This window comes from Podarcis pityusensis (genome assembly GCF_964106645.2).
Source record: "Podarcis pityusensis genome assembly, chromosome: 3".
Classification (NCBI taxonomy): Eukaryota; Metazoa; Chordata; class Lepidosauria; order Squamata; family Lacertidae; genus Podarcis; species Podarcis pityusensis.
In genome coordinates, this window is record NC_138026.1 from 608266 (window position 1) to 888441 (window position 280176).

Consider the following 280176-nt stretch of genomic DNA (forward strand, 5'->3'; position numbering starts at 1 on the left):
CGACCACGAAAGGCCACCGGCGGCCTTCCTCGGGGCTCCCGCCCCTCGCCCTCGAGGCGCGCTGCGGGCCCTTCCTTGCCCACAATATGGTCCGGAAACCTGAAATCTGAACCCAGGGAATGGTTGACCTAGGCATGCATGCTTTTGAATGTTCTTTTTAAACCAACAACCTTGAAATAAAAGGTTTTTCTATATGCCAGATTCGCTCAAAAAGTGTGCGCGTCGCTATCCGTGTATCACTCCAAGCCAGGCGAGCTGTTTTAGTAAATCGCATCCTTCCCGTCAGACTAAAGGAAATAACATAGCAGTAGAGGGTGTGGTAATAGACCTCCCCCAGGGAAACATGCACTTCAACACTGGATTTTCTCCCCATGTTGTATTAGCTGTTGATCTGGAAAATCCCTATGGGGGCGGGGGGAGCGCAGGATGCCACTTGGATGGAGTTTATTGTGAAGCTGCTGCTGCTGCTGCCAAAATTGGAGAATCCAAGCAGCTTCAAATCCACATTGAATTCCACCGTGCACAAGCCCTGGGAAGGCAAGGGACTTACAGTTTCTGCCCAGTCTTTATACTGTGTGATAGAGCAGAGGTTTTCAACCTTCTTGGGTCCACAGCTCCCTTGACTAACTACCTTCTTTCTGCAGGACCCCCATGGGGCTCAGAAGTCCAGTTAGGTCACCCCTTGCCTGCAGAACTGGCAGCCCCTCAACCCTTTTCAAACACCCTTGTGGAGTGTTCCCTCAGGCTCCTCCCCCTCTCCTTGGGGGTCCTCTGGGCAGCCACCCCTGGTCTCTGAGGTGCCCCTCTGCCCCAAAGAGAGGCATCATTTGCCTGCAGAGCTTGTAGGCAGAGCTGCTGCAATAAACAGCTGTGCAAGCTGTTGGGAGGCAGAGAAGCAAGAGGGCATCAAAGGAGGGAGGGAGGGAAGGAAGGAAGGAAAGAGGGACAGAGTCTAGTGTTGCCCGCAGCACCCCTGACCATCATTCAAGGCACCCCAGGGTGCCATGGCACACTGGTTGAAAGCCACTGCCTTAGGACGCCCCATCATCTCAGGTATCTGCACTATCACAGTGGGCATTTCTGGATATATGGACTCTGTTCTGAAACCATATGCCATCAGCGCTCCTAGCTAAATATGTGACACTACAGACTTTCTGAGGAAAATACAATCTTCGAACAAGCTACCTAACAATACTATACTAGCCACTATGTATGTGGAATCCCTGTACACCAACATCCCACAGAACGATGGATTACAAGCTATAAGGAACACCATCTCTGATCAAATCACAGTGGACTTTGCTACCAAACTCTGCCATTTTGTTCTCACCCACAACCACTTCAGATTTGGAGATGACCTGTTCCTCCAGATCAGCAGCACGGGAATGGGCACCCACATGGCCCCACAGTATGCCAACATCTTCATGGCAGATTTGGAACAACGCTTCCTAAACTCCTACCCACTCAAACCTCTCTTGTACCTGCAATACATTGACAATATTTTTATTATCTGGACACATGGTCAGCAGACCCTGGACGCCTTCCACCAGACATTCGATGACTTTCACCCCACCATCAACCTAACAATGAACCAATCTATGCAAGAAATACATTTTCTGGACACTACTATAAAAATACAGAGTGGGCATATAGACACCACCTTATACCGAAAACCAACTGACCGACAAACATATCTGCATGCTTCCAGCTACCATACCAAACATACCAAACAAACAATTGTATATAGCCAGGCTCTACGTTACAGCCACATCTGTTCCAACTCTACAGACAGGGATTCTCACCTAAGGGATCTACAACAAACCTTTTTGGAACTAAACTATCCTCCTGATGAAGTTAAACAACAAACTTGCTGCAAGACAGATTCAAAACAAAACAGAACACCACTGGTAACCACATACAGCTCCAAAGTTAAAACAGCTCATTGCATCATCAGAGATTTACAACCTCTCCTAAACAATGACAGTTCTCTTTCTCAAGCTCTGGGAGGGGGACCTTTCATTGCCTACAGACAGCCACCCAATCTTAAATAACTCCTCACCCACAATAATACAACAACCAGACTTAACATGGACACTGGTACCAGAGCCTGCAATAAACCCAGATGCCAACTTTGCTGCCACATAAACCCAGACAACACCATTACTGGCCCCAACAACATCAAACATACCATCTCAGGCGTATTTAAATGCTCATCTTAAAACATTGTGTATGCCATCAAATGCAAGCAGTGCCCTTCAGCTCTCTGTATTGGACAAACAGGCAAACCCTATGCCAAAGGATTGTTGTTTAGTCGTTTAGTCGTGTCCGACTCTTCGTGACCCCATGGACCAGAGCACGCCAGGCACTCCTGTCTTCCACTACCTCCCGCAGTTTGGTCAAACTCATGCTGGTAGCTTCGAGAACACTGTCCAATAATCTCGTCCTCTGTCGTCCCCTTCTCCTTGTGCCCTCAATCTTTCCCAACATCAGGGTCTTTTTCAGGGAGTCTTCTCTTCTCATGAGGTGGCCAAAGTATTGGAGTCTCAGCTTCAGGATCTGTCCTTCCAGTGAGCACTCAGGGCTGATTTCCTTCAGAATGGAGAGGTTTGATCTTCTTGCAGTCCATGAGACTCTCAAGAGTCTCCTCCAGCACAATAATTCAAAAGCATCAATTCTTCGGTGATCAGCCTTCTTTATGGTCCAGCTCTCACTTCCCTACATCACTACTGGGAAAATCATAGCTTTTACTATATGGACCTTTGTTGGCAAGGTGATGTCTCTACTTTTTAAGATGCTGTCTAGGTTTGTCATTGCTTTTCTCCCAAGAAGCAGGCGTCTTAATTTCGTGACTGCTGTCACCATCTGCAGTGATATGGAGCTCAAGAAAGTAAAATCTTTCACTGCCTCCATTTCTTCCCCTTCTATTTGCCAGGAGGTGATGGGACCAATGGCCATGATCTTCGTTTTTTTGATGTTGAGCTTCAGACCATATTTTGCGCTCTCCTCTTTCACCCTCATTGAAAGGTTCTTTAATTCCTCCTCACTTTCTGCCATCAAGGTTGTGTCATCTGCATATCTGAGGTTGTTCATATTTCTTCCGGCAATCTTAATTCCGGCTAGGGATTCATCCAGCCCAGCCTTTTGCATGATGAATTCTGCATAAGTTAAATAAGCAGGAAGACAATATACAGCCTTGTCGTGCTCCTTTCCCAATTTTGAACCATATGCAGTTCTAACTGTATGGAACTGTTGTTCCATATGCAGTTCTAACTGTAGCTTCTTGTCCCACATAGAGATTTCTCTTTTTTTAAAAAAATAACTTTTATTAAGTTTTCCATTTAACAATCCAATCATATCACATTTATTATTCCAAATTATACCAATACATATCATAAAGTCCAAATATTTTGCCAAATTATATATTTTTGTTGGGGATTCCCATGCTTCGAGTTCAGTAAGGGTTCAGTCATCTCATATTTCATAGAATCATAGAATCATAGAGTTGGAAGAGACCACAAGGGCCATCAAGTCCAACCCCCTGCCAAGCAGGAAACACCATCAGAGCACTCCTGACATATGGTTGTCAAGCCTCTGCTTAAAGACCTCCAAAGAAGGAGACTCCACCACACTCCTTGGCAGCAAATTCCACTGTCGAACAGCTCTTACTGTCAGGAAGTTCTTCCTAATGTTTAGGTGGAATCTTCTTTCTTGTAGTTTGGATCCATTGCTCCGTGTCCGCTTCTCTGGAGCAGCAGAAAACAACCTTTCTCCCTCCTCTATGTGACATCCTTTTATATATTGGAACATGGCTATCATATCACCCCTTAACCTCCTCTTCTCCAGGCTAAACATGCCCAGCTCTCTTAGCCGTTCCTCATAAGGCATCGTTTCCAGGCCTTTGACCATTTTGGTTGCCCTCCTCTGGACACGTTCCAGTTTGTCAATGTCCTTCTTGAACTGTGGTGCCCAGAACTGGACACAGTACTCCAGGTGAGGTCTGACCAGAGCAGAATACAGTGACACTATTACTTCCCTTGATCTAGATGCTATACTCCTATTGATGCAGCCCAGAATTGCATTGGCTTTTTTAGCTGCCGCGTCACACTGTTGGCTCATGTCAAGTTTCTGCTGCTTTTAGTGTTCACCAGTCCCATCTTTCAAACTTCTTGTTGTTATCCTTTTTCTTCTTAATAGCCTCTGAGTTGTTTTCACAGGCGAGTTAAAGTAAGCAATATTATGCTTCTGTGTGAACTTTGTAAGGCTCTCCCTTTTTTTTAAAGCTGGTAAGTCTTTTGTTTGCAATAAATCACACACTGATCCAAAAGTCCTCCTTGAGCGGCAGACGCCATCATTCTCAGTTCCGATGAAATAAAATCTAGGCGTTTGCTCATTAATTTTCCCAGACAGGTTGCATCATAAATTAGGCTTTCCAGGGAAGATTTTGCCAAGTCGAACTTAGAATACAAACATGATAACAGAGTAGTGGCTCCCCCCCCCCGTGCCTATTAATTTCGCAACAAAGTCTGTCTCATAATGGCGGATCCCAATTAAAAACTGTGTCACAACAGAGCCTTTTATTTTCTTTCCAGATCTTTCAAAAAACAAAGGCTTTAGGTGATATTTTTATTTCCACACAGTTTATTTTCCAATCTCACTTGTTATAAGTTGTATGACGGTTCTTCTGGGGTGGGGGTTGTTAGGTAATATTGTAATAAAAAAAAGAAAAAGTTCCCTCCCCCCTTTCCGTTCCGTTTCAACATACCAGCATAGATGTTATTCTTTGATGTTATCTTCTGTCCAGTCCATTCCATCACTCTTACCTTCTCAGTGGCAGGCTTAATTACCAGCTAACATACCCTTTTCTTCGCTCGAAGCATGTGCAATAACTTTTATATCCAATTTTTTATCTTAAGTAATGCAACTAGAGTCGCTCTCAGAGACAGTGTCCGGGAGATCCAAACTCACTTGAGGGCTTTCCGTCCAGTGCCCTCACGCCCTCCTTCTTTCGAGCTCGGGAGTGATTTATGGGCAACTGCGGACGAGGCTGCATCTTCCCTTCCACCGGGAAGAATGTGGGAGGCTGATTTACTCCCATCATCAGCCCCTTAATTACCTCGTGTAAGCTGGAGAGATGGTATTGTCGGCCATCTTCCAAGGCGCCCCTAGCGGCCTCCCCCCACATAGAGATTTCTCAGGAGACAGATGAGGTGATCAGGCACTCCCATTTCTTTAAGAACTTGCCATAGTTTGCTGTGGTTGACACAGTCAAAGGCTTTTGCATAGTCAATGAAGCAGAAGTAGATGTCTTTCTGGAACTCTCTAGCTTTCTCCATAATCCAGCGCATGTTTGCAATTTGGTCTCTAGTTCCTCTGCCTCTTCTAAATCCAGCTTGCACTTCTGGGAGTTCTCGGTCCACATACTGCTTAAGCCTGCCTTGTAGAATTTTAAGCATAGAATCATAGAATCATAGAGTTGGAAGAGACCACAAGGGCCATCGAGTCCAACCCCCTGCCAAGCAGGAAACACCATCAGAGCACTCCTGACATATGGTTGTCAAGCCTCTGCTTAAAGACCTCCAAAGAAGGAGACTCCACCACACTCCTTGGCAGCAAATTCCACTGTCGAACAGCTCTTACTGTCAGGAAGTTCTTCCTAATGTTTAGGTGGAATCTTCTTTCTTGTAGTTTGGATCCATTGCTCCGTGTCCGCTTCTCTGGAGCAGCAGAAAACAACCTTTCTCCCTCCTCTATGTGACATCCTTTTATATATTGGAACATGGCTATCATATCACCCCTTAACCTCCTCTTCTCCAGGCTAAACATGCCCAGCTCCCTTAGCCGTTCCTCATAAGGCATCGTTTCCAGGCCTTTGACCATTTTGGTTGCCCTCCTCTGGACACGTTCCAGCTTGTCAGTGTCCTTCTTGAACTGTGGTGCCCAGAACTGGACACAGTACTCCAGGTGAGGTCTGACCAGAGCAGAATACAGTGACACTATTACTTCCCTTAATCTAGATGCTATACTCCTATTGATGCAGCCCAGAATTGCATTGGCTTTTTTAGCTGCCGCGTCACACTGTTGGCTCATGTCAAGTTTGTGGTCAACCAAGACTCCTAGATCCTTTTCACATGTACTGCTCTCAAGCCAGGTGTCCCCCATCTTGTATTTGTGCCTCTCATTTTTTTTGCCCAAGTGCAATACTTTACATTTCTCCCTGTTAAAATTCATCTTGTTTGTTTTGGCCCAGTTCTCTAATCTGTCAAGGTCGTTTTGAAGTGTGATCCTGTCCTCTGGGGTGTTAGCCACCCCTCCCAGTTTGGTGTCATCTGCAAATTTGATCAGGATGCCCTTGAGTCCATCATCCAAGTCGTTGATAAAGATGTGGAATAAGACCGGGCCCAAGACAGAACCCTGTGGCACCCCACTAGTCACTCTTCTCCAGGATGAAGAGGAACCATTGATGAGCACCCTTTGGGTTCGGTCAGTCAGCCAGTTACAAATCCACTGAGTGGTAGCATAGTCAAGACCGCATTTTACCAGCTTCTTTACAAGAATATCATGGGGCACCTTGTCAAATGCCTTGCTGAAATCAAGGTAGGCTACATCCACTGCGTTCCCTTCATCTACCAGGCTTGTAATTCTGTCAAAAAACGAGATCAGGTTAGTCTGACATGACTTACTTTTCAGAAATCCATGCTGACTATTGGTGATCACAGCATTCCTTTCTAGGTGCTCACAGACTGTTTGCTTAATGATCTGCTCCAGAATCTTCCCTGGTATTGACGTCAGACTGACTGGGCGGTAATTGTTTGGGTCCTCTCTTTTCCCCTTTTTGAAAATAGGGACAACATTTGCTCTCCTCCAGTCTGCCGGGACTTCGCCTGTTCTCCAGGAATTCTCAAAGATGACTGCCAGTGGTTCTGAGATCACATCTGCCAGTTCTTTTAATACTCTTGGATGCAGTTCATCTGGCCCTGGAGACTTGAATACATCTAAACTAGCCAAGTATTCTTGTACTATCTCCTTAGTTATTCTGGGCTGTGTTTCCTCTGCTGAATCATTTGCTCCAAATTCTTCAGGTCGGGCATTGTTTTCTTTATCGGAGAAGACTGAGGCAAAGAAAGCATTGAGGAGTTCAGCCCTTTCTGTGTCCCCTGTTTGCATTTCACCATCTTCTCCTCTGAGTGACCCCACTGTTTCTTTGTTCTTCCTTTTGCTACGAACATACCCATAAAAGCCTTTTTTGTTGCTTTTAACCTCTCTAGCAAGCCTGAGTTCATTCTGTGCTTTAGCTTTTCTGACTTTGTGTCTACACGTGCTGGCTATTTGTTTGAATTCCTCTTTGGTGGTTTCCCCCCTTTTCCATTTTTTGTACACATCCTTTTTTAATCTTAACTCAGTTAAAAGTTCTTTAGATAGCCACCCTGGCTTCTTTAGGCACCTTCCATGTTTCCGTTTCATTGGTATTGCCTGACGTTGTGCTTTTACTATCTCCCTCTTAACAAACTCCCAGCCATCATGAACTCCCTTTCCTTTTAGTATTACTGTCCATGGGATCTCACCCAGCACTTCCCTAAGTTTTATGAAGTCGGCTTTCATTGCCAATATGCTTTATGATGGAAGTGAAATGCTCCAAGACTTTGGTGAACCAAGATTGGCAGCTGTGAAATGCTGGTGGGGGAGGTGTTATTTTCATCAGCAACTCTGTGTATTTTGTGCTCTCTCCTTCATGGTTATCCCACCACCTGTAATTTGAGGGGGAAGGAGACAGAAAATTGATACAGAGTTGGTATTTGTAAAGCGAAGGGTTAAAGTGACAGTTAAAGTACAGGTGGGATTCTTAGGTACCCTGCTCCATGTGGACCACATATTAATCATCTGGAGCTACAATGACATCAGATGACCAGTACAGTGTGCTTTGAATTCTCAATAATCAGTTCATGGGCGAGGCAGGGAGGGGCAGCTGCCCTCCCCAAATCAATTAAAATACATAGCTGAGGTTCTGCTCCCCTTAACAAAAGGGCTCCCCCACAACAAAAAATCCTGGCTATGCCCATGGATCAGATGGTTGTCAGGGCTTGAAAGTTCCAAGTAGTTCTCTCTGTAAGCAGCGCACTTGGCTCTATGCAAGCCTCCCTCCCCCTGTAAGCTCATCCCCAATGCTAAACAGAGCCATGGGGGTGGGGGCTTCAAAGCATCACACAAAGCTTTCTGTAAGTGTCCTGCGTCCACTCCGGCTAGATTAGAGCAATTTAATACAGATGAAATAGCAGTGCGATGTGGCATCTACACCTGGGGAAATTCTGCAGCTGTTCCATTGTGTCTGCTTCCAAGTCTGATTTTCTGAGCTTGAAGAAGGGGGAAACCAACAACCAGCTAATAGGGCTTGCAAGGAGCTTCCACTCCAGCTAGTAAAGGTAAAGGGACCCCTGACCATTAGGTCCAGTCGTGGCCGACTCTGGGGTTGCGCCGCTCATCTCGCTTTATTGGCCGAGGGAGCCAGCGTACAGCTTCTGGGTCATGTGGCCAGCATGACTAAGCCGCTTCTGGCGAACCAGAGCAGTGCACGGAAACGCCGTTTACCTTCCCGCTGGAGCGGTACCTATTTATCTACTTGCACTTTGACGTGCTTTCGAACTGCTGGGTTGGCAGGAGCAGGGACCAAGCAACGGGATCTCACCCCGTCGCGGGGATTTGAACTGCCAACCTTCTGGTCAGCAAGTCCTAGGCTCTGTGGTTTAACCCACAGCGCCACCCGCGTCCACTCCGGCTAGATTAGAGCAATTTAATACAGATGAAATAGCAGTGCGATGTGGCATCTACACCTGGGGAAATACTGCAGCTGTTCCATTGTGTCTGGTTCCAAGTCTGATTTTCTGAGCTTGAAGAAGGGGGAAACAGATGTTTTATTCACAGTGGTAATGTGCAGATGCTCTTCAAAAAATGAATGGACAAAGTTCCACAATAAATACCCAGTGTGAAGGTAGCACTAAGGCAGTGGAAATAAATAAATAAATTGTCCAGTAGCACCGTAGAGAAGAACTAAGTTTGTTCTGGGTATAAGCTTTCGTGTACATGCACACTTCTTCAGATTAATAATAATAATAATAATAATAATAATAATAATTTATTATTTATACCCCGCCCATCTGGCTGGGTTTCCCCAGCCACTCTGGGCGGCTTCCAACTAAACACTAAAATACAATAACCTATTAAACATTAAAAGCTTCCCTAAACAGGGCTGCCTTCAGATGTCTTCTAAAAGTTTGGAAGTTATTTTTCTCTTTGACATCTGATGGGAGGGCGTTCCATGGGGTGGGTGCCACTACTGAGAAGGCCCTCTGCCTGGTTCCCTGTAACTTGGCTTCTCACAGGGAGGGAACTGCCAGAAGGCCCTCGGAGCTGGACCTCAGTGTCTGGGCTGAACAAGGAGGGTGGGGACGCTCCTTCAGGTATACTGGACCGAGGCCATTTAGGGCTTTAAAGGTCAGTGCCAACACTTTGAATTGTGCTCGGAAACATACTAGGAGCCAGTGTAGGTCTTTCAAGACCGGTGTTATGTGGTCTCGGCAGCCGCTCCCAGTCACCAGTCTAGCTGCCGCATTCTGGATTAGTTGTAGTTTCTGGGTCACCTTCAAAGGTAGCCCCACATAGAGTGCATTGCAGTAGTCCAAGCGAGAGAAAACCAGAGCATGCACCACTCTGGCGAGACACTGAAACAGAAGTCACCAGATCCTTACATATAGTGGGAGAGTGGGGTTGGTTTTTTTCAGAAGGGTAGTAGGAAATGGGTGATTGACTCAATGGGTATGGTAAACCTGTTGACGACTGTTAACAACTGCAATTAGTCCTACAGGAAAAAGCATGGGATAGCATGTAGTATGCAGACCAAAAATAGCTGTAGCATGTGTAATGAGACAAGAATCCAATACCTCTATTCAGACCAGGTCTCTCCATAGTTTTCAGTTTAGTAAAGGTAAAGGTAAAGGGACCCCTGACCATTAGGTCCAGTCGTGACCGACTCTGGGGTTGCGCCGCTCATCTCGCTTTATTGGCCGAGGGAGCCGGCGTACAGCTTCCGGGTCATGTGGCCGGCATGACTAAGCCGCTTCTAGCGAACCAGAGCAGCGCACGGAAATGCCATTTACCTTCCCGCCGGAGCGGTACCTATTTATCTACTTGCACTTTGACGTACTTTTGAACTGCTAGGTTGGCAGGAGCAGGGACCGAGCAACGGGAGCTCACCCCGTTGCCGGGATTCAAACCGCCAACCTTCTGATCGGCAAGTCCTAGACTCTGTGGTTTAACCCACAGCGCCACCCACGTCCCTTTCAGTTTAGTAATAAGTTGTAATTCAGCAACTTCTTCTGATCTTCTCCAATCCTCCAATCCACTTTCTAAGGCACATTTGACTTCACTCTCCAGGATGTCTGGCTCAAGGTCAGCAACCACACTACCTGGGGTGTATGAGACATCCATATCTTTCTGGGCCTTAGAAAGCACTGCTAATAACAAGGCCAGTGGAAGTGATGATATTCCAGCTGATTTAAAATTTTAAAAGATGATGCTGTTAAGGTGCTACACTCAATATGTCCGCAAATTTGGAAAACTCAGAAGTGGCCAGAGGATTGGAGAAGATCAGTCTACATCCCAATCCCAAAGAAGGGCAGTGCCAAAGAATGCTCCAACTACCGCACAATTGCACTCATTTCACATGCAAGCAAAGTTATGCAAAATTTGAAGCAAAGTTTAAAGCAAAGTTTGAAGATGGACTTCTGGCAAGCGATGGGCTGCACCTCACAATGGTTGGGAGGAATGTTTTTGCCAAAAATCTCAGAAACCTCATCAGGAGGGCTTTAAACTGACTAATGTGGGGGAGGGAGACAGTTCTCCTGAAGATAGGAGTCTATCAATTGATGAAGTTGATCATCCAAATGTCATAGACCAAATGGAGCAAACAGCACACAGACCTAGTGGTGGGAGGAAAAAATCCTTAAATAAGAGACACGGGGGAATGATTAATGGACTTCAATGTCTGTACACTAATGCGCAAAGCATGGGAAATAAACAAGATGAGCTTGAGCTCTTGGTACAGCAAACTAAATATGACATAATAGGTGTCAGGGCTGCCTCAAGTCTCAGCTCACAAAAGACCAACGCCTTTCTTTTCTTATATACAAAAGTGTTTATTACAGTTCATTGTTTGCTTCAGATCCGAGGCGCGCAGCCCTACGTCTGCTAGGCTTAGACCGCTGAAGTCCCTTCTGAATCTGTCCCTGCCCTGCACCAGTTTAAGAAGCTTGCGCTGCTCCACCTCTTTCTCTCTTTCCTTTTCCGCAGGGTCTTTCTGCCCGCTGGGGTTTCGCCCCTCCTGGATTCCTCCGACGCGGAATCAGACTGCTCTTGCCCCCTCCTGCGGGCTTTGGGACCTGGCCCCTCCTCCGGGCTCCCTGTACTTCCGCGCGCCTCTACATTTGAACTTGGCGCGCGCCCCCAACCTCTAACTTTCCTTTTGACAGCTACGCTACTCCCTTCACTACTCCCCTCCCCTTCCGGGAGGGTGGCTTGCTCCGACCTCCCTCCTTTCTCTACTGCCGGAGCCGCCTCCCCTGATACACTGGAACCTCCACCCCCTTCGCTGCACTCTGGCGGGGAGGCTGGTCCTGACGCCCAGCTGCCACTTTGGGATCCCCCGCTGGCCCCCTGCTCCTGACAAGTCCCCCCTGGGGCTCCCCTGGCCTTGACCACCGGCGCCCCCTTCTGGGAATCCTCTGATTCGCTGGAAAGACTCATGGAATCTCTAGAGTCATTGTCATCCTCTTCCTCGCTGTCCTGGGATTCATCCCCATCGCTCTCCATCTCCTGCCTACCCTGTGCCTCTGTCCCTGAACCCCTGACATCCATCCCCCCCTCGAAGCCCCCCCTTCCCCCCTCCCGCTGCTCGGGCGCAGGTTCCGGGAGCTCCGTTGTAGCGGGGGTAGACGCTGGATACAGTTCATCGACGTCGATCTCCTCTGCTTCCAGTTCAGTGTATGCGTGCTCGAAACCGGGGTCCTCCCCCAACACATCCAAACCCTTCCCTCCCCCTGTTACTTCAGGCGATGCTGCTTGCCAAGGCCCCCTTCGCCACCCCACTTCTGGTTGATCGTCCCACCAATAAGAGCGGTCCGTGTCCACCCCCGAGCACGATCCCCTTGGAGGGCTCGATTCCGGCGTGGTCTCCTCTGCGGAGGAGAACCCCCGGAAGGTGCTGCCTGAAAGTGTGGGCGTAAAAAGCCAGTCGTCAAAATACTCCTCTGGCATGGGCCTGTGTGGGAAGAGTGCATGGAACTCGTCTTTAAGAAGAGGTTCCTCCAGAGCATAATCTGGCACCCAACTGTTGGCGCTGGCCGGGGTACCTTCCCTGGCGAGGAGGTATTCCACTCCCTCCTCCCCCCATCTCGAGTCCAGAATTTCCGTGACCTCGTTGAGTGTCGGGGTCCTTGGTGACTCCCCCCCCCGGTGACTCTCTACGTGGGTCTGGTGCCGTCCCTGGCTCCTGAAATCTGTGTGGGGCCTTGTAGGGTGTAAGCACCGACCTATGAAAGACCGGGTGCATTCGGGAACCTTCTGGGAGGGTCAACCGAAAAGCTACGGGATTGATCCTGCCCTCAACTTGGTATGGCCCTAACTGTTTGTGTCCTAGCTTCTTCTTAGCTAACGACTTGGCCGGTACCGCCTGGGCTGCTAACCATACCCAGTCCCCCACCTGGATGTCTTCTCCTGCCCTCCTGTGCCTGTCTGCCTGCACTTTGTAGGCGTGTTTAGCTAGTTCCAAGTGCCGTCGTAGCTCCTCGTGGACCTCCTGCAATTCTGCTGCTAAATGCTCAGCTCCCTGCGACTCCCCCTGCGTCGTTGTCTCCAACGCCGGGAAGGTTCTGGGATGTCGCCCATTGTTGGCGAAGAACGGTGTCACCCCCGTTGATGCGTGCTTCGTGTTGTTGTAGGCAAACTCGGCCATCGGCAAGTAGTCCACCCAAGTTGCAGGCTTTTGATTGGCGTAACATCGCAGGTACTGCTGCATGATGGCGTTGATCCTCTCCGCTTGGCCGTTGGTGTGCGGGTGTCTCGCCGACGCTAAGTTGATCTTGACATTCAGGATGCCCAGGAGCTTCTGCCAGAAACTGGAAATGAATTGGCGACCCCGGTCGGACAGGATGGACCGCGGTAAGCCGTGCACCCGGAACACGTGGTCTATGAACAGCTTGGCGGTCTGTTCCGCTGTTGCCACCTTCGCGCAAGGAATGAAGTGCGCCATCTTGGTGAACAGGTCTACAACCACAAGCACCGCCGTCTTGCCCCGCGAACTGGGCAGATCAGTAACAAAGTCCAGCGCCACCCGTTCCCACGGCTGTAGTGGCGTCTCCAGTGGTTCCAGCAATCCCGCTGGCTTCTTGTGCACTGGCTTGGACCTCTGACAAATGTCACACCTGGCGACGTAATCCGCGACCTCTCCCCGCATCTGGGGCCACCAAAAGTCTCTGGCTACTAAGTCCGCCGTCTTTTCTTTGCCGAAGTGACCCGCGCTGGGTGCGTCGTGTAACTGCTGTAAAACCTTCGCGCGGAGATCGTCTCCGGGCACGTAGAGAGCACCTTTGCGGGTCAGCAGACCGTCGCGTATCTGGAATTCGCCGTCCTTTGCTGTCCCTCTTCGCACCTCCTCCATCTTGGATTGTGCGAACGGATCCGTCTGTAGCGCGCGTCGTACCGCGTCCAGGTCCACGGCGGCGGAAGCGCACGCCCACGCTTGCGGTGCGAAAATGTGCCTGGCTGCCACTGGTGCCGCTTCCTCGAGATACTGCGGTTTCCTGGAGAGCGCATCCGCTATGACGTTGTTGTCTCCCGGGATATACTCTATCCGGAAATCGAAATCCGCAAAAAACTCCGCCCATCTCATGTGCCTCTGGCTCTGGAGCTTCGCCGTGCGCCAATACTCTAGGTTCTTGTGGTCCGTGCGGACCTGCACGGTGTGCTTGGCTCCGATAAGGAAGTGCCGCCACGCCTTGAAAGCCGCGTGGATGGCCAACAACTCCCTGTCCCAGATGGTGTAGTTCTGTTCCGACTTGCTGAGCTTCCGGGAATAGAAAGCGCAGGGCCTCCAGTTCCCTTGCGGATCTTCCTGCAAGAGGACGGCCCCCACTGCTCTGTCAGATGCGTCAGTCTCAACCCGCATGGGCCTGCCGGGATTCACGTGTAGCAGCTGGTCTTCGGACGCGAAGAGACTCTTAAGTCTCCTGAAGGACTGCTCCGCCTGGTCCGTCCAGGTGAACTTTTTCTTCTTGGAACTGAGGGTGTCCGTGATAGCTGCCGTCTCTTTCGCGAAACCCCTGATGAACTTGCGGTAAAAGTTGGCGAAACCGACGAACCTCTGGACCTCCTTCCGATTGCGCGGACTATTCCAGTCCAACACCGCGCGGACTTTGGCGCTGTCCATGGCTAGTCCCTTGTCGGACAGCCGGTAGCCCAGGAAATCCACCTCCGTCACGTCGAACTGGCACTTCTCCAGTTTGGCGTAGAGCCTGTGCTCCCGTAGCCTCTGCAGGACCTCCTTTACGTCTCTCTCGTGAGTCTCCTGCGATTCTGAGAAGATCAGAATGTCGTCGAGGAAGCATACGCACTTCTTGTAGAGGAGTCCTGCTAGCACGTGGTGCATGAATGCTTGGAAACAGTGGGAGCCATTTTGGAGACCAAACGGCATAACTCTGTATTCATAGGTGCCCAGCGGCGTGAACATGGCCGTCTTCCACTCGTCACCTTCCCTCATGCGTATTAGATTGTATGCTCCGCGTAGATCCAACTTGGTGAAGATCCTCCCCTTCCTCACCGTCGCGAGCAGGTCGTCAATCTTGGGCATGGGGAAGGCCTTGGGCTTTGTCATCGAGTTGATGGCCCTATAGTCCACAATGAGCCTTTTTTGGGGCGTGTCCTTCTTCTTCACGAAAAACACAGGACTGCCCCCCACGGCCTTGGATTCTCGGATGAATCCCCGCTTCAAATTGTGATCTATGAACTCCCGGAGTTCCTGCATTTCATCTTCAGACATGGAATACAGCTTCGCAGTCGGCAGCGTCGCCCCTGGTAAGAGGTCAATTGCACAGTCGTAGGGCCGGTGGGGTGGTAATTGGTCAGCTTCCTTTTCACAGAAGACCTCCAAAAACCCCTTGTACTTGTGGGGCACTGCCTGCACCATGCCTAGATGCAACTGCTGCCCTTCCTCCTGGCCCTCCTCCTCCTGGCCTGTCTGGATGCAATGTTGTGCGCAGTAGGACGAGCCAAAGGTGAGCTGCCGCTGGTACCACGCTAATGATGGGCTGTGTCTATCCAGCCAACTCATGCCTAACACTATAGGCGTGTCTGACAGTTGGGTGACATTGAAACTGATGACCTCGCGATGATTCCCAATTTTCAGCAGCATGGGTGGCGTCTGTTGTACCACTTGCCCACCCAGCAACTTTCTGCCATCTACCGTGACGACGTTCAGAGGCAGCGTGGCTGGTAGTAGCGCTATGCGATGCTGCTTGATGAACTGCATCCCCACGAAGTCTGCGTTGCTCCCTGAGTCAATCGTAATGGGGACTTCCAGGGTGAGTCCATTAGGTAGCTGGAGAGTAGCAGTGAGCTGCACCACTGGCTTGGGTGGTAAGGGGTCTGTAGGCTGCAAAAGCGCTGGGGACTGCTTCACTGACTTGCCTGGTGGAGCCCCAGCATCTCTGCTTCCATCCAGGCATTCTCGTTTCCCTGAAACTGTTCTCCTTGGAACTCTTCCCCTGTTACTGTTGCTAAGGCTGCAGTGTGCTTCTGGAGCCTCTGGGGACACTCTTTAGCCATGTGCTGTGGACTGTCACAGATGTAACACTTCCTGGTCCCTCTAGGAGGCTTCGCCTTGACTGCTCCGGACGCTGAGGCTCCGGCAGCTGACTGAGCCTTTGCACGACCCAGCTCCATTGGCTCCTCCCCTCCCTTCAGCATAGGCGAGGGATTTGTACGTCCCAGGTCCCTGGGAAGAAGAAAAGGAGGCGCTCTAGCTGGTGGGCGGACGTGACGCCCCTCCTCACTGTGCCAAGGGCGTTCTTCGTGGCGCACCCCTATCGTGAGTGCCCTCTGGACGACGTCTGCTAGGGTTTGAGGTCTGTCTCCCCTAGCCAGCTCATCTTTTACTGAGCCATGAAGCCCCTCCCAAAACAAGTCTCTCACTGCCAGGGAGTCCTTTTCCCAGCCCAGCACATTCAGCAATGCAAAAAAGCGAGAATGGTACTGACGCACTGTAGTCTTGCCCTGCCGCAATCCATGCATCTCCTGGCGCGCCACATCAACGTCAACGGTAGATTGGAAGCAAGCGTCCATGGCTTTGATAAATTCGTCAGAGTCCCTGCGGGCAAGACCATCTTCGCGCCACAAATTGCGTAACCAGGTTCTAGCTTCCCCATGCAAATGGGACACAATAAAGCCTACTTTCTCCTCCTCATCTTTGAAGTCTTTTCGAAGCAAATGCAGCGCGTATAGGACGTCTGCTCTGAAATTGGGATAATGCTTCAGGTTCCCATCGAAGTGGGCTACTAAATTGCCCCCCCTCCGTCCGAGTGCGATTCCCTCTGATCTGGACCCCGGGAACCCCTGTTTGCACGCCTGATCCCACCTGGCTTGCAGATCCTGGCATCGCGCTTCTGCTTCGGCAACTGTCTTCTGAGAGACCCGTACTGCAACGGAGAGTTCAGCGACTGCGTTTTGCAGGGTCGTTATCTGCTCCTCAGTAGTCATGTCTGCCAAACTTCGTGAGCTTTGCAAAAAAATTTTTTTTGCAGTTTTTTTGAGAAGGGACTTACTGTCAGGGCTGCCTCAAGTCTCAGCTCACAAAAGACCAACGCCTTTCTTTTCTTATATACTAAAGTGTTTATTGCAGTTCATTGTTTGCTTCAGATCCGAGGCGCGCAGCCCTACGTCTGCTAGGCTTAGACCGCTGAAGTCCCTTCTGAATCTGTCCCTGCCCTGCACCAGTTTAAGAAGCTTGCGCTGCTCCACCTCTTTCTCTCTTTCCTTTTCCGCAGGGTCTTTCTGCCCGCTGGGGTTTCGCCCCTCCTGGATTCCTCCGACGCGGAATCAGACTGCTCTTGCCCCCTCCTGCGGGCTTTGGGACCTGGCCCCTCCTCCGGGCTCCCTGTACTTCCGCGCGCCTCTACATTTGAACTTGGCGCGCGCCCCCAACCTCTAACTTTCCTTTTGACAGCTACGCTACTCCCTTCACTACTCCCCTCCCCTTCCGGGAGGGTGGCTTGCTCCGACCTCCCTCCTTTCTCTACTGCCGGAGCCGCCTCCCCTGATACACTGGAACCTCCACCCCCTTCGCTGCACTCTGGCGGGGAGGCTGGTCCTGACGCCCAGCTGCCACTTTGGGATCCCCCGCTGGCCCCCTGCTCCTGACAAGTCCCCCCTGGGGCTCCCCTGGCCTTGACCACCGGCGCCCCCTTCTGGGAATCCTCTGATTCGCTGGAAAGACTCATGGAATCTCTAGAGTCATTGTCATCCTCTTCCTCGCTGTCCTGGGATTCATCCCCATCGCTCTCCATCTCCTGCCTACCCTGTGCCTCTGTCCCTGAACCCCTGACAATAGGCATCACTGAAACCTGGTGGGATAAGTCCCACGATTGGAATGTAATAATGGAGGGATACAATCTATTTCAGAGAAACAGACCTGACAAGAAAGGAGGAGGAGTGGCGTTATATGTCAGGGATGTGTATACCTGTGAAGAGATCCAAGATTTAGAACCTCAAAGCCAAAGTGAGAGCATTTGGGTCAAAATTAAGGGAGAGAATAATAACAGTGACCTCATTGTGGGAGTTTACTATAGATCCCCAAGCCAAACGAAGGACATAGATGATGCCTTCCTGGAACAGATGGCCAAGCATGCAAAAGGAAGGGAGATAGTAGTAATGGGGGACTTCAATTACTCGGATATTTGTTGGATGTCAAACTCAGCCAAGAGCATAAGGTCAAACAGATTCCTCACTGGCCTTGCAGACAACTTCATTGTCCAGAAAGTGGGAGAAGCAACAAGAGGAACAGCCATTTTAGATCTGGTCCTAACCAATGTTGATGACCTGGTTAGTGGGGTAGAAGTGGAAGGATCATTAGGCGCGAGTGATCATGCTCTTCTGAAGTTTACTTATACAGCGGAAAGGAGCAGCCAAGCATACTAGGACTCAATTTCTTGACTTTAAGAAAGCCGACTTCATAAAACTTAGGGAAGTGCTGGGTGAGATCCCATGGACAGTAATACTAAAAGGAAAGGGAGTTCATGATGGCTGGGAGTTTGTTAAGAGGGAGATAGTAAAAGCACAACGTCAGGCAATACCAATGAAACGGAAACATGGAAGGTGCCTAAAGAAGCCAGGGTGGCTATCTAAAGAACTTTTAACTGAGTTAAGATTAAAAAAGGATGTGTACAAAAAATGGAAAAGGGGGGAAACCACCAAAGAGGAATTCAAACAAATAGCCAGCACGTGTAGACACAAAGTCAGAAAAGCTAAAGCACAGAATGAACTCAGGCTTGCTAGAGAGGTTAAAAGCAACAAAAAAGGCTTTTATGGGTATGTTCGTAGCAAAAGGAAGAACAAAGAAACAGTGGGGTCACTCAGAGGAGAAGATGGTGAAATGCAAACAGGGGACACAGAAAGGGCTGAACTCCTCAATGCCTTCTTTGCCTCAGTCTTCTTCGATAAAGAAAACAATGCCCGACCTGAAGAATTTGGAGCAAATGATTCAGCAGAGGAAACACAGCCCAGAATAACTAAGGAGATAGTACAAGAATACTTGGCTAGTTTAGATGTATTCAAGTCTCCAGGGCCAGATGAACTGCATCCAAGAGTATTAAAAGAAGTGGCAGATGTGATCTCAGAACCACTGGCAGTCATATTTGAGAATTCCTGGAGAACAGGCGAAGTCCCGGCAGACTGGAGGAGGGCAAATGTTGTCCCTATTTTCAAAAAGGGGGAAAGAGAGGACCCAAATAATTACCGCCCAGTCAGTCTGACGTCAATACCAGGGAAGATTCTGGAGCAGATCATTAAGCAAACAGTCTGTGAGCACCTAGAAAGGAATGCTGTGATCACCAATAGTCAGCATGGATTTCTGAAAAATAAGTCATGTCAGACTAACCTGATCTCGTTTTTTGACAGAATTACAAGCCTGGTAGATGAAGGGAACGCAGTGGATGTAGCCTACCTTGATTTCAGCAAGGCATTTGACAAGGTGCCCCATGATATTCTTGTAAAGAAGCTGGTAAAATGCGGTCTTGACTATGCTACCACTCAGTGGATTTGTAACTGGCTGACTGACCGAACCCAAAGGGTGCTCATCAATGGTTCCTCTTCATCCTGGAGAAGAGTGACTAGTGGGGTGCCACAGGGTTCTGTCTTGGGCCCGGTCTTATTCCACATCTTTATCAACGACTTGGATGATGGACTCAAGGGCATCCTGATCAAATTTGCAGATGACACCAAACTGGGAGGGGTGGCTAACACCCCAGAGGACAGGATCACACTTCAAAACGACCTTGACAGATTAGAGAACTGGGCCAAAACAAACAAGATGAATTTTAACAGGGAGAAATGTAAAGTATTGCACTTGGGCAAAAAAAATGAGATGCACAAATACAAGATGGGTGACACCTGGCTTGAGAGCAGTACATGTGAAAAGGATCTAGGAGTCTTGGTTGACCACAAACTTGACATGAGCCAACAGTGTGACGCGGCAGCTAAAAAAGCCAATGCAATTCTGGGCTGCATCAATAGGAGTATAGCATCTAGATTAAGGGAAGTAATAGTGTCACTGTATTCTGCTCTGGTCAGACCTCACCTGGAGTACTGTGTCCAGTTCTGGGCACCACAGTTCAAGAAGGACACTGACAAACTGGAACGTGTCCAGAGGAGGGCAACCAAAATGGTCAAAGGCCTGGAAACGATGCCTTCTGAGGAACGGCTAAGGGAGCTGGGCATGTTTAGCCTGGAGAAGAGGAGGTTAAGGGGTGATATGATAGCCATGTTCCAGTATATAAAAGGATGTCACATAGAGGAGGGAGAAAGGTTGTTTTCTGCTGCTCCAGAGAAGCGGACACGGAGCAATGGATCCAAACTACAAGAAAGAAGATTCCACCGAAACATTAGGAAGAACTTCCTGACAGTAAGAGCTGTTTGACAGTGGAATTTGCTGCCAAGGCGTGTGGTGGAGTCTCCTTCTTTGGAGGTCTTTAAGCAGAGGCTTGACAACCATATGTCAGGAGTGCTCTGATGGTGTTTCCTGCTTGGCAGGGGGTTGGACTCGATGGCCCTTGTGGTCTCTTCCAACTCTATGATTCTATGATTTGATGCCCACATCTGAAAGTACCTTAATTCTTCAAGGACCTGATTTTAGCACCAAGGGAAACTGGGTGGCTGCTTTTGTAGCCGATTAACAACTAATAAGATGGTTGTCAAGTTGTTAAATACCAGAACTAAGCCACCATTCCCCAAAATGTGTCCTGTAAATATGCACTAAACAGCAAGCCCACAACTTGTGCACATTGAACTTTGTTCACTTGACAAAAATCCAGGGAGACACTGGCAATTCTGCCCGCCAATGAACCCCATGTACCGGTATTTTGACTATACACAATGTTGGCTTTAGGCTAAGGTTACCAGATTTTTTTTCAATGAATCAGGGGACACTTTTCAACTTCCATGGATTTTGTCAGGGGACTGATTTGTAAATCTGGGGACTATATCCGGGAAACAGGGACATCTGGTAACCTTACTTTGGGCACAATCCTTGCAATGTAACCCCCATCTAAGTTGTGAGCTTACTCTACTCTCTGTGTTCCTTGGAGCTTTCTGCTCTGCGCACTTGACTTTGTTTGCATGTACTTGATTTGCTCTCTCAATTTTAAGAGGAAGGGGAAGCCTTGAGGGGCAGTAAATGACCTTTGGCTCTCCATACCCATGTGGGATTCTGCTTGGCCCTCAAAGAGTGTTCAGCTAACAAGGTAAGTGGAAGTGGGATATGTATCTCAGTGGTACTCAGTCCCCAATTGCTGGGTTTTTAAATGGAGTTTTGACAGGCAACATTCCTGCTTGTTCATTTTGGTGTACTGCTAGTTTCCTTTTTAGACCAGAGACAACTTTTCTGATAGAGGCATTGCTTTGCTTGATGTGTACTCTTTTATCCCTCTTTTCCCTCAAATAAGTTTTTTAAGATTTTGAAATAAAAAAATTTTAAACTAGAGATGTATTAGGGGTGGGTGCACGCATTCTGAAAAGCTATTCTGTGCCCAGCCCAAATTTATGGGTCAGCTTAGCATTCAGAGTTAATGCTTGAAGTGCTCTTAGCAGGAGTGAGTGCCAGCTTGGCCCTGCAACCGTGGGTGCCATGCAGCCTGCATGGCCCTGGCACCAAAATTTGTGGGTGCCTGGTCCTTCAGGGGGAATTTTGTGGGTGCTTGGGCACCCAGGGAGTTGGCATCCATGTGTCTCAGCTACCTATGAATAAATATACATCTCAAATGTGCATGGTAATTTTAAATCAGTAACCTGGACACACCTCCTGGTTTGTAGCTTGTCCCAGTCTTTAAGGTGTTGGGAGCTAGTAGCAAGAAAATGCTGCTGTAGCAAGGTCATAACGTGGCTGTTCATGATGTGGATGCTGATATACAAAATGTAAATATATGTTTGTCCCTAGGGAAAACACCTTCCTGGCTTAGGAAACCAGCCAATAGCATTTGCCACCCACACATGCTTCATTGGGGCAAGCAGTTAACACATATTCAGGAGCATTAGTGCTTTCCCCCCTTGGCAATGTATTCACACTGATTTTAATTCAAGCTCCTGCACCATTATAACTAAAGCTCTTAAAAGTCTGGCTGATGTAATGTTTGTTTTGTTTTAATACATGCCGAATCTTAAAAGCAGTGGGCAAAAGTAGTTGCACAAACATCTTTCTAAAAGCAGAATGTAGGAATTCTGAATATCTTCTCCACTGATAGGAATTGGATTAATAAGCCTCCGGCATAAACATAGCTTCTAGCACTAGTCCATGAAAACTGTGAAAAGTTCCATCTCTGAAGAATACCACAATAACAGAAAAATAAGTATTTCTAGTATCAGTGGATTATAAAGAATCCAAAATAATTTCCTTCATAAGGCTGAAAAACCTGCCAGGGTATGCATGTGTGTTAACTGTAACAATAAAGCAATTAGCTTTTTCAATCTACTGTACTTGCAAACAGAATTAAGATAATATATTCAAGGATCTGAAATGCAAAGACATAATTTTCCACAATTAGCAAATAAAGAAAATAGCAAAGAAAGGGGGGCAACTATGTTGAAGTACAAACTTTTTTTAAAAAAAACCTGCTGTACTATTCCCAATAAATCTTTCTCAGAGGTAAAAAGTATTTATTTTAATGTAGCAGTCCATGTACAACATGCTTCAGATTTCTGGATTTATAGTATTAGCTTTACAAAATTCTTGATATTCTGAGTACACAGAAAATCAACCTAAAATATTCACAAAAACAGGAGAAAAAAACAACCTATAATTTTTTTTATTATTTTCTGGGGGAGGTAAATGAAATATCCCCCAAAGAACTAATTAAGAGTTCAAAAGAAACGCTTTATTACAATATCAAAAAATTTATTCACCACAGTTGCTTGTTGCAGTAAGCAGACTTTAAATGAGAGGTTGGCTTCGCTTATTATAGTCGGCATTTTGCCCTAATTTAACACAAGAACACTTTTATTAAAATCTCTTGCTAGAAAAAAAGATGAAACACTTGCTGTGGACAATACTTTTAATCCATAAATTGTTGTGTGGTTTCTCAGACTTGTTAAGAATGTAACAGCATATAACACTAATGTATTGAACAGTGTCATCATGGGCATACAGGGATCACAGTGTAGTGGACTGCATACCTTTACATCAAATGGAAATATTGTCCATGTTACAAAACCATAGTCAAATCTAACACTTGCAACATACTTCTCTGGTAATATGGTTGTCCAGCCCAAGCACCTAAACATTACTAAATACAAGTTTGTGTCCTAGAAATAATGAGAAGCTTTAAAAGAATAGGTTTTGTAGAAAGTGCTAGGGAGTAAATCCTCAGTAGGGACATTCAGAAAATCTGTTGCTCAAAGAGTATCTTTTCAAACCCTGCTGGAGGAGTGTGATAAAATTCACTGAACTGACAATCCAAAATGGCACTGTCATCCACTATAAGAAGGAAGAAGAAAATAGTGAAAAACTTGCATATATGCATACTTCACATTCAACCAGCCTTGGCAGAGACTTAACCTTTGTTTTCTTGATTAAAATATTACTTAAGTTGACAAAATGCAGAACAATACTCCTGGAAATTATGATGGAGTCTAACAAAGCCTTGCAACTCAAACAACAAAAGTTAAAAGCTCACAAATCTTTGTGGCACATCAACAGCTGACCTGTTCTCATCCAGCTTGCAAAAGCAATTCTAACACATTACAAGTGAGCAGGCGAATAGCACTTAATAACAAATTACCTTTGCATAATAAGAAAATTCACCCAGCACTACCCATTTGAGCACAAAGAACTACTTTTTGTTGTTGTTAAGGCAGGGGAAAAAGATGATGTGGCCTAAATCCCAAAGGAACCACCACCTTTGGTCCTTATGATTATGCAGAGCAATGATAAGAATCTTCCATGGTTAGAAAAGAATAGCAGCTATGGCCATCGGTCCAAGTTCTTGATCAACAAGTCTCAAGTGGATGTTCTGAAAAGCTGTTGTCCAACTCTCCACCAGACCACCCTAGAGACTACAAGGAATCTTACACTGGGGGTAAGGTAAAGGTAAAGGTACCCTTGCCCGTACGGGCCAGTCATGTCCGACTCTAGGGTTGTGCGCTCATCTCACTTAAGAGGCCGGGAGCCAGCGCTGTCCGAAGACACTTCCGGGTCACGTGGCCAGCGTGACGAAGCTGCTCTGGTGAGCCAGCACCAGCGCAGCACACGGAAACGCCATTTACCTTCCCGCTATAAAGCGGTACCTATTTATCTACTTGCACTTAGGGGTGCTTTCGAACTGCTAGGTGGGCAGGAGCTGGGACCGAAAGACGGGAGCTCACCCCACTGCAGGGATTCGAACCGCTGACCATACGATCGGCAAGTCCTAAGCACTGAGGTTTTACCCACAGCGCCACCCGCGTCCCACACTGGGGGTAGGAATGTTCTATTAAAATATAAGCCCATTCTCAGAATATTGGTCTATGTGGAAAATAGGAAGCTGTGTAGTAGGGAGGTCAAAGTGTTAATAAGTCCTGAGAACCCAAACTTACCATATACCACAGGGAAGACAGTTCCTCTAATTCCTGAGGCTGGACAGTGCATATTTTTCCCATTCAAATAAACATTTAGTTCTACATGGTCATATGTAATTCCCTGTAACACAAATGTGACATTTAGACTCCACTTTTATTTATTTTACTTCTGAATGTTGTGGACATTTCAACATTAACTTCACAGCTATAAGAGCTACAAACTTACTTTAAAAATATGAACATTTTCAGGGAGCTACTTACATCCAATACCCCACTACGTCAAGTACCCACAGCCCTGTTTGTTTGTTTGTTTTGTATACCACTCTTCATTCGAATATCACAGGGTGGTTCACAACATAAAAATACAAATGACACAAAATGCATAAAAACCCACGCACTCCACCACATTGTAAAGGCCATAGATTTATTATTATGAATTAAATTTGATTGAATGTGTGCTCTTCCTTTGGCCTGAATTATGGCAACAACAGGTTCCTTTTAAGGACCTTGGGGTTCTGTATTAAAGTCCAACTTTACATAAAGACCAGCTTAACTGGACTCTGTTGTTGCAAATATAGCAGAGATTATCACATATATATAGCAGAGATTATCACATCTGCTTTGAAGTTAGCTTTGGCTTGGAGGAAACACCATCAATTCTCGTCAGATTCATATAAGCAATACTGAAAGAAACTCACCACAATATCACCCTCTTGTGGAAGGTTGTTTGCTGGCAACCTGTTCTTCTCATCATTATTGTAGTACAGAGCTCCGTCATTTCTCAGTACTAGACTATTCACATCACACCCAAGAGGAATTTGATTCAAATTGACTTTCTGAGTCGCAACACCAATACCCCAGATTCCTGAATACATGGCGAGGGGTGAAATGGAATGGCACAGCCATGGGAGAAGTGAGAAGAGAGAGAGAGAATGTACTTTAGTGTAGTACAGTGGAAATGGGCAAAGCTGGGGGAACTTGCAAGACGTTCCCCCAGCCTTGCCCAAGTAGCTTATTTCCACACACAACTGACTGTGCTATGTCATGATAGTAGGTGAAATAATGAGCATATATTGATCAGGAAGTCAAACCAAACCTTTATCTTCCCGCCCCTGCTCAACTGCAACAGAACCCTTTTAAAAGCCCTTGCCATTTTTTTTAATGAACCCTCATCTTGAACTGGTCCCAACTACACTGAATTATGGGCAATGAGGTGCTGCAACCTGGCTCCCTAAGGAAGCTGAAGGAACCCTTGGTTGCCAGCAAAGCATTTTGCAAATCAACATGGCTAACAAGGGCTCCAGCTGGTTCTACTCTGACTGGCAATGGCTCTCCAAAGTCTCAGGCAATCTGACACTTTAAGTGGAGGTGCTAGGACTGAACCAGTGGAAGCCTCTCTAGGATACCTTGCACCCTTAGCAAGGAGCTGACTTCGTGACACCTCCCTGGAAAAAAATAACTTTATTGCAATAGCTACATTAGAAATTATCTGGTGAACTGCTATCCTGGTGTGAATAATTTAATGAAAACAGTAAAAGTCCTTAACTGGTCTAGGAAACTGCCCACTAACGATGTCTCAGTCTTATCTGGATTGAGCTTCAGTTTGTTGGCTCTCCTTCATATAAATCTATGATTCTCAGATTTGAGCAGTAAGGGGCCACAAGATGGAAGGCGAGAGGAGGATGAAGTCCCAGGGTGTGAGCAGGAGCCTGCTCATGCAACAGTGGATTTTACTCAGCGATTTGAATCCAATCTGAGCAAAACATGATGAATTTTTGCGAGCGTTAACTTTTTGACTGACCTGTAGACTGGATTTTAAACTCAAAATAGCTCTTGTTCTGATGCAAAGGAGCATTGGCTAGGCAGCCTCCCGTACCACATACTCGTCGTCCATTTTTGACAATGACAACATCTGTTCCTGCAGAATTAAAAGCATCAAACTGAAACATTCTGAACTTCCATTTAAGACATGCAGCACAATTCTGAACAAGTATGTTTGGAAATAAGTCCAACTGATTTCAGAGAAACTTGCTCCCATTTAAGCAAGAACTTATTAAAATTCTTACTATCAGCAGCATGCTTGACAATAGCTGGAAGGCAGAAAGATTTACAGAAAGATAATTTGCTATATGAATGATACCAGCAAACTTGGATAATTGCATTGATGGGAAAATTAACCCAAAAGACAGAAACAATTTTAAAAAGACAAAACAAGTTTCAAGAGACATGTCCCCTCTTTATTGTTATTCTGTTTTTGTCACAATTTTTTTTTAAAGTATGGTTAGGATTGCAGCTATGCAGCTCAGTCCTATGCCTATCTAGTCGGAACAAAGTCATACTATGTTCATTGTGTCTTTCTACCTTATAAATATGTTTAAGAATGTAGCCTTAAACTGTGGGGAAATCCTTATTTGGTGTGGGTGGGAGGAGCGCAGGCTGCCACTTGGATAGAGGTTATTGTGAGGCTGTTGCTGACAAAAATTATTAGAAAATCCAAGAAGCTTCAAATCCACATTAAATTCCACCATGGACAAGCCCTGGGAAGCCAAGGGAGTTACAGTTTCTGCCCAGTCTTTATACTGTGTGATAGTGTGTTAAGGATTAGAGATGCCCTTGAATTACTTTAATTTTAAACTGTAAAATTCTAAGGAGTTTCATTAGTCTATGAATTAAATCCATGCACTCTCCCAAAACAAGACAAGGTTGATGCTTACTCTAAATTAATTCCAGTTAAGTATTCAAAATCCAAAGAGACTGGAACACCTCTTGATAGAGAAAAACCAGTTCCCAGTATAACTCCAGTTTTGTCCTTAGATTTTCCTCACACTCTGTTCAGCAATAATTCACATTGTTTTATAACAGAAGGGGGCAAAAATTAGTTATCCTATTATAATCTGCATTTATTTAATCCAAGATCATGGAAACCTGATATGCCGGACAGACACTCCTGGATATGAAGAAGACCTGTGGTTACTCACATGACATTTACACAATTATTTTTTGTAGCTCTAGTTACAGGTAGGTAGCCCTGTTGGTCTGCTCTAGTCGAAACAAAATAATTCCCCCCCCCTTCCAGTAGCACCTTAGAGACCAACTAAGTTTGTTATTGGTATGTGCACATGAAAGCTCATACCAATAACAAACTTAGTTGGTCTCTAAGATACTACTGGAAGGAAATTTTTTATATTTTTTACAGCATTTAACATATATACACTCCAGCAGTGAATGAATCCTGATTGCTCCTACCACATATAAAAAGTAGAAAAAGCATATATTTGCAATCATGTTTTAATGTTCATGCTGTGAAAGAGGTGTTTTGAGTTGTCACACAAGGGAGCACACACAGACATCACTTCAGAGTATGAAATTCAATAAGTGTGAAGCAGTCCCCAGGTTGTGAAATATGTTTCCCTAGAAAAAAACACGGATGGGGAAGTAATGGAAAGCAGGAGTTCCTACTTTATCTTTCAAATCAAGAGTGAAAGTATCAAAAACTTAGCTGCCAGGGCAGTGAAAGAAGTTATGTGCCCGTTTGTTTTTGTTTTGATTATCACTACAGTTCAGTTGACATCTTTTCTTCCTTATGCAACCTTCCTAATTTCTCTTTCAGAAGGATCTAGAAAGTGTGTCTTGGATCTGTGTGGTACTGGTACATTTTTGATTTGCCTACCCCACAGTTGAGAAAATAGATGCTCAAATGACTACCCCTTTTGTTTTATCCCCATTATCTCAAACCTGCCACGGTCAGAGATAGGGAATTTCTGGCCCTCCAGATCAGATCTCCCATCAGCCCCAGACAGCATGGTCAGTGGTCAGGGATTATGAGATTCTCAAACTTGTAGTATTAATCTCAGGGTTGTGGGTTCAAGCCTCGCGTTGGTCAAAAGATTTCTGCATTGCCGGGGGTTGAGCTAGAGATGACCCTTGTGGTTTCTTCCAGTTCTATGATTCTATGAACACCTGGGTAATCACAGATTCCCTTCTGCTACCTTAGATCAAAGAACAAAGTAAAGATGTGGATGAAAATAGAAATGAGATGATGCTTAGTGCTCCAGACCAGAAAAATGCAGTAGATTCAGTTTATTTGAAGTTCAGCAAAGAATTTGATTCAGTATACACTTCTGGGTTTGCCACGGCCATAACCCAAAGATTCTGTACCCTTGAGGTTACGCAACACGAGGTACCACTGTACACAGCCTGGTATGCAAGAGGAGTCAAGGCTGAATCAACTATTGGCATCCACTTAATTTTCTTGCTAATCAAACCTATTTTTTAATAGGATTCTGACCAGATGTTACGACTGCGAGTGAAAGGTTTTGAACTGCCCTGAGATTTACAGATGAAGGGCAGTGTAGAAGTTAAAGAAATAAAAAATAAAATAAATAAGATAACAAGGTAGCCACTGCTCTTCTGCTAAGCTTTGGAAGAAGGCGGAAAATAAAAGGAAGAATTTATTTCCCAACTGAAATGGCAGGGTGGGTAACAATTTATGGGAGGAAATTATCGTTGTCTCTCCCAGACCAGCACCTTTTGCAGTTGAGAGAAAATATATAGCAGAAGCATTTCCCCAGGTGGGCTGTGTGTCCTCCCCTCTGGGGTGGTGGTGGGTGTTCAAAGGGTTACTCACTCTAGTCTAGCATTAAATAGTATTGCTAAAATCTACCGGCCTTTCTCAACTATGTTGTTGTTCTACAGCTCCCACCATCCCTTAGCTGTGCTGAGAGCCGATAAATATGAAGTGTGGGAGGCAGTGAGGCCCAGAGGGGAGCGTCGGGCTTTCGGCTGACGGGGGCAGAGACATCTTGCCTCAGCCCCAGGCTCGCTGCAGTCGCTCTTGTTTGAAAAGGGGGGGGGGGGTGAATCGTGCTCTCTGTGTTCGCAGCCCGCCTTCGCCCCGGACTGGGCCTCGCCCGCCTCCGCTTACCCATCCTGTGCGTGTCCAGCTGCACCAGCGGCATCTCCTTGAGGGCGATATGTCCGCCGCCGGCGTCTCCGCAGCAGGCCCAGCGCAGGCAGCACCACACGGGGCCGGGCGCCGAAGAGCCCGCCATGGCCGCCTCTCCCGCCCTCGGCTTCTCCGCTCAGAGCGCAGCCGGAGCCCCTCGTCGCCGCCGCCGCCCCAGCCTAGGCGCCCGCCCGGTGCTGCTGGCCCCGCCGGGAGAGGCTCCGCATCGCCGCCGCCGCCCGCCCCGTCTCTGCGCGAGCCCGAGTCCCACACGGCCGCCGACGTCGCCGGGACTGCAACTCCCATCATCCCCAGCGACAAGGGCCAGTCGCCGGGGATGATGGGAGCTGTAGTCCCGGCGACATCGGGGACCCCTTCCCCTCCACAAGGCTGGGCTGCGTCTCTCGACTGACTCCCGGGGGCCCCACGAAGCGACTCGCCCTTCATCTCCCGAGGCTCTTGCCCCGCGTCTGCCCCCGAACAGCCCCGTACTGCGCCAAATCCCCACAGAAGCCCGGTGTCCCTCAGGCGCCTCCCCGGGGGGCCGAGCGTCGCCTGTCGCGTCGCTAAGAGGCAGAGTTTCCTTCCAGGCCGCTTTCCCGGTCTGCCCCCAAGGGGCTTCCTTGCAGAAAGGGCGGCATGTGAATTTAATACTGATCATGGAATAAATAATCCTAGGGGGTCGCCGTGGGTTTTTTGTGCCACAAGCCCCGGGGGCGGGACGGGGACTCGGCGGCGGCTCCAGCGCGCGACGCCGAGCGTCTCTGAGGCGGGCAGAGGGACGGGGCACTTGTGCGCAGGCGCAGCAGCGCAGGCCCGGGCGGGCGAGGAGCCTAGAGACGGGCCTGCTCGCCTCCGGGGCGGCCGAGGCGGCTCTGCGGCCTCCCGAGCGACGGACTGGTGAGCGGGACGGAGAAGCGGCGGGGCTGCGCGAGGGGGGCGGCGGAGGGAGACGGGGCGTGAAGAGGCGGCGCGGCCTTCGGCTCCCTCGCCCTTTGCGCCAGGGCCCGTCTGGTCATGGCGGGGGGGGGGCGAGGTTACTTTTACTTTTATTCCTTGAATGTGCGGGTCTCTTTATGTGGCCCAGAGGACGAAGAGAAGAAATCCCCCAGAGAAATGCCTTAAAAACACCCCCACCCGCTTCGGAAAGGCTACAGGTTATATGGGAACGTTTTCGCCTAGCTCCGAAAGTGAATCGCCGAAGTGTAAAGCTGGAAGGGAGGATCCTCTGGGTCATTAGTCCAACCCACTGCAGTGCGGGAATCTTTTGCCCAATGGGGGGCTCGAATCAACAGCATATAATGGGGGTGGGGGGGCTGCCGTGGTGCCCGTTGCCCCGGGCGCACAGTCTGGGGGCATGAAGCAGGCACCTCCCCATCCCTGTTGTGCCCTGCATAGCTCTGAGAAAGGAAGGTGAAAAGCAAATGTAGAATTTTGATAGTTGGGTATTTTTAGCAGGTGTAGAATTTGTTATCCACATCTCTTGTGGAATAAAGTATTTAAACATTCACTGCTTTGGCTGAAGGACTTAATACACTCGTAGGATGGCAGACAAGATGCCTGAGTTTCTTAGATTGTGATCATTATACAGTATAATTCTCTGAATTATCTCCTTTTATTACAGACCGCAATGGAGCTCCTTGAAGAAGATCTTACATGCCCCATTTGTTGTAGTTTGTTTGAGGATCCCCGAGCCCTACCCTGCTCACATAACTTCTGTAAGAAATGTTTGGAAGGGATTTTGGAGGGAAATGCTCGGAATGTAATTTGGAGACAGTCTCTCTTCAAATGCCCAACATGTCGGAAGGAAACCACTGTGACAGGGGTTAACAACCTGCAAGTCAACTATTCCCTCAAAGGTATTGTAGAGAAATATAACAAGATTAAGGTAACCTCAAAGATGCCTGTGTGTAAAGTACACAGCGGTCAGCCTCTCAACATTTTCTGCCAAACAGACACACAGTTGATATGTGGTATCTGTGCAACTCGAGGAGATCATATAAAGCATGTATTTTGTTCTATTGAAGATGCTTATTTTCAGGAAAAACTTGCTTTTGAGACATTGTTCCAGGGTTTTGAAACATGGCGTTGTGGGGATGCACTTTCTCGGCTAGACACCCTGGAAGCCAGCAAGCGCAAAGCCCTCCAGATGCTGACAAAGGACTATGACAGAGTAAAAGATTTTTTTGAGAAATTGCAGTATACACTGGAACAAAAAAAGAATGAGATACTTTCAGATTTTGAGACAATGAAGCTTGCAGTCATGCAGGCATACGATCCAGAAATTAATAAACTGAACACTATTATACGAGAACAACGAACCGCTTTTAATATTGCCGAAGCCTTTAAAGAGGTGTCTGAACCCATTGTGTTTTTGCAACAGATGCAGGAATTCCGAGAGAAAATCAAGGTGATCAAGGAAACCAAATTGCCTTGTCTTACTGTCAACATCAATTCCACAATGAAAGGATTTGATACAAGCCAGTGGGAACAATTTAAGCTTGCAGATGTGGACAAACTTTCTTTACCTCAGGAAAAAAGTACTTTTAACTGGGCATTTTCTTCATTGTCCTTACATAAGTTAATTGTGATTGTTTTGCTTTCCTTCCTTATACTTGCTGCCACACAGATGTTTTTTATGGACTTTCTATCTAACAGTCTCCAGCACTGGAAAATACTTATATCTGCATTTGGCACAGGTTATCTGGCAGACACAGCAGAGATGGCAGATCATGCTATCATCTACTGGGAGAAGATGACTGGTGGTGCTGCCATTCTGAGTGAAAAATGTGTAAATTACACCCTTGTGATGTTGGATAATATTGCCCAATTTATGTGCAAATACAAAATTTTGTAACTTCTACCCTTGTATAATAAGAAAAGTATGTTCAAACTGATTACTTTGGAAGCTTCTTAAAAAGTGATTAAGCAATCATTTATGTCATTTTTCTCAGGTCCAACTACTGATACTTGGAAATACTTTGCACATTGAATTTGAAAGGAGATACCTAGTTAGGTAAAAAGTGCCAATTTATCTTGTTTTTCCCAAGGTGAAAGGCATCAGTTGTGTGTACAGTATGAATCAATAGGCATTGCAGATTATGTAAAAAAATTCATGAAATACGGTATGTGCATTGCTGTTGAGTTTCAACGTTAAGAAGGACACATGGGGAGAAAATGTGTAAGTAATAGGTTGTGAGGTCAAGTATATAAGTAATAACCACTGATGTACCAAACTTCAGAAGTACGGCACATTGCAAAACAATTCCTGATGTGGATGTACATGTGAAAGAACAAATACATACTACTAACTTCTAAAAAACTGTTTCTAGTTAGACGCTGATCCTAAATATACCCTGTCTTGAAAGTAAGTCTCACTGGCTTTAAAGGTAGCTGTGTTGATCCAAAAGGGTGGAATTCAACTTCACACTTTTCCAGTTGTGCATTCCGTGCAAATACTCCAGCTTGCCAGGCAGAGCAGTAACCCCTTCCCCTGCATGTGCTGTTCTGGGGGTTCTCTCATACTGCCAAGCCAATTTCAGGGAGTACCAGGGGCAGAAGAGGGGGTAAGCCCTGTTGTGGAAGTCCTTATCCAGGGATTCTGCCGACAGGTCTGTTTAGGTGAATCCCACCCAAACTATATAATCTAAATTCATATTAGGGAAATAAATTAGGCCAACCAAATTGTTACAAAGTGGTGTGCAATATTTTGAATTCCTGAGAAAACTTCAGGATGGATGTTAAAAGGAGGAAGAAAAAAGGCTGCTGGTGCTGATCAGGCCATCTTAGCCTGCTGTCCAAACACTGTTCCAGAGGTTTCGATGGAGGGAAAGTCTTCCTTTGCCCTGTTCAAAACAGCTCTGTCATATAAAGTACTATATAAATTTCAAAACAGCTCTGTCCTATAACGTACAGAAATCCTTAGTTGAAAAGTACAGTAAAAATACCACTGATGGGAAGCTCCAAAATGGGGCATTCTGGGAGACACTGAGCCAGCTTGGGATCCATTTGTTTCTGAGTCAGACTCATTACTGTCACTTGGGTGTTGGGCCGATTGCCAGCATAGCGGGGTCTGGAGGTCCTGGGCTGTCCAGACCCACCCACCCTCTGCCTCACTGATGGGGTCCAAAGGAAAGTAGAGCACTGTTTGGCATCAGTCTGGCTGCAGGAGTTGTGGAAGGAGGCATACAAGAAGCCATCTTGGGAGTCTTCTCCACATTTCGTAGGGTTTACTGCTTAGCTTATTCACCCCAAAGATATCCTACAAGGTAGCAGATGGTTAGGATCAGAGAGTTGTCCTGCTAGATGAGTACATGGGCTCCCTTCCCAGACTGATGAGCCCCATCTGCCCCTCACTTGCCTCTACAGCACGTGCAGAAACCACCTTGACTGTTGGACCCACTATTATTCCTGTCTGCTTAATCCACTGGAGCCCATCTTCACATGCAAGGGAAGTCCCTAATCCACAAAGGATTTTGAGACCAATTGGCTACCCCCACCTGGATGAGCTGGCAAGTTGAAGGAATTTCCTGAGTTGTGGCCACTGTCCCATGATGACAGCTGCGAGCTGCAAGCTGAGTGCAGGGTGGGGCCCAGAGGTGGACAAACTGCCCTCAAATGAACACGATATGTCCCCTACCAGAGGTACTACTCCTCCCCTAACCCCACACGTACCCAGGGTTTGGCATATTAGTATCCTTTAGGGTGACCCGAGAGTTCTTTGAGAACTCCAATACCAAATTGCTGCTTATCTTAACAAAAATTTTGAACTTGATCCTAAGATCAGCCTCTGTCCCCAAAGTGAAATATCCACCATGTCTACTTAGAAGTAAGTCTTTACTCCCAGGTAAAGGGTTAGGATTGTAGCCCAATATAGGAATTTACAAATCTGTTTGCTTTCAGGACAGGCCTATGTAGCTCCTTGATCACAAAACTGAGCTATAGTAGCATTTGTGAATATCTGCCTCACAGATAGGCAGCTCATTTGGGTAGATTGTTGTTGTGGGTGAAGGAAGTAGGTCATGATCTGTCCTAAACTGGATGCTATTCTGGCCAGTCAGGATCTTACTGGTTGACTTTCAACATGTTTTTTTAAAATGATGCTTTATTTCAGTTGCAGTATTTTGTTTCCCAAGCAACCAACCCAGCCTTGTAAACAAAACTATACACTTCAGCGTTGTTGCTGGGGAATCCTGTCTGCTCAGCCTTTTTCTCCCATAACACAGGACAGGATTTGCTCTTTGCCTCTACGTATGTAGTTTGGAGACACTGCCAGAAGACACAGTTTTCCTGTGGAGCAGAGAAAAATGAACAATCAAGATGTGAGCATTTTGAATGTGGGAGGAGTGAAATTCACAACATGGCGTTCTACGCTACAGCAATTCCCTGAATCTAGATTGGCAAGGATGTTGGGTGGCGATGACTTAGAATGTAGGTTGGTGAATGGCCAGTTCTTTATAGACCGTGATGGAGTTCTGTTCAGCTATATCCTGGACTTCCTAAGAACACGACAGCTTTCTCTGCCCAGTGACTTCTCAGACTACCAGAGGCTGCAGAGAGAGGCTGATTTCTATGAAATTTACTCTCTGGCTGACCTTCTGAGTCCAGAAAGTTTGTTGAAACCAAAACTAGAGATCTTGGAAATACGATTCTTGCTCCAAGAAATGCAAGCTTTTTTCCGGGTATTTGGCTCTTGTAGCATCACTATTGGTGAACTGGCTGGAAGAATCACTGTATTTTCAGAAAAGCTTGTTGGAACAACTTGGAAAAGCCATAATGACCCTTCACAGAAGTCGTTGATTCCCCTTTCTTTGGAGAGGCCTTCCCATCATGATGTCATTTTCCAGTGTGGCACTGACTACAGTGATCAGTTTATAGCAAGGTATTTTTCTTAATTTCAAAGCTAACACAATACAAATAGCATATGTACTCTCATGCAACTCTGACAAGTTTTCATACCTTTTTCAGACGTTCTCTTTTAAACCCTGCTTCATACAAATAGGTTCTTCCTGCTCCAACTCTAATTCTACTACATTCATCATATACCTTATACCTCAGCTGTCTGCTTTAATCAATTTCTAGTTTATATTTAGGCATGTGCAATAACTAAGGCAAGACTGCTACTGATCATTTTTATTGCACTGGTAGCAGGCAAAATACCAAGTGTAGGTGTATACTATCTGGTACATGCTGGCACTAACATTTTTTTCATGGTTTTTTCCAGATATGTTTCTATAAAACCTGATCAGAGGAAATTGATTAATGGAACTAATGTGCTGGGCCTGCTGGTTGACTTATTACTCAAAGAAGGATTTCGTTTAATAAGCACTAGGACTGTCTCGGCTGAAGAAAAAATTGAATGTTATAGTTTTGAAAGAAAAAGGCAGCCAGACACCTTTTCCATTAATATGTGCCAAACACAACAAGGCACCACTATATCACAGCCAATCCAAGTGCACAAACGCAAATGAATAATGAAGATCTTTTAAGCCGAGTGTGAAATTAACAAGGCTAAGAATTATTACAATAGCAGCACACATATTTTTGCTGTCAATATACCCTATTTGTTGGATTTCTAATACTGGATATTTGAATGGTAAATATGGAACTTTGTCTAAATTACTTCATTAACTTAAAATAACCAGATACCCAATTTTATCACATCCAATGAAAAAACTTTTCTATCTACTATATTTATTTGCTTTTACCACATGCTACTGGACCTATTGCAAGGTAAATCCAGAGAAGTATACTTATCCTCACAGAGAACAAGAGCATCATGGTCTGAATGGTTGATCCGAAATAAGTGCACCAAGACATTTCATTTGCAATTTCCATATTTAGCAATCATCTTGTATCACAGCATTGCAGTAATCGGGATTATACTCCACGTAGATTTTCTGGTTAGGAAAGGAACTGAAATCTGTAATCTTTGATCTCTGGATGGAGATGCCCACACTCCCTAAGCCCACATGTTGTCCTAAAGTGCAGTGAAGGATGTTATCCTGTGATGAGTGCTTTTTAAATTTGTTTTTTGTGAAAGATTGTCATTGATAACAAACATACATATAATGTCTCTGTTTTCAGTTCATAGAGTCCTATCCACAGGTCAATTACATTTGGTGTGAGATGTTGCTGTCATAGACACTGTCAGATTGGGGGGAGAAAGATGTGGGGTTGCCAGTGGCAAAATGTGACTGGAACAATGGGAGTATCAAACACTGTTGGGGAGGCTAGGGCATGGTTGTTCGCAGTGAGTTTTGTTCATGGCTTGGGTGGCTAGGGGTTGTTGGGTCAAGTTAGCCATATTGATTTGTATGCTGTTGGGGCAGGAGGGGGGAGGCGATGTTGTTGTCTCCTTGGGCTGTATATGTAATAAAAGGGAGCCACTCCAGGGTGGAAGGCATCCTCTCTTGTTTGTCCTCGTGCTAATTTCAATTTGTTGGTTAGCTTTTCTAGTAAGGCTGTTTCCCATAAGGTTTGGTACCCTGAGGGTCCCTCCAGTGTCAATTTGCTGTTCTGTCAGCTTCTGCATGTGGAATGCAGAGGTGCCATCTTCTTTGCCTCAGGCAGAAACATGTCTTGGGCCAGCCATGCACGGGACATAATGAATGGGAGGAGAAAGCCTTGACTTGAGAATGGAGGAGAGAAGAGAACACACCCAGCTTTCGATGAGGGCAATAAACATTCCAGTGTAACTGCTGGTTTTTATCAAGAGTTTTCCTGAGTAACTCTATCTGACAGCCAATTAAAGGGTGTTTGCCGCTAAAGCACAGACTATAAAATGCCCTTTGCCCCCAAAGCAGGATGTTGTGAAATGTAACTTCTCTGACAAAGCATCAATAACAGGCAAAGCTTCAGCTGCTGAAAATTTTCTTCCCATTACTGCTTAAAGGAAAAGGAACTCCTTGCTGATCTGTACCAGGTAACAAGAGATTTGATATATGACATAAAGCAAATACTTTAAAATGTATTAGGCCATTTGTCTTTATATTTTGACACAATGCTCACTTACTGTAAATGCAGGATTTCGCCAGCATTTTTCTGGCTATAAGCTAGCTACACTGATAGAGGAGTCAGAGTCCGTTAGAAGCATTGACCTATTAACTATGGAGGATCACTGCAAGCGAACCACTCTGTGATTGTCACATGAATGCACAAACTATTCCTTAACACCTCTTGTTAGTTACCAGGCACAAGTTTAAGGCCATACTCTCTCTGAAGTACTTAGCTTACACAAGGATATAGACTGGGGCCCTACAGCAGTGCTTTTTCCCTAGAAAAAATAGGTGCCCGTACTCACCATGAAGTCGTTACAGCAAGTGCCACACTTTTTAACAACAACAAACGATGTGCCGGTACTGCGTACCCTTGAGTGCCCCCTGAAAAAAAGCACTGCCCTACAAGGGTGACGATCGTGAAACTGCAGTTTTGCTGAGCTCTGGAATTGGAGTTGTTTTCTAATCTGCCCTTGAAGCTGAGATTTGGCGCAAGGTGAATGGAAGCTGCTTGCCCTGAACCTAATCAGTTTAGCAATATATTGTAAGTTCCAATAGCATTATCTGCTGAGGGTTGGGGCTAGGTGAAATAACGTTTTCCCATCTAGCCCCAAGTAGTCGTACCTTGGTTCTTGAACATAATCCATTCCAGAAGTCCATTCAACTTCTGAAAACGTTCGAAAACCAAGGCACAGTTTTCAATTGGCTGCAGGAGCTTCTTGCACTCAAGCGGAAGCAGTGTCAGACGTTTGGCTTCCAAAGAACATTTGAAAACTGGAACACTTACTTCCGGGTTTTTGGCGTTCAGGAGCCAAAACGTACAAGTACCAAGGCGTTCAAGAACCAAAGTACCAATTGTAAGAGTATGGGGTCCAGAGCACATTTTCCTCTCCCTCCCTGCTGTGGATGGTGTTTTAAAGACTCTTAGCTTTGGAAGTCAATACTTCAACACTGCATACCTCCTGGAGTTTAGTGAGCATGTTCAATCCTCATGATGTTTGGTTTGATTAATAAACAAGTATCTTTCTGCATATTTGGGGAGTCCCCCAAGAATGCAGAAATCCCTACTTTGGTTGATTCCACAGAATTTCTTAGTGTTGCGAAGGCATCATTCTTTCATTTTAAGCTATCAGGAGAATTTAAATGATATGTGTTTAACAATGTACTTGTACACCAAACTTTCTCTCCATTTATGTTCAGTGAATGGATGTGCTGGTGAAGGGTAAAACTGGGGTTGTGTGTGTGTGATTTGAGGGTATATCTGAAGAAAAGGGGGTACAGGAAGAGTTAGCCCACTCACATCACCATTGCTTGCCATTATAAGCATGGTTTGGAAGAGAATAGCAAACCAGCTGAAGTGTCTACTTACTCATGAGGAAGAGGAAATCTGCAAGCTCAAGGCTGCTCTACTCATAATGGTAAATGTTTGCTGTTAGGTCTAAATGCCACCTATATTGTTTGCACTTACTTTGTACTTTAGCATCAGCAGCTAAATACCAGATGTAACCCCAAAGTGTTACCCCGTCCTTTTCCTGCAGTACGGAAGTAATACTGACCTATGCCAAGTTGGTGGAAGAATTACTGGGGTAATGCATGTGAAGTGTTCTGAACTTGCAAAAATGTCCTACAACATGCCAAGTATTACAATTACTTGCATATATAATACATTGAAAAGACAAAACTGTCATTTGCATATGTGGTATAAACTGCTGTTAATTAGTTGGGCCGCAAAGTAAAATTAAAGTAAAGTAAAAACATTCATGTACAAAGATTTACCATTGAAAACGTGTACCCTCCAACATTCCTCAGATAAAAATAGGGACATTTCTCACTCCTCCCAACTGATCCTCCTTTACCCCCATTTGTTGCCTTCCCCCCCTCACAGCAAGTGCCACCATCCCTACACCAGCAGGACACAGTACATACATCCTCCACTGTCTGAGAAAACCCCTTAATCCCGATTTTAATTTATTATTTGGTAGATTTACAAAAAGAAAAACATACACTGATAAATTATAGAAAGGGGCAAGATTAGACACATTTCTGAATGGAAAAGCAAGACTCCTTGTGCTCCGTTCCCCCACTCTTCCCACTCAGGGCGGCCCTGCCCTCTGCCTGCACCAGTGCCGGGCCAGTGCCTCCTGAAAGGCTGGGCATGCGAAGCAGCCGCCTCTCGTCTTCCTCACCCGCTCTCCAGCAGCTGCCCAAGGGAGGAGGCTGGCAGCGATGGCCATGGAGAAGCAATGGGATGCTCCCTCGCAGCCGCCAGTCGCAGTCACCACTCAGAACAAGCACCGGCTCATTTTCCTCCCTGAAATCCGCAGCAGCAGCACGGAGCGGGGTGCGGGTGGGGGATAGGGACATTCCGAGATCAGATCAGAAGCTGGCGTCGCTTTCGTAATTCTGGGACTGTCCCTGGAAAATCGGATCACTTGCAGAGTATGGAAAATGCAACCTTGCTTCAGCAGCACATGTAATAGCTCCAACAGACAGGAGAGGCATGTTAAGCCGGAAAGTGCCACACTAATCAGCAAATGCTCCCCTAGGTCACTTTATCTGCGCTCTCGCTCTCTCAGGTGAATTGGTTATAGCATGGAATGTGTGCAGCCAGACCGCACATGCCCTCTGGGCGTCTCCACTGTTATGGAAATTCTGGGTTCCCCAGATAATTTATAACTAGTTATCAAGTGGCTAGTCCCCACATCCTTGCTGCCAGGGAGGCGCTTGGGGAGGGGCTGGCTCTCTGCACATGCTCAGGCGCACCATCCCCGGCTGAGATGATAATTACATGCAAGTGGATTGAAGGACCAGCCCGCCCCGTCGTCTCCCCGAAGCCAATCGCTGCAACCACGAGCCTCTTCAGCGGATGAATGGCGGAGGCCAGCGATTGGCTCCTCGGGCAGCGCGCTCCCTTTTGATTGGAGCTCCTTTCTCGTCCCGAATCGCCATGGCTACGAGCGGGACTTCGGGCGCCTTGGCCGCCTTCCGCGGATGAATACAGCAAGGCGACTTGCCGTTTTCTTCCTGGGGCTGGTGGGACTCGCGTGTGTTTCCAACCGAAGCCCCGTTCCCAGCCCGGTAAGAGGCAGCCGCTCCTCGGGAGCAGCGGAACTCCGTAGGGAGTTCCGGGAAGGAGAAGCCGAGGGACTCTTTTCCCCCGGCGGAGGGGCGCCCCTCCGCCGGCGCGCTGCGTCCCTCCTCGCCCCTCCGCCGGCGAGCGGCGAGCACGCTTCTGACCCCGGCGGGCTGCGCTGGGCGAGGCCGCGCCCGACCCCGGCGGGCATGGAGGCCCCGGAGGGCAGCGGGGCCGCCGGAGGGCAGCGGGGGCCAATGACATCCACGCCCAAAGAGCACCATCCTCCTCCGGGCCTCCCCGACCGAGTGAGTGGCGACGGCCAGAGGGACCCCGGGGCCTCGCTTTCCGAAGGCCGCCCCTGCGGACCAGCCCTTCTCCGCCTCGGGACGCGGTTCCCCAGAGGGCGCAGGGCCTTAGAACGGTGGAGTTGGAACGGGACCCTGGGAGGCATCTGGGCCGATCCCCTGCAAGGCAGGAAGAGGCGGCTGTCCCGCACGGGGATCGAACCGGCAGCCTTGGCGTTAGCAGCACCGGCGCTCTAAGCCGTGCATGATGGGCGCTGTAGGCCAACCACGCCTGGGATTCTGCCGCCTTGGTAACGGGTGCAATTCTTTGAAGGCTCTTCTGGGCGGCAGCAGATAAGATGTCAAACGGGGCAAAAAAGCTGCCGGCTGACTTTCTGGCTTACATGTAGCAGCTCTCACCGTTAACTCCCCATTAATATCTGAAGAAGTGTGCATGCACACGAAAGCTTATACCAAGAACAAACAGTCTCTCAAGTGCTACTGGACATTTTTTTTATATATTTCCCAATTAATATGTAGATTTACTCCTTTTACTGCCCCCAATTAAATATAGTGGATGCACCTCACAGTATGCCAATTAAATGAAAGTCTACAATTTACCACAATTCTTGTGTGATTTAGAGGAGGTAGGAGTTGATCAAACAATAAAAGTTTTAGTTACAAAAAGAAGTAGTTTGTGAAACAAAATTGGGTCGTGAGATGTGTTCTTTCAGGTAGAAGTCAACATCACTTAAACTAAATATAAGGATATTGCAGGCTTAAACACACAGTTTTTCTTAAACTTCGGATGCTAAAAATCAGTTGTTACACTTCAGGTAGATGTTCAAGGTTCTTGAATAGGTGGTAAAATGCTTAACTCAGTTTCTGCTACTTCCCTCTCGTTTCTTTACTTAGCTGTTATAGGTATTACAGTTAAATACTTTTGACACAGCTGCTGCTGCTGCTTCTTTGGCAATCTTCTTTAGCCGAGTAAGATTGTCTTCCATGAACACGGTTTTAACAGTGAGTCCGTAAGTGACTGTGGAGGCCAATTCTGGATCCACACGTCCTTCCACAGCAGGGACATTGGTTTCCGGACGGGAGCTGGTCACGGTGAGGATTTGCCAAGCGTGCCTTCCTCTTAGCATGTTTCTCCCTTGCGTCCTGAGTTCGAGTGTCTTCAAAGTCTATGACACCTTTGGTCAAGGCTGTTCTCCAACTGGAGTGCTCACTGGCCAGTGTTTCCCAATTGAATACCCTGGTTCATAAGTGAGGGGCACTTTCCCTCAGTTCCCCTCTCTTAGCAATCCCACTACTGAGGTATTTTCAAATAGTACAACAGACCCAGGGGATCCCCTCCCCCTTGTTACTGGCTTAGGGGTCTTCTTTGCCAAGAAGAGAGCAATGCTCCCTGCGCTCCTTCCGGGGCTAGAAAGGGCTTTGTTTAGCCTCCCGTTTGCTAGTAAATCGGAAGTAGTGTGTCCCAAAATGAGGCATCTCTGACAAGTGGGTCATCAAGATGAAAAGTCTGGAAAGCTCTGGCCTAGAAGATCTCTCCCCTCCCGCCTGGAAGGAGACCCCGCTTTCGTCTGTCTTCCCCCATCTTCTTCTCCCTCTCCTGGCTCAGACTCAGCCCTCCAGTTAGTTCCTGTCAGAAGACCTTCCCCAGACCCTCCACCCGCTCTTCCTAGCCAAGCTGCGAGGCTCCTTCCTCTGGCTAGAGAGTCTCCTCCGAGCGGATGTGCCACTTGGATCAGAGCCAGTTCTCCCTCAGTCAAATCCTCTCCTCATCCCTTTCTCCCATCTCAACCAAGCCCTATTTCTCAGCCTGAACCTTGTCTGACCCCTCAAAGCCAACCCTAACTCTCCCCCAGAAGCAGCCCTGTTTATTTTCCCTCCAAAAGGGCTGGCTCCACCCCCTTCTGGCTGGCTGGCTGGGTAGCCAATCAGAGAGAGGCTTCAGCCCTCTGTTGGAATTTCTGAGCCTGGCGCTGCTGTCTGTCACACACAACAGCCAGAACCATCCCTTCAGTTTTCAAAATGCAAACTAGATTTACCGTAGGTCATTTGAGCACTAGGATTCTTTAGCACTGCTGAGGCATTGCTCATCCATAACCAGCTGGAAGTAGAATTACAGTTATGCTTCCACACAAAATCTATAATAAAATCCATAGAACACCACTGGCAAGATAACATAATCCCCATTTAGGTTTAAACCAATCCTGATTTAAAATAAATGGCAATATATAAGGCACTACACATTGCACATTTCATCTGAAGTTGTGTAGTTGGCTTCCTGGGCAACTTGCTGGCTTCCAAAAACGAGTAAACATTGCTACTAAAAGCGTGTCTAAGCAAGTATCTGAAGTTCCTAAAAGGTACAGCATCACCTGATGTTTCATGGGGGGGGGGTGTACTTACCTTCTGTCGCTTGCAGATTTTAACCACATGAAGCATCTTTGGGATAAGACCTTCCTTTGTCTCTACAAGGCAAGGCAAGTTGAGGAAACCACTGCCATAAAAGTTTAAACTCGGGGCCAAGAGTCCCAGAACCATAAAACTGCATAGCTTGGGCAAAATATTTATATGTGTGCTTAAAACCACAGAGGGCAAACAACAAGCTACAATCTTAAACCCGGGGGGGGGGGGTGTCTCATAATTGCACAGATAATCTAAACTGACTGCATTTACACCCATCCATTCATAGTTTTATTCCTTAGCCGCCTTTCAGTAGTTAAAACCATATGAAAAAACACATAATTACAAGCACAAAAATGTAATGTAATAATAAACAATAAAACATCAGAAGCTGCAAAATCTTAATTCTTGTTATAAATACCCTGTTAGTGATAACATGAATATGCAAAGAGTTTTTTCCCCCCCACCCCCATGAAGTAGACAGCAGATTTTCTCCAAGTGGTGCATGTATCCTGCAGCTTAAGTATGTTAGTTATGTTTGGGCCACCTTAAGCACTGAGGTAGTCGTCTGTTCCCCATCCAACTCCAACCTTCATTTCCCTCTATAAATGATACTGTTCTAAACGTGGATGGAGAACCCTTGGCCCTCCAGATCTTCATGGCCTTCAGTTCCCAGCAGGCCTCATCAGCATAGACAGTGGTGAGACATGTAGTCCCAGCAACTCTTTGGAGGGCCACAGGTTCCCCATCCCTGTTCTAGAATGGGCAGTTCAGCAAGAGGTAGGGATCACACCTGATTATTTAGTTATGAGGATTCCCCCATTACTTAGCAGTTGACATCTGAGAAGAACCTGAACTTTATAAAGAACATTCTTTATAGGCTTCTAAACACACTGGCATTTCTACAAATGGCAGTTCTAGTTGGTTGGTCGCGGTAGGGTGGGGAAAGCCATCTATGCAGAAAGTTTTCATTGTTTATGCTTACTTTAATGTGTTTGCTTCTTGTTTTTTCTAGACTGATTCAGCAACATCTTTAGATAGTGACAGCTCAGGAGAAGACTGGCTTATAAAAGTTTGCTGTCCAAAAGCCCGGCATCGATATCGTAGATACGCCCAAGCAAAAAAGGTCGATATTTTAGTAACCTGACTTTAATGTATCTAAGACTTGAGAAGAGGACAGCAATGTCTATGAACCTTTGTGACACAACAGTTCTCAGTGTGCAACCTGGATAATTGGGCATTGGGTTGATTTAGTAAAGAACTACATAATTGCTCAAATTCTGCCTCTATATTTAGATTTTGCTTTTAAAAATTAGTCAAATTCATGTGTCACATATACTCAAAATGCAGTGGGGATAAACTCATTCCCTCTTGCTCTAAACTCCTTCTCGATCCAGTTGACCGGTGCAACTTGGACATAACAAGTAGTAGTGCTTATGCATATGCAGTTCAAAGCATAGCATATTAAGTACTTTTAAACAACAACACTGAATATTTCAAAATAAATTTAATGTGATACATGAAAATGTAGGAGACCCCATGAAATTCCCATGTCATACGAACATAAGATTGCTGGATCTGGCCAGTCAGATGTCTGTGGGAAACCTGCAAGCAGCACATGGGCATGTGAGCACTTCCCTCTCCTGAGAGCTTTTCTAAAGACTTCCTACTCGTAGAATTTAGCTCCTGAGTTAAAAGTTTTTTCTAGATTTGGGTCTTAGCACACAATGCCCTTACTGCGCCCTTACTATTCTGTCTCACTGTTTATTTTAATAAACTTATTAACTTAAGGGGCTCTACTTACCCTCTTCTTGCACATCTGCTTAATTCGCCTGGACGCTGTGTCAGCTGGGGCTTCCTGTATCTTGTGAGCATAAAGTAGTAAGGGCTGTGCCACGTCAGATGCACACACACAATATCTCCAAGCATATAGTATGATTTTTAAAAAACAGATAGTCTGATTTTTTTTAAGCATCTGATTTAATAATAATAATAATAATAATAATAATAGTAATAATTTTTTATTTATACCCCACCCTCCCCAGCCAAGGCCGGGCTCAGAGCGGCTTACAAGCAATAATAAAAACAAGTTGAATGATTACAACTTAAAAACAAAATTAAAATACAACATTAAAATATTAAAATATTAAAATGTAGCCTCATCGCAGGAGGAGAAGGAAAGGAAAAAAGAAAGAGAGGGAGGGAATCAAATTGGCTCCAAGCCAAAGGCCAGACGGAACAACTCTGTCTTACAGGCCCTGCGGAAAGAAATCAGATCCTGCAGGGCCCTGGTCTCATGAGGCAGAGCGTTCCACCAGGCCGGAGCCAGAGTTGAAAAGGCCCTGGCTCTGGTTGAAGCCAATCTAACTTCCTTAGGGCCTGGGACCACTAGGGTGTTGTTATTTATGGACCTTGAGGCTCTCTGTGGGGCATACCGGGAGAGGCGGTCCCATAGGTACGAGGGTCCTAGGCCGTGAAGGGCTTTAAAGGTCAAAAGCAACCTTAAATCTGACCCTGAACTCTACCGGAAGCTAGTGCAGTTTGAAAAGCACTGGGTTTTAAATGCTCCCATGGCAGAGACCCCGTGAGGAGCCTCGCTGCAGCATTCTGCACCCTCTGGAGTTTCTGGGTCAGCTTCAAGGGCAGCCCCGCGTAGAACGAATTACAGTAGTCAAGCCTGGAGATGACCGTCACATGGATCACTGTGGCCAGGTCAGGGTGGGAAAGGTAAGGGACCAACTGCTTGATGTGGCGAAGGTGGAAAAATGTCGCCTTGGCTGTTGCTGTAACTTGCGCCTCCATGGAAAGGGAGGCATCAAGGATTACACCCAAACTCTTAACGGAAGGCAATGGCACTAATTGGGCCCCCGCAAGAGAAGGGAGTTGGTCCCTCATCCCCATGCCATCCCGACCCAGCCATAGGACCTCAGTCTTCGAAGGATTTAGTTTCAATCGGCTCCCACGAAACCATCCAGCCACAGCTTCCAAGCATCTGGTCAGTGTGTTCGGGGCTGAGTCGGTGTGGCCATCCATCAGCAGATAGAGCTGAGTGTCATCAGCATATTGGTGACAGCCCAGCCCAAAGCTCCGGATAATCTGGGCAAGGGGGCGCATAAAGATGTTAAAAAGCATTGGGGAGAGAATTGCGCCCTGCGGCACTCCACACACCAAGGAATGGCGCGACGACATTTCCCTCCCTAGTGGAAAGACAATTTTTCTAGTCTGATTTTTTAAAAATTCCTACTCCCAACCCTCACTTTATTTTCCTCAGTGCTTGGTTGTCCTGTGAAGGTGAAAAATATTGGCATTTTTTCCAAGCCAATTAAATCATCTTTTTAATGACTGAAATAAACTAAGTTTATACTCTTGGGGCAACATGCGGTGATATACAGTATGTCCATTTGTTCAATGGAAATTGGCTTGTGCAACATGATTTTCAGTTTCTCTTCTGCATCTAGCCCCCTTGCATGCTAGAGGAACGTTTGAGGGGGTTGGGAGGGTGCAGGAGGGATGAGAGGAAAGAGAAACCCCCTTGTGTGAGCAGACACTTGCATTACATTGGCTCTCACCCTTTTTTAAGAAACACACTTGTTTTGAAACTGGGAAATCCCTTGGAACTTAAAGCTCATCAGCCTATTGCTGTGAGACCTTTCCTGCTCACTCTTAAGTCAGAAGGATGTGACAATGAGACATACTCTCAAGTAAGCATTGCCTTAGATGGTTTTTTTACTTTAAATTTATCCAGCAAATATCATTACAGCCTACAAAGACTGGATTCTCGCATTTGGATAAAGAAGAGGATTTTATAGCGCTTACAGAATGGATGCCTATTACACCTTACCAGGTACAGAAGGTCAAATGTTTTCTTGAAGAAATGCAATAAAGCTGATGCATTCTGAATTCCAGACACAACTGATTCTTAATTTTTGATGGATATGATGACGGTAACAGTGCATCAGTTCATAAGAGCCTTCTTCTGTTTGCTTTTCCTTTCTTTCACAGTATTTAAGATTTGTGTTATATATGTCGCCACAATGCTTCTAAAATTTTCAAAAATGCTATCCCTTCTTAAAGACAAGCTGTGTCTGACTTGGGAGGGGGATTTCAGAGAGCACTGTTACTTAGTTTCCTACTGATCCCATGAAGCAATCCTCTGTTTTATGTTGTGTACCGCCCTGAGATCTATGGATGATGGGAGGTATACAAATTTAATAAACAACAATAACATTAAAGAGACAGAATGTAGAACAGGATGTGCCACAAAACTTCATCTGCCCAGGAAATAGCATATGGATATTTATTGTCTTTGTGCACCTTTGGGTGGAAAATCAGCCAACACATTTTACAGTGGTACTTCTGGATGCGAATGGGATCCGTTCCGGAGCCCCGTTCGCATCCAGAAGCGAACGCAACCCACGGGTCGCGATTCGCCGCTTCCGTGCATGCGCGTGACATCATTTTGACCGTCTGCGTATGCGCAAGCAGCGAAACCTTGAAGTAACACACTCCGTTATTTTTGGGTCATCGCAGCGCACAACCCGTAAATACTTATTCCGAAGCTACTTCAACCCGAGGCATGACTGTATAAGTACAGTGGTACCTTGGGTTACATACACTTCAGGTTACAGATGCTTCAGGTTACAGACTCCGCTAACCCAGAAATAGTACCTTGGGTTAAGAACTTTGCTTCATGATGAGAACAGAAATTGCGCGGCAGTAGCGCAGCGGCAGCGGCAGGTGCCATTAGCTAAAGTGGTAACTCAGGTTAAGAACAGTTTCATGTTAAGAATGGACCTCCTGAACGAATTAAGTACGTAGCCAGAGGTACCACTGTAAACTAAACTGGCAATTGAAGATAGATGACTAGAAGGAGCTGGATACTGTTAAAAAATAATCTATCTACTAATTTGTTAAATATTCTTTATCTCCTGTTGTGTGAAGGGAAACAGATACAAGTTAAACAAATGAATTTTCAGAAATCTGTTGTGGCTAAGGCTGGTGACAGATGGATGCTAGTGTTTTTAGAGTTGGTGATTTGGAAATGAATTATGGTTTGTTGGTTGTTTATACATTTAACGTCCAACTCAAATAGGTTTTACAGGTTTTGTGTTGATTAAAAAACTTGGAACATCTGTATGAAAGTGTTATAAGTGTGGCAAATTAAACATGGGAAGCTGTAATTCTTTCCACCCACTTTCAGCTCCCTTAAGGACTATTTATTTATATGTTTAAAAGATATACAGTGGTACCTCGGGTTACAGACGCTTCAGGTTACAGACTCCATTAACCCAGAAATAGTACCTCGGGTTAAGAACTTTGCTTCAGGATGAGAACAGAAATTGCGCAGCGGCAGCGGGAGGCCCCATTAGCTAAAGTGGTGCTTCAGGTTAAGAACAGTTTCAGGTTAAGAATGGACCTCCGGAACGAATTCAGTTCTTAACCCGAGGTACCATTGTATTAGCCATTCTTTGGTTGTAGCTCCCAGAGAATCTAAAAAAAAAAAAGCATAAAAATTGAGATGTGGTAATGCAATCATTTACAGTGGTACCTCGGGTTACAAACGTATTTTTCGCTCTATAAGACGCACCAGACCACAAGACGCACCTAGTTTTTGGAGGAGGAAAACAAGAAAAAAAATATTCTGAATCTCAGAAGCCAGAACAGCAAAAGGGATCGCTGCTTTCACTGCTGTTCTGGCTTCTGGGATAGCTGTGCAGCCTGCATTCGCTCCATAAGACGCACACACACTTCCCCTTACTTTTTAGGAGGGAAAAAGTGAGTCTTAAAGAGCAAAAAAAACGGTAATTTGTTCTGGAAGTCCGTTCTTAACCCGAAGCATTCTTAACCTGAGGCATGCATTCCCTACATATGTAGGCCTCCCGCGGCCCCAGAAGCAGATTGCATTCGTATCCCGGGGCAAAGTTCACAACCTGGGACATCTACTTCCGGGTTTGTGGAATTCGTAACCCGAAGCGTTCGTAAGCAGGACTGTTCGTAACCCGAGGTACCACTGTACAGCTATTGAAATCTTAGTGTGATAGCTACATAGAAACACTGTTAAACCAGTTTCTTATGTATCATTAAAGATGTATTGCATGTTTGTGCTGTAATTGGCCTGTTTCATAGTTTCTCAGAACTATAGCAGAAGACGAGAATTTTGGGAAGCACTGTATGTGTGCATTGTACTTCTAAGATACAGCACTTAATATTTCCATAACACTATGCCAAGTACATTCTGCTTAGTCACCTTATCTAATTTCTGCATATCCATTGCTGTTATGCCATGTTCTTTCAGGTAGAAAGAACTTCTAGGGAATAAAGAAAAACATCTCAAAGAATTGAATAAGTTGGAATTGAGGACTGATGTCACAGTCCTATGACCTAACTTTGGAACACTTATTGTCTATTGTAGAGAAGTTCTGTTGTACTAAGTACTGGTTCCCCATTCCACTCAGTAGCCTACAAGATACATATACTTTTAGAGTGAGTTATTAGAAAGTTGACGTCTGGCTTGACAAGCTGTGATCTGAAGCTGTTGAGAGGAGCCAGTATATTCTTTAAAGGCCTCTGAATATTTTTGTTTGTTAAGACTAGTGGGCTCTCCCCCCCCCTTTTTGCTAATTCAACAATCTCATACTAGGTCTACCCTGGAGTGCCAAGGCAGGAAAGTACAGACTTGGAGTGGCTCATAAGACTTCGCTGTCCAAGGGCCCAGATGGAGCAGATGAGGGCGGAGCGAAAGCAAGTGAGTGACTAGGTGCTTAACGTGGGACTATATCCACTACTTTGGCAGTGTACTATCACAAAATATGTAGTGCTAGCAGTGCAAAACAGTTAAAGCAGCATTTCATTTTGATTTAATTAAGTTTCTTAAAAAATTGATAAATCTAAAACTCCCATTGTGAGGTCAGCTGATCTCAACATAAGTAGCCAAATTCCTTAGCTAGACCTTGATTCTTTACATTTCAAAAGAGCCAATGGGGGGCTAGAGTGATGGACCAGGACCAGGGAAAGCAGGATTTGAATCCCCACTCCGCCCCCAAAATCACTGGGTGACCGTGGGCCGCTCACAGTCTTTCAGTCTAGCCCACCTCACAGAGTCACTGTGAGGATAAAATGGAGAGGGGAGGGGAAAGTGTGCGCACCACTTTGAGGTCCTTTGAGAAAAGGTGGGATATAAATAATCTGGGGAAATTTTCCTTACCCTGCTCAGAAGGGTGATCTTCATATTTACAAGCAGGCATAACACAATGGCTAATGAACTTCTTTGGAAAATTTCCAGATGAAAAGTTGTATATAAGTACTTGAGATAAATAAGAAAAATAATGTACTGAGCTAAGCACTTGTGTCCTGGCTTTGAATGTTACCTCTGCCATGCCTGCATTACATGGCCTTGGACAAGCTCTTCTCCCTCAGCCTCAGACCCCCATCGGCCACAGGGAGACAACAGTGATTGCAAGAAATTATAACATATTCAAAGTACTGCACAAATGCTCTTCGTGACCCCATGGACCAGAGCAGGCCAGGCACTCCTGTCTTCTACTTCCTCCCACAGTTTGGTCAAACTCATGTTCGTAGCTTCGAGAACACTGTCCAACCATCTCGTCCTCTGTCGTCCCCTTCTCCTTGTGCCCTCAATCTTTCTCAACATCAGGGTCTTTTCCAGGGAGTCTTCTCTTCTCACGAGGTGGCCAAAGTATTGGAGTCTCAGCTTCAGGATCTGTCCTTCCAGTGAGCACTCAGGGCTGATTTCCTTCAGAATGGATAGATTAGATCTTCTTGCAGTCCATGGGACTTGGTTGGCAAGATGATGTCTCTACTTTTTAAGATGGTGTCTAGGTTTGTCATTGCTTTTCTCCCAAGAAGCAGGCATCTTTTAATTTCGTGGCTGCTGTCACCATCTGCAGTGATCATGGAGCTCAAGAAAGTAAAATCTCTCACTGCCTCAATTTCTTCCCCTTCTGTTTGCCAGGAGGTGATGGGACCAGTGGCCATGATCTTCGTTTTTTTGATGTTGAGCTTCAGACCATATTTTGCGCTCTCCTCTTTCACCCTCATTAAAAGGTTCTTTAATTCCTCCTCACTTTCTGCCATCAAGGTTGTGTCATCTGCATATCTGAGGTTGTTGATATTTCTTCCGGTAATCTTAATTCTGGCTTGGGATTCATCTAGCCCAGCCTTTTGCATGATGAATTCTGCATATAAGTTAAATAAGCAGGGAGACAATTTTGAACCAATTTTGAACCAATCAGTTGTTCCATATACAGTTCTAACTGTAGCTTCTTGTCCCACATAGAGATTTCTCAGGAGGCAGATGAGGTGATCAGGCACTCCCATTTCTTTGAGAACTTGCCATGGTTTGCTTGGCAGGGGGTTGGACTCGATGGCCCTTGTGGTCTCTTCCAGCTCTATGATTCTATGATTCTATGAAATGCTTTTGTGTAGTCAATGAAGCAGAAGTAGATGTCTTTCTGGAATTCTCTAGCTTTCTCCATAATCCAGCGCATGTTTGCAATTTGGTCTCTGGTTCCTCTGTCCCTTCGAAATCCACCTTGCACTTCTGGGAGTTCTTGGTCCACATACTGCTTAAGCCTGCCTTGTAGAATTTTAAGCATTACCTTGCTTGCATGTGAAATGAGTGCAATTGTGCGGTAGTTGGAACATTCCTTGGCACTGCCCTTCTTTGGGATTGGGATGTAGACTGATCTTCTCTAATCCTCTGGCCACTTCTGAGTTTTCCAAATTTGCTGGCGTATTGAGTGTAGCACCTCAACAGCATCATCTTTTAAAATTTTAAATAGTTCAGCTGGAATATCATCACTTCCACTGGCCTTGTTATTAGCAGTGCTTTCTAAGGCCCATTTGACTTCACTCTCCAGGATGTCTGGCTCAAGGTCAGCAACCACACTACCTGGGGTGTACGAGCCATCCATATCTTTCTGGTATAATTCCTCTGTGTATTCTTGCCACCTCTTCTTGATGTCTTCTGCTTCTGTTAGGTCCTTACCACTTTTGTCCTTTATTATGGTAATCTTTGTACGAAATGTTCCTTTCATATCTCCAATTTTCTTGAACAGATCTCTGGTTCTTCCCATTCTGTTGTTTTCCTCTATTTCTTTGCATTACTCGTTTAAGAAGGCCTTCTTGTCTCTCCTTGCTATTTTTTGGAAATCTGCATTCAATTTCCTGTATCTTTCACTATCTCCCTCGCATTTTGCTTGCCTTCTCTCCCCCGCTATTTGTAAGGCCTGGTTGGACAGCCACTTTGCTTTCTTGCATATCCTTTTCATTGGGATGGTTTTTGTTGCTGCCTCCTTATAATGTTGCAAGCCTCCATCCATAGTTCTTCAGGCACTCTGTCCACCAAATCTAAATCCTTAAACCTGTTTCTCACTTCCACTGTGTATTCATAAGGGATTTGATTTAGATTGTATCTTACCGGCCCAGTGGTTTTTCCTACTTTCTTCAGTTTAAGCTTGAATTTTGCTATAAGAAGCTGATGATCTGAGCCACAGTCCGCTCCAGGTCTTGTTTTTGCTGACTGTATAGAGCTTCTCCATCCTTGGCTGCAGAGAATATAATCAATCTGATTTCGATGCTGCCCATCTGGTGATGTCCATGTGTAGAGTCGTCTCTTGTGTTGTTGGAAGAGAGTGTTTGTGATGACCAGCTTGTTCTCTTGGCAGAACTCTATTAGCCTTTGCCCTGCTTCGTTTTGAACTCCAAGGCCAAACTTGCCAGTTGTTCCTTTTATCTCTTGACTCCCTACTTTAGCATTCCAATCCCCTATAATGAGAAGAACATCCTTCTCTGGTGTCATTTCTGTAAGGTGTTGTAAGTCTTCATAGAATTGGCAATTTCAGTTTCTTCAGCACCAGTGGTTGGTGCATAAACTTGGATTACTGTGATGTTAAAAGGTCTGCCTTGGATTCGTATTGAGATCATTCTATCATTTTTGAGATTGCATCCCAGTACAGCTTTCGCCACTCTTGTTGACTATGAGGGTCACTGTCAGGGAAGAGTTAGAAGTTTCCAGTTTCTCAGAGGGAGAAAGCATTCCCCAAGGGGGGAAGGAGAGCAGTGAATCTAATAGAAGAGAGCAAGAGGAACAACAGGGAGAGACTGGCTGTTCACAGGAAAGGCAAGGGTTAAGTTCTAGCTCAGATTGGGAGGAGGGGAGATACAAGCCAGCTCTAGCCAGGAGGGTAGGAAAAAGAGCAGGAAAGCGAAGGGAAGGGTACCTTCGACATTTTGAGAGGGGCTGGTCACCGAGAAGCAGAGCTCAGAAGGTATCTGAAATAAGTGACTCTGAGGAATAATAGTTAAGAACCGTTTATAAGATTGTTTTGTTAATACGCAATAAAAAGTTATAAAAGAACAAGAAGCGTTTGTGTGGTGATCTGAAGAGGACAACGACCAGGCCTGACAGTCACTACATTTCTTTTATGGGATTCTTGCCCACAGTAGTAGATATGATGGTCATCTGAACTGAATTCGCCCATTCCCATCCATTTTAGTTCACTGATGCCCAGGATGTCAATATTTATTCTTGCCATCTCATTTTTGACCACATCCAACTTACCCAGGTTCATGGTTCTTACATTCCAGGTTCCTATGCAATATTTTTCTGTACAGCATTGGATTTTCCTTCCGCTTCCAGGCATATCTGCAACTGAGCGTCCTTTCAGCTTTGGCCCAGCTGCTTCATCAGCTCTGAATCTACTTGTACTTGTCCTCCGCTCTTCCCCAGTAGCATGTTGGACGCCTTCCAACCTGAGGGGCTCATCTTCCAGCATCAAAACTTTTATATGCCTGTTGTCTTTGTCCATGGAGTTTTCTTGGCAGGGATTCTGGAGTGGCTTGCCGGTTCCTGCTCCAGGTGGATCACGTTTGGTCAAAACTCCACTATGACCTGTCCATCTTGGGTGGCCCTGCACAGCATAGCTCATAGCTTCTCTGAGTTATTCAATCCCCTTCGCCACGGCAAGGCAGTGATCCATGAAGGGGATCTTAAGACAGTAGTCTTAAGATTAGCTTTAAGAAAAATCAAGTTGGTCAGTTGATTAAGTGCAGGTGAGTCAGTGGTTGCAGAATGTGGATGCCAGACCATTATAGCCCTGAAATGGTGGCCATATTCTGCTGTGAGCAAGAAGACTATGGTGGCCCACATATGGCCCTGTTTCCATTTGGAGAGGGGCACTCCGTTTTCTAGAGACCTGGGAAAGGAATTACATTTCATTTAAGTACTGTCTGCACCAAACTGAAAGCAAAAGATTTCAGGATGTAGTTTTCCATCCTTCTCAACTTTCTTTTGGATGAATGCTGAGGATAATACTGTATCCTTTGTGTAGGCAACTTTGAATTTGGGGTTGATAGAATATGGTATATTCACTGTGATTCCTCACTCCACTCTGCTTTCTTGTAAGTCTCTTCCAGCAGTCTCTACACCCTTGAGTAGATCACCCAGCAAGGCTGGCAGAAGTATTCAACCTGGAGGGACCAAAGATTCTGAAAATTGGCTGAAACATTTTTCCATTGCGCAGGTACACCTGAGTTTGGCGGCAGTAGTAAGAAATCAGTACTGGCACTACTCTAATTATGCTTTCTCAGCTTTGGAGAGAAGATGGAAACTCTTGTTAACAGGTTTCTTAGAGAATGAGGCTGACAAAATATATTAGTACAAGGTACACAAGGACTGACAGCCACTTTGTTGTTGTAAAGTCATCTGTACTTTGAGTTCCATATAGTTTGGGGTTCAGATGACGCTCAGTTCCTGTCTGCTCTGCATGGGGATTTTTATACTGCAGTTATATTTTAATTATTTTTTAAATGAAACAACTTTTAAAATGTGACATCTGTTTGGGTAAAGAATATATGTATGAAGGACTGCAAGTTATTTATTCATTTATTACAGTTGTTCATGTTCTGCAATATTTCCAATATGGTTTACAAGAAGCTTTAAAACACATTTTAAAACAGCAACAAAAAAATAAAAAGACATCAGGATCCTTCCCACAGGACGATTTAATGACTAGAATTATTTTGGGTCTGCTTAGCAAAAGAAAGATTGTAAGTTTGCCCCTGAATTTGATTAAGAATAGATGCTTATCACTAAATTATTGACCTTTTGATTCAGTAGCTATCTAGTTACAGCTGAAATAGGATTGAAGTGGAGCACACTACATATTGTACACTCTGGGGAATGTTTTTTTACTTGTGCTAAAACTCAAAATATTAATGTTTTATTGATATGTTTATTATACAATTTTAGGATGTATTCTTAATGTAAATACTAATAGTATTAAATATTCTAAATATGTATTCTTTATATTCTAAATTAATTTAAAATGTCTTAAAGCATGTTGGATTAATAGCTCCAGCCAGAAAAGTCTGCTTTTCTTCTAACCTTCTGATCTGTACAAGAATAATGGCAACTTCTTTTATCACTTTTTGTTTCTCTTTGCACTTTTTATTCTACTCCAAGATTATCTCTAATTCAATATAGCCTCAAAGTTGCACTTACCCAAATCCCATTCATTTTAAAAAGATGTTTCTGTAGCTTTATTTCCTGTGTCTTTTTAAATCATGGATCTACTTATCCTACAGTGCTGTGCTGCTCATAGAATTGATTCTTAATTACTGCTTTTCATTCAGCAGTTTTACTTCACAGATTTTGCTGGTATTTTATTAGGCTGTAGTTAATGAAAGACAGGATGTTGTTGGTTCCACCCAGGCCCTGCTGGAAAGAGAGAACTGCTTTGTGAGGGTAAGAAACAAAATACAGTGTCGGTTTACAATATGTCTTTCTAACGTTTGAGGAAGACCTACAGATATGAAGAAGCCTAGTAGGTCTGGGCAGTACCTGGCTTTCCACATTGTGATATATCAGCAGCTAAATACTGTGATATGCCGATATATCATGATGTCTTGAATGTGTCTAGCCTGTTTCTTCCTCCCCATCTTAGGGATGGAAGAAGCAGCTGAGATACATTGCCCAGCCCTACATAGTGAGTGAGCCCCAAAGCCTCTCCAGTTTGCATGAGCCCAGGACTTCCTTGAACCGCTCAGCTGAGGGGAGAGCCTTCTGCTCCACAGCTGAGCGAGCGTCTATGCTTCCCTCCCAGCTGAGCGGTTCAAAGAAGCTCTGTCACGAGCCGGAAAGGTGTCAGCGCTTGCTCAGCTGGGGGGGGGGGCTGAGGCTTCCCCCTGCCCAGATGAGCAGTTTGAGGGTGGCTCTGATTCTGCTCCGGCTCATGCGCAAGCTGGAAGGGCATTGGAGCTTCCTCAAAGGCGCTTACCTGACTTTGCCCAAGTGGGCAGGCTTTGTCTTTCCTCTTGGGGCGGTTGGTTGCTCTGGGAGGAAAGATGCAGCCTGCCCTCCCAGGCAAAGGCAGGCAGGCTGCAGTCAAGTGTCTGCCTTCTCCCGAGTGGGTGGACTGCGTCTTTCCTCCTGGAGTGACCAACTGACCCAAGAGGAAAGATGCAGCCTGCCTGCTTGGGCAAAGGCAATTTGAACTGCCGATACATCGTGGTGGCTGGGGAGTGAACGCCATACCGGTTTCAGACAGTAAATTGGAGTATCGCCCAGCCCTCATGCTTTCTCCTACAACAATGGTTGCTGAAATATCTTTTGAATCTGATACCTTTCACATTTTTGACTTGGGTCTTGAAATGTAGTGGCATTATAGATGTGGTATATGGAAACTACTGTGGGACAAACTAGCCATGATGTTAAATGTATGTAATGGTTAGCATGCTTGCATTTTGTTCCATAAGCAGCAGCCATGAGTGGAGAAAACTGTCCTGGGGCTAAGGAGGGTAGTTTTCATCAGGACCACATGGTGTGGGGAAAAGAGATAAAGGCTCCCTCCCCACGTGCCATGATTGCCTCTCTCATGCATGCTATTTAAAGAACAAAATTAGGAATGTTAAATGTGTTGGTTATAGAAATCCCATGTGTCTTTTACCCTGTAAGAAATGGAGTTTACAAATAATTTGCTTTTTTAAGACCCAAATTATGTGGGTTTTTAAAAACTTTAAACATCAGTTTTCATTAGTTTGAACATGACGATCTCATGCAATATCATGCATGCAATCTCTCCTTCCACTAGCTAGAAAGAATTGGAAGTTGCCTTATTCCATTTGTGTTAACTTACCCTTGGATAAAGGGACGCGGGTGGTGCTTTGGTCTAAACCACAGAGTGTAGGGCCTGCCAATCGGAAGGTCGGCGGTTCAAATCTCCGTGACAGGGTGAGCTCCCGTTGCTCGGTCCCTGCTCCTGCCCACCTAGCAGTTCCAAAGCACGTCAAAGTGCAAGTAGATAAATAGGTACCGCTCCAGCGGGAAGGTAAACAGCGTTTCCGTGCGCTGCTCTGGTTCTCCAGAAGCGGTTTAGTCATGCTGGCCACATGACCCAGAAGCTGTACGCCGGCTTCCTCGGCCAATAAAGCAAGATGAGCGCTGCAACCCCAGAGTCGTCCATGACTGGACCTAATGGTCAGGGGTCCCTTTACCTTTACTTTTACCTTTACCCTTGGATATATCTATCCCATGTATTTCCTTCCCTGCTCTTTTATTCTTCTTCTGTACCATTCTACAATTTCATCACCTTAAGCTCCTTTTACAAACTCTGCTATGTTACCTCCACTCTGTGTTACTTACTTGGGCCCTGGGACTGTGTCTGACGCCTGTGTCTTGGCCACTCTGCACCAGGTGTTGTTGGTCATAGTTCAGTTAGGTGAAGAATGGGGTATTGTAGGTTTCCAGCTCCTAGAAGTGAGCTGTTGCAAATGCATCAGCTGCTGGGCTGTGTACGTCTTCTTGCACCATGTGTACCTTGGTGTGGATTTGCCTTGTCTTGGCTCCACTACTCACATAAGAATAATGGAGTTGTTTAGCTCAGTTGGTAAGAGCGTGGTGCTGATAATGCCAAGGTTGCAGGTTTGATCCCCGTATGGGACAGTTGCATGTTCCTGCATTGCAGGGGGTTGGACTAGATGACCCTTATGGTCCATTCCAACTACAATTGTATGATTCTATAGTCTTTATGGAAGCCTTTATAGTCTTGTATGCTACTTTTGGAAAATGCCAGTATGTGTGATGTATTTGCCCATCAAACATGCCTCACCTTGTTCTTTAAGGAGGTTCTTGGCCAGAGAGTACATCAGGATATCATAGTGTCATCATATCTTTAGCTGGTCTGGCTTCTTATTCAGGTCCTTGGCACCTGTGGAGTTCCAGCCAGTTAGTGTGACAATCCGCTCCATTCCAGAATTTCAGGCATAGTCTAGCCCATCCTCTCTCATCCTTCAGTCCCCAGATGTTGTTGGACTACAACTCCCACCATCCCTAGCTATCAGGACCAATGTTCAACAACATCTGGGGATTCAAGGTTGAGAGAGGCTGGGTTAGCTCCTAAACCCACCCTCATTCTGGTCAGCCCACCTGTGAAAGCCACGCCGTCAAGATTTTCTTCAAAACTATAATAGCAAGAAATAAAAGTTTTCAAAAATCAACGAGATTCTCATAAAGTATTCAGGAGTCCTTAAGGCCAAACAGAATTGTGGCATGTGGTCTGTATATTTTGCATCTCTCAACTATGAAATTATAGCCTTGCTGTTAATTAGTTTATTCCTATCTGCAAAGCAACCTTTTCTGAATATGCACTTTTTCTAGTTAAGAACATTGTGTTGTAGTACAGCTGCTTTACATGTTACAAAAGTCCTACAGATAAGCTGTTTCTATGTAGCAAACCATACACAGTAGTAATCTTCACATTCAGTTGTCATATGATTGGCTATGGTTTCAAAGCAGATATTGGTACAGCAAAAAAACAAAGTATGCAATTTTCAGCGTAATGGTATACAAGTGGGCTACACATTTGATTAAAATGCATGTCTTTTGTGTACAGATATTTCAGTGTGTCAAGCACCCCTTGGGTTTCAGTTTATTAATGACTTGTCTCTTTCCGATGTCCTTTATTTTTGAATAGTGTCTGGTTTAAAGTAATTTGTTTTACTGGTTCATAAGAGACCCAGCTTTGTTAACAATAGTCTCTCTGTCAATTAGGAAGTAGACAGGTATTTGAAGCACAATGATTTCTTAGCTCTAAGGAGGAGGGAAATGCTGTACAAGAAGTGGTTTGAGAATGTTTCAAGCCCGCTACTACAGAAAATTCAGGACAAAGTTGACAACCAGTCAAGTGAAGAAATAGAGGAAAGGAAGCGAAAGCAGCTCTCCCTTTATCTAAACTACTGTAATAAGAAGGTATTGATAAAGAAAAATGTTTTGTTACTGAAAGCATTTGGAGGGATGTTAGCAAAATTGTAAAGTTTGTTTCCTTTGACTAAGGTTGGGATCAAAATTGTCTGCATAGAATGAATAGGCTCACAGAACATGCCTTGAGCTCTTACAAGTTCATTGTAGAGAAGTGTATTTGTATGAGGAAAATATATTGTTTGTTGTGCCAATTAAGAGTAAAAAGAATCAAAATTTCAGGTGCTCTAATGAGCAACCCCAGTGGTTAATGTAACCCTCAGAATGTTTACATGTAGTCTAGACAATTGAATGGCTCAGTAGACGTAGATTGTGTACTTTTTATTCAGAAGAGCTTACGAGCATGGGAGGATACAGTGTTTATCTGAAACATAAATCTGGACTGTGGTGCCATCTTTTACACAAAGTACTTCAGCATTATCTGGGTTTGAACAGACAAATTGAGGACTCTTATTTCAATTTGTTTAACAAATATAGACACCTTTCCTTCTGCACTGAAGACTGATTTGGTTTTATTTTGTAAATCAATAATTTTATTAAAGATTTTCACAATACACTAAAATAACAGCTCCAAAAACAAAAAACAGAACAAGTAGCATATGGAGTCCTCTCCTACAGGCAATTCTCACCCCCCCCCAGCTCTTCCTGGGATCCCTCCTTTTTCATCCCAGCCTCTCACCCTGGGGGAGATTTGGTCATATAGGAAAGCGCAAGTTATGGGTGCAGGAGCATAACAGTACAGAGTATGGCAGTCAGGCTCCTTAGTGGCTCTCAGTGTTTGCTTTCCCCTTGCCACATTCCAGAATGAGTGGGACCCACATACTGTGGTTTTCCTTTCAGTAGATAGATGTGTGTGACTAGCAGAGAGGGGAACATGGAGGTGGATGTGTGGCATGTTCTTTGCTAGTTGTATATATTTCATCATTTGCTAACAGAATTGCCAAGTGTATTGTTGGTTCATCAAATTGGATAAATTTTGTTTCTTCAAATAATTAAATGACTTCTTCACAAAGGACTTTGTATACAGAACTATGGAAATATAGTTGCATGACAAAGGCAGCAAACTGTAAAAAATAACTGGAGGGAAGACAAGCCCATATTTTTGAGGGAAATAGTGTGGGAACATTAATGCAGAGCAAAGGGAATTGGATTGAAAATTCCAATTTGCAAATTCAATGAAGTAGATGGAACTGGACAAGTATACCTTAAAGGATGAAACAAAAAGCCTAGCCATGGAGCCATGAACTGTCAGATAAATATTTGGAATTGAAACCCAGATAATCAGGTTCAGGTTGATATTATGGACTCATTGCATAGCTTTGAGCATTGCTATTCTCCATCCTCACTCCCCATTTGTAAAATGGGAATAATAGTAACCTATCTCACAGGTTGTTGTGAGGGTGGAAAAGTGCTATATAGGCAGGTATAGAATTATTGTTGTTGTCACCCATCTGTCTTGGGAGACAGTGGAAGAGTGAACCATTGGGAGATAAGTCAAACTGTTGGAGAGTTACAGCACCTGCTGTGGCTATAGAGACTGATACGGGAGAGACATGTTTTATTGCAGGTGGGGCAGATGAAGGAGTCTGGTTTTGCTGCTACGGGTACAGCATGGCATTTCTTCTCTGTGCTCCTCCCAGCAATCAATCCTTCTCTGGTCACTGCCGTGGATACACAACCTGTCTGTCTCTTGGCACTGCATTCGTCTGCAAGGGATTCCCTCACGGCAGAGTTCATGTTGCCAGCCTTCATGTCACATTTACAGACATCTTTGTAACACAGAGAGGGTCTGACAATGGGCCTGGTGCCTGAAGCCAGCTCTCCATAGAGCACGTCCTTGGAGATCCTGCCATCTTCTATTCTGCATACATGACCAAGCCAGCATAAACATTGTGGAGATAGAAGTGTGAACATGCTGGGAATGTGGGCTTGGGAGAGAACATTTTTGTTTGAGACATTGCCCTGCCATCGGATGTCCAAAATCTTCCTGACACAGCCCATGTGGAAGGCATTGAGACATCCCTCCTGGCGGGTGTAAGGTGCCCATTATTCACTTCATAAGCAGCAAGGTGAACACACAAGTCCGATAGACCTCCATCTTGGTATTGGAAGTTAACATCACATGGTCCTAAACCCTTTTGGAGAGGCAAGCCATTGCCATAGCTACTTTGCCAATATGCTTGTCCAGCTCAGCATCAGTGGAAAGGTTGTTGGTTATGGTGGATCCCAGGTAGACAAAACTGCCTACACCTCATGCGTATGGTAATCAAAGCTGATGTCTATAGTACTGGCAATGTCTTGTTTGAAAAAAATCTTCTCATCTGCACATGGCGCCATGAGCAGCAATTCCCTTCTCCTGTCTTCTAACTGCCTTCAGGACAACTTGATTACCAGACTGTCTGAGCAAAAGAACTTCACAAATTGGGCAGATATTCTCTTTGTTTCTTTACGCTATCTTTGATAATGAGTAACAGGAATACCAAAGGAAGGAAACAGAAGTTGCTGCCAGTTCAGCTGCACAACTGATGGCAGGGGAGACTGGAACAGACCTGAGCTCTGGTGTTGTACAAGAGATCTTAGCAGCTCTCAAGCCAATTCAGAAAGATCCAGCTGAGATTGAGTCTGATATGACCGCTCTTAAAATAGAAGTTTCAGAGATGCATAAAAAATGGATGATTTTGAGCAGTGTTTGAACACACATGAGAGGATTACTGAAATGTATCAAAGCATTTCAGATAAACATTCAGATCCCTACTGGAATCTCAGCTGCGGAGGAATAATTTGAAAGTTATCAGTCCTCTTCCGAAGGCTCAAGCAATTGAATTTAGGGGAAAACTCAGCTTAAAAGGCTTGCTGAAAATGGAAGGTCTTAAATGGGCACCAGAAAGATTACAGAGACAGTGCCTGTCGAATATTCAAGGGCAAGGAATTCCAAATGGTAGGTGCCACAACATTAAAGGCCTGAGTCCTACACCATGTGAAATGGACTTCCCGATAAGATCTTCCTGATAAGTAACTGCCGGAGGCCCTCACCTGCAGAGTGCAGTTATCAATTGGATATATAAAGGGTATGACAATTTTTTAGGTACCCTGGTCCCAAGGTGTATAGGACTTTTATACACCAAGACTAGTAGCCTGAGCTCAGCTCATAACTAATTTGCAGGCAGTGCAATTATTTCAACAATAGGGTAACTTGTTGGTGATATCCTGTCCTGTGAGCAGTCGAGCCGCTGCATTTTGCACCAACTGCAGCTTTTGGACTATCCTCAAGGATAGCCCCACATAGAGCGTGTTGCAGTAATCCATGGTGTTTGTTTTAAGGAATGAGGCAGATATTTAAAGCAGGGATGCTTAACTTTGAGAGCACCCCTGTTTCAATTCTTCCAAGGAGAATTGAAGTGAGCATAACCCATGTCAAACAGCTCCTCATCATGGTTCTGCTCACTCCCCAGGACCTCTGCTAGCTGCTACGCTGTCTATTCTCCCCTCCCCACAGGAAAAAAAAAAATGTTGGGGAAGGGATAGTAGTCAGCAAGGTGCCATGTTCTATGTGAGCTCAAGGCACACAGGAGAAGCCTGCTGATGCCCAGTCAAGAGGTCAGGTCAGGAGTTGAAGTCCCCTGCAGGACCTTGGAGAGTTCCTAAGGTCCTACTCTGGTAGCTGTATGAGTGAGCTGAGTCTCTTGACTAAAGCCTACAGTAGGTTGGCTCTGTCTGCCCAGAGGAGCTGGGTGGCTTAAGTGCCCTTGCAGCCATTGGCTGAGGTGACAAGGGTAACCATGAGAGGGTGCTTCTCTGAATCAGAGATGGGTGTTAGGGTGGCATCCTCAGGTCCTTGAGTCCTGAAGATGGTCCTGCCAGTTCTTCCCCAAAGATGGGATCAGAACATTGTCCTTTTCAGCCAGTGCAGTGCAGGTCTTTGGCTTGTGAGTCATGGCAAAGAGGTCTGATGTCTTCTTTCAGGCAAGTGACACTGGCATTGTCATTTTCTTGGAATCATGGAGCTTGTAGTTCATTAACTCAAGTGGCGAAATACACTACCAGTACTTCCTGTCTTCTTCAGAACCTTGTGCTTCCTATTAACTTACCCGGCTTGCACATGTCCCCTTAGGATGTAAGCAGGTATAGGAGGTGGGGAATGAGAAGAACAAAGAACAAATGCTCTCCAAATTCCTCCTCCTATAGGTCTTCTCTCCCTGTCCTGCCTTGAACACGCTTGTGACTCCATGGAATTTACTTTTTCTTTCTTTTTACTTGTAATGCATGTTTGTATTTGTAACACACAAACCTGATGCTACTTCCAATGGTTGCTGGAGGCAATGTTTTCCACACGGCATGGTGTCTTTCTGAAGTGGGGGAGGGCCGGGAGACTGGAGGTACCCACAACTCCTCCCACCTAGTTGCTCTTTGCTGGTACTGCTGGTTCTCTCCACGGCGGGACACGTAGCTGCAGATGTGGGGAGGAATCAAGAAGAGCCATTCATGCTTCTGTTTTAAATGTGTTGTAAGTTGTTTTAGATCTTTTTGTATAACACATGATTAACAAGGTTAATAACTAAATAACTAACTAAAAAATAAAAACCCCATGCATCTATTTTCATTATTTTATTTTTAGGAAGACCAAACCCTCATTTTGCCCACTGTGAAACATGTTTGAAATGTTTGCTTTACTGGAAGTTCTTGGGTGCATAATGCTGTGGGCAAAAAAGTTTTTTAAAAAAATGTGTGTGCGCACAGGGAAACGAAACTTGCACATGTGTCATGAAGGAACTGATATCTGGAACTTCCAGATAAATGCACCAAAAACATGAAAGAAGTTAAATGGAAAAAAATGGATGGTGCGGAAGCAGTAATCTAGGGGAAGCTGAGAGCAGACAAGAATATAGCACAGCTAGATCTCCTCAAGCGCTGCCCACAATTGTCAGTGAGAAACATTGAGATAGACACAGGCATAAAATTCAGAGTTCTCATATGTGGGCGAAAGCACACGCAGAAAAATCAGATTTGTTCAATCCACATGCATGTTTACACCCTAATATGGGCAAAGCTTAAGTCACTGTTCTTTGAAATATAATGCCGTTCTCCTCCTGGCTTTGCTTCTTGCTAATGAAAATACCACAAAATTAGCAACTAACCACGGAGGCCAGTGAGTGGCTGATCAGTGGTTGGGTTTTGTAGAGAGAGAGAGAGACTCAAGAGCACAGGATTAAACAAAAAGACATAATCCAATATTGAAAACATGTATGACGGCACATTTTCCAATGTACACAGCTTTCAGTTTTTAAAAATCATTTTTCAGATTTCATACTCTATTTAGGGCTGTGTACTACCATATAAAATTACTTGTGGTTGCTTATCTGTTTGCATGTTTGTGGGCAGACACAGTTTTGAAGGACAAGAGTCCTTTTCTTTTGGAACACAAAGCAAACAATTACCTACCCAGCCATGTTTCACAGATGAAACGAGAAACGTAGTTATTATTACATGTTGCTGAAGATGCTATCCTGTCTGCTGTATACTGTATAATTTATGCTACAACAGCTTGTTCCCAACAACTTGTTTGGCTATAAAAGATAGAATTAACAAAACTCTGAATGGCCTTCAGTCTGTTCATAATGAGCTTCAGCTACTGCTGTGTGAAATGCCCTTAGAGTGCACACACTTGTGCACAAACTTCAGCCTTGCACTCAGATATTTCTGAAGACCTGGTGCAGGTTGCTGAAGCCTGAAAACTGAGACCAGCCATTCACACTAACGACATTTCAACAAAACATCTGCAAAAATTGGGTCAGTGATTTGATTTATTGGGGGATGTAATGTAGTAGAGAAAAGGGGCTACCCCTTGTAAATAGGGACAGGTGGAGGTATTTTTACAAATGATTCCTAGGATTGGGTCCATATTTTCTATTTTTATGTTGTGAACTGTCCTGTGATCTTTGGATGAAGGGTGGTATACAAATAAAGTAAAAAAATTAAAATAAAAAATTGTCTAGTAGCACCTTAGAGACCAACTAAGTTTGTTATGGGTATAAGCTTCTGTGTGCATGCACACTTCTTCTGAAGAAGTGTGCATGCACACGAAAGCTTATACCCATAACAAACTTAGTTGGTCTCTAAGGTGCTACAGGAAGGAATTTTTTCATTTCGACTATGGCAGACCAACACGGCTACCCATCTGTAACTTCTTCAGACAGTTTTTTTTATTTATTTCGACTATGTCAGACCAACACGTCTACCTACCTGAATTTAAAATAAATCAGTATGCACCTTTTATACAAAGGAAGAACGTCGCTTACCATACTGGAATTGTAATTTCCTTATATTAGCTGTTGCCTTCTGTGCTTTTCTGTTCATGTATTTGTTTTGTCCTTTGCTTGTGTCTTCCGTTCCGTTAGGCTTCATCTGATCCTGGTTCCCCAGCCTCCCTTTGTGTGCTTCTTCCCCCTTTCCACCCACTTTTTGAGTCTTCTTCCTCTGGCTCATACTTTCCCTCTTTTCTGCCCCCATTTCCATTTTCTCTCCTTTCCGTCTCCCCTTCCACATCCCCACCAATCGTCGTTCTCCCCTCCGTCATGCTTCCTCCCTCAGTCCCACCTCATTTCTTTCATTTGCTTCCTCCAGTTCCCCCTTTCCTCCACTCGCCTTCTCTTTTCTTTCAGTCTCCCTTCTTACAGCTGACCTCCTCAGAACTGCCCAGTCCTTTAGCTGCTTTGCAGAATGTCTCCCCACCTCGTCTTCCTGCTGCTCCTCCAGCTGCTGCTTCTGAGCCGCCTTCTGACGCTTCAGCTTCTGAACTATCTCTACCTACACAGCAGCCTCCACCTTCAGAACACGAGCCTCTTCGTGACTTCAGCGCTTACCATTCCCATAACCCTTTCTTTCTCCCTATACCTCCACCGATCCAGTCCTACAGGAGATATCAGGCTCGGCACAAGAATAGTGACACTACAAAATATCCTTGAAGACGGAAGACGCTTGGGGTCCCTTCAGTGCCATGGCCTGCAAAAAGCGCCAGCCACGGTAGACAAGGTTCAGGGACTCACACTTTCTAATGTTTCTCATGTGTTCTGTCAATGCTGCTGATGAATTGTGTGGTGAGATACTCTGTATTCAGGGTTACCTGCACTATGGATATCATGAAGTGAAAGAGAGAACCAAGCAGGACAGTTAAGGACATCATTTATCAACTGTCTGATGCAACACTTTGACTCCAAAAGGTGTGTACTACACAAAGGTGTATACCATACAAGATTGTAAGCTCAATGGAGCAGGGATGTATCCTACATTTGTTTGCAGGGCTACAATCCTTGCAATGAAATGAAAGCTTAACTTGTGTTTCCAAGCTGTGTATTGAAGGCCTCACCTGTATGTGATAACGCCTGAGCTACCTGGTTTGTGATGTGGTTTCTCCTGTGAATGCCATTGGCAAAAGACTCCTGTGCTGCACTTAAGTGGGGATGCCAACTTGTTTTTGTTGGAAAGCGTTAGCTCCTCCATGGAGCTGCAGATTGCAAGGTTTCTTGTTTTGGAGCAGATATACATGCTTAAATATAACAGTATGGTGTAGTTTTGTCATGTGTCCCACTCTTTGATTAAGAAGTTCTTCAAATTAAATGTTATGTTCAGCACAATTTCTTTTAGCATACTTAGTACTGACAACTTCATTTTTTCAGACAAAGTATTTCTGTGGGGGGAGGACTATGTCAGATGGGAATATTTTTTTTAAAAAGCCTCTCTCTTGCCTCATGGACTGTGATGGCTTATGAATGCTCTTCGCAAGAAATACCTCTGCTCATATATATATATATATATATATATAGTCTTTATTTTACATATGTACAGGCAGCACATTACAATCATGCATCCGAGTCCTCCAGCTCAGATTCTGGGAGTGGCTTTTGCCAGCTCCTTCTCCAACAGAAAAGGCGGGGAAGTTTCACTTGATGCCTCTCTTTAACACTCTCCTTTCCCTGGCAGACGGAATAGGCATTGTTTCACTGTCTGTGCCAGAACTTCCTGTGCGGTGTTGAGGCTCTGGTTCCACATCTGTGAGCCGTCCCGCCTCCTGGCTTTCCCCTCTTTCCTCAATCGCCACTTCCTGCCCCCCTTCCTCTGCCTGTCTGCTCCTCCCCTGCATTCTCTGGCAATACCATGACATGGACACATGCTGTTTTCCTCCTAAAATACCTCACAACTTATTTTTACTCTGAAGTTTCTACTTCATATAGTGAAGCAAATAGCACCTTTTGATAAAAACTTAGAGAAGGAAGCAGTGTGAGGAGAAAGGTTTATCTCAGGGTGGTCCAACCCACAGCCTGAAGGCCGCATGAGGCCTTTTTTGGTGGCCCTTGGTAACATTTGACACCCCACCAGCCCTAAAACGCTTTCCGCCTTTGTGAAGAAGGTGGGAGGGCTCTAGGACCCTGCCAGAGCTTCACCCCTTCCCAAAGGCCAGTGCCTCGCTTACCTGACTTTCGGAGGGCTGGCGGAGGGGTTGTCAAATCCACGTGGGGCCCCACCCAGATGCTTTTTTTTGGGGGGGGAGAATTGCTGGTAATAAGTACACCTTAAAAAATATGAGCTTAATGCTATATGTAATTTGACGTTTAGTGACCACAAAACCTGTTTTTGGTAACAGAGAGCTTAATGCACATAATTCGTAATTTGGGGACTATTGTACAAAAAATGACAACCTTGGTAATGCTGAAAGATTAAAAAGTTACTGTTGTGACTTGATTTATGAAATCAATGGTGCCATTGATGCATTAAGTTGATGGAGTAAATGCTAGCTAAATGTTGAGGTACTGTGAATATTCATCTACGATACTTTATCTGAAAGGTATACTTTAGGGATTACATAGAAAATATTAGCTACCTGCTATTATTGTTGCAGCCATAGCTTGACTTTCACTTTTTCTTCTTTTACAGGGCAGTGCATTTTTAGAAAGCTATAATACTTCCTCTTATGATCCTTTCTTTCTGAAGTGTTCTACAAACACTTGCAAGGTAGGAGAGCCAACATGCTGAATTTATTGCACGTTGACTAAGCACTGATGAGAATTGTATTGGTTTCTTGGCATCATGGGCAGAGCCTGTGAAGGGATGTGTATGCATTAACAATTTTTACAAATTAAATAAATAACACATTGTGAATTATTTGGCAGTTTAGGGAATTGCCCAGTGGCAAACACACCTTCACCCACTTGACCTTTCCCATCAGGATCCTCACATTTTCTTCCCCACCCTTGGACATACACAATTCACATTTCATGAATTCCCCACAGTACTGTGGCTGTGGACTTTCTTTTCTCGGTTCCCAGTGGCTTGAATTTGGACTTGGGGGTGGGGGGGGGGGGGGAGAAGAAGAGTGGGAAATGGGAGTAAACTTAACACTTTCACAAGAAACTCCAAAATCTGAACTTGTTCTCTTAAGCACCAAACTATATATGCCATAAACCAAAACTTCTCTTCTGAAATGGATGTTTTGATGGGATTTATAAGTGGATCCCCAGATCCTCAGAATGCCCACTCCCATGTATGCCATCAGTTACGAATACTTAGATGTGTTTGGATTTGAGTCTGCTGTTGTATACACATGGATTGGAGCTATGTACCAATATACTGTCTATTCTATATGGTCTTGAAAGACCCACATTGGCTTCCAGTACGTTTCTGAGCATAATTCAAAGTGTTGGTGTTGAGCTTTAAAGCCTTAAATGGCCTCGGCCCAGTATAGTTAATGGAGCATCTCCACCCCCATCATTCTGCCCGGACACTGAGGTCCAGCTCCAAGGGCCTTCTGGCAGTTCCCTCACTGTGAGAAGTGAAGCTACAGGGAATCAGGCAGAAGGCCTCAGTGGTGGTGCCCTCCCTGTGGGACATCCAGCAGATATCAAGGAGATGAGTAGACAGTCCTGTATAGGGAAGCTTTTTAATGCACAATGTTTTTATATATGTTGGAAGCCACCTGGAGTGGCTGGGGCAACCCAGTAAGATGGGTGAAGTACAACTACTATTACTACTACTAATGCTACTACTACTACTACTAATAAAAAAACAAGCTGGAAAAATACTGTGCGCTGTGTAACATTTATGTTTGGTTGTTCATGTGCTGTGAATGTTAAGACTTCATAAATAATTTTAAAAAGGGAAAGGAAGTAAGAACTTGCCTGTATTTTTAATAGGTTTCAGTTCCACCTTTATACGATCCCTTGTTAAAGGAGATACGAGGAAGATACCTTGAGGCTGGCATTATTCAGCAGTGTGACACAGGTATTTCTATGCTGCAGTGCTTGGCTATGGGCTTCTGTGACGCATTCTGTTTCAAGACTTAATGCCCAATGGACTAGTTCCCCTCAACCTCAGATATGTTCTATTGATTTTGTATAAAACAATAGAATAAAGGCAACATGAATAAACCCACACACCCTGGTCTCTCACAAATAATTTTACATTGTTAAATCCCATAAGTAATAAGGACAGAGAAGCACTTAAAAAGAGAATTATCTGATGTATCCTCTCCAGAACCCAGCATGAGCACTGGATGGCTTCAGACTCTTGGAGGAAGTATTTATAAAGGAAAAGAGTGGGAACTTCGCTGCATCAAACATATCTGGCTTGGCTTGGCCTTCAGCCCACCACACATCATGGGCTGGCCTTTCCACAGGGGCTAGGCAACTATACCAAGGGTGGATATAAAAGTCAGGATCTGTTTTCCATCCTCTGGCTATGGCCATTTTGACTCGAGATACAGGATGGAGGAACTGAAGGATGCAGATATAATCACTTAGGTTCATTCGGTCTTTTCCCAAAGTTTATGAAGTGGTAAAGTTGGTGGTGCTATATATCTGAGAGGAGTGAATTTGACCTTAGTTTTGCCTTTCCTTTCTCTCTGAAAGCAGCCAGTCCAGTTTATGGAAATAACCTTCATGCTTTTGACTTCCTACAGGAAAAGTATTTTCCTCCAAAGAGATGAATGAGCTCCATAAGGCGGAACTGCCACTCCTTCCGTTGAGTCGGCAACTTATGAATCCAATAGAGTGGTTAAAAATTCCAGCTGGATACATAGAAAGTGAGATTCGTCAAAAGAGCCGGTAAAGTTTGTCACTGCTTTTTAAAGAAATTCTCTTTATTCCATATTTCGCACAAGAGGGGAAGTAGAGCTGTTTTATGCACTTACCATGGAACATGTGAATAACATAGCCAGTGCTTTTAATTTTAAAGCTTAAATGTGTGCATGCTTTCTTTTCCGTTGAAGAAGGGGCTGTTGGTTACACCTAAGGCAGGGATGTCCAACCTGTACTTTGTGATCTACCGGTAGATCCCTGGCTGATCCTGGTAGATCGCGGGATCCTTATCATGTACAAAAAATTATGGGAGAGAAGCTAAAAAACTGTGCAATCCTCCCCCAAAAAGCTCAACAACTCTGGGCAGTCCACCCACCCCACGCATGTTCCTCCTCCCTCCCATGATAATGGGTAGATCACTGCCAGTTTTTTTATACTGGGAGTAGATCACAGTCTCTTGGGTGTGGACATGCCTGACCTAAGGTGTTTCATCATCTGAACTCTCCATCTTCTAAATGCTGTCATAAATGCATTCATCTGTACTGTTTCCCCCCCTGAAACCATCATTAACCAGGAATTGCCTGGCATTTCCTTGTTTGACCAGTACTCACTCATTATCCGTTTGTTTATAGATGTGGCTCTTTGAGGAAGTTGACTACCTTTTGATTTTTATCTTTAGTCTACTTTCTGAGAGTGGGCAGGTGTTTTGCCTGTTTGTGAGGGTAGGGAGTATCACCATTTTTAGTAGCGATTGCCTTCCACTGCGTGTTTTTCAGTTTTCTCAATTGAATTTGCAGACAGCCCTTTGCGCCTCAGTTTTCAAATGTTTCAGAACTTGAACAGTCTTTCAGAACAGATTACGTTCAAGAACCGAGGTACCACTGTAGTGGTTTTATGGAAATAATCTATTTCCAAAGCCAGGACTGCAGAGTCCTCAGGTTTTGGGCAAATGTTGGCAAATGTTCTTATGAACCAGTGGCTCAGTCATAATAAAATCTCTTGGAGAACTCTGCATCAACAGAAATCTAGTGTACAGATCAAGGGAAGTTGTAGTACTGCTCTACTCTGCCTTGGTCAGAGTACACTTGGAGTGCTGTGTCTGGTTCTGGGCTATTGACAAGCTGGAACATGTGCCCAAGGTGATCCAGGGTCTGGAAACCAAGCCTTATGAGGAATGGTTGAAGGAGCTCGGTATGTTTAGCCTGGAAAAGAGGAACCTGAGAGATATGGTGGCTGTCTTCAAATACCCATGGTAGATGGAGCCATCTTGTTTTCTGCTGCTCCGGAGGACTCAAACCAATGGATTCAAATAAGAAAGGAGATTCCAACTAAAAATTATGAAGAACTTTCTGAACATACGGGCTACCTTGGAAGATGGTGGCCTCTCTTTCACTGGGGTTTTTTAAACAGGTTGAACGATCATCTGTCAGGGATTCTTTAGCTGTGATTTCTGCTTTCCAGGGGGTTGGACTGGATGACCCATGGGGGGTTGCCTTCCAACTCCACAATTCTATGATTCTAAGGATCTGGAAGTGCTTCACGTGACACTCTATGGCTTGGAAAGTCCCTCTCCCCCTACCCTTGGAGGTGGATTGCAGTGCTGGTCCCTGAGACTTGGTTACAGCTTGCATTTGAACCCATGTTCAAATTGTGTAAGTTAAACACACACGTGTTTAACTTATACAATTTCACAGAAGGTGGCAAGCTTAAAAGCTCCTTTTGCATAGGGTTTTCCTGGCATGGATTATTTTTTTAAAAAAAATTTTAAATTAATTTTCATTTATAATAATCCAATAAAAACCACATTAATACAGTACTAAATTATAATACAGTTAAAAAAGCCAATTATCCAATACCAAATTAAATAATTTTGAATGACTTCCTGTGTTCTGGATTTCGGGGAATGATGTTCTTATTTCGTCCTGCTCCAATACTCTTAGATAGTTCAAATATAACAGTTCCGATCTTGATCCTTTATTTTAATAGCCACTGATCTGATGACTTTCATTCATATTTAACTGTTCCATATCCATTAATTTTGCAATGGGAGTTTTTATCCTGTAAATTTCTGTGTGAAATGTTTGTTTTACGTTCGTCTTTACTCTTCATGTTGTAATCCATCCTCAGCATTTCCCTTCACTTTCTGTCAAGGACTGCAATTCTCACTGTGTCACACACCATTTTACTTATCCTTCAAGACAAAGAGAAGTCTGGCATCTCGCCATAGCCCCGGGCAGATATCCAGAATTAACTTCTTTGATCCCTCTCCTATCCGTTAATAAGCTGGTATGTTGCTGAAGCCATGATAAGTCAGAACCAAAGCCCTCTTTACCATTCCGTAGGTCAATGCCACAAATCATTACAATGTTTTCACACAGTTCAATTCTTGCAATTAATCCGTAAAAATTATGAAGTTCTCATTAATTCCCTCTTGCATTTTTTCAATCCATTAACAATTAATACTTCAGGGGAGGCTTGCTGAATCATAAAACAGCAAATATAATGTATATAAAGAAAGGGTAAAGGCTCCCCTCCCCCTACATACTATGTTACGATGGTTACCAGTTACGATGAAAATCCTTGGCACTCAGTGGCTGATTCATTTAGCAGGTTATCTTGTCCCCTTAGTCCAGAACACACCTGTTACTTAGATCCAAATCCATCCTAAGAAACAGAACCTCTGCTCATAGTGACTGCGTTGGAGTTTCTGATATATGCGTTACTATGCACTCAGCGTCCCCTGCCTCCCACATTCCACCGGAACAAGAGGCAGGTATCAGACGATCTGCGAGTGAAAGCTCACACACACACACCGGCTCGGGGTGGGGGTGGGGCTTGTAAGGATAATTACTCTCAAATTATCCTTAATTAGCTGCATGAGCGATCTCCGCTAGCGTGGGAGACATTTTTCACCATGGCAGAAAGCATCGGAAGTGGAAACAAACTTTTTAAGTTCTCTGCCTTCCTTCCTAGGCGGTGGGAGACTCTCGTGAGATCTCTTCAGTCTTGTGAAATCTCATGAGACTTTCAGAAACCAGTAAGCAAGGTAGATAACTTAAAACTCTATGCTTTGCTTGAGGGAGTTTAGTCTTGTTTGGTGCACTGACTCTGGAAGGTCATCCTAGAGGTCATCTCAAGAGAGCAATGAATGGAATTGGGGGCCTAGTGTGATCCTTCTTCTCTCCCTTTTTCATAATTTAGAGTGAGAGACTTTTAAAAGTGGCAAGGGTAATTTCCTCTCTCACCCTACTAGTTTAATCCCCATTACACCCATCTAGTAGGTAAATGTCCTTGTCAAAGTGATGTTTTTCCATTGTGAAAGGTTCTTTTTATTACCAACCTGGCCGCTCTCTTTCTGGAAAAGTGCTTTCTTCCACAAAGATTCAGTCACCCCAACTACAGCAGAGCACCTTTGACTATAAAGTACATAGTCCCAGGTTTCCCAGTTTTTTTTGTAGGGACAACAGAAGTATGCAGGGCAGGGATGGGGAATCTGTGGTTCCCCAGCTGTTGCTGGATCACAACCCTCTTCATCCTGAGCATTGGCCATGCTGGCTGGAGCTATTGGGAGTTGGACTCCTAACTGGGCTAGGCATATTTCCATAGCAGGTAGACACACTTGCAATCTCATCCTTCGGAAACAGGGGAGGGATGTGAGAAGAGTAGACCCTCGGCAAGGTGAGTGGTTCCTATTCTCCTTCTTCTTTTTTGTAGGAAGGCACATAAGAGAGCTAGGAAAGGTAAAGAACAAGCGAGAACACGAAAGAAGAAAAATATCCTAGCCAGTAGGGGCTCACCAACCGGGAAAGCCAGGAGCCCTGAGAGGAACCTGCTCCCCAGTCTGAAGCATGGACTGGTCTTGGCCTAACCCCACTCCTCCTGCCAGCATTATAGCCGTCTGCCTTCTAAGACAAGGGAAGGAGATGGCCCACTGAAGATGATTTTCCTACCACTCCACCCCTAATAGAATAGCTGTGTGGTGTTCACCAGTATATCTACACGTTAACAAGGTTTTGTTCTCAATGTCAATGAAGTGGAAAGGGAATGTTAAGAGTACTGGTCCGTTTGCCATTTTACATTTTATTCTGAGTGTCACACAGTCTCAACACAGCAGTGTACATCTGTTGCAGCAGCAGTAAGCATTAGTGCCTGATAATGGTCTAATTTCATTCTGTTAAAAGGAGAAAAATGCGCACATCTAGAAACCTGACTTCTGTGGATTTCAAGAGGTAGGGGGACCCGTCCTGGCTTCTGCTGAACGAGAGATGGCTCTGCCAGGAAACCAGATTTCACCCGCATGCCCTGTCTTTTGACAAATCAAATACTAACTGGCTCATCAGTTTGGAAACCAGCAATAAAATCTGCTTCCCAATGATATGCCTTTGAAATGGATTCCTTATCTAACATGCAAACCAAAAGCAGTGTGGATTCTGAGCCACAGTTAGCAGGATAGAGCCCCAGCTATTGCATTAGATTAGACAGAGATAGCTCAGGAAGATGCATGGCAAGCAACAGCAGTGATATATTTATTCCCCCAAGTTAGGAGTTCTACCCTGTGTACAGCACTTTTTTACTTTTGAGTATAGCAGTGCCGTACATATGAAACATCCTAGAACAAATAAAACTGTTTCTGTCTGGCATAATGTTCCAGGAACACATGGATTAAGTCCTTTACAGATGTGCACAAACCTGAGCACTATAGCCGTTACTGATTCTGGCCACAGCACAATAACATAAAGCACAAACCTATTAACAGTAGGGAATCCTCCTGCACAGAAGTGGGTTTGAAACATAGCGAGGGATATATTGCACTCTTATATGTAGACAACTAAATGCACTATTTAGTTGAAGACAATACTATGGTTTCATCTTTCATAAAATCTACCTTCCAAAAAGAGTGGGGCTTGCGTAGAAGAAGATGCTTTTGGTGTAGATCATCCACTTACCTTGCTGCAGTTGGTTCAGTTGAAAAGCAGAGGGGGGCATTATACCAAGTATTATGCACTGGTATCTAACAGCTGGTAATGTTGACCTTGTGTGACCCAAAACCAGGTCCTAAAAGGTTACTGATTTTGTAAGAAACAGTCAAGTTATTAAGGATGCAGTACTCTTAGACAGTTGTTAGTCCCTTGCAAAAATGTGAAAGATACCATTTACTCAGTCTGAGATCCAGTTGGCATGACCATCACAGCTGTACAAAATAGATATATAAAGGAGCAGTAGCAACAGCTGATAAACAGATTGAGACAGTCCAGCCAGAACTTGTATCATCTACCAGGAGCAAACATCTGATAGTTGGACAGACCCATCACGCCCCTGGTGTATGAAACCAATGAATGAAGATGGCAGTTTGGATGAACGCTGTAGAGTGTCTACTAAGGAACTTTGCTCTCTCCAAGATATTATCCTGAAGTGTGTCAATTGTTGAGAAATTTTTGCAGATGCCTTGCAACACACACACAATTTAGGCAAACTAGTTGAAATGATTAATAGTGGTATTATTAAAATAGTAATATTGAAGGCCTTTGTTGCTTTAAAATTTGTACCAATTCATCTGTTTATTCATTGCAGAAGTGTGGTGATTTTGTTATATTTCAAGTATGTATTGAGTTAGATGTAGATACTTGCTCAAGTAAATGTGAAATAGCTGTTTGTTTTTATTCCTGCCCAGGAAAAGTTGTCACAAGCCAGTTTTTGGAATGTGGGATCTGACTTTGAATTGAATATATGCTCTAGGAAAATCACATTAAAATAAAATAAAATAAGATAAGATAAAAATGGAAATAATTAAACACAGAAAACTTTTATTCAGGTCAAGTTTGCAATTCTGTTAAAACTTGTTAAGCAATATAGCACCTAAAGGATACAACTCCACTAACTTTGCATTGAAAGCAGTACTTAAATAGCAGAGAGAGGAGTCAAAAATGCAGAGGTCCTGCCTATTTGTCCAATGCCTGAAACTGGCAACTTCTGCTGCCAGCCTTTTTGTACTTCTTCTACAAGGTGCAGCTGTGCTACAGGTCTTTTGCACAGGAGAACGATCCAGTGGGCACTTTTGCCTCTTCGCGTCCAAGAGGACGATCTGTCTTGCTGAATATATAATTCCATTGTATCCTATGAGCAGTACCCGTAACAAGTATGATTTACATTTTGTTTATATTTTCTTGAATGTAGTTCCTGTGTTTTTCACATTCAGAGGTACAATAAAATATGCTTTTTAAAATCAGTATGCCTCCATTTGAATCTAGACGAATCATTTTAATAAGCTCATTTTATTCTCTATGCCAATCCAAGGGTGATGTAACCTTCACTGCCTTGGGCCCATTGGCGAAGCTTAAAGGTGCACATTTTACGGGCATCTTCCAGGAAACCCAAGTATTTATTTACATAAATATATTAAACAAATCACATGAAACGTATTCATGATTATCAACCAGTATTTTAAAAGGAAAATTTTCTAGTTTTTCCTTATAACCAAAATCTGGTTATAAAATGCTAAACAGAACTGAAGAAATTCTTGAAATTTCCTAATCAATAAATAAACTTCCTATTAATGATATACAGTATTTAAAGGATTGCGAAGTGCTAAGACTTCAGCATATATTTCCTGCAATTAATATCCTGAGATGAGGTTCAAGCAGATTACATTTTTCAGGCGTGAGATTCAATTATTCTAGCCCTGAATGAAATCATTCCCTCAGCATGTATGTGAGTGACATGTGCACACACACACACACACACACACACACACACACACACTAATCCAAGTGGCTACACTTTAAACATTTTAATGCCACATTCCTAATTAATACTTTAAAGAGCTGTGAAAATTACATTGAAAAGATACATTGGCATCAGCATTCAAAAATTTCCGTATTCTAAAGAAAGGCACTGCTACAGGATCTCTATATACAGTACATTTTACATTGCATAGATTGTCACAAACGTAAGCAACCCCCACAGAGAAATGATGTACAAGTGACCAAGTAAAGTGATTTTGCAGCACACATTGCTCTCAGGTACCTGCCTGTAAGGAAGGATTATTTGCAAAACACTCCATTCAAATGGCAGCAGTTCAGCAGTCTGTAGTTCCTAATATTACAAAAAACACCTTTTCAGAGGAGTGTTTTCTGGTCAAATAACTGCAAATCAAAGCGTACCCAAACTTCCCCTGTTGGTACCTCATGCAGCAGTAAATGTTTAGTTGTAGGTCCCTTGTTTTCTTGCTCTGTTCTGATTTTGGCTACTGGAACTTCAGTGCGGCCCAAAAAATCTGTTTAACAACAACACATAAAACATACTCAAATCTGTGTTAAATAATGAAGGCTGCAATCCAATGCACACTAATTTGAGAGTAAACTCAAAGAGAGCTACAGCTTAAGCTTATATTATGCATTTACTCAGAAGTAAGTGTGAAGTGGCTAAATGAGGAGGAAATGAAGTCTGAGTCACATGCGATAAGGAATGGAGAAGCATAATAGCATGTTCAGATGGCTGCCCTAGAATGCGTTCTCAGAGCAGGTTCAGGGTGAAAAGCGCTTTCCCCCTGACATGAAATAGAATACAGTTGAGGATTCAGTCTAGAAACTGACATATGAAACGTGTTTAAAGCAGGCTGCTTCTTCAAATACAGTATCAAACATCTCTTGGCAATGCATTTGTTCATCTTTAGTTCCCTAACAGACAAAATGCAACAAAAATGGGAACCCCCAAAAATGAACTGGAAGGAGGAGCAAACAGAAGTGGGGCAGGTAATTTGTCATAAGTGGGAAAAGAACCTCAACACAGTTGATGATGGGATCCTTCTTGCTTGGGACACAGTAAACAAACATGGTCAGAGTCAGGGAATAAAGATCCGTTTGTTGAAAATGGGGTGTATTTATAATGCACCAGAGCAACAAACAAATGGTACAGATGGACTTGGCAGTGAGCACCCCTCTTCTTTCCCAAATAGCTCTATTTAGGTGTAGAGTACACAACAAACAGCCTAAATGGGGCCACTGGGTAGTCAGAACTGATAAGTTTGTGCTTAAGCTCCAGCCCATGCCATACCAGCTCCTAGTCATTAACAAGGGACAAAGAATGATCTCTCACAGACAAAATGCAGCACCTACCATCGGGTGAGAACTGATCCCTGTCAAACATGGTGAGACACAGAACATCTTGATATAGATCCTTGATGAAGAATTGGCAGTTAAAGTTCCATTTTGGGTTCAAAGTGTCTGGCAGTGCTCTTGTTGTGTAGCTTTGAGACCCCAGGCTGATTTCACAGTATGGGTTGCTCTTCCCTTAACATAAAACAGAAGTGTACACATTAACCTTTAAAAAGAATAATGTAGGCAAATCGGAGCAGAGTTAAGGACACTATTTTCATAAGAGGGTAAAAAAAAAATTGTGTTTAAATTGCTCTGATTGGATTCAAGGTTGGATTAAAGCGGTTGGAAGCCCTGGTGCAGTTCTCAAGCCAGGTCCCTAAAAAGCATTCCTGAAATAAGGTGCCACAGACTAAATCCTGTAGGGTTTTAAAAGGCTATCAAATTTATTATGGCATAAACTTTGTCTGACTACAAAAAATAAAAATAAAATAGTTGGAGCATGTGCAATTTTACAACTCTCAAGGCAAAACACAACAACATTTTACCAAACTTGATAGGATAGCAAAAAGAAAATACTCTGAACATGCTCATATTCACATTTAAAACTCACATTGTTTTTGTTCACTTCCTGCCTTGGGCCAGGCATCAACTCTCAGCCTAACCTACTTCATGCAGCTGTCATGAAGATACAGGAGGAGGTGTTAAATGGCTGGGAAAAGGGATTTACTGCTCATATCATAGGCATAAAATCTTTTTCTTTTTTTTTGAAAAAAAAAAAAGATTTTTAATTTCAAGTAACAAAACTTATCCACAACAGGAAAGCAGAGCTTTGTAGTTGTACACAAAAGAAAGAAAAATGGTGGCTGATGGTTGTAGTTTTAGACAGCCCCTCAAAGGCAATTCAATCAAAGTGTCCCTCCATAAGGTTCCATGAATTGGGTGGGTGAAAACCATGTTCAGTTGCTGTAACAAAGTCAATAAATGGATACCATATCATATAGAAGGTGTGAATCTACCCACCACCCTCCCAAAAAAATCAATATTCCTTTTGTGAAATGGTTTGTTTGTCCATAAGCACCATGCCTCATACTTGTGAAATCCAGACTTTGAAAAGAATGGTCTCAAGTACTCTACTTACTTGATTTAAGTTTCTTCCAGAGATACTTGGCTGCTTCTGTTTTTTGTATTTGTACCTCTCTTATTTTTATTGCAGAGTTTTGGCTTACTTGATTTTTTAAAAAAAAAGAAGTCTGAAATGTCAGTCTGATTCCTTGCACATAAATTGCTTGGAATGTTGCCTGCAAATTAAGCTTCATAACTTACCTTTGAGAAGGGCTAGAGACTTAAAAAGCAAAACAAAACTCAAAGTTCCAAGTGTTGGCGTGAGCCCTGAGGCCGTTGCTCCAATTGCACCATTAAAACCAGTCCCTGCTCTGATTCTAGGCTCAGGTTGTTTGCAATTCTATTTTTTTCATATTTCTCTTACTATATAAATACACAGGTTTTTCAGTTCCAGAAAATTGCTTGGCTTATTTGTACTTACTTATTTGTACTTACTTACTTATTTGTAACACTAGACTCTCTACATATTAGTTTGCTGAACTTGATATTATATCACCAAAGACAAACATCCGCCCCTAAATTATTACCATTAGGTTTGCACGCTTTTAATTCAGTTGCTTCAATCACATGCACCATCAAACGTCCTATTCCTGAACTCTTCTGTGACCGAGCTGAAAAACAAAACAAATTTACCACCAGTAAATTGCTTGGACAGAAAAAGAAAGCTGGCTGAGCAACATATGGAACAAAACACAAGGCACCTAAATTGGCATGTTTGCGCAGAAGCTGGATTACTGCAGCCAACTTGTGGTATCTGTCTGCATTAAGCACACATGCCAACTAGTTGCTTTGAAATCTCATTAAGTTTAGAAACTATCCTGGAGGAAGCAGGATCCACCTGTAATTTGTATAAATTTGCCTGGGCAAGGTAGAAGTGTAGACACATGAAATACAAACTTTCCATGTTCAGTTTCACCAACATTCCTTCATTGTGTAAACAGAATCCTTTCCACAGCACAACTGTCTTGCAACTCAAAACCCCTTCATGCCACTTGTAAAGCCAGAGGCTTATTTTAGGAATGTGCCCACGTGTCAAGAAGCCTGAAAATGTGATGTGGGAATAGGAATATGTGGCATTTAGATTCAGGCCAGGAGATGTCCCCAAGAAGCCCAGGAAGCGGGCTTGCATTCACACCAGAATCCAGCGGTGTCTGTGGTACAGCCTGTTCCTTCAAGTTCCCATCAACCAACGTGCAGCACCTTGGTAAGCCTTTTCATGTTTCTTCTTTTCCGTTTCAATATAATGTTCTGATGCTCCTTTAATTTTCTGGACCCAGGCAGTTCTGCGAAAGTGAGTATTATTTTATTTTAATTTTTTACAAAAATAAGAACCACAAAAACAAAGCGAGATGAACTTTCTCTGAGCTCACCTTTCATTGATGTTGTCTGTTTTTAGTGTGTATACTCTATCAATGTGGGAGATGTGGAAAACTGGCTCTTCACTGGAAGGGTCAGTTGGCAGTTTCACCAGGACTTCATTAAGAAAAACAGGCTGAAAGAAACACAAAGGTAGTTTAAAAAAAACACTTGGACAGGCAGAAAAGAAATTATAATTAAATTGTGTCCGAAGCAACCACTGCAGCTAAGACCACTATGAGAGAGAGCCCCCTGCTACACTGGGGAAGAGGCCCCAGATCTTTAAGGGAACTTATTTCCTATGGGGCTGGGCATACACAGAGGGTGAATATCATCTTCAGTTGGCAATCTGGTTGTCCAGCCTATTGGTATGGATTTTTTTACTACACCCAATCAGAACAATCAAGAGGAGAAGCTACTGTATATCCCTTGGTGGACAGGGTAATACAGACAGTTTATCAAATGATAAGATGCAAAAATTGATCATCTATCAGTAAGTCTGCCTTCGCCCTCAGAATTGTGCAGGGAAAAGGAAATCCCTTGGCTAACAAGGAAAATGAGCGGATGGACACAACACAGAAAGGTGTAGTCCTGGGTGACAGCAAAACCTTTCTCCATTATAATTTTGTCCAATCTTCATCTCCTTGCTTTGAGACCAGCACTGGATACTGAACTACTAAAACAACTATTTGGTGCAAATTCTGATGTAACACATTTCTGCAACAGAAAATAAACTTTCTCCTGCTGGGAAGAGAAGACTCATGTCTATGGAACTTCCCTGAGAAACTCCCATAGGGATACAACCTGATCAATTAGTGAACTACAGTTCATAAGATTAATTGATTCTATGTTGATTAAATTTGTATGCATTCACATACTGGTAAAATATTTTGACACAAGAATCATATTTTGCTTCCAGAGGATGTATGCATGTTTCATCATAGGCATCATCATAGAAAAGGGAAACCCTCATATGAGAGAGAGAATTGGGATGCCTCTTTATAACACACAGATTATGGTGCTCACTCACCATCTGCAGTTTTTTATAAATTCTGGTTACTTGTTTTTTTAAGAACAAACCCAGGGCACCTTTTTAGTTGATTAAAAGTTCATCTGATTTCCCCAACCAATTAGTTGATTAAGTGGTATTTAGCAGGCAAACACTCTATTTTCCACTGTAAGTCCTTGCCATACTTTTAGTCGCATTTACCACTCATTGGCATGATGGACTTGCAGAAATGAACCAGCCCATACAAGGGCTGTTGATTAAATTAATACAAATTGAGATGCACTATCTAAAGGATATTTCCTACATGAGCTATGTAGGAGGCAGTGGCAATTTCCATTTTTCAGGAGAAAAGCCAAGATTTTGTCTAACCAATGCTAAGATGCTTTTTTTTAAATCCAAAGAAAGTCCTTCACTCACTAATTATAGAAGATCTGTCCCTACTGACAGTAGTGTAAACATTCAAAATTAGTACTGATAGGAGATTGAAATTATACAGTTAACTTCAGCATCCTAGTAGATCAAGGAAGTCTATTAAATAGTAAAGAGGTTATTATTTCTATTAAAAGAAAACATCCCGCTCCTTCCCTTTCCAAATGCACAATTAAGATGCTTTAATTTACTCACCGTTTTGTAAATTTTGAACTGAGTATTTGATTTTGGGTTGAACAATTTATCTGACCCTGTAGATACAAACTGCTTGACCATGTAGGTGAGAAGCAGGAAGTCACTGAAGAGGAATCCATATAGTTCTTTGTTGCTTTTTGTCTTATAGAGTTTGCCACTGTGCAAAAGCTTCCTTGGTCCCAAGCAATTGGTCAGGGAGTTAAAAATCAGTTGCTAAAAGGAAGAGAAAACCAAAGCAGCAATACAATGACTTTTCAATATCAGAGAGAAAATTCTACTCAAAACCAAAGCCATTTTGCTACCCTTAATGTACGCTGTTGGTCTATACCTGTTGAACTGCCATCAACAGGGCCACTTCTATCAAGAACCCATAATAATGCATTCCCAGCACCTATTTCCTCCTTTTTATCCAGTCCTTCCTACCCCAGACAGTTACCTCAGCAAGGCCCTCACACTGAACGTGGGACTGGATCCATTCAAGCCTGTCTGAATTCTCCTTTTCTCGCACTCCCTCATTCACCTGGGAACACAGCTCCTCAGCACGCTCAAGAGCCAGCTTCAGATTACTGTGATCTGGGTGAGTTTCAGGGGAATTTTCCAGAATCTGGTTGGAAAAATCAGACAAAGAAAATTGCAGTATCAGTTAAATGGGGGCAGGGGGGGCGGGCGGAGAGAGCTATAGAATCACAGAGTTGGAAGGGACCCTGAGGATCAACCAGTCCAATCCCCTGAAAGGCAGGAATATGCAGCTGTCCCTTATGGGGATCCAACTGAGGTGTTATCCACACAAATATGAGAAGTTTCCTGATCTTTTTTAATAAATACACGTGCAGTCCTCTGCTTGTTCTCACACAATACTGTCAATCAAGTTAGTTCATTTAATTTCTATCCCACCCTTCCTCCCAAAGGACCCCTCCCTCAGTCCTTCAGAGAACAATTATGCTGATACTCACACTCTTTATGAGAAGAGGGTAGCGAGTGATTCTTTGCATAGGTTTCAGCAGGAAGCTGGAGAGTGGCATTCCTTTACAGCGAGGATCCGAAGCCAATTTCTACAAGGTAAACCAGTATTTTTGAGAGACTGCATTATTGCTACTGATCAACATTGACAGAGGGCTTTAAAATGTGCAAACAGTTGTACAAGCTTCAGTTTGTTATCTTTTCCAAAAGAGCAGCCCCTTGGGTGTCTGTTGTCTGGATGGAGAATATTAAGGGGGAGAGTGTGACCTATCTCAGGCTGCTCCGTTAGAAAAAGGAAAACCTCTGCTGCAGAGCCAGAACAAGGCTCCATTCACGGCAGCATTTCCCAAGGGAAGCAAAACCCTTACATGAGTGAGGTTCTAGTAAAGAGGTCTTTCCACCCATGGAGGGGGCAGCATTTTCTCCTGATCCCCCTTCCTCCCTCAAAAATCTGCTCTGCAGGGTTGGTGACCTCTCTGGTACAGCATTAGGGACAGGAGGCTGTGGGGGAAGGCGAGATCTGCTCTCCTTTGTACTCCAGTGGGAGATTCTGCAAGATCCCCACTCCTCCCAAGGAGCCTTTCCATTTGTGGAGCCACAGTCAGACCTATTCACAGAACAAGGAGAGTTGAGGTTTGACAGCGTGGCAGAGAAACTGGCTGAGAGTCAAGTGAGCATGCAGCCAAGGGGCACTTTTACCTAAACGCCTGGGCAGATACTGGTGTGATATACTGTACAAAGGAAATGTTTGTGGGGAGGAAGAGCCCGTTCCCAAGGTTAACCCCTGATTTGGTAGATGTGGCGACTGGAGAGCTCGTGTTACATCTGCCACACCCTCATGGAGAGAAAAGAGACACGATTGAATTAGGAAGCTACTGCGTAGTATACTGTACTTTCATAAATTCTTTGAACTCTGGTTCTTCATCCGTTTTCTGCTGCAGCAGGGCAGCACCATTAAGCTGGCAGCTGCAAAACCGGATATAGGCTTGCATTTGAGACAGTTCAGCAGCCAGAATGTCACCAATCATCTGCACAGGCATTTTTTCACCCCCCATCTTCTTACGCACACGCAGGGCTCTGGAAGAAAATAAAACGACAGGGAAGCAGTTTGAATCCGGAGCTTTCAACAGGAACAAGCTAAGGAGGGGCTCCCCGGTTACTGTCACACAGAGATCCCATGTGGCAGGGTCAACTCTGTTGAGAATATGAAGCAAGTGGATCTTGCTATCTCACCCAGGAGCTCATTCAGAACCTGGAGATCACATGGTCACGACCAAAATTACTGTCTGACAATGAACCATCAAAGGAAGGCTGGACATATCCAAGAACACAGGACCTGCTAACCCAATTCCTATTTGGTTGTGCATTTATAGACTTATACACCTAGCAAGACAATCCACTGTCACAGTGTAAACAAGCATTTTAAAAAGGCCTTTTCAAAAGCCCAGATTTCTGCTTTTCCTGCAAGGTAAAGGTAAAGGTAAAGGGACCCCTGACCGTTAGGTCCAGTCGTGGATGACTCTAGGGTTGCGGCACTCATCTCGCTTTACTGGCCGAGGGAGCCGGCGTACAGCTTCCGGGTCATGTGGCCATGTTAAAGTTTGTTGGGTCGTATATCTTTTGACCCACTGAGTCTGCTGCAATGGCCCTGCAATAAATTTGATTTATTGCCACTCCGACAAACTTCCAATGGCGCCCACACGCTTCCACTCTACGCGCTGCCACTCTCTCCAGTTGCCGGATAATAGCAGAGTTCACACGCAGCATAAAATGGCTTGTCTGTGTCGACGTGGTGTCCTCAATAACTCAGCTCTACACCAGTGCTTCTAATCTAAAACTCTTTATTTAGAAGCATTCAAAACAGAAAAGAAAAACCTACAGAATCTAGCTGCATGTTCGCAGCTTTCTGCCTCTTAACAAAAACCGAAACGACCTTGCTAACGCTCTCAGACAGACTGCTCTCCAGAGAGAGCTCAGCCCCCACAGAGCACAGATCAAAGGAAAACAACCACAGATCCTGTGGGCAGCGCACCCAGTTAATAAGAATGCTCCTGGAGTGTTAACTCCTGATAGTCCAGAACCACAACAGGCCAGCATGACTAAGCCACTTCTGGTGAACCAGAGCAGCGCACGGAAATGCCGTTTACCTTCCCACAGGAGCAGTACCTATTTATCTACTTGCACTTTTTGGCGTGCTTTCGAACTGCTAGGTTGGCAGGAGCAGGGACCGAGCAAGGGGAGCTCACCCCGTCACGGGGATTCAATGCAATGCACATGTGCTTAATTTATTTGCTTCTGGTACTTCATTTCTTCAGGGATGCTTTTTACTCTTCTCAATCAAGGTTGCATTTAGTGAATTTGAAATCACATCACATTAAGACTACAAACTGAACAAAAAGCTTCGAAACAGAAACACTTGCATAAAACTGAGGAGCAGAGACACTTTCATTTTTTTCAGAGAAAACATTAAAAATTACAGCTAAGATGCTTCTGAGAGGTCCGAAATACTTTTGATGTCTCCAGAGAGCACTTTTCTTTCGGCTCAATTGTAGAAGACATGTTTTACGTGCCGGGGTCCCAGGTTCAATCCCCAGCACCTTTGACTTCTCAAGTCGCAGGGCTGGAAAATGCTTCTGAGACCCCATAGAGGACAGTGCAGGCAACATATTTGTCAATCTCCCTAGTCCTTCTGAATGGTTCTAAGAAAAAAATATCAAGGCCACAGTGCTATACATGTCTACACAGACGTAAGTCCCATTGAGTTCAGTAATGCTTATTCCCGTGTAAGTGGGTGTAGACTGTAGCCTTGATGGTTATTTCTTGTTTATGTGGACTGAAACAGCTAAAACCACAAAAATTAATTAAGGAGTAGTAGCACTTACTTCAGTAACTTTGTATTAGACATGATGAGCTCCTTCCAATTAACAAAAATTAATCCCATTTCTGCTTCTGAAAGACAGCCTGCTTCAGTCATTTGTTTCTGGAAAACCTACATTCAGAAAGATACAAGGAGGGAAAATGAATTTTAAATACAGCATAATGTTCCCCTCTCAAATTAAGAACTGTTTGATAACTCACATTAGTCACAAAACTTCAGTTTTCCTTTGTTCTTAACATTATTGCTTCTTTGCTGCCGGATATTTCTTCCAAAACACTTAGGCTAATTGAGGCGATCAGAAAATAAGAGCAGGATCAAAAGGTTTCCACAGATCAAGTCTGCTATGGGTGATCTCCTTAGAGACCACAAGATATCTGAAGATCCTAGTAACTCATGTTGCCAACATATATTAAGCAGTGGCAATGAGTCCCAATGGTACTTTTCTTGTGATGGATCCCTGAATTGAGATCCTGTCTCAGGGACTGCCCAACATTCTTTGAGCATCAGGGGAAATAGAAACAAAAACTGCAGCTGAAGGCCTGTTGTAGGAAGGTGCAGTCTGTGAACTTGTGTAAAGCTTTTGCACAGCTTTCATTTGAGAAAAAAGGTCTTAATAGTCTTCTAATAAGGGATTCAAGGTCTAAACCACTGAGCCTCTTGGGCTTGCCAATCAGAAGGTCGGTGGTTCGAATCCCCGCGACGGGGTGAGCTCCCATTGCTCGGTCCTTGCTCCTGCCAACCTAGCAGTTCGAAAGCACACCAAAAAGTGCAAATAGATGAACAGGTACCACTCCGGCGGGAAGGTAAACGGCATTTCCGTGCACTGCTCTGGTTCACCAGAAGTGGCTTAGTCATGCTGGCCACATGACCCAGAAAAACTGACTGTGGACAAACACCAGCTCCCTCAGCCTGTAAAGCGAGATGAGTGCTGCAACCCCAGAGTCGTCTGCAACTGGACTTAACTGTCAGCGGTCCCTTACCTTTACCTTTAATAAGGGATTCAAGGCAATACTTTTATCACTACCTTTTGTGTTCAGGCAAATCTCACCTCTAAGACAAGCTGAAGGTCTTCCATGTATTTTTCTTCGGTCTGGATCAGCTCATGTATGTAGCCCTGCCTCTTCCTTTCCATGGGCTGCATTGTGTCAAGACTCTGGAGATCTGCACACCCTGGGGGAGGAAACCGTCTGAGTCACTTTGAGCCCAAGTGCCAACTTAATACCAAGCAAAAAATAGACAGGGAACGGTCTCAGGGGAATAAATCTTTTGATAAACGTGAAGAAGAAAACTGGCTTTGAAATAGCTGGGTAGGAACCCCAACACTACGCAGTCCGTGGCTTGTGGCAGAGTTCCTCCATGAGCAGCCTGTGGGCCTCTCACCAGCCCCGGGACAGGAGAGCGGGAAAAGGATCTCCGTCCTCAACAGAAGAAGCATGGACTGCAGCACGGCTCTTGACACAGCAAAGGCCTGGAGAAGTGCTTCCAGGAGCCTTCATGTGGTGATGCGAATGTTAGAATCTGTTCGGTGAGACATGGCAGAAGAGGATGACTTGCCCCTCTCCTTCCTACACAGTAGGGCTGGGCCTGTATCAACATATCAACATATTGTCTTATATTAAGAGCAAATTGTGATAACAATTTTTTAAAAAATAACCTGGCAATCTATTGTGAATCGTGTGTGTGCTTGTGTGTGACAGTCAAAAAGCATTTTGTTGCAAAAATTGGGCAGCCGATGCTTCTTCCTGTCCTGTGCAGCTGTTGCAATTTGTGAACTCTGCCTCAGCTGCTCTTCTGTGCAAAAATCGCACTTTGAGAAATCGTGTGCGCGCTGCAGGGTAATTCTCTGCCTTAGTTCTCTGTCTCCCTTGCCTGCCTCCTCAGACACAAATCGTCCTTGGAGATACAGCGGCACCTCAGATTACAAACTTAATCTGTTCCGGAAGTCCGTTCTTAAACGGGGGTGCGCTTTCCCTAATGAGGCCTCCTGCTACTGGTGCCCTTCCACCGTTCGGATTCCGTTCGTAGACTGAGGTAAAGTTTGCAAACTGGGACACGACTTTTGGTTTTATACCGAATAGTTTGTAAACTGGACTGTTCTTAAAGCGAGGTACCACTGTGTTGTGTGTGCGTGCGCAGCCTAACTCTTCCCGAGGGCTCTGTCTCCTGACAGGCGGAGCGGAGCAGCCTGCAAGCGGGAAGCTCCCTCTCTCAGAGACGCCAGGCTCTTGCTGAAAGGCAGGCACCAGGCTGGGAGGTGGCTTTGGGAGAAGCATGGCTTCTGGTATCTGGAGCCCCCTTTCTCCTCCTGTTCTCACATAAAAATATCAACTGGGGTAACAATAATAATAATAATATTACTTACACCCCACCCATCTGTCTGGGTTTCCCCAGCCAACAGGAGATTAAAAATACATTAAAACATCAGTCATTAAAAAACTTCCCTAGCTCCAAAATTCCATTTAATATATAGTCCTCAACATATCACATATTAAACTGATAAGAACAGATCCTACACATGATCTTAGCCAAAAGGCCGAGAGGCGAAAAGGAAAAAGACGCTGCTCTAACATAAGAGCTACTTCCCCCTTTCCCCTGCTGGGCTTGTTGATTGTGGGTGAGCAATTGTCCGCCTGTGTCTCCCTCCCTCCCCACCCCTGTGTTTGTGCGCACACGTTTTTGTGAAGGAGCAGAATACATTGGTTTTTTTAATAAAAAATTTTACCCAGCCTCTCTCTACTGGCAGGCGGCAGTTCCTATTAACTTTAAAGTAGGTTTCTGGCCTGACATCATGGCCCTGGCAGTCAAGCTCTGCTGCCCTCCGGGACAGTGCAGCTGTCTGGGCAGGGGGAAGCCAGTGAAATGGAGGTAAAATTCCTGGCAATGCTCCTCAGGGGCTTCTGGGGACGCACGGCATCCCGCGGTGCCGCTTAAGCCTGGTACCTGCCAGCTTGAAAGGCAGAACGGGTGCGACCTGGGGTGTCCCTGCCATGGACGAACCTCCGCCTCCGGCATGAGCTATGCTCAGTTCCTCAATAAGTTGGAACATGGGCTTTAATTAAGGGGCGCTCCTGAAACGGCATATGATAATGGGCTGCAATTAATCAGCTGCCAAAAGGACTGGACTTGAGCTGTGAAGGTGGTTGAGTGACTTTTTACAAGCACGAAAATCCTTGCAGCCACCAGAACGGGAGTGGAAGGCAAGGCAATGTCTGTTATGATGATTCCTAAAGGGTCTTTTTCTTTCTTGACCTCCCCTGCAAAAAGGAAAGAATCGTGTGCAGTCACTATGTTGTTCTGTCTGATACTGAGGGAAGAAAGGGGAAACACTGATTTATGCTCTACAAAGAGTTTCACAATGATTTTATATACCGTATATACTCGAGTATAAGCTGACTCTCCCAGCACATTTTTTTTGCTGAAAAAGCCCCCCTTGGCTTATACTTAAGTGAGGGTCTTTTCGGGCTGCTCCTTCCTCCTCCACCGCCTTTGCCGCTGTTGGTGGTGGCGGAGGAGGAACGAGCAGCCTTGTTCTTCCTCTGCTGCTGCCGCCACCAGCCTCTGCCTCTCGGCAGCACCCTAGATAGGCAGGGGGACGGGAGGGGCTGGGGGAGAGAGAAGCCCCCTCTGCCGTGTGCGCCTGCATGCACGCACACACGCACTCCGGCCCACCAGGAGGTATGTGGTGTGCTGAACCGGCTTATGCTTGAGTCAATAAATTTTCCCAGTTTTCTGTGGTGAAATTAGGTGCCTTGGCTTATATTCGAGTCGGCTTATACTTGGGTATAAGTACCTTCTCCTTCCAACCGAGGTTGAAATAGACAATATTGAAATTATCTTTGGACTGGAGTGGACAAGAGACTAATTTGATAAAATGAAGGACTGCTAATTATATCTAGCAGGAGTTTATGTGACTTTGTTCTCTAACTGGGGGCTAAAGAGCAGCCATCTGTTGGGGATTTATTTAGAGCCCAGTAAGACCAGAGCAGAGGAATGTGAATGGACAAAGGGTGATAGCAATGAATCCTCTTTACACACCAGGTTCAAGATCAGCAAGCTGGAAGGACTACGCATGTTTTGGAAAAAACAATGGCGCTGATTGCAAGGTAACAAAATCTGCTGGCTATGAAAATGGATTAAAACTACTAGAAGGTTGAGAAGGTGATTAAAGAAGAATGAAGCAGTAACATCAGGAATGTATTGGACATATGCTTGCAACAGGAGCCGGAAACCAAATTATTTTTTGAAAAAAATATTAAATTTAAATAATTTGGATGGATTTGTTAAAATTTGAAAACTAATAAAAAATAGTATTACAAAAAAAAAAACATTTTAAAGTAGCTCCCCACCTCCTCCGCTGCCTCCCCTGTGCCTAGGAAACTGCAGAGAAACATACTCTGTAGTTGCTTCAAATTAAAAGGAAAAAAAATGCTGCTTTGCCTACTTCCCTCTTTTGTGTTTGTGTGTCTTTGTGCAATTGTCTGTGTGTCTCCCTCATTAGGTTCCTCTTTTTCTCCTCCAGACCCTCCTCCCTTCCCTAGAACTCCTCTCAATTCTCCCCTTGCTCATTTGCTTTCTCACACACTTGTTATTATTAATAACTAATCTATTAACATTAATATATTCTCTGGAAATCTGTAATGTTACAGATGAAGAACACTATCGTTGAGTAAATCTTCATTTAATTAAATGCATCAAATTTTCCTTGCAAAAATATATTTTTTTGTTTAGTATTTTTTAATTTTGTAAAATTCAATCCATTCTTTCTGTTTTGGCTTGGCTTATATAAGAAATGCAAATTCCCCTGGCACTAAAAATATAAATTCTGTTTAGCCATTTTTTGTTCTGTTAAAATTCATCCATTCCATTCTTTCTATTTTGGCCTGGTTTAGAAAAGAAAATTAACAAACAATCTAATAACTGGTGTTCTGGGATGCACACGTCCAACTAAGACTCAATAGTGATATGTATTTGAATACAGTGGTACCTTGGGTTAAGTACTTAATTCGTTCTGGAGGTCCATTCTTAACCTGAAACTGTTCTTAACCTGAAGCACCACTTTAGCTAATGGGGCCTCCCGCTGCTGCCGCGCCACCAGACCACGATTTCTGTCCTGAAGCAAAGTTCTTAACGTGAAGCACTATTTCTGGGTTAGAGGAGTCTGTAACCTGAAGCATCTGTAAACTGAAGTGTATGTAACCTGAGGTACAACTGTATCTAAAAGTGTGACAGTGATTGTGAACTGGCTTTTTTCTTGTTTAGTAGTGTAATTATTTTTTTTAGGAAACAATCTCCCTCCTTACCTTTGATATCTAGGTTACAGAATTACTTCTATACCTTTAATTCTAGAGAAAATGTGCTAATTTAAACATTATCAGTACAGTAGCACTCTAACATAACCATTTTAACAATATATTAAAGGTAAGTAAAAATTTATCCGTTTTAGAGTAAAACCCATAAGTAGTGGCAGTTTTCCGTGGCATTATTACCACAGTCACCTCTACATAGTTCCAGCCTTATTTCAGACATTGTGATATATCCAAATATCATGATGTTTAGCTGGTGATATATCGTGACATTGAAAACCAGATATTGCCCAGCCCTGTTACACAGAACATTTATTTACCATTGGCGTAAGGTTGCCCAATGTCGTCTGGGTGGCACACAAACATAAAACCATAGATTACAATGAAAATAACAATATCACAAAACAACAAGATTACACAGCACATTAAACGGTAGTTCAAACTATTTATCACCACAGATGCCCTCACAGAGAAGGCCCCCTTCATAGCAGCCGCACTTGGCAGTGGCTCAAAGAAGATCTTAAGGTAGGGATCTTGGGGGAGAAGGCGATCTGGTCTCAAGCCATTTGAGACTTCACAGCCAGGCTTGGGCTTGGGCTGGACTGGAAACCAGGGAATCCCACAAAGCCCTCTTGCTGCCCTAATCCAGCCAAACTTTTTGGAACAATTTTCAGAGGCCCATATTCAGAGGCCCATTGCAATAAACATGTGAGGTTACCTCAGCCTGGGCAATGGAGGGCAAGCTGTCTTCATCCAGGTTTGGCCACAGCCCAAGGTGATAGCCGGTGGTCACTTGGCCTCTAATGACCATATTGGCTCCGTAAGAACCTCCACGCTGCAAACCTGAGCTGGGGGGGAATGCAAACCCCCTCTAAAACAAGTTGAATACCTTTCAACTTTTCCCAGTATAATTGCTACTAGAAACATTTTCCATTTCTGTTTCAAAGGATAGTGGAACCAAATTGTAGGGGAATCATCAGGCTTTCCATGACCCTTTAAGGTATCTCTTCCATAACCCAAGTTTTCTAAATCTTAGAAAGGTCTAACATATTGACGCAAAACAATCAACCAATTAAATTAAACCCACTGGTGCATGAAGAAATGGGGCCTTCAGAGTTGTTTTGTTGAAAGAGTTGGTATCCTTGGGTGCAATCCTAGTTCCACTCCCCTGGGAGTAGGCACCACTCAATTCAAGAGGGCTTGCATGGTTAGAATTGAGCCATCAGTCGCTGAGTGCACATTTGAGCACACTGCTGTCCCGACAACAGGTCATGCTGGCTGGGCCGGATGGGAGCTGGAAGAAACCCCCTGGACTCTCCTGGCAGAGACGGCTCACCCTCTCTAGAGACACAACTCGGTCTGACCCTCCTAGTTGGACCACTGAGCCACTCTAGCACAATAGCTCTCCATGCCCAGAGATAAATTTAATTAGGCTAACTGTAATGGAAAAGAAATCATACACAAGCATATCACTTTGTGTGTCTCTTTAATAAAGTATTTTTGCATAGTTATTTCCAGTTTTCAAAAAAACAAATAACCATTATCTCATACACAGCATATGCTGTGTTTGCATGGTGAGACACTAAACATTATTTCAAATACTATAGAACCCAAGAAGAAAAAAGTTATTAAGGCAGCATACAACACTATAATATGTAAGCATTTAAGATAGCTAATAAAAGGAACACAACCCTATTTATGTGTCCTTAGACTTAAGACTCGTCGAGCTTAGAGGATCTTGCTCTCAGTTGTGTAAAGAATTGCAGTCAAAATGCACCTTTAACTGGAAGCAAACCCAACTGATCTTGACGGGGCTCATCCAAGAGGACACATGCGCAAGATTGCACTGTAAAGCAGCAGCATGTTGTGGCAGCCCAAAATACCACTACAAATCATATGTCTGTCAGCATTCTTGTAACAGGCTGATTGACATCAGTTTATGGTTGGATTGCATAGAAGGAGCACAAAGCCTCATGTCCTGGTATATACTGTTAAGAACAAATCACAATTTGATGGCGTGGTTCATTCATTTTATGTTGAACTATTAAAAAAAAAAAATTGGTAGTTTTCTAGCTGCTTAGATGCCCATCCAAAATATCCACAAAATCTTTTGAGTTCTCCAGAACTCTTAATTAGGCTGGATTGTAATTTCTAGGTTTAGTCAAGAACCCTCAATTCCTAATTCCCCCCCATTTGTGAGATCTTTATGGGCATCCTATTCTTTGGCTAATTCTCCTCTCGTTCTCACCCCACCGCACCTAAAAAGCATACTACCAAAACCTGCCTCAGAGGGAGATTTTGGGAGTGCAAGGAGGCAAGGCGAGGAGGGAAAGCTTATTCTGTTGCACAAGCAGGTAGACGTAACAGTAACAGGTACCCATAAGAAATCTGCAAGAACAAAGCCATTCGTCTTTAAAGCGAAAGACCTACAGTTCAGAGAGCCCAATGGATGCACACCTAAAAGCTTAGTCTGTCTGCCAGAATGTTTGGCTTTTGGTTTGAAGAGCAGAGGCATCCAATACCTGGAAACTTTTGGAACTGAGATGCATTTGTAAATAGGCAATTGTTAAGCTACTGTTCTCTGGGGTGCAGGAGTTTAAAAACTCTACTCAATACAGTATATGGATTTAAAAGCTTTATGATTTTCGCTTTTCTTCTAACAGTTGGCATGAAGAGGTTCTTTAATCTTGCCCTGCAATTCAGGACTTTTCAAAGATAATTCATCCAGCAACTAAATTGGTTTGATCATCAGTTTCTGAATGATTAGCTAACAAATAAAAAACAAAAAACAAAACCCTTTCACAAGTTACTGGAAACTCAGATTTTGTCTGAACCCTTGTATGTGGCTAGGTTCAGGTTAGCAAAAATGGCAACAGCTGTGTTTGAGGTCTGCCAAGGGCTTGATGAACTTTGTGATTGAGATGGTATAAACAGAGAGCTCCAGCCCCTGTCAAGTCGCCATGTGGGGCTGGAGAGCTGGACTAGAAACATTTCCAGAAGAGCCCATCAGGGATCTTTTGGCTGAACGTTGCTAAGCCGCAATCACAATTTGTGAGAAGAGGACGCAATACTACACAATTAGCATTTTTATTGATGTAGCATCAAAACATTTGCTAAATGTCCACTATCAAGCAGAAAGACGGGATGGGGAACCAGCTGAACACTGAGCCACTTGCAGCGATCAATATTGATAAGTTGATTCTTTGAGATACGATCACAGGAAAACACAAGTAAGAGAAAACCCATTCATAATTTATTGAGGCACATAACTTTCCTGTATTGCACATAAAACCCTCCTTACAATCTGTTACTTGATAAAAGTATATACAGGAATCTTTTTTTCCCTTTCTTTCTTTCTTTCTTTGATAAAAGTCTATTAAGAGTACATAACATTCATTTTATTTAGGTGAGAACCCTAAACAAACTTAAAAGGAACTCTTTTCCAAGTAACAGGATTACACTGTTAGAATGATGAACAAAATACTTCTGAGTTAATGAAATTAAAACTTTTTGATAGTACCACCTAAGTTTTGCATATCCAAACTGTAAACATTTCAGATTGCACACATCACAATTGTTGCTTGCACTCTCAAATTCTAAGAAATTGTCTTACCTCAATTAATTGCCTTACAAAATTGTCATCCTTTAAAAAAATACTAGCTTTCCCCAAGACATAATCTTAAAGAAGTTAAATTACTGAAGTGGTATGCATGACAGAAAATAACATATTTAAATCACTAAAGAATTACAACCAAAATACTACTCTGCCACATGTTAGCTTAATGATGCCTTAAAATGACCAATCTAAATGGAAATTCCCCTAAAACTGGGGATCCAATCACTTGCGGATATGTAGTAAATTTGGAGAATAGGGCCATTCTGTCAGACTGCCTCTATTCTAGATCTATCTTGTCATCCTATCCTCCCCTTCAAAGGGAGAGGCAGAAACAGTGAACTTCAACTGATATTAAACTGATGCAGGAATAATTAATAATAATAATAATAATAATAATGTAAGCTCTCAATAGGAATCTCATTTTGACAGTGTCATTGACTAGGAAATTGCCAGAGGCCAATTGCAGATCTATAAAATATTCAGTATGGGACAACAATAATACCATGTTTTATTGTTACAGATAGTTAACTTTGGCATTAAGGGTAGCTATAGAATGTTAAAAGGAAATAGCTTGCTATTTCTCAGGGTTCCACTACACATCACATGTAAGTATGTGTCACTGAATCACAGAGGCATTTTGTTTTTCTCCAGGAAGAACCGTTGCAAGTGGGCATGTTGGAGGGGAGCCGTGGCACAGAGAGGCTTATTCTCCCAACTGCTCCAGGCTCCTAATAATCTCCATGCTTCAAGCCACTCGCTGCCCTCAACCAGCTTTCAGATGGAAAACCTGGGCAAATAGCGTTGGTGCAGGGGTGTCTGGGGGTCTCTCCGCAGCCCGCCACGCTGCATGGGACTCTCTACTAGGTAACGTGAAGTTGGGTTGGCAAGGGAAGAGGAGCAGCCGACAGAAAGGGCCTGGGAGTTCTGTCGTGCTCCTTCTGACATCCCTGGGAACACAATGGGGCCTAGAAAATTGCCCCCCACCCTGACTGGGCCCTCCCTCCCCTGCAGCTCCCCCCACCCAGCATCACCCAAAGGATCAGCACTGATGCACCTGGCAAGGGATGAGCCAAGCCTAGGAGCTCTAAGCCCATCAGGCTGCTAATGGTGTTGTCAGGAGCAGGGGGAGCAACAGAAGAGAGACCTTCCCCACATCTCTTTTCACCCAGAATCTAAAATCAGACCACATAAAAAACAATGCCCACCAAAATAGGTGTGGCTTGGGTTTGCTCTCTACTTTAACACGTAATAAAATGGGCTGAGAGAGAGAGAGAGAGAGAGAGAGAGAGAAACTTTTCTCAAAATCCATATAAAGAAGCATGTGACAGACAAGTTGGTGTTTGAGTCAGACAAAAGAGTTTTAAGATCTGAAAGCCAGCAGATACAGTGGAAGTGTAAAGTGCATAAGAAGCACACCAAGTTTTATTCCACCTCTGTTCCTTTTCGGTTCAATAGCCCAGTCACTGTGTCCAGAATCATACATGAAGTGCATGGTGAAAGATCAGCAAACCACAAATCAACAAAGGAAATACAAGGTGCAACATCCCAAGAGCACAACTAAGCAGGTGAAACAGTACAATCAGTAGTAGGTCTTTGTGTGCCTAATGCTGCACCACATCAAGAGATACCTTGACAAGTGCACTAATTGTTCCTAAATAAAGGGAATAGAGAACACAAGATAGGACAGTGCAGAAAGCCACACAAAGACCCACTATCTAGTCAGTTTGCAGAAACTGTAACTGTACAATACAGAACAAAATTTGAAGTCTTGAGTGGATTTAATATTGAAGCGAAGCAAATCAATTGTTTCAGAGAGATCTGAGCAGGCTGTCCACCTGCCTCCATGCTATAAGTCAAAGTTGGATAGTGGGTCTCTGAGGTGCTTTCACACTGGAAGACAACATGGGATCCTTAAAAAATAAAAAAGAAAAGAAAATTAGAGATAAATGACCACAACTAGATTTTCTGAGTGAAACCTGCAGGGGGCCAATCAGATGGCAGAGAAAGACCATTTCTTATTAACAAGGAATTACCATGCCTCATCGCTTTGTGATGTTTTCAATGAAAACTATATGGGTAAATAATGCACAGCTGATTTTTACTATCTGTCAAATACTAAATGGCTCAGCTATACAAGGCTGCCAACTGCTTAACTGGAGAATAAGGGAAGCAGGGAAATTTCTAAGATTTTCTAAAAGCTCAATGGGCTTTTGATAGTTGAAAAATGTTTATGGTGTTCCTCCAACAGAACAATACTCCCTAATTTCTAGAGAGTCTTGCGGCACCTGCACTGATTCATGGTACAAAGTGAGACAATCACAGATTTTCATCCGGCTCTTCATCCACGGTGGGAGCTGACTATCTCCTACTTCCCCCCAAGTCTCCTCCCTGCCAGATGTCTTCCAAGAAGCCTTAAATTATGCTGGGGAGGGGCCACCTATGCTCGTTCTTCTGCTATGTGCAAAGCTCTCCCTGACCTTAGAGACAAGCAGGGAGGGGAGCCAACTACAGTAGGAAAGGCAAACACTATGGATGCATCTGCAGCCGCTGGCCCCTCCTTATCTGCTTCATGTGCTGAGTCTGCACTGCTTTCTGCATCTGGCTCTCCTTTCTCACTTAAGCCTGTTGCTTCTTCAACTTCCAACCCTTCTGCCCTCCTCCATCCTCTGATTTGTCCCACCACCACACCCCGGGCTCTGAGCCTTCCTCATAGGAGGCTTCCCCAGCTGGTGCCTCCCACCACTTCTCTTTGTCCAGCCAGTCCAGGAAGACAGGACAGAATCCCAGCAGAAGAGCTGAAAGCTGGCTCAAATTCTTCCCTCATGACGCACCTCCACAAAACCACTTGCAGTGTTGGGAACAAGGATCCATGCCCTAAGAGATACACAACTCCAGCATTGTTAACAAAAGTGATCGCCAAGACTGTAACAACTAACATGGGATCTCCCTGCTGAACGCCATGAGGAAAGCCTTCCCTAATGTATTTCTCAAGAGATTACAGTCACTCCCTGACAGAGTCTATCCTAGGTCACAATGCAGCTTTAGAGCTGAGGTCAACGGCTGTCATGATTCTCTCACTGTGCCAGCTGCAGGAGAAATGCTGAGAACAGGGGTGCCCCTTGCACATTGCCTTCATAGACCTGACCTCATCAGCCAAAAAGGACTCTTGACACGGCTCCCCAAGGTAGGATGTCTGCCTAAGCTTCCCAAAAGCTTCCCAAAAAGATTGCACCCTTCCGTGAGAACATGTACATGACTGTCCAGCAAAACAGCTCATCCTTGGATGCCTTCCTTATAAAGAATGGTAATAAAGAGTCATGGACAACTTACAACTGCTAGGAGCAACGCCTCAATACCTTCCACATGCATTGCCTCAGGAAGATTTTGGTCATCACATGGCAGGACAGGCCTCAAGCAAAAATGTGCTCTCCCAAAGCCCACATTCCCAACATGTTCACACTTCTGTCTCAATGACATCTACACTGGCTTGGTCATGTCCACAGAACGGAAGATGGCAAGATCCCCAAGGACCTTGGAGGGGAGATGGCTTCAGACACCAGACCCGCTGACAGACCAACTCTGTGTTACAAAAATGTCTGCAAACATGGCATGAAGGTTGGCAAAAATATGTGAATCCCTAGCAGATGATCACAGTGCCTGGAAATACAGTCTGGTTGTGTATCTGGTTGTGATATAATGCTTGTATGATATGCTATTACTGATATGCTACTTCTACTGCTACTACTACTAATACTTCTCCAGTTCCTACATTGTGCAGAACAGTGGTCCTGATAAAATAGCCCTCACCTGCACAGCAGTGATTGGGTATTAAAGGGACAAAATGAACCTTCAAGGATTCAGATAGATATCCTGCCCTTCTAATGTGTTTACATCACTTAGTATTCACAGGAGTTAAAATCCCACCATCTACAATTGAAGAATAATATAAAAAACAAGCATTACAAAAATTGAAACAGAAGACAAAAACACTGAATAGGATTCACCATGTGAAATATAACCTGCCTGGCAAAATGAAAGCAACCAAAGGTTGAGAAGCACATGGCCAGTATTCAACCAAGGGTAAGAACTTCTCCCGCTTCCCTCACTGTGTATGCCCAGTGCCCCCCTCATATCTGCTCCAGAGAACTGATTTAGGGGGCACATGGGCAGGGGGGAGGAGAACTTTCCATTGCACAAGCAGAAATCCTTGCACTGACAGAATGTTCATTCAGCGCCATGTTGGATTCCACCCACAAACTCCTGAGTTTGCTAGGAGACAAGTCAGACCTGCTCCAGGACAGGGCTTCTCCCTCCAGTGGTGGGGCAAAGGAAACACTGTCAGTTACCCAGACTGCCTTCCTCATGGCACTACCAGAGAAACAAGCATGGTACCCACATGTAATGGCATAGGTGTCATCAGGTGCACATTGTTCTGTACCAATGACCATCTGGACTTGCTCCTCTGGGTTAGCCTGCCCTGGAAGACATTCCCCAGTCTGCAAAATTCACTCTTTGCCTTTTTATTTTTCCTTGTTGCGTGTTGCCAGATATGCCTATCATCATGTCTACGGTCTGTTTCATCCTCCTCCTCCAAATCATCTGAACTGTCTTCACTCATTCTATCTTTAAACTCTAGCTGCTTCAGTAGTTGCCCTGTGTCAGATGGTATGGTGGCTGTGAATGCCTTGTTCTCAGGGATGACTATTCATTTGAACGGGTAGCCCCAGCATTATCAAAGGCCTCCTTCATGCAGCTTGGAAGCATAATCTTTAAGATCCTCCCTTTTCTGCAAAATTTCTAGGCAGAGATAATTTAAGACAAAAAAAATTTGGCCTCTGACTGTAAGATCTGGTAGGTCTTGCTTTAGAGATTCCACTCCAATTTTGTGTAGGGTTTCCTTCTCAAGTCTTTTCTTCTCCCAAAGATATCCCACAAGGCAGTGGGGGGCTGATCAATGCATACAGTTCTAATACATCTTTTTTCTTTTTTCTACGTGGAGGTGACCTCAAGAGAATGGTTTCCTATGTCTCAATGCAGAAAGTTGTTGAAATACCATTGTTAGTTAGAAGATTATGGGACAGAGAAGGAAGTAGAGGGCATACTGAGCAAAGACCACAGCCCAGGGCTCTGGACTCAGGAAGCTAAGAAACAGATTCAGGAAACAAGTTCCACAGGTCTCCCAAGGCTAGATAGAAAGTCAAATAAAAACTCTCATAAAATGATATTGGCAATTCTAATCTGCCTACTGGAGAATGTTGGAGGGAAAGACCACTTCAGGATACATTCCTCTAGTGCAGGAGAAACATTTATAGACCTTAGTTGTGCGGGTATAGCCACACTTTGCCCTTCATTCACCATATGCTCGTTTGGGTTTTTTTCACTTCTCTCAAAAAGCACACTCAGCACAGGGCACCTCCAGAGTGTTGCTATTTTGAGGTGGGATTAAGTCACACACTGAAAAATTAAGTTGTGCAATTATAGTTGATTGGGAGCTCCTCCACGACAAACTCACTTCCCCAAAGGGCCAGATTTCTGCATAAGGAAAGTGACATAGAGGCTAGGGAAACCGAGCCAGATTTATAAATATTATTAGTATAGTGGTACCTCAGTTTTTGAACAGCTTAGTTCTCAAACCACTTGGAACCTGAACACTTCAAACCCGGAAATGATTTGAGTGCACACTTCCATTCTGAGCGAGCAGCTTGGCCCCAGCAGTGGCTGCCGCCATTTCCTTCCCTTCCCTTTTGTCTGCTGGGAAGACCTCTTTCCTCCATACAAAGTGGAGTTGGGCGGCACCTCGGAATGTAAGTGACTCCGGAGTAGGGAGACTTGGAAGTTGGCGACTCTCCCCAGCGAGCAGAAAGGTGGTTTGGGGGGGGCATGTGCTGGGGGAAGTATGCTGGGCAGGTTGACCTTCCCAGCCCCTCACCTTCCCTCCGTCCCCCTGTTGCAAGCCCGACCTCAACCGAGGTCCAGGCGGGGATCAGGGTGCTCGCACTGCGTGCAGGCTCAGCACCCGGGGGCTAGGAGCGCAGCCGGGAGCAGCTGCCGCCTCCTCTCCACGCTCCGGTGCTGCTGCCGCGTCCTGGTGCCACCATGCCAGGGACATGCAGGCAGCACCACCCCGACCGGCCCGTGGCTGCCGCTTCGTCATGCCCCAAGTGGAGACAGAAGCCCTGGGACTCACCCAGGCAAATGGGGAGCGTGGGCAGATGCTTTAGGAGGGGAGAGGGCTGGCTTGGGCTGGGGACCTTTGCCTCCCTTTCCTCCCCCCTACTTAAACTCCCCTCTCCTGCATCCAGTTAAACACCTCCTTTCCCACACGCACCCCAAGCACGGTCCTTGTCCCTCTAATTTGTGTTCTCCCCCCCCCATTAAACTCCCCTCTCCAATGGCAATGGGTAGATCACTGCCAGTTTTTGATACTGGGTAGTAGATTGCAGCCTGGTTTATTGCTTTCATTTTATGGATCAATGGTCTCATTAGTAAAATTCATGTTGAACTGCTGTTTTAGGGGTTGTTTTTAATTGTCTGGAACAGATTAATCCATGTTGCATTACTTTCTATGGGAAAGTGTGCCTTGGTTTTAGAATGCTTTGGTTTTGGAAAAGACTTCTGGAACGGATTAAGTTTGAGAACCAAGGTACCACTGTCCTACTACTACTACTACTACATGGAAATGCACTGGAAAGTGTGGGGCAACTGTTGCTTTGATGCAATGTCATCTAACTCTCCTGTAAACAAATAAGAATGAATGCTCATTAAATAAGCCAGTGCCGTCTAATCAGGATGAATACAGTGATTGACAGGAAGTGGCAGAAACAGCAGTCATAACTGCCAGAAGGTAATGAGGAGCATTTGAAAGACTGAGAACCCAAAGTATAACTGAACCTTCCTTACTTTCATATTTACTGTCTCAAAATTGCAGCTGAGTATCCTCTGGGGTTAATATTCCAACTATTCCAAAGCAGCTTGCTTTCCAACGCCCGACTGGTAACTGGTAAAAGGGCAACCTATGAAGTTTTATAACTAATTTCAAATCGAAGAAAAAGGAAGGAGGCAGTAATCTACATCAAGCTACAACCTGAAAAGTCTGAGTAGGATCCTTTGTGCAAATGAAGAGCACAGCATTGCTTGGAAGGAAAGAGGATGAGGTGACGCTTCACCGTCTGAGAGGATCTAGTCCTACACCAACGCTAGAATGGAGCGAGTGAAAGAGCTCAAAAATTGCCCAGAAAGGAACGAGTCCAGCCGTGGCAGCTGAACACACAAGAAAAAGGCAAACATGTGCATCTACCTGTGATCTGCATGAAGTGACTGAAGGATGTTCCTGGTGAACTAGAACTCTCTGGTAATAACGATGAAAATAATGATCCTGAACTACATGCATGTGAGCTGAGGAAACAAATGAATTGATGCATTAAACAAATTTCACTTACATTGCTGACTTGGGTCACAGTCTGTGGTCATTTTAACATAATTTGAGGGAAAGAGGCCTGAAGAGCCGTTGATCTCCCCTTGCCACCAATCTGCATCTTCTTTATTCAGTACGTTGATAAGCTGCCCCTTGCAGAAACTGAGCTCGTCTTCATTGTTTGCCCTGTAGTCATACATTGCTATCACTTGACACACTAGAAGAAATGGAAACCCACAAGACCAGCTGTGTTATCCTGAATCAGCAGAGATACCAAACATTATTTCAGAATTCCAGGCCCTTTCCAAAGCAGAGCGAAAGTACCGTACTTTTCTGTGTATAAGACTAGATTCCCCCCCCCCAAAAAAAAGAATGTTAAAAATTGGACACCTTATACACGGATAGTGCATATGTGGGACGTCGGATTTGTTGCTGCCTCAAGCTGGAGATTGTAATCAGCTATTGGTGGCCGCGGCAAGGACTGGTGTTTATTGGCTGTTACCGTGGCAATTGGGCAGCCGATTGGTTGCGTTTGGGACGCATGCAAGTGTGAGCGTAGGTTCAATGGGTGAGTGATCTTTGGCAATTCCCCCTAATAAAAGCTCAACAACACTGGGCAATCCTCCCCAGAGTCCCCCAAAATTTCTTATACAAAGGGGTGTGTTATACAAAGAAAAATACAGTACTTTTATTTCTCCTGCTAGAGCACCAGGGCACCCACCCCAGTGCCATAACCAGCTGGCTTCATATCAATGGGTGAAGGGAGGTAACGGGGGATGATTTGGTAACAGAGGAAGGTTGCCCACTTGTCATTTCATACCTATTTTTTAGGCCCAGGAGAGCTAAGCACTCCATCACTGAAGAAAAATAATTCTGCGTCCCAGCTACATTTTAGAAATGAAAGAAGAACAACCTCAGGGACTGCAGCAGATTTCTTCTCTGTGTACCCATGTTATATTGGTCTAGAAATCTCCCTTCTCCTCTTTCAGAAGCTAGTAAAAACTGTACTCCTTTCAAGTGTCCCAGAAGTGATTAGGCAAGAATACATCAGAAACAAGCAATGAGAAAGGAACTGCAGGGGACCCAAAAAGACTCAAGTCTCCACATTTGGTTGCAGAGTACTTCCCAGCTGTTTTTTTCCAGTGGTTTTCAATACTGTTGACCACAGTATCTTTCTGGGATGGCTTGGCAGGATGGGAGTTGGGAGACTAAATTTGCAGTAGTTTCACTCCTACCTGCAGGGCCACATCCTTCTAGAACGTAGTTTAGGGGATAGATCCTTGGCCCCATGGCTTTTAAGCTGTAGGGTTCTGAAGGATGCCATCCTGTCCCTCAATAAACATCTATATCAAGTCACCGGGAGCTGTCATTTGGAGTTTTGGGGTAAAGTGCCAACAGGGTGCGGATGACGCCAAACTCTCTCCATTCCAAATGACTCAGGAAAGGCTGCTGAAGTGCTGGACCAGGGCTGAATGAGCACCAAAAACGGAAGCCTGGGTTTAGGAGCTCACTGTCACTTGGCACAGTGTGCTCAGAATTTCTCCCCATGGAAGCAGCTTCAATCACCTCAGCTATCCCCTGCACTGGGGTACATGGCAAAACCCAGCTTGAGGAAATGACTCCACAGAAACAACGGAGAAAGAAACAATTTAGTCCTCCCCTCTGCTACTTCCCCACTCAGAACTGCTGCACCATGAAGCCGTTTGCCTTTTACAAAAACAGCTACTGGAGCCACACATTGTGTGGTTCACCCCTACATCTAAACAAAAGGGAAAGTAAGCTTTAGCCACCCACCTGGGTAAGTAGCTGGTGTATTCCTTTCACTGCTTGGACCCAACAGCTTCACATGGGTAGCAGGAAACCACCCTTTCTGCCTTTTTTTCCCTCTTGCCTGCAAGAAGAATGTTAAGCTTTTGTCAGCTAACAGGCAAACCATGTAAGGAAGAACCCAGGAGGCCAGCGATGGGGAACCTCCAACCTGGAGGCCTAATTGGGTCTGGCCAGGTCCTAAATTGGCCCATGAGGCTGTTTTCCCCAAACAACACTTGCCTGCCTCACACTGGGTATCAGGAAAGATGTCAGTTACAGGGCAGGTAAAGACACAGCTGTAAAGGAACAACTGTGAACATAAAAGTGCACTCAGAATTACTCCGTGGCAAGCAAAAGTTGTCTGTTTGCCTGCACAGTTTGGACTCAAATTGTGCCTGCAATAGGACATTTTTTAAAATGCAGACCAGATTTCCTGGTGTGCAGGTGGAACATGCCTACTTGCAGGTGTGCTTTGAATCTAAATCCAAGCTTTAATCAGTGCCGACCAGCGCTGACGGTGAGCCCATTTGAAGTTGTCACGGGTTCTCACAATGGCCTTGCCCACCCGTCAAAGTGGCTGGATCCAGTTCCCCTTCCCTAGAGTAGACCACCTTGACCTCCTTCAAGGAGAGATGCAATACATATGCAATAAATAAGTTAAAGTAGTCCTATAAAGAAGTTTCCTGGCTTCTTAAAGCTCAGAGGAAAGTAGCATCAGTTGTGAGTACTGTGAGTAAATCAGCTGAAATTAACTGCAGGTAAGCTACATGATACTCTGGGTTTTCTAGCCTGAATGACATTAAAAGCTGCCTAGATTTTAATAAGAACACATCAAGCTCTTTGCAAGCCAAACTTATGAGAGCATACTGAAGTTAAAAAATATGCAAGGTTGGGGATATGCAAATGTTACCACAGAAAATATTGACTTATTTATAACGTGGCATATATATGAGTCATTGTGGATAATTAATTACACAGTAGACATACACTATTACACATCCTCCTCATTATTAACTCATCCAGCTGCTTAGGTCTCTTGTGTTGTTGGAAAAGCGTGTTTGTGATGACCAGCTTGTTCTCTTGACAGAACTCTATTAGCCTTTGCCCTGCTTCAATTTTAGTTTCAATTTTAGAGTCATGGAATTGTAGAGTGGGAAGGGACCCTAAGGACCGTCTAGTTCAACCCCCAGCAATGCAGGAATCTCAATACTCCACCCCCCATCCAATCTGAAATCCTACTTAGCTTGGCAAATGTGTAAGAATTCCCCTTCCTTTTACCTGCAATTCTCCCTGCCACCATCCGCTAGAATTCTTCTTCAAAATAAGGATCAGCTGCCCTGGGGCAAGACTCAGCTGCTCTGCTCCAGACGCCGTATAGGCTGTCGTAACCTGAGCAATTTCTGAAAGAAGACAAGAATCAATGAAAAATTAAATTATTACAATCAGCTAACACACTCTAAAATTAGTAATACTCACCAGGTTTTTTATTTAATGTCCCTGTTTTGCTAGCAGTAGCAGAATTCTATGAGAAAATAAAATAAAACAATCACTTTAATTTGCAGCAGTAGCACAACCCACTCAACTTTCTTAGTGACAGCCTACTCAGCTTACATGCTCTTGCTTGGGGGAGGGGGTTAACAAATAAGTGAGTGTGTATGTGTTTCTTGCTGTTTTGCAAAGAGTTTTAAGAAAGTCCTTCAGCAGCTCTTCTTTTCTGACTCAGTGGTCCAGGGGCAGTAACTATTAGACTTGTTCGCAACTCTGCCCCACTGGGACATTCAGAGTCCAGCATACTGAACATCTCTGCTGCAAGCAGTGATTGCCCTCTTCCCCGCCTCTCCCATGATCACTTGATCATCTGAGACATATGAAAAGGGAAAAGGAAAAGGTATTTTCGGATTAGGGCCTCTGAGTTCATCTTTGGATACCATACCTCCCCCCCCCCCCAAAAGAAAAGACTGTACTAAATCCTTACCTCATAATCTTTTGGTCTGACATAGTTTGAAGGAAATATTCCAGTTTTATCACCAATGCTTCCAGTCCACCATTCCCCATCTTTCTGAGTAACTAATATTTCTTCTCCTTCAGTGAAAGTTAAATCACCAGGTTCAGAACTTGTGTAAGAATATAGCGCTATGTATTCTGGAAAAGACGACAGAATTTTAGCTTTGTTAATGAAGACATTCTTGAGGACATGAACATATTTGTCCACACAATTCCTTTCATTTTTCAAACTCATTTTCAAAAGGTATATTTAAATACCTTTTTCAATTCATTATAAATCATTTCCCAGAACGCCTTCACTTTAGGGCAAGTCCACCAGAGGTGGAAGAACGTTCCCTCACACTCTTTACATTTCCAACACTTATTATCAGACAGGTGGTAAATTTTTGCAAGTTTGACTGGGGTCATATACCATCTATAAATCATTTTCATTACATTTTCTTTCAAAGCGTTACATGCAGTAAATTTCAATCCATTACTCCACAACCTTTCCCAGTCCTCAAACATGATGTTATACCCAATGTCCTGTGCCCACCTTATCATAGCCGATTTAACTGTTTCATCTTGTGTATTCCATTTCAACAGCAAGTTATACATCCTTGAAAGTACCTTAATCTTTGGTTCTAACAATTCTGTTTCTAGTTTCGATTTCTCCACCTGGAACCCTAGTTTCTTATCATTTTTAAAAACTTCTTTAATCTGAGCGTAATGTAACCAATCTCGCACTTTGTCTTTCATTTTCTCCAAACTCTGCAATTTCCAATTATCTCCATCCTTTTCTAGTATTTCCCAATATTTTGGCCATTTAGCCTCCATATTGGGTCTTTTTCGGGCCTTAGCTTCCAGAGGTGAAAGCCACCTTGGTGTTTTATTTTCCAGCAAGTCTTTATATTTTGTCCAGACATTAAACAGTGATTTTCTGACAATATGGTTCTTGAAGGCCTTATTTGCTTTAACCTTGTCATACCATAAATATGCATGCCATCCAAAAGTATTGTTAAACCCTTCCAGATCTAACACATCAGTGTCTTCAAGAAGTAGCCAGTCTTTTAGCCAGCAGAACGCTGCAGCTTCATAATACAGCTTTAGGTCTGGCAGGGCAAAGCCCCCTCTTTGTTTTGCGTCAGTTAGTATCTTAAACTTAATTCTGGGCTTTTTGCCCTGCCAGACAAACTTAGAAATATCTCTCTGCCACTTCTGAAAGCACTCCTTTTTGTCCAAAACCTGAAGTGTTTGAAATAAAAACAACATCCTTGGCAATACATTCATCTTGATAGCAGCAATTCGGCCTAACAAAGAAAGTTTCAATTTTGACCAACTGTCTAAGTCTCTCTTAATTTCTGTCCAACATTTTTCATAGTTGTCCTTAAATAGACTTAGATTTTTTGCTGTTATGTTTACCCCTAGGTATTTTACTTTCTTAACCACATTAAGTTCCGTCTCATTCTGAAACCGTTCTGACTCTGTATCAGTCAAATTTTTCCCCAAGACCTTAGTTTTCTGTTTATTTAATTTAAACCCAGCCACCCGACCAAAGTCATTAATCAGTTGTAATACTCTTTTCGTACTAGGCTCTGGCTTCTGCAGAGTCAAAACCAGGTCATCTGCAAAGGCTTTTAATTTGTATTGTTTCTGTCCGACCTGAATTCCTTCCACCAACCGATCCCCTCTAATCATGTTCAATAGCACTTCCAGAACCGAAATGAATAACAAAGGGGAGATAGGGCAACCTTGTCGTGTCCCTTTTTCAATTTTGAACTCTTCTGTAACCACATTGTTAACTATCAATTTAGCTTTCTGTTCTGAATATATCGCCTCAATCCCATTCTCAAAACCCCGTCCCACTCCCATCTCTTTTAAATTTCCCATCATAAATTTCCAGGAGATATTGTCAAAGGCCTTCTCCGCATCTATAAAAATTAAAACTGCTTTTGTATTTATATCTGTTTGCAAAAGTTCCAAAATGTCAATAATGTTCCTTGTATTAGCAAACAGATGTCTACCTGGGAGAAAGCCAGCCTGGTCCTTATGAATTACTTCATTTAAAACTTTTTTAAATCTACTTGCCAAAATGTCTGCAAATATTTTGTAATCCACATTTAGAAGGGAGATGGGACGATAGTTCTTAAGTTGTGTCTTTTCAGCTTCCGACTTTGGTATTAATGTGATGAACGCTTCCTTCCACGACTCCGGTGCCCTCTTCCCCTCCATAATTTCATTGCTGACCTCCATCAAAGGTTGTATCAAATAATCTTTTAATGTCTTATAGTACTTGGAAGTCAGCCCATCTGGCCCTGGAGATTTGCCGAGTTGCATGTTCTGAATGGCTTGTTCAATCTCCTGTCGTGTTATTTTAGAATTCAGGATTGTCCTATTTTCTTGTGACAATTTAGATAGTCCATTTTTTGCCAAAAATTGTTTAATCTCAACTTCGTCTTGCGGCCCTTGGGTGTATAGCTTTTTGAAGTATCTCTGGAAACACTTTCTAATGTCCACTGGATTCTGGATGTTTTTTCCATCAACCTCTAAGTTTGTAACCGTATTTAATCTTTGTCTTCTCTTCAACTGCCAAGCTAGCAGTTTTCCACATTTATTCGCCGACTCAAACGTTTTTTGTTTCATTAATTTAACCTTCCATTCTATTTCCTGATTTATCAGTTTAGAATATTGTGTTTGATAAAGTTTAATTTCTCTCAGAGTTGGCTGTGACTTCGGATTCACTCTTAATTTCTTCTCTAATTCTTTTATTTTATCCAAGATCTTATCTTTTTTCTCATTTTGTGTTCTTTTCTTTACTGCATTCTGTTGTATCAAGAATCCCCTCATTACAGCTTTGCTTGCGTCCCAGACGATTCTTTTTTCCACCGTAGTATTCATATTTATCTCAAAATAATCCTTCAAAACTTTTTGGGCCTTCTTGGTAATTTCCTGATCTCTGAACAAATTGTCATTCATCTTCCATCTAAAGGATCCAGTTGGTAGTAGTGTCATATCCATCTTTACTGCATTATGGTCGGAACAGGTCTTTGGGCAGATTTCCACTTTTCTGACCTTAGGTGCCAGGCCTCTAGAAATCCATATTTGGTCGATTCTTGTCCAGGTCAGTTGGGCTTCAGAAAAGAATGTTCCCTCTCTTCCTAGTGGGTTCTTTGTCCTCCAGATGTCAATCAAATCCATATTGTCTGTCATTTCAAAAAAGGTTTTAGGTAGTCTGCCGTCTTTTGTAACATTTTGACTTTGTGACTTGTCCATGTTAGTTGATACGACCCCATTCATATCTCCCATCATTATGATGTTGTTGTAATCCAGATAGTCCAGCATTGTCTCCTGCAGCTTCTTGTAAAATTCCGATTTCCCTTCATTAGGTGCATAGATTCCTAATATCAACAGTTTCTCTCCTTGATATTGTATCTCAATAGCCAAAATTCTTCCATGTTCATCTTTAAATAAGAATTTGGGTGACAGGCTCTCTTTTGCATATATCACCACGCCTCTCTTCTTGACTTTATCCGACGATACAAATTCCTGGCCCAATCTTTTATTTATTAACACTTTTCTGTGGAGCCTCGTCACATGTGTTTCTTGTAGACAGATAATGTCCAATTGTTCTTTTTTTAATATGTGAAATATTTTCTTCCTTTTTTCCGGAATGTTACAACCATTAATATTCCAACTCAGCAATTGCAGAGACATCCTGAATTAGTCTGGTTATTTCTCCAGGGGTGGTATCTTCTCTGAATCTTCAGGTTCCCCAGGTGCTGGTGTTGATGCTGGCGTTGCCCCAGGCCCAGAAGGTAATTCAATTCCTTTTTGAAGGTCCTCTCCGTGTGTAGCCAAAAATTTGTCTCTCTCTTCCAATGTTCTAATTTTAACCTTTCTCCCTCTAAAGGTAAAAGATATTCCTTGGGGGAATTCCCACCTGAATGGAATTGCGTTGCTCCTTAGTAGTTTAGCAAGTTCAGAATAGGCGGCTCTAAGATCCAGCAGTTGTCTTGGAATATCTTTATAAATTTCAATTCTTCTATCCAAAACCTCCAGTGACTTTCCGTAGTGTAGGCCCAAAATCTTATCCCTTTCCTCCTTTGATCTCAATGTTATCAAACAGTCTCTGGGCCTCTCCTTCTTTGTGAATCTTCCAAGTCTGCCTAATCTAATCCTCTTTTAAAGCCATCCAAATTGGTGGACATCACTACATGTTGTGGAAGTGAATTTCACCATGGAATCAAGCGAAGCACTGAAATCAACAGGCACATGTGGATTATCCAAACACTCCTGCTAATGTATAACTGAACACCTGTGATGGGGTAGGGGGCTGGGGTGGGAGGAAAGGATGTTATACAGTGGTACCTCGGGTTACATACGCTTCAGGTTACAGACTCTGCTAACCCAGAAATGGTGCTTCAGGTTAAGAACTTTGCTTCAGGATAAGAACAGAAATCGTGCTCTGGCCGCGCGACGGCAGCAGGAGGCCCCATTAGCTAAAGTGGTGCTTCAGGTTAAGAACAGTTTCAAGTTAAGAACAGACCTCCGGAACGAATTAAGTACTTAACCCGAGGTACCACTGTACTTGCTATTATACAAAACGCAATAAAAATATTAAAATTTAAAAAGTAATCAATTTGTGAGGGCAGAGTTATCGTCAGAACAGCAGGCAAGACTGTTGGCATTGCAAGTTTATGACCCGCTTCAGCTGAAGTGGGAAACTGTCGAACATGAGGGCAATCTCTAGAGGAGGGTCAGAGTTGGGAGATGTGTGTCTTGCCAGTCTTTCCCCTACATGCCTTCTGCCTATGCCCAAGGCCACCTCTTCACATACCTTTATGCTCTTTCCCTTCCTTGCCCATCAGCTTGCACTGACCTACATTTTTTCTCATTTTCTAAAAAAAGGTGTAGAAAAAATATCCAAGTAGAATACATACAGACCATAATGCAGAGTTTTTCATTGCTAGTTTGTTACAAGTCTCATAACTTCTAGGCTTTTACGATAGCACACAGTTAAAGGTGCAGAAGTGTCAAAGAATTTGGAACCTTTCCTTAAACACATAGAAATCTAAAGGTTTATTTATATTCAAAATCTTACCCTCGTCCAACGTGTAAGACGATGCTGGGAGTTTCCTATTTACAGCTGCATAAACAGCTTCTGGCCTGCAGATTTTAAAAATAAATAAAAATAAAGTCATTTTGGCGATTGCAAGATACAATGTTCATTATTCAGTGACTCAAACTTTAAAAAAGACACAAAAGTCAAATAAAGTGTGTCTTGGAATTCATAGCTTCTTTTCCTCATCTGTGTACCAGGAAGTTTCTAATGTTTGATATTTTACTATGTTTTATATATGCTGTAAGCTGGCCAGAGTGGCTGGGGAAACCCTGGCAGATGAGTGGGGTATAAATAATAAAATTATTATTATTATTATTATTATTATTATTATTATCATCATCCATCATCCTCTGCTACTCCAAGGACTAGGCATCTAAATGCATCTTAACAGAGCCTTATCCCTTTGCCTCCAATTACATTTTTCAAACACCCATATAATAAACCAGATAGTACTAAACCCGGCTATGGGCATTCAGAGCAAACTGGGATGGGTACAAAGGTTAATCAGAAATCTATGTGATTTGCCAGTTGAATTCACATAGCTGGGATGAAAGAATTCATGATTTCATTTATTTAAAAAGAACAGAAGGAATGGTAAAAGGCATGTCTGAAAGGCCTCCTGCCTAGACACTGATGGGGGCGGGGGGGGCAAGGGACATGCACCTTTCTGGTGCTTCCTTTCTCAAAATATATCCTTCATCCCCAAATTTATCTCTAAATCGCTTAAGTTCAAAAGAGCTTGATGATTTAATGCAATAAGAAATGAAAGGGAAGCCTAGAATAAAAAGTCAAAGGGCACTTTTAACTGTTCTTATGCCTGCCTAATTCCCAAATCTGTTATTTGAAGCCTGCAGTTTAAACAAGGGATACTTTCTGAAAGAGACTCTCCAGGGAGCAAATGTTGTGTACCCACTGCTCTGAGCCTCAGTCCAAGTTTCTGTTCATCCTTTAAAACACTACCCAATACATTTTTCATGCATGCTTAACCCCAAAATTCCCAGAGCCTTACTCCTCTTTCTGGCTTTCATGTTCAGACAAGATCTTCACATAGGATTTGGGAAACCACCCTCTTCCTCGACCTACTTCTCCGAACCACCAATTTTCCTGCTGCTCCAAGACAGTAATAATGTCATTTTTTGAAAAGTTCAAGTGGTTTTCTTTTTTTGCAGTCCAGGAACAGAGTGCTTGTGCTTTTAGGTTTTCTACAACTTGCCCCTGTTAAAAAACAAAAAGGTTTCAGATGCCAATCATTTATGCAAGTTTCTATGCTTTAAAGAACTTTATTAGACAGAGTAATTTCTAGAACAAATACTTGCACATGATAATTTAAAACCAAACCAGATACTCTACCTAGGAAGGAGGTAGACTTGGGATACTATCAATAATTAGGTCAGTTGTCCTTGTAAGGACAACTCAGTTTCCTCATCTGCCACAACTTATGTTTTTCTGTTACACATATTTCAGCAAATACAGTTGTGACAAATTTGATGCTACAGGTTCTCTGAAAATTTATTTGAATGGCAGATTAGGAATCATAGAATTGTAGAAATGGAAGGGACCCCAGGGACCTCTAGTCCAACCCTCTGCAATGCTGAAATATCAACTAAAGAAATCCCTTTAATAAACAAACAAATAAATGGTTAGCCAGTTCCACCTCTGCAGACCCTAAGCCTTATATCCCTGGGTATTCAGTGCTGGAGGAACAGTGCAGGATACAAAGATACAGGGACATAAATCACTCTTCCATAGGTAGAACATACCTGGCCATGGATGGGAGAAACAGATCCTGGGGAGACCGTACGAGTAAAAGCAGATTTTTTCTGACATGTGTTGACATTTAAACTTGAGAAAGATATATTTTGGTAATCGGATTCGTCGGCTGGCTTACTTGACGAAAGCGGCCTGCAAATTCAATATATGGCAATAAAGGTAGCACTTTAAAGCATGTAGTTGTGAAGCAGCAAAGCTTCCAAAATGCATGTAAGATTCATAAGCTATGAAGCTGTGTGCAGAATTTCAAATCAATCACTGCCATTCAGCCTTAAGCTAAACAAGGGAAAGATCACTTCTGAACTGAAAAGCAGCACAACTACAATAACTGCCACTATTTCTTAATATACAAAGCACATTTTTGCATAAACTGGTATACAATGGCCAAAATTCTAACACAGTTAGGCATCACAGAGTTAGAGCCTAAATCTTGGTTAGACTGAAGCCACTATATGCAGCATGCCAGCTGAGTTGGCCAAAGCTGTTCTGTAGACTTCTGTCAAATTGTGTTCCACTGCCCCTCCAAACACGCCTGGCTGTGGCCTGTGAGAGGGTATGACCTGTGGCATCCCCTAAGTTGTGGAACTGACCACAGAGGTGCATCAGGCATCTTCCTTATTCAGCTTTGGGTGAATGCTCAAGATGCACTTCTTTACCCTCTCTGGCTTTTGACACTTGAGAAGCATATTTTTAAAACCCACTTTATTTCTGAGACTCTAAGTTATTTTAAACCCGAGGACTTTAGGGTGAATCATCATCATCATCACCACCGTCAATTTTGCGTGGTAGCAGAGTATTATGGTGCACTTACTCTACAGGAACTGAGGCAGTTGGTAAGGATACCACAGGAGGAAGTAGGGCTCTCTTTGGAGGTGAAAGGGTGTTTTCATTTTCAGGAATTTTTTCTACATAATTGCCTGGAAACCAGCCCTGATGGCCTTGGAAGCTCCCATATAACCAACCAGGCTCTCCCTCAGTTTTCTCAGCAACCTGGAAAAAAGGATGGAAGTGTGACAAAATGTTATTTTAAAAGCTTATTAGATAGGTTTTAATTCTTTATTTTACTGCATGGCACGCTCGGTATTTTGCAGAGAAGACAAAGGCTTTAATTTGAAATAAATATCCTATTAAGAATTCAGGGATTATCAGCCATTTCTTACCTGAATTATGTCTCCAGAACTGAAACTCATCTCATCATTATTCCTCGCTTCAAATGGATATAAAGCTCTATAATTCACAAAGGCAACAGATTTCCTAGACTCAGAGGAACCCACAGCATGGCCTGGAAAGTCAAGGAGGAACTATTACTGACTACTAATCTTGTCAGTTATGTTCATTTCAAAGCAGCAATCAGTGCCTGCTTTGGGATTTGCATAATTGAACAACATTGGCCTTTCAAGCCATGAGAAAAGCTGAATATTAACATTAGCTAAGGTGTAATTTAGACCTGTGAACTGATCTCTCCCATTAAGGCCACACATATTAATGGATTGGTAAAACAGTGTGGGACTAACAGACTTCAGTGTTTTAAACTATGGTAGCTAATATCCTTACAAAAACCTGGGTAAGATACCTTCATTTTTCAATGCTGACTTAAGACTTCGTCCCTTTATCTGTTTAAGAATGTCTACATTTTTTTCATTTAGCTGAGAAACGGGTTTCTCAGACTCTTGCAGATTGGCCCTGTCTTTTCTTCTCTTCTCTTCATCAAAGTGCTTATGCCTCTCCTCAGCTTCTTTTGCGAGCAGCTCCTGCCTTCTTTTGTCTTCTTTTTGCTTCTGCCTTTGCTGCTCAGTATCTCTCAGCATCTCGGCCTGTTTGTTCCATTTTTCCTCTTCAAGTTTCTCCTCTGCCAATTTTTGCAACTGGGCTTCCCTTTCTTGCGCAACTGCCTCCTCCGTTTTTTGTCTTTCCTCCTGGATTTTTTCCTGCATTCGCTCTTCCTGTAGTCGCTTTCTCCTCTCTTCTTCCTCCCTCCGGATATTCTGCTGCCACAAGTTCTCTTTTTCCCGCTTTGCTTTTCTTTAGAAAAAAAGCAGCAAAAACACTGTCAAAAATGGTATTTTTTATGCTGATACTGAAAAGAAAAGACTTGGCACAGATCCTTAAATCAGCTGCTCTCAGTTTACATTATTATCTTCCTGTAAGCTCTGAAAGTCCTAGGACAACTTAAGCATCATAATAGCGATAGGAATGGTGAAGTGGATATATGCTGTCCTAAACTTTTCAGTTATGCAATCTTGGTTAAGAACTGGCACCATATTTATTTTTGTCACAGAAAAAGAACCAGTAGGGCAGGGGTCAGCAAGGTTTATTTTGCCTGAGCCGGATCGGCCCCGCAGAGATCCCTCCGTGGGCCGGATCACACGCATGCCTGCGATTTTCAGCGTCTGTGCATGCGTAGATGTGATTTTTGGCGCCGCAGAAGCGAGTCCCCGTGCCGCGCTGGTTTAGCACAGTGCGCAAGCAGGCAGCTTGGTTGGGGGGGTGGCTCGTGGGCCGGTCAAACGACCTCTGTGGGGCACTCCGGCCCATGGGCCTCAGGTTGCTGACCCCTGCAGTAGGGTGTAGAAAATACAGAGTCCATAAGCATCTTCAGAAACAGCAACTTTTTGCAAATATTGTTGCCATATGCTGAAGTTAGGCTTGCTAACCTGTAGGTTTCAGAATCAATTCAGAAGGTTTTATTATTATTAAAAAAAATACTACTGTGAGGCATATCATGTCACATAAAAGGGAAATCTTTCATCCCAGTTAATTTTGTAATTCAGTTAGCAATTTCTTATGGAGTAACTGTTTCAATATTATCTGAACGTTTCTTTTTGAAGTGCAGTTCTCTAAAAATGTACAATTGCCCAATGAGATCTCAATGTAGCTAGAATTGTGATTGCCAAGAAATTAAAAAGAACCCATGCTAAAAAAGAAAAAAGTTGTGACCATTTTTATACTGATAGCATCAATCAAGGTGGGTCACAACTGCATCAATAAAAGGAGTTACATTTTAAAATGCAATATCCAATACAACACAAAAACAGAACCAAGGTACATAAATGTACTGGGGCGGGGAATCAAACCCAGAATGACAGCCCACGTAGTAAAAGGAAGTCTAAGCCTGTCATCTAAGAGAGTGCAGAGGAGGCCCTTTAGAAAAAAGCCTGCATTGTTTTAATTTATCCTGTTACCGTGCAGCCTCATCTTCCACTTTCTTCTTCTGTGCAAGCTCAGCTCTTCTTCTTTCTAGTTCTTGGATTTTATCTTGTTTGATCCTGTGGAGCTGCTCAAGAGCTAACTGCTGTGTAGAGTAGGTTTCTCTTAGCTCCTAATAAGAAAATATAACATACATCATATGAGCAAATCAGGGGGGGTGGGGGGACTTGATTTAGTGTTCTGCAATCCAAGTCAGGGTACGAAGAGGCAGGCAATCCTACATTGAGAAGTGTTCAATCTCTGTATTAATACAATCAAGAGAACAGGTTCAAAATTAAATAGAATACTTCTGAAGTTTACATTTCCAACACAACTTTCTTTTAGCTACTGGAGGAAGCAAGATATTATGGAAGAAATTAGAAGAGGGGTTCTAGCTGATGCTTGTGTGCAACGAAAAGCCTCTCCAGAGGTGGGGCTCTCCTAAACTGTGTGAGCTGCATTGAAATGGGCTTGGGGGGTCAGGGGGGACAACTACTAGATACTGAGCAGAGGAATCTTGTGCAACAAATGGTGTGTAAGGAGACACAAGTCTCCCAAATCTTCTCTTATAATTTATATTTCACTCCATTAGACTGAGCAGGGGGAGATTTAAGAGGCTGTGGAGGCAAGAGCTGAACAAAACAGACAGGGACATTTAGGTGAAGGAGGTGGGTGACCTTAGAGCAGGAGGTGAATCTGTCTGCTCTCAACTTCTCTAAGGACCCATTTTGGTATTCAGACATGAGACACTCACTTTACTAAGAGAGAAAAATGTTCAGATGTGATAATAACATGACAATTTCAGACCTTTCATTCATCAATCTGAAGCACTAGAACTGATTCCATTTCAGAAGAGCTAGTAAGATTTAAATAATGAAGGAAAAGCTGTGTGCAACTAAATCTCACATAAAAAACAATGACAATCAGATGAAGTATCTGGTAGTAGTTAGTAAGCGAGCAAGCTTCATATTAATGCTTTGATTTGTACCTCCTTCAAGCATTCGTTGAGCAGACAAGATTTGAAAGCAAACAGAAATGCGAAGGAAAAAACAAACTGCTGTACTGCACTGATACTGAATAGACTGGATTTTTGAGTTAAGGGATTTAAATGCAATTAAAAAAAAAGCCTATGAAATTATTATAAGCAAAAAAAGCCAAAGATTAGAAAGTAACCTTAAGTAAGAGGAAGAGGTTGTTGAGACAGCTTAGCAGACACAAAAGGCACTGAAGAACAGAAGCATCCATAGTCTCATACTGTAAGATAAGGCAGATAAAAAGCTGTTACACTTTGCACTGCAATTTTTATATATATAGGGAACTTATGGTGTTGTAACTGGTCAATTTAAATTACTCTCAATTAGCATGTTAGGTATTAATCATGCTATCTCAAAATTATTTTCTTGAAGAGTATATCAATTCTACCCAGACACAGTTACTGATGTGTTTTAATCTTTTTTTACTTTCTAATTATTTTAAAATGTTTTAACTGTTTTAGTGAGAATTTTAATGTTTCCCATACACCATTTAAACTGCTTTAGTATAAGCAAATGGAATATAATTTTTAAATAAATGAAAAAATCAAATTCCGCCACTAACCTTTCAGCAGTTATGTCTCCTTTAGATAGAACTTGTCACACTACTATTAATTGTTTTTAAGTGCAACCCGAAACAAAGTGTTGGAAAAGTAGAGTGCTCTTGTTTCATCATGGTTTTTTCCCATTTACTCCACTACATAGTCCATGTCCCTACGGTTTTTCATTTCCACTGGGCTGTTGGGTTCTCTCCACCTCTGAGATTTTTCAGCAAAAGTTGGAGTCTCCCCAAAGCCTTTTACCAACTCCCTCTTATATGTGATGAAGGCGATTTGGCTATATAAGGAATGGCGCTCAGAGAATAAAGATCTATCTGTTTACACCAGTGCCATAATGCAGCAGCCAGAAAGAGTTAAGCTGCATGAGAACAGGCTTGGTCGTTGCTTACATGGTGAAGAGGTCGAGCATAATTGATGGCCTTCCTCACTATGCCCTGTGGTTAGCTTTTATTAAAACCAGAGAGAAAAATATCTTAAATTGTTAATTTGCATAGCCCACAGTTTTGTTCTGAATAGGCTATGCAAAAATGTTATGAATTCTGTAATTTTTGCACAATGTTATATTTTCCCCTGTATATCTTATTTAATTGTTACCCACTTTGGGATGGCAGTATTCAATGACAAGTAAATTAATTCAGTTTACAACATTCAAAATGGCACCCATACCAATTTATGACCATGAGGCCCTGTATTGCAAAATGCTGACACATGCATTATAAATGTCAAATAGGAGACCAATCTGTGAACATCTAAACAGTATGAATGGAAAGGACAGAAAAGGCACGCAACCTTTCATTGGCCCTTATCGGCTGAAATACTGAACTAAGCTTGAGAAACAGAAGAAAAATCAGAAGCAAGAAAATTTTTCATAGAAGGGAGGGAGGGAATACAACAAATTATTACTCTGAGTCACAAATAGGAGGCAAGATTGTACCTTAAGTTGATCATCAAAAGCATCCATTTCAGAAAGCTTGGTAGCCGTTTCTTTTTCTAGTGCATCTAGTTGTTCTCTAAGTCTTTGGCATAATTTTTCCTTTTCTGAGGACTTCTTCTGTAATGAATTAAGGTCTGTTTCTGTCGATGAAAGCCAAAATCCAATGTTTCATCTTAAGAACATTTTGGTTATTTTTTTCCCTTCACTTATATGGCCCTTGTAATTAACAACCTGCTTTACATTTACCCCTGCCACAATCTCATCAGCTCGTTAAGAATTTGGTACCTTTTGAAGTCAGAGAACTGAGTCTGAAAGCTTGTCCAGATACTCAATAAATCCATGGTGGGAAAGAGATTTCAGCTGATGGCTTAATCTTACCCTGAATTGTTAAGAGTTGGAGCATGCCTAGTTTGCCATCTAGTTCACCCCCTGCTTGACACAGGGAATTCCATGCATGAGTATCACCAGCAGATGGTTCAACACCTATAATTCCTCCAGAGGAGGAGGCGATGCAGTTTGCACTAGGCAGATATCTTCCATAGCCAGACATGTTTTGATCCAGCAGTGGTCCTCAGGGGCAAATCAGATGGACTTTTTTTTAACAAAAAGGAAATAGAAGTACATCACCATCTATCAGTTCTATGTATTTGAATTTCTGAGCATCCCATGTTCCATGTTCTAGATTCAGGCTCAAACTGTCCTTTTCAACCCCTCACCTTCATTTTCTCCTTCCTTCCCATCACTGTTTTGGTAATTAAAAATAAAGAATGACTGAGAAGGATAAAGATAAATAATGCTGAATATACTTACTAGGAGAATTGCCCATCTGCATATGATTCATTCTCTCACTTAACTGCTGTTTTTCAGGAATGAGGAGGATCAGCTTATTCTGATATTCCTGCAGAGTCGGGGATAAAATTTTAGAAAGTTATCATCAGTATACTTTCTTTACATATTTAATGACTTAATGCATTACAGCCCTACCTTCTTAGAAATATATAAGGTATATATTCATGGGACATCTCCTGAAATCAATTGCCCTTTGATTTCACCAGATTTATGTTGAGCATGACTTAACTGGATTTCACCCAATAATAGTAATTCTACAGGAAGTTAGAGACACTTGAGACAAGTGCAACATTAGGCTTGATTCTGGTATTTCTCCATGGGAATCCACAGTACATCCTGATATTGTACTACGGTCAATATGGAGACCTATCAGTTCAAGTAAGAGTGACACAGATTGTCCATACTTTAGATAAAATTTTGATATGCTTAAATGTAAAGAACTCTCAGCTGAAAATTATTTATAGATAGTATTTTATGACCCCACAAGAGAAATGGACAAACCAGCTTATATAAAAGACACGTCCAAGAATAAAGAAGGATTTAGGACTTGACAGTTTTTTCTTAACCTTGAAGCATATTGGCATAACAAATATTGTTACATGCTACATGCATTTAAGATTCTGTAAGCTGTACCTTGTAAAAACTAGAAAAACCTGATAATTTAACCATCAATAGCCTTTATCCTTGTTAGGTCATTTGTAGCATTAAAAAACAAAGTTTAATTGTATTATTTTGAGAAATCTAGCTATTGGAGGAGAACTGTTTGAACAGAAGCAAAAACTGTTATTATTTTGTAGCTACATCTTTACACAGATGTATTAAAAATACCCCCCTCCAATTCATTCATGTCCTTCATTCTCTGGAACACACAAGGCAACAAGTTGAAACTTAAAGTGAGATTTCATACTTGAAGCTGTTGTTGTAGCTGCTTGACTTCAATAATTTCCAAATCACATTTCTTTTCCAGAACATCCAGATCATTTTTTTGAACTTGTTTTCTTTTTATAACATCTTGCAATCTCCCAGAGATCTGCTGGTGTTTGCCATCCTGTAATGAAAATAATCTAAAATCAAACATCTGATTCGAGAACATAGAAGAGTGACTAGTGGGGTGCCACAGGGTTCTGTCTTGGGCCCGGTCTTATTCAACATCTTTATCAACGACTTGGATGATGGACTCAAGGGCATCCTGATCAAATTTGCAGATGACACCAAACTGGGAGGGGTGGCTAACACCCCAGAGGACAGGATCACACTTCAAAACGACCTTGACAGATTAGAGAACTGGGCCAAAACAAACAAGATGAATTTTAACAGGGAGAAATGTAAAGTATTGCACTTGGGCAAAAAAAATGAGAGGCACAAATACAAGATGGGGGACACCTCGCTTGAGAGCAGTACATGTGAAAAGGATCTAGGAGTCTTGGATGACCACAAACTTTATATGAGCCAACAGTGTGACGCGGCAGCTAAAAAAGCCAATGCAATTCTGGGCTGCATCAATAGGAGTATAGCATCTAGATCAAGGGAAGTAATAGTGCCACTGTATTCTGCTCTGGTCAGACCTCACCTGGAGTACTGTGTCCAGTTCTGGGCACCACAGTTCAAGAAGGACATTGACAAACTGGAACGTGTCCAGAGGAGGGCAACCAAAATGGTCAAAGGCCTGGAAACGATGCCTTATGAGGAACGGCTAAGAGAGCTGGGCATGTTTAGCCTGGAGAAGAGGAGGTTAAGGGGTGATATGATAGCCATGTTCCAATATATAAAAGGATGTCACATAGAGGAGGGAGAAAGGTTGTTTTCTGCTGCTCCAGAGAAGCGGACACGGAGCAATGGATCCAAACTACAAGAAAGAAGATTCCACCTAAACATTAGGAAGAACTTCCTGACAGTAAGAGCTGTTCGACAGTGGAATTTGCTGCCAAGGAGTGTGGTGGAGTCTCCTTCTTTGGAGGTCTTTAAGCAGAGGCTTGACAACCATATGTCAGGAGTGCTCTGATGGTGTTTCCTGCTTGGCAGGGGGTTGGACTCGATGGCCCTTGTGGTCTCTTCCAACTCTATGATTCTATGATTCTATGAAAACATGCCTCTAATATACAGAGTATCAGCTAATCACTACCCCTAAAACAGAAAGTTAGTCAAAACCAATTAACAAGAATTTTTAAGATAAAATATTATACAAGCTGGAAGATACTCTCAGGGTCAATAGCCACTGAAGAAGTATGCATGCACATGAAAGCTTATACCCAGAACAAACTTAGTTGGTCTCTAAGGTGCTACTGGACAATTTTTAAATGTTTTATTTTGACTGCGTCAGACCAACACGGCCACCTACCAGAATACAGAAAGATGTTTGAAAAGACAATGTGTTGTTGTTTGGGTGAGCCCGGGGGATGTCCCCCAGGTGCTGCTGGCTTGGAATGCCCATCCCACCTGACCCCCCCCCCAGGTTGGCTGGAGCTGCCAGTCCAAGAGCATCTGCAGGAGCTGTGTTCCCTACGCCTGCCAGTGGAGTTCCCTATGTCCTTTGCAGTGCTGTGACTCACCAAGGCATCTAGCTCAAGACTGAGGCTCTTCTTCTTAGAGGCCAGTTTGACAATTTCTTCTTGTTCTCGATTACGCTGATTAAGAAGATCCTGACGCCGAATCCTCTCCCACTCCAGACGCCGTTGGCGCTCAAGCTCCTGCTTTGCTGCCTGCAGATAAAATAACCACTAAATGTTCAGTTCTTTCAAAAGTGCTAAAGGGCAATGAATTATGGAGAACGTGCATTTCAACTTCTTTAAAGGGGGAGCCTCTGGTCTGAAGACAAACATTTATCCTACCTTTCCATAGCCGCCCACTTGGTGCTATTGCACTGGCAATGCCATACATGAGGCCCTCGCTTCTCCAAGCCCAGGGGAAGGGGCCCATGCCATGAGGGTCCTGGTTCTGCTGCAGCAGGTTGCATGTACTCCTTCCTCTGGGCCTCACATTCAGGGCTTCCCTGATTACCAGCATCCTTCTCAGCATGAGGAACTCAGCCTCGCCCCTTAGCTGGTGACACTACAGCCTCGGACTTCCTGTCGAGGTCACTGCTGGACTTGGGACTGCCTACCTGGACAGGGTTGCTAGCGCATGCACGACGCTGCAATTCTGTGTGACAGACACCTGGCAGGCACTTTCTGGAGGTGCTTAGGCAATGCCCTGAAAGGGCCTTCACCTCAATGGAGAACTGGCTGCTTGAGGCTGAGCTTTGGCTGCCCCCAGACACAGCTGGGGCTCTTGGGTTTGGTGTCATCTTTAGGGACAAGTGGGTTTCAGCATGGTGGAAAAAGAATGCTTAAGTGAAGATCACTAAACAGCAATAAACGGAAAAGATATTCCTTTGCAGATTAAAAATAGCAATTAGCAGAACAACCTCCCGCCTTTCAATTTCTTTCTTTCTTTCTTCCTCCTTCCGTTTCTCCATCTCCCGCTGTTTTTCCAAGTGCCTTTCCAGTTCAAGTTGTTTCTTTCGCTCCTGATCCTGCCGTTCCCTCTCTCTTCGCTCCTTTTCTTCTCTTTCCCTCTGAGCCTTACGCTCCGCCTCTCTCTGCTGCTGCTCCAACAACACCTGGCGGCGTTTCTCTAGCTCCATGTTGCCTCTCTCATAGTTTGCTTTCCTCTTGTCCTCAAATGTAACTAGATTAAAGAATAGTAAATGGCATCAGAGTGCAAAAATTGATCTAATGCAGGTTCATTTCTAAAACAAGGACAGTACAGTGGTACCTCGGGTTAAGTACTTTATTCGTTCCAGATGTCCATTCTTAACCTGAAACTGTTCTTAACCTGAAGCACCACTTTAGCTAATGGGGCCTCCTGCTGCCGCTGCGCTGCCGTGGTGCAATTTCTGTTCTCATCCTGAAGCAAAGTTCTTAACCTGAGGTACTATTTCTGGGTTAGCGGAGTCTGTAACCTGAAGCGTATGTAACCTGAAGCGTATGTAACCCGAGGTACCACTGTAGTATGAAACACGGAGGTAGATAACACTCAAGTAAAATCACTGACAAATGGAAAAGCATTTGTTATATGTACAGGGCTTTGATACTGAAGTGATTCAAAAAGGAAATTAAGTAAATAACCGTAGTTTTGGGTTTCTTCATCTTGCCTGTTGCTTTCATAGTCCCATGTTTCTCAAACTTGAGTCCCCATCATCCCTGACCACTGGTCTTGTCAGCCAGGGATGATGAGAGTTGCAGTCCAACAACAGCTGGGGGATCAAGTCATAGAAACACTGCCACAGTCCAACCACTTTGACGCCACATAGCCCAATGTACTGCTGCTTTTCGGTCTTGACAACGTACCACTGCTACTGTAAACAATGTATACGTGAGTCCTACAATTGTTATTAAGTGCTCAAATGGCGTCTATGAAGCAAATTGAAGTCAGGCACACATAATATCTGAAATATGGGGTAAAACAACGTTTCTTTCAGTTCTAACGCCTTTTTAAAGTCAACTTTGCACTCTTAACATAAAAAAGAACCCCACTGTTACCTGGAAGTTTTTGGGGAGGTTCTTCTTCCTGCATTATTTTCTGGTATGTTGGCAGAACACAATCAGTATTTTCAGCACATTTTCCACTTCTAGAGAGAAGAAACAGGGATTTTTTTTAAAGGACATCTTTTCCATTTATTATACAATTTTAATAACATACCATCTTGTGTTATGCACCTCATAGAAGGTGGCACTAACTCCGGAGGCAGAGTTAGTGGGAGAGGCTGCCCAGCTTTGGCCATATCAGTCAGATGCATGGCTAGTATGAATTCCTCTGCTTTCAGCTGCCCATTGCCATCAACGTCAGCAAGTGACCTAGGAAGACAAACAATTGCAGTAGAAGAACTGAGGAAATATGAAACAGCAATCTCATTGTTTCAATGCAACATCTTCAAGATACCTCTTACTAACTTGAACAATTCTGAAAAAGAAAATACCCACAAAAGCACATTTGAAACATAATTGGGCCTGCATGGCAGTTTCCCCCCAAATCATGCTCACTTGCCTCATACTCGAATTCACATGTGACATGGGGTGAGGGGAAAGTTGAGGCTCCAACGAAGAGTCTCGAAATGGGCTCCCAACTCTGAACTGGCAAGCAGCTGACTGACAGTGAGAGCAAGCCCACTGGGACTGTCTGTGCAGCTGAGGTGGAGCTCAAAGTCAGGTGACAGGCGTTGGTTCCAAGTTCTGTGAGATTGGTTGTGCCACTGAGTTCCCCACGTGGGACTCCTTGGTGCAGCTGATCCTTGAAGGGCTTTGCAAAGGCCCCTATGCAGCACTCTGTAAAGATGGTACTCTATGGTACTCCAAAGCACTGTGCAAGGTTGTTCACAAGTCCTGTGTGGTGCACTGACAACTGTGAGAAGGTCTACATGCCCCAATTCTTGATGTCAGGTGAGGAGTGAGAGCATCCTGTGGTCAAGTCTAGCCCCATCCTTGTTCTAAACCCATACATTGTTAATGTTTTGATGTTTAATGCATTGAAGGATATTAATTTGGAGTCCAGCTGATTTTAACTGGAGAATTAAACACCCGTTTTAATTCTCCCAGAGGCACGTGGTGTGAAGTAGTAGGACAGGGGTCTTCAAACCACGGTACACAGGCCAGATCTGGCCCACTAGACTCATAAATCCGGCCTGCGGACCCTGCCAGCCACTCAGTCAGTCACCGCACGCTGAGGTAAACCTGACGCGGCGAGGCATTTCCTTGGAAAGAAGCCGCGGACGCCTCACCTTGCGGGGACTGACTGAGTGGGTGACGACGCTTCTGTGGCTTCCGATTGGCTGCAGGAAGCTCATGCAGCCTTTCAGAGTCCCCACGCCACTGCAACCTTTCATTGGTAGAGCCGCTGCAACCACTTTTAATTAAAGATAATTTTTTTAAAAAGAAATTAAACAGATATAATCTCAACACCAGAATTCTGCAATTCAAGAATAAGCATAAAATAAAAAAAGTACAGTATTAAATATGCAATGTAGTTAACATATTATTAACATTGAGCAGCACAAAACATCAAAGTCTTATCAATTTATGTGTGGACTTACCAAATAGTAGCTAACTGTGTCTGGGAAAGGTTTGATTGCAGAAGAATATTTTTTGCCTGAAACCCTGAGTGAATCAAAGATGAAAAGTATGTTAATATATAAGTCAAGTATGTTAATATATAATTCTAATTGCACTCAAGAACCAGTGATATTTTTTACCATCTACAGGCCAGGGCTCACCCACACTTTTCTTTGTCCTGTGATTTATTCTGTTTGGACTGTGATTTCTAGACATGGGTCTGAGAGGTTTTTCTTTTGTTCCGCACTTTCCCAGATGAAAACTTGCTTATTACTGCTGGATTGGAACAAATGTCAGTCTGCAGAAAACCTGATTGGCATTTGCTCTGATTCAGCCGTGAACAGCAGGGTTTCCCGGGAAAGGGATGGAACAAAGGAGAAACCTCTCAGACCCGTGCCTACAAGCCACAGACCAAGTGGAATAAATCACAGGACAAAGGGAAATGTGGATGGGCCCTCGTTTGGTTTTACTCGAAATATAATTTGAAAAGTCTTAGTCTGTATTATAATAATTTAAGGTCTCAAATATATAAATTAAATGTACAAGGCAAACATGTACATAAATACATAAACCACATGTCTGAAACAGTACAGGAAGACCGTCCTGAAACCATTTTGACTCTCCCAAACTGACCAAATGTTTCTCTGCAAGGAGGAAGGAAATGAAAAAGCCTCCTTTTGTGTCAGGGAAGAGTTAGAAGTTTCCAGTTTCTCAGAGGGAGAAAGCATTCCCCAAGGGGGGAGGGAGAGCAGTGAATCTAACAGAAGGGAGCAAGAGGAACAACAGGGAGGGACCGGCTGTTCACAGGAAAGGCAAGGGTTCAGTTCTAGCTCAGATTCGGAGGAGGGGAGATACAGGCCAGCTCTAGCCAGGAGGTTAGAAAAAAGAGCAGGAAAGTGAAGGGAAGGGTGCCTTCGACATTTTGAGAGTGGCTGGTCACGGAGAAGCAGAGCTCAGAAGGTATCTGAAATAAGTGACTCTGAGGAATAATAGTTAAGAACCGTTTATAAGATTGATTTGTTAATACACAATAAAAAGTTTTATAAAAGAACAAGAAGCGTTTGTGTGGTGATCTGAAGAGGACAACGACCAGGCCTGACATCGTGGTCTCTGTGCTCACAAATCCTGCCTTTAGGGCACATTTAAGGTGTGAATAGGGTGAGCCTGTGACCTGGATTCAGGAATTACTGTATATAAGACGCACCAGACCACAAGACGCACCTAGTTTTTGGAGGAGGAAAACAAGAAAAAAAATATTCTGAATCTCAGAAGCCAGAACAGCAAGAGGGATCGCTGCGCAGTGAAAGCAGCAATCCCTCTTGCTGTTCTGGCTTCTGGGATAGCTGCGCAGCCTGCATTTGCTCCATAAGACGCACACACGTTTCCCCTTACTTTTCAGGAGGGAAAAAGTGAGTCTTATAGAGCAAAAAATATGGTAAATAGTTATAATAACATAAAGGTAAAGGTACCCCTGACCATTAGGTCCAGTCGTGGACAACTCTGGGGTTGCAGCGCTCACCTTGCTTTACTGGCCGAGGGAGCCGGCGTACAGCTTCTGGGTCATGTGGCCAGCATGACTAAGCCGCTTCTGGCGAACCAGAGCAGCGCACGGAAATGCAGTTTACCTTCCCGACGGTACCTATTTATTTACTTGCACTTTGACATGCTTTTGAACTGCTAGGTTGGCAGGAGTATAATAACATAAGAGTAGCCGAAACTCAGATAATGCAATCAGGTAACTTGCCAGCCAGGAGATAAACAACACACTCAGGATTCTGTTTTAGACTGCCCCCTGTGATGTAGGTATGATGTATTGGGGTGGTGGTCCTGGGCTACACCCCTTCTATGATGTATGTATGATGTTTCTGGGGTTGGTCTGGAGTTTGAGGGTGAGCAATTTTACAAGTCTATATAAGGACAGGCACACCTTGGTTCTGGGTCCTCCTCCTTTCCTGCATGTGAGGGGAGCACCCTGTTGCAACAGCTTTAATAAAGATCAGGTTTACTAGCTGCTTTGCTTCTCAATTTTCTCTGGTTGGCCTCTGTTATTTTCTCCTACCGATGGAGAACCTACAAAGGACTCTATAAGGGCTCTTGTGTACCCCATAAGGGAATAAGGGCAGATTTTGTTTACACCACCTGCAAGGATACACTTATTTATAAAAATCTTCAAACATGCAAGTGCAGTTAAATATTACATTTATACTGGGATTTCATTTTCTTATATAGGAAAATTATTCAATTAATTATAAACTTAATCTTCAATTGCAATCCCTTTCCTTTAAAAAGAAATCCCCCTTAGAACATACTGCATTATGAACAGGAAGAAATATTTTTGTCAATTAACTCATGAATCACTCATTAATCTTTGCAAGCTTAAATATAATACTGTAATACTAACCTGACAGGTATCCACTCATCCCTTTATCAAGGCTATTAAACTTCTGCCTGTATTTTAATCTGGAAGCCTGAGGAACTGCCCAGTCTGAAAATCCAATCTTTGGTGAATTCCCAGTTAGTGAGGTAGTAGAAGAAGAATTTGAACTGCAATATGAAAAGAAGATCACATTTGCAAGAAATCTGGTATTATATAAATATATGTTCAAATTGGAACATTGTTCCTATGCAGCAACAGTTTATGTGAATAAATGACTTCTGTCTTTCCAAGTACTCACTTTTGTGGGGAACCAGATAGATTGCAAAGACCACCCAAAGAGATCTTGAAAAAAACAGAAACTTGCTATTGAGACATAAATCTGCCTGAAGATCCCTACCTACTAGAGCCAAGATCTATCAGGGACTGTGTCTTCTGGATGTTGGCACCACCAAATCCGCCCATCATGGGACTGTATGAACTAAAGTGAGGTAAAGCTGAAACAAGAGAAAAGCACATAGTCCACAATGCAAGGCAAAAGTATCTCCATGGAACACTTGGGCACCAACCTGACTCCATACCAAAAACTTTAAAAATTATTACTATTTGGATGAAAATTTTCAGTAGAGAAATAAAGTAAAAAAGTGAGGAAAAGTGAACATGAACCAAAACCAAGAAACAAACTGAGAGAAAATTACTTGAAAGTATATATAAATGTATAAAAGTATTACAATTATTCTAACGAGTATAGACTTATTAAAAAGTCAATATGCTTTTTATAAACACATTCCAAATATCAGTCCAAATGTATTCCAAATATCGTTACCGTATTTTTCACCCTATAGGACGCACTTTTTCCCCTCCAAAAATGAAGGGGAAATGTGTGTGCGTCCTATGGGGCGAATGCAGGCTTTCGCTGAAGCCTGGAGAGCGAGAGGGGTCGGTGCTCACCGACCCCCCTTGCTCTCCAGGCTTCAGGAAGCTATCCGCTAGCCATGGGAGACCCAGCTCTCCCAGGGCTAGAGGAGAGCTTGCCTGCACCCAGAAGCTTGGGGCGTGCTGAGCTCAGCACGCCCCAAGCTTCGGGATTAGCGCAGCGCTCCGCTAGCCGTGGGAGTACCGCGCGGCTCTCCCATGGCTGGCGGAGACCTTGCCGGCACCCAGAAGCTTGGGGCGTGCTGAGTTCCGCACGCCCCAAGCTTCGGGATTAGCGCAGCGCACCGGGGGGGGGGGATTTTCCCCCCTTTATTTCCCCCCAAAAAAACTAGGTGCGTCCTATGGGCCGGTGCGTCCTATGGGGCAAAAAATACGGTATATTTATCCATACCCAATTTGTTTCTATCTTACAAGTGTAGTCCTATCTTCTATGCATTGTTCAAAGGGGGCCATGGTATTATCCTTCCAGCATATTATTAAACATTTGTGCCCATAACTCTTTCAACTCATTTTTCAAATAGTTCTGTCTTTTATTTTTAAGCTTGTTTTCATAAGTACATCATTTGGAAATCCATTTCTGACCAAAGTGGTGACCCCTTTTGCACTGGTTGCATTTCCGGCAAGAAAAACCCACCCCACCCAGTCTTTCTATTATAATTATTTATCCTGTTCAATTTAATGGGTCTCTTGTAGATAAGCTACGTCAGCCTGCAATCACAGAATAATAGAATTGTAGAGTTGGAAAGGACCACAAGGGTCATCTAGTCCAACCCCGTACAAAGCAGGAATCTTTGCTCAAGGTGGAGCTTGAACTCATGACCCTGAAATTAAGAGTCTCATGCTCTACCAACTGAGCTCAACTATGTCAAAATTAGCTTTTGCTTCTTGGATTATCAGTTTTGACCCCTTTATGAACGTTCTTCCATTCATCCGTTTAATTGACTGTATAAACCAAAATTCAATTTCTCCCCTGTATTAAAATATACAATATAATGCCTAGAATTTCTAACAAATTCAGAAATTACACAAACACTAAGCTTAACTGTCAGGTGCTGGTGGTGGTTGCTCGTGAGTAACCAGGCAGGACTCTGACCTGACTTTTACAGGTTTTATTGGTGCAAACTATTTACAGTGCAAAGCCCCAAAGTTCATGTCCGTCTTAGTCGCTTGCAGATTCCGGGAGTGCCCCCTTCTGGTTTCTCCCCCAGCATAAGAACTTACACACCCCAAATCTCCACCTCCCCTCCGTATGTTTCACCCCTCTGCACAAGCAGGGTGCAGGAAGTGTCGTGTGTGCCTCCTGGACAGCCGGGCTAGGTGAGGCACTTGGGCTCTCCGTAGCATCTTTGAGCCCTCCCTTCACCAGCTACTCCCCTCCCCCTCTGGTCCACTGGAGGTGGGGCTTTCTCCACTGCCAGGCGAGGAGCTGCTTCTCAGAAGCGCAGGAGGCTCTCTGTATCCCCCTGCCTCCCTCCCCCGTTCTGATGGCAGTCTCCTGACATTAACTTATTAGATCTATGCACACTATATTTCCCAGATTAAAAATAAGCCTTAAGTAAATCATAAGAATTATTTTAAACTGTGCTTATGTGAGTGGAAAAAATGGATAAATAAAAATAGAACAAAACTTTTTTTAAAAAAAACAAAGTGCAAAACACAAAGCTCAAAAATTAAGTGGGTAAATGAGCAAACAAAGAAGAAAAATAAAAACTAATGAAAAAGAAAAAAGCAAAAGAATAAAAAATTGACTCCATACCACAAACCTGACGAGCTTTGAGAACTAGTCTGACTACAACACCCTAATAATTTATGCTAATTTATAGCCCAATTCTATTTTTTCATTTTCTTCAATACATTCTCTACAGGCAGCACCAAGTTGTGTAACTTTCCCACCATGATTTGGCAGGGCCCTTCTTTAATAACAGTGAGCCTCAGAGGCTGAGAAGGAGGACTTATGAGGTAAGGGGGTGCTTAACCATCTCCCTTCCTGACGTTTGTCCCCTCAAAACTAATCTCCTCCTCTTTTCCCCATGAACAAGGAAATAGCTTTCATGGATTAGTGACCTTGAGTAGGAAAACAGTATAAGGGAAAAGGCTGAGTACCACCTCCATCTTGCTCTCCATAGCAACATCCAAATTTTCATTAAAACAACAAAATATTTGGCGCGGGGCATCATGCATACAATATTTCCAGTGGAAAGTGGCTAGCGTAGCAAGAAGAAGGAATTTAAGGTGGAAAAATCATCAGTTTAGTATTTGCTAGGAGGAGATTTTGCATTCAGAATCAAGGCATTGGCCAACATCCAACTCAGATTGTCCAGACTGGAAGTATGCCTCTTGTCGGACATGATGATACTTACTTGAAGAGTACGGTAGTGGCTGGAGGAGGCTGGTTGTTCCATTTGGCAATGCAGGTGTGCTGGTGGAAGGCAGCAGAGGAGCAGAAATAATCAGGGGGGGGATGGACGTTACAGAAGCAAAAGAGGACATTGGAGCTAAAGGTGCCATTGTAGGAACAGATGCTGGAATAGACAGGTTTGGCATACTGCCCATGCCTAGAAGAGAAACCAAGTTGTTAGTGATAGCCATATAGCTGTGAACAGCCAGGAATTGGGGAGACATGACTCACTTTTACTAGAGAGATCTACACCAGGGTTTCCCAAATTTGTGTCTCCAGCTGTTTTTGGACTGCAGCTCCCATCATCTCTGACCATGGGTCCTACGAGCTAGGGAGGATGAGAGTTGTAGTCCAAAAACAGCTGCAAACCCAAGTTTGGGAAACCCTGAGCTACAAAAACTAGTTTTAGATAAGAGGTCTATGCTTACACATAAGTTTGCTTCATTCGAGCAGTTATACAGCCAAGGTTTTCTCCCTAATAACACATCCCAGTTGCCACAGGCTTCAGAAAAAAAGAACAAGCAATATGCTCCAAGTACTTGCTTAAAGCAATAGATGTCTAATATATAGTTACGATTAGAGGAAGAGAATAATTTGTTCAATGGCATCCACTTTCGGCACATTGAAAGGTTTGCCTTAAAAAAGTAGGGTTGTTTTTTGTAAACCCACTTAGAACAGCAGACCAATGCAGCAGGCAGCAGTTATGAGTTGCTCTGTGGTCTCTGCAGCCACAGCAGGCACTGCAATTCTCCAGTGGCTTGCCTTCACCCCCCGAGGCACACTCCATTGTCTCTCGAGACAGACAGGTGCCAACAACATATCACAAACTGCTTTCAAAACTCACCCTACTTTTTAAAGGATCGTGCCATATGGCAAGCATGGTTGCACTTTGAAACATGCAAGTTCTAACCCCTTTCCAGCACATAGAATTAGCTGCACTATTTCTGAGGCCCATCCTTATTATGCCATCAGAGCACAGGAGAATCATCTCAAAAGTACTCATTATTCATTTTTATGACAAAAATATTTGATAATATTTAGCTATATTTTCTGTACATATCTTTAACATCATGATCTATTGTCTAATGAGAACAGATTTGAACATAGCTATTTATTTATCAATAATAATTTAAGAGGGGCAGTCTTTCTCCAAACACCTGTACATTGATTCATATTCATGATTACCAAAACGAGCAGAAATCAAGGGAGAGAATGCTGGAGGTTGCTTCATCATTGGAGGGAGAACCACGGGCAAAGGCTGGCCTTGTAGCTTTAGTTTGATGAGTTTCATTGCTATAGAAAACTCTTGCTGATCCATTTTCCCATCCTTGTTCAGGTCTGAAAGTGCCCTTAAAAACAACAATACAACAATGTCTATATATTTGTATACGTTCTATAGTTCAGTAGCAGAAGACTATTTTCCTTGCCAATTACTCCTATTTGGCAGGGAGCTCTTAGTATTTCCACCCCCACCCCTGGGATAACTCTTCAGGAGCAGCATCTACTGGAAAGAAAGCAAGTTTGCTAGAGGCAAACCTATGAATTACCGAATTTTATCCTTCACCTAGGTTGGAGAGAGAGGTTACAACAGAGCAGAGAATGACAGAAATTGGGCAAGAGTAAAATAGGGACATTAATCACCTGAATTGCTCTATGCTCAAAAACTTCACTGCATCCTTTATATAGAAGTGGGATAGCACTTGGCTCAGAACATTAGGATTTATATTCCACCCTTTCATAGTAGAAACAGAGCCGAGAGTGGCCTACAGCAGTTTAAAAGTTCCAAAATATTTTTTAAAATGCTTACACAATAAACAGTAATGCAACTAACATATGCTGACAGAGTTTAAGTCTTCAACAGTTGCTTCTATTCAGAATCCCAAGAAGCAAAAACAATATAATCTGTTGTTTCATCCAGTTGTCAGAAAGAATTTTGCAAACAGAGTGATAAGAGCATAGATGCTGCATATTCGAGTAAGTGAGTACAGTGGAAGCTTGGGTTGCGAACGTGATCCATGCGGGATGCACGTTTTCAACCCACAGTGTTCGCAACCCGCAGCGGCGCGTATGTGCACATGCGGGTTGCGTTTCGGCGCTTCTGCGCATCCATGACCCCCGAAACCCGGAAGTAACCCATTCCGATACTTCCGGGTTTCGGCGGGTCCGTAACCAGAAAAAACGCAACCTGAAGCGTCTGTAACCCAGGGTATGACTGTAATAAAAAAGGCAGACCATATACCTAAAGCAATAAGGGTACTATGCACCACCCAAGGATCAGAAAATGCAACCATCATGGCAGGAAGCATGAAGACCTTGCTGCTTGTTTACAGTTTTTGTGTTTTTACTCCAAACTCAGTTAACAGCACATGGCACATTCAGAGGCTGCTAGCACCACAGATGCATTAAATTCAGTTTGTGCTCCAAAACATTAGTCTATTCTATCCTAATATTTTTGTCTTAGGACAGAAATTTAGATATACAGATCATGCCATTCAACATTTCTCTGACAAGAATAATACAGTTGTAAAGAACAACAATATTCGGTGGGGGGGGGGGGAACAGGAGCAAGACGGTTTGAGCATATTACACCAATCCTGGTCCAACTGAACTGGCTACAAATTAGTTTCCAGGCCCAATTCAAAGTGCTGGTTTTGACCTATAAGGCCTTAAACGGCTCAGAACCGCAATACCTCAAGGACCCCCTCTTTCCCCATGAACCTACTCGGACGCTGAGATCATCTTCTGATGCCCTTCTTTGTATGCCCCCTCCTTCTCTGCAGTAGCTCCCCGTCTGTGGAATGCTCTCCCCAGTTCACCTGGCACCTTCACTATACACCTTTAGACGCCAGGCAAAATGTTCCTTTCTAACCAGGCCTTTGCCTGACTTGATCTACATCCTATAACACTTTTTAAAATGCTGGCTCTTTTTGGGGGGGGGGGAGGGTTATTGGGTTATTGTTATTGTTTTAATTTCATGTATTTGATATGTTATGCGAACCGCCCTAAGACCTTCAGGTATAGGGCGGTATAGAAATTAATTAAAAAAATTAAAATTAAAAAAATAGGAACAAATCATATCCTTAAAAATCCTAAAAATCACTGCAACCCCCCCCCCCCATGGACATATGACCTGGGCTGCTGTGCGTAAGAGAAACCTGGTGGACAAGCGGCGGCAAGAACCGGCCCGTCTGCTTCATCCAACCAAGTCTCTCTTACACATGTCAGGTCAAGTCCTCCATCCACGATCAAGTCATGGATGGCAGTGATCTTATGAATCTTCAACCTGGCATTGCACAGCAGCACCTTAAGGTCATGTGTTGATTCCAGTATCCTTCCAGTCGAGACCAGACCCGGAGGCAGAGATAGCCTTCAAACAACAATTAAACCTGCCTCCTCGGGAATGATGTGGTCTGGTCTTAGCGTAACTCCTCCTCCTGCCTGTGATCACTGAGATCGGATTTCCCAGTGCATCGCACCCCCACCCCCCACCCTCAATCAAACCAGCCGCAGCCATTCTGTTGGCTGGGGCCCACTTCAAGGCAGCAACTGACCCATCAGCTAGAGCACTGATGGCGGAAAACTCATTCTGAATCGGACTGTACATGGGTTAGAGCTCAACATCAAGCCTACCAAGTGGCGATAGTGACGGCGAAGAAGACATTCTTCACCACCTCTGTTGCATATGCACTCTTTCAAGTGGTTCGCAATCTAATGGAACCACCTTCACCACTGGGGTCTGGTAAGGACTCCAAGATCTCCTGCAATGATTTTCCAAAGGTTTTGTAGATAAAGTTGCTCAGATTCAGAAAGAGGTAGACTCCACCATGGGAGCAGGGCTGGAACGGGAGACCCGCCCAATATGGCCAACTATTGCCCGGTCTCAAATCTTCCATTCTTGGGCAAGGTGATTGAGCGGGTGGTTGCTGAACAACTCCAAGCACACCTGGAGGATGCAGACCATTTGTATCCCTTCCAGTCGGGATTCAGGCCTCATCATGGGACTGAAGCTGCCTTGGTCGCGCTGGTCGATGATCTCTGGTGGGCTAGCAGCAAAGGTGAAAGCTATTACCTAGTTCTGCTGGATCTCTCAGTGGCCTTTGATACCATCAACCATCACATCCTTCTGGGCCATCTAGAGGAGCTGGTGGCACTGTTATACAGTGGTTCCGCTCCTCCCTCCTGGGCCGTGTCCAGAAAGTGGTATGGGGGAATGAGTGTTCGGACCCCTGGGCTCTCACTTGTGGGGTGCCTCCAGGTTCCGTCCTCTCCCCCATGCTTTTTAACATCTATATGAAGCTGCTGGGAGAGATCATCAGGGGGTTTGGGCTGGGTGTTCATCAGTATGCGCATGATACCTAGCTCTACCTCTCTTTTAAATCAGAACCAGCCTGGAGGCGGTTGGAGGATGGATGGTGGCTAACAGATTGAGGTTGAATCCTGACAAGACAGAAGTACTGTTTTGGGGGACAGAGGGCAGGCAGATTTGGGGGGACTCCTTGGTCTTGAGTGGGGTAACTGTGCCCCTGAAGGAGGAAGTGCGCAGTCTAGGAGTCATTTTGGACTCACAGCTGTCCATGGAGACGCAGGTCAATTCTGTGTCCAAGGCAGCTGTCTACAAGCTCCACCTAGTATGCAGGCTGAGACCCTACCTGCCCGCAGACTGTCTCGCCAGAGTGGTGCATGCTCTGGTTATCTCCCGCTTGGACTACTGCAATGTGCTCTACCTTTGAAGGTGACCCAGAAACAAACTAATCCAGAATGCGGCAGCTAGACTGGTGACTGGGAGTGGCGACCAAGACCATATAACACTGGTCCTGAAAGACCTATATTGGCTCCCAGTACATTTCCAAGCACAATTCAAAGTGTTAGTGCTGACCTTTAAAGCCTTAAACCACCTTGGCCCAGTATACCTGAAGGAGCATCTCCAACCCCAACGTTCTGCCCAGACACTGTGGTCCAGCTCTGAGGGCCTTCTGGAGGTTCCCTCACTGTGAGAAGCTAAGTTACAGGGAACCAGGCAGAGGGCAGCCGCCCTGTAGAACGCTCTCCCATCAGAAGTCAAGGAAATAAACAGCTACCTGAGTTTTAGAAGACATCTGAAGGCAGCTCTGTTTAGGGAAGCTTTTAATATTTCATGAATTAGGGAAGTTTTTTATTCTTGATGTTTTATTGTGTTTTTAATATTCTGTTGGGAGTTGCACAGAGTGGCTGGGGAGCCCTGGCCAGATGGGTGGGGTATAAGCAATAAATTATCATTATTATCATTATATAATCCTCATTAAACATATTCAGTAAAGATATAGACGTTTGTGCTATCAATATAACAATATTAAACGTATCTGCATGCATGCATGTATTACCATATTTCAGCCAAGACTGGAGACGGCAGACCCGACTGTAAAAAAAAGGTACGTGCCTGATCACCTATATGGAAAGAAAAAATGGGACAAGGTGAGTCATCATCATTAATACAATTCTCAACTTTCCATTGGTGATTTTTTCCTTAAAGGACTCATTAATATACTGGACCATGTTTTTAAAAGTTATCAAAGTGCTTCAACTATTTGACATCGCAAATGCAAAATTACTGAGTGGATTTAATGTTCTGATTCACAAATCAATCAATGAAAATTTTAACAATGAGAAAGAGCCATTATTAATTGGATATACCGTATTTTTCGCCCTATAGGACGCACATTTCCCTTCCAAAAATGAAGGGGAAATGTGTGTGCGTCCTATGGAGCGAATGCAGGCTTTCACTGAAGCCTGGAGAGCGAGAGGGGTTGGTGCGCACCGACCCCTCTCGCTCTCCAGGCTTCAGGAGAGCCCCAGCGCCAGCCCCGCAGGCTCGGGGGACAGCTGGGAGACGCAGCGCGTCTTCCTGCTGTCCCCGGACCTGATCTGAAGGCGGGCGGCGGGGAGAAGAGCACTTCTCCCTGCTGCCTGCCCCGCAAGCTCCGGGAACAGCTGGGAGGCGCAGCGCATCTCCCCGCTGTCCCCGGACCTGATCTGAAGGCGGGCGGCAGGGAGAAGAGCGCTTCTCCCTGCTGCCTGCCCCGCAAGCTCCGGGGACAGTTGGGAGGCGCAGCGCGTCTTCCTGCTGTCCCCGGACCTGATCTCAAGGCGGGCGGCAGGGAGAAGAGCGCTTCTCCCCGCTGCCTGCCCCGCAAGCTCCGGGGACAGCTGGGAGGCGCAGCGCATCTTCCCGCTGTCCCCAGACCTGGTCTGAAGGCGGACTGCGGGGAGAAGAGCGCTTCTCCCCGCTGCCGGCCCCACAAGCGCCTGGGGGGGAAATAATTTTTTTTCTCTTTATTTCCCCCCCAAAAAACTTGATGCATCCTATGGGCTGGTGCGTCCTATGGGGCGAAAAATACGGTATGTATTTGTAAACACCTATTCCGGCAGGAACATAGCACAGCTCCACTTCAGCCTGCTGAAATACCAGATTCCCTTTGCTCATCTGCTTCCAAAGTGACGGCTACTGCCATTAGGGCCCCGTGAAGACCCTGAGGGAACGATGAGGGCTACTGGTATCTATATCTAAGTGGTGAACATAGGAACAAACAATATCCTTGATCAGGGTCACCAACATTGGCCCATGGACACTATGTGCCTGAGAAGGGAAAGCAGACTCTGAGCTTTTATTTTATATATATATATATATATATATATATATATATATATATATGCTTCCTAGAAGGAAAGTTATGAAGCAAAATGTGCACGCACCCTTCTAAGTGACTTCTGGGGAAGGAGCCAGACCGGATGCTCCTGCCTATCAGTAGTTTTAGCCAATGAGTGCCAGAGCTGTGATTGATAGGTGAGATGCTTGGGCCCCCTGCTTCAAACTATGGAGGGGGCTGAAGCGCCTTGCCCCATATACCCCTATACACCCCCCCCCACACACAGTGCAACCAAGTAAAATAAACATACACAGTTTTACAAAAATATGAATACAATCTAAGCATATCCAATTTTATATAAAGTCCAGACTAAAACAAGTGAAAATGCATAAAGCTAATAAAAATTAGTACTTTCTAATCAAACACATAAATCACATAACAGAAGCAATCTTACATACAATTTTCCAAAAATCAATAAAAGGCTGTCATGATTCTCCAATTTTAGGTTTAATTGCCTGCCAAGTGAGGCAAACCTTCCCTATTGAACTCCCCAGGCAGAGAAGCAATATGAATGGTCTCTCCAGGTAGCATACAGGGGCCAATTATCCACATTCCTTGAGTTATCTGTATACCACCCTTGCTTGAAAGAATGGTGGAGAGGATTGGGTTGACTGGAAGAACATGGGGAATGAAAGGCATGCATCTGAGGATGGAGACACACCCAGAGCCAGGCCTCCTTCCAAGCACCAACTCCCTTCTGAACAGACTAGACTCTTTACCTCTTTAAACTAAGGTGAAAAGCTCATAATAACAATAATAATAATAATAATAAATTATTATTTAAACCCTGCCCATCTGGCTGAGTTTCCCCAGCCACTCTGGGCAGCTCCCAATCGAGTGTTAAAAACAATACAGCATTAAATATTAAAAACTTCCCTAAACAGGGCTGCCTTCCGATGTCTTTTAAAGATAGGATAGCTGCTTATTTCCTTCACATCTGAAGGGAGGGCGTTCCACAGGGCGGGTGCCACTACTGAGAAGGCCCTCTGCCTGGTTCCGTATAACTTTGCTTCTCATAGCGAGGGAACCGCCAGAAGGCCCTCGGCGCTGGATCTCAGTGTCTGGGCTGAACGATGGGGGTGGAGATGCTCCTTCAGGTATACAGGCAAGGCCCTCTCAGCACATTGGCTCCAGATGCCTGGAGATGCTCGTTCACGGGAACTTGGGCAGTCCTGCGAGTTCTCATGAGAGCATCTCAGAGCCCGTGCACTGAATAGGCCTACCCCAAGCAAGGTGGGGAACTTGCGGAGTGAGGTTCACTCCGGGCACCAGCTGATGGTAGAAGACCAAGTTCCAAGGAGGCGGCTTGAATATGCACCTTTTTGTATACACTGAACTCTTGGAACAGAGTCCCCACGTAAGGTGTGGCCGTCCTGTACTTGTAAATGCTATCAATCTGGAGGAACCCCTTGCTTCCTTCAAGAGGCATTTTATGCCAATTTTCAACTGAGAGCAAATTCATGATTTAAATCTTCAGATTATAATGAGGAAGGCAATTCACTGCAGAAGCACACACCAACCTGTGACATATCCCCCAACTGGTTTAAGGCTGTCAAACTGCTTGTCATACTTCATTCTCTCTTCCAAGGTGATGGCCCAAATGTTTGAGCCTCCTGAAAGCAAAAGGGAATGCTTTTTTAAAAAGTAGTTTTAAATGGGTATAGTCAACTGGGGGAAAATGAACCTTTATTTCCTAAGTGATAATATTAACTCACGAGTTTTTAACACACTTTACCCTCACCAGTTTGGCAGGAATGCTTTTATGATTCATGGTATCTTGTTCCCTAGATGCACAATTATTTGCTGACTGTTATTCTCTCAAGGTTTTTTCCAGCTTTAACACAATTATATGGACTTTACAGCATTAGCGGGCATGCTTTCACCATGTTGACTTTTCAGTTAAACATTATTTACGTATGATCTACGTATGCTCAAACACCATCCTAAAAATCCCTACCATTCAAATGATTTTTGGAAGACAGTTACTCTTATCTCATTTTCTTCTCCTTTTTCTCCTCTCTCTCTCTCTCTCTTTCTCAAGATCATGAATTTAGAACAAGAAGTGTTTCAGTATTTTATTTATTTCTTGCCCAATCCTACCATTCCAAATAGGCACTAGCTATCAGCTCATGACCTTATAAATCGGGCTGCAACGTGATTGAAATGTATAAGCATGCTTGTTTTCTCCTGCTCTGGAGGATAGGACTCAAACCAATGGCTTCAAGTTGCAAGAAAGGAGATTCCGACTAAACATTTGGAAAAACTTTCTGACAGTAAGAGCTGTTCTACAGTGGAAGAGACTCCCACGAGAGGTGGTGGACTCTCCTTCCTTGGAGGATTTTAAGCAGAGGTTGGATGGCCATCTATCATGGATGCTTTAGCTGAGATTCCTGCATTGCAGGGGGTTGGACTAGATCAAGGGTCAGCAAACTTTTTCAGCATGGGGCCGGTCCACTGTCCCTCAGATCTTGTGCGGGGCCGGACTATATTTTGAAAGAAAAAAAATGAACCAATTCCTATGCCCTACAAATAACCCAGAGATGCATTTTAAATAAAAGGACACATTCTACTCATGTAAAAACACTGATTCCCAGACCGTCCACGGGCCGGATTGAGAAGGCGATTGGGCCAGATCCGGCCCCCAGGCCTTAGTTTGCCTACCCATGGACCAGATGATGCTTGGGATACCTTCCAACCCATAATGATTCTAAAAGCACAATCCTAACAATGTGTACTCAGCAGTAAATCCTAGTGAATTCAATTTACTCCCAGGTAGATGGGATTAGGATTGAAGCCTTAGGCTATTAAAATTTACAGTGGTACCTTGGTTTTTGGACATCTCCATTGCCAAATGTTTTGTTTTTCAAACGCCGAAAACCCAGAAGTAAATGCTTCCATTTTCGAATGCACCTCGGAAGTCAAATGGCTTCCACTGCGTCTATCTGTTATTTTACAATTTTCTCTATTGAATTGGTAGCCCGTCCTTTGCGCCTCAGTTTTCAATTGTTTTGGAAGTCCAACGCTCTTCCAGAACAGATTACGTTCAAAAACCTAGGTACCATTGTATTGATTAAACTTGCATTTACGCTGTGGCAGCATTTCTGTCACAAGAAGCATACCGACTTTAGCTTTTGGTGATGCAACACATGTGTCAGAGCAGTCATCATCTTAGAAGAGACCTTCCTTTCATATCTGTGTGAGAAGGAAGAATGCTTCTAAAATGGTGCTGTCATCTTCATTGCTTAAGATAATATTAACAATAAACATTATTTTTTGAAGATCTGATTTACTGTGTGCACAATTTTTAGTCTTTTTTAAAAAAAATAATAATCTGAACATAAACTAGCAGTGGGTGGCTGTTCTTTAAAAGCCACTGCCACCTTAGACTGCATCAACAGAAGCCTTGTTCCCAGATTGAAGGTGGGAGCTCCCAGCCTGGAGGCCAAATGGAGCTCCCCACCCGCAGCCCCTCCTTCTCCCAGCCTCCAGGACTCTCCACAGGCCACTTCTCTCGTGGGCCCTGATCCATGTTCATGCTGAACTGTGGTTGCACCTCTAGCTTGCCTAGAGGGAGAGATGCAGAAAGCTCTGACTTCTGTGTGGCTGGAATGCTGCATACCCTACAAGGTTAAGAGCCACATCTATTCATGGTTTACACAAAGATAAAACAGCAAAATAAAGAAAAATGTACAAACCTACTTTAAGAGGTACAGAAGTTAAAATATTAAAACAGATTAAAATTGCCTTGGCTTTCTGAGCATCTGGGTAGACATGTCTAATCAATAATGTTTTTAGCAGGCAGTGAAAAAAATACAGTGACGTTATCACAGAGCTTTTTAAATTTCTGAAGTGTTGCAGTTCATGCTCTCTGTTGCTCCAGAAGCCAGGACAAGAACCAATGGGTAGAAGTTGCAGAGAAGCCAATTTCAGCTGCAAATTATGAGAAACTTCCTAAGATAAAGAGCTGCTGGACAGTAGAACAGAGTGCCTTGGGAAGTAGTCAACTCCCTTTCACTGTGAGTATTTAGAAGAGGCTGGACAGCCACCAGTCAGGGATGCTGTAGTTGTATCCTGCACTGGGTTGAATTAGATCATCTCTAAAGTCCCTTCCAATTCTAAGACTGATCAAACTAATTAATGCTGCAATTATCTCTAATTTAGTACCAGCCTGACACATCCTTAAGGCCACATCTGCTAGACCAAAGCTTCACTTCAGGAAGGACTACTTCAAATGAAGAGAAATGGCTGAGTAGGGGAAGAAGTGTAAGATTTTGAGTGTGTCCACCTTACACAAGCTTCTACTGTTCATATCAGCTGCTCAATCACCATATTCTAGGAGAAAAGTACTCTGGCCATTCTGTATCAGTTGCTCTCTTTTTCCTTCACCAAAGGGATAGGATAGGGTCACCCCCTTTTTCTGTCATGGTCCTTGTGCCTTTAACAGGAATACATCAGAAAGACAGACTTCCCTGCCATCGTGACTTTAAGCCCAAGAAAGTTTTCTGTTGAATTTCTGCTGATTATGCAACCGTTAAAGACACATTGGCAGGAAAAAAGGAACCAACCCTTGTTCAGGAAGTGACAATGCCTCTGCGAGTTAGAATGGCCCAACATAATCTAATAACAAATTTCAGCCATTTCCTCCTGTGTGTGTCTCAACTGGTGTTTATGGTGAACCCATGTTCAGTACAGAAGCAGCAGCCAAGGCTCAGGGGCTCTCCACCCACCCAAGGTTCAGCGCCTGGCCTCTCCAGTGAAAATGACCCCTTGGGCAGAAGAGAGAGCATTGTGCAAGACCAAAGGTAGCCAAGACGGTGCCCCATGGGCATTGCTGGACTTCAACAACCATCATGCCTGACATACTGACCATGTTAATGGAGGCTGATGGGAGTTTTGGTCCAACATCCTGAGGATGTCCTGTTGGCTATCCTTAGGCTGGGAGATCAAGGATTTAACCTCATACAAGATCACTCTGCAGACTCATTACTTTTACACAGGTTGAGTTAATATCTAGTTGCAAGTCCTTTTTAAGTATTAAAAAAAGTATTAAAACTTCCTAAATCATTATTTAAAAGTGTTTTATTCAATCATAAAATAAAGACAGCCAATTATGCAAGCTTCAAAAGTGGTAATGGTCAGTGTGAAGAGATTAAGTATGCATGGAAAAACATGAGAATGTTTCACAAACTTCTGAGTTATTTAGAGAAACAAATTGCATGCTTTAATACTTCATGCAGTAAATGCAGCCTTGCAGCTAGCAGAATATTTTACACTGCTCACATGTGGGAAAACATTTGCATGAGGTAGCAATTTTTTTACTTATCCTCAAGCCTATCTTAACTTCTCTGTTCTAAATATCTGCAACAGTGAAATAAATTTAATTTTACCAGCTTCAAGGGTTTAATGAGCTTATCCTGAAATTCCATTTTTGGTTCTTACTGGACTTCCACAGCAAATTCAGCGGCTGTAAAACTATTTTCTTTCCTTCTACAAACAAAATCAAAAGGATGATAAACTAATATGTAAATATCAAATCTGTATTCAAAATAAATGCTTTTAGATGAGCAATTTAAATGATGTGAAAAGCATTTATCATGAAATATTATGTCTTTAAAAAATTGATTTTAAGACTGTATTCCTAAACTTATTACTCTTATTCTTATTCTTATTATATTTGTACCCCACCCATCAGACTGGGTTGCCCCAGCCACTCTGGGCGGCTTCCAGCATATATAAAAACACAATAAAATATTAAACATTAACAATTTCCCTACTTACGAGGTTTCTCACTGAACACAGTCGGGCTTAGTTTCTTGTAAACGTGAACAGGATTGCTTTGCACATGTTTTCGGATACTACACTTATTACCTTAAGCAACAGAATGTCTACAAGCCTTTCATAACCTTTTTTGGGGGGTGGGGAGGTACCATTTATGTGACATGGCCTGATAACCAAGGACACAGCTTGCCACTCACAGCTGAAGAGCTCCGAAGGCTGTCACACTGTTCACAGGGGATGTTTCAAGCCTTAAAATACAGTAAAATTAGCAGCTGCTTCAGGCAGCTCATGGTGCCCTCTATAAGCTCCGGCAGAAGGATCATGGAAAACACACAGAACAAAATTCTGTAGGCAAAAGTAGATAGTCTTCAGAAAATTTACCAAAATTCTGAGGCATATCAATCTTAGAATTATTCAATAATACTGTAATATACGAGAAAGACAAAAGATCTTCCTCCTCAGAGGATACCCTACACAAGAGCTCCTTACCATTCATGGCTGTGGGAATGTGAGTCATTCTGCTCTGGAATGGTTCTTCCTAGCTCTCAGCCATCTGCAACATAACAACATTGGACCATGAATAATGCAGCAAGGGCAGGATGTCACTCAGCTCCTGCTAAGCAAAACCAAAGTATACCCCCTTTAGCTAACATGCCTGACAACAAACTATACAGAATTCTATACCACCGATAAAGATGTGGTGGAGTCTCCTTCTTTGGAGGTCTTTAAGCAGAGGCTTGACAACCATATGTCAGGAGTGCTCTGATGGTGTTTCCTGCTTGGCAGGGGGTTGGACTCGATGGCCCTTGTGGTCTCTTCCAACTCTATGATTCTATGATGCTGAATTGACAAGGTGTGGGGAATGGGATTTTTACTGGGTATATGATGTAGCCTGGAAACTGGAAATCTTTCCTTAAACGGAGAATGGGACCAATTGTGGAATGATGAAAAACAGTAAAAGGCGGAGATTAAAACACAAAAGAACAACTTGGAACAAGACTAAATATTGCAACTATATTTCTTTTCAAGGGTTAGCATAAATGAATCAATGTCTCTAAGCTACAATCTATAAACGCCTTATTTTGAAGGTGAGGTAAAGTAAACGTAAAGGACTCCTGGACGGTTAAGTCCAGTCAAAGGTGACTAAGGGAGCCGGCGTTTGTCCACAGCCGGCTTTCCGGGTCATGTGGCCAGCAGGACTAAACCACTTCTGGCACAAGACACTATGACAGAAACCAGAGTGCATAGAAACGCTGTTTACCTTCCCACTGCAGCGATATCTATTTATCTACTTGCACTGGCGCGCTTTCGAACTGCTAGGTCTGCAGGAGCTGGGACAGAGCAACAGGAACTCATTCCATCACGCGGATTCAAACTGCCCACCTTTTGATTAGCAAGCCCAAGAGGCTTGGTGGTTTAGGCCACAGCACCACCCGTGTCCCAGGTGAGGGAGGAATTGGATACAGGAAAAGGAGAAGGTCCAGCAACAACATGACTTCAACTATTCTTGGTTAAGGAGGGCAACCAAGACGATCAAGGGTCTGGACACCAAGTCTCATGAGGATTGGTTGAGTGAGTTGGGTATGTTTAACCTGCAGAATAAGAGACTGGGAGGAGATATGATAGCCATCTTGAAATATCTCAGGGGCTTTCACATGGAAGATGCAAAACACTTGTTTTCTCCTGCTCTAAAGGGTATGACTGGAACCAATGGCTTCAAGCTCCAAGAAAGAAGATTTCAGCTAAACACCATGAAGAACTTTCTGATGGTAAGAGCTGTTAGACAGTGGAACAGACTCTCTTGGGAGATTGTGGACTCTCCTTTCTTGGAGGTTTTTAAGCAGAAGTTAGATGGCCATCTGTTAGGGATGGCCATCCAACTTTAGTCGAGATTCCTGCATTGCAGGGGGTTGAACTAAATCAGTGGTTCCCAATTAGCTAAGTACTTTAGAAAATTTTGCCACCTCTATGGTAGTTTTTGTTATGTGAACGGTGCCACAAACCCCTTGGGGTCCACAGACCACCAACAATGATCCTTGGGATCCCTCCCACCTCTACGATTCTACAATCCTAAACCAAGGTGTTCCCATATGTGGCTGATTTAGCAGAACCCAGTTGTTGCTTTTCTGCTTTGATCTGTAAGCAGAATAGCAATTTCTGCCTTTCCCTTTTCATCAGCCTCAGATACTGAACCATGGCAGGAGGGCTAAGGAACACAGACACCATTCTCCCTCACTGTAGCCTCTGCAGCTGCCATTTAGGGGGAGAAATCTATGTTAATGCGGCAGAATCCAAGACCAGGGAGAAGAGTCGGTGGAAGAAGATTGGAAGAAATTTAAAGACTATTTACAGAAATATTGTAAAATTAATGAATGATAGAATGATGTTGGATAGTAATTAAGCGGTTTCCAGCTGTAATGCTCTAAGAGAATATGAAAAAAGGGTTATAAATGGGTTAAAATCTAATGGTAAGGATTTGCTGAACCAATAAATTGAAGTGGAATACAAAAAAGGGAGGTACCAGGAGGTCCGGGAAACAAGCTAAAGGAAAATAAGTAATAGAAAATATGTGTGTTTTTAACTGTTTTTATTTTGTATTTTTCTCTTTTCTTTTTCATTTTCATTTTCACTGTAATATTTCAAAAAACCTTAATAAATATCTTATAAAAAGAAAAGAAAAGAGAAATCTATGTTAATGAAATGCTATTTGGAAGTGATAGAGCAGATTCCGAGAGAAGGCGGATGCCTAGGAGTTTTTGAAATCAGTTCGAAGGTTACTTCTCAAGCAAACAAATTTTTGACTCTTGAAAGTGATTTATGAAACTTGCAAGAAGTGAGGCAACTTGATTTCATCCAACATAATACTTTGCATCTACTAAAAGAGAGAACACACAGGCAAGAAATTACACACACACACCCCTCGATTCGGAAGAGAACATTATTAGGGAAAAATTGAAAGGATTAATTCAATTGGAACAATAATAGATTAAGAGGGTCAAATCTCTTGAGACATATAGAAGCTACAGTACTAAAACACCAAGTGATGTACATAAGAAATATACCAATAACTGAATCACACGGGAACATTAAATGGCGACACCATGATCTTTCAGACCCTCAGTGGTGCTTCTCATCCTGAGCTATCTCATTGACTGAATGACTACAGCTTCTCTGGCCAAGAGAGTCACAAGATACCACAGGCTTCATATATCCTCTCATCATTGCCATTTGTGGGCTACCAGGACAATGTTGCAGTTGGTGGAGAGGTAACCAAAGAACTGGCCCAGGTTACCGACACCCGGCAGACATAGCACAAATCAACAATGTTTTTCTGGGCTGCATCAACATAAGCACTGTGTCCAGCTCAAGGGAAGTCATAGTACCACCCCTATTCAGTGGTACCTCAGATTACATACGCTTCAGGTTACATACGCTTCAGGTTACAGACTCCGCTAACCCAGAAATAGTGCTTCAGGTTAAGAACTTTGCTTCAGGATGAGAACAGAAATCGGGCTCCGGCGATGCGGTGGCAGCGGGAGGCCCCATTAGTTAAAATTGTGCTTCAGGTTAAGAACAGTTTCAGGTTAAGTACGGACCTCCAGAACGAATTAAGTACTTAACCTGAGGTACCACTGTAATTCCACCTGGAGTCCTGTGTCCAGTTCAGGGCACCACTGTTTAAGAACAATGTGGACAAGCTAGAATGTGCACAGAGGAGTTAGACCATGATGGCCAAGGGTCTGGAAACCAAGCCTTATGAGGATCGGACTCAGTTGGGGGAGTTGGGCATATTTAGCCCAGAGAAGAGAAGGCTAAGAGGTGACATGAAAGCCATCTTCCAATATCTAATGCAGGCTTCCTCAAACTCAGCCCTCCAGATGTTTTGAGACTACAATTCCCATCATCCCTGAACACTGGTCCTGCTAGCTAGGGATCATGTGAGTTGTAGGCCAAAAACATCTGGAGGGCCGAGTTTGAGGAAGCCTGATTTAAAGGTCGGTCACATGGAAGATGGAGCAAGCTTGTTTTCTCCGTAGGACCCAAACCAATGGATTCAGGTTACAAGAAAAGATATTCCGACTCAACATTAGGGAGAACTTCTGACAGTAAGAGCTGTTTAACAGTTGAACAGACTACTTTGGAATGTGATGGCCTCTCCTTCGTTGGAGGTGTTGAAGCAGAGGTTGGATGGCCATCTGAATGTTTAGCTGTAATTTCTGCAGTGCAAGGGATTGGAAGTGATGACCTTCGGGATTCCTTTCAGCTCTACAATTCTATGATTCTGTTATGCTTCTTAAAATCTTAAAACTACGGGGAGTAGCTTTGGGAATTAGTTTTCAGCAATATGTGGATGATAGCCAACTTTCTCTCTTTTTAATTTCATATTGAGGAAACTCTGGATGTTTTGAAGTGGTGTTTTGAGTGCAATAATGGACTGGATGTGAGCTAATAAAATGGAAGCTTAACTTTGGCAAGACAGGCAGGTGACTGGTCAGTAGGACAGCTGAATAGGGAGGAGTGATAGATAAGGTCCACAGCTTAGGAATCCTTGTGGGTCTGTCCTTGGTGCCAGATCCTCACATGGCAACTGTAGCAAGCAGAACTTTGGCTTGTTAAAGCAGATTTGATCACTACCACAGATGCCCTGGTCCAGGGGTAGGCAACCTAAGGCCCATGGGCCACAAACAGCCCATGGGGGTTGTTTTAACTGGCCCACGAACTGAGCTGCCCTCTCGGTGAGTCCCCACACACTGCGCTAAACCGGCACAGCGTGGTCCGGGGGCTCGCTTCTGTGGCGCTGGAAATCGCATCTGCACATGCGCAGATGCCGGAAATCACGGGAACATGAGCAATCCGGCCCGTGGAGGGATCTCCGCTGGAGTGAACTGGCCCAGGCAAGGTAAAGCTTGCCGACCCCTGCCCTGGTCAATTCAAACTGACCAAGTGTAACATATTCTATGTGGGTCTGCCTCTCAAAAGTACTGTATCAGGAAAGTTTAGACAGCAGAACTCTCTTCCTATCCTGTTTTTAGTTTCCATGTTATCCAATGTTAGTCATACTCAGAGTAAACCAATGAAATTAATAGACGGGACAGGATTATTTCAGTGAGTCCACCATGAGTACACAGTCATGGGGAAAAGAAAGTACACCTTCTTTGAATTCTGTGGTTTTACATATCAGGACATAATAACAATCATCTGTTCCTTAGCAGGTCTCAAAATTAGATAAATACAACCTCAAGGTCTATGAGCCCCATAACACCACTGTGCAGGGGTAGCAAGACACCATGACAACGAATCAACAAGGGGTACCACAACTGCACACTCATTGGAAACAAGCCCATGTCTTCCTTGGTAGGTCAATAGAAAAGCACTGAAATAGGATTTCATTTAAATCCCACCATGGGAAAATGTGGAATCAAGGCAAAACTCATGTTTTGGATTCATACTCTGCAACCATCATGCCGGAGACAAAAGAGCGTGGATTGCAGCTTCTGTTACATAGCTATTGTTGTTGCAGCATGCTCAGGTGTGCATGCCATGATTGGTGGGTGGTGCTGTAGTAACCAGGAATACTGTGGACGTTTGCTGATTACTGATGGGTTAATTATAGTTTCTACAGCGCCTATGCAGTTGGCTTTACTATTAGGTACAACTCTGATGTGGCGAGATCATAAGATCACCCTCACCATTTCCTTCATTTTATTATGTTTAAATATGACCTTTTATTGATCTTTATATCTGTTCTCATCGAAGAATAGCATCTTATACGAAGAATACAGTTAAGTACGATTACACAAAATGCAAAAGCCAAAATAGTATTGTATGATTAGTACAAATCGTGTTTCAGCTGTAAAATCTGGAAGATTTGCAAAATGCTAATTCTCATTATGCCTGTTAAGGTTGTTCTATTCATGGAGGGGGGGGTTGAATGATTTACTATTCATTTTTGAGGGAAACAGACACATTCCCCCTTTGTTGGGAAACCTATGACATGCAAGTCATAAGGAACTTTGAATATTAGTACTGTAATGTTGTCTTTCATGTTTCAAAAATAAAGTTTCCAGACCTTTCGGTTGCAGGTGACACTGAAATAACCAATCACTGACACTGAAATGACAGCTGGGGAGGGGGGAGAACCTTTTTGTCCCATCTTTACTGTATTTCTGCATCCTTACAATTTTAAAATGTTATTGCCAGTGTTCTTTTTCTAGAAAAAGTAGTGCTGGAACTCACAACAAATCCATAGTTTTCTTATAATGACAATGGTGGCCACCTGAGAGGTGCTGGAACTGAGTTCTGGCAAGTTCTGGATGAAAAAAAAGCCCTGGATTGCATTCTGAACACTGACAAGACAGGCTCTGTGCACCACAAACCATTATATCCAAGTGTAAACTCAGAACCACAACTTCTTCCCCATATTGTTCATAATCACCTGTAGAAAAGGTGTGAGCTCTACATCAAAAAACATCCCCATGATTGCAAAAATACAAATTTAACTCTTAAAGATCTTCCCTAATATGCACCACACCTTCAGCTACTGTTGATCATCATGATCAATAGGATACAGTCATTCTACTCCTGGCAAATCTCATTTTCTGTTACTACCACCATGGTGGTTTCCATTTTTTAAAAAATAGAATATAATTCTGATGATCTGGTTTGGCAAGGACTTCCAATAATTGACTTTCAGAATCCTTATGCATGCCTCCCTTTATGTTCGACGATACTTTCCAGTCTATACATTTTTAAAATGAGGCTTAATCTCAATAAATAAAAGAAACTTACTGCTTCTTTGAAAATATAAATGCCTGTTTCCTTGCCTTGTTCCCTCGTCTCATTGCCACCCGAGGAAAGATGCCGGAATGAACAGGGCCGCGGTTCCACACATGTGGGAAGCGGGCGACCAGAATATGCTCTTCCTACCGTCGTTCCCCGTCCTTTATCTCACAGGGACCTCCGACCCATTTTAACCGCATTTAAACTGAGGTACCTTTTGTGCCGCGCCGCTCTCGAACACGACAGAAAAGGGCACCTCAATACGAAGCGCGAGAAAGGCCTTCGGGGGCCAGGCCGATGCTTCCAGCTGCCCCAAGCGCCCGGGGGCCGGAGAGCGGCGGCCCAAGCGAAGGCACCGGCGGCCAAGGGAGGCCGCGCAAGACGGGGAGGCGCTCGGCCCTCGGAGGGGCCCTTGGCCGGCGCCCCGAAAGGCGGCCTGCTGCAGCCAGCGAGAGGCAGAGGCCTGGGCGGGCGGGCGCGCAGCCGGCGCCTACCTGTTGCGCTCGCTCGCTCGCTGGCTCCTCTTCCTCCTTCGCCTGCTCCGAGCGAGAGCGCGGCCTCCTGCCTCCCCTTCCTGGCCCGGTCGCTCCTCCTCTGGCTGCGGTGAGGGCTGCGTCAAAACTCCGAAGATGGCGGGAGGGCAGCCCAGGGAGGGAGGGAGGGAGCGGAGCCTGGCCAGGGCCGGCCGGGGGCGGCGGAGCCGGGGCTCGGAGCCCGCTTCGGAAGGCTCCCCTCAAGCACCTGCCGCCAAGGCCGAGCTCTCCCGGCTGCGCCCTGGCAAGCCTCCTTGGCCCGAGACGGCGGCGCCGAGAACCGCCCCCGCCTCGCCTCACAGCCTCAGACCTGTCTGCTCCCCCGGGGGCGCGTGCGCGCAGGGCGAGGGAACGGGCCCATTTCGTGGAACCGGATAGTCGGGTCCTTAGTGGCTCTGGGATCAGGGGGCGACAGGCGAGGCTGGCGGATCTGCTCCAGGCCCCCCTGCCCGCTGGGCGGAGCGGGAGGTCTGCCGGGGGGGGGGGAGCAGGCTGATCCCGCTGGGTCGGACGCGGGCGCCTTGGGTAAAATACTGGGGCGCCCAGCTAAGCAAGGCCGGCTCCCGCGGGGCGAAAAGGCCCCCCTCGCCGAGATTCCAGGCTCCGCCGCCCGGTTTCGTTTGTTCGGAGGTGGCGCGTTTTTGTGTTTCCTATCGCAACCCGCCTTGCGCTCCTCGGGCGAGGGCGGTACAGAAATGTAACAAATAAAGGAAACGCCATAAAAACAGCAGAGAAAAAGGACCTGAGTTGCTGCCCGCTGTTCCGAGTGTGTTTTGCTGGGCTCCCTCCCAGTGGCGATTCCTCGGGCCGCGATGCTCCGTCCCGCCCGAGAGAAAAGCGCGACAGCCGAACTCGGCAACGAGACGAAGGCGGCAGAGGCGCGTCTCTTCGCGAACGAATAGCTCTGTGTTCGCTCTCGGCGCCGAGCAAGGCCGGCCAGGCGCAGCGCGCGGGGGCTCGCGTTTGGATCAAGATTTCTCCCTCTCAGGCTGCCGTTGCCGCGCGCAGCGCATGCGCCGCTCCTGCTGCTGGCGAAAGTGCTTGCCCGCAGCTGTCATGGCAGCCGCTCGCGGGAGGCTCCCGCCTCTGCTCGGCCTGCGATGCAGTAAGTGGCGGGGGGGGGGAGGATAAAAGGGGTTCTGCTCACAAAGCCCGAAGGGGCCAGGAAATTCTCGAGGGTCGCTTCAAAGAAGTTGCTGAAGGAGCCGCTGCCGACGCCTCGGCCACGTGCCCGGGGGCTCGGGGGGCGACAGCGGCGCTTTAAGCACCTCGGCCTCCCCCGCCGCCGCCGCCGCCGCCGGTCACTCTGGGAACTGTACTTGGTTAAGGATGCTGAGAGTTCCCCCCTTGGAAACTGGGAATTGTTGTGACTCTGCGAGGAAAACGGGGGCCTCTTAACAGCTCTCACCCCCCCTTAACTACAGCTGCCAGAATTCTGGAGGGGGGGCGTATCATGGTGGCTTAAGCATAGGGTGTGAATGTGACCCTCGTCTATATGCAATCCCAGGCAAACTTAAGCACAACTCAAATTGATCTTTTCTTTTTCTTTTTTTGTAATGAAAGCTACAATTTGCTTTTGGAACAGAATTCAGAATAACATTTATCCTAGAGATACAGTCATACCTGAGGATGTATCCATAATTTCTCAGCACAGATTGAAAGGGCTCCCTAATTGAATTGTGCACACTAGAACTCTTCATGTTGTTTATACAGTCATACCTCGGGTTAAAGACACTTCAGGTTGAGTGTTTTCAGGTTGTGCCCCGCGGCGACCCGGAAGTAACGGAATGGGTTACTTCTGGGTTTCGCCGCATGCACAGACGCTCAAAATGACGTCATGCACATGCATAGAAGCGGTGCATCGCGACACACGCAGACGCGGGTTGCGTTCTGCTCAGGATGCGAACGGGGCTCTGGAATGGATCCCATTCGCATCCAGAGGTACCACTGTATGTAGAACAGAGTGGCAATGTGTACAGATGACAAACTTCATCATTGTTCATGATATATTGAAGTGTACATCAACTTCTACTAGTTATATTACGTGCATGGTCCAGTGTCAACATGTCAACCCATCTTATTTCTGTGTCATGGCTGGAGTTTTCTTCTTAGGCCTCAGTTTAAAATACAGGATGATACTTGCAAGCATGGCATATGTAGCTATAACATAATTTATTCTGCCTGTTATGGTGTAGGTACTGAAGTATTTCCGAAACCTTGTGAATTGGTGTTTTGACCCAGCATTGTGCCCTTCCATCACTACTAGTCCAAATGTTTCTCAAATGCGATTAAACACAGATATCTCCTCAACAGGTGGATTGATTTTACACTGCAAATCTGCTTTCTCCTCCCACCATTCAATCAAATTGATCTTTTCTTTTTAAAAAAGTGTAGCACAAAAGATGTAGCACACGACTGTTTTGCTGTAATGCAAAAAGGATCATGGAAGCTGAATGATTTATTTCCAGCCACGTTGTAACCAAATTTGTCTGTTAAAGGGAACCTTTCTTTCTCGGTTGGACACCTCAAGTCTAAAGATGGAGAACCAGCAAAATTTAAGCCACCTCCCAAGCCAGTCATTGTTGATGAATCAAAAACCCAAACAACAGAGACACGGTAACAAATTTTAAATTTTATGTTCAGCTGTGTCTCATTTGTTATGTATTATAATAGCAAGTTACCATTTGCATTATTTATGTTTCTGACAGATTCTTGAGTCCTGAATTCATCCCTCCTCGGCAGAGAACAAATCCTTTCAAGTTCTACCTTGAAAGAAGCGACATGATACAGAGGAGAAAAGTAATGAATATTCCGGAGTTCTATGTTGGTCAGTTATGTCTAAAGTGGAACTTTCATAATATTGTGTTGGATATATTACCAAAAATAATGAATTCAATACCAATGCCATTTTATCTTCAATTTAAAAGACATTCCCAAATATTTTAACAAAACAACTGTTGCGTCTTGTGGAATTCTGTACTTGGCCATTGAGACTATCAGTCAGTTTGAATTTTCCGGAAGGGGATAATTAATGGTCACTTAATTACATTACATACATCTCCCCTGGCATGGTGCAGAGTATTTGTCCCTGTTGTTTTCCTGAGCACATTTTAGTGGGGAAAAGATGAAAAGGGAAGCTATAGGATAGCTTTAGAAATTAGAAAACTTTGCCTCACTCATCATTCCACATCACAGTAGAGCTGTATGATTGTGTGTACTATTGAAACAATAATTTGAATGTTTACAAAGCAACCATTCCATTATGCCAAAAACAGTCAACATGCAAAAGAAGCTATATGGAACTAATCTTTATTGCCTAATATCAAATCATGTACCAAGGTAAATAATAATAAATGCCATGCTCGTTAATGAACTAAAAACTAAGTTTGGTTTTTATTATCCTTTCTGCCTCTGTTGTTGAGTGTCTAGGCTTTAAATGGTTTCTTTTCTTGCAGGAAGTATACTTTCTGTTTCTGCCGCAGATCCCCATGCTAGTGGGAAAAGCAGCACTTTTGTAGGACTTTGTATTCAGCGATCAGGAAAAGGACTTGGTGCAACCTTCATACTTCGCAATATAATAGAAGGACAAGGTGGGTGCATACTTTAATGTTCATTGTTTTCCAGCTGAGGGAAGTGCTGGAAACCCAGCAATGGCTTTAGTGGCTTTTCATAACATTATGTGGATATGATGAAAATATATTCCATATAGGGTAACTGTTGGATGTCCTTAAGCCAGGTTCAAACAATTAAAATAATGTTACCAAGAACTACTTAAGTTGGCATGAGGTTGCATGCAGGAAAACACTGGATTTTTTAGTTAAAAAAATCTGCATTGTATTGCATATCCATTCTATTACCTGAAGTGTTAGGAACACTTTTTATTCTTGACAATCTAGTTAACTCTCCATTCTAAAGGTAAAGGTAAAGGGACCCCTGACCATTAGGTCCAGTCGTGACCGACTCTGGGGTTGCGGCGCTCATCTCACTTTATTGGCCGAGGGAGCCGGCGTACAGCTTCCGGGTCATGTGGCCAGCATGACTAAGCCGCTTCTGGCGAACCAGAGTTGCGTACGGAAACGCCATTTACCTTCCCACCTATTTATCTACTTGCACTTGACGTGCTTTGAACTGCTAGGTTGGCAGGAGCAGGGACTGAACAACGGGAGCTCACCCCATCACGGGGATTCGAACCGCTGACCTTCTGCTTGGCAAGTCCTAGGCTCTGTGGTTTAACCCACAGCGCCACCCACGTCCCTCCATTCTACCAGCCCCCAAATGTTGTATAACTCCAAATATTGTTTATTCTTCTGCCAACAAAAATTGGTTCATAACAAAGAGAGTACTGTCACCTATTTTTATAATGTCGTTTTCTGTATTTATCAATTTTCCATTTAAGGTATTGAAATTTGCTATGAACTATACAATCCTCTAATCCAAGAGATCAAGGTTCTGAAACTGGAGAAAAGATTGGATGATAACCTGATGTATTTACGAGATGCCCTTCCAGAGTACAGCACTGTTGATGTTAACATGAAGGCTGTCCCACTTTCAGCTGTGGAAGAAGTTCCTGTCAACAAGGTAGCAGCAAGGAATAACTGGTGTTTGTGACTGGCAACTAGTTATTCTGAAACATCATTTTGTAATATGAAGTTGTCGCATTGTACTATTCATTTGTTTTGGTGTTGTGATAGTGGTAGAGGCCCCCATGGGAATGGCTTTCTGCCCTTTCGTCATTACATTACTTGAGATGGCTTAGCTCCTTTAGAGCTCAAACCTAGCAGAAAAGATGTGTTTTCTTCTTGCTAGCAAGCAATGGCACATTAGAGCTCCAATGAACTCCTGAGCAGTCTGAAATGGTTACCTTTAGATGTTGATTGGCGTTCTAACACAGCAGAATAGTTGAAGTATAGGGTTCTTAACTCCTTGTCATCAAGCTTGGATATTGCAGTTGAGCTCTATGGTTAATTGCTATCAGTAGGCAGTTCTATAATATATATTTTTAGTTGCTGTCTTTGCTACTATCCTTAATTAGTTTCTGTCCTCTACATCTCCATTCTGCTATAGCCGTTATTGAAGGCAACCATGATAAACACCTGCAGGTCTTCAAGTAGGCCATAGCAAAATAAAGAAGATGTTATTTTATGTACACTGACATGGCTAGGGCAAAGATGGGAATTGTACCTAAAACGTAGTTCCCAAAAAATATTGCTAAGTGCTAAAATGTCATAAGAATTTGAGCATAACTGGCACCAAACTGAGAAAGAAACCCAGTGGGCAGTCCAGGGGATCATTGGAAGTATCCGTGCATACAGCATTGCTATGCCAAGCAGGTATAAATGGGATGTCATTAAAGGTCCATAGAGTAAAAAAGGTAAAGGACCCCTGGACAGTTAATTCCAGTTAAAGGCAACTATGGGGTTGCAGCGCTCATCTCGCTTCAGGCTGATGGAGCCAGCATTTGTCTGCAGACAGCTTTCCCGGTCATGTGGCCAGCATGACTAAACCGCTTCTGGTGTAATGGAACACCGTGATGGAAACCAGAGTGCATTGAAATGCCATTTACCTTCCCACCGCAGTGGTACCTATTTATCTATTTGCACTGGCATGCTTTCAAACTGCTAGGTTGGCAGGAACTGGGCAGAGCAACGGGGGCTCACCCCGTCACAGGGATTTGAACCACCGACCTTCCGATCAGCAAGCCCAAGAGGCTTGGTGGTTTAAACCACAGCATCACCCTCATCCCTGGTCCATTGAATACATATAACTGAAAGAAAAATACTCACTGAATATCAAATATATGATCTGACATACATTTCTTTCTATTATGCTAGATGAAAGTCCGAATGAAACCGAAACCATGGTCAAAACGCTGGGAACATCCAAAGTTCAATATCCAGGGCATTAATTTTGACTTGTATCTTAATGAAAGACACAAAGCGAAAGTAGAAAAATGGCAAATGCCTTGGAATGAATTTGATATGCTGAAAAAGTATGATACATTAGAAATTGAGAAGAAAATCTGGGAAGAAGTGAATGAAGAGCTGAAAAAAACGGTATAGAAATTGTGGAAAACTACATGTAAAGACTACCACCATTAATTTTAGCATTTTTTATGTTGAATAATAAACACCCGTATGAACTGTTTTCAAACTGTTAGTTTTTTCCAGTGTCAGCTGTATATTCAAAGCACAAACTATTGCTATTTGCTTTATATTCTTCAATAAATTCATTTTGTGTTTAATAAGATGATCAAGAAAATACTTGTAGGGCATGCAGAATACCTTTTTATCTATGATCATAGGAAACTGGAATTGAGTTAGATGTAGAACTCCCAATTTACGAACAGTGGATGTGTCTACTAACTTCTATGAGGTTTAGATGGAACTATGAAAAAGCCAATAGAATGTCAACACTGATAGCAGTTGTTGTTTAGTCGTGTCCGACTCTTCGTGACCCCCATGGACCAGAGCACGCCAGGCACTCCTGTCTTCTACTGCCTCCCGCAGTTTGGTCAAACTCAAGTTGGTAGCTTCGAGAACACTATCCAACCATCTCATCCTCTGTCTTCCCCTTCTCCTTGTGCCCTCCATCTTTCCCAACATCAGGGTCTTTTCCAGGGAGTCTTCTCTTCTCATGAGGGGGCCAAAGTATTGGAGCCTCAGCTTCAGGATCTGTCCTTCCAGTGAGCACTCAGGGCTGATTTCCTTAAGAATGGATAGGATTGATCTTCTTTCAGTCCATGGGACTCTCAAGAGTCTCCTCAGAGCCACTGTCATACAAAACAGAGGTTCTGTGCTCATATAAGAGAAGATGTTTTTAATACATTGCATATATTAGAACACAACTTCCCATGGGGGCACAGCTATTGTCAGAAACCACACTGCGGAATCTCGTGTAATTTGCATGTGCATGAAGCTGCAAGGAAGCTTAACTATTTCACAATTGTATACCAAAAGGAAATTGCAAAATACTGTAGTAAAGGAGGGATGAGCAGCTGTTTTTGTGAGTAAGCAAATTAAAGCACAGGAGGAGGAGAAATAAATGGACACTGGGTTAACTTTAATATGTATAATTTAATATACACTAAAAAACTATACAAAAATAAAACCAAGTTTTAACCTACCCTATAATTTTATAGAATAACGTATTTATCAATTTGAGTATTAACAGAGGCAACTAAAAAGGTCATGTCAATTTTCATAAATTTTTATAGTGGAGTTACTGAAGTTAACTACAGTGTTACATACACTTTGTATTTTATCTCTTTCAAAGTACTGTACAGGGATATTTTACCAAAGTAGCATTTTTGGTATAGTTCACTTAGTAGCTTCTATCTCCCATATAATCCTTGCCATTAAATTGTTGTTATAGGTGGCATGTAACACAAAATCTGCTTGGTGTTTGAAGCCACTAAAACTGGAATTGGGCAGTCAGGAGAACCTCACTATCCAAATGCAAATTCTGCATTCTCGCTGCTCTTGCCCATCATGATTAATAACACCCAATATGAGGGGAATTGGACAGGCGGAACCAGGAGGTAGTGAACTCCTTGCTAAGGGGACAGCCCTGGTACCTCAAAGGACTTTGTCTTCTAAGAGGGCAATCAACATGCAATTGCTGCGGGTAAAGCTGCCTGCAACCTTCAGCAAGATGGCAAACATTGCACAGGAACCGCAGGCGACTGCAGCTGTTCCCTCCCCCTCCATCTTGAGAACGTGTCGTTGGGGGTGGCTACAGCGGTCCTCCATCATAAAAAGCGTGACTCAAAGAAGTAGGAGGCCCAGGGTTCTCTCTGATTGTTTAGAAATACACAATCGCTTTGAGGTCCTCTCCCCTAGCATGGAAGACAAAGAGCAGACTCCATTTGAGGATCTCTCCCTCATTACAGTCGATCAGGTATATGAAGACGAGCAGCAAAGTCAGTCCTCAGGGAATGTGCAGGCGACCTTGGAACGGACAGCTCACGGAAGGACCCCGAACAAACCTAAGAGGAGGCGTGTAGTGGTGATAGGGGATTCCCTACTGAGGGGAACAGAAGCAGTGATCTGTGGGCCTGACAAGATGTCTCGGGAAGTGTGCTGTCTCCCCGGGGCTAAGATCCAAGATGTAACTGAACGACCGCAAGGAATCATAAAACCCACTGACAAATACCCCCTCCTCTTGGTTCATGTGGGAACCAATGACACTGCAAGCAATAGCCTCCAGAAGATCAAAAGAGACTACGAGGCTCTGGGCAGGAAATTGAAGCAATTAAATGCACAAATTGTCATCTCATCTGTCCTCCCAGTTGAACGACGTGGCCCAGGGAGAGAGGGAAAAATAGTGGAAGTGAACAGCTGGCTTCGCAAATGGTGTAAACAGGAACGGTTTGGATTCTTAGATCACGGACTGCAGTTTCTTGAAGATGGACTTCTGGCAAGCGATGGGCTGCACCTCAAAACGGTTGGGAGAAATGTTTTTGCCAAAAATCTCAGAAACCTCATCAGGAGGGCTTTAAACTGACTAATGTGGGGGAGGGAGACAGTGCTTCTGAAGGTAGGAGTCTATCAATTGATGAAGATGATCATCCAAATGTCATAGACCAAATGGAGCAAACAGCACACAGACCTAGTGGTGGGAGGAAAAAATTCTTAAATAAGAGTCACGGGGGAATGATTAATGGACTTCAATGTCTGTACACTAATGCACAAAGCATGGGAAATAAACAAGATGAGCTTGAGCTCTTGGTACAACAAACTAAATATGACATAATAGGCATCACTGAAACCTGGTGGGATAAGTCCCACGACTGGAATGTAATAATGGAGGGATACAATCTATTTTAGAGAAACAGACCAGACAAGAAAGGAGGAGGAGTGGCGTTATATGTCAGGGATGTGTATACCTGTGAAGAGATCCAAGATTTAGAACCTCAAAGCCAAAGTGAGAGCATTTGGGTCAAAATTAAGGGAGAGAAGAATAACAGTGACCTCATTGTGGGAGTTTACTATAGGTCCCCAAGCCAAACGGAGGACATAGATGATGCCTTCCTGGAACAGATGGCCAAGCATGCAAAAGGAAGGGAGATAGTAGTAATGGGGGACTTCAATTACCCAGATATTTGTTGGATGTCAAACTCAGCCAAGAGCATAAGGTCAAACAGATTCCTCACTGGCCTTGCAGACAACTTCATTGTCCAGAAAGTGGGAGAAGCAACAAGAGGAACAGCCATTTTAGATCTGGTCCTAACCAATGTTGATGACCTGGTTAGTGGGGTAGAAGTGGAAGGATCATTAGGCACGAGTGATCATGCTCTTCTGAAGTTTACTATACAGCGGAAAGGAGCAGCCAAGCATACTAGGACTCAATTTCTTGACTTTAAGAAAGCCGACTTCATAAAACTTAGGGCAGTGCTGGGTGAGATCCCATGGACAGTAATACTAAAAGGAAAGGGAGTTCATGATGGCTGGGAGTTTGTTATGAGGGAGATAGTAAAAGCACAACTTCAGGCAATACCAATGAGACGGAAACATGGAAGGTGCCTAAAGAAGCCAGGGTGGCTATCTAAAGAACTTTTAACTGAGTTAAGATTAAAAAAGGACGTGTACAAAAAATGGAAAAGGGGGGAAACCACCAAAGAGGAATTCAAACAAATAGCCAGCACGTGTAGACACAAAGTCAGAAAAGCTAAAGCACAGAATGAACTCAGGCTTGCTAGAGAGGTTAAAAGCAACAAAAAGGGCTTTTATGGGTATGTTCGTAGCAAAAGGAAGAACAAAGAAACAGTGGGGTCACTCAGAGGAGAAGATGGTGAAATGCAAACAGGGGACACAGAAAGGGCTGAACTCCTCAATGCCTTCTTTGCCTCAGTCTTCTCCGATAAAGAAAACAATGCCCGACCTGAAGAATTTGGAGCAAATGATTCAGCAGAGGAAACACAACCCAGAATAACTAAGGAGATAGTACAAGAATACTTGGCTAGTTTAGATGTATTCAAGTCTCCAGGGCCAGACGAACTGCATCCAAGAGTATTAAAAGAACTGGCAGATGTGATCTCAGAACCACTGGCAGTCATCTTTGAGAATTCCTGGAGAAAAGGCGAAGTCCCGGCAGACTGGAGGAGGGCAAATGTTGTCCCTATTTTCAAAAAGGGGAAAAAAGAGGACCCAAATAATTACCGCTCAGTCAGTCTGACATCAATACCAGGGAAGATTCTGGAGCAGATCATTAAGCAAACAGTCTGTGAGTACCTAGAAAGGAATGCTGTGATCACCAATAGTCAGCATGGATTTCTGAAAAATAAGTCATGTCAGACTAACCTGATCTCGTTTTTTGACAGAATTACAAGCCTGGTAGATGAAGGGAACCCAGTGGATGTAGCCTACCTTGATTTCAGCAAGGCATTTGACAAGGTGCCCCATGATATTCTTGTAAAGAAGCTGGTAAAATGCGGTCTTGACTATGCTACCACTCAGTGGATTTGTAACTGGCTGACTGACCGAACCCAAAGGGTGCTCATCAATGGTTCCTCTTCATCCTGGAGAAGAGTGACTAGTGGGGTGCCACAGGGTTCTGTCTTGGGCCCGGTCTTATTCAACATCTTTATCAACGACTTGGATGATGGACTCAAGGGCATCCTGATCAAATTTGCAGATGACACCAAACTGGGAGGGGTGGCTAACACCCCAGAGGACAGGATCACACTTCAAAACGACCTTGACAGATTAAAGAACTGGACAAAAACAAACAAGATGAATTTTAACAGGGAGAAATGTAAAGTATTGCACTTGGGCAAAAAAAAATGAGAGGCACAAATACAAGATGGGTGACACCTGGCTTGAGAGCAGTACATGTGAAAAGGATCTAGGAGTCTTGGTTGACCACAAACTTGACATGAGCCAACAGTGTGACGTGGCAGCTAAAAAAGCCAATGCAATTCTGGGCTGCATCAATAGGAGTATAGCATCTAGATCAAGGGAAGTAATAGTGCCACTGTATTCTGCTCTGGTCAGACCTCACCTGGAGTACTGTGTCCAGTTCTGGGCACCACAGTTCAAAAAGGACACTGACAAACTGGAACGTGTCCAGAGGAGGGGAACCAAAATGGTCAAAGGCCTAGAAACGATGCCTTCTGAGGAACGGCTAAGGGAGCTGGGCATGTTTAGCCTGAAGAAGAGGAGGTTAAGGGGTGATATGATAGCCATGTTCCAATATATAAAAGGATGTCACATAGAGGAGGGAGAAAGGTTGTTTTCTGCTGCTCCAGAGAAGCGGACACGGAGCAATGGATCCAAACTACAAGAACAAATTCTGGTCGTGGGATTGACCTTGGGCCTTATCTAGAGTGTTATGACAAATGGAAAAGAGAAAATAGATTTGCTTCAGGAAAAAACAACGAGGTCTGGTAGATCATTTCGCCCAGACGTTGGGCTGCAGCGAAGAGCATCAACATCTGGCCCTTCTGGCCCTTCTGGCCCTTCTGGCTTACCAACAGGGGCTGCATTGGTACAATCTAAACCCAAAGGAATGGCATCCGAAGATGCTTTAGCTCAGGCACTGGGTAAAATTAATGAATCTCTGGAAAAAATAAGTAAACAAGTAGCTGAAGCATCAGTTAAAATTGATCAAAATACCACAAGTATTAACAATTTGGGACAGAAGGTAAATACTAACACAGAAACCATTGAGAAATTGCTACAGGAATCTACTTCAACCCGAAAGACAGCTGAAGAAGCAAAGGAAATAGCAGTTGCGGTAGAAGAGAAGATACCACCGATACACAAGCAACTTGAAGACCACAGGTCAATATTGTCTATGATTGAACTGAAGGAGAAACAAACAAATTTGAGGATCAGGGCCGTACCTGAACTTGAGAAAGACAACTTGACTGACTTCCTTACCCAGGAATTTGCAGACTTTTGGAATCCAGACTTGGAGAAGGACAACTTTAAGATAGTGAGCGCTTTCAGGCTTGGAAGAGGAGGGAAGAAGAACAGGGTGAGAGACTGTTTGATCACCCTCCGAACAAAAGAGGAGAGAGACAAAATCTTGAGTCTGCACTTCCAGAAGACTTTTGAAATACATCAGTCAAAGGTGGAGATATTTAAGGACATTCCGAAATATCTTCTGGACCTTAGATCCAATTATAGAGATTTGGTAGCCCTATTGAGAAGCAACAAAATCATCTTTAGGTGGGAATTCCCCCAAGGCCTTTCCTTTAGTTTCAAAGGAAGAAAGATAAAAATAAGATCAGAGGACGACAAAGAAAGATTTTTGAGAGACCACGGAGAAGACCTGCAGAAAGAAGCTGGAGAAGAGTCAAGAATACTAGAAAGAGGAACTTTAGACATACCAAGATTACCTTTTGAATTAAAAGACCGCCTGGAGAAGGTGATACCACCGACAGAACAGGAACAGGCACTTGGTGCAGTTGGAGGAGAAGTAAAGTAACTACATCATGGCTCTGCAACTATTAAGCTGGAATTGTAATGGTCTCAACTCCCCTCAGAAAAGGAAATCTGTGTTTCATTTATTAAAAAAGGAACAATTGGACTTGATTTGCTTACAGGAAACACATGTAACAAGATTAAACAGGAAAGTATTGATCAACAAAAGACTGGGCCAGGAATTTATTTCTTCAGACAAAGTTAAAAAAAGAGGAGTAGTGATTTATGCAAAGGAGAGACTATTACTGAAATTTATCTTCAAAGATGACCAAGGAAGATTTGTGGCAATTGAAATTCAAATACAAGGAGAGAAATTCTTAATAGTATGAGTTTATGCACCAAATGAGGGGAAATCTGAATTCTTTAAAAAGTTGCATGAGACCTTGATGGACTATTTGGACTATAATGTGATTTTGATGGGAGATATGAATGGAGTGGTATCTACACATATGGACAAGGCACAAAGACAGGTAGTCACTAAGGATGGTAGACTACCGAAAACCTTTTTTGAGATGACAGACAACTTGGACTTAGTTGATATCTGGAGAACAAAGAATCCCTTGGCTAGAGAGGGAATTTTCTTCTCTGAAGCCAAAATGACATGGACAAGAATTGACCAAATATGGGTAACTAGAGGAATGGCACCAAAGACAAGAAAAGTGGAAATCTGCCCAAAAACCTGCTCCGACCATAATGCTGTGAAGATGGAGATGAAACTAACACCAACTGGCTCCTTCAGATGGAGGATGAATGACACCTTATTTAGAGATGAAGAAGTGACTAAGAAGGCCCAAAAAACCTTGAGAGACTATTTTGAGACAAATATGAACACTAATGTCGAAAAAAGAATAATCTGGGACGCAAGCAAAGCTGTTATGAGAGGGTTCTTGATACAACAGAATGCAATAAAGAAGAGAATTCAAAATGAGAAGAAAGATAAAATATTGGAGAAAATAAAGGAAAGTGAAAAGAAATTGAGAGCAAAACCAAAGTCGCAAGAGATCTTGAGAGAAATAAAGTTATATCAAGTACAATACATGAAAATGATGAATCAGGAGACAGAATGGAAAATTAAACAAATGAGACAAAAGACATTTGAGTCGGCTAATAAATGTGGGAAATTGTTGGCTTGGCAAATGAAAAAAAGAAAAAAACTAAATACTGTCACAAATTTAGAAGTGGAAGGAAGGAATATACAGAACCCAGTTGAGATTAGAAATTGTTTCCAGAGGTATTTTAAACAACTATATACACAAGGGCCACAGAAAGAAATTGATGTAGACCAATTTTTGAAAACAAATGGATTACAAAAAATCTCTCAAGAAAATAAATTAATGCTGAACTATAAAATAACTGAACAGGAGGTAGAAGGTGCCATTCAGAATATGCAACTAGGTAAATCTCCAGGACCGGATGGACTGACTTCTAGATACTACAGATCCTTGAAGGAATGGCTAGTACAACCTTTAAAGGAAGTCTGTAACAAAATAATGGGTGGGAAAAGGGCACCAGAGTCGTGGAAAGAAGCGTATATTACACTTGTACCGAAAATAGAGACTGAAAAGACCCAGCTTAAGAACTACCGCCCCATATCACTGCTCAATGTGGATTACAAAATCTTTGCAGACATTTTGGCTAAAAGACTAAAAAGAGTCCTAATGGAAGAGATACATAAAGATCAAGCAGGCTTTCTCCCGGGTAGACATTTGTCTGACAATGTGAGAAACATAATCAATATTTTAGAAAAACTACAAGTGAATATAAATACTAAGGCAGTTTTGATATTTGTGGACGCGGAGAAAGCCTTTGACAATATTTCTTGGAGTTTCATGAAGAAGAACCTACAGGGGATGGGGGGTAGGGTTAGGGTTGCACGGTATAAGTGCAATTTATTCAGAACAAAAGGCTAAATTAATTGTAAATAACGTGGTGACGGAGGAATTTAAGATAGAAAAAGGGACACGACAAGGTTGCCCAATCTCCCTATTGCTATTTATATCGGTCCTGGAGGTCCTGCTGAACATGATTAGAAGGGACCAATTGGTTAAAGGTATACAAGTCGGAGCTAAACAGTACAAGTTGAGAGCATTTGCAGATGACTTAGTATTGACATTGCAGGAGCCAGAATCTAGTACTAAAAGGGTTTTAGAACTGATTCAAGAATTTGGTCAGGTTGCAGGATTTAAATTGAATAAGTTAAAAACAAAGGTCTTAGAGAAAAACTTAACTGTGATTGAGAAAGAGAGGTTTCAGAATGAGACAGGTTTAACAGTGGTTAAGAAAGTGAAATACCTGGGGATTAACATGACAGCAAAAAATGGGAATCTATTTAAAGACAATTATGAAAAATGCTGGGCTGAAGTGAAAAAAGACTTAGAAATTTGGTCAAATTTGAAGCTTTCACTGCTAGGCCGTATTGCTGCGATAAAAATGAATGTATTGCCTAGAATGTTATTTCTCTTTCAAACATTGCAAATTTTGGACAAAATGGATTGCCTCAAGAGGTGGCAGAGAGATATCTCTAGATTTGTCTGGCAGGGCAAGAAGCCTAGAATAAAATTTAAAATACTAACGGATGCAAAGGAAAGAGGTGGATTTGCCCTGCCAGACCTTAAACTTTATTATGAATCAGCAGTTTTTTGCTGGCTGAAAGAATGGCTGCTTCTTGAAAACACAGACATTTTGGACTTAGAAGGTTTTAATAATGTATTTGGATGGCATGCATATTTGTGGTATGATAAGGTCAAAGCACATAAAGCATTTAAAAATCATATTGTCAGGAAAGCATTGTTTAATGTCTGGATAAGATATAAAGACCTACTGGAAAATAAAACCCCAAGGTGGCTGTCACCGATGGAAGCGAAAGCTCTGAAAAAGCTCAATATGGAGGTCAAATGGCCGAAATATTGGGAAATTCTGGAACAAGAGGGAGATAGACTGAAATTGCAGAGCTTTGAGAAACTAAAAAACAAAGTGCGAGATTGGCCTCATTATTATCAGATAATGGAGGCATATAATTTGGATAAGAAAATCGGCTTCCAGGTGGAAAAATCAAAATTAGAAACAGAACTGTTAGAACCCAAAACTAAGATTCTGTCAAAGATGTATAACTTGCTGTTGAAATGGAATACTCAGGATGAAACGGTCAAATCTGCTATGATTAAGTGGGCACAAGATGTTGGACATAACATAATGATGGCTGACTGGGAACAGTTATGGACCACAGGTATGAAGTTTACGGCATGTAATGCCTTAAGAGAGAATATTATGAAAATGATATACAGGTGGTACATGACACCGGTCAAACTTGCAAAAATCTATCACTTGCCCGATAATAAATGTTGGAAATGTAAAGAGACTGAAGGTACATTCTTTCACCTTTGGTGGACATGCCCAAGGATTAGGTCAATTGATCTTCCTGTTGGACCGCAGTGGAGTGTGAACTATTCCATAAAGCCAAGAAAGCTAGTTTACCCTTTTAAATTTATTATGTTGTCATGTGTTAAGGAAGGCCAGGACTAAAAGCCACTTGCCTAGAGCTGTGGCAATATTTGGGTCAAATCTTTCCGATTAGTCACCTTCTATAACTGCAGGGATCTGTGCACAGGAGCACAAGTGGTCATTAGCAGCAAAGAAACTGCCTTGAAACTCCCACAACTCTCCATGGTTTCTGCAGAAAGCAGGGCGTTGCCTGTTTTAAACTGTGTAGGCTGACTCTGGTGTTGCAGGATACAAGTCAAAGAGAAGAACTATTCAGCCAACCACTCATGTTCATAGAAACCTCCCTGACAACATACCAAGAAGCAAAATCAAGGAGGGCCCTAGCTCTGTCACAGCACATGCTTTGTCTGCTGAAGATCTGACTCAGTTCCTGGTATCTCCAGGGAGGGCCAGAAAAGACTCCTTCCTGGCTGAAATACTTGAGAGGTGCTGCAAGTCACGATAGAGCAGGGATGGGGGAACCTGGGGCTCTCCAATGATGTTGGGGCTCCAGTACAAGCACCCACTTGCCCACTGCTGCTGTGCTCCAGTCCTGCTTTTGAGTTTCCCTTTGGGGCATCTGTTTGGCCACTGAGAACAGGAGGCTGGACTAGATGGGCCTCTGGCCTCAAGCCGCAGAGTTCTTCTTAGGTTCTCACAACATCTGGAGGGTCAAAGTTTAGCCAACCCTCATTGAGTGTCTATGCCATAAGTATAGTGACTGGCCTAAGGTCACCTTGTGGGCTTCATGGAATGAGGATTTGGACTTGGGTCTCCCCAGTCTAACCACAATGCTGCTCTGCTGTACATTGCCTCTTTCCTTGCTTATCTGTGTGGAGAGTTTTGTCTTTGCACTCCAGTTGTAGGCATGTCATGAGGTTGCTGTTGGGAGTCAATGTTGAGTTTTGAGACAAGAGCACCAGTAAGTGAGCAGGCAAGCAGCCACGTGCCCTTTCTGTGTGTGGTCTGAAACCAGACTGCTTTGCACAGAGTGTTCTGCTTTCGTGCCTCGTGTCTTTCTCCATAGTCCCATTCACTAAGGTTTCCCCTTCTGTGCTCCAAGGAACCCTTGACAGCAGCCCACTATGACAAATTTGCAACACATAGAAAGGATTAGTTGCTTACATTTACCTCAACTTTGACAATACTAGTTCAACCTTCAGATGTTTCCAGAGCACCATCTGGATCTGTAGCTGGTTGACAGACTGAACTCAAAGAGGACTCATTAATGGTTCCTCGTCATCCTGGAAAAAAGTGACCAGTGGGGTGCCACAGGGTTCTGCCCTGGGCCTGTTGTTGTTCAACATCTTTATGAATGACTTGGATGAAGGAATTGAGGGGATGTTCATCAGATTTGCTAATGACACTAAACTGGGAGGGGTAGCTAATGCAGCAGAAAACAGAATCAGAATTCAAAATGACCTTAACAGATTGGAGAACTGGGCTCAAGCTAACAAATTGAATTTCAATAGGGGCGAATGTAAGGTTTGGCTCTTAGGCAGGAAGATGTCCTGAAACTCATTGGAAATATAATTTTATTAGAATACTTTTTGCAATTACTTAAGCCAATGTAACTTTACTGCAGAAGGCTCTAGTCCGGGGGGGGGGGGTGCATCACAGAATGGTCTGGGCCGTTGCAGCCATATTAGAATTGGTGGCATTTTCAGGGTTAAGTTGCTCCACACCAACATTTCGTAAGCACCATGTTACCTCTGCAGATGCAAAAGACAATTGCATGCTTCCCCTCCCCGCTTAGTGCTGGTTTTCCTCTTGGGTTTGCCAGGCCTCCTCCCACTCTTCCCCTGGGCAAGACTTGGTTTGCTTGACTTGTCCTTGCCCACCCTCTGATGCAGACTAAGGGCAGGAGCAGAATCCAAAGCAGGCTTGCTGCTCTTTTGTATTATATTGCTATACGGAAATTTAGGGTTGGCTTTTACAGCCCAACTCCCCAAGGGACTCAGATACAGTCCCCCAAGTCCATGATCAGTCTAAGAAGAATGAGTGGAGGCAGGAGCCAGTAGAAGAAAAGCACGGAAGAGCTTTATTTTCTGTCGCAGCAAAGGTCCCGTCCCTGTCCCCCCCCGTAAGGAAGTGAGGACCCGCAACAAGAGTGTGCAACAAGACTTCAGAAATTGCCTGGTCCCTTAGCCAAGACCACCCAAAAGCATCATACGCGCATCACAGAGGTGCTCTAACAGAAATTTGAGCATGTGGCTTGTCTCCTGTTTGTCAAGATACCTGATAATGCTTGCTGGACTTTGGATATAGTGGAGGACTCTAAATTGGATGGACTTACAATATGCAGTTGAAAAAGTTATTTAAAGACTCCATGGAGGGGAGGAGGGGAGTCCTAGGATTTGGAAGAATCTTCTGTGAAATTCTAATATTTGCAAGAACATTATCTGTGTGAATGAATTTGAAAAATCTAATTTTAAAATTTATATATAAAAAGATAATGCTTGCTGGTTGCAGTATCCTGGACAGTCAGTTTTTTTCAGGGAACATTTCCTAATTTTGAAGTGTGAAAGGCTATGCACCTTAAAATTATTATAACAATATAGCCACGGAAAGGCATTTTCTGGAAACCTGGGGCAGCTCCATCGTCTTGGCTGCCATCACTTCACTTGCCATGGCTTGGCCCTCTGCAGCCATCGCACAAGAAGCCGGATGATGCAGAACATTCTGGTGACAGCCAAAAGGCAAAAAGAAGCAAAGGCCCAAATTGTCCCTTTTTACTGTGGCTTGTAAAAACTTTGAGACTATTCAGAATGTCTCACTTGATGAGAGTATTTACACTTCACGGATTGTGAAGAGAAACTTGAACAGAAGCAATTATGGCCCTCCCTACCCCCCCCAAAAAAACATATATCCATTTTATGAAAGTACAGTTTGTTACAAGTTAAGTATTACCTTCAAATATGTCCTCCTCTGTGTTTTGATGTATATTGTGTATTTGCAATTTTAAAAAGTAACGCTGTATTCACCTGAACATAAGCAGCCCCCAAATTATTATTGTTGCTGTTGTTTTATTATTACAGCTATTATTAACTATATAGCACCGTCCGGGTAAAAAGGTAAAGGTAAAGGACCCCTGGACGGTTAAGTCCACTCAAAGGCAACTATGGGGTGCGGCGCTCCTCGCTTTCCAGGCCAAGGGAGCCAGCGTTTGTCCGCAGACAGCTTTCCAGGTCATGTGGCCAGCAGGACTAAACCGCTTCTGGCGCAACGGGACACCGTGACGGAAGCCAGAGCACACGGAAACGCCATTTACCTTCCCGCAGCAACTGTACCTATTTTTCTACATGCAGTGGTGTGCTTTCGAACTGCTAGGTTGGCAGGAGCTGGGACAGAGCAACGGGAGCTCACCCCGTCACGGGGATTCGAACCGCTGACCTTCTGATCAGCAAGCCCAAGAGGCTCAGTGGTTTAGACCACAGCACCACCCGCGTCCCATTCTGTCTGTGTACATGGTGCTGTGCACAATCAAAATAAGAATTCTACTCTAAAGGACATACAATCTAAAATGAGGCAATAAAAAATAAACAATGCAATAAAAATCAATAGTATATCAGGTATACTAAAAGAGCCACTTGCAACTGGAACCCTTCCTGGTACAGAGCCAGCAGGGATTTCCTGGCTGAGAGTGGATCCACAGTGTGACCCCAGACAAACTGGAACGTGTCCAGAGGAGGGCAACCAAAATGGTCAAAGGCCTGGAAACGATGCCTTATGAGGAACGGCTAAGGGAGCTGGGCATGTTTAGCCTGGAGAAGAGGAGGTTAAGGGGTGATATGATAGCCATGTTCCGATATATAAAAGGATGTCACATAGAGGAGGGAGAAAGGTTGTTTTCTGCTGCTCCAGAGAAGCAGACACGGAGCAATGGATCCAAACTACAAGAAAGAAGATTCCACCTGTTCGACAGTGGAATTTGCTGCCAAGGAGTGTGGTGGAGTCTCCTTCTTTGGAGGTCTTTAAGCAGAGGCTTGACAACCATATGTCAGGAGTGCTCTGATGGTGTTTTCTGCTTGGCAGGGGGTTGGACTCGATGGCCCTTGTGGTCTCTTCCAACTCTATGATTCTATGATTCTAGGTGACCCGGAAACTGCAATTAATCCAGAATGCAGCAGCTAGACTGGTGACTGGGAGTGGCCGCCGGGACCACATAACATCGGTCCTGAGAGAGATCTGCATTGGCTCCCAGTATGTTTCTGAGCTCAATTCAAAGTGTTGGTGCTGACCTTTAAAGCCCTAAACTGCCTCGGTCCTGTATACCTGAAGGAGCGTCTCCACCCCCATCATTCTGCCCGGACACTGAAATCCAGCGCCGAGGGCCTTCTGGCGGTTCCCTCATTGCGAGAGGTGAAGTTACAGGGAAACAGACAGAGGGCCTTCTCAGTAGTGGCGCCCGCCCTGTGGAACGCCCTCCCTTCAGATGTGAAGGAAATAAGCAGCTATTCTATCTTTAAAAGACATCCGAAGGCAGCCCTGTTTAGGGAAGTGTTTAATATTTTACGCTGTATTGTTTTTAACACTTGATTGGGAGCCAGATGGGCGGGGTATAAATAATAAATTATTATTATATTATTATTATCCGAGGAGATAGCATTGTCTTTTCCACACACCTTAAGCAAAGTGAGGAGAAGCAGAGGTGAGAATACCTTCTTCCTCTGCCAGTCTATGTGCTCTATATTTATTTATTTCTATTATTAATAATTATCTGGTTTGTAGTAAGTGTGCTGTTGATTATGACTACACCGTCCACACATTCTACCATATTAGCTGCCCATGCTTTTTGGCTCTCTGTCTTCATTTTGCATTGGAAATTCAGAACAAACATGGAAACCTTATTTACAAGAGCAGCATGCACACACACGTCCATTGCCTTTAGCACAGACTTTAGAGTAAAATGTCAATTTATTTTGCATTAGCTTCCTGTGTTGGTCTCTGGTTTAGGAGCGCTGATGTTTGGTGCAGCTGTGCATTGGTGCACATCAAGGCTGCCTCTCTGCCTGATGCAGGTACAGACAAGAGTCAGCTGACACCCAGAACATTCCTGGCTCTTGTGGCCATCTGTGCAAAATACTGTTAGCTCAGCCTCCCTCCAAACTAGAATGGAAGAAGTGGCAGAATGAGGAAGTGTCGCATTTCCATACTTGCAAAATGTCACTCAGCTGCAGTGACATTTTCTTCTGTTCTCCTGCTCTGCAGCCATGTCACTCATGCCAGCTAAAATAACACCAGAAACCCTCTGGCTGTGGTTGCTGGTCTGGCAGTCGGGGGAGGGGAGGTGTGTGGGGTTCTTCCTCCTGATGCTTTGTTCAGCATCAGCTATTTTGAGTTCAGGTAGTAGTTGTATTTTCGCCCCAAATTGAAAGCATCCACTAGTGAGCATCACATTTCTTCAGAACAGATATGTCAATTCTCAAACCCAAAATGTTGACTACTATATTTTCTGTGGTTCATGGAAAAGGCTCCAGAACTGATGAAAGTTGGTTTCAGCTTTGGAATTTGAGTAGCATTCCCCCTACCTCATTTTAATCTAAAATGGCATTCAGAGAGAAAAGTGAGAAGCAGAGGACAGCTTTTCCTGCGCCCTCCCTTCTCTCTCCTCCATCCCTCCTCTGGGAGTACTTTCTTGGTTAACTAATAGATTGCCGTTTTATTATATTTTCTCAATAAAACTCAAATGTCCCAGGAAATCCCAATCTTGCCTGTATTGCTGCTCCATGTACTTTAATAGGACAATTTGCTATGTGAACAATTTGCTGTCCAGTGTTACTGCTGCTCTCCTCCTCTGGGGTGTTTTGTTGTGTTTCTGGGCCATTGAATAAAGGCACGGTTGCCCTCCAGCGGAGCAGAGCCAGAATCTTAGTGGGAAACAGATCCCTATACATATTTTAAACGAATTCCCCCAATTAACTGTGTTCCAGAAAGCTTTATTCGCTGAGCGTGGAGTGGTCTGCAGTTGTGTGAAGAGATGTGTGCCACCTATCCTGGCCAAGGAGAATTCCTGTGTGTCTCAACACAGGGTAGTTGAGAGTGTTTGATGCCAGGTGGGGGGGGGGGCAGGTAGGGCAACATGGCTCCTCTCAGGGCAGTGCAGAGATGAGGCGGAGCCCATCCTAGGCTCCGCCCACTGCACTATGCTCCCCGTGCCTTGCACCTGCCCCTTTCCCTCTCCGGATCAGGCAGCCATGCTCAGGGTTCAAAACGCTGGTGGGTCATGCTGCTGCCTTGCTTGCACCACCCCAATGACCACTTCAGGACTCAAGGCAGACTTGTCCCTCTTTCCTTTTGGGCTTCCTAGAAACATTTTTAAATTGTTGGAGTGCTGTGGCTTTACGTATGGAATGGATGGTGCTTTGCCGTGATTTTGGGGAGTAACTTTTAGGAATTTTGAGGAACTAGGAAAAATGGGGGGAAATGGAAGAAACAAAAAAGCAACAGGCTCCTCAACTCCCTTCTAAAGGAGAGCTCTAGTTAGCTCAATTGTTGGGTGTTTAAAAAGAGGACTTAACCCTAGCAGCTAGAGTGTTTTAAAGGAGAAAATCCTATTAACCTTTCCAAAATAAATGCTTGAAAATTATTGTGCTAAGTTTAAGCCATCAGGTCAGGGAAAGGATGCCCCTGAATTTTGGACTTTATGGAACATATGCCTGGACCTGCATGAAATGTTGCTTGAAAACCTCTCTCTCTCTCTCTCTCTCTCTCTCTCTCTCTCTCTCTCTCTCTCTCTCTCTCTCTGTGTGTGTGTGTCTGTGTGTGTGTGTAAGCAAGAGCAACCTCAGAACTGAAAAGCTGAGCTTAGCTACCTACTCATGATTCAGATATTGTCTATAAACTTGCTACTAAAAGCCAATTGACAAGGTGAGTACAGCTCACAGGTTGTAGAAGGGGCTGTGGCTTTGGAAAAGGAAGCCTGTAGGCACCCAATGACTTAGTGCACCCACTTATCTTATAAGAGGGCCTTTGGGTTTATCTGGTTCTTACTGAGCTTGGCAACATCTATTAGCACAACCGTTAAGCAAAAGTGACACATTTACCTCCTTCCGTTTCCTTTTATTCAGTTTTTGACATCATACTGTCTTGTGGCGTTAGGAAACATGGAAGGAAGTGAACTGGAAGTCAAAAACGGTTTTGTTCACTTGAGCACTGCACTTCATGATGCTACTCACTTTATATGGCCACTATGAAAGGGGAGCGTTGGATCTCACTCCTAATCTGACAATTAGGGAAGATAAAGGTGCAGGGAAACATTTAGAAAACAACAAAAGACTGAGTACTGAAACATACAGGGGTTTATCTTATTATACAATTTTACAGAGGAGATTTAGGAAGATCCTTTTTTTTAAAAACCAGGTTATGTTGCAAATGTGTGTAGATTGCATGCAGAAAATGGCCCTGGGAGCTGATGGGAAAGGACCCTTCCTCAGGCTTGGCTGGCTGGCTAGGGTGGTAAAATGTATTTCTGGCAATACTTTGCACAACAGGCAGAATCGCTTGAAAGCTTGCTGTTCCTTTTCTGTTTGATTAATGTGGACTTTTAAAAAGTGCTTTGTGTCTTACAAGTCTTTTTTAGGCTTGCAGAATAGAGCTTAGGATCAGTGGAGTGACTGAGTTAATGCATGTAACTCTGTCTTGCCAAATGCAAATAAACAGAAAGCTTGTGCTTGTTTGAGGGGCTCTTCCCCACCCCCCCACCCCCGGGTAACTCCCTTCATACAAAGAGAGACAAGAACACTTTGGCTTGATTGTAGCTAATATTTGAAGACTAAATCTGACAGGTTTTTTTTTAAATTATTTACATAAAAGATTGGTTAGGTAAACTTCTGAAGGGAGCCTATGGTCCCATCAGTCATGCCATACAAGGTCTCAGCACAACCGGGCACCTTCCTTTGCCCCAGCTGCAACAAAACATGTCTCTCCCTTATCGGTCTCTAGAGCCACAGCAGGAGCTGCAACCATCTAACAGCTTGACCTCACCCCCAAAGGCACACTCCTCCACTGTCTCCCAAAACAGACAGATACCAACCTAACCAACCAACTACCAGCAAATGAAAATAATAGATGGTTCTTTAAAAAAGCAGCTCGGTTTTTAAAGGTGCCTGGTGCAAACATCCTGGACCTATTGGTATTCAGTTTGGCTGCATTTTACCACACCTGCAAATTCCATCCAATTCTGACATAAAGAGGAAACGCTGCTCTCAGATTTTCTTGTAACAGTGAATGGGGATGCATGAAGCTTCTGTTTTTCTAAATTAGGATTTTGACTCCAAGCCAAATCAAGATGCCTCTAAACAACCAAATTAGGCTGTTTTCCAAATCACTTAATTAAGGTTTGAACAGAAACTTGGTGCACACCTGGTTTCAATGCCCCATCGGCTCTCCTTTCAGTAGAGACAGGTAGGGTTATAGGCAGATTACATTTTGTTAGGAGTAATGCATTAGTTTAAGCAACTCATGTAGCCTCCTATTCACTCGAGAAAGAGAGAGAGAGAGAGAGAGAGAGAGAGAGAGAGAGAGAGAGAGAGAGAGAAGCCCACTGGAAGTAAGCCATAAGTAGACCCAGGAAGGGTTAAAATCCAAGGGAGGACCCCATGGTTCAAGTAGCCAGGCAAGAGCCATAATGGTATAAGCAAAGAAGTTGCTCTGTACCAGAGGGCAAATGGATGGGTGCCCTCCCTCACCTGGCAGGTGGTAAGAAAGACAATGGCAGGATGGTGTTGTGTGAGCTGGGCTAAGAAGCCAGAGAGGCTATGATGGCCATGCTTGATTTCTGCTGAAATCCAAGGCTGTGACTCTGGGAGAAGCAAAACCTCCTGGGGTGTCAGTGCTGTGGGCCCCTCCATCATAGCCTCAAGTTGCATATATGTGTAAATAAACCAGATAAAGATTCCTGGGAAATGCCTCAAACCCCTGGAATCTCGCACTGCTTAGAGAGGGGGGTGGCATGCAACACTTGCATTAAAGTACAGTGGTACCTTGGTTTGCATACGTCTTGGTTTGCATACGTCTTGGATTACAAACACATCAAACTCGGAAGTGTGTGTCCCGGTTTGCAACCTTTTTTTGGATTACAACCCCCCCCTTTTTTTATTACGAACAAATGTTTTTTGGAGGCCCCATTGGCGAAAGCGTGCCTTGGGTTACAACCTGTTTTGGTTTACAAATGGACCTCCGGAGCAGATTATGGTTGTAAACCAAGGTACCACTATACACTGGATACTGGGTACTTTGGTGTGTCACTTAACACAATCAAATGCTCAATAACACTTGGACCATTATGGAACATGGAGCCAGAGTTCTGTGGCACATTGGAGTCTAGACTAGTAGCATCTCGTGTTAAGTCTTGGGTCAGATCTAGTTCTGATAAATTTGAATATTTCCTGTATTGGTTTCACATTTTGGTTAAAACTGTACAGGATTGCATTTAGCAGTTTAAAGTTTGCAATAATTAATTGTTAGAACTGAAGGTTTAGAATTCATAACCACAGTAGAGCAAATTGTAAAATATTCATAGGATTATGCTTCGCTGCCTAACCTAAACTATGCAAGAGGTGGATTATTAGAATTCAGAGAATAGGATTTAAAAGCATATGTTTTATTAAACATTCCTATAGCACTGATCCAAGCTTCAATAGGTGCTCAACCTGCAAAGAAACAGGTTTAGGGCTGAAGGGCTAAGGAAAAGTGTCAGCGCCTTAGTGCTATGCTGTAAACATATGTAGGCAATAATGTCAGGCTGTAGAAAGCCTCTCCATCTTCCATGGCGCGGATGTTATTCCTCACAATTTGTGTCAAGGGCAGGGTTGGGGGCGAAATTCATTCAGTTTGCATTTTAATGCAAATCTACCTAATTCACACTTCACAAAATAGCAAAAGAACTGAAACACAGCTAACCTTTGAAGTTTGCACTCTTCTGAATGTTGTGGTGCAGTTCTCCCACCCAAGTGTGTACAGAAGTGGTGAACATAAAGTACAGTGGTACCTCGGATTAAGTACTGAATTCATTCCGGCGGTCCGTTCTTAACCTGAAACTGTTCTTAACCTGATGCACCACTTCAGCTAATGGGGCCTCCCGCTGCCGCCAGAGCACGATTTCTGTTCTCATCCTGAAGCAAAGTTCTTAACCCGAGGTACTATTTCTGGGTTAGCGGAGTCCGTAACCTGAAGCATCTGTAACCTGAAGCGTATGTAACCCAAGGTACCACTGTACAAAACTACACAGCATTGGAGGAAACTACTTGCAGAAATGACAGCATTATGCAAAATTGTGCATAAACATTCATTTATAAGGAGAAATGTGGAAGTTATAAGGAGAAAGGGATGCAGAAATGGGGCAAACTGAGATTACAGTTGGAAAACCAAAAACTGTAAGAATCCAAAACTGACAGATTCCTCCTAGTCATAGATCTGTGCCCAGAGCAAAGCCATAGCAAGAGCCACTGAATCCCAATTTGGATTAAAAATAAACCAGTTTATTTTTACAAGTGTGAAAATGGCACCAAGGAGTATAATTGCTTGAATTGCTAAAAGAAGATGATTAGTTGTGTATCTAGGACAAAATCAACAATTCAGCAAATGGAATAATTTCAGCAATACAAAACAAATAATTTAGACTTAAGTACGTAAGTACAGAGCAAAAAGCAATAGACGACGTTTCTGGTGCTGGTCTCATTGCACTCCGAGATGCTCAGAGCATCTCCCCAGGCTAGATGGTTTGCAGAGGAGGCGGCGGCAGCAGCAGCAGCAGCAGCAGGGAAATGCTGGGCGGGCGATGATGGCGAGTCCTCTTCTGTGGCCTCCCGAGGCTGCTCTGTGGCTCTGCTGGCCTCACCTTCGGGAGAAGTATAGAGCTATGGTGTAAGTCTCCCTGCTTTCCATATCTCACCCACAACTCTGCCCCATTTCGCCTGCTCTGCAGATGGCGCTTTGTTGGCGTAGAAGATGCAGGGCCAGAGTGCTCTGACAGCACAGCCAAAGGTTGCTTTTGCATATTTTCCATGGCAGTGGCAGATTATTATTATTATTATTATTATTATTATTATTATTATTATTACGCACGCGCACATACTTAGAATTCTGCTCTAAATTCGTTTGAACTGGAAAGTTTTAAGGGATAACAAGGGTCTAGTCCAACCCCCGGCCATGCTTTTGCCCAGTGTGGGGCTCAAGGGACTAAAATTTGCATCAAAACGCAGCAGTGTTTAGATAGGGCACACAGTACGTATTTGGGGTTGGAAGGAGTGTGAGCACATTCAATTTTCTGTAGCAGCTTTGAAATGGTGCACCAATATCTCTGATCCGTTCATGGCGCGCCAGAGAGAGTTTCTCAGTTTCCTGCAAACTTCCACAAGTCAATTCTTTGTCACAAGTAGAATTTTAAAAATACAGCTTGCTATTTTTTGTTTGTTTTAGATTACAAAAGCGTCGGAGATGAAAGTCCGGTGTCTGGGGCACCCACGTCTGGCAAGCGAGGGAGCAAGGGCGCGCTCTCGGCGGGGCTGCCGAGGGCGCGCGTCTCCGGGGAAGCGCCCGGGGGCTCCTCCTGCTGCGGGGATGACACGGGGTGGGCTGGGGGCGCGAGTGGGGTGAGTGGCGGGGCGGCGATGGCAAACTTTTCTTTTGCTGAGCGGGAAAGGGGGTGTCCCTTGGCGTTGGGCTGGGCCGGGGTCGCGCGGAGTCTCCTCTTTTCTCCCTCGGCTCATTCATTCCTCTCTCAACGCGGCTGGCTGGGCTCCTTTCAGATCTTTTTTTTTTGACCTGGTTAACGCAGAAGGGGGACCCCCCCCCCGACATGCCGGGCCAAGTTTAGCTTAGACGAGGCTGGCGAAGTTTTCCATGTCATTTCCTGTTGCTGCCCTCCCGAGCCGAGCACCCACCCACCTCGCAGGCTCTCCTCGGCCGCGCTCCCGCTTTCCTTGCTGCCCCGACGCTCTCTCTGGGATGCGCGCTCGCCCTCCGGCCGGGGGGCTCCGGCGAGGCTTCCTGGGCTGCGCGCAGCTCCGCCGAGAGGAATCGTGAAAGGTAAAAAAGGAAAAGGGAGCCCCGTCTTCTCTCCGGGGAGAACAAAGCCGCGGGAGGAGGAGGCTGGCAGAGCGGGGGGGGGGGGTGGGGGGCTGCTTTTCCACGGAGCCACCGGGACCTTTGACATCTCCAGGTGCGCCCTCTTAGAGGGGGAGAACAAGGGAAAGGCCGGGGAGCCGAGCACCTGGGGGCCCGAGGTCCCTTTGGAGAGGTGCTGCCAAGCACCCGGAGTTTGCTTCCAGAACCAGGGAATTTCCGTCTGGTCAGAAGCAGGTTCCGGACTACCTTTCCATTCGTATTAGGAGGAGGAAAAGCTGGCGGCAGCAGTTCAGAATGAAAGACCCCAAGGAAGGTTTGTTTGGCAAGCAGTGGCTCATTCGCCGTGGAATAATTCGAGAAAAGAGTAATTCAGGAGAAAAAGCAACTCAGAGCTGGAAAGGAGCTGTGAATCTGAGCAAGCATGGCGCTCGAAATGTGTGCTCTTTAGTTTCTGTGTAGGGTTGTTTCCGGCAGAATACTGTATATGGACCTACTTTAGTTTTCGCAGAAGTAGCAAAGAAGTTGTACGTTCATAGACGTGAAGTTCTCTCTCTTAAAAACCGATACTGTTTTTAATTTTAATAATTACACTGTTTCATTACATACTGCTAAAACTAGAAATACACTCATATCCTGCTGCATACAACATACCGGTAACCGTAACGCGCAGCACTAACACGGGGACATTGCTAGGCACCTGAAACACTCAGGGCTCCTGCCCAGGACAGAAATTTGCATAAGACAGGCATATGCTAATTTAGATATAAAGATGCCGATTTGGGGTGCTTTTATAGTGGAAAACAAACAAACGGTGGCTTTTGCTGTCAGCTGTGTTCCGGGCAGTGTGCCCGGCTCCCCTGCTAAACAAAGTAAGGCCGGGGTCAGGAGGTCCGGGGGCAGCACGAAAAGCTTGTGGCCTCTGGTCCCCGTCCTCCGTCTGAAACATCGCTGCACTAGAGCTGTTTTTCACAAGTGTATGTCAATTTCTGTAATGATTCCTTCTCTTCCTTCCCAGCATTTTGTCAAGCATCAGTTTCACCATAAGACATTCCTCTTAATTTAAAGGAGACAGAGTCTCTTGACTCCATCTCTCTTTCTCGAAAATGTATCTACAGTTACCTCCCCTATTTTCCTGATCTTGACTGCTGCGCTCCCTTTCTGAAACACTTTGGGGGGTTACTTTAAGTGCTAAACCAGTTTATCTGCTAATATTAATGTTATTTCTAGAGGTGCCGGACAGCCAGCAGTTTCTATTACTTGGGTTAGACTTTTGAGTTTTTAATGAAGTTAAAATGCCTTGTAGAAATATGAACTGTAAAAAAGAGGAAATTGCAGAATTTCTCTTTCTCATTCCTGTTGTTTTGTAGACAAACAGAACATTAAAAGAGAGCAATGGTAGAAACATATAGAAGTGGCTCACAAGGTTGAGATGCCTTCTGAGCAGGGCCGACCCACCCAGGAGGCAAGGGGAGGCAACTGCCTGAGGGGGCAGGATCCACAGGAGCAGCAGATCTGGCCACCAAGGGAAGCATCACCTGCTCCTCCTGCTGCTGCTGCAGTGGCAGCAATGACTACAGCCCCTCCTCCTCCTCAGCAGCCCCCCCCCCCATACCACCTATACCATGGCCTCTTGGTGAATCAGGGGCGCTGAGCTCCTTCCACCACTAGGCAGGAGAAGGCAGGGGCTGCCCTCTGGGGTCTCCTGGGCTCTGCACCTGCCCAGCATAATTCAGAGAGGGCCCCTTTGGATTCTCAGTTCAGTCGTCAAGTCAGGTTGATTTGATTCCTACCCTGTTCTCAACGTAGATTTTTCTTCCTCCCTTGTTCCTGATGTAGATCTTCACTCACCCCTTATTCCCTTGCTGGGGGGATGGGGTGGGCACCATTTGGTGGTTCACCTCAGGTGCCAAAATTTCTTGGGCCAGCTGTGTTTCAGAAGCAACTGGTAATTAATTCAAGCATGCCAGAAAGAAGTTTGTGACTTGCTATCCTGGTTTTCTATATGAACACAAACCATAAGAAGGAGGAAGTGCTATAAGTTGAGCAGGCCGTGTTTGTAACCCAGGAGTGGGGTCCTTCTTAGCCTGCATCTACTCATGAGTAGATGAACAGAGGCATTCATGAAAATCTCTAGTACTTGCTACAGGATGGGCATAGTCAGCATTTATTTTTGGGGGGCAGGCTTTTTGTTAGGGGGAGGCAGAACTGAGTTATCTGCAATGCAAATGGTCAGTTAATTACCGTATTTTTCGCTCTATAAGGCGCACCAGACCACGAGACGCACCTAGTTTTTGGAGGAGGAAAACAAGAAAAAAAATATTCTGAATCTCAGAAGCCAGAACAGCAAGAGGGATCGCTGCGCAGTGAAAGCAGCAATCCCTCTTGCTGTTCTGGCTTCTGGGATAGCTGCGCAGCCTGCATTTGCTCCATAAGACGCACACACATTTCCCCTTACTTTTTAGGAGGGGAAAAGTGAGTCTTATAGAGTAAAAAATACAGTAAGTATTTCTATTTATTTACTTTATTGGGGAGGCAGCTGCCTCCCCTGCTCCCCCCCCACCGTGCCCATGTGCTACACCCCTACAGTCCCACTTCTGCAGCTCCCACTTCCCCCAGAGACTGGCAACTGATGGACCAGAGCTCCCCCACCCTATTAGGGAAGCAAATGTGGGTCAGGGGCTGCCAGCTGTGGACTCTTACTCAGTTGGCATGTTGTCTTTTTAGGCATTGGGTTAAATAGATGTTGTGACCAGGTATTCAGGCCAGTGCAGCCTTTTGGCATGGTAACCGTTTTGGACAGATCTTCAGGGCCTGTACTGAATGCATACCCTCTAGCATTCCTCAGATGAAAATAGGGACATTTCTCACTCCCTGCCAGCTGACCCTCCTTGACCCACCATTTTTTTGTCCATCCCCCTGCTGCAGAGCATTTCCACCCCACCCCCACCCCAATGGGACAGAGCACACAGCTTCCACTGTCCTGAGAAAGTCCCTGAATCCTGATTTCATTTTATTCTTTGGTACATTTACAAAAAGCACTGGCAGGGGATATAGGGACATTCTGGGATCAAATAATTGCATTTTCACTTTTAATTTGTATACCACCTTTCTATATTAGTATTCTCAGGGTGGTTTACAAGTTGAAGAAACAAGAAAATAGAGAGCAAAGATCACACACATAATAACATTCTGATCCAACACAAAAAGTCACAATAACTTTAAAATAAACAGCTTAAATCAAATAAAGCAATATTGCCATCTCAAGAAGTCTGAAACTGGTATCACAATCTGAACTTCATACTGGTTTCAGACAAAGAATTGGAATATTGCTCAGCTTTAGACTGAAGAACCCTTTGTGATCGAGGTAACGTAAGAAATGAAGAGGCATTCCCAGAGCAACTTGAAAATACCCAAACATAGGGGAAAGAAGCCGGAGGCATTCATGCTCCCTATTAAGGGGATCAGAGGCTCCTAAACCCCTTCTGCAAATTCAGCCACGCCCGTCTGAGTCTCCTGCACTGGTCTGACGGCTTTGCTGAGCCCTGACTTAGGAGCATGGAGGCTTCCCTGAGGCACCAGCTGATGTGCTGCCTGGATCTCAGTCTGTGGGTGCCTGTTATTTGCCCAAGAAAGGGACCTTTCTCCTGCAAATGTGGACTGACCTTTGCAGCTGTTTAAGTTTTTGTTGTTGTTGTTGATTAGCCAGTCACAGTAATTATTAACTGTATTTTTATTCTTAAATGGTGTTTAATATTTTGATGCTGTGCACTACCCTGATAACTTCATAATATGGCAGTAATAGAAATACTTTGATAAATAAACAAATGTGTTAAAAAATGCTTTTGTTCTGTTCTGCCTCTTAAGTCGTTTTTGCTAGTTCATCTATTACAGCTAAGAGATCGTTACTGTTCTCCGGATTGTTAGAACATAAATTCATTCGTTCGTTCGTTCATTCATTCATTATATCACCCTCCATCTGAAGATCTCAGGGTGGTTCACAAGATAAAAGTACAGGATGAAAGCACAAAATAAATAGTTAAAACAAAAACAACACCCACCTCGTGCCACAAAAACATTTAAATGGCTGTCGAATATTTATCAGCCTGGCTGCAGAGAAACTTTTTCGCCTGGCACCTAAAGATGTATAATGAAGGCGCCAGCTGAACATCCCTAGGCAGAGCAGTTCCTAGGATTTACGTTACTACCAAGCCTGAAGTTCATGCTCTGCTATTTGGCCTTGTAACTGCGTGGTGTTTCGGTGCATCTTACTTACAGGGTCTGTATTTGAGACTCTGCTTCAGTTGCTTGTTGTTGCACCTAAAGAGCAAGTTTTGATTTCAGGTCTCTCTGTAAGCCAGGGCAAGCATATGACCGAGGGCCTCGGCAGACCCTCCAAGTGCCCCAGGGACACCACTGGTTTACAGAAGCCCTCCTGCTTTTCCTTAGGTCGTCCCTATTTTCATTGGAGAAACGTTGGAGGGTATGGATTTATCCAACCCCCGGTCCCTCTGAAGGCAATCCTGTAAAGGGATTTTAAAAAAATGTTTAATGTTTTATTATGTTTTTATGTATGTTGGAAGCTGCTCAGAGTAGCTGGGGTAACCCAGTAAGATGTGTGGGGTATAAAAAGTAAAATCATCATTATGGAATTGGATGTTTCTACTTTCATCAGAGAAATGTTGGAGGCTCTGCCTATGTGAAATAAATGTTGTCACACTGAATGGGGTGTATGTCACTGATCATATGGTGTCACAGGCAGGGGTGAATCTAGGTTTCATTTCACCTGAGTCAAAGACGCAGTTTGGCAACCCCTGTGTGCATTTGTGTACACACACAGGCTGGGAGCCTCAGTGGAGCCCCTTCTAGAGGCGTTAGGTAAAGGTAAAGGGACCCCTGACCATTAGGTCCAGTCGCGGATGACTCTAGGGTTGTGGCGCTTTATAGGCTGAGGGAGCTGGCGTTTGTCCGCAGACAGTTTTTCTGGGTCATGTGGCCAGCATGACTAAGCCGCTTCTGGCAAACCAGAACAGCGCACGGAAAAGCCATTTACCTTCCTATTTATCTACTTGCACTTTCACATGCTTTCGAACTGCTAGGTTGGCAGGAGCAGGGACCGAGCAACGGGAGCTCACCCTATCGTGGGGATTCAAACCATCAACCTTCTGATCGGCAAGCTCTACGGTCTGTGGTTTAAACCACAGCCTCACCCACGTACCGGAGGCAAAAAAAACCTCTGTTCCCTCTCCCTGCTCCCTTGCTCCCCCATAGCTCTGGCTCTGGTGTTTGCTGTAGATAACAAGTGGTATTCTGTCACTTTCTCTTCTGGATTTGTAAGTGGTCTCCCAGGTATCCGTTTCCCTCCTTTTCTTGATTGTGGATTTTTGTCAGACAAGCTAGAACAAATGGCTCTAGACAAGGGACGGTGTGCCATGTGCTGAGCAGAAGCTTGCTGCCTGCAGAGATTTGCAGCAGTCAGTATATTTGTGACATATGATGGTGCTTATATGGCAACCGCCTAGTTGAAGTGGGTGCTCTAGAACAGGGGTTGGCAAGGTTTACCTCGCCTGGGCCAGTTCACTCCAGAGGAGATCCCTCTGTGGGCTGGATTGTGCATGTGTGCGCGATTACCAGCATCTGCGTCTGCACAGACACGATTTCTGGCGCTGCAGAAGCGAGTCCCTGTGCCAGTTTAGCGCAGCGCGTGGGGACTCACCGAGCAGGTGGCTTGGTTCAGGGGCGGCTCGTGGGCCAGTTAAATGACCCCCGTAGGCCGCTTATGGCCCATGGGCCTTAGGTTGCCTACCCCTGCTCTAGAAAGTGGGCCTGCTGCAGGGACGGCTCCGCTTCCAGGTTGTTGCTGCTGCTGTTATTACCCCTGCTACAATGTTTATGTTTCTCAAATGTGATGCACATGGTTTCAAAGTCATGTGCATAAGAAAACAGAAATGATAAGAACATAGATGCAATTACCGTATTTTTCGTCCTATAGGACGCACCGTCCCATAAGGCACACCTAGTTTTTTGGGGGGAAATAAAGGGGGAAAAATTACTTCCCCCCCCAGGCGTGGGGTTGGGGCGGGGGAAGCCCGAGCTTCCAGAACAGGCAATTCTCCGCAAGCCATGGGAGCCCGCGCCGGGCTCCCGCGCCTTGTGAAGAGCTGCACGAAGCCTGGGCGCGCTGAGCTCAGCGCGCCCAGCCTTCGGCATGCAGGCAACTCTCCGCAAGGCGTGGGAGCCTGGCGCGGGCTCCCATGGCTTGCGGAGATCTGCGCGAAGCCTAGAGAGCAAGAGGGGTCAGTGCGCACCAACCCCTCTCGCTCTCCAGGCTTCAGCGAAAGCCTGCATTCGCCCCATAGGACGCACACACATTTCCCCTTCATTTTTGGAGGGAAAAAAGTGCGTCCTATGGTGCGAAAAATACGGTAACAAAAACTGCAGACTAAAATTTTTAAGTGAGTGATTCATCTTTATTCAGCCATTTTAGAAACTGGATTAGGAGTCTGTCAGCATGAACAGAACGTATCTAGCTGAGAAACGTTAAGGATGTCTTGAAGACAGAGCCACAGGCAAGGGAGACTTCCCGCCAGGATTTCAGCTACTTTTACTTTACCATCAAGCATCACCATCAGATATGTGGGCTTCCCCATCCTTACAGACTCTTAATCCAGTTTCTAAAATGGCTGCATAAAGATGAATCATAATTACTATTAATTTTATGTCTTTCTGCCTGGCTGACTCTCTCTCCACAGCTCTCCCTGGAGGAGAGAAGCACAAGCAAACATTGGCTAGACAACTCACAATTTTGAGAATAGATCTTAAGCTGTAAACTCTGCTTTGCTTTCTGGGTCATGATTAGAGTGCCAGGGGTTGGGGAAAGCACTAAGATATAAAACTGATCAGGTATCTATGATATGTAAAGTGGCAGAAAGGAGATTTCTAAAATTAACAGTAGTAGCAACAGCAGCAACAGCAGCAGCCCCTTAGTTTAAAAAACACATAAACACACCCATCTAGTGCGGCAGAAGCAGCTGAGCTACCCGAAAGCCTCCTCAGCATGAGACCCCAAAGAAGAGGCCAAGTTGTGGTTCTCTCCCTGCCTTCCACCCTTGCAAACATATTGTGGATACTTAAGCACTTTAGTTTTACAAATAACAGCTAACTAAACTGAAAAGTGCTGCTTCTCTACATCTTTTCTGATTCTTTCTCTATCCTCGCCATTTGCAAAGAAACAGAAGACACTTATTAATACTTAGCAGCTAATTGAGATTTGCTTGCTTGTTTGTTTATTGCATTCATATTTCAATTTTTCTCCAAGAAATTTAATCAAAATAGAGGCTCAGGAGGGTCCCCTGCCCTTCCTAAGCCACTCCTAATGAAATATGCTAGAATGTTGTTTTCAACCCTGGAAACAGGGATGGGACATAGACATGGTTGTGGTTGTGTGTGCTGTCCAGAGATGAGTGGCCAGCCCAGGAGACAGTCAGAAACATCCAATATGTAAGATATTGGATATGCATGTAAGGAACAGAGAAAGAAATGGGCTCTAGCTTAGGTGGATTGGGGGGTTTAGGGTGGGCAGTGCCCTACCTGCCCTAATGGACCAGTCTCTATGGACTTGGCATCATAATGACATCTGGTGTTTGGGTGCTTTGAAGTCCCAAAGTTGGGACTTCACAGCATCATGTAGGACTTGCAAACAGCCCTTTAAAGCATTTGAGGTACTGCCCATCAGCTGGTAAGTGGTAAAGCCAAAGCCTGCTTCCCATCTGCATCAGTTGCCCAAGTTAGCTCTTCACGGATGACTCCAGCTGTGTAGCTCCTGCTGCACCTTGCCAATGCACAACCGAGAGCACGCTTGAACGCTCTCAATTCTTGTCTCTACCCCCACCACATCTGATGGGCAGGTAGGCATGGCTTGGGGGAAATGGCCTTGCAGGTCAAATGTGCAAGGCCCTGGCATGTGTCCTGTGGTGCAGTGGCTTCCCACCCCTGCCTTACAAGGTGGGGACAACACTGACCCAAGAGTCAGTAGTATATCACACTTTAATACATGTTGCAGCTTATATCTTCACTCATTAAGAGCTCAGGCTAAGGGAGGCTTGTAGTGCTTTCCAGGCCTCTGGGGGAGTTTCAGGGAGAGAAAAGAAGAAAATGGCAGCTCCCCCTCCCTTGCTGGGCTCCCTTACATGGCAGCAGAGCCTTCTGGCTGCAGGTGCCATTCCCTCTGTGCAAAGCTGTCGGGGATGCATTCCAGGAGTGGGTTGAGCCACACACCCTTAACACTGACACACACTCCCTGAGCACACATGGCTCTCACACACAACCCCCTGCTTGTTCCCCCCCTCCTCTGATCCACTCAGATAAGCTGAGGAAGGGAGAGTCCCTTCCCCTGAACTCCTCCTCTTACTCTCCTTGAGTGTTCAGGGATTGGGTCTTCTCTTTTTAGAAAAGGTGCGGGCAGAGGGTACATGTGTATTTGTGTGTATGGGGGGGTGTCCAGCCAGTTCTGAAGGCATAGCGATCCTGGCTGCTTCGTTCAGGCTGTGGACAGGTTGCCCCAAGAAACACAGGAAGCATCACCTGCTGCCTCTGAAAAGAGACTTGTGTGTCCTCAGCTGCCATTGCTGCAGAACCTCTGGGCTTTCTAGCAGCTGAAGAACTGACCTTTACAGGAGTTTTAAAAGGGGGATAATAATGGGGGGGGGGGCTTATGCATCACCTCACATTATTGTAAGCAAAGTTGTACCCCCCCCACTCAAAAGCCCACCCCCATCTGGGGAACCTAGCTCCCTTTGCTATCTTTGGAATGGATTTTGCTTCCCACCGAAAAATGACAAACATTCCAATGTGAGGACTTTCAGATCAGCCCTGCCTACTTTCTCTCGCAGATGTGCGTCACCCCAATGTCCTTCTGTCCCTCTCTGAGTCCTCCAGCAAGCTTGCCCTTCTCCCTCCTGGCTTTCTCTCTAGCCCAGCAGGGATTGTGTGAGCTTTGGAGTTCCCTTGAGCTGCAGAGGGAGCAGTTGGGGCTGAAAGGTTGAAGGCTAAGTTCCAAGGAGGTGGACTTTAGACTAAGGGACAGGCCAATAGAATCTGACTGTTCTCATTCTGGAAGGGGATGGCAAAAAGAAATTGCCTTGAAAAGTGGGGAAGAAATTCAGTGACATTTGGTGTGAGGTAGGAAGAGTGAAGGGTCTTTCTGCTGAGCGGTCCAGGGTGGTGAAAGTTTTACATTGGTCTCCAGAACAAGACCAAACTGCACATTGTTAAATGCACAGCACACAGTTGCACCTTCAATTCTTATAAAATTCCTTGCCGATGAGGGGCTCCCTTTTGATCTAAGTTTGTGGAGAGGGGAGATTTCTCTCTTTCCCCCTCTAAGAAAAAAACCTCTCTTTCTCCTCTCCCACCCTCATTGGGTATTAGAGGCATCCAGGCAAGGGGTGTGTGTGTTTTCATCCCAACTTCATCAATGGGCAAGAAGAAATAAACCTCCCCTCCTTGCATGCTTTGAGCAAGACCAATTGGGAACCCCATATCTATAGTAAATTTTCGAAAGGCACCTAAAAGAGGACAGCACAATTTATTCCAGCTCCTCCTCCTCTATAGCACAAGGAGTAACAATCTTCTTGACTTTAGACAGCCTCATTTTTTGGACCAGATCCTGATGAATGTTGTGTCTTTCTCCTCAGTCAGCTGAAATCTGGTTAGAATGATGTCCCTCTTATTGCTTCATCAGCCCAATGCAATCTGAGAAGGGCTCAGTGAAGAAAACCTGCTTCGATGGTCTAATATGACTACACCCTGCTTATTCTGTAACAGCCCACACCCTGCTTACCTAAGAGTAAGTGCCATCGAATTCAATAGGGCTTACTTCAGAGTAGACATAGGGCTGCTCTGCTGGATGCTCTCCCCAGGGAGGCTCGCCTGGCGCCTTCCTTACAAATATTTAGGTGCCAGGCAAAATCATTCCTCTTCTCCCTGGCCTTTGACTATGGCTTTTGAAACGGGGTGGGGGGTTGGTGGTGGATTTGTTTTTGTTCGTTACTATGATATATATATTTGTGTTTTTACATTGTAAACTGCCTTGTGATTTTTGAATAAAGTATGGTATAGACATTTAATTAATAAATAAATACCAAAAATGTAGCTGAATATTAGACTTTTGTTGAATAATTAGTATAGAAATGCATGTTCGACTGTCTTTCTGCTCCTGTTGACAGAAGATAACTACATGGTGATTGATAATCGTCTGACTGCTAATCACTTTATCTCCAAAGGGTGATCTGGAAGTTATCCTCAAATGCTTTGAGCAAGGCTGTTTTTCTGCTGTCTGCACCTGGAGGCTTGGAAAGGAGTTAGAAGGAGCTGGCAAGCTGAAGAGTTGTCATCATGCCCAAGAGAAAGTCAGCCTGTCTGGGTGGAGAGGTAGAGGCTGTAGCTGCCAGCCACCATCCTGCCCACCAGGGATCAGGTCCTCACTAGGCCACGTTTATCTAGTAAAAATATTTATTGGCATTTATTAGCATAAACCCAGAAACAGGAAGTAAACTGTAAGGGCACCTATAGGGAAGACTAAAACAAATGGGTCAGTGTGGCAACAGGCACATCCACTGTGGTTCATTTTTTGGGAAAAGGCATTATAGAAAAGTATGTGATCATTGTGTACATGCCTCCCATGTGGGGTGGGAATGGAAAATAAGAAAAGGTGCCAGCTAGGAGTTTTAGCTCAAAGTGTGATACAATCTGGCATTGTTGGCAGACGGAAGGCAGGATTCAACATGTTAAGAGACTGCAGTGAATGAGGAGTGTTTAGGGCATGCTGGGTTCTGAAAGGAAAGAACAGCGAACGAGTTTCTTAAACTTACAGTTTGTTCTGAGAACTTTTCAGTTAAGCGTTTTGTTTTGACAAGTAACAACCTTGCTGGTAGGATGTAGGAGCTGTTGAATATGTCTGTTTATAAATTACTAGGCTTAACAGGTTTATGGGGCTATTGTTTCACCTATTCTCTTCGGTCTCAGCCAGGCTTCCTGCCGAGTAGGCATAGCCTGGGTGCCAGAGGGATCAGTAGCTGTCTAGCTGCTTGTGTCTTTGGGTCTCTGGGCCTTGTGGAGGGCTTTTCTGAAAAAGCCCATGCCTCTGTGGGCGAAGTCAGAGTTTCTCAAACTTCTGAACTCCTTCTGAACTCACCTCCCTTCTGTACCTCAATTTATAGAGACGCCAGTCTGTTGGGCAAACAAGTACATAGCAGTCCACTTCAGCCAGCCAATCTGACCCCCCAACGGATTGCTCATCACTCCCCCCACTCCCTCCACCAGCGCTGGCAAAATCTCACCAGAAGCCACAGCTGGCATAGATGAGAAATGCCTGCAAGCTGGGCAGCAGCACCAAAGCATGCCAGCGGAAAAAGAGAGGGTGCTGGCCTTGCCTTTCCTCCCTTGATGCTGGCTGCTCAGAAGGAGGAGAGCCTCTTGTCTGGCCAGCAGAACTGGGACCCCTTGCATGGCCAGACAAGTGTTCATTCCCCTCCAGGCGTTTTGATGTCTAAGGCAGCCCTAATTCTTTTCCAGCTCCAGCAGCCTCTGGCTCAGCCATCCCTAATTATTTTCAGTTGAATGACCCCAACCTACAAAAAGGCTAAATAAGGGAAAACACATCATGATTTATTGCTGAATGCAAAGTACACTTGCAGCAAAGTCTACAATCCCAAAGCAACCCTCTGTGGGGCTTACTTCTGAGTAGACATGTATAGGATTGGACTGCTGCTCTACTGTATTGGAACATATATTTTAACTGTTCAAGAAACTACAGTGTTCTAGTTAGATCTGTCACAAAGTGTTTCTGTCCTTGTCGTCGTGCTCAGGAATTGTTTGCCAATGCCAGCAGCAGTTACGCACGCATGAATGCGCCACTGGAAGAATCCTACCAAGCGCACGGAAACAATCCGCTTGTCTCTAACTGCACAGATTTGCTTCTCTGCCCAGCAGGATTTATATGCAGGTGCCTTTCCTCTGAGGAGAGGAAGAGTTGTTTTCCTCACATGGTTCTGTGTGGTTGTTGTCTTAAAATTCAATTGCTAACATTTCCTTTTCTTAGGATAACCCGCTACTTAATGATTTAAAAATACCTCAATCAATGCTAGTTGTCCAGAGGATTTTACTGTGAAAGTTGCCCAGCCCTTGCCAGGACTGGCTCCCAGGTTGGCAGCTGTAAGGGCTTTCCTTAGAGAGGATTCCATAACTTTGACACTGAAAGAAAAATCTCTGGACCCGTCTGTTTTCAGCACCCAGTATCCTTTCTAGGATGTGTGCTAGCGAGGTTGTGGCACAGTTCGAAGAGGTTTTGGGTGGAATGGATGATCAATATTGCTTCCAGTCTAGCCTTCAGCCTCACTGTGGCACGGAAACCACCTTGGCCGCCCTACTGGGAGATCTGGGCCAAGAGATGCGCCAGGAGAGTGTGAAGCAAGGAGGGCTCAGAAGCGCACCTTGGCAAATGGCACTGAAAGGGAAAGGAAGCAGGCAGGGAAACCACCGCAGTTCAGATTATGCGCTCGTGGTCAGAACTGGATTTACTCTCTGGAAATGCAAGTGGCATTTGTTGACACCAGAGCTAGGTGATACATTGTCAAAAACTGGCTTGAATTTTACTTCATGATAACTGTTTCATAATATCTGCCCTGGCAATATATCGTGAATCACAACGTGTGTGAGGACTGGGTGACATCTGGTTTTCAACATTGCAATATATCACCAGCAAAACATTGCAATATATCATGATGTCTGAAATAAGGATGGAATTATGCAGAGGCAGCGCTGGGAGGGGGAATAAATAACCATAGCAGAGGAGCGGAGGGAAAACCAAGGCAAGGGGGAGAGAATTCTTTGCCTGTCTGACCCAGACTGGCCTTGCAGGGCTGTAAGCAGGTCTCCTGCCAGAAACAGAGAGCAGGGAGAGAATCCCAAAACAGAGAGGCTTCCTTTACTCTGTGTCCAAGAGCTACAGCCCAGGGATGAGGAGAATGGAGAATGCGTGAGAATTACTGGAAGCTCCTCCACGAGGTTCAAGCTTTGGCTCCAAGCACCGTCTATGGTGCTGTTAGCAGGCCTTGGACATATTCTGCCATGGAGGTGCAGCTTCAGTCAGAGACCTTCAAACTCTTCCTGAAAGAAAATGCCAGACAGGGAGAAGGGGCAGGAGGGCAATGTGATCTTGTGGCTGACAGCCCTGGCTTCCAATCAGGGAAGGACTTTGCCAAGGCTTTCTCTGACCACATGCCTGGGGGAGGGCTCTCCCAGAGCTGTGCCTTGGCTTTCCTCTGTGATGACAAAATAAATTTGTCAGTCACAATGGATCTTTCCCCACCCTGGTGTTTTCTTTCTATGGTAAGGTTACAGACATTGGTGTCACTTTCAGCAGATACTTGCCTGTAAGTTTTTATTTTTAATGTCCAAATCGCTGAGGCATCATGAAGTGCTTTGGGGTTCCCACTCTGGTTTGGGGTGCTTCATACGGATTGTGCTTTGCCTGAGACTAGCCCAGAATCCCTTTAAGTCAGGGGTCGGCAAGGCTTACTGGGCATGGGCCACATCACTCCCGCGGAGATCCTCCGTGGGCTGGGCTAGCGCAGTGTGATGCCAGAAATCACTTCTGTGCATGCCCAGATGCCGAAAATCACAACCGTGCAGAAGCAATTTTCGGCGTCTGGGCATGTGCAAAAGTGATTTTTGGCTTCGCGGATATGCGCAGATGTGATTTCCAGCATTTGGGCATGCGCAGAAGCGATTTCCGGAGCCACGGAAGAGAGTCCTGGTGCTGTGCTGTGCTGGTTTAGTGCAGCGTGTGGGGACTCGCCGAGTGGGCAGCTCTGTTTGGGGGTGGCTCATGGGCCTGTTAAGCGACCCTCGTGGGCCGCTTCCGACCCATGGGGCTTAGGTTGCCGACCTCTGCTTTAAATCAATCTTCTGCATTCCCTGCACACCTCTAGCGTCAGTTGTTTGCAATCAATTATTTGTCATCTTTCTGTGAGAAATTGGACCAAAGGACAACACACGGTTGATTCCTTGAGTGCTTGTATGTAGCTATTGAAACAAGGGCCTTTTGACAAACCACCTTATGAGGCTCTCTGTCCTACATATTTGGACCCGTCCGCCCCTCTTTTGGGGGATAGGCGACCAGCCTGCTTGTCTAACATGTGTTATAATGATTGCGGTTTCCCCAGGTGGCTGGGCTGTCAGCAAACCAATCAAGATGCAGTAGGTTATCAGCAGTGATCTGAGTAGATCAAAAAGGTTGGCTTTCAGGGTCAAAGACTTAACCACCGTCAAACAAAACAAAACAAAACAAAACAAAATGTATGTCCACTGCACTCTTCTTCTGTGCTCAAGGGGAGGCATTAAGAATGCTGGCTCCTCCAGGAAGCCAAGCTGGGTGTTACAGATTCTCCCTCGGATTAATATGGGCTGGAGGGAAAGGGAACTACCAGGTGTATCTCAAACTATAGAATTGCCATTGCAATTGCAAGAAGAGTGCCACTTATCCTCTCTGATATTTCTAAAGCAGCACTGAATTATTACCAGTTTGAGGGAACTCAGCTCTCATGACCATATTCTTTGATCTGAAAAGAGGAAGGAAAGAAAAAAATGGCCTCTGTTTATTTACGTGCTGTAAATCATTCAGGTGTGTTTCACGAGGGACTGAAATTGAGCAAACCAGCTACAAGCACAGACCCTGAGCAGAGGATTAAAGGCAAACAGCAGACTTCACCCCAAAGCATTTCACGGCACGGATTTAGTTCCTAAATGTGGGTGTCTAAAGGCAGAAGGAAGGCTTTGCTTGAACCGCCGGCCTAGGAGCAGGCGTGATTCACCCCCATTTGTTTTGTATTCCAAAACAGAAAAGAAGAAAGGGAGGCATGCTGCCTTTTGCCCACTAAACACCCAGACCGTCCTCCTTCCTGTCAATGAGGCGCCCAGGAAAGTATTCAGCCGGACAATGGAGCCTACGGGGACCAAGATGGCCTTGCTCAGCAACGTCCTGGCCGCCTATTCCTTTGTCACAGGTAGGCCCCCCTCTCTGGCCACCACTTCTGTTTGCTCAGGGGGTCAGCTATCTTTTTCATCAGGGGGCCGGTCCACTGTCCCTCAGACCTTGTGGGGGGCCGGACTATATTTTGAAAAATATAAATGCCCTGCAAGCCGGTCCCGCAGCTGCCAGTGGACCTGGAGGAGGAATGCACTCTGCACATGCTCAGGAGCACGTCTCGGCACTGCCCGCTCACCGGCGTTGTTGATGAGCCACAGCCGCTCCATCCGCCCGTCCCCGCGGAGCTCCCAGGCGGCGTGCACCAAGCGCTGCGGCCCGTCGTCCGAGGCCAGGTCGGAGGGGCAGGCCGCGCACGCAGAGCGCCAGGCGCAGGGCCAGCAGGCACGCCAAGCTCCGGCTGAAGCCCCGCGACACACCCGTCACGATGCCCGTGGCACGACCCAGACCCGCCGGCCTCTCCGCCCATGCCCATGCCGGGTTTACCACAGAGCGCGGGCGGCAAGGCTTCGGATTGGCTGCAGGAACTCCAAAGCTGTGCCAGCGTTGCCGCCTGCCCAGAGCCGTCCGTGGCTTCCTGCAGCCAGTCCACAGCTGCGCCAGCGTCGCTGCCTGCCCAGAAGCCATGCCAGTGTCGCGGACGTCAGTCCCCGTGTGGCAAGGCGTCCTCAGCATGTGGGGACTGACCGACCAGGCGGCAGGGTCCGCGGGCCAGATTTAGGAGCCCAGACCTTAGTTTGCCGACCCCTGTGTTTACTGGATGTTTCGTGAGGCTGTACCAGGGTATCCGAAGATCACATTTCAAGGCTGCATCATCATCATCATCATCATCATCAACATCATTATTATTATTATTAAAACTTTTTGATTTGTTTTTGTCAACCGCAGAACCAAAGGAGTCCAGAAAAGGGAGTGTTGTGTGTATTTTCTGTGGTTTCTGATGCCCTGCTAGTTCATTGTGTTTTGTACACACTTCTGCTTCACCAAAAGAGAGGACAGAAGAGGACTCACACTTGCATAGAACTTGCATGGTGCTAATTGATATGTATATATGCAAATTTTAAAGTAATCGTGATTTAAATTTCACATAAAACAAGTCAGCCAGTTTCCCACCACATCACCCCAATCTTGTCTATTAAATCGGACCCCACCTTATATCATCCCCAGCAATTCTTCCATTAGTTTAACACCCAGAGTCCAAAATAAATCCCCTTCAATTAATTATCCCCATTCATCATCAGCCACATATCATTAACCTCGTCTCACATGAAAGGAATGAGAAGTAAAAAGGGTGCTGGAGATTCTCCCTATTAGACAAAGGAGCCAGTAGGTAATCTGTTATACCTTTACTGATTTTTTTCAAAAATATTTAAGCAGAAACCGCAAGCCAGTAGCTGAGCTTCAACCTCAGATGTACCAGGGCGTTGTGTGTGGCGACACCTCGACACCTCTGTGCCATAGCAATATTTCTGAATTAGGATTGGTGGAGTGTTGGCCAGAGAAGGATTTTTAACAGCTTGGGCTGGTTCAGCAGTTGGAAGAAGAGAGCCCAGCTGCTGCGCTGCCTCCTCTGTTCTGATCCCCTCCTTCTTGAAGCGGGTTTACCCTGGAAGCTGCTGCACGATATGGTCACCAAGGTGCTCCCTGGCCCACCTGGGGGGAACCATGTTGCTGCTCCTTGGTTCCTGGGCCCCCTTGAGGGCGTTAATGCTGATATAGGAAACTTTAGATGGCTTGGGGCCCATGTTTCCAATAGAGGGCCTCTTCCAGTATTAGCCAACTGGGCTCTGAGAGGGGCAGAGGGACCCCCTTTGCTGTCCTGCTGGAAGATGGCCCTTTCTTACGACCAGGGAGCTACCTTACTGGGCTTACGATGCCAGGCCAAACCCATCGATTTACCAAGGCCCTGGGTGGCAGTGACAGAGAAAGTGCCTGGAGGCTGGGGTTGATCACGCTACTCTATTTTGCCGTGTTATTTCAGTAGTAGCAGCAATTTATTAATGTGCTCTTATTTGAAGTCCATCCCTTTATGAACTTCAAAGTGGCAAATACTTCTTTTTCATTCTTAAGATTAAAGACCTCCTCACTGAGGAGCCAACTCTCTGTCCTGTAATTTAGAGAATTAATGATACAGGTATATTTACTCAGCTCAAGAAAACTTGGCTTCTCTTCAACTGAAGTGTGAAAATGAAGTAATTGATGGAATGTCAACATTTTGAATAAATGTTTCCTCGGGTTACAACATTTATCTTTCATCTACCCTTGTGTTGTACTCCTTGCATGATATCTTTCAGTTCCTTTCCCCATATAATTATTCCTTTGCAACATGGGAATTATGGGTTTCATACCTATGTTTAAATTTGCTAGGACTGGAATTTGCTAGGGATGAGTAGATTGCCCTGTTTTATTCCATTATTCTGTTGCTTTTCTGTTTTTTCTTGGGTTCTACCCCACTGCCAAGGAGAAAACAAACAAAGTATTGTTTCTGTGAAAGGAGGAAATGCCTATTCCTTCGGCTTTTTAAAAACAGAGTCTCTCTGCTGAATTGCACCAGTGCCACAGCAAGGAGCCTTTTAACTTCTAGACTTCAAGTTAGTACGTATATTCTTATTCTTTCAGTATATAAATAGGTTGCACAGTGTGTGAGGATTCTATCTTTTAAAACTAAGACTGTCCCTATCGTTCCACTCTTTTTTAAACAAAAACAATACCTTTTTTTTCAAGGTATGGGTAAAAATAGAAAGCAGCCTGCTACCCCCGTCGCCATGAGTGGTACAAGATTCCAGGGGTTCCAGGCGCTTCTCCAGAGTTCATGTTTCCTTTGGGAATGAGGCACAGCAGAAACTGTGGCGTCTTTAGGATATATGGTTTATAGACACATGTACACAACGTGAGCCTTTTCTGGAGGGGTTTCCAGCATTAGCATCCCCAAAGGGTCTTGTTTCTCTCATAGCCCCAGCTTTGGATTCATACAGATCTCAAGCATTGCTCTCCAAAATTGCTCTGACTCTCCTGCTTACTGCTGTGTTTGCCCATCATATTATTACTCCTCTTCCTTACACCAAGCTTCTAGATCACATTTCTTCTCACTTTCTACTCTGGCTTTATCTTTGGAGGAAGGAGCCTCACCCTTTTGCCATCTCAAACAGAGTCCTTTTGATCCATTGTTCTCTTAATGGCCATCATCCCTGACCACTGGTCCTGTTAGCTAGGGATGATGGGAGTTGTAGTCCCGAAACATCTGGAGGGCTGAGTTTGCCTATGCCTGAGGTAGAATAGAGATACCTTGCCTAGTAACCTTTGATAGCCTTGCCCTTGATGAATCTTGTCTAATCTTCTTTTAAGCCATACAAGTTGCAGGCATCACTGCCCCAGAGCCAGTTCCATTGTGGAACCATGCGCTTTCCTGAATCTGCCAACATTTCACTTTATTGGATGCCCACAAATTCCGGGAGGAAAACTTCTCTACCCACCTTCTCCACAATAGACATGATTTTATAAACTTCTTTCAAGTCACTTTGTACTCACTTTCCCCCTAAATTAAAAGACCCAGCCTGGGGTTGGTGGAAGAACTGTGCCTGGATTGACAGGTGACAGTTTTGAGGCAGCTCAGGATCTAGCGGATCCTAGGTTAGCTTGGTCCCTCCCCCATGTGGGTGCTTCTGCAGTGCTTAGCTCATGCGGTGCTTAGCTCACCCTTCAGTCAACCTTCCTGCAGCTGCGATGGGGATCTGTGCTCTTGGATGCTGGCCCTGCATGGTGGGCAGGGGGCAGCTTTTGGCTGCATGATTGGGGGTGTGGGGGTGGGTGTCTCGGGTCGCAGCCTCACTTTGTCCCTCAAGTAATCTGGTGCAGAGGGAAGCCGATAGTATGGGTTTGGTACCTCTGTCCTGTGTCCTGCCCACAGCAGTAGGTCTGCCATAGCGGCCGGGGTTGTTTGAAGCTCAGCACACATTCAGTATAACCTCTGTGGATGGTGCCATTTTATGACCTCGCCTCCATTATCATTCATATTTAAATCATTATTTTAATTATTGCTAAAATGCTTTTCTGATATGCTCACCACTGTCTCTTTCAGTGGAAGAATTATAGCATTATAACATCACGCCGTACTGCTATAATTCATTATAGCTACAAGAAAGAAGATTCCACCTAAACATTAGGAAGAACTTCCTGACAGTAAGAGCTGTTTGACAGTGGAATTTGCTGCCAAGGAGTGTGGTGGAGTCTCCTTCTTTGGAGGTCTTTAAGCAGAGGCTTGACAACCATATGTCAGGAGTGCTCTGATGGTGTTTCCTGCTTGGCAGGGGGTTGGACTCGATGGCCCTTGTGGTCTCTTCCAACTCTTCTATGATTCTATGATTCTATGAGCATTGCTATAACACTCTAGTCCAGTCACAATGTAACAATGACTGAATGACAGCATCACGTGGAGTCCCATAAAAAGGGGGTGAATGCAGTGTAGCAAATCCAAAATTGTATTCCTAGCGTTGGAGGCCCCCAAATGAGATGCATTCGTGTACAACTTTGGCCTGGAAGCACTCCTTAAGGAATTACTTTCCCCAAACACATTAGATATTTTAGTTGCATGTCTCGTTTTAATTTCTCACCTCAGTGTGTCACCATCTAACTGCCTTCTCTAATGACTTACTCCTTTGACTTTCTCCTCGTTCTCTTTATCCTGCATCTCGAAGGTCCAGGCGTGTGTTCAGTCCCCACCGCATCTCCCACAACAGATTGTGTCTCAACTAGATCTCCTCATCTACATTTTCTTAATATGAGCCTCACATCCCTTTCCTCCCCCCACCCCACCCCACCCCACCCCACCCTACTCTGAGGCTCAAACTTATCTCTGTCCCCTTGTTTGGTAGAAAGCCAAAGGATTACAAAACTGTTTAGAATTCACGTTTTCTTTGTTGGGCATATCATTTTATTCCTCTGCACCCTTTAAAAAACATTTCCTCTTCTACATTTCAGAAAATCCTGAGCGAGCTGCTTTGTATTTTGTGTCTGGCATTTGTGCAGGCCTTCTCCTGACCTTGCTGGTTTTAGTACTCCGAATCTCCTGTCAAACTGATTGCAAACCATTGCAAACCAAAAAGCCATCGCGGGACAGTGACACCGATGGCAGTGACAGCGACGATGACTCAGACACTGCGTCTGACCTGTCTGCTCGACGGCACCGCAGGTTTGAAAGAACGCTGAATATGAACGTTTTCACCTCGGCCGAGGAGCTAGAGCGAGCTCAAAGGCTGGAAGAAAGGGAGCGCATCATACGAGAGATTTGGATGAATGGGCAGCCAGATATCCCAGGGACCAGGAGCCTAAACCGTTACTACTAACAGCTGGCCACTGCTACCACCTGGTCCAGCAGTCACAGCATCCTCTAAACCTGTTGCTACTCAGGGAAGAGGGGAAACTCAAGAGTTCCCAAGGCAAGCTAACCTTAAGCTTTGCCTCCATTTTCCCCAGGCAAATTGCCATCAGGGTTTTGCTCACAGACATCTATTGCTGTTGCTGGTTTTTTTGGAGCAGAGGGGACATACCAGACAAAAAACTCACTTTATATTGATTTGAAAGCATCTATATCATGGATTTTTTTTACCACATACCTGGCAAGGATGAGATTTGCTTGTATATTGTTTTAACAATCAGGATCCTACTAGAGGCAGGGCTGTAGCTAGGGGGTGGTGAGGTGGGCCTCCGCCAGAGGCACAGGCAGTGGCGTAGCGTGGGGGGTGCCAAGGGGGCCGGCCGCACCGGGCGCAACATCTGGGGGGGCGCGCTCGCTGCCTCCGGAGTCGCCGAAGAGCCTCGGGCGCAGGCTGTAGCAGAGCCCCATGTCTCGTGGAACCGACGAGCTGTGCGCGCGCCCGGGCTGAAGGCGTCCGGCAGGCAGCGGCTCTCAGCCCCGCGCGTCAGGGCCGCGGAGGACGTGCCAGGCAGCCCCTCCTCACAGCCCCGCCTCCGCTGCTGCTGCTGCTGCAGCTGCTGGGCCATGTTGCATTTTCCTCGCCTCTCTGCCCCCCTCCTCCTCCGGGCAAGCGGCGTGGTTTGGGCGGCAGCGCCAGCAGCAACTCGACTCAGATCGGCAGGTTAGGGGTTGGGGGGGGGGCAAATTACTTGCCTTGCCCCGGGTTAGGGGGCGCAAATTACTTGCCTTGCCCCGGGTGCTGACAACTCACGCTACGCCGCTGGGCACAGGCAATTGGGGGGCACAAAATCGTCTGAAAAATATGTCCATAAATATAAATATTGATTATTGCCTCATAAGAAATGGTTTTAAATAGAGGGTGAATTGAATGGGGGGGGGGGGTCGGGTTGGAAGAGAGGAGGGAAGAAGAGCTAATTTGTCCATGGCTGGGGGTGCAATTTGGATGGTTCTGCCAGGGGCGCAAGATCACCTGGCTATGACTCTGCCTAGAGGTGATTAAAATACAGTGTTGGTGAAGAGGGAACCGAAGCAGTAAGTCATGATAAGGTTTGCAACATTGGGAAATTGTGGAATTAACCCATGTACAAAAAAACCAAACCTTCAGAACTGAGTATTCTCACACTATGAAACTATCTTGGTGCTTGGATGCTCAATATTCTGTCTTGTTATTTAAGGCTGTTTCAAATCTTGCTTTAGTGGCAGCAATTTTTTTAAAAACTGTTATCTCAGGGATAAAATCCTTCTCCCAATACAAGTTCCCCCATCCTTTCCCCCCATCCAATATTTTTCCCATGGGGGCTTGTTATTGCAGAAGTTGTCAGTGGTGAGTAAACTGTTAAAAACCTCAAAGGTTGAAAGGTTTTGTGAGTGTTTGTGAGAGTGCGCGCGTGCATACACACACACACACACACACACACACACACACTGCTGTGCAGTGCCTTACTGATACTAAACTGTAGTTTTCTTATTAGCAGTTATGCATAAATATTTCATATACAGTATTATATTCCCCCTTTCCCACCAAAAATAGTTTTTTTCACAGTTGCATTGCAGGAATACAATGGGAGCAAGAGTGGCTTAAAAAAACCACACAAGGATGAATTTACTTGCTTCAATTTTTTTTAAAAAAACATCAATCTTCTGTTTCAGGTAAATGCACTAGAACATAAATGATTTTTGTACAGATTCCCCAAAACTGCAGATCTTCCAACATTCCTTAGATGAAAATAGGGACATTTCTCCCTCCCTCCCATTTTTGCTCCCCTCCAGAGCATTTCCTGTCCGAAGTAAGGCGAGTGCTGTCACCCCTAAGCCAACAGGGCACAGCGCACCTCCAGCACCCTGAGAAAACCCCTTAATCTTGATTTTGTTTGGTTTTATTCTTTGCTAGATTTACAACAAGAAAAGCACACACAAAACCTAAATTTTACAAGGGAGCAAGGCTAGACATGGATGAACTAAACATTTTTTTTAAAAAAAAAATCAAGACGCTTTGCCACCCAGGGTGGCCCTGCCCTCTGCCTGCCCCTCAGAGCCAGGGCATTGTGTGGGGCTGGGCCCCTCTGCTGGTGGCGGCATCCTCTCCTCCTCTTCCTCACCTGCTCTCCAGCAGCCACTACAAGCTGCCCAAGGATGGAGAGGCCATGGGGTGCTCCCTTGCAGCCCCCGTCACTCAGGACAAGCGCCGGCCCTCCTCCTTCTCCAGCTCAGCAGCAGCAGCACTGGAGGGGGGGGGGAATAGGGACATTCTGGGATCAAATCAGGAGCCGGGTTTTGTAATTCCAGGATGGTCCCTGGAAAATCGAGGCCCTTGAAGGGTATGAAGTTGCTGCAACTGAGAAAACAGCTGTTTCATCCTGTTCATCTGGCCTTAGGGTCTGAACACAACCAAAATCTTCCTCGGTGGCCCAAGCATTCCCAGAAGGAACAGCCCAAGCTTTCAGCAGGATCGGAGCGGGCCTGATCCTGTAAACATGAACTAGGCTCCTTGCTTTTATAACCGGTTCAAGTCATTTCTGCTGGAAGTTGTTGGCTGGTTTGCACACACGGATCCCTGATGTGAAACAGCTCAGTGGCCTTAGATATAGTAAAGGTGATAAAATGTTTTCTGCGTTTCTTATGTCTACCAGGCATTAATAGCCTGACAAGAATTCCAAGGAGTTAATAAGGCTTCCTTTCCTTCTTCCCGAACCTACAGTGCTGCTAGTTAACTCTTCTGCTGCACACAAATAAAATTGTACAAAACAAAAACAAAGCCATTTAACACTGGGTCCTTGGCATGTGAAGTGTGTGTCAAGGGGCTGACATTTTCCCTCAGTCCTTCAGATAGATGCTCAGCCCTTTCTAAACTTTAAGTTAACTATTTCTATAATCTGTTCTGCTAGTACTCTTCCTGTAGGTCTAGACAGCTATGCCTCTCTGTCTTTGTGCCCTTAGATCACGAACTACCCATGCATTTTTGTCTCTGCTCCTGCTGACGCTTTTTCGTATGCAGCCTCCACAGCATCTGGTGACTGCGGAGTCAAACAGGCCTTTGGCCATCTTACTTTTGTAGTTAAAAGCCTATGCAACTAAAATGTCACTCAGCAGTGATGACTGGTGTCCATCTGGACGGGAAGAACTGAGGGCAGAGAGCAGGACAGCCAGTGGTAGGTGGAGCTGGCCATCTTTTAGTACTCCTCTTCCTCCCTTCCAAGGACACGAAGAAAACGTAAGCACCTCAGTCCAAGACCTTAATAACTACTGGAACAGTATTATCTTAAAGTAGACTGGTTCATGTAAACGGCTGTCCTTGCTTGCTGCCTCTGCCGATTTCTAAACTGGAGATAAAATCTGTGACTGACCTGCCTCTCAGCTCCAGTGTGGCAGGGAGAAGAACCCAGGGTCCAACCAGGAGATGAGTTGCCATGGATCGATGACCATGAAGGAAAAATGGAAATTAAATTGTAGAAGATGACGCTAAAAGATATTTAGGATTATTTGTTTCTTCGTGTCTACGGGGCATCCAGATTTTGTGAAATTTCCTGGAATCAAATGGCAGCCGCATTAGAGCACATTTCAAAAGCCATATTTTGAACTTAGCACTGTCCGGGCTCTCTTCCAGAGTAGAGAGTCCAGGCCTGGGTGATGGATTTTTTCTCTCCTGGAAACCTGCTAATGTTCTTTTGCTAAGAATGGTCTCTTAGGTTCTCTTTCTAGGTTCCCTGCTGACAAGTAGGGCTGCTAGTATTCCTGTTTTCTTACTTCAATTAAATATATTTCAGCGAATTCTTGTCCCATATTCCCATGACTCATGAAATACAGCTTTAAAAAACAACAACTTGCTTTGCTATACATTTACCTCCCCACAAAGGGCTCACCCAGACTTCACTTGTGGCACTGCTTCCCCCTGGGAAAACCTGCTATTTCCTGCTGAATTGGAGCAAACAACAATCAGATTTTCTGCGCATTGTCGTTTGCTCCGATTCCATGCTAAAGAGCGGGTTTTCCTGGGGAAAGCAGTGTGGCAAATGGGAAACCACTGGGACTTGTTCTTTCTAGGCACGGGTCAAGTGGAAAGTGGACAAGCCCAAAGTCTTTTTCTTCTCCCTTTAAGTGCTAAACAATGTTTTTATTTTCATGTATTTAAAAAGTGGTTTTCTCTATCTTTCTCTTCCCAGTGTTTTAAATGTTTTTCTTCTCCCTCTCTCAGAAAGTGGGAAATTACTCCTTAAAAAAAAATAATTTTTAAAATTAAGTTTGACATTTTAATCAACATAATCTATCAACATAAATCACACAAAGCAATAAACATGCATCCCCTTTCCCCCCCACCCAGGGACTTCCCTCAACCTCCCCTTTTGGATCTTTTAAAAATATTTTCTCATTCTGCATATTTTAAAATATCTTAATATCATTCTCCTTTGCCTAAATGCTCTATTTTTTCCAAATTTTATACCAAACCATTAAAATCCCATATTCTACCTATTTGTTTTCAAATCATTCTTCTACATCTTTCACATTCTATTTTACTCAAACCCTGCTAATGAGCCTTTTTTAAAAAAACAATATTTCTGCATATACAGTGGTACCTCGGGTTACATACGCTTCAGGTTACAGATGCTTCAGGTTACAGACTCTGCTAACCCAGAAATAGTACCTCGGGTTAAGAACTTTGCTTCTGGATGAGAACAGAAATTGTGCTCCGGCGGCACGGCAGCAGCAGGAGGCCCCATTAGCTAAAGTGGTGCTTCAGGTTAAGAACAGTTTCAGGTTAAGAACGGACCTCTGGAACGAATTAAGTTCTTAACTTGAGGTACCACTTTATAATGTAAATGTATTCCAGTCTTTTTAAAATTCTCTATTATCTTTATCTCTTAATTTAGCTGTAATTTTCACCATTTCTGTGTATTCCATCAATCTAAGTTGCCAGTCTTCTTTTGTTGGCATCTTGTTGTCCTTCCATCTTTGGGCTAAAAGGATCCTGGCAGCTGTTGTGGCATACATAAATAAATCCTTGAATTCTTTTGGTATTTCTTGTTCTGTAATGCCTAATAAGAAAGCTTCTTTTTTTTATTAAATGTTATTTTAAACATCTTTTTCTTTTCATTATAAATTTCTTCCCAATAACTTTTAATTATTCTACAATTCCACCACATGTGGTAAAACATCCCTTCTTTCTCTTTTGCACTTCCTGCATATACTGGAAATTGTTTTGTACATTTTGGTTAATTTAACTGGAGTCATGTACCATTGATACATCCTTTTCATATAATTCTCTTTCAAAATTACACAATCCGTAAATTTTAAATCAATTATCCGTAATTTCCCCCACTTTTTCATTTGTATATTATGTCCCATATCTTGTGCCCACTTAATCATTACAGATCTAACTTCTTCATCTTTAGTTTTCCACTCTAACAGCAGACTATACATCTTCTTCATCGTTTTATATTATCATCTACAATTTCTCTTTGAAATCTAGAGTATAACTAAATCCTTTCTTTTTGTCTTCTTTAAATGCCTCATTTTCTTGAAAATATTGTAACGAATCATTTATATGCTCTCTAATATCCTTAAAATCTTTCAACTTTCATTTCCCTTCCGTTTCTGTTAAGAGATCCCTATATGCAAGCCATTTTTCCTTCTTATCTATTTTCCTATAGATGTTGCTTCTATTGGTGACAGCCACAGATCTTTATACCTCTCCCACATAATTTTGAAAGTGATCTTCTGCTTATATGGTTATAGAATCCTTTATGTATTTTCCCTTTATTGTACCGTTCATACGCATGCCATTCAAACCTGTTGTCATGTCCCTCCAATTCTAATACATCTGCACTATCCAATCTGACCCAGTCCTGGATCCAGGCAACACAAGCTCCTGAGCCATTCCTCCCCCTCCCTTGAAGCAGGGGGGCCCTGCCCTGCCAGGGCTGCTTTTCCATGGGTGGCAGAGGTGGCAGGGTGGGTGGGAGCTCTTCTGCACGAAAACGGGAGTGTCTGCTGAAAGACTCCTGTCCAAACGACCTGATCCTCATGAGCCACAAACAATACAAGGAAACAAAGACAGCTGCAAAAGCAGCAGCCCAGTTTGCCTAAGGCACAGCTTGCCCATTCACCAGCACGCTAGCCCAGTGGCCTCTGCTGCCCTTTGGATGGACTCCCTGATTGGTCAATGGGCTCTGTAAAATACATTTCCTATGTCTATTAGTCTTTTCTCCCCTCCCCGGGAACTTCTCCTCACCCGGCACCTCACGGGGGGGGGGTCCGGGGGGAGGCATCTCCCGTGCATGCAGAAGGTCCCGGGCTCAGTCCTCACATCTGCAGATCACGCTAGAAAGGTCTATGTCTGAAGGCCTGGAGATCCCCTGCCAGTCAGGGAAAACCGGGCTGAGCTGCGTGGACCAATGACCTGACTTGGCAGAAGGCAGCTTCCTGTGTTCCTGCGTGTTTCACCGCTCCCGCTAATCTTTGGCACCAATTGCGGCAGAAGTCCAGGACTCTACCTGTTTCCACCCCCACCCCCATACTGTGCTGTCTTTAATTGTTGCATTTGTTCTGTGAGCTTCCCAGAGACTTTATGTTATGGAGCAGCAGTAGACATTTGGTACATGAATGTCCCATTGAGTGTGATGGGACTTACGAATCAGCAAGAGGAAACAAGGTTGGGCCTGGCTCGAAATGGCCACGATCACCAGAGATTGTTTTGGTTTGCCAATTTGTTGATGAAATGGCCGTGGGATCCCAGTAAAGGGTTCCTCTTTGTCTCCTGGACTTGGCAGAACTGAATAAAGGCTTGGCTACAATGATATCCTTCACTGAATCTCTACCTTTAGTGAAAATTTCCCTCAATTTCTCCCTGCCTTCATGGGAAGTCTCCAGTTGTTAACCACTCAGCTGCTTTTTTGTAAGACTTTCTCATTAAAAAATCATTTTCCAGAAAAGTTCTGATCTCAACTTTGTTGACTACACAATCCCTTGATTCTTCTGTTTTAGATAAAAAAAAATATGCTGGTTGTGATTAAGCTCTAACCAACAGACAACAGCTTGTTCTCTGGAAAAGAGGCAGAGCTGCAGAGCGAAATGGACATCTGAGCTAAATTCTCCCAGTTGCTCATGTTCTTGAAGGGTTTATCTCCTGAACACAGAAAAGCAGTTTGGAAATGAGTTTGGAAATGTAATAGTGGTAAGAGCAGATGCTAACTAGAAATCTACTGCATACACATGCACACTTTTACAGAGAAAGTAATTGCTCCAGAAATACATTTTCCTAGAGAGAGGCCAGGTTGCAGAGCCCTTCCAAGAACGGGCAGTGATTAAGAAAGCGAAACTTGCATCCCTCCACCAACACAGACCTCTCTGCCTTCTGCCTCCCAAACATGCGCACCGGCAGAAAGCTCGTTGGTATTCCTGCCATTGGAGCCCAGTGGAAGGTGCTGAAGTGCAGCTCTCTGAGGACAGGTCTGAGTTAGCTGGGGATCTACTAGATGCTGAGCTGCTCTCCCAGCTGGCACTGGCCAATGCAAAGCCAGATGCAAGGCCTATCCCTCTGCCAGGGTTGTCAAGTTGGCACAGGAATTGGGTTCATCCTGCCTGCCCTCCTTCCTTCCACTGCCACCGCCGTGAGAGTCCAGGTGGCAGATGTGGTGGAAGTTCTGCCTCTTCTGACTTCTGGTTCCTGTCTGCCTTATGGATGCTGCTCCCACGATAGCAGAGACCGTCGGCGAAGATAAACATGGGTGATTTTAGGGTAATTGTCCTTGCAAGCTCCCCCTAGGACACAGGGGGAGTGAGCTTCACTTGCAGATTGTCTCGGTACCTGGCTCTCACTCTGGCATGGAATCTGGGAGGCAGGGAGACGCCGAGTACAAAAGCATTTCTCCTCTCAGTAAGCCATTAATGAAGCAGAGGCACTTCTGTGTATTAGAGTGAAATAGAACTCTTGCTGGAATAGATGGGACAAGATCATAAACTGCCAAACTGAAACAGCTACAAAGCTGTTACGACTCAAATTGAAAAGAAGACTTCCTTCAATATGGTATATGTGTGTGGGGGGAGCGTATACCCTTTGCTACATAAATGATTCAGCGACACTCCCCCCCCCGAATGCTAATAAACTGCTAAAAGGCAAGAAGAGATAAAAGAGAATGGGATTATATTTATGGATTACAACGAAAATTAGAACTGTGTGAGAAAATTGAAATGGATTTAAAGCATCAAACTTTCACTGTATTGCTATGGGAGGACCCGGACTTTGGGCTTTGAAGATCTGCCGAGGCTTTGGCGGGACACCAGATCGTTATTGAGAGAGTTGACCAAGGAGGAGATACTGGAGTCTTGTTAAAGCATTGGTGGGATGCCAGTTCACTCTTAATTTAGACTCAAACAATAACAAACAAACAAAAAAAGATGGCATGTGATGCAGTCGAAAATACAGCCTCATTTTCTGGGAACAAAGGAAAAGAAAGAGTGAAAAAGCGGAAGTAGCGATGCAAAAAAGATGGAGAACAGGAAGAATGAAGACAGCATGGATGAGATAAACATCACACGCAGGAAACATTTGGGATACAGAACTCTTCTTGCAGGATTTCTTTTTAATAAATGTGTTTTGCGAATGGAAGTCAAAAACTCTGTAGCTGTTGATAAAGGACTAAGATCAAGACTGAATGTAATGGGATTAATCAAAACTTGGAAGCAGGATGAAATCAAATCATTTCACCTAGAAATCTAGCATGTGGAAAGTAACAAAATGTATAATTGGCTTTATAATTGATATACAGTGGTACCTCAGGTTAAGTACTTAGTTCGTTCCGGAGGTCCGTACTTAACCTGAAACTGTTCTTAACCTGAAGCACCACTTTAGCTAATGGGGCCTCCTGCTGCTGCCGCGCCGCCGGAGCACGATTTCTGTTCTCATCCTGAAGCAAAGTTCTTAACCTGAAGCACTATTTCTGGGTTAGCGGAGTCTGTAACCTGAAGCGTATGTAACCTGAGGTACCACTGAATATTTGAATATGAATTGTAATTTGATAAAATGTGGTTTATATTGGACTTTAATAATTGAAAATTAATAAACAGTATTAAACAGAAGCTCTGCCTCTTCTCAGAGTCTTGCCAGTGGCAGCAGGTGGCTTGGAAAGCCCTGCCCAAGAATGTCTTTTCCCCTCTGGGGAATGAAAGAAATCAGGTAATGATAGTGTTTATTTTGACTCAGAATGGTCCACTGAGTTCCAGCAGACTTACTCCTCAGTCAATGCCCTGATGAATACAATGGATTGTGAAAATGGCAGTGGCAGGAAGATTGGCGGAAGAGTCACAAAGCCATTTCTCATTTAATTTCTGGGATAGTTACATAATTTTTTAGTCAGGTCACTGTTGCTCACCATCCCCACATTTGGTGTATTGTGATTAACATTTATTCTAAGAGAAAAGACATGAGTGGGATTTGTCACATTTAGAGGAACTAGTGGAACTGTAATATGCTTGGTATGGCTTATCTGTAGTCATGATTATGAAAATACCACATTTTATGAAGAGTGCTTTACAAGTAAGCCAAGGTACTAAGACTTAAACTTACTCCATGTTTGTTCAGTACATAGTTATGCTGAGGGTGTGTGTGTGTGTGAGTGAGTAGCACTCGGTACATTTTTGTTGTTTTAGCCATCAGTTGTAAAATGCCGAAAATGTATTGGCTTAAATAAATAAATTGACCTACTTAAGGCTGACAGCTCTTGTTACTTGCAGCCTGAACCACAGTCAAATTAAACTGAAATAATTCAGTTGCATAATCTTAAAAGCTTTGCACCTCAGTTGAACTGGCTGACGTACTGTAGATGCAGATTGAGCAGGAAAGGGAGACGCATTAGAGCCCTGAACATCCAGGCCTTGCTTTGCGCACGGCACCTGGAGAACTCCCCCAAGAGTAATCAGTGGTTACACTAGACTACCACCCATTTGCAAATGAGGCTGGGTTGCAGTAAGAAGGTGGAAATGGCTCAGTACCTTTTGAGAAAAGCAAGCAAAAGAACATCCTCTGAAGACGGTTGGAAAACTCTCAACGCGACTGAAATACTTGATGGGTGCAAAGGAACCCCCAGTGTGGTGGCCAAGACTCTCCATGTGCAACAAGGGAAATGGGGTGGGGGTGGGGGAGTTGCAACTGCAAAAATATATCCAAGAGGAATGGCAAAGAACAAATTGCTAGAACTGAAAATTAAGGGTGGAATTCAACATTGCGCTATGAGGATTGTTCAGCCAGCACAAACATTTCTGCTTGCCAGATGGAAGAATGGCAAAGTAGGGGCTGAGCAATTCTGTCTTCTCTCTCAAGAGCATTTCTCCTGCATAGTTCTCCTGATTCTGCAGAGTGTTTTATGGGGGGAGGACAGAAGTGGGGAGACCCTGAGGGGAAAGCTCCGCTGCACTGGTGTGAAGTCTCTCACTGGCTTTTGCTAGTGGGCCAACTGAGAATCACAGACTCAGAGAATTCTAGAGGTATCCTGAGGGTCATCTAGTCCAACCCCTGTCATGCAGGAATCACAGCTAAACAATTCCTTTTGAATCTATTCTCTTTTTTAATTTTTCTTTAATTTAAAATTTGGAGAGGGGACAAAAATTCCACAAACTCTGGGATGAATCACTGTTTTAGCACATCCCTATACAGTATGCACTTACTGTGATGGATTGCTGTGATGGAGACCTGCAAGTTATATCACTGACTGGATGCTAGCAGGTCAGGGATCTATGACGCCCTGAGGCTTCTCTCTCAATCTGGAGAGCATTCAACAAACCTCCACGAAGGTCTCCTCCATAGATGTATTGAAGAGAATCAAGGCACAGGTAGAACTATTCACTGGCACTCCAAGAGGCTGCTCTTGGGCTCCGAGCGAAAGTGGCTGGACGCTTTGGATGCCGCTCCTTGTGGAGCTGGGCGAGAAGGAGCTCGCTCGCCCCTCTCCCTGCTTGGGCGAGCGGGAGACCGAACCCAGGCAGGAAGGGAGGCTTCTCCCGTGCGGCTGTGCCTACATTTCCCAACCTGCCTTGGGGTATAAAAAGAGGGGAAGGCCAAACCTTTTCTTAAGGGGGCAGCATTGTTATACCTTCTACCTAATACTAATACACAGATTTCCTATTTCTAAATGAGTGGTCCTTGTGGGGGCAGAAGATTCCATGAATTCCATCCTCTCACTATACTGTTGGGAAACTGATGCACAATATAGCACGCTACGTTATTCACACTAACGATCCTAGCTGCAACATTATGCATGCACATCTGGAGCAGGCAGGATCTCCGGAGTACAGGTTCACTGGAGCTCTGGATCACTGGAGCAGAGCAGAGACTTCCGGCCGAACCTCAGCATCCTGGTCCGGGGATAAGAGCCTCCTCAGTCTCTGCTGCGCGGTCCCAATCTAGGAGGCACTTGGAACCCTCCGGCCAAGTTCTATTTGTTTGTTTGTTTAAGATTTCTTGGTTTACAAAAGTATGTGCAATGTCTCTTTTTTCAAGTTGCATTTTCTACGGATCAGTTTCATTTGTTGCGAGACGTTAGTGTTAAATTAGGAAGAAAAAGGGGAAAGATGGGGAGGGGCCTCTAGCCAAGTTGACCCGGCAAGCGGAGATGCTGGCATGGGCCGCGGTGCTTGGTCTGTTGGATGCTGGTAAGTGGAACCTCTGGCCCCTGTTCCGGCCGCGCTGGCCTGCTGAGGCGCTGCACCCTCTTGCTCCCAGGTGTGCAGAACCTTCTTTTGTGATGGCGCTGTCTGCGCAAAGGGTCCTGCTCTCCAAGTGGACCTTTCCGACCAACTCTGCCAGTTCTGCTGCCATCCCGGTGCCCGGATGTCCTTGAGGCCGGCTTGACTTTTCCCAGGATGAACCCCGCATGCCCTTGCCCTTAGAAATGCCACGGCTGGTATTGCTTTAATCGATGTAGCTGAAAACACGTGTAGTTCTTTGCGGGAAGCGGCGGCAGGAGACATGGGCCCATCGGAACGGGGAATGTGCACCGTCTGCAGGCTCTCAAGGGCGCTTCGCCCCCATTCCTGCCTCTGGTCAGGAGGAAGAGGCTCATCCCGATCCCTAGTTCCCAAGGAAAGCCTTCTCGAGAGGTGCCTCCCCTGAAGACCCCGAGGGGCCGACCGAGCCGCCGACCGTGGACAGGACACTCGCTGAGTGAAGGGCTTCTCCTGGACAGGTCCTTTGCGAGGTCCCAGCTCAGCCCAGGCTACGTTGCAAAGATGCCATGATCTGCTGGGTCAAAGGCTTCCATAACCTCTCTGCCCTTAGACACGTTTCCCCATTTCAGCTTCTGGGCTTGGAGGCACCGGGAGGGCCACGGATTTGTTCGCTGCACAAAAGCAGGTCAGAGCAGCCAACGCCTAGTAGCAGTGACTCCTCAGGACTGTGGTGGCCAAAGGTTTGTGTATGGATTTATCTTATGCTAAAATCATAAGTTTGGATTTGTTTATAGATTTTGATGAATGGTTTTTGTAAATTTTGCATCTAGTTACAGGATGTCTATTTTTCAGGGTGTTTGAAGGAACAAGGTCATGAACCTGACCTTGTTGAATGACCTCAGTCCTTGAGAAATCTAAGTAGGGAGCAGACAATCTCACTGGAATTCCCTTCTTTTGTTTGCTTCTGTTTCCTTGGCACCCAGGCGACAGCAGGATGGCGGGCGCAGGTGGGGGTTTGTACTGAAACTCCCTGGTGCAAAGACCCCTGGGCCCTTGCAGCTTAGAGTCAAACGAGTGCAGAGCATAGCAAGCATGGGGAGGGCTGCCGGTAATGCATTGTTTCTCAGTCTAAGGCTAAATTTTGAATCAGAATGATTTTGTTGCCTGCCATTAGGACTTGGGAGGAGCCATAACTCAGCAGCAGAGCTCATGCTTTGTATAGAAAGTCCCAGGTTTGAACCCAGCATTGCCAGGAAAGGCTGGGAATTACTTCTGCCTGAAACCCTGGAGAGCCGTGGCAGTCAGTGCAGACAGCCCTGGTCTGACTCAGCCTAAGGCAGCTTCCTGTGTTCCTGTGCCTTCCGTGGCTTAATGTTTAATTGCTGCACTGCTGCATTTAACAAGTGAATTAAAGTGAGAAATGCTCTGACCTGGTACGAGATATATTCCTATGTGCTTGTGCCATCTGCAGGGAAGGGATTCACTGCCTCGTAGCTGTTCATTTTGTGATCATGTTATCAAAAACTCAAACTCTGTCGGCTGTGATTCACATTTCATTACAACCTGGCTAATAAGTTAGGGATGCAGGTGGTGCTGTGGTTTAAATCGCTGAGCCCCTTGGGCTTGCTGATCAGAAGGTCAGCAATTTGAATCCCTGCAACGGGGTCAGCTCCTGTTGTTCTGTCCCAGCTCCTGCCAACCTAGCGGTTTGAAAGTGCGCCAGTGCAAGTAGATAAAAAGGTATCACAGCAGTGGGAAGATAAATGGTGTTTCTGTCTTGGTGTCCTGTTGTGCCAGAAGCGGTTTAGTCATGCTGGCCACAAGACCCGGAAAGTTGTCTGTGGACAAACGCTGGCTCCCTTGGCCTGAAGCAAGATGAGCACCGCAACCCCATAGTCACCTTTGACTGGACTTAACTGTCCAAGGGTCCTTTAACTTTACCTACCTTTTTTTACACCTTATGTTGCCAGGCGAAAATGTTCCTCTTTAACCAGGCCTTTGACAGATTGTCGTCCAATGCCCTTTTAAATTGTGTTTATGGGAGGGGGATGTTGGCTTTTGTGTGTATGTGTGCTTGTGCTTTTTATTATGTATTTTGTGTTTTTATGTTGTTAACTGTCCTGAGATCTATGAATGAAGGGCAGTATACAAATTTAATAAATAAATAAATAGCAAGGAAAAGAGGCTAGCTAAAGCTGGAAAACAGGTATTTGGGCAGAATCTGGAGTTATCCAAACCCCAAGCTGTCTGAAGGCAATCCAGTTTAGGGAAGGTTTTTAAAAATGTTTTATTATGTTTTTATATATGTTGGAAGCTGCCCAGAGTAAGATGTGTGGGGTATAATTAGTAAAATTATGATTATGGAAAGAGACATCCCTATTTTCATCACAGAAATGTTGGAGGGTATGTCACACAGGGCAAAGAAAATTTGCTGGATGCTAAGGGACACAAGTCTCTTGTGCAATTAAAAGAAAGCAGAGCGCGTCATGAACCAATCAAAACAAATTCCAGAGGTACCTCATGCAGAGGCACAGAGGGGGAGGGCTTCACCCGAGGGCCTTTTTGGTAGCAGTTCCCAGACTTTGGAGGCCAGGCCAGCTCCTTCCTCACAGTCCTTCCACCTGCAGGGGAAGACAGTATCATTCTGGCAGGCTTTGGGGAACCAACTGATTTGAAGGAAAGGGCTTTGAATTGTGCTGTGCAGTTGTTACTCTCTGTATTTTATTGTTTGTTTTGATATCATTTTAATTTTATTATAGTTTAATTACTTTTAAACTAATATATTGTATATGTTTTTAGCTGCCAGTAAGTAAGTAAGTAAGTGGGACGCGGGTGGCACTGTGGGTTAAACCACAGAGCCTAGGACTTGCTGATCAGAAGGTCGGCGGTTCAAATCCCCGTGACGGGGTGAGCTCCCATTGCTCGGTCCCAGCTCGGTCCCTAGCAGTTTGAAAGCATGTTAAAGTGCAAGTAAAGAAATAGGTACTGCTCCGGCGGGAAGGTAAATGGTGTTTCCGTGCGCTGCTCTGGTTCGCCAGAAGCGGCTTAGTCATGCTGGCCACATGACCCAGAAGCTGTACAACGGCTCCCTCGGTCAGTAAAGCGAGATGAGCGCCGCAACCCCAGAGTTGGCCACGACTGGACCTAATGGTCAGGGGTCCCTTTACCTTTACCTTAAGTAAGTAAGTAAATCCCATCTAGATTCCTTGAGGCTGATTTTATTATGTTAGCCCACAAAGTCATGTCCATCTGGATATGTGTAAACAGGTGTAAATAATTAGCCATTAGTAGCTGCCTCCATGTAAAGGGAAACATGTAGCCTTTTAACGTGAAGTACAACTCTGGTTCTGCAATTGGTCAAGGCAGGGCTAAAGAGTTGTAGTCTTGTATGTTTCCACAAAAGGGTGTTTTCTTCCTGCAAGTATAATACCAGGATCCTGCAAAGTCAGAAGTGTTTTTTTGTTTATTTGCCATGTGTCTAGGCATCTTCAGCTGACTTCAGAGGAAGTTTATTTATTGCTGCTTGCCTTCCAGAACTAAGCAACACAACAAGAAAATCCACTGAGCCCCAGAAACAAGACGCAATATTAACATCCCTCCAGCACGATGGCAGGCAAGAAAATCCAGATGCATCCTGTAAGCCCTCCCAAGAAGCAGATCCCTCTGGGTAGGTTCCAGATGCATAAATATTCAGCCAGTATTGGTTTATTCTGACAACTAATAAGTAAGTGATCCTTTCCTTCCATTTGTTTTTGTCAGGCATGATCCTTCTCAAAATTTCTCTTCTGGCTCTCCTAAGCATTCCAGTGAACCTCCACCTAAAGCAAATCTGGTAAAAGAAAGCGACCGATTTGCGGAGGTCCAACTGCAGAAAAAGTCCTCTCGTGAGTAACGCTGAAGAAATACTGCCATGAAATGCTGGCAGTTTGCATGGAGGTTTCTGCCAAGGTCTCCAGACATAAAGCCACCCCAGTGTGCACAAAGGTCCAAGCAGCTCACACGCAAATGACTCCCCGATGGCACTGCGACACCCCTCTTCGCGGCTGCTCCACTGAGGCATTGCAGGGCCCCTGACTGCAGTCCGAGCAGGCTGGAATGGCAAATACATTTGTCACCGGCTTCCTCCAGCACCTTGTGGAAGCCAAAACACAGGAGGCGACATGACCGTTGGGGGCAGCATTACAGTGCTGGCCTGTGTGGGAAATTGCTGGTGATTCGGGGTCCTTGATTCCACGTCTCCCCCTCTCAGAGAATTAATTCCTAGTCTACATCTTATTTGTTTCAGGAAATGTATACACCGCTTGATTGTAAGATACCTCAAAGTGTTTCTTTGTTCAGACAATAAAATCAAGAAAAAATCACAACCATACTTAAAGCCAAATCCAAATAACTTTCTTGTACTAGCCACTGGCCATGACAAATTGGATTTGGGCTTAAAGCAGGGGTCCACAACCTTTTTCAGCCGTGGGCCGGTCCATCGTCCCTCAGACCATGTGGTGGGCCAGACTATATTTTGAAAAATAAATGAATGAATGAATTCCTATGCCCCACAAATAACCCAGAGATGCATTTTAAATAAAAGCACACATTCTACTCATGTAAAAACACGCTGATTCCCGGACCGTCCGCGGGCCGGATTGAGAAGGCGACTGGGCCGCATTCGTCCCCCGGGCCTTAGGTTAACTACCCCTGGCTTAATATACAAGTTAATGTTATGTATTGAAGTTGAAAGCTACCTCCACTTTCTAAGCATCTGGGTCAGCTTGTCTAAACAATGATGTTTTTAGCAGGAGCCAAAACGAGTAACTGTACAGCAAACTCCCTCAACAGGCAGGGAGTTCCAGAGTGCAGCTGCTGCCATATGAAATGACTGAGTTCTTACAAATGCAGAACAGGTGTGTGTCATCTGGCACCTGTTTTAGTGCCAATTCTGCCAATCAAAGTGGCACATGTAGAGTGAGGGGATCTCGAAGCTACACTGGTCCCAAGTTGTTATGGACTTTACCTTGAATTTGGCCCAGTAGCAAATCAGCAGCCAGGGCAGCTCTCTGAGCACAGGTGACATACGCAGACAAGGCCTCACTCCTATCAGCAATTGTGCTTCTGGATCAGGTGCAAGGGCAGCCCAACATGCAGCGCACTGCAGTAATCCAGTCTTGAAATAGCCAATGCATGAAGTACTGTTGTAAGACTTTCCGGGTCCAGGAATGGCCACAGCTGCCCAACCAGTTGCAGCTGATAAAAGGCTCTTCTAGCCAATGAAGCTGCCTGAGTCTTCAGGGACAGAAATGGTGCCAGAAGCACCCCCAAACTGCAACCCTGCCCAGGGCAGGCAACTGACCAGTTTCTCAGACATGGGAGCTACTCAACCATTGTGTCTCTGTCTTGCTAGGATTCAAGCTCAGCTGGTTTTTCCTCATCCATTTCACCCCTGTGTCAAGGGAGTGCATGGTCTCTCCTGATTCATGTGTGGGTCATCAGCAAACTGATGGCACCTTGCCCCCAAACTGCTGATGAAGCTCCCAGCAGCTTCATAAAGGTATTAAATAGCTGAGAGGCCCTCTCCCAATGCCCCTCTCTGGACTTGGTCCTATAAGACCCTGGCCCCAATTCCCATGCCCTGGAGCAAGTCCAGGAGGAAGCCATGGTCTTGGTATGGTTTGCCCACCTTCCTGAAAATGATATACAGGTGGTACCTAACACCATATTAATTGGCAAAGATGTCTAAATCAGCATCAGATGTCTGTTGGAAGTGTAAAGAAGGTTTATTTTCCCACATGTGGTGGACATGTAAAGTGGCTAAAGACGTTTGGGAGCTGATCTATAATGAGATAAAAAAGATACTTAAACTAACTGTCCCAAAAAGACCAGAGGCCTTTTTATTAGGGATAACTGGAACACATGTTGCTCCAAAACAGGTGAATCTATTTCTTTATGCAATAACGGAAGCGCAAATATTGTAAGCTCAAAAATGACGTGAAGAGGTGCTACCTACTAGAAAAGAATGGCAGCTGAAATTGACAGAATATGTAGAACTGGCAAGTTTGGCTTGTTAAATTGGAGATCAAAAAGAGACAGACTTTAAGGAGGACTGAAAAATGTTTGTGGATTATTTAAAAGCTCATTCAATCAATTTTATTGTTTATAGCCAAAGGCCTTTACAATAGATGACAAAGGAAACTTTCATCTAAAATCGTACAACGCAACCTGTAACAATTTACAACATAAAAATAAATTCACAAATTTGGCCACATGGTGCGTCTCCATCTCCATCGTTTTACCCAGACACTGAGGTCCAGAGCCGAGGGCCTTCTGGCAGTTTCCTCCCTGCGAGAAGCCAAGTTACAGGGAACCAGGCAGAGGGCCTTCTCAGTAGTGGCACCCGCCCTGTGGAACGCCCTCCTACCAGATGTCAAAGAGAACAACAACTACCAAACTTTTAGAAGACATCTGAAGGCAGCCCTGTTTAGGGAACCTTTTAATGTTTGATGCATTACTGTATTTTAATATTTTGTTGGAAGCCACCCAGAGTGGCTGGGGAAGCCCAGCCAGATGGCCGGGGTATAAATAAATTATTATTATTATTATTATTATTATTATTATTATTAATTAATGTTTGTCTGCTAGGAGTTCAACGGGCACTTCCTGTGTGGATCGACCTGGAAGCCAATTAAGAATCAGAAATATAAATTTCCCTCTAGGCGTTGTGTACAGGGGGCAAATCAGCAGAAGAGTATGTGATGTCGTCTACCTCATGGCAACCATGTATACATTTGCAATAGATTACTGAAAAACTCCATGGAAACCTGATAAAATGCAAGTAGGATTTGAGAAAAGACAGCAGTGCAAAGTACAGCCGTACCTTGGTTCTCGAACAGAATGCGTTCTGGGAGTCCGTTCGACTCCTAGAACCGTTCAAAAACCAAGGCGCAGCTTCTGATTGGCTGCAGGAGCATCTTGCAGCCAATCGGAAGCCACAGAAGCCACACTGGATATTCGGCTTCCAAAAATCGTTCGAAAAACCAGAACACTCACTTCCGGGTTTTGACTGTTTGGGAGCCGATTTGTTCAGGACCCAAGGTGTTTGAGATCCAAGGTATGGTGGAGGGATTTTTTAGGAAGAAGTGAAGACTTAGAATAATTATAATACGCAGCAGGAGTTGGAATTTTGGGAGAACCATGGAGGGATGGAGGGGAAGTCCTAGGCTGAATGACTAAGTGTTGAATTTGAAATGTTGAATTATTCTTTATTTTTCAAATTACTATAAATAGATAAAAAGAAAAGAAAGCTCAGCCATTCTTACAATTTCTCTCTCTTCTTTAGGAGATAATGAGAATTCAGACACAGAATGGACATTTTATCCAAGTTCCTTTGGTCACACTTATCACACGGGGAAAAAGTGTTTCTTTGAGGGTGTACACCTCAGAAACAAAACCACAACATCTGAAAGGACAGTGGAAATGTGCTTTGGAAAGAAGAAATATGGTAACACCACAGAAACCTCTTTCAATTCTTTATCTTAATATCTTAAAGTTTTGGGCTACCAAAACTATGAGGTTCAGTTCTCATGTTTTCATACACATTTTCCAAGGTGGAATCAGCCACATGTGAGTTTTGTCTCCTTTTCATTTTTCAGTGTATAGGTCACTCAACTTTTTTCAGGCCAAAAACTGCACTGAGGTCAAATCTCTGTGAGCTACAGCTGAAAGTGGGGATGTCAAAGTGTGTGTGCCCCAAATTTGCCATTTTAAAAAAGGAGGAATGAGGGGAGGGGTGTCACAAAACATTTTGGCATCACCAAATTGCATCAGGGCCTCACAAGAGTGGTCTGTAAATATAGACAGATAATTTAAAACATTTCAAACGGTACCACTTTGGGGCTCCTTGGGAAGCCACAAAGCTGACTGGCATTACAGTGTGCGTGTGCGGGGGGTGGGGTGGGTGGGTGCCATTACACACACACACACACACACACACACACATGTATATAACCTCTGGAATCACAGTATTGCAATGAGAGACGTGGGAACAATGAGCATTTTTTTAAAGCATTTTTATTAAAATAGTTTAAAACTTTTTAGTGATTTTTAAACGGGGTTGGAAGTGAACACCCACCCACATCCATTTGACAGCATATTGTCACCGCTGTGGATCCCCCGGAGCACTCAAGACTTGTTAGAATAAAGCCATCTTCAAATGAGAAATGTTGATGGTTCAGGGGCCACAACATCTCTTAGGGGACTGGGGGCCACCTTCAAGTCCTTGGGTTAGTCACCCCTGGTATAGATGATTATCATTTTTCCCCATATCTATAGCCTTGCCCCCTGCCTCCAAGGCTCTGAAAACCTGTTGCTCTTTTAACATTGCTTTTTGTTTATTCACGTTATTTTAAATTTTGTTTTCAGTTGTGTGAGGTGCTTTATACTCTGTGAAAATGGGGGTATAGATAGGTTAATGAAATACAGCAAATGCTTTGGCTTGAATATTTTTGTGATCAAGAAGGTGGGCCTGAAATGTTTACTGAAAGGTTTCCGAAAACCTGCCACTTGTTGTCTAGTTCCGTGTTATTCCTTGCCCTGATTGGTTGCAGATCCAATGCCACCAAGATATCAAAGGCCACTAAGAGATCACACAAGAGCAACTGCCTTGCCCCCCCCGACCCTCTCCTAAAGAAGAACAGCATGCATCATGGGTCAGAATTGTAGCATTTCAAGAGTGTGACTGTGGACTCATCTACACAGCTGCAAATAAAACATTTTAAATGTGTTGTAAAGTGCAATATACAAATGTGACACTAGATAGCGACAGTGACCTATGCCAAGTTCAATGTATTTTTCAAAACTTTTTTTTAAAAAAACATTTTCACAGCATTTTTATATGTGTGTAGATTTCACCATAATCCGGTACTGCAGATGCTTCTATTTAAAATTTAAGAAAGTGGTTTTAGGTTTATAGTGGCATTTGTTGTTTAGTCGTCTTAGTCATGCTCGACACTACGTGACCCTATGAACCAGAGCATGCCTTGGAAACTCACTTTCTTCTCAAAGCGTCTCCTTTTTTATGTCCATGGAGTTTTCTTGGCAAAATACTGGAGTGGTTTGCCAGTTCCTTCTCCAGGTGGATCACATTTAGTCTAAACTCTCGGCTATGACCTGTCTGTCTTGGGTGGTCCTGCACGGCATGGCTCAGAGCTTCTTGGGGTTATTCAAGCCCCTTCGCCACAACAAGGCAGGGATCCATGAAGGGGTTATAGTGGCATACATAGCTTTAAATTAATGTTATCTATGTGCATGACTCAAATGGATCTTTTTCTACGGTTCAAATGGTAGAAACTAAACTTTTGTCCCCCGTGTCCTATCTAGTTGTGTTTTTATTTGTCATCACAGTGACTGAAGATGCCTCCAGAAATGGTATTCCGTTGGTGACACTGGGAGACCACCCTTATGCCTATCCAGAACAAAGCAAAGACTTCCACAAACTGGGACCAACCCTGCCTCCAGTGAACTTTGGGAGGCAAGTTCCACACTCAGCCCTGTGATGGCTGATGATAACAGTGATCATCACATTCCACATTTAAAGTGACGCAATTAAGCAATAAATCTCTCTAAACAATATACAGTCGTACCTTGGTTCTCAAACGCCTTGTGACTCAAACATTTCGGCTCCTGAACGCCGCAAACCCAGAAGTGAGTGTTCCAGTTTGCTAACGTTCTTTGGAAGCCAAACATCCAATGCAGCTTCCGACTGAGTGCAGGAAGCTCCTGCAGCCAATCAGCAGCTGCGCTTTGGTATTTGAACGTTTTTAGAAGTCAAACGGACTTCCGGAACGGATTCCATTCGACAACCAAGGTATGACCGTACACACATTAAGAAAAAGGGAATCATATACAAAACTACAAATGCAATAAGATACAGCACCTGAGTCCAACATGACTAAAATATTGATCTCAATAAAATGACATAATTCTAAGACTCCTAATTGTTCCTTGGCTGCTGAATCCCTTCCTGTCCAGCACATGGTGACGCACAGTGTCAGGTGTGCATTTGCAACCCAAATTGGGACCCATGCCAGCTGTAACTATGGCTGCAGGATGGAGGTTCCCCACCTTGATCTAGACTTTCTTCAAGTCTCTCCCCTTTGTTACTACTGCTTCACCATCCTTTTTTAAAAAAAATAATATTTATTGAGAATTTTAAGATTACAAAAAACAAAGGGGGAAAAAACAAGGGGAAAAAAACAAGTAGCATTTAGACAATACGAATCAATAAAAAAAACAAGGTCAAAAAAACAAAACACATAATACATCAAAATCAAAAAGCAAAAATAGACAAAAAATTTAAAAACAAATCCAATATTCCCAAATCATTAACTGTCATTACTTTGTTTCATCGACCTCCTCACACCTCCCTTTTTTGTATTCTAGTTGTTAATTATCTCAGCAAATCCTTTCCCTCTTTCATAATATTCTATCATTAAATTACCTTAATCTATTTTAACCTTATCTTACCTAAAAAGGCCCTAAAACTTATAACTTAAATCTTATTTATACCAAATTCTCTTAACCATGACATATTCTTACATAATTCTTTTTAACATTTCTGCTAAAGCCAAATAATTTCATTCCAACATTTTTCTAATACTCTTTACTTTTACAAGATTTTCCTAAATAATTTGTTTAAAACTTTCTTCCAATCTTCATCCAACGTCTCTTTCTCCTGGTCTCGGGTTTTGTCAGTCCTTTCTACCCCATCCATCTAGTCCATCAACCTGGTAACCTTATATCCGAGGCCCTTGGATCTCTTCCATGTCCCATCCGCAGATCTTCTTCATATTTATACCTGTGCTTTACTTTGTCTTCTGCTCCTTTCACTCGGGGAGACTCCAGCTTGACAATGCTTTTGTCCCTTCTCGACAGATCAGCCCCTTTTCCAAAGTCAACACTGAACTCCATGTGGTATTTAAAAGCATGTTTCAAAGTCCCTCCAAAGTTAAGGGCCCGCACAACTCCAAACGCCTCCCGGCCCAAAGCCAGACTTGAAAAGTCAAAACATCCCTGCATAGGGGGGTCTATCCAGCCCCCCATCTCCAAGCCAAACAGAACTCTGTCTCTCCAAATCTGTCTTTCTCCAGGTTCATTCGTCAAGTCCAGCAACTCATGTTCCTGCTGGGCCACAGTTCCCTCCATCTCTGCCTCACTAGGTCCAGCAACAACCTCCTCCCTCATCTGATCTGTCAAAGCACACTCCTGAGTTAATTCCTGAGTGGGTTCTAAATAAGTACCCACTGCCTGTCCAAACTTTCCGATCCCAACAGTCATCAAATCCATCTTCTCATGTAACTGTTCCAATAAAGCACTTGTCTTACAAAAGGCCAACACCAGAGCCTCCGAGTACATTGTTGTTGAAGGTCAGAGTCTGTTCCCACGATCTTAATCTATTGCAGCTGCAAAGCTCCCCAGTTCGAATTTACAGTTTCACAAGCTCCCTCTAGGGGAAAAGCTTCTATTTGTATCCATCTCTCTCTCTCTTTTTTTTTAAAAAAAGCAAATCTAACAACAAAGTTTCCTTTTTCAGATATTTTGTCAATATTTTGTTCCTTTTAGATGCGAAGGGGAACAAAGGAATCAATATGTTTCTCTTCTTTTAACTATCTGTCAAAAACGTTTGTCTATAGTCAATGAACTTCCCGAAGACGTCTGTCCTGACACCCCGCTCCCAGGTTCAGGACGGTGGATAATTGCTTTTATTTACTTGTCTTCTGCAAGTTTAATCAGTCCAGAAAAAGTTCCCCCCTCTTCTCCTTCTTCCAAGGGGGGTTCAGTAATTTTAAATGATGAAAATTGATCCTTTACAAATGATTTTCTAAGCTCTAGCTTGCCGTGTCTTTGCTTCAATCTATTTACAAAAAGCGGAAGGCAGACTTCCTGTTTATACCTTTCCGCTTCAGTGCCAAATTAAAGGAAATTTCTTAATCCAATTTTCCGTTCTACTCACGGGTACTTGTTTAGAGTCCAATTGTCCACAGGAAAAAGTCAGCGCTCTCCGGCAACAGCAATGCGGCTTCACTCCGTGAAACAAGCAGTCGATTCAAGGCACCGCGCCACTCACCCCACGTCGCTCCGGAACCCCGAAATCGGGTTTCCCCGTGAGTAGGGGGGGCGCAAAGGTACCGGCCGAATCCCACGTCCACAGGCTTCCCCCGCCTGTGGTTTTTGATGGGGCTCCGCCTCGCCGTGGCGGTTCAGACCCTGTTTTCCACGGAGCGGATTCCTCCCGATCGGAGGAAATCCGCCATTGCCAGAGGCGCCAACCCGGAAGTCCTGCTTCACCATCCTTTTTGTTTAGACAAATATCTGTATCTTCCACCTTAGAAAACACAGTGCTTGTTTTTCATGCCAACCTTTTATACTCGGCCTATGCCTCTAAGTGGGCCTCAACTACAGAGCAGGCAAGAGGTCACTGGAGTGCAACCCCACCACATATCATACTTTATGACCTACATCCCTATTAAGGCCCAAGCTATTGTTTTGAATCCTTTATTTTAGACCCTGTTCAGCATAACAAAGGTTTCATTTCAAAAATGCATAGCTTAATGTTAGATGCTAATACACAAGTCTTTCATAAACTTAAGGTTACAGTGGGAAGAGGATCTTGGAGAGGAAATTACAGCTTGATAATGGAATAAAATATTGCCAGACTGGTCCTGTAAATCTTTGTCTTCCCAAAGGAGACACACAGATCTGTCTTTACATTGTTTAACACAGATTTTCTGCCATCAGCATGACAGTTGTCTTATGGGCATTAACTTGTGCCTTTTGTGCCACTGTTGGCCATCAAAACCCTTTAAGAAGCTAGAGATTTTGCGAAAATGACGTTTGATGTGGCTGCTAGGATTTATGCTATTGTTTTGCTATTTTCAAGAGAGATTTCTTAAAAAAAAAACCTGCAGTCTTTCTAAGTACATATATTGTGAGAAATATTTGATGTCTTTGGTGACCTGTATGTGACTTTCTGGAACCAAAGCAAAAAGCCATAGATTTATATAGAGAAATTTCCAAACTTGTAGAAGCTCAGAGGCAATTTTTACAAGTGAACTCATTTTATTGTCAAGAAAAAAACAAATCCATATATCTTCTATAGTCTTGAACAAGAAATGTGGGTTCTATTATTGAAAGAACTTGCACCTCATAGCAACTGCATTAGGATTTTGCACATGTAATGCCAAACCAAATCAAATCAAAATCAATGATGTGTCTGTTCCCTAAGTCCAAATGGCTTTTGTTTTCTTTTTTAATAGTTCCAAGTATATAAAGCAGTCAGATACGTTTATTCCTCTCCAGCACTTGCCAGGAGTTCCTTGGTATGTATCTAGTATTTCATTTAATACTCTGCCCTTGTATGCTTTTATTGTTTTATGCTTTAAGACAAACAAAGTAATCCTACCCTTGGAGAATAGGGAAGGATATGCCAATTTCAGTTCTCTCTGCTTCTCATTTTTCATTCAGCGCTTTATGTTAATTTATCCTAATAAACACAGTTTCATATGCAGTTTCAACTAATATACACATTTTCGCAAGTAATTTCTCCTAATATAATGCATGGGTTGGTTGGAGAATTGCAAAATTTGGGTAAGTACAAAATTTGCATAATGACTGAGTTTTGGTTATCATTGGAAAGTGTGAATTCAGTAGATTCACCTTTAAATGCAAACTTTAGCCTCCGCCCCTAGCTAGAGAGCAGCAAGGGAAATTGATATGCCACTGTCCTGGTTCAGATGTTTATATGTCGAACTAAGCCACAGAGCATCCAGGTTATGCTTTCATGGGCTTTTGGTGAAGCACTTAAGAGTCACTTGCAACTCTAGTAAATAGATTTTCTAAGAGCTTATTTTAAGCATGACATGAAGAGGTCAAGCCAACTGTTAATCTTGCAACGAAAAACTAAGAAAGTAACTATTTACTTTTTGTGTACTGTATGTGATTCAGTTGGTGATTTATTTATATCTTGAAGTCCAACTAACAAAGGAAATTAGCAAAAGTATTAAAAGCAAGTTGTAGGGGTTGTTCGTGCGCAAGTTGGTGCCACTCCTGGCTAGGTTGCCTTGTTAAACCTTTTCTGTCTGGACAGCCCTGCACTTCGTGGCTGTTCAGTCGCTAGCAGAATCCATCAGTGGGCGTTTCTTAAACCTTTTCCAGCATAAAAGTTGTTTGACTCCAAGCCTCCTCCTACTCTCCCTGCGCGGAAGCCTTCTGTGCAGGGAGGGCGTGGGTAGCGGAGGACCCATGCTCTCCTCGCTGATCCCCGGCGAGGAGTCCTGGAGCCCCCTCGCCGATTCCCCCATCTGCCCCCCTTTATCCCTGGTGTTATGCTGATTTCTTTCCCCAGCTGGTGAGCCGCCTCTCCCCCTGCTGGGCCCTTCTCCAGCATCGCTTGAGAGCCTAGCCTCCGCCTCTGGCTCCGATGTCAGTTCCCTGACATCCACCTCCCCCCCAGGACCCCCTTCACCCCCGGCCCGACCTTTTGATCCAACTTCGTCCCTTTCCTCGGCCGACGATGCGGGGAATCCCCGGAAGGAGCTGTCGCCATCCTCTGAGGATTCAAAACCCGCTTCCCACCCGCTCCGATCTCTCCCTGCGGGGTGGGCCTCCCAGTCTGATTCTTCTTCCTCCGAAGCCTCTCCTCCCTCCTCTTCGGAGGCAGAAAAACCCACAAAATCCTCTTCATCGTCTGTGGTTCCAAATTGCTCCTCCCAGAATCTCGCTAGTGGCTTGGGTTTGTCCGGGAACAGGCTGTGGAATTCCTCCACAAGATACCCGTCATTGATTGCCTCCGCGGGAACCCACGTGTTTTCCGACCCGGGTTCTCCCTCCCAAGCTATCAGGTACTCCACCTGGCGCCCTCGCCACCTTGAATCGAGTATTTCCGTGGCCCGGTTGTGGTGTTCCCTCTCCTCTATCTGCGGGTGTGTGGTGACTTCGCCTTCCCGCCCCAGGACTCCCCTCCATTCCCTGTACGGTGAGAGTAGGGACCTATGGAACACCGGGTGTATCTTCATGTTGTCCGGCAACTTGAGCTTGAATGCTACAGGGTTCACCTGCTGTGTTACCTCAAACGGCCCCAGCCGCCTTGGCTGCAACTTCTTGCACCCCCCCTTAAAGGGTAACCCTTGGGTTGACAACCACACCCGGTCCCCCACCCGTATGGTCTCCCCTTCCCTATGGTGCTTGTCTGCCTGCCTCTTGTAAATTTCCTTGGCCTGTTCTAAGTTCATCTTAAGTTGCTGGTGCAGAGCCTCCATTTCTTCCACAAACTGCTCTGCCGCAGGTACGCTCCACCCTTCCTCCCCACTCCCCGGGAAGGCCCTGGGGTGACACCCATAATTAGCCATGAACGGGCTCATTCCCGTGGACACATGTTCAGCGTTATTGTACGCAAATTCAGCCAGCGCTACTTTCTCTACCCAATCGTTCTGCCTCTCGCTGACGTAGCAGCGTAGGTATTGCTGGAGTACACTGTTCGCTCTTTCTGCTTGCCCGTTGGTTTACGGATGTCTCGCCGTCGAGAAGCTCACCTCTACCTGCAGCAAACTCATGAGCTTCCTCCAGAACCGGGAAGTAAATTGTTTCCCGCGATCCAAAATTACTCTCAAGGGAGCCCCATGCAACCTGAAGATGTGATCCACAAACAACTTGGCTGTCTCCTCTGCGGTCACCACATGTGAACAAGCTATGAAATGGCACATCTTTGTCAATAGATCGACTACTATCATGACTGCTGTCTTCCCCCGGGACTTGGGCAAATCGGTCATAAAATCAATGGACACCACCTCCCAGGGTCTTCCCGGCGTGGGTAAGGGTTCCAGTAACCCTTCGGGGGCAGCCCTTTCCCCCTTTGCCCTTTGGCAGCGGTCGCACCCCCGTACATATTCCCGTACATCCTCCCTCACCCTTGGCCACCAGAATTGCCTGGTGACGAGCATCATGGTTTTGTGCTGTCCAAAGTACCCAGCTGTGGGGCTGTCGTGGAGTTGTTTGAGTACCTTTCCCCTCAGGGTCTCCCCCGGTACATACAGCGCCCCCTTATAGTACAGCACCCCTTCCTTTTCCTCAAAACCCCCTTGGTTTTCTCTTCCATCTCGGAGTTCCCGGATTTTAGTTTGAGCGAACACGTCGTTTCTAGTAAGCCCGGCCAGTTCTCGTTTCCCAACCAAGGCTCCCCCACACACGCATCGGTCCTCGGGGATCACGTGTCGTATCTCCGACGGTCCCTCTCCTTCCATGTACTCCGGCTTCCGGGAGAGAGCATCTGCTCTTACGTTTTCCTCTCCTGGCACGTATCGGATTTCGAAGGAAAACTTGGAAAACTCCTGTGCCCATCGAATCTGTCTCTGGTTGAGTACTCTTGCGGTCCTCCAGTACTCCAAGTTCTTGTGATCAGTACAAACCTGGATCTTGTGCTGTGCCCCTATCAGCAGATGTCGCCATCGGCGAAACGCCGCATAGATCGCAAGCAGTTTGCGGCCGTACACCGTATAGTTTTGCTCTGACTTGCTCAGCTTCCTCAAGAAAAAGGCACACGGCTTCCATTCCTGCTTGCTCCTCCCTGGCTACAAAAGAATCGCCCCAATGGCTCTGTCGGACGTGTCGGTCTCTAGCCTCATGGGTTTCTCCAGATCAACTTGCAGGAGCTGCTCTTCCGAAGCGAACGCCTTCTTCAGTCTTTCAAAGGATTGCTGGGCACTTTCTGTCCAGACAAACTTCTTTTTGCTACTGAGACAATCTGTGATGGGCGCTGTCAAGTGGGCGAAGTTCTTGATGAACTTCCTGTAGAAGTTGCTGAACCCTAGGAACCTCTGCACGTCCTTCCGGGTTTTGGGGGCCTTCCATTCCAGCACCACCTGCACCTTGCTTGGGTCCATAGCTAGGCCTTTGTCTGACAACTTGTACCCCAGAAACTCGACTTCTCTGGTGTGAAACTGACATTTTTCCAGCTTGACTCACAACTGGTGCTTCTGCAGTCTCTTTAGCACTTCCCTGACGTCTCTGACATGTTGCTTCTCATTGTCCGAATAGATTAAGACGTCGTCCAAGAAGGCTACGCAGTTCTTGTACAGCAGGGACCCCAACACGTGGTGCATGAAAGCTTGAAAACAGGCGGAGCCCGACTGTAATCCAAATGGCATAACTAAGTACTCAAAGGCCCCCAGCGGGGTTGACATTGTGGTCTTCCATTCGTCCCCCTCCCTCATCCTAATCAAGTTGTATGCTCCCCTGAGGTCCAGCTTGGTAAAAAATTTTCCCTGCCTCACCCGTGTTAAAATGTCGTCAATCCTGGGCATTGGGAAGGTCACGGGTTCTGATACCAAATTTAACGCCCTAAAATCTACGACCAATCTGGGCTGGTTAGTCCCTTTTTTGTCCACAAAGAACACCGGACTGCCCCCCATCGCCTTTGATTCCCTTATGAACCCCCTCTTCAGGTTCTTGTCAATAAACCCCCGCAACTCCTTCATCTCCCAGTCCGACATGGCATACAGTTTACCCACTGGCAGCTGAGCCCCTGGGAGCAAGTTGATTTGGCAGTCAAAGGGTCTATGGGGGGGTAGTCTATCCGCCTCCTTCTCGCTGAAGACCTCCTGCAGGTCAGCATATTGTGGTGGCACCTCCCCTTTCGGCTCCACCACTAACCCAGCCACCCTGGCCACGGTCATCCTTGGGGTTTTCCCCCCTAGACAGTGTTCCAAGCAGTAAGCTGACCCAAAGGTGACCGTCCGCTGATGCCATGCCACTACTGGATCATGTAGTGCCAGCCAGCTCATCCCTAATATTATTGGGGGTCCTGACAGTGTGGCTACGTGAAAGGCAATGGTCTCCGTGTGCCTGGAAACCCTCATTCTCATTGGTGGGGTCTGGTGCGTCACTTCCCCTCCCAGAAGCTCCCTGCCATCAATGGTGGTCACTTGCAAGGGAAAATCCAGGGGCAGCAGGTGGAGCTGGTGCTCTAGGGCGAAGTCCTTGCTGAAGAAATTGCAGGAACTGCCTGAATCCAACAGCCCCTTCACCTTGACTGGGTGCCCATTCGGGAGTTCTAGCACCACTTCTATGGCTATGGCCGCTCTGGGGGGGTCTGGCTGGGGCACTTCTATTGGTTGCTGGCCTGGCTGCTGTGCCCGCTGAGTGGCAGCCAAGCGTTGGCGTTTCCCTGCTCCTGCTCCTTTCCCCCCTCCTCCTCACCTCCAGCAGCTCCCACCATTCCTTGCCAGGCCTTTCTTTGAGGGCAGACCCTGGCAAAATGTCCTGGCCGCTGGCAGAGGAAACACTTCTTATTAGTTTTCCAATCCTTTTTTTTTTTTATAGAGATTTATTGGGTTTTACAATAGAAATAAACATAATAAGCAATGTAACATATATCTTAACATAATTTCACATTTTCTTTGGACTTCCTCACATCTCCCGCTCCCACTTTCATCGTTATAGCATTTTGTCAGCAATTTATTATCTTATTTACATTCTTATATCCCTTCTATGCTTCATAATCTTCTAGTTCTCAAAAAGAGTTATATTTTCTCAATCTCACTTATTTTCTTAAAGTCATCTAAGTTTAGTGGTGCTCAGTTATATTGATCTAGCATCCTGTTTAGCATTCACTCAAATTGCAATGTTTTTGTAAATAGTTCTTAAATTTCTTCCAATCCTCCTCAGTCCTCTCTTCTCCCAGGTCTCGAATTCTGCCGGTCATCTCGGCCAGTTCCATGTAGTCTATCAGTTGCATCTGCCATTCTTCCAGTGTGGGTAGATCTTGAGCTTTCCAATGCTTTGCGAGTAGTATCCTTGCTGCTGTTGTTGCATACATAAAAAATGTCTGGTCCTTCTTTACCACCCCTTGGCCGACAATACCCAAAAGAAAGGCCTCTGGTTTCTTAATTAGTTTTCCAATCCTTTCCCTCCCTTTTGCGACCTTCACTGGAGTTTGAAACCTCCCGCGCGCCCGCGCGCCATCAATTTCCATTGGCTCCGCCGGCGGGGAAGGCTGCCTCGGTATTTCAGGAATGCGGTAGTCATGGCAACGTTCCCCTCTCCCTTCCCGCTTCTCCTGAGCCCGCGCTTCCTGCCTTACGCCAATCGCAAGCACAGCCTTGGTCAGCTGATCCATTGACTGCGGGCGGGGCGCGCGGGAAAGCTCGTCCTTCACCGTAGGGGAAAACCCCTCCTCAAACAACATCTGAATGGGTTCCGAGTCCAATTCCCACCCGAGCCGGTGGACTAACATGGCAAAGCGCGACCAGTAGTCTCTAACTGACTGGTTCCCCTGTTTACAACCCATCAGTTCCCGCCGAGTCACACTTTGCTGCACATCACTGGAAAACATCGCATCCATCGCCTGGAAGAATTTCCTCAGGTCTTTCAAGGCGGCATTTTGCGTTGCCATTAGGGGCCTGATCCATTCCCTGGCCCCATCCTGCAGATGCCCGACAATGTATGCCACCCTCTCCCCATCGTCCGCAAAATCCTTATGCTGCAGTTCCAAAGCGTATTCTATTTCCGTTCGGAACGCGTTGTAGTCCTGGGGTTTCCGCCCAAACTTGTGTACCAGTCCCGGTACCTTCCTTGCTACGGGGGTGGTCCGGACCTGTGCATCGTGAGCCCGCCTTTCTTCCAACCGCGCCATGAGAAGAGCCACATGCTGTTCCAAATCTCGGTTCCTCTCCACCAGATTTTGCACTCCGGCTGCTCCCTCCGTGGCGCCGGCTTCTCCGGTTTGGCTCATTCTGCTGCCTGCCTGTCGCTGCGCACAAGCAACGTCAAGGACTGACGGATTGCTGTAATAAATGTAGGGGTTGCTCGTGCGCAAGTTGGTGCCACTCCTGGCTAGGTTGCCTTGTTAAACCTTTTCTGTCTGGACAGCCCTGCACTTCGTGGCTGTTCAGTTGCTAGCAGAATCCGTCAGTGGGCGTTTCTTAAACCTTTTCCAGCATAAAAGTTGTTTGACTCCAAGCCTCCTCCTACTCTCCCTGCGCGGAAGCCTTCTGCGCAGGGAGGGCGTGGGTAGCGGAGGACCCGTGCTCTCCTCGCTGATCTCCGGCAGGAGTCCTGGAGCCCTCTCGCCGATTCCCCCATCTGCCCCCCTTTATCCCTGGTGTTACGCTGATTTCTTTCCCCAGCTGGTGAGCCGCCTCTCCCCCTGCTGGGCCCTTCTCCAGCATCGCTTGAGAGCCTAGCCTCCGCCTCTGGCTCCGATGTCAGTTCCCTGACACAAGTATTCAGTATCCTAAAACCAAAAACTAATGTATTAAAACCTAGTATTCAACAGCCAGATAGAAGGACCAGCAATTGCAGTCCCAGTCGCAGTGCCTCCCTGCTCTCATTCCAAGGCAAAGTCTGAGAGTACAGACTCAGGCAGACAACGATCTGGAATTCAAATGGCCACAACTTTATTGATTACATGTGTTGGTGGAACTTAGGCTCAGGCATGGGGTATCTTTCAGCAGACGGGGGGAGGGCAGCAGTTGGAGATGGGTGTCCCAGAGTGACTTTGGGTGGTGTGTGGCCCCTCATCTGATACACCAGCCATGCAATGAGCTCAGTACCACTTTGCTTCACAACGCCTCAGGCAGGATGCCAGGACCCTCTAGGATTCTTCATGCAAGATGAAGGCCTTTCTTGTAGGAAATGATGCATGATGAATTAATGTGTCTGTTTTGCCACAGAAAAAAACAACAATAGGAAGCCACACTTGGTAGAGGCACTCTGCGGGATTGTTGTAAAATACTTGTGTTAATCACATACACCTGACAAACTAACAAAACTAACTTTTTGTTAGGCTATTTTGTTTCATGAGAAATGGCCCTAGGAAATACTTCTCCAATCCTGAAACAGCTGGAATAGAATAGAATAGAATAGAATAGAGTAGAATAGAATAGAATAGAATCTTGGAGTTATGAGGTTTTATAAATTTTAGAGTGTAAAAGAGATGAGGGTATATTTCATGGTTCTACTTCCTTCATTTTAGTTTCCAATTCTTTTAGTTTCCATTGTGCAAGCTAGAAAACTGTAGCTTTACCTCCCTCCTGTGGTGGCTAAAGCCCTTTGCAGCTTATAGCGAGAATATAAAAGGGAGAGCACCCACAAAGAATTCAGGCTTGTATAAAGAGGCTTTTAAAATATATAATCCTTCTTTGCCTAAAACATCCTTTGATTGACTTGAATATACAATGGATTTCTTCTTTGATTGACAAATCATGTTGGAGATAAGCACAAAAATGTTAGTGTAAGGCCATTGGCATTTTTGAAACCTTTAACTCTGCGGTGCTGCACAAATGCCTCTTGCACAGGCCGCATGAAATCCTCTCCACACTCACTCAGGGCTATATGGATGTGCCTCAAGTGGTTCCAAAATTCATTCCCACTTCCATCTGGTATTTTCCAGTCTGCTGCAGTTTTATTTTTTACAAGTCTGTCTTCTGTTTTTTTGTCTGATATATGGAGTTTTAAAAAAATGTATACCATAAACTACAATACATGCATATTGCTCAGTCATCAAGAGATACTTGCAAATCAATCAGTTTTCCTGTGTGCTCCCTTGCAAAGAGGTAGCCCTGATAGTCTTTTGCAGCAAAAACAACAGTTCCCCAGTCCTTTGAGGTCCGATTGCTCAGCCTGGGGTGCTTTGGGAGGAAGTGTGGGATGTAAATGGATAATAATAATAATAATAATGACCACCACCCTCCTCTTCCTTCTCCTCTTCCTATGCTCTTCCTCCGAAAAGACCTTCTCCATACTAATTAAGGCACCCAAAAGCAGAATCCTAACTTGCTCAGAAGCAAATCCTGCTGAATTCAAGATGAGTCTGGTTAAGTCATCAGTTCAGACACTAAAATATACCATTGTTACAACCTGTGGACTTGGATACTCATTTCGCAGATTTAGTAAATGTGGAACTCTGAGGTAGAATAGATGCTGAATAAGTGGCAAGGGTTGTATTTTCACCAGGAGAGACCAGTAGGGCCAAGAGCTTCCAGAGGAGTTACTGTGTCTTAGGATGTTGTGGCTCTCAAAGGGTCTGCCGCTTCTTGGTCTGCCACTCTTTATGGGAGTTACTTGGTATACTAATGATAGTAAATCATTATACGATAGTAATGATAGTAAAAAGTAAATTGTAGATTAACTACAGTTTCTGTGAACATCCAGGTTTCGTGCATAGCAACTATATGACCTGCAGAAATTCTGTTTGTATTACTTTGCACTTGCCTCTGCCATTTGTGAAGCAGCAACTTCAGGCTTGTCCTGACTCACAACACTGCATCCTTCCTTCGTTTTCCTGAATTCCTGTATTCTTGTTTCTATAAGCTTTTGTTCTACTGTTTCACTAGCTTTGTGTTGTATTTTTGACTTTTGACCTTTTACTTTGTATCTTTGCTCAGTCTCTTTATGATATCATCGTGCATTGTGGCCAAAGTCATTTTGAAGGAACTGAACAGTTCTTCCTCAGCCTCATTAGGGAATGGCTGTGGCTCAGAAGGAGCCAAGGTTTTCTCTTTCTGCAGTCTGACTGCTAATGGATCTATTGCCATACTGGATTCCAAGAAAACTGGTGGAACACTAGGACCTAGAGCAGGCTTCTTTTGGGGCATCTGACCAAGTTTAATAGCTCCTAGTGATTCTGTTACCTTCTCAGCCGAGGGATTGGATCTGCAAATATCAGGTTACTCCCTTTGCTCAGGCTTTGTCGGGATTGAGCACTGCTGACTTTCCAGCTGAGAGGAACTGATGACATAAACATTAAGCAGTGAAGGTTGATCAGTTGTACTGGCAACATTGCCTTTTTTATCAGGGTGGGAGGACTGCAAATATTCCAGTCATTCTGCTTCTGCTCCCACATAATCCAAATCTGTGGGTAAATCTAATGATGGATAGAACTTATTTTCAAGCAACATTTGCCACTCTTTGGCATTGACCTTCTCTTTCTTTAGTCCTCCTCGCTTTTCACCTATGGAGAATTGGTCAGTTCTGGGCTATCTCCATAGAGTCAGGGCAGCAGCTTCTTTTGAAGATCCAGATGGTCTGACATCATTTTTCCAGGTGGAAAAAAATTAAGTATTCCCTGTTTGGTGGAATACCCTGGGCTCTTGCTCCCCTTGCAGAGATCTGAAGCTTCGAACCACATGCAAAAAGCAACAGGTCTGTAGCTCTTGCCCTTCAGGTTGCACCAAAGGCCCCTGCCTTTGACATGAGGGAAGGGAGGGGACAAACAGCCTCAAGGAGCTTAGGCAGCAGTCCCAGGTGAAAAACATGTCTAAAGTAGAACCAGAGATGACATTTCTCTAATACTGCTATCCCGAGTAGACAAAGCACAAATTTCTGAGCTTGTAATGCCTGTCTGCTTTTTGAGGTGAGTTTTATGAGTTTTATGTGCATTTCGGGACGCAGGTGGTGCTGTGGGTTAAACCACAGAGCCTAGGACTTGCCGATCAGAAGGTCGGCGGTTCAAATCCCCGCGACGGGGTGAGCTCCCGTTGTTCGGTCCCTGCTCCTGCCAACCTAGCAGTTCGAAAGCACATCAAAGTGCAAGTAGATAAATAGGCAGCGCTTTGGCGGGAAGGTAAACGGTGTTTCCGTGGCTGCTCTGGTTCGCCAGAAGCGGCTTAGTCATGCTGGCCACATGACCCGGAAGCTGTACGCCAGCTCCCTTGGCCAGTAAAGTGAGATGAGCGCCGCAACCCCAGAGTCAGTCACGACTGTACTTAATGGTCAGGGGTCCCTTTACCTTTACATGTGTATTTACATGCCAAGGAGCATGACCTTTGGGTGCACAGCTTTGAATTTACTCTGTTGTGACAGTGAAACTCTACGATTAATTGGTGTGTTTTTTATCTCCCCCATTGTGGCCTCCCACTCTAGCATTCCTTTCCACATAAAGGAGAAGCAGCAAGAATTAGAAAGGGAAAAAATGGAAGTGAAACGCCTGGACATTTGGAAGCCCGCTCCATCTCTGCTGCAGTCTTTGTTTACAACTGGACTGACGAAATGATAGACTTTTCTGGTTGCATGTCATAAGGTCCCTGGGAATATACCTGCTAACAATTTATTGTCCTAGAACAATTGTCATTATTTGTAGAAGGTGCTTATGTCCAGGTACAGGTTTCTTTAAAAATGAAATTAGACATTAGCCATTTTAGTATAAATCACGTTACTTTCTTGAAACTATTAGTCTGCATTCACAAATGAAAATAATACATTTTACACTTGCTCAGTGGTACTTTCATCTAGTCAAAGTTAATATGTTCTAAGGCTGAGCCTAGACTTTAAATTAGATGCCAGGAGTTTAGATGCCAACAGTTTGCATAGCAGATTTGCATACAACTCTTGTATGGAAAGTGGACATGGAACAGAGACTTTAGAGTTGGAAGGAACTCATTCTCTTCTGATAATTTCAGCCAAGGATTTTCAGCCACTTGTGATGTGATATCCTGGTGATTCTAGGTAGTGGTTGCTGGGCTGAGAAGCTGCAGGGATCCAAGCACCATGAGACTTTTTTTAAAAAAAGAAACCTTCAATAAACGCATACAATTAAAAATCAGAGCCTTAGTCATTTCATACAGTTATTAAGGAAAGTAATTGACAACTCCATCCAACACCCACCCTCCCCAGAATACCTGAGAGGTGGTCCCTGCTGCGTTGAAAGAGCCAGTGATGCAGCAGCTCCTAAAGAAACTGGCTCTGGACCCGTTTGGACCGAAGCAGCTATTGAGCAGCTAGAAATACTCACTTTGGGGGAAACTGGTGGAGAGGGCTGTGGTAGGACAGCTACAAACATTATTGGAGGCAGAGGCGCCAACGGGAGGGAGATTGGGGCTGACATTGCCAACGTCACGTCAGGAACACGGCAGTTGGTGGCTCCTCCTCCTCCTCCTGCTGCCCCCCCTGCTTCCGGGGCCTGCTTCCCCCCTCTGTCCCCTCCGCAGCAGCAGCAGGCGAAGGAGCCAGCCCCTGAGGCCACGCTGCCACAGCATTCCTAGGATTTCCACAACTTTCCACAGATAGTTTAAAAAATAAAAAAGTAATTTATATGTAGTATATAATCACAAAGCTAAGCTAGTAGGTAAATAATAATAATAATAATAATAATAATAATAATAATAATTTATTTATATCCCGCCCTCCCCAGCCGAAGCCGGGCTCAGGGCGGCTAACAACAATCAAAATAATCCCACATTCTAAAAACATTTCATTATAAAAATTAATTAAAATCAAATTGATGGCAACCATTAAGCAAAATTCTGTGCAGATTGCCAGAGGAGGGGGTCAGGCTGCGCCCTGACCAAAGGCCTGGTGGAACAGCTCTGTCTTGCAGGCCCTGCGGAAAGATGTCAGGTCCCGCAGGGCCCTAGTCTCTTGTGACAGAGCGTTCCACCAGATTGGAGCTGCAGCCGAGAAAGCCCTGGCTCTAGTTGAGGCCAGCCTAACCTCTCTGTGGCCTGGGATCTTCAGGATGTTTTTATTTGCAGACCGTAAGTTCCTCTGTGGGACATACCAGGAGAGGCGGTCCCGTAGGTACGAGGGTCCTTGGCCGTATAGGGCTTTAAAGGTTAAAACCAGCACCTTAAACCTGATCCTGTACTCTACCGGGAGCCAGTGCAGCTGGTATAGTACCGGATGAATGTGATCTCGCAGCGAAGACCCCATAAGGAGTCTCGCCGCAGCATTCTGCACCCGCTGGAGTTTCTGGGTCAGTCTCAAGGGCAGCCCCATGTAGAGCGAGTTACAATAACCCAGTCTGGAGGTGACCGTCGCGTGGATCACAGTGGCTAGGTCAGGGCGAGAGAGATAAGGAGCCAACTGCTTAGCTTGGCGGAGATGACAAAATGCCGCCTTTGTTACAGCTGTAATCTGCGCCTCCATAGAGAGGGAGGTATCGAAGATTACACCCAAACTCTTAACGGACGATGCTGGCACTAATTGCACCCCTGCAAGAGATGGGAGTTGCCCCCTCAATCCCATATCGTCCCGTCCCAGCCAGAGGACCTCTGTCTTCGAAGGATTTAACTTCAACCGGCTCCCACGTAACCATCCAGCCACAGCTTCCAGACATCTGGTCAGTGTGTCTGGGGCCGAGTCAGGATGGCCATCCATCAACAGATAGAGTTGGGTGTCATCGGCATACTGATGGCAGCCCAGCCCAAAACTCCGGACAAGCTGGGCGAGGGGGCGCATAAAGATGTTAAAAAGCATCGGGGAGAGTATCGCACCCTGAGGCACTCCACACACCAAGGAGTGGCGCGATGACAATTCCCCCCCAAGCGCCAGCCTCTGTCCCCGACCAGAGAGAAACGAATGCAGCCACTGAAGGACTGTGCCCTGGATCCCCACGTCGGCAAGGCGGTGGTCCAGGAGTTCGTGATCGACCATGTCGAAGGCTGCTGACAGGTCTAGAAGAATCAGCAGCCCCGACCCGCCTCGATCCAGCTGCCTGCGGAGATCATCTGTTAGGGCAACCAGAGCCGTCTCGGTCCCATGACCAGCGCGGAAGCCGGACTGGAATGGATCCAGAGCCGATGTTTCATCCAGAAACCTACCAAGCTGTTCAGCAACCGCTCTCTCAATCACCTTACCCAGGAATGGAAGATTCGAAACCGGGCGGTAATTGGATAGATCTAAGGGATCTCATGATGTTTTCTTTAAGAGCAGGCGCACCACTGCTTCCTTCAGTTCCCCTGGGAATATCCCGGTGCCAAGGGACAAATTGATGATATCCCCCAGGGGGGCCCGCACTTCGTCTGGACACGCTCTAATCAGCCAAGACGGGCACGGGTCAAGAGGACAGGTGGTGGGCTTTCCAGCTCGGAGGAGTCTGTCCACATTGGCTGGGGATATCCAGTCAAAGTGGTCCAATACTGGACCCGAGGACAGTCGAGGGGCCTCCAGTTCCATTATTGTATCCAAATTGGCAGGGAGGTCATGGCGGAGCAACAGGACCTTCTCCGCAAAAAAGCTCGCAAATGCCTCACAGCTGTGTGTCAAATTGTTATTTAAATTTGGCTGTCCTTCAAGGGACGTTGAAGACCTAATTATACTAAATAATTGTGCCGGGTGAGAGCTAGCGGAGGCAATGGAGGCCGAGAAGTAGGACTTCTTAGCGGCCTTCACTGCCATCTCGTAGGTTTTCATAAAAACCCTATAAGATGTTCTTGAGGCTCCGTCACGGGCACCCCGCCATACTCGCTCTAGCCGTCTGAGGTCCCGCTTCATTTTCCGAAGCTCCTCAGTAAACCAGGGAGCCCGGTTTCTGCGGGGTCGCAGAGGGCGCCTAGGTGCGATCTCATCGATGGCTGCTAGGAGCTGGATATTCCAGCCCTCAACAAGCTCAGTCAATGAGTCGCCAGGGGGAGCAAGGTCCCGCAAGGCCTGATGGAATCTATCAGGGTCCATCAGCCTCTGCGGGCGAGCCCAAATCGGCTTGCCACCTAAGCAGGGTGGGGGTGGAAAATCAATCCTGGCTTTCAGAGCGTAGTGATCAGACCATGGCACCTTCATCGAAGGAGACATGATCACATCTATACCGACGCCAAAGATCAAATCCAGCGTGTGGCCTGCTTGATGTGTGGGGCCCGAAACAAACTGGGAGAGCCCTAGTGTCGCCATGGAAGACACCAGGTCCAGAGCCTGTGAGGAGGGAGTGGCATCAGCATGGATGTTGAAGTCCCCCGAAACCAATAGGTTAGGGAACTCCAAGGCCCAGCCAGCCACCGGCTCCAGCAGGCCTGACAGGGTGGCTGCTGGTGCGCTAGGTGGCCGGTACACCAGCCAGACAGCCAAGCTCTCCTTGGAGCCCCACACTAGGCCAACACATTCAATGCCGGGGATCGATGGCGATGGTAGAGCCCTGAAAGGACAATCTTCCCGGATTAATAATGCCACCCTTCCCCCCCGGCCCACAGTCCGCAACTGGTGGAGGACGGAGAAACCCGGGGGCGCCGTCTCTCGTAAGGTAACAGTTTCCCCTTCGGGCACCCAGGTCTCCATCACACAAGCCAGGTCAACCCCCTGCGAGGTGAAGAAATCTCGGAGGGTGGCGGTTTTGTTGCCTATGGACCTGGCATTGCACAACACCAGTGACGGAGGTGAGTAATCCTTGCTCACCCTACCCTCGTCCCTCGGAATGGGGCACAGATTGGAAGGGGTACGAGCGTATCCATATCTCGATCCCCTTCGCCTATAACATCTGCCCCCACCGCCATACCTCCCTCGCCCCTCCACGGTAGCAATCCCAAGCCTCATACAAGCCTCCATTTACAAAATAGAAAAACAAACAGACCAAAAACAATCACACAAAAACAAAACCAATCCCCACCCCACTTAATATCCAACCCCACCAAAATAAAACGGAACAAAATAAAAATACATAAATAAAAACCACTGTTCACGGTGGTACAACAAAGTAAAAAGTAAAAACCCCTTTAAAACACTTTAAAATATATAAAAACATTTTTAACATTTGCTGCAGCAGCACCAGTGTCCTTAAAGCTGTGGCGGTGGTGAGTCAGTCTGGGCCCCGCCCCCTGGGCCAGGTGGCATTAGCCCGAGGAGGGAGCGGCCGCCACAGCTGGAAGAGGCCTCACTGAGGCACTGGGACACCGCTGCTGTTGCTGCACCGTGAGCTGGGGAAGGCCACTCCCTCCTCGGGCTAATGCCACCTGGCCCAGGGGGCGGGGCCCAGACTGACTCACCACCGCCACGGCTTTGGGAGGCCTCATTGAGATCACAGAAGCTCTCTAGATCACAGAAAAGAAATATGAATGAGCAAAGGAATGACAACTGTTACCAAAAATGCACAGTACACCAAAATAATTTGGAAACTTACAGACTATGAAAAAACTACCGTATATTGGCTTTGGAAATGAAAGATAGGCAGCATAACTCACTGAGCAGTAAATCCTGCTGTGTTGAGTGAGGCTTACTCCCAGGTAACTGGGCTACAGCTGTGGGGCTAATGTGGGTTGTGCAAGTGATACGGCCCAAGGAGCAATGCTTCAAAGTGATTCCAATTTTGTTCCAGCTTTTGCATTTGTTCTGAAATTACTGAAGGTGTATAATGGGACTCTCCCCTGCACATATTCCCTTCCAGGCTCTCTGTCCCATACAAACGTTCCATTTCAGAAGTTCGATTTGTGCTTTTGAAAAATTGTTATTTATGAAACCTGTCAAATGAGTCTGATGAGAAATCTGTTTGACAAATGTCTTCCAGCTAAACAGGGATTAAAAAAATGAAAAACTTTCTTCATTGAGGGAAATAGAATAGGTGTTCAAAGATTGGTGGCTGTTTATATGTTTGCTTGCATGGAGATCAGAAATAGGAAAGAAACCTCTTTACTTGGACATTATTACTTTAACTCTTATGCAACTTCTTGTTCTATGTGCCTATTTTATAGTTTTGTTTTCCATCTTTTAATTTTTTTCTGTTGTTCTAATTGTTCTCTTTGTTTTATATGTATTATAAAATGAATTAATAACGATAATAAACTTTACCAAAAAAGAAAAGAAAAGAGAAATAGGAAAAAACCTACCAATTCTACAAGCTGATGAATGTCTATATGTATTTGGTGTTTCACACTCAGTACAATTTCTGGTTGAAGTCTATACTGATTGTCTTTAATCATTTAAATAATTTCCTTAAGTGTTTGCAGAGTGGTGCAGAACATAAATTTCATGGCTTTGTATTTATCCCCCAGTGAATTGGTCAATGCTCATATTAAAGAAGAAGAATATTACAGTTTTGTTTTAAGAAAAATATGGAGGCAGCAACACAGAGGAGCGAGGTTCTTTTCTGTCTCCAGTTCTACATAACATCTATATAAAATCATGTGGTATAATCATCAGATGGAGGCACTTTTGGCGGGAGCTTCTCATGTCTGGGAACCGGGGGTTTCTGGTAATGTTGCGCTCCTCCTGCACAAATAGGATCTTAATCTGGGTGACTCCTGGTGGCTTTGACCTCTAGGAGGGCCTATTTTCAGCACCATCTGCAAGATAGCTTTGCCAGTGTGTTGCAGGCCCTTGTCAACTCCCATGTAGATTCTGCTGGTCTCCCTTTGAAGAAGGTCTGGAAACTGCAAGTACAGTAATGCATCTTGCACATTTCAGAACTGGTGGAAATGGCAGGGCAGAGAATGGACAACATTTTTACAGAGCCATGGCCAGCGCCGCCACGCCGAGGAGAAGGAGGAGAGGGATGCCTGGCCATTCGGAGGCCCGGGGGCCGGGGGAACTCAGAAGCAGGCGCGGAGGGGGAGAGGAGAAGCCCTGACCTTGCTGCCGTCGCCATTGCGCCCCAGCCGCTGAGGGAAAGGAGAGTCTTCAGCCCCTCTACTAAATTTCTATTACTACCTTTTAAAAAAATACATCCATATATTACTTAAAACACACTCTCCACCCCCCCAAAAAGGGGGGGGGACCTTTTTTGTTGTAATTGTCCTCTTTTCTTCCAATCTTCTTTTATTTTTGCAGAGCCACAAGACTGTTGTAGGCTCACTTTTTTTTTCTACGTTGTTGTATTTGTGTAACTGTCATAATTGTTTATGAGATCATTGTTATGTTATACTGAAAACAATGAAGTGCTTATGTATCGGTAAATGGTTAAGAATCTGAAAATCAGCAAGAGATATTTAAAGCAGCTAGCTGACGTAACTGTCATTCATAGTTTCCCTTACAATGAGGTCAAGCTACAGTGCAGACCTAGTTCAGGATTTATTTATTGCTTGTGTGTCTCATCTCTATTATACTTGTGTGTGCTGATGTATAACAGAAGCTGACTTGATCTTATTAATTGGTATGACCTTTCATTTCCTGAATGAGAAGGACATTTAGGAAGTGACTAATGAATCATGAGGCTTTGAAAAACTAGGGTGCTATGGGAGGCATGGATTCTGCATGAAAGGTCAGTTCAAAAGCTCTCCACTCAACTGCAACAATCCCTCGCGTTGGTCATTCTAGCCCCCTGCCCAGGCTTTGGAAACAGGCTCAGCTTGTCTTGGAGCTCATGTTATAAGACACCGGAGAGAGTGAAGGGGCCTTCCATGTCCCTTGTGCCCAAGAATATTGTGGCAATAGAAGGATGGTGCCATCTCTGACCCATAAATATGCTCTCAAAACTGGTTCACTCTTCAAAACTTTAAACACTGCTTAATGTTTTGTCTAAACTGGCACTGGAACGAGAGAGTTAAAAATTATTGATGAGGCTTATCAAGCACTGCATCAAAACTTCGCAGGCTTGACTCCCTGCTGTTTCCATGTGTGAAGTAGGCGGCTCGGTCCCAGCTCCTGTCAACCTAGCAGTTTGAAAGCACGCCAAAAAGTGCAAGTAGATTAATAGGTACCACTCCGGGGGGGAGGTAAATGGCGTTTCCATGCGCTGCTCTGGTTTCGGTGTTCTGTTGTGCCAGAAGTGGCTTAGTCATGCTGGCCACATGATCCGGAAAAACTTTCTATGGACAAACACCAGCTCCCTTGGCCTGTAAAGCGAGATGAGTGCCGCAACTCCAGAGTTGTCTGTGACTGGACTTAACTATCAGGGGTCCTTTATCTTTTTTTACCATAATGATATTATAATGTTTTGTGATGATGCAGCAGAACCAATTCGTTTGGTAAACCTCTTGCCCCATGCTTGTTCTGGGTTTTCCAGTTTCTAGTCATCCCATTCCTCAGTTGTAGTTGGTCTCTGCTTCCAGTTATGATCGATTACCATGGTAGTTGCTGTAGTAAATCTCTTTCTTCCTCCTCCTCCTCCAAAAAGGCGGGTTTTGATTCTCTGCAGGAGTCATTCTGTAGATCTCTGAATTGAAGCTTTGTCAATGCAGGGAGTGAGGGAAGGTGTGCCATATTCTGTTAAGAGGAACCTATAGCTGCTGTTGCTCTAAGAGTGATTGCTCTAAGAGTAGTGTAGTTTTTGTATTGATTTTGGCATTAATGCATTTTGTTGGAGTTCTGTGTCTGTTACTAATCAGTTTTCGTGTAAGTTTATTTTGCCCTATTGAGTGCATGTTGTGGGAGACTTGCTGTCAATATGTTTTCACCTTTCTCTGCTCCATGGATTTCAGTTACCTTGTTTCCAAGGTCATGCCTTTATCAGAAGCTTCCATTTGCACATGTAGTAAATTGCTGCCCTGCTTTGATATTATCTGCTAAACTTGCTTACAGTAATTGCTTGTAAAGGTGACCCAGAGCCATCTTTCACACTAATGGGGGAAGAACTAAAGTCTCAAATCAAAGTAAATCAACAGTGCAAGAACTTTTAAAATGTAATCCTTTGGGCTACATGTATTTATTGCACCTGTTATCCCTATAAAAGACTTTCATATGATTCTCAACTATGTCCTTCCTTTGTGCCATCACCTTCTTTAAATATGGACAATATTTAGTTGTAGCTTACAGTAAATGATTATTATAATATCATGTTTGTTTATATCCTGCCTTTTTCCCCTAACAGAGACTCAAGGTAGCTTACACCTTGTGTGTGTGTGTGTGTGTGTGTGTGTGTGTGTGTGCATGCAGCCATTAAAACAATTAAACATTAGTTGACTATAATGCAAACATATCTTTACAGTGAAAACATCAGAGCACCAGTCCATCCCTTAAAGCAGTCAGTTCTCGAAACCCTCTTGGAAGAAGAAGGTCTTCACTTGCTGGCAGAAGGACAGCAAGGAGGGAGCCAATCTGGCTTCTCTGGGGAGGAAGTTCCAGAGTCTAGGAGCAGCCACCACCGAGAAGGCCCTCTCCTGCACCCCTTTACACATCTCAGCAATAAAAAGGCTTAGGTATTATTACTGCTGCTACTACTACTACTATTTATTAAATTCGTGTACTGCTGTTCATCTGCATATCTCAGGGCAGTTCACAACATAGCTAAGGAAATGTAATTTGATCAATATCTCAGATGTAATAGTGGAACAAGGCTGGATACCTGTGTATTGCAGGATGAAGCCTGGGACAATAATAGCAAATAACTGGGTGAAAGATTGTCACCAGGAAACTGATGGCAGGTTTGAGAATAATTGGAAAGAGACAGTCCCAAGTTGGATGGAGATAGGAAAAGGGTACCTACGTTTGGAAAGATGCAAGCAGCAGAGAGACGGGAAAGGTTTGGGATGGAGGAACAAAGTAAGAGCAGGAGACAAGGAAGAAATACCTAGTCTTAGACTCGTGAGAAACTTTGGATATGTTGAAACAAAATAAAAAAAATTCCTTCCAGTAGCTCCCTAGAGACCAACTAAGTTTGTTATTGGTATGAGCTTTTGTGTGCATGCACACTTCTTCAGATATGTTGTTCATTTTTTTGTAATTTCTGCCTTATTCTAAACTCTGTTATTGTTACAGATTAAGTAATATTTCAAATCATTTGTGCGCGCGCGCACACACACACACACACTCCTCCAGGCTTGCTGTGCTTTTCCTAGGACTGGGCCGAAAGTCTGCCTTCTCTGTCCTCCTCTGTCCTTGTGCAGCTCATGTCTCAGCTGCCAGGAAAGAAGGATAGAGGTGCCTTCTGCCTGTGCAGCACAACATTTTGGTGCAGTCACTACTGCTTTTGTCAACAGTGGAAAATATCTCCAATATCATCTGCTTCATTGGAGGGAAGATGAATTATAATGCTGCTTGCTCCCTCAGCACCGTTTTTGTTCCCAGTTTTCCTCAAAGTTACTTCATCATTCATACACAGTGAATTAGCCCTCAATTGATTTCTGTCATCTATTGCAAACTAGACATTGATGCAGGCTTGATTCCCTGCCTGTCCCTCTGTATGTAGCTGAGTGATCTTTAGATTACTGTGATATTACCTTTGCAGGTAGTGTTTGCCAACTCATGGTGTGCCCACGGATCTCCAGTGCATTCCAGAAACCGGCTTTCTAAGCGTCAAACCTCCTTGCACCAGTGGAAAAATGGGTTTGAACGGCACACACCTGTTGCCCTGACAAGGCAATCTGGCTTTGTAATTTTTAGGCATAACTGTCTACCAGAGTTATACAAAGGAATCCTGAGCAAAAAGGGGGAAATGTACAATGCAGTCTTACTGTTTGCAGGTCTAGGCCCCAGACCTGCCCCAGCAGTCAAAGACAGGTTGATGACAGGTTGATGGCACCAGGGGCCCAATCCAGCTGGTGCTCTGCCAGACAAGGCCAACCAGACAAGGAATGCAATCTGTTTTGTTTTGTTTCGCATCCCAAGTAAATAAGGCTAATAATAAAACTGGGCGCAAGTAGCTACTTGATGATGGGTTATGAATAATGGTAGCAATACTGTAAAAAGCAGAAATAGATATGGGGATATAATGCTATCCATTATTGTAAGAGCTGATCACACCACTGACAATAACGTTATTTTTGCAAATCAGCATACCAGGCTGAGATCATATAAATTTAACAAAATGTCAAGTGCTACAGACCAAGTTTGAAGGTGAGCAGGTTCAGAAAAGGTAACTCTATCCCTACTTAACATGTAACTAAGTGTCTTACTTGGTTCTGAATTGCTGTCACAATTTCTAGTAACTTCCTCACCCCTTTTACTGGGGGGGGTGGGGGGTGGGTTTGCATGTGTGGCCAAACAGGAACCAAAAATGGATGCTTAGAACTCCTGGGTGCTGAATTTTGCTGTAATCTGCCCAATTGCTCGACATTTATTAAAACCTCTTCCTCCCTCTGCCTAAGGGAATGTCCACAGCCAGGGCCGTAGCTAGGGGGTGGCAAGGTGGGCCCCCTGCAGGGGTGCAGGCGATGTCCCCCCCCCCCGCAAAATCGGCTAAAAATATGTCCATAACTATAAATATCAATTATTGCCTCATAAGAAATGGTTTTAAATAGAGGGTGAAATGAATGGGTGGAAAGGAGGGGGTTGGAGGAGAGGTGGAAAGAAGAGCTAATTTGTCCATGGCTGGGGGCACAATCTGGACATTTCTGCCAGGGGTGCAAGGTCACCCGGCTGCGGCTCTGTCCACAGCAGCGTTTCACTCAAAACAGGGAAGCTTAGCTCAATTCTTCAGGCCAAAAGGGAAATGGACATGTGATGTTCCAACAAGTGGAAAAAGCGATTAAATGCCTACTGTCCCTTCTAAAACAGCAGAAAATGCAGCTGGAAAAGGGGGGGAAACCTGGGTGCCATACTCAGTCTGAAGCACAACACACCTCCCTAAAAGCCACGGTCATGGAAACATGGAAGGAATTAATGGCTCCTCTGGAAGCAAAGGTAAATACAGTAACAGAAAAGCTGGAGGGAACTGCTGAAACCACTTTTACAGCCATGGATCTAAGTTTATGGCAAGAACAAAACATTAAAAGGCTGCTTCAGGAAAAGAAAGACCTTAAGTCTAAGCTTGAGGAAGAAGAGAACATGCAAAGAAGGGTTATTTTACATGTGTGTGATATTAAAGACGAGGCAAAAGGAGATATTACAAAATTTATAGTCCACTGTAATACTTTCCCTGGAATTGTCCTCAGAAGATTTGGAGAGAGTGCATAGACTACTGTCAGCCCGCCTGCAAAATAAAGTCCCGCCCCCCCCCCCAGGTATTGTTATGTGCTTCCACCATTTTAAAACGAAATACAAGATTTGGAAGGTTATGAGAAATATTGAAGAAATAATATATGGCAATCTGGTCATGGTCTTGCAAGACTTACCCCTGGACTCCTTGAAGAAATGAAGGAAACTGCACCCCATACACTCAGAATTGCAAGATGCATGAATAATACACTACAGGGCTTTCCCAAAGGAAACACAACACTCTCAGCTACCAGCCTCCAGGAAGACAAAGGAATATTAGCAACCCTAGAACTGGACTGTCCACCAGTCGTTACTGATTTGCTGGAGCAGCAAGACAGTGAACCCCTTGGCGAAGATGCCCGACTCAGGAGCCCAGAGGGAAAGCTACGGCAAACCCAAATGACCATCAAAGAAAAGGATGGGGCAAGGAAGATGCAGCATAAGGCAGAACTACTTAAAAGAGAGAGAAAATGCTCCTTTTCTATAGAAGTGAATGCCGTTGGACTAGAGTGATCTGAGAGCATAAATATCTTGAAGGTATCTGGGGGTTGGGAAATGAGCTCTAAAAGAAAATGTACACTTTAATATACCCCATCATTTACTTGTTTAAAATATGTTTGATTTTTATACATATGGCTTACTCTGTTGGAGTGCCACTACTATAGAAAGACAACACTCACCATGCTGTATGTTTTCAAGGTTTTACATTAATAATTCAAAGTTTTTTTCAAAGTTGTGTCATAGAATCATAGAATTGTAAAGTTGGAAGGGACCTCAAGGGTCATCTGGTCCAACCTCCTGCAATGCAGGATTGTCAGCATCCCTGGCAGGCGGAGGAAGAAGAGTGTGGGGGGAGCGCACCGCCCCCAGCAGCGCAATCCCAGCAGGGTGCCATCACAGCCGCCTCCCACTCGTGTGGGGCGCCCCACCCCCGCCTGCTCTCCGCCCCCCAGTCCTGGAGCATGAAGCTCTGCCACTGGCCATCCCACCTCTGCTTCAAAACCTCCAAGGAAGGAGCTGCTCTTGCACTCCCCCCCTGCCTGGGGGCTCCCCACAGCATCTGTGAGAGCAGCGTACTGGATGAGAGGGGCCATTGGTCTGCTCCATCAGGTGCTAGGTTGAGAGGAAAGGGGGGGGTATTATCTACTGAGCTGAATCCTAGAACAATAGGATCCAGAATGCAGCAGTCTGATTGGTCCACAGGAGCCACCCACTCCAGCTCCAGGTGGAAGTGAATCAGTGACCTGATTAGCCGACAGGAGCAGCCTGGAAATAGCCAATCATGTGGGGCCCATTGTGTAAATAATGTATATATAGCTAGACGTTTTGGGAAAGTTTCATTCATTGCTATTACGAGCTGAATAAAGAGCATTAAATTCACACTCGACTCCGAGTATATTTCACTGGTGATGAAGGTGGGATCCCATTGAGCACTGCAGCACCGCCGCCTACCACACTGCTGCATCGCACTGTGCACCCAGGTTTCAGCTCTGGGACCCCAGAATGGCAAATGACAGCAGCTTCTTGCCGTTCAACCCAGCACCAGGAAAGTGGGAAGGGTACGCCACCCGTTTCAACTTCCTCCTAGAAGCTAAAGAGGTCACCAACTACGCCAAGAAGAGGGCAACATTCTTCAGCATCTGCGGAGAGGAGATGTTCGAAATTGCCCGGGCTCTCCTTGCACCTGAAGACGTCACTACCGTTTCTTACAAAACAATAATGGAACGGCTGAAGGGGCACTTCTCGCCGCAGCCCTCGGTGGTAGCTTGCTGAAATGCCTTCTACGCAAAGGGGCAAGCCCCCAGGGAAACCATAACCGGGTTTGTGACCTCCCTTTGCCAAGCTGCCTGGTGCTGCAACTTCTCACAGTTGGAGAACATGCTTCATGACTGCCTTGTTGGTGGCCTGAGGGATTAGAAGCTGCAACAACACCTCTACGCCAAGAAGGACCTAACATTCCAGGTCGCTCTGGAAGAGGCCCCAGCAACCAAAGCCGCTGAGAGGTTGGCGCAAGAGGCACAGCCGAGCCTGCTGTCCCAACCGAAGGTCCATCACGAAGACCATTTCATGGAGGTGCTACAGAGCAATGACATTACTTAATGGCAGATATCCATTTTTTTCCTCATACAAATGCTGTACTCACATTTGTCCCTTAGAAAACTCATTTCATGGTGTGACATGCTTTTATAGCATTCCTTTGAAGGTTGATTGACAAGTCTTCAAGTCCTGTCAATCCTAAGGGACATTCCCACATTATTTTCAGTAGTCCCACATGCTAGCTAACCAATGCTCTAGACGGGTGAAAGTGCCTCTTTAAAACAGCAGACAGCAACCAATTGATAAACTACCCTGTTCTGCTGAAGAATCATTTTGGTAGAACTGGATTCTTCAATCCAAATTTGTTGTTAATTCCTGGCTGAATATGGGATGTTTGGGTTCCAAAATTACAATTCCTGGAGCTGAACTAGACCCCATGTGCTTGTGTCATGAAGTATTGTGTGCGCCAATAAACTACTGGAAGTTACCAGACCCACTAACATATTTCAGTAATCCAAATCCATCTGAACTAGATTGCCCCTTCCTCCAAAATCCAATCTAACCTTGTTGCAGGAGAATTTAGCAACATCCCTAGAAAATTATCAGTGGAAAAAAGCCCAAAAGTAAAGCAAGAATGGGGACGCGGGTGGCACTGTGGTTTAAACCACTGCGCTGCTTGGACTTGCCGATCAGAAGGTTGGCGGTTCGAGGCCCCGCAACGGGGTGAGCTCCCATCGTTCGGTCCCAGCTCCTGCCAACCTAGCAGTTTGAAAGCATGCAGTTCAAGTAGATAAATACTTCAGCGAGAAGGTAGAAGGTAGAAGGCGTTTCCGTACGCTGCTCTGGCTCGGCCTGTAAAGCGAGATGAGTGCCGCAACGTGAGTCATTTGCGACTGGACTTAACTGTCAGGGGTACCTTTACCTTTAAAGCAAAAATGGCTGGATCTTTCAATAATTGTTCTTCTATTATGTGTATAGCTCAGTCAGATAAATGGACATGTTGAAATTTTCATCCCTCTAGCACTGCAAAGTTTGTTTCTTTCAGAGCAAAATTCGCGCAACAAAGGAGACAGTTCTACCAAAGGATTCTTTTTTAAAAAGTGTTGAGAGCTAAAGGGAGCTATAGGAGAGTGCCACATCTGAAGGTCAAAAACAAAAGGCTACAATCCTTATCTGTTTGATCTGAGTAAACACCAGATGTTTACAAAATTTGAGTAGAAGAAATGACAAGAACATCACTAGCAGTAACAATAAAAGAGCATTAGCTAGGTATAAAAATGCAAATGCGTTTTAGCAAGGCATGGAGGCATCTGGTATATTAACAGCAGCATAATGATATGCATAATAACATTCCACAGAACTGGATTAATGAATATGTTATTAGAAATTGTGTTATCTAGACAATAAACATGAAAAGTAAAAAAATATTAACTTATCCCCAAGACTGTAAATGCTGAAGGACAGCAAGAACATTTAAGGGACTGAAGGCTTTCCTTTTGGACTTTTAATTGCATCACATCCCTGGTTTCATAATATAGTTCACATACATAACTGCTTTCATATGAAGTTTGCTAGACACAGTTTAAAGCAGGGGTAGCAACCTAAGGCCCATGGGCCACAAGTGGCCCACGGGGGTCATTGAACTGGCCCCCGATCGCCCCCGAACTGAGCCGCCCACTTGCTGAGTCCCCGCATGCTGCGCTAAACCAGCGCAGTGCGGCATAGGGACTCGCTTCCATGGCACCGGAAATCACATCTGTGCAGACGCCGGAAATTGCAGGTGTGCGCACAATCCGGCCCACAGAGGGATCTCCGCTGGAGTGAACCGGCCCAGGCGAGGTAAACCTTGCCACCCCTGGTTTAAGGGAAATCCCAGGTTTAGAGTACCCTTTTCTGATTTTGGAGGCAGTCTGTTAACCAAAGCCCCATTCTAGCAGGGGCAGCTGTTCACCTTGTTTCTTTGGAGCTACCCAAAGTGATGACTCTGCAGCAAGAATGTACTTGACCTGTCTTCTTTGAAGGATTTCGCACTGGGCAGCCAATCAGTACAGTGAAATCTTCTGCAGCTTTGCAAAGGCAACAATGTCAATTTGCCTGTCCAGTGAGTTGTGAAAGGCTCTCCAATGTTTGGTGTGCTTGTATCTTTCCAAGTCTGCAGTGAACCAAGAAATAGTGTACTGAGGTGGAACCATTGGAGAAGAAAAATAATAATTAGATTCTCTAAAACAGTACTCTGGACTGCAGCTCTTGCCCACTGTTTGGGGGGTGTGTGTGTGTCAGGGTTTCTGGTAGGGTAAAGGGCCCAGGCTGGAAAGAATGGCTGGTTTCAAACAATAACATTTCTTAGTTTAATTTGTTATGTAGCTGCTCATAATTTAAAATTCTCAAAAGATTTAGATTTCCTTCTGTGAGGCTGTACTCATAACTTGGATTCTACTCTGGCTTTTGGCAACTGGCTTTCAATAATTTAGCGTCCAAACTGTTCCTCTTTGGCAGCAACATTACTGGAGAAGGTGCATATAAGTCTTTTGAAGAAATAATCTGAGAAAATAGAGGCTCTGCTTCCACGTCGTCCTTAAAGGCAAAGAGGAGCAGCTTCATGTCACTGAGAACATCCTTCCTTGCCCAACACAAGTGTACTTAGTGTGGGCAGAAAAAGAAGTATGCGTTATAACCAGAGACCATATACTGCAGATCAGTGGTTGTCAATCAATTTTTGGTGAAACCAATCTTCTAGATCGTTTCATTTGTGCTTTAGGCCTGTTGTGGCACTGGATCTACCTTAGTCACCCTGTGTGAACTGCCTGAATTGCTTGCAGAGCCTTTGCTCTTCATATCTGCTGACTATAGAATCCTAGAATCATCAAATTGTATAATGCGAAGGGACCCTGAGGGTGATCCAGTCCAACCGCCAGCAGTGAAGGAATCTCAACAAAAACTTTTGTTCTAATACTGAGCTGTCTTGCCTTTGAGTTCATTTTCACAACCCCTCTTTGCAGTTTTTAAAATCCTATAATCAGAGTTCAGTTCTAAAGACGTCTATCAATTTGACATTTATTTACAAATCAAGCATCACCTGGCTCAGAATTAGTGGTCAGGCAATGGACTGGAGCTAGGCATTCAGAGCATGTGCCAGCACTTCTGACTAATTGGCTGCCAATTAGTGCTGGTTTTGACCTATAAAGCCTAACCCTAACCTAGTCGCCCAAAAACTTACTTTCTCCATGTTTAATTATACCAGAGTCTTCAGAAACCCTTTTATTGTTATAAAAGTGGTATACAACAGCCTCAACAATCTCAATAACACAGATGTTACTTGTGCAACATTTTCACTTCCCATGCTGTATCATGTAAAACATTGCCTGTCTTTTCAGGATCACTTTTCACCACACCCTATATAGAACCATAGAATTGTAGAGCTGGATTGTACCCAAGGGTCATCTAATCCAACCCCTGCAATGCAGGAATCTGAACTGAAGCTCCCACAACAGATGGCCATACAACCTCTACTTAAAAACCTTCATGAAAGGAGAGTCCACCACCTCCCAAGGGAGTTCATTCAACTGTTGAACAGCTTTTACCATCGAAGCAGAAGAAAACAAGCTTGCTCCATCTTTCATGTGGCAGCCCTTAAGATATTTCTTCTCAGTCTCCTCTTTTGCAAGCTTAAACATACCCAGCTCCTTCAACCATTCCTCATAAGGCTTGGTTTCCAGATGTGAACTTAGGAGCATAGATGTGAACTTAGGAGCTCAAAGCAGTGAATGTTGCGTCTTCTACAAAGTGGAAGTCGTATATTGGGGTTTCCCCCCTGTTTTTGTTGTTGTTTTGTTGTTTGTTTGCTTTTTGTTTGTTGAGTGTGTTAAGTAGTTTTCTTTTTCTTTTTTTACTGTTAGTACTGATATTATATTACTAATTGTTGGCTATTGGTATATATTTGAGCCTACCCATTCAGAATCCTTTTTACTGTTGATAGAACTACTTTATACCTTTCTCCCCTTCTCTTTACTTCCTTCTTTGAATATTTTCAAATAATAATTATTTGATTGGGAATACTTAAAGTTAACTTTAGTGTGTCTATAGACATAACAAGTAGACTCTGCCTTATATATACTTGGATATGTAAGAATGTTAATTATTCATATATTTTGCAATCCATATGTTAAACATAAGCACGGTTAATATATGACTCAGGATGGAGTGATAATAATTTTTAGTACATTTGGTTTCTATTAGGCCTTTCAAAGAATTTTGTTAAAGATAAAATACAGAGGAAAGCCATAATGAGAATTATAAGTATGAATGTCAAGGGGTTAAAGGAAAAGAAAAAACAAATCCTAACACTCAAATACCTCCAGTCGTTTAAAGGCTGATATAGGTCTATTACAGGAAACACACTTGACAGCACAAGGGGCTCAAACTTTGAAATGGCAATGGGTAAAAGAAATTTTTTCAACAAACTTAGACGAAAATGCGAGGGGAGTTACAATTTTATTTAGGAAAGGCTGGCCTTATGAAATACAAGATATAATAAGAGAGGAAGATGGTTGATGTTTAATCATTGTAATCAAAACAGAAGGGACAGAAATACCAATAGTAAATGTCTATGCCCCGAACACTGATGATCATAAGTTTATTCACACCTGCTTTAAGAGATTAAGCCTTCTATCATATCAGCACTTGATAATGGGTGGAGATTTTAATGAAATTTTAGATCCACAGATGGATACCACCTCAGTAGCCAGGAAAAAAAGGACAAAGGTTAGAGAGACAATTAATAACCATATGATACAGTGGAATTTAGTGGATTCATGGAGATTGCACCACCCTAAGGAAAAATCATATACATATTATGCAGAAATTGATAATACCCAGCATAGAATTGACTTTTTCCTAACATCAGCATCATGTTCAGCACCTTTACTAGCCAATGTGACATTGATATTCCCATTATAGCTGATCATTCAGCAGTAATACTGGAATATAATTTATCTAAAACCCAGGAAGGCATGAGGAGATGTATCTTAATATATCATAATTCAATGAAAAAAACTTTATTCAATATATAACCCAAGAAACACAAATGTATTTTAAAAATAACTCCAAATCTTCAAAGTCAAGACTGATGAAATGGGAAGGATATAAAGCTTACATCAGAGGGAAGATAATATCTTTCTCTGCCCATAAAGCCGAGCTGCAAAGATTAAAAGAAAATAATCTAAAAACTTCTTTGAAAACACTGTGGGGCAAATAACCCATCTAAGATTACATATTACATACAACAACTAACATTAGAACTGAACTAGCTGAAAAAACTATACTAGATCAAAAAACTGAGTTCAGCCTACTAAGTCTAAGACAAATATATTGGGAACAGGGAGAAAGACCGACAAAAATTCTAGCTAATTGTCTAAAACAAAAGAAAGCGAACCAAATAATACTCTTAATAAGAAATGAAAATAACACTGCAGCGACCTCATCAGTAGATATCAATAATGAATTTTTTAAATTCTACAAAAAATTATATGAAGGGCCAGAAAATATATCAGAGGATGAGGTGGAAAACTTCTTTCAAGATATTAAAATACCAACTATTGAAGAATATAAAAAATATGCTATTAGCACCCCTAAATATATTAGATATTGAAAATGTAATAGATACAATGGGTAATGGGAAATCACCTGGACCAGACGGTCTTCCTATAGAATGGTATAAAATATTCAAAAATCTTCTAGTCCCCAGACTTCTAGAAGTCTATGAGGAAATAGCTCATAAAGGTATATCTGCTACAACATTCAATGAAGCTTTAATAATAATTATACCAAAACCTAACAAAGTCCCTACTAAATGTGCAAATTATAGACCAATATCATTAATGAATGTTGATGCAAAGATTTTGAATGCAATATTGGCGGCAAAATTACAAAAAGTTATTCAAGACTTGATACCTAATAATCAAACAGGTTTTATAAAAAACAAGACAAGCTACAGATAATATCATAGAATCATAGAGTTGGAAGAGACCACAAGGGCCATCGAGTCCAACCCCCTGCCAAGGAAGGAAACACATATCAGATTAACAATAGATTTGATAAATTTAAATAAAGATGAAGAGGAGTTTATGATATTGTCATTAGATGCAGAAAAGGCTTTTGACAGAATATATAAAGAATTCATAGGGTTTGTGTTACGTAAGTTTGGTTTCCCTATAGAATACTGTAATTGGATTAAAATGATTTATAAAAACCCAACGCCCCAGATTGTTACAAACGGAAGAATTTGAAATTTGATTAGTTTAAATCGAGGAACGAGACAAGGATGTCCTCTTTCTCCGTTATTATTTAATCTGTGCCTGGAACCATTGACAAGAGCAATAATTCAGGATGAGCATATCAAGGGTGTAAAACACAACAAAGATAATTACAAAATTGTATTATTTGCGGATGATATCCTTTTATTTATTACAAAACCAGAAGATACAATTCCAAAAATTATGGAGAAAATAAAAACCTTTGGCAGAATATCGGGATATTCTATAAATTGGACAAAATCAGAGATTTTACCAATTGGGCCAAGGGCTACATTATATAGAAACCATCAATTTCGGATGTGCAAAGACTTTATTAAATATTTGGGTATAATGATTTCATTGGATATAGACCAAATTGTAAAATTAAATTTGAATCAAATTATAAATGAGATTTTTTTAATATATATTGAAAGGTAGGGACCTCTAAACCTTTCCCTTTGGGGAAAGGTTCATGTCCTCAAAATGAATGTTGTTCCAAAGCTTTTATACATTCTCAGAGGATTACCAATACATATTCCCAAATTTTACTTCCAAAAAATAAATCAACTAATTAGATCGTGCCTATGGGGTACAAAGCCACCAAAAATATTACTACATAAAATGCAACTTCCAACTAAGGAAGGTGGCTTTGGTCTCCCAAATCTGGAACTATATCACCAGGCCTACCTGCTGAGTAAGACTAACGATTGGAGAGCTAGCAGGAATCCCAATTGGGCTACTCTTGAATATAGTTTCTTGGAAGCTCTTCTAGGGTGGACTAAACTGGGCTGAAATTTTATGAAATATCCTATTATCCTGGAGACTATTAAAGCACCTATAAAAAATTGGATGAATATAAATAAAAATAATAAGGATGACCCCTTTCAGCATGAGAAATTAACAATATGGGCCAACCCAAAATTAAAAATTGGAAATCAAGTAATAATTTGGCAAAATTGGATGAAAAAAGGTATTTTGACATTGAATCAATTAATTGATGAAAATTACAAATTTGTGGAATATAAGACCTTGCAAGTAAAGTATGGATTAACCAGTGAAACACAATGGCAATACATCCAATTGAAACATATGTTGGAAAGGCAGTTTGGCCCTGAGGCTATAGCAGTATTGGAAACACCTACAAGATTTAATTTCTGCAACAAAAGCAAAGAACTCTACACTTGCACTATATAAAACCCTACTCAACAGAAAGAAATATGATTTAGAATATGATAGACAAAAATGGAGTGAAGAGTTAGGGGTACAGATAACAAATGATAAATGGGAGTCAAGTATAAAATCAACAGAAATAGCTTCTATGGATTTAAGACTTATTCAGCAGAAAATAATATTCAGAGTCCCCTGGACTCCAGCAAAACTTTACCAGAAGAAAATAACAAATGCAGACAACTGCTGGAGATGTGGAAGTAAAAATGCGAACTTAGTACATATGATGATTAACTGCCCGATGATAAGATCATTTTGGTGTGAGGTGAGGATATATATAGCAAGAGTAATAAAAAGAAATTGTTATTTAGGGGATTTGAATTTAATTCTAAATTATATACCGGAAACGTGGGAGATTACAAGGGGTCAAAAAAAATGGATGTATCGTGCCATATTAGAAGCAAAAAAACTTGTCTTGATGAATTGGAAGAGCTGCAAAAAGATTCCATTGAGCACATGGATTGACAATATGGACAGACTAGCGACATACAAACAAATTGCATATTGACACAAATTAAGAATGGATAAATATGAAGAAATCTAGAAGGAAGACTTAAGCGATAAGGCGGACAGTGGTGGGAAGTAGGGGGAGGAGAGATGGGGAAATATTGTTAAAAAGGTGTAGTTATAGGTAGATCAATACTCAAATCTGAATTGTTAAATTGTGTTATTAGTGTTATTGTGGTTTTTGTTTGTTGTATATTTTTTTTGGGTTGTTGTTTGTATTGAAAAAAAGATTTTTTAAAAAAAGGCTTGGTTTCCAGACCCTTGATCATCTTGGTTGCCCTTGTCTGCTCACGTTCCAGCTTGCCAACATCCTTCCTAAATTGTGGCGCCCAGAACTGGACACAACCTGGACACTACAATAGTCACCTGGGGCTAGTTTCTGCATGCCACCTTTAAAAGAAGTTTGGAAGGTAACAGTGTGAGAACAGCCTTTTCAGTATTGATTTTCTGTTGGGGTGGGGTGGTTTTTTAAAATTCTATCTTTATTCATTATAAATGAACATTTATACTTAAACCATTTGTATTTTAATGGATATATTGTTATGTATTGCATTTTATTTGGCTGTAAATTGCTTGGAGACTCCTTTGTGAGAAGAAACTCATAAATTAATGAAATTAACAATAGTTGTTGTTGTCATCATTATTGTTCTATCAGGTCACAGTAAAAAATCCCTCCATTGGGATAGCCAATGTTTCTGCATCATAACCATCATTCTACAGATCACCAATGTTTCTTTGCAGTCTGAACATGTCTGCTTGCTCATTACATGCTAATTAAAGAGGGCACAAGCTGAAACAGTTGTCAGTGGCAGCAGCTGGCAAACCATTTTTAGATCTGCAATTAAATCTACTCATGCTATTGTTCTGTTCTGTAGGACTAGGCCAAAGAGGTACATTTATTCTTGTTTGGGAAGGCAAGGCAAATGGCAGTCCTGGTCCTTGTAAAACTGATTGAAAAGTTGGGTGTCTTTTTCTTAAAAAAAAGATAGGAAATTTATGTTACTAAAACAGACTAAATAGCCTTTGAATAGAAACACTAGTTTATCTTCATTATCCCTCCTCTGTTTCAGTATGAAACAGTAATAAATTGCTTTGAAACTAAAGCTCAGCAAAATTCATCACAAAAGCTACATGTGTATAAATAAAAAAATTCCTTCCTGTAGCACCTTAAAGACCAACTAAGTTAGTTCTTGGTATAAGCTTTTGTGTGCAAGCACACTTCTTCAGATACACTGTGTATAAATAGAATGAGAATTAGATAAATCCCTTTTATGAACCTGTCAGTGACCTGTGAAAAGAACCCCCTTTGGTGATCATTTAATGCAAAAAGCCCTCCACTCCCCCCCCAAAATATCCAGACTGTGCTGTACAGAAGTGAAAGAGATGTGACAGTCCAGGGAAGAGTCAGGGAGCCTTCTGGGTGCTAGTCTTGAAGGTCAGGAGGTCCCAGCCATCACAAGATGGTGGGCAGTGAAATTTTGTGAGCGCTGGGATTTTGGCTCTGTTATGAGATTTTGCAACGAAGCTTGGGGTGAGACTACAAAGCTCCATCCTCCTGACCTCTGGTCACTCATTCACCATGAGACTGGGTCACAGGCCAAGGAGTAGGATGTAAGATAAACTCCACAGGGGCGGCTACTCACTTGTGGGCTTTATGGCTCTGCATAATGTGGGAAACCTTGCCAGGTATGGGCACGGAAAGGTACTATGACAGATGGGTCACTGTTTCAATTCAGTGGGGGGTGGCACATGGCCCTTCTTAGCTGGTGGAGCAATTTGTCTGGTCAGTTCCCAAAGTTAATGAGACAGGCATGGTAACAGGCTTTTATTGGTTGATTTCAATTGTTTACTGCCTGTGGTATTCCACTGTTTTGATCATGCAATAATCTACCATGGGACCTTTGTTAAGGGGTAAATAATAAATATGCTAAGTAAAAACAAATAACCAAATACTGGGGATCTGTGGCCTGGGAATGGGTGGGGGAGTGGGAAGATTGCCCATGGCACCTCTTCTCCGGGCCTTGGGGCTCCCCTTTGCTGCAGGACTTGGGCCCTGTGGAAGGGCTGCCATCTGGCTTCTACTCCAAAGCAGGCAATGAATCCCACCACAGACCTCCTGGGCTCGACAGGTAGCATTTTGCTGCCAAAGCAGGAACCATGGCATGCTTTAGGTGCTGCAGACTTCAGCTGATCAGCCCCCCCCCCCCGATCAGGTGGGTATGGAGCTGTGTGGTTCTGTGGTTGGCAAAACAAGAGGCAGGATGCTCAGGAAGGTACCGCCCCTTCTACTCTCTTTAGAAACCATTTGCACCTACAGCAACTTATCATCTTCTTGGCCAACTTGGCAGGGGGGCACTTCACATATTTTGCTATTTATTTCACAAAGAATGACTATTTTATCTCTTCTCCAATCTTTTGTGTACATTGCATTGTGCATACAGCACATGTATGAAATATGCAAGTGCACCATTGTAAGCATTCATTAAAGACGTGTGTTTTAGTGGAGCTGGGAAGGGAGGAACTTGTGGCCATTCATGATCAAGCACTGGAGCAAGAATGCCTTGGGCTAGAGCAGGGGGAGGCAACCTAAGGCCCGGGGGCCGGATCCGGCCCAGTCGCCTTCTCAATCCAGCCCACGGATAGTCCAGGAATCAGCGTGTTTTTACATGAGTAGAATGTGTGCTTTTATTTAAAATGCATCTCTGGGTTATTTGTGGGGCATAGGAATTCATTCATTCATTTATTTTTCAAAATATAGCCCAGCCCACCACATGGTCTGAGGGACGATGGACCGGCCCACGGCTGAAAAAGGTTGCGGACCCCTGCTTTAAGCCCAAATCCAATTTGTCATGGCCAGTGGCTGTGAACTACAGTGGGGTTGCTTCCAAAATCTATTTTTTAACAAATAACAAAGAGTTAAAAGAACATTTCCCTGCATCTCAAATGCTCTTTTCTACTACATTTTCTTTTCTTTTCTTTTTAAATGCTGGCAAGTAACCATTAAGAAGAAGAGCTTGTAATGTATAATTGATGTTTTGCAAGTATCTGAGAACTTAGAGCAATTAGGCCCAAGGTACAACATGACTTATTCATCACCATCTGGGAACTTACAACTTGGGGAGCCCTGCACTGTTTATGTTTCTCTGGCAGAATTTTTTTAGCCCTGAACGGCTGCATTCTGCTGCAGAAAGTAAATATTTAATGGCATCTGTGCTTAATTCAGCTGAGTCATGAAATGCCCATGCTATGTGGTCAGGGCAGACTAGGATGCCGATCAAGCAAAGTGGAAAAGAGGCCACAGTGTAGTCCTTTGAAAGATATGGCACTCCCTTTTGTAACTCTCTTGTGCGGATTAATTGCCTTGGTCAGAGAATGTGTCATGTATAAAACAACGTGCAGAAAGTGTGCACAGCAAATACACAACACCATCTTCAGTTCCAATTAAATACACAGAGCTGCAATTAGTAGTGCTGTATTTCTTCAACATAGCATGCCTTTAACTCACAAATAGCAATGAAGCAGATGCACTGGAATACTTCTCCATTTAGGGTTTGGATGAGTTCATATCTGTACCGCATCCCCTACATGCAATTCACATGCGCCGTCAACCCAAACCTGTTCCGTGTGGAGTCGGCCTGGCCAAGTTGCGCTTTTGACACAAGCTGCTTTGGTAAAAAATAGAACTACTTTTCTAGCCGTTTGGGTAAAACAATGTTAGTCCAAAACTGGCAGCACATGTAGCTGCCACATGGGAATGCCTATATTTGACTTCCATACACACATTTCTATATTGACCTTTCCAAAACATCCATAATTTTTAAGTCCAAATTACTTACCGGACCAGTTCAGAAGTGACGTCGTGTGCTAACAGAGTCTACCAGGGACCAGTTCTCCACATCTGACACACTTTTTAATAAAAAGGAAGAACAACATCTGAGGGCACAGGAGTACACTGTATTTCAGAAGAGTATTTTTGCATTTGTGCTGAAGGAGGCACAATTTTTGCATGCTTCCATTTCTCTGAACTGCTTGCATTCCCAGGAGACATCTTATCAGGTGAGCATTGTTCTGCCCTCCCAGAACATGACAGACTACTATTAGATAAAGAAGAAGGTTAATAAAATAGAAATTTCAGGTTACAAGCAGTGTTTTAGCCTGAGGCATTCTACAAGTTGCTGGAATGGAAATGACAGAGTCAGCTGCAGGTAGTCACCAACAGCGGCACCATTTCTTGATGTCTATATTTTGAGGTTGTCCTACAGGCACGTGTGAGGAGAATTGTACTGCTGGCGCCCCCCCCCCCGGCTCTCCAGGACCCAGGAGGGGAAGCAGCAGCTTTGCACATGATCCGCTGGAGAGGATGAGACAACTGTGAGGTCTTCACATGACTGCTGCGTTACAGCAAGTGAAGTTTTTTTTGGTACTCTGCCTCCCCCCCCCCCCCCGCTGTTAACATCAGCATGGCTTCCTTATTGTCAGTCAAGGGGCATTGGGGGGGAGTGGCAGGGAGGCCTTTACCCTGTGCAAAATTAAGAAAAAAGCCAAGAGACTTCATAAACCAGGCTAAAAGCCAAAATGGCTTGATTTAATATTTTAAATCCAAGCAGCACATTCTGAGTATAGAAAATCATGGAGCATTGTAACTGTGCTATCCCCAGCGGCAGATGGGAATAATTTACACTGAGGCTTCCTCAATATGGAATAAAGTAATTAGAAATCTGTGGAGGACTTTGCGGCTGTATCCATTTTAATGTTTTTCTAGGTTGCCATCGTTGAAGGAATTCCTCAATTCCCAAACACGTTGTGCTTCATAAACCCTTTTGGCGCTTTGGGAATTGGTGTTCTCTGGCTTTCTCCTTTCTCCTCCTTCCTTTCTGGAGCAGGACTGCAGCCAGCCTGGCCTCACTACGCCGGGCTCCCAGGGGTGAAAGCGGACGAGAAGAGAGGAGAGAAAATGGCCTCCTCCTGCCTTCCTTTCCCTCGCTGCTGAAACTTTCTCCACTGTGTTAAACAGCACTAATAAACGGCTCTGCTTCAGGGAAAATTAAATCGAAGGACAAAGAGCCTAGATACCCTAGGTAACATTTCTGGACAAACTAGTATCTATTTACTAAAAAGGCTTGGTTGGAATGACCCCACTCTGTAAATATGCATTCTCTCGCCCTAGAAAAGGGATGAAAGGACGCTGTGAAGAGGGTGAACCCTCAAGATCTATAAGCATGTATGAAATCTTTTTCCCCCAGGTGGTTTTATTGATGAGAAAAATGCAGCATCTAAAAGAAACAAAAATACAGAGAGGAACAAAATAGTGAGGATCTGTTTCTTTAAGAGCATCTAAGTGGATATCGGGGTTTGAGGCCCAAACTGTAGGTTTCCCTCATTTTCAAAAACTGTCGAACAGCTCTTACTGTTAGGAAGAACTTCCTGACAGTAAGAGCTGTTTGACAGTGGAATTTGCTGCCAAGGAGTGTGGTGGAGTCTCCTTCTTTGGAGGTCTTTAAGCAGAGGCTTGACAACCATATGTCAGGAGTGCTCTGATGGTGTTTCCTGCTTGGCAGGGGGTTGGACTCGATGGCCCTTGTGGTCTCTTCCAACTCTATGATTCAAAAGCTGTTCAATCACATGTTCATGACCATATTAAGCACTTGAAATTAAAAGATTGTCAGACTAGGCATGCAAGAGGAAGTCATTCAGTTTGTGTTTTAATGTGAACCGATTCAGTTCATACTTCACAGACCAATAAGTGAACGGAAATACAGCTATTCTTCAAAATGTGCACTTCTCTGAATTTTGTGTTGCGATTCGCCAGCTAAAAGGTGCACAAAGATGCTATATTGCGAGCTTAGGTGAGAGAAGGAGGAAGAGAAGCAATGTGGGCCAGAAGCTGAGCGCAGGGAGTTCTGTGACTGGGAAGCGTCTGTGGAGGACGCAAGACCCAAGGAGGACTGAATGCTGGGAGCCCCTCCATGTGCCAATAAACTATATATTCTAAAAAGACCGCAGTCTCCGACGCACCTCATTTCCAAAAGGAAACATGGGCTCTGGGTGAGAGCCTGGAACCCCTGGCCTCTCAGAGATTGGGGTGGCAGGCAGCAATATTGTGGGCACTATTGCAGCTACAACAAAGTACTTTTCGAATCACACGCGTTCTCCCTGATTTCAGTGGGTTACATTTAAGCACATCTTTATCTCTCTCGCTGAATTCAGCGAGACTTTAAAGTTATCTTTATGGCTGAATTGCACCCTGGGTTTCTGCCATGGTAATAAAGTATTTTAAATTACTGCCTGGGACTGCTTAAGGTCAATGGTGAAAATCTCCAAATTTTTGCTGCAAAAGAATCTGTTACTATGCTCTTGCATGCTGTCCAGAGAGTTCCACAAAGTGTGCTTGTTTACAAATTAAGTGCTCTCTAAATGGTTTGTTGTCTCCCCCCCCCCCGCCCCGCATTTTGTCTCTTCCCAAACACACACTATGTCCTTTTCTCCATTTGATCGGGGGAATCTGCTAGCAATGACTCGTGATTTCTTTTAGCGTTTCTATCAATGATAAGCTTTGCGAGCTTAAAAGGATACACCGTGTTTCCTCTGGTTAAGTCTCCAATTAAATTCCCACTTTGCCTGCAATGAATTGTCCATAGTTTGATTAATAGGCTAAATTCCAAAGCTGACCTTTCCAAAGAGGCTAAATTGCAGAATCCCAAGATGGACCAGAGCCCTCTGCTGAAAATGGGAAAAGATATTGTGCGCAGAATAACCAACCAGCTTGTGGTGCCTGGCTGGCATATCCCTAGAGAAAGCAGTACAGGGGAACCTCGCGTTACGGCGGGGATCCGTTCCACAGGCTCCGCCGCAACCTGGAAAAGACGCAACCCAAAGTGTTGCGTCTGCGCACGCAAGCACGCAATGCGATTTAGCACTTATGCGTGTGCATGAAAGGCGCGAAGCCGGAAGCCCATTCTGGTACTTATGGGTTTGCGCCAGTCGCAAGCCGAGGGTGACATAAGCCGGAGGCCACGTAGCCCCAGGCTCCACTGTATCCTGTTTGGTAAAGGCCTCAAAATGCGATATGGAGTCGGGCCTTAAGAGCCCCACAGCTCAAACAACTATCCAGAGTCATCTGAGCCAGAACTCCAGAGATCGGCCGGCCCTGCAAGTGACCACAGAGACAGTGATCCTAACTGGATCTGCTCATCTGCAGTAGCTATTTAAAAGAGAAGGCAGGAATTTGCTAATGTGCTAATTTGCATGCATAGATGCAAATTTAGAAATCATTAGTATATTTTTAATAGAAACACACTGCATCTTGCCTTGGCAGGGACAGAGCAAGGCGGGTGTGGCGGGTGCGGCGCGCTCCAGGTGCCATCCTGATGGGGTGACAGTCTGCCCCCTGCCCGCCATCGGCCGCGCGCGGCTTTGCAGCTCCAGCTCTCCGGCAGAGCTGGGGAGGGAGGGGGACAGGCGCTGGCAAAGGCAAGTCTCAGCAGGATGAGCTAAGAAGCGTCACGGTGGGACTCAGATTTGGGGAAACCCAACAGGCACACGGATCCCTTCCAGCAAGCATGCCCTCCACCAGTCAGGAGTGAGGAATAGCCCCCTGACCCCCCTCCCGCCCCACCCTGCCGCTTCCCCATTTGCAGCTGCTTGCAATAGCCTCCTGGCGCACGCCACGCCCCCGGGCAGGGACCGGAGCAGGGTGCTTCGCCTCTGTTCCTTGGTAGGAAAGACTATGTGCAGGTGACCTTTGTGACAGACAGTTGTATTAATATTATTAAATTTATATACTACTTATATGCCAAAATAGCTTCTATGCAGTTTACAAGTATAACATCAGTGACAAAATCCAAAGAAGGCAGGGATTTGCTAATGTGTTAATTTGTATGTATAGATGCAAATTTAAAATTACTATAATTTTAGTAGAAACATTCCATCTCACCTTAGTATTCCTCACCTATAAGGGCATACTAGGTACCATTAAAAAATCCCACTAGCTTTCAATAAATGTTTCTGATGTGCATTTGGGTTACAGGTCTCTCTCCCTCTGAGAAAACATTTTGTCAGTTACAGCCACAAAGCTCCTCTGTTTATTTCAATCCCCTAAATTGAAGATTTGGAAAATACTCTGTACATGCTCAAAGAAACTGCAAATGGGTTTTTTATACAAATGTATTTATTAAAATATCAACTTACAGTAAGCAGTTTGTAAGCAAATACCCAGGGACTGGGGTGAATCAGTGACACTTGAACACTTCTTTTCACATCCACATTTTTTTTAAAAAACCAAATATTGTGCCAAATATTGAGCTTGTGGTGGACTTCAGGAGACAGAAGAGCAATGTCCAGCCACTTTTGATTGATGGGGTCTGTGTGGAGAGGGTAACAACGTTCAGATTTTTGGGCATTGAATTACAAGAGGATCTGTCCTGGAGTGTCAACACAAGGGGGCTTGTGAAGAAGGCGCAGCAGAGACTGTACTTTTTGAGAATACTAAGGAAAAACCATCTTCCGCAGAAACTGCTGCTTGCCTTCTATCACTGTGCCATTGAGAGCGTGCTCACTTATGGCTTATGTGTGTGGTACGGAAGCTGTACTACCCAGGACAGGATGGGGTTGTGCAGGGTTGTTAAGGCAGCAGAGAGCATTGTTGGCTGCCCACTCTCCACCTTAGAGCAGATTTATGCCACAAGGTGCCATAGGAAGGCACTGGACATAGTAAAAGATCCATCGCATCCTGGTCACTGTCTCTTCGAGCTCTTGCCGTCGGGACGGAGATACAGGACGATGAAGACAAGAATGAGCCGTCTTAAGAACAGCTTCTTCTCCAGAGCGATCTCGGCCCTGAATGGGAAGCCTGGACTTTGAAAGTCATCTAATCTCCCTTGCTGTATTATACTGTATTGATTAATTAGTGTTTTTATGGAGCAGTCAAGTAATTTCGTTGTCCCCGAAGGGGGCAATGACAATAAAGATATTATTATTATTATTATTATTATTATTATTATTATTATTTACTCAAAAGTAGAGTCCACTGAGTTGAATGGGATTTACACACAAGCAAATGTGGTGATTCCGAATCAGTGAAGCCACTTGCACCCTCAGTCTGCCTTCCTCTGGACTGCAATGCAAAGATCACAGGGAGCAACCAAATAAGCAAGTTACAGTATAAGGAATTAGCTAATGACCATAGAATGACCCTTTGCAGTACTCCCCAATGGGTAGAAGTGGCAAAGAGTTCTCCAAATGAAAAGGAACTAGGTTCTAAATTCCCATAAATGTTTCTGTTCCAGTTAGTATCCATTTCTTCTTTTTTTTATAATAATTTTTATTGATTTTTAACACAAATATACAATTTTATCCAAATTTCCACAATTTTATCTCTTTTTGGACTTCCTTCAGCTTCTCTGACAATCATCCATATTTACCTCCCAATTACGCATTTCTTATGTTTTATATTGCCGTTAGTGTTCCCTCCCACTATCTATTTCTTTCTAACAATACATCTCAAATTTCACAGTGCTTCTTGAAACCCCACTAGTGTTGTTTGCACATCACATATACTTTTCAGATATTCCACAAATTTTCCCCAGTCCTCGATGAACTTTTGGTCTCGAAGGTATCTGATTTTCCCAGTTAGTCTGTCCAGTTCTGCATAGTCTGTCAGTTTCATTCTCCATTCTTCTGTCGTTGGTATTTTCTTTTGTTTCCATTTCTGGGCCAGTAAGATTCTTGCTGCTGTAATTGCATATTGGAAAAGTTTACAGTCCTTTCTTCTTATTTCCTTTCCTGTAATCCCTAAAAGAAAAGCCTCTGGTTCCTCTTCATCCTGGAGAAGAGTGACTAGTGGGGTGCCACAGGGTTCTGTCTTGGGCCCAGTCTTATTCAACATCTTTATCAACGATTTGGATGATGGACTCAAGGGCATCCTGATCAAATTTGCAGATGACACCAAACTGGGAGGGGTGGCTAACACCCCAGAGGACAGGATCACACTTCAAAACGACCTTGACAGATTAGAGAACTGGGCCAAAACAAACAAGATGAATTTTAACAGGGAGAAATGTAAAGTATTGCACTTGGGCAAAAAAAATGAGAGGCACAAATACAAGATGGGTGACACCTGGCTTGAGAGCAGTACATGTGAAAAGGATCTAGGAGTCTTGGTTGACCACAAACTTGACATGAGCCAACAGTGTGACGCGGCAGCTAAAAAAGCCAATGCAATTCTGGGCTGCATCAATAGGAGTATAGCATCTAGATCAAGGGAAGTAATAGTGCCACTGTATTCTGCTCTGGTCAGACCTCACCTGGAGTACTGTGTCCAGTTCTGGGCACCACAGTTCAAGAAGGACACTGACAAACTGGAACGTGTCCAGAGGAGGGCAACCAAAAAGGTCAAAGGCCTGGAAACGATGCCTTATGAGGAACGGCTAAGGGAGCTGGGCATGTTTAGCCTGGAGAAGAGGAGGTTAAGGGGTGATATGATAGCCATGTTCCAATATATAAAAGGATGTCACATAGAGGAGGGAGAAAGGTTGTTTTCTGCTGCTCCAGAGAAGCGGACACGGAGCAATGGATCCAAACTACAAGAAAGAAGATTCCACCTAAACATTAGGAAGAACTTCCTGACAGTAAGAGCTGTTCAACAGTGGAATTTGCTGCCAAGGAGTGTGGTGGAGTCTCCTTCTTTGGAGGTCTTTAAGCAGAGGCTTGACAACCATATGTCAGGAGTGCTCTGATGGTGTTTCCTGCTTGGCAGGGGGTTGGACTCGATGGCCCTTGTGGTCTCTTCCAACTCTATGATTCTATGATTCTATGAAATTTAGCAGGGGATCAAATACTTTCTCCCCTCACTGTATGCATGTCTGAACACTGGCACATGTTTATACCTTCCTCTATAAAGTTGGTAATATTTTGCAATTTGTGCATCCTTTTGCAATTTGTGCATTCTTTTTCTCCCCTCTTTCTGTCATTTTCAAATGCCATAAATAAATCATTTAAGAACCACTTGACTCTCACGAGCTTCTTGCACACTTCTTTTTTGTTTGTTTGTTTCTTAAAGCAGATAGACAAACTTCTTTCTTCCTCTTGAAAGTCGTCACCTGAGCTAAGGGGCATTGTGCCAATGGAACATGAATGCCAAGGGCACTTTGCATGCCAGGGATGAATGGAGTCAGAGACTAAAAGGGTTCTGATTGACAGTCCAGAATAAAGGCTATCACATATTAGGGTTTCCAATTTTTTTTTAGGTTGCCTCGGAAGAAAGTCCTATTAAGTTTTTGGGTTTCTGATATTTATTTATTTATTTATTTAATTATATAGCACAGCATAAGTATGCATAGCTAAACTATGTAAAGCAAAACTGCAGAAAAACAATTCTTTCAGCTATAAACCAACATATGTCTGTCCAACTGATTACCTTAAACTAGCAAAAATAACAAATATAGCCTGACATCTACAAATTTTTCACTACAAAAGATGGTAAAAATTGCATATTTTTCAATAAATTTATTTTCAATTCTTATGCTTTCTCTTGCTCAATTGTAGTATGTAATTCTATACATAGCTGCTGAAACCCATACCCTATAAAACCACTCAGATGGGGTATTTAGAAACGGACAATTTAGCTGAAGTCAGCAGTACTGCAATCATTTCAGCATCTCCTTCCTCCATGTAGTCTTTAAAATAATTTAAAGTACGGTATAATTATGGCATGATCTGGTAAGTTATAACCCACCATTACTTTGAAATTGCTCAGAACTAAGAACTGGTGTTATTTTATTTTATGGCAATTCCACAAAATGTGGATATAATCCACATCAGACTGTCCATGTTGCCAGCCTTTGTATTATGATACCTTATAAATATATTTCAGGTTATGAGGAGCCCTACTGCATTATAACAGGGGAAACTGCTTGCAAAAAAATTGTTTAAAATCTGATAGCACTAATGTTTTGCTGGAATCCTTGGCACCCCAATTGTTACTTCTCTCCAGGTTGACAGGAAGCCATTGTTGTACGCTTGGGCACAACAAATCAACCAGCTACAAATGCAACCCACAATAGCATGGTCTAGCCTAAATTTTACAAGCTTGCCAACATGGTTTTAAATTGGACCAAACAAGGCCACAACTTTATTGATTGCAGATGTAAGAGGTTTGGCACAGGCACTGGGTACAACCTATATGACTCACATCAAATAGGAATGTCCTCACCAGGAAGATCACTTTCAGGAGTGCTGTGGCCGTAGATGACCCTCCCCCCCCCCCCGTGCATCTGGACAGAAGCACTTCCTCCAGGATTCCTTTAATGGGATGCCCTTTCTCTTGGACAGTCAGAGGCTTACCAGGTAAAAAGTAAATGTAAAGGTGAAGTACCCCTGGATGGTTAAGTTCAGTCAAAGGTGATTACGGGGTTGCAACGCTCATCTCACTTTTCAGGCCAATGGCGCCAGTATTTGTCCACAGAAAGCTTTCTGGGTCATGCGGCCAGCAGGACTTAAACCAGAGCACACAGAAACGCCGTTTACCTTCCCACTGCAGGGGTACCTATTTATCTACTTGCACTGACATGCTTTCAAACTGCTAGGTTGGCAGAAGCTGGGACAGAGCAACCGGAGCTCACCCCGTAATGGGGATTCAAACCGCTGACCTTCTGATTGGCAAGCCCAAGAGGCTCAGTTGTTTAGATCACAACACCACCTCCGTCCCTTTAGAGGCTTACAACCCACCCTCCAACCATGGCAAATGCTTAAAACTGCCACCTGAGCTGAGCCAATCTCCAGGCTTGCTGCCAAACCACTCACATCTGCAGACAGCCCTTAAACCTTTGACAATAGCCTTCAGCCACATATAACAGCAAACAAGTGGACACCATCGGATCTAAACAAAGTCTCTTTGTCAAAGGGGATGTCAGGAAGATGATTCACCGAGCCACCCAATAGCTACACTTTGCTCCTCACCTTCTTCCTTGAGCAGTTTATACTCACCGGGTCTGAAATAGCATGCCATTGCCTCCTTTCCAATAAGTCTGACCAACCAATGACCTTCCACGGGTGCATTTCTCACAGTGATTCAAAGTTCGCAATTACAGCCCAAGTTAAGTCTATGTCCTTTTGCAGGCCCAGGTCATTCTCACCCAGCTGAATGATCATGGCATCAGTTGGTTCATCAGTTGAAATTCTCGCAAACAGAAAGAGCTCATTGTTATGTACTGAAGTTCTCACCCTGGGCCAGCAGGGGGATACTGTAGATAGTTTTTACTCAGGTCCATAAGGGATTGAAAGTGATGTTCAGTGATTGGATAGTTACAGAAAATGGTTACTGTTGAGTACTGTTGATTGGTTACAGTTTCACCAACTAAACAATATTCTTAAGATAGATAAAAAGAAAGCTTTCAGTTATGAGACCTCAAGATTTGAAAAGGACTTGTTAGAAAATAATATAAAATTACTGTCAAAAACGTACAGATTGCTTTTGGAATGGCATGCAAAGGATGAACAGGTTAAATCTATAATGATACACTGGGCAAGAGATTTGGTGCATAATATCCAATTTTCAGATTGGGAAAGGTTATGAAATTCTCGGCATGTTGTACGCTGAAAGAAAATTACATGAAAATTATGTGGAAAATTACATGAAAACTGGTGGAATTTGACCCCTAGTAAGTTAGAAAAAATGTATAAGACAATTACAAATAACTGCTGGAAATGTAAAGAAAAAGAAGGCACCTTTTACCACATGTGGTGGATGTGCAAGGTAATAAAAGCACTTTGGGAAATGATATATAATGAATTGGAAAAAAAATGTTTAAAATAGCATTTATTTAAAAAAAGAAAGCTTTTTTATTAGGAATTGTAGGTACCAGATCCCAAAGGAGTGGGAAAGACTTTTTATGTATGCGACGACAGCCGCATGGATGTTACTAGCCCAGAGATGGAAAGAATGACCGCTCCCCACATCAAATGGGGCCTTTTGTGTGGTCGCGCACAGCCCCCTGGATCCCAGCGAGGCTCCCGGTAGTTCGGGCTGGCTTCACCCTCCCCAGGCTGGATACCTGGAGGTCTCTACCTACCTCAGCCAATCACCCAATCCCGCCTGGGGAGGCATTGCCAGGGGATTGGCCAGGTAAGGGGAGGGACCGCCCTGCCCACACAACGGAAGGTGAATCTTACCTGTGAAGCGTCACTTGGCTCCAGAGATATAAAATATGCATTACTGAATGATATGCAGTTGAAAAGGTTGACAATGGGACCCATGGAGGGGAAGGTGGGAAGTCCAGAGATTCAGAGAAATCTCTGAATATGGATATGTATTTTGTATTGTTATAATTCTATACATGTAAAATCAAATAAAAATTATTTATTAAAAAAAGAATTCTCAAGAGTTATTGACAGGGGCTCTGAGATGACACCTGCAAATTCTGTTAATATTGTGGAATGCAACACATCTGACCTACAAGACTTGAATTTATGTGGCCTAGCTAGGCATTTGTGTACGGATATCTTTCTTGGGCTGTAATTCCTTCCGTTAGCCATTGATCTTGTAGGCATACACACTGCATGGGCAGTGCTCAAAATTATTTGAATGGTGACTTCCGGGTCAGTGCCAGTGGCGAATGGCGGAGTTTCTCTAAGCGGAGGAACCGGCTCCGTGAAAACTGGGTCGCCCGCCACGGCAAAGGTGGGGACCCGCTAGAAATCCCAGGTGGAGGAAGCCTGGGAATGTGGGGGTTTGGCAGGGCACCAGGAGCGCCCCCCTACTCGCGGGGAATCCCATTCAGGGGCTCCGGAGCGAAGTGGGGTGAGCGGCGCGGTGCTGCAAACTGACTGCTACTTTCATGGAGTGAAGCCGCACAGCCATTGCCGGGGAGCGCTGACTTTTTCCTGTGGACATTCGGATTTAAAGTAATTACCTGTGAGTAAAGTGAAGAAATTGGATCTTTAAAAGCTGAATTAGGCAATGAACGGGGGAGGCGCAAAACAGGAAGTCCGCCTTCCTCTTTTTGTAAATAGTTGGAAGCAAAGAGGTTTAAACTAAAGCCTGAAAGACTGTGTTTAATGTTTAAATTTCCAGTATAAAAATAGCGAACCCCCCCTTGGAAGCAGGGGAAAAGGGGGAGGACTCTTGGACATTATCTGCCTGCAGAAAAAGAGGGGAAAGTTAACTTTTCACCACTTGGAACCTGGGAACGGCAGCCATTAAAATCGTTGCACTGTGGAGCTCCGCACTGACTGTGAATAGACTATTTGACTGTCAGTGAGTGAAACATTGTTTCAACTATTTTCTCCTGGTTTAAAAGTTTCAACTATTTCTTTCTGAACTAAAGTAAAGGCTTGATACTAATTATATTGGCGCAACTTGCTATTGTAATTCCAAAAAATAATAATAATAAAAAGAAAAAGGATACTTTGAACTAATACAAGATAAACAATAACTATTTCCCTCTAGAGGAGGACTTTGAAACTGCTACAAGGAGTGGAATTTTCCAGTTTTAAAGATAAAACTCTGGGACTGTACCTGACCTTGAGGGCCTTGAGTGTTATGGCAGATGGGAAAGAAAAAATAGATCCTTCTTTACAAGAAAAGACAACAAGGTCTGGGAGGTCTTTTCGGAGAGCTTCTACATCTGGCCCTCCTGCTTCCTCTGCAGCTGTGTCAATGTATACTAAACCAAAAGGAGGAATGCCTTCGGAAGAAGATTGGGCACTTGTTTTGAGTAAAATTAACAATTCCTTGGAACAAATGAATAAAAAATTGGACCAAAACTCACAAAATTTGGACCAAAATACACAAAGCATAAAAAGCTTGGAACAAAAGGTTAACTCTAATACAGAAGCTATAGAGACATTAGTTAAGGAGTCTAACTCAACTAGACAGACTGCAGAGGAAGCTAAGGAAAAGATTGTTACTGTTGAAGCGAAGGTAGCACAATTGGAAATAGAGGTCCCAGATGTGTGGAAACAAGTACAAGACCAGAAGCTGATGCTTTCTATGTTTGAGCTCAAGGAGAAACAGACAAATTTGAGAATTTGGGGAGTACCTGAACTAGAAAAAGACTCTTTGACAGACTATCTTACAGAGGAATTTGCAGCCTATTGGAACCGGGATCTGCAAAAAGAGGAGTTTAAAATTGTGAGAGCCTTTAGACTTGGAAGAGGAGGGAAGAAGGAGAAGAACAGAATAAGAGACTGTTTGATTACACTCCGATCCAAAGAAGAGAGGGATAAAATCTTGAGTTGGCATTACGAGGAGGCCTTGGCAATACACCAATTTAGACTGGAGATATTTAAAGATATCCCTAAATGTCTTTTAGATTTGAGATTTAACTTCAGAGATCTGGTTGAACTGTTGAGAAGGAACAAAATCAACTTTCGGTGGGAATTTCCTCAAGGCTTATCCTTTAGTTTTAAAGGAAGGAAAATAAAGATAAGATCAGTAGAAGATAAAACAAAGTTCCTGTATAACCACGAAGAAGACCTACAGAAGGGAATTGGAAAAGAGCCAATAATATTGGAAAGAGGATCACCAGACAGAGGACTGGAGCAAAGAGTACGGGAGAGAGCATCACCAAGAAAAGATACCCTGGACATTTCAGCATTGTCCTTTGGACTGGACTCCCCTGTTAACGAGCCAATGTTACCACCAACAGAAGAGGAGCAAGCTCTGGGGGCAGTTGGGGGAGCACCAAAGTAGCCACAGGATGGCGCTGCAGGCCTTGAGTTGGAATGTTAATGGCCTCAACAGTTCGGAAAAAAGGCAAAGAGTGTTTCATTTATTGAAAAAAGAGCAATTGGACTTGATTTGTCTACAAGAAACGCATGTGAGAAGGTTACACAGGAAATTATTGAGTAATAAAAAATTAGGCCAAGAATTTATCTCATCGGATAAAGTTAAAAAAAGAGGAGTGGTTCTTTATGCAAAGGAGAGCCTATCACCTAAATTTATCTTTAAAGATGAACAAGGAAGATTTGTAGCAATTGAAATCCAAACACAAGGAGATAAATTTTTGATAATAGGTATTTATGCACCAGATGAAGGGAAATCAGAATTCTTTAAAAAGTTACATGAAATCTTGATGGACTATTTGGACTACAATATGATTCTGATGGGAGATATGAATGGTGTTGTATCCACAAACATGGATAAGGCGCAAAGACAAATAATCACTAAGGATGGAAGACTACCAAAAACATTTCTTGACATGACTGAAAACATGGACTTAATTGACATTTGGAGAATGAAGAACCCTCTGGGAAGAGAGGGAACTTTCTTCTCTGAGGCTAAAATGACATGGACAAGAATTGACCAAATCTGGGTAACTAGAGGACTGGCTCCAAAGATTAGCAAAGTTGAAATTCGCCCCAAGACCAGCTCTGATCATAATGCTGTGAAGATGGAAATGAAATTAATGCCAACTGGTTCCTTTAGATGGAGGATGAATGACTCTTTGTTTAGGAATGATTAATTTACTAAAAAGGCCCAAAAAACTTTGAGAGATTATTTTGAGATAAATATGAACACTGCAGTGGAAAAAAGAGTAATCTGGGATGCAAGTAAAGCCATAATGAGAGGTTTTTTGATACAACAGAACGCAATTAAGAAGAGAATGCAAAATGAGAAAAAAGATAAAATTTTGGAAAAAATAAAGGAAGGAGAGAAGAAACTGAGGGCGAAACCAAAGTCTCAGGAGATTTTGAAAGAAATAAAGTTATATCAAGTACAATATATGAAAATGATGAATCAGGAAATAGAATGGAAGATTAAACAGATGAGACAAAAGACATTTGAATCGGCAAATAAGTGTGGGAAATTGTTGGCTTGACAGTTGAAAAAAAGACAAAAATTAAATACTATTACGAATTTGGAAGTGGAAGGGAAGAATATACAGAATCCAGTGGAAATTAGAAAGTGTTTTCAGGGGTATTTCAAACAACTATATACACAGGAAAAGCAGAATGAAATGGACATTGATAAATTTTTGAAAATAAATGGACTACAAAAAATTTCCCAAGAAAATAAATTAATGCTGGATTACAAAATAACGGATGAGGAAGCAGAAGGGGCCATTCAGAATATGCAATTGGGTAAATCTCCAGGACCGGATGGACTGACTTCTAGATATTACAGAACTTTGAAAGAATGGTTAATACAACCATTAAAGGAAGTCTGTAATGAAATATTGGAAGGGAAAAGGGCACCTGAGTCGTGGAAGGAAGCATACATTACACTTATACCAAAATCAGAGTCTGAAAAGACGCAACTTAAGAACTACCGTCCCATATCACTGCTTAACGTGGATTATAAAATTTTTGCAGACATTTTGGCTAAAAGATTAAAAAAGGTGTTAGCAGAAGAAATTCATAAAGACCAAGCGGGTTTTCTCCCGGGCAGACATTTGTCTGATAATACGAGGAATATAATTAACATTTTAGAAAAGTTACAAGTGAAGATTAATACTAAAGCAGTTCTGATTTTTGTGGATGCGGAGAAAGCCTTTGACAATATCTCTTGGAGTTTTATGAAGAAGAATCTACTGGGGATGGGGGTTGGTAAAGGTTTTGGAAATGATATAGGTGCAATCTACTCAGAACAAAAGGCTAAATTAATTGTGAATAATGTAGTGACGGAAGAATTTAAGATTGAGAAAGGAACACGACAAGGTTGCCCAATCTCTTCATTGCTTTTTATATTGGTCCTGGAGGTTTTACTAAATATGATTAGAAGGGACCAATTGGTAAAAGGTATCCAAGTGGGAACCAAACAGTATAAGTTGAAAGCATTTGCCGATGATTTGGTATTGACTTTACAGGAGCCAGAATCAAGCACAAAAAGAGTATTAGAATTGATTCAAGAATTTGGCCAGGTAGCAGGTTTTAAGTTGAATAAGACGAAAACTAAAGTTTTGGAGAAAAATCTAAATGAGATTGAGAGAGACAAGTTCCAGAAGGAGACAGGATTGACATTGGTTAAGAAAGTGAAATATTTAGGGGTAAATATGACTGCTAAGAATGTGAATTCATTTAAGGATAACTATGAAAAATGTTGGACGGAAGTGAAAAAGAATTTAGAAATATGGTCAAATTTGAAGCTATCATTGCTAGGTTGAATTGCTGTGATTAAAATGAATGTATTGCTAAGAATATTATTTTTGTTTCAAACATTGCAAATTTTGGACAAGATGGACTGTTTCAAGAAGTGGCAGAGAGATATCTCTAGATTTGTCTGGCAGGGCAAGAAGCCTCGTATAAAATTTAAAATATTAACAGATGTTAAAGAAAGAGGTGGATTTGCCCTGCCAGACCTTAAACTTTACTATGAATCAGCCGCATTTTGTTGGCTGAGAGAATGGCTGCTTCTTGAAAATACGGATGTGTTGGATTTGGAAGGTTTCAATAATGTATTTGGTTGGCATGCGTATTTGTGGTATGACAAGGTTAAAGCACATAAAGCGTTCAAAAACCATATTGTTAAAAAAGCACTGTTTAATGTTTGGGTAAGATATAAGGATTTGCTAGAAAGCAAAACCCCAAGATGGCTGTCACCAATGGAAGCAAAGGCTCAGAAAAAACTCAATATGGAGGCCAAATGGCCGAAGTATTGGGAAATCTTGGAACAAGAGGGAGACAGATTAAAATTGCAGAGCTTTGAAAAATTAAAAAAACAGAGTACGAGATTGGCTCCATTACTATCAAATAATGGAGGCATATAATTTGAACCAAAAATTAGGCTTCCAGGTGGAAAAATCAAAATTGGAAACAGAATTGTTAGACCCTAAAGTTAAGAATTTGTCAAGAATGTATAACTTGCTGCTGAAATGGAATACTCAAGATGAAATGGTGAAATCTGCTATGATTAAATGGGCACAAGATGTTGGACATAATATTATGATAGCTGACTGGGAACAGTTATGGACCACTGGTATGAAGTTTACGGCATGTAATGCCTTAAAAGAGAATTTAATGAAAATGATTTTCAGGTGGTACATAACACCAGTCAAGCTTGCAAAAATTTACCATTTGCCCGATAATAAATGTTGGAAATGTAATGAAACTGAAGGTACATTCTTTCACCTTTGGTGGACATGCCCAAAGATTAAGGCATTCTGGGAGATGATCTATAATGAAATGAAAAAGGTATTTAAATATACCTTTCTAAAGAAACCAGAGGCCTTTCTCCTGGGCATGGTAGGCCAATTGGTGCCAAAGAAGGATAGAACTTTTTTCATGTATGCCACAACAGCAGCAAGAATACTTATCGCAAAGCACTGGAAGATCTACCCACCAGGGAAGAATGGCAGATGAAGCTGATGGACTACATGGAACTGGCGGAAATGACTGGCAGAATCCGAGACCAGGGAGAAGAGTCGGTGGAAGAAGATTGGAAAAAAATTAAAGTATATTTACAGAAATATTGTAAAATTAATGAATGTTAGAAGGATGCTGGAAAGAAGTTATGACTTTAGCAGAAATGTTATAAAGAATTAAGTATGACTAGATTGACAATGGGTAAAGGTGCAAAACTTAAGGTTAAATTGCGTTAAGATAAATTATGGAACTAAATTTGAGAAAGAGGGAAAGGACTTGCTGGAATAATTAATTGAACTAGAATACAAAAAAGGAGGTGTGAGGAAGTCGAGGAAATAAGCAAATGAAAGATAAGGACATGAAAATACGGGGTCTTTTTTTCTTTTTCCCCTTCTATTTTTTCAAAGGTTTGTGTTTTTTAAATGTTTGTTTTTTCTTTTTTAATGTTTTGATGTACTGTTGTTGTTTTGTTTTATTGTATTTTCTTTTGTTTTTGAGGTTTTGTAACTGTTCATTGCTTGTATTTCTTTTTTTTGTAATTCTTAAACTAATAAATATCTTTTAAAAAAACAAAACAAAATTATTTGAATGGAGAAACTTGTTTGAAAGGTCTAGTGTGTTACACAATCTTAACCATTCGATCTGTTTTCTGCTAGGACAAGCAGTTTCCCTTGTGGTAAAAGACAGAGGCAAAGCACAGGCAGAATGGTTCTGTCACCTGCTTACGTTTCTCCATCTTCTCCAAGTGTCCAAGAAAGAGCTTACTGACAATAATGGAGTAATCCACTCACCTCCTGTCATTCACTCCCAGTTCCTGTCAATCTAAGGTTTAGCGATATTCAAAGCATGAGAATACATGACACTGAAGATCTTATCTTTTCAGAGTCGGATAGACTTTTCTGTATTCATAAATTGTTTCCAATTTATCCATAAAAGAGTTTCCAAGGGGCTTAGAACTTTCTAATAACAACACAGCGGTGGCAAAGTTTTAATTACTGACAAAGTCTAGGCATAACCCAGGCAAAGTAAAATATTCTTTAGTCCTCTTGAGTTCAGCTGGAAATATGTAACCTTGAGTCTTGATTTAAAAAATAATAATTTTATTTTCCATTTTACAACATTCAACATTGAATATAAATCTACACAAATCAAATAATATTTTCTGCAACTTTCCTCCCTCCTCTTCTACGGTTTCTTATTTTTCCATTATTTTCTTACTGCATATCCGAATTTATCCTTTTTACAAATTTATCCTTTATAATTCTTTTTAAAATTTTACTGCTCATGTTTATATCAGTCCTGTTAACTATTTACAATTTGTTTTCATATGTTCGATAAATTTTCCCCATTCTGTCGCAAAAGTCTGTCCTCTTGATCTCTTATTCTTTTGTTAAGTTTTGCCATCTCTGTGTATTCCATCAGTTTTAACTGTCAGTTGCCTCTTTTTGGAGCCAGTTCCTCTTTCCAGTTTTGGACATACGGTATATCATTCAGGCAGCTGTGGTTGCATACATAAATAGTATTTTCTGGTCTTTCGGCACCTCTTCTCCAAATATACCTAAAAGAAAAGCTTCTGGTTTTTAAACAAATGTTATTTTCAACACTTTTTTCAATTCATTATGAATCATTTCTGAGAAAGCTTTTGCAATCTCACACGAGCACCACATATGAAAAAGTTACCTTCTTTCTCTTTACATTTCCAACAAATATTGGATTCAGACTTCTACATTTTAGCTAGCTTACTAGGCATCAAGTACCCTCTGTACATCATCTTTATATAATTTTCTTTTAATGCATAGCAAACTGTGAATTTTAAATCTCCATTCCAGAGTCTTTCTCACGCTGTCATGCCAATATTATGACATATATCCATTGCCCAATGTATCCTTTATGATTTAACCATGTTTTATTACTTCTGTTCTCAGTCAAATGGTTGTATTGGGCACCCTTGCCTCTTGGCATCTCTGGTGGCAGTGAAAGCAAAGAGGGTTTAAAGCCCCGAGCAGAATGCTCAGCTCAGAGCTGCGCCCGCCTCTTAACGTGGGAGAAGGCTGGTGTGAGGGTGGTCCCAGACAACAGAGCAACACTGCTTCTCCCTCTTCAGCCACCACCTTCCCTCCCACGGGCAGGAGCTCATGTTCTTTTGGGGGGGGGGTGGCGTGAGAAGGTCCCAGTACTGATCCTTGGGAAACCTGTCCATTTCTTCATGCTCTTTGCTTCCTGCTATGGAATGGATCCTGGCCCCGAGGACCACGCTCTGGCTCCAGGGTCAGAAGCAGCAGGATTCTGAAGGCCCCTTGGTGGGAAACTCAGGAGGACCCTGCGCTCAGGTCTGGAGGGCTTCCCATGAGGAGCATCTGGAGGAGACCAGGAGGCCAGATCCAGCAGGCCCCCACCTCAGTTGGCCACCCCAGGATACCACCGTCAGCCAGGAAAGGGGTGGCAACCGTCACATCTTCATATAAGCTCCCCACGAGGAAACATTTGGCACATTGGCTCCAGGGTCATCCGGCGAAATTGCCTAGCCGTGGATTCAGTCAAGCCAAGATGAAGTGCTTCTTGACACACAGCATAATTGA

The 280176-nt window shown here is 44.1% G+C and overlaps 8 protein-coding genes, 3 long non-coding RNA genes and 1 pseudogene across 19 annotated transcripts; 8 read left to right on the forward strand and 4 right to left on the reverse strand.

The window, feature by feature from the left end:
- Window positions 1-3313: 3313 nt before the first annotated feature.
- LOC308473177 lies at window positions 3314-5751 on the forward strand. Its single transcript, XR_013983962.1, has 3 exons — window positions 3314-3465; window positions 4123-4287; window positions 4326-5751. It is a non-coding gene; the product is annotated as an uncharacterized lncRNA (long non-coding RNA).
- Window positions 5752-22657: 16906 nt separating this feature from the next.
- SPRYD7 (SPRY domain containing 7) lies at window positions 22658-29511 on the reverse strand. Its single transcript, XM_080997506.1, has 5 exons — window positions 29282-29511; window positions 26159-26275; window positions 25056-25222; window positions 24376-24478; window positions 22658-23278 (listed from the first exon to the last, which is right to left on the reverse strand). Exons 1-5 carry the CDS (start codon window positions 29406-29408, stop codon window positions 23181-23183), a joined length of 612 nt encoding a protein of 203 aa, XP_080853632.1. The 5' UTR covers window positions 29409-29511; the 3' UTR covers window positions 22658-23180.
- Window positions 29512-30065: 554 nt separating this feature from the next.
- On the forward strand, window positions 30066-32237 carry TRIM13 (tripartite motif containing 13). Its single transcript, XM_080997458.1, has 2 exons — window positions 30066-30202; window positions 30927-32237. Exon 2 carries the CDS (start codon window positions 30933-30935, stop codon window positions 32157-32159), a length of 1227 nt encoding a protein of 408 aa, XP_080853584.1. The 5' UTR covers window positions 30066-30202; window positions 30927-30932; the 3' UTR covers window positions 32160-32237.
- A 2341-nt stretch (window positions 32238-34578) lies between these two features.
- Window positions 34579-37272, forward strand: KCNRG (potassium channel regulator). The gene is made up of 2 exons (XM_080997494.1): window positions 34579-35183; window positions 35526-37272. The coding sequence occupies exons 1-2, from the start codon at window positions 34609-34611 to the stop codon at window positions 35770-35772; spliced, it is 822 nt and encodes a 273-aa protein (XP_080853620.1). The 5' UTR covers window positions 34579-34608; the 3' UTR covers window positions 35773-37272.
- Window positions 37273-40290: 3018 nt separating this feature from the next.
- Window positions 40291-74794, forward strand: LOC308473026 (uncharacterized protein; the record flags this gene model as incomplete). The annotated part of the gene is made up of 11 exons (XM_080998275.1): window positions 40291-40680; window positions 44093-44203; window positions 46823-46921; window positions 49718-49822; window positions 54504-54620; window positions 55769-55843; window positions 59147-59344; window positions 68282-68359; window positions 69538-69625; window positions 70302-70446; window positions 74134-74794. 11 exons carry the CDS (start codon window positions 40291-40293, stop codon window positions 74285-74287), a joined length of 1560 nt encoding a protein of 519 aa, XP_080854401.1. The 3' UTR covers window positions 74288-74794.
- On the reverse strand, window positions 65336-65627 carry LOC308472538. Its single transcript, XR_013983566.1, has 2 exons — window positions 65536-65627; window positions 65336-65407 (listed from the first exon to the last, which is right to left on the reverse strand). It is a non-coding gene; the product is annotated as an uncharacterized lncRNA (long non-coding RNA).
- A 1409-nt stretch (window positions 74795-76203) lies between the features above and the next one.
- On the reverse strand, window positions 76204-152492 carry ITSN2 (intersectin 2). 7 transcript variants are annotated; one of them, XM_080997338.1, is made up of 40 exons: window positions 152352-152492; window positions 144786-144849; window positions 140039-140131; window positions 137196-137259; window positions 133021-133184; window positions 131798-131992; window positions 128902-128998; window positions 128529-128671; window positions 126109-126172; window positions 124739-124876; window positions 124562-124650; window positions 123445-123707; window positions 122591-122740; window positions 120949-121089; window positions 120003-120090; window positions 119193-119332; window positions 117841-117921; window positions 116664-116800; window positions 115055-115503; window positions 114642-114763; window positions 114293-114471; window positions 113472-113613; window positions 112721-112926; window positions 111691-111755; window positions 106582-106748; window positions 106083-106128; window positions 105885-106006; window positions 104592-104688; window positions 102823-103014; window positions 87513-87634; window positions 86469-86575; window positions 84480-84663; window positions 83580-83678; window positions 83063-83230; window positions 82627-82839; window positions 81008-81129; window positions 80838-80920; window positions 80165-80248; window positions 78534-78707; window positions 76204-77692 (listed from the first exon to the last, which is right to left on the reverse strand). In XM_080997338.1, exons 2-40 carry the CDS (start codon window positions 144811-144813, stop codon window positions 77535-77537), a joined length of 5376 nt encoding a protein of 1791 aa, XP_080853464.1. In that variant the 5' UTR covers window positions 144814-144849; window positions 152352-152492; the 3' UTR covers window positions 76204-77534. The 7 variants fall into 7 exon arrangements, with proteins under 7 accessions (XP_080853464.1, XP_080853468.1, XP_080853463.1 ...); XM_080997342.1 differs by lacking the exon at window positions 152352-152492 and adding an exon at window positions 151571-151686 and having other exon boundaries at window positions 83147-83230; XM_080997337.1 differs by lacking the exon at window positions 152352-152492 and adding an exon at window positions 151571-151685.
- On the forward strand, window positions 97300-102823 carry LOC308472522. The gene is made up of 2 exons (XR_013983549.1): window positions 97300-99463; window positions 102312-102823. It is a non-coding gene; the product is annotated as an uncharacterized lncRNA (long non-coding RNA).
- Window positions 152493-152583: 91 nt separating the features above from the next.
- MRPL19 (mitochondrial ribosomal protein L19) lies at window positions 152584-157753 on the forward strand. Its single transcript, XM_080997512.1, has 6 exons — window positions 152584-152714; window positions 154108-154225; window positions 154318-154436; window positions 155065-155199; window positions 156006-156187; window positions 157441-157753. Exons 1-6 carry the CDS (start codon window positions 152621-152623, stop codon window positions 157666-157668), a joined length of 876 nt encoding a protein of 291 aa, XP_080853638.1. The 5' UTR covers window positions 152584-152620; the 3' UTR covers window positions 157669-157753.
- Window positions 153602-154113, reverse strand: LOC308472517 (ATP synthase membrane subunit K, mitochondrial pseudogene; annotated as a pseudogene). The gene has a single exon. The product of its transcript is annotated as an ATP synthase membrane subunit K, mitochondrial pseudogene (transcript).
- A 21659-nt stretch (window positions 157754-179412) lies between the features above and the next one.
- On the forward strand, window positions 179413-201410 carry EVA1A (eva-1 homolog A, regulator of programmed cell death). Its single transcript, XM_080997515.1, has 4 exons — window positions 179413-179544; window positions 194481-194645; window positions 199604-200344; window positions 200831-201410. Exons 2-3 carry the CDS (start codon window positions 194579-194581, stop codon window positions 199966-199968), a joined length of 432 nt encoding a protein of 143 aa, XP_080853641.1. The 5' UTR covers window positions 179413-179544; window positions 194481-194578; the 3' UTR covers window positions 199969-200344; window positions 200831-201410.
- An 11257-nt stretch (window positions 201411-212667) lies between these two features.
- SPATS1 (spermatogenesis associated serine rich 1) lies at window positions 212668-236292 on the forward strand. Of its 2 annotated transcripts, none has more exons than XM_080997496.1 (7): window positions 212668-212823; window positions 215250-215382; window positions 215475-215599; window positions 219040-219201; window positions 221103-221229; window positions 225014-225076; window positions 235614-236292. In XM_080997496.1, exons 1-7 carry the CDS (start codon window positions 212808-212810, stop codon window positions 235741-235743), a joined length of 756 nt encoding a protein of 251 aa, XP_080853622.1. In that variant the 5' UTR covers window positions 212668-212807; the 3' UTR covers window positions 235744-236292. The 2 variants fall into 2 exon arrangements, with proteins under 2 accessions (XP_080853622.1, XP_080853621.1); XM_080997495.1 differs by having other exon boundaries at window positions 212695-212728.
- The last annotated feature ends 43884 nt before the right edge of the window (window positions 236293-280176 follow it).

What these genes read in the sequence shown, in the direction of transcription:
- SPRYD7 (XM_080997506.1), bottom strand. Translation starts at nt 29,408, where the DNA reads ATGGCGGGCTCTTCGGCGCCCGGCCCCGTGTGGTGCTGCCTGCGCTGG. An exon ending in GCTGGACACGCACAGGATGG is followed by an intron (nt 26,276 to 29,281) that starts GTAAGCGGAGGC and finishes TTAATTCTGCAG; the next exon opens with GAACAGATGTTGTCATTGTC. An exon ending in CACAAGAGGGTGATATTGTG is followed by an intron (nt 24,479 to 25,055) that starts GTGAGTTTCTTT and finishes TTTGTGTTACAG; the next exon opens with GGAATTACATATGACCATGT.
- TRIM13 (XM_080997458.1), top strand. Translation starts at nt 30,933, where the DNA reads ATGGAGCTCCTTGAAGAAGATCTTACATGCCCCATTTGTTGTAGTTTG.
- KCNRG (XM_080997494.1), top strand. Translation starts at nt 34,609, where the DNA reads ATGAACAATCAAGATGTGAGCATTTTGAATGTGGGAGGAGTGAAATTC. An exon ending in AGTGATCAGTTTATAGCAAG is followed by an intron (nt 35,184 to 35,525) that starts GTATTTTTCTTA and finishes GGTTTTTTCCAG; the next exon opens with ATATGTTTCTATAAAACCTG.
- ITSN2 (XM_080997338.1), bottom strand. Translation starts at nt 144,813, where the DNA reads ATGACTCACATTCCCACAGCCATGAATG. An exon ending in ATAGATCTTGGCTCTAGTAG is followed by an intron (nt 128,672 to 128,901) that starts GTAGGGATCTTC and finishes TTCATATTGCAG; the next exon opens with TTCAAATTCTTCTTCTACTA. An exon ending in TTTCTCCCATCCATGGCCAG is followed by an intron (nt 112,927 to 113,471) that starts GTATGTTCTACC and finishes GTTTTTTAACAG; the next exon opens with GGGCAAGTTGTAGAAAACCT.
- MRPL19 (XM_080997512.1), top strand. Translation starts at nt 152,621, where the DNA reads ATGCGCCGCTCCTGCTGCTGGCGAAAGTGCTTGCCCGCAGCTGTCATG. An exon ending in TCTGCTCGGCCTGCGATGCA is followed by an intron (nt 152,715 to 154,107) that starts GTAAGTGGCGGG and finishes TGTCTGTTAAAG; the next exon opens with GGAACCTTTCTTTCTCGGTT. An exon ending in AAGAAGTTCCTGTCAACAAG is followed by an intron (nt 156,188 to 157,440) that starts GTAGCAGCAAGG and finishes CTATTATGCTAG; the next exon opens with ATGAAAGTCCGAATGAAACC.
- EVA1A (XM_080997515.1), top strand. Translation starts at nt 194,579, where the DNA reads ATGGAGCCTACGGGGACCAAGATGGCCTTGCTCAGCAACGTCCTGGCC. An exon ending in CGCCTATTCCTTTGTCACAG is followed by an intron (nt 194,646 to 199,603) that starts GTAGGCCCCCCT and finishes TCTACATTTCAG; the next exon opens with AAAATCCTGAGCGAGCTGCT.
- SPATS1 (XM_080997495.1), top strand. An exon ending in CTTTGGAAAGAAGAAATATG is followed by an intron (nt 219,202 to 221,102) that starts GTAACACCACAG and finishes TTGTCATCACAG; the next exon opens with TGACTGAAGATGCCTCCAGA. An exon ending in CCTCCAGTGAACTTTGGGAG is followed by an intron (nt 221,230 to 225,013) that starts GCAAGTTCCACA and finishes CTTTTTTAATAG; the next exon opens with TTCCAAGTATATAAAGCAGT.